This window comes from Phyllobates terribilis, unplaced genomic scaffold (genome assembly GCF_046119375.1).
Source record: "Phyllobates terribilis strain yellow unplaced genomic scaffold, ASM4611937v1 Scaffold_1__5_contigs__length_1240528914, whole genome shotgun sequence".
In the NCBI taxonomy this organism is placed as follows: domain Eukaryota; kingdom Metazoa; phylum Chordata; class Amphibia; order Anura; family Dendrobatidae; genus Phyllobates; species Phyllobates terribilis.
Genome location: NW_027362761.1, coordinates 421,235,673 through 421,524,030, shown reverse-complemented (window position 1 = coordinate 421,524,030; position 288,358 = coordinate 421,235,673). Strand labels below are relative to the sequence as shown.

The window sequence follows — 288,358 nt, the reverse complement described above, 5'->3', positions numbered from 1 at the left end:
TGAGGTTTATTGTACTAGCAGAAAATGTGCAATCTGCATTCAAACAAAATTTGACAGCTGCATAAGTATGGGCACCCTTATAATTTTCTTGTTTTAAATACTCCTACCTACTTTTTACTGACTTACTAAAGCACTTTTTTTGGTTTTGTAACCTCATTGAGCTTTGAACTTCATAGCCAGGTGTATGCAATCATGAGAAAAGCTATTTAAAGTGGCCACTTGCAAGTTGTTCTCCTGTTTGAATCTCCTCTGAAGAGTGGCATCATGGGCTACTCAAAACAACTGTCAAATGATCTGAAAACAAAGATTATTCAACATAGTTGTTCAGGGGAAGGATACAAAAAGCTGTCTCAGAGATTTAACCTGTCAGTTTCCACTGTGAGGAACATAGTAAGGAAATGGAAGAACACAGGGACAGTTCTTGTTAAGGCCAGAAGTGGCAGGCCAAGAAAAACATCAGAAAGGCTGAGAAGAAGAATTGTGAGATCAGTCAAGGACAATCCTCAGACCACCTCCAGAGAGCTGCAGCATCAACTTGCTGCATATGGTGTCACTGTGCATCGGTCAACTATACAACGCACTTTGCACAAGGAAAAGCTGTATGGGAGAGTGATGCGAAAGAAGCCGTTTCTGCAAGCACGCCACAAACAGAGTCGGCTGAGGTATGCAAAAGCACATTTGGAGAAGCCAATCTCTTTTTGGAAGAAGGTCCTGTGGACTGATGAAACCAAGATTGAGTTGTTTGGTCATACAAAAAGGCGTTATGCATGGCGGCAAAAAAACACAGCATTCCAAGAAAAACACTTGCTACCCACAGTAAAATTTGATGGAGGTTCCATCATGCTTTGGGGCTGTGTGGCCAATGCCGGCATCGGGAATCTTGTTAAAGTTGAGGGACGCATGGATTCCACTCAGTATCAGCAGATTCTTGACAATAATGTTTAAGAATCAGTGATAAAGTTGAAGTTACGCAGGGGATGGATCTTTCAGCAAGACAATGATCCAAAACACCGCTCCAAATCTACTCAGGCATTCATGCAGAGGAACAATTACAATGTTCTGGAATGACCATCCCAGTCCCCAGACCTGAACATCATTGAACATCTGTGGGATCATTTGAAGAGGGCTGTCCATGCTCGGCGACCATCAAACTTAACTGAACTGGAATTGTTTTGTAAAGAGGAATGGTCGAAAATACCTTCATCCAGGATCCAGGAACTCATTAAAAGCTACAGGAAGTGACTAGAGACTGTTATTTTTGCAAAAGGAGGATCTACTAAATATTAATGTCACTTTTCTGGTGAGGTGCCCATACTTATGCACCTGTCAAATTTTGTTTGAATGCAGATTGCACATTTTCTGTTAGTACAATAAACCTCATTTCAAGGCAGAAACATTACTGTGTCCAAAAGTTATTACATATATCAAACTGAAATAGCTGTTGCAAAACACTAATTTTTATAAAACATTAAGCTTAAGATTAATAGGGGTGCCCAAACTTTTTCATATAACTGTATTAGCAAACAACATTGTTCACCTAACTAAGAGGAGACCGCAATCAGGGTTAGACAAATACTAGCCTGACCTTCAGAAATACACTACTATATTGTGTTTAAATTGACTTGTATATGTATGTGTATTTGCTTATTAAGATTTTACTCTGTATCGTCATAGCATTTAAGGAGTTAAGCAACTGTTATCCAACGTTATCCAATGTATGGGCAGTCTGTGTGGCATCTGTCAGGAATCCAGGATAAATGCTAACATGCCCATCTGTTCTCCATTGCCATTATTACATTACTAATCAAATTGTTGATGCAATTTTTCTGTCCAACAAAAGCATTGGAAACGGGGAATAGTAGGAAGGGGATTGACTGGGGCGGGACTGTAAGGATTCCTGTCAATTCCTAACACAAAAGGCACCATATATATATTCCTATACACGTAGAATTATTTTCTGTACCAGTAGATACTTTGGTGTCACGCGGACGTCGGTTCATGTGCTTTGGTGGTATGTGGATGTTAAGCCTAGTGCTTCGCTGGCATGCGTAAGCTGAGGCATGTGCTTTGGAGGCAAGTAAATGCTGGGCCATGTGCATCAGCAACATCCAGATGCGGGGCCGTGTCCTTCGGTGGCACCCGGACGCAGGGCCGTGTCCTTCGGTGGCACCTGGACGCGGGGCCGTGTTCTTTAGTGGCACCTGGACGCAGGGCCGTGTGCTTCGGTGTCACCCGGACGTGGGACCATGTGCTTCGGTGGCACCCGTATGCGGGACCGTGTGCTTGAGTGGCACCAGAACGCAGGGCCATGTGCTTCGGTGGCACCCTTACGCGGGACCGTGTGATTCGGTGGCACCGGGACTCATTGTTGTGTGCTTCCGTGGCTTCGGTATGCGGGGCCGTTTGCTTTGGTGGCACCCGAACGTGGGACCGTGTGCTTCGGTGGCACCAGGACATGGGACTGTGTGCTTCAGTGGCATCCAGATGCGGGGCTGTGTGCTACGGTGGCACACGGACGCGGATTGTGTGCTTTGGTGGCACCCAGACGCGGATTGTGTACTTTGGTGGCACCCGGACGTGGAACCGTGTGCTTCGGTGGCACCTGGATGTTGGACCGTGTGCTTCGGTGGCATCCAGATGCGGACTGTGTGCTTTGGTGGCATGCAGATGCGGGGCCGTGTGCTTCGATGGCACCGGGACGCATTGCCATGTGTTTGAGTGGCACCAGTATGCAGGGCCACGTGCTTCGGTGGCACCCATATGCGGGACCGTGTGCTTCGGTGGCACCGGGATGCGGGGCTGTGTGCTTCAATGGCACCGATACGCATTGCCGTGTGTTTGAGTGGCACCAGCATGCATTGCCGTGTGCTTCGGTAGCACCCTTACGCGGAACCGTGTGCTTCGGTGGCACCAGGACATGTTGACATATGCTTCGGAGGCACCGGTACGCGGGACAGTGTGCTTCGGTGGCACCCAGATGCGGATTGTGTGCTTCAGTGGCACCCGGACGTGGAACCATGTGCTTTGGTGGCATACGGATGCGGGGCTGTGTGCTTCGGTGGCACTGGGACGCATTGCCGTGTGCTTCCGTGGCACCGGTACGCAAGACTGTGTGCTTCGTTGGCACTCGGATGTGGGGCCTTGTTCTTCGGTGGCACCGGGACACCGGGCCGTGTGCTTCGGTGGCACTCAGATGCGGGACCGTGTGCTTCGGTGGCACAAGAACGCATTACCGTGTGCTTGAGTGGCACCAGTACGCAGGGCCGTGTGCTTCGGTGGCACCCATATGCAGGACCATGTGCTTCGGTGGCACCAGGATGCGTTGCCGTGTGCTACCGTGGCACCGGTATGCGGGTCTGTGTGCTTTGGTGTCACCCGGAGGTGGGAACGTGTGCTTTGGTTGCACCGATACGCATTGCCGTGTGTTTCAGTGGCACCAGTACGCATTGCCGTGTGCTTCGGTGGCACCCTTACTCGGGACCGTGTGCTTCAGTGGCACCAGTACGCGGATTGTGTGCTTCGGTCGCACTCGGACGTGGGACCGTGTGCTTTGGTGGCATCCGAATACGGGTCGTGTGCTTCGGTGGCACCAGGACGCATTGTGGTGTGCTTGAGTGGCACGAGTACGCAGGGCCGTGTGCTTCAGTGGCACTTTTACGCGGGGCCATGTGCATCGGTGTCACCTGGACGTGTTGTAGTGTGCTTCCGTGGCACCGGTACGCGTAACTGTGTGCTTTGGTGGCACCCGGACGCGGATTGTGTGCTTCGGTGGCACCCAGGCGTGGGACCGTGTGCTTCGGTGGCACCGTAGGTGTTGCCGCGTGCTTCGTTGGCACCGGTACGTGGTACTGTGTACTTCGGTGGCACCCGGACGTGGAATGTGTGCTTCGGAGGCCCCCGGACGTGCGACCGTGTGCTTCGGTGGCATCCGGATGTAGGGCCGTGTGCTTCGGTGGCACCGGGACACATTGCCGTGTGCTTCTGTGGCACCGGTACACAGGACCGTGTGCTTAGGTGGCTCCCATACGCGGGACCGTGTGCTTCGGTGGCACCCGAAAGCGGGACCGCATGCTTCGGTGGCACCAGTACGCGGGACCGTGTGCTTCGGTGGCATCCGGGCGCGTGACTGTGCTTTTAAGGCATCCAGATGTGGGCCGTGTGCTTCGGTGGCACCGGGAAGTGTTGCCGTGTGCTTCCGTGGCACCGGTACGCAAGACCGTGTGCTTCGTTGGCACCCGGACGCGGGGCTGTGTTCTTTGGTGGCAACCGGACGTGGGGCCGTGTTCTTTGGTGGCAACCGGACATGGGGCCGTGTTCTTTGGTGGCAACCGGACATGGGGCCGTGTGCTTCGGTGGCACCCGGACACGGGGCCGTGTGCTTCGGTGGCACCCAGATGCAGGACCGTGTGCTTCGGTAGCACCCGTACGCGAGACTGTGTGCTCGGTGGCACCCGGAGGCGGAACCATGTGCTTTGGTGGCATCCTTATGCGGTGCTGTGTGCTTCGGTGGCACACTTACGCGGGACCGTGTGCTTCCATGGCATCGGTATGCAGAACCGTGTGCTTCGGTGCCACCCGGACGCGGATTGTGTGCTTTGGTGGCACCCGGATGCGGATTGTTTGCTTCGGTGGCACCCGGACGTTGGACCGTGTGCTTTAGTGGCACTCAGACGCGGGAACGTGTTCTTCGGTGGCATCTGGATGCGGGACCGGGTGCTTCGGTGGCACCCTTACGCGGGAACGTGTGCTTCGGTGGCACCGGAATGCATTGCCGTGTGCTTGAGTGTCACCAGTATGCAGGGCCGTGTGCTTCGGTGGCACCCTTACGCAGGACCGTGTGCGTCGGTGGCACCAGGATGCGTTGCCGTGTGCTACCGTGGCACCGGTATACGGGACCGTGTGGTTTGGTGTCACCCGGACGCGAGGCCGTGTGCTTCAGTGGCACCCGGACACGGGGCTGTGTGCTTCAGTGGCACCCTGATGTGGTTTGGTTGCACCGATATGCATTGCCGTGTGTTTGAGTGGCACCAGTATGCATTGCTGTGTGCTTCGGTGGCACCCTTACGTGGGACCGTGTGCTTCGGTGGCACCGGTACACGGGACCGTGTGCTTCGGTGGCACCCGGATGCGGGGCTGTGTGCTTTGGTGGCACCTGGACACGGGGCCATGTGCTTCGCTGGCACCCAGATGCAGGACCGTGTGCTTCGGTGGCACCCGTACACGGGACTGTGTGCTTTGGTGGCACCCGGACGCGGGACCGTGTGCTTCGGTGGCATCCGGATGCGGGGCCGTGTGCTTCGGTGGCACCTGAACTCATTGCCGTGTGCTTGAGTGGCACCAGTACGCAGGGCCGTGTGCTTCGGTGGCACCCATATGCGGGACCGTGTGCTTCGGTGGCACCAGAACATGTTGCCGTGTGCTTTGGAGGCACCGGTACGCGGGACTATGTGCTTCGGTGGCACCCAGATGCGGATTGTGTGCTTCGGTGGCACCCAGACGTGGAACCGTGTGCTTTGGTGGCATACGGATGCGGGGCCATGTGCTTCCGTGGCACCAGGACGTGGGACAGTTTGCTTCAGTGGCACACGGATGCGGGACCATGTGCTTCGGTGGCACCCGTACGCGAGACCTTGTGCTTCGGTGGCACCCGGACGCAGATTGTGTGCTTCGGTGGCACCCAGGCACGGATTGTGTGCTTTGGTGACACCAGTATGCAGGGCAGTGTGCTTCAGTGGCACCAGAACGCAGGACCGTGTGCTTCCGTAGCACGGGTACGCAAGACTGTTTGCTTTGTTGGCACTCGGACGCGGGGCCTTGTTCTTCGGTGGCACCTGGACGCGGGGCCGTGTGCTTCGGTGGCACCCGGACATGGGGCCGTGTGCTTCGGTGGCACCCAGATGCGGGGCCGTGTGCTTCGGTGGCACCAGTACACATTGCCATGTGCTTCGATGGCACCCTTACGCGGGACCGTGTGCTTCAGTGGCACCAGTATGCGGATTGTGTGCTTCGGTGGCACCCAGACGGGGATTGTGTGCTCCGTTAGCACTCGGACGTGGGAGCGTGTGCTTCGGTGGCATCCGGATACGGGCCGTGTGCTTCGGTGGCACTGGGACGTGTTGTGTGCTTCGGTGGCACCAGTACGCGTAACTGTGCTTTGGTGGCACCCGGACGCGGATTGTGTGCTTCGGTGGCACCCGAAAGCGGGACCACTTGCTTTGGTGGCACCCGGACGTGGGACCGTGTGCTTTGAAGGCATCCAGATGCGGGGTTGTGTGCTTCGGTGGCACCGGGAAGTGTTGCCGTGTGCTTCCGTGGCATGGGTACGCAAGACTGTTTACTTCGTTGGCACTCGGACGCGGGACCATGTGCTTTGAAGGCATCCAGATGCGGGGCCTTGTTCTTCGGTGGCTCCCGGACGCGGGGCCGTGTGCTTCGGTGGCACCCATATGCGGGACCGTGTGCTTCGGTGGCACCAGGATGCGTTGCCGTGTGCTACCGTGTCACCGGTATGCGGGTCTGTGTGCTTTGGTGTCACCAGGAGGCTGGAATATGTGCTTTGATTGCACTGATATGCATTGCCGCGTGTTTGAGTGGCACCAGTATGCATTGACATGTGCTTTGGTGGCACCCTTACGCGGGACCGTGTGCTTCGGTGGCACCGGCACACAGGACCATGTGCTTCGGTGGCACCCAGACGGGAATTGTGTGCTTCGGTGGCACTCGGACGTGGGACCGTGTGCTTCGGTGGCATCCAGATACAGGCCGTGTACTTCGGTGGCACCGGGACACCTTGCCGTGTGCTTCAGTGGCACCTTTACGCAGGACTGTGTGCTTCGGTGGCACCGGGACGTGTTGTAGTGTGCTTCCGTGGCACTGGTACGCGTAACTGTGCTTTGGTGGCACCCGGACACGGATTGTGTGCTTTGGTGGCACCCAGGCGTGGGACCGTGTGCTTCGGTGGCATCCGGATGCAGGGCCGTGTGCTTCGGTGGCACCCTTACACGGGACCGTGTGCTTCCATGGCACTGGTACGTAGAAGCGTGTGCTTCGGTGGCACACGGACGCGGATTGTGTGCTTTGGTGGCACCCGGACGTGGAACCATGTGCTTCAGTGGCACCATGGATGCGGATTGTGTGCTTCGGTGGCACCCGGACGTTGGACCGTGTGCTTGGTGGCACCCGGACGCGGGATCGTGTGCTTTGGTGGCATCCGGATGCGGGGCCATGTGCTACGGGGCCATGTGCTGGGAAGATGGGGTACTCAGAGCCGGGTCAGATGTTGAGAACGGGGATGCAGTCGTGGCCTCGACCTGTTCCGTGCCCAGAGCCGTCACATTAAAAATGATGTTAGGGCTTTCCGGGTTGAGTGGTAATTGTCGACTACGCCACCTGTGGTGTCTGGTGATGCGCCACCAGCGCCGCTACAGTCCGCTGAGGCCCGATGTCATGGCGGCTAAAGTTCTCGCTGCTCCCCACAGGCGGAGCGCGGCCTCAGGGCAGGCAAGGCAGGATAAAAGGGGGGTAGTAGTGTGGGAGTGCGGGCACCGTGTCGCGTGGTATGGCGCGTAATGAACAGTCCGGAGGCCATAGGGATGAATTTCCAAGGCTTTACTCACAGTTCTCATAAGCAGCGCAAGGCTTCTCCCTGCTCTTCGCGGAGTCCTGCGGCCACCAGGGACGGGGGTCCGACTACCTCCGAGGAAGTCCAGTGTGAGGTAGCATCCCTACACCAGAGTGTTCCTGCACTACAGACTTTACCCTTTCCCGTCTGTGCGTGTGTGGATAGGCCGGGTCTCCCTTTGAGCTCCTCTCAGGTGTATGGCTCGGGTGGCAATTCCTCTCCATCCCAAGCCCGGCGGGATCCTCAGGGCCTAACCGGGCTTTCCCGTCCTGGACATAGAGTATGAGGTCGGGTGTCGGGGGCCGGTACCCCTCTTGCATGCAGCCGGAATCCCTCTGAATAGATCAGGTAGAATAGGACAGGTGGCGTGCTCCGCTCCGTCTGCATCCTCCCCGGGACCCATTTGCTAGGGAGCCACACTCTAAAGCTCCCGGGCCTTCTTGATCCTGGTCCTTGGCCGGGTTGAGACATTCCTTGTCTGCAACCTACCTCTCGTCCCAAGGCCAGGGTACGAGGGCTGTGTCCCTTCTCGGTGCAGGCCCACACAGGGAGGGAGGTCACATAACACACAGTAGTTTTACAGCAACCAAGACCAAGATAAAAGATGGCATTCTATTAAATATGAAATTAGAAGTGTCACTAACTAACTGTTCCTCCACCCACACCCACTAACTGGTTCCTACCACTTTGTGTTCCCCAGTCTCCCTGTAACCAGGGGAGCAGCACCTAGTGCATACTAGCTCCCTCTGGTGGAAATGTGGTGTTGGATACAAAACTAGGTAACTACCATCGCACCGGACTTACCTCAGAGGAGGAACACCACACTCCATTAAAGAAGTGCAGCATTCCTGTGGCGGTCGAACCCTCAGGGGCGCCACATTCCCCCCTGGTAAAACATAGCACGTCCGTGGGCTGCAAAGGAATAGCACCCAGGAAAATTCTTTTTAGATAAACAAATAGAACTATCATCCCTTTATGGGAGGCACATTTCTTGTAACGTTGCATAACAGTTATAAAAGTACAAAAGTGCAAAAGTATAAAATTATAAAAATACAGAGATATAAAAGTGCAAAATTATAAATTAAGACAAGAGACTTTTTGATTAAGACAGCGAACTGCTTAAAGGTGACGACGGTCAGTTCAGTAGCAAGAGGGACCTGACCTAAACCCTCTAAGTGGGCCCTGGGGTGGCTGCAGGGCATGAAGATCCGGAGCTGGAGCCCCACACAAGCCACTCCAGACAGGTTTTGCTTCTGAGGTCTGAGGTAGAAAGTAGGCACGGTTTTGTATAAAACCAATAGGGAGCACCTAAATAGATGCATAACTATTTACAATGCAGTCCGCCGCCTGCCATAGTCCGCAGGGACCAAAGTCTCTATAAGAAAAGGAAAACACACGAAAAATAGCAGCAATAGTTAAACTTCAAACAATAACTACAGCAGCCGGGGCTGCTTCAGACTTGGGGCTCACGTGGAGGGAAGGGTTCATTCCTCCCGACAGAGGCTAGCCGGTCACCTGAGGCTGAGGGCGGGGTGGCATCACTCCCAGACACTTTGCGGACGTCCAGGGCGTACCACCCACGCTCCCTCTGGTGGCGAGTGAAAGTCACAGTATCGCCCGGGAAGAGGTTCCGGCCGGGGTGTCCCTTCTTAAGGCGCGGCTCGACGTCCCGCCTGCTGACGAACACATCGTCCTGGAACATGGGACACTGGATAAACCCCCACCCCGCCTCATGGTGAAAACGCACAACCTGGCCTTCATACCGGGGACTAGGATGGGTTGCCTCCTCCAGTCGCGCCCGAGTCTTTGTAGCCTTGGTCCTCACCTCGAGGCGCTCGCAGCGTTGCTCCCGCCAACGTTGCTCCCGTGCCAGTTGGAAGACCTGGTCGCTGCACCATTGGCTCCTCCTGCGCGCTTCAGATCTGGTCTCTCGCAGGCAGCCCATAAGGTCGCCCCCCTGGTTTTCCCAGGCCCACTCCTCGGCCTCGGGCCAGGTCACCGCTGGTGCAGGTAGCGGGGTGAGGACGGGTTGCTGCAAGTCCTCGGAAGATACGGACCAGTCCGGGTTGGAGCTGGTAGCCTCCTCCGCAGCTCCAGGCACCTCCGTTACCGAGCTCTCGTGACAGCGTAACCCCCCACCAATAGCTCCCGGTTGCAGCTCAGGAGCTAGTGCTTGCTCCCAGGTGACTGCGTAGGGGACTATGTACTCCGCCATGAGGTCCAGGATCGTCTCTGATGGCTCCACAGCCGGGGCAGAGGTTGCACTCTCACCTGCCGCTAGGTCACTCTCCACTTCGACCTCCGGGTCGACTGGTCCTGGAACCTCCTCTCCTCGACGGCGGTCTCGGATCCGCTGCAGCATCTCCGCTTTCCACTCAGCCGTCGCTGCCTCCTGGGCCTCCTTGCAAGTCCTGGAGCTTCCGAATGGAGAAACTCTATATCTCCCGGTGTTAATACGCCGCCACTTCGCTCTCTGCCGGGTGAAGGGCCTGGACCAGGTTCAGTGGTCACGTGGTCTCGCTCCCCAGAGGCATCCATGACTGCCTCCGTTGACTGCCAAGCTCCGACTGACATGGCCGCACCTTGTTGCTTTCCTTCTTCTTCCTCCTCTTTCGGGGCGGTTCCTGGGCGGCATGCTGACTGGCCCGCCTTCGTTCAGCCCATCCTGTTTGACGGGCATTACCCCACGGACAGTCTCTGATGGAAGGGGCAGTCCACATTTTTGGCGCCAAGCGGGAGCCCAGCCCACGATGGGAGGTGTACAAAGACAGTCTTTTCACAGCATTATGGCGCCTGTTCTTCTTGGGCGGGCGCCATTTTAAGTGCAAAACAACAGTCCAAGGTGTAAGGCACACTGTACCCGATAGCAATGGGCACTTTTCTCCATTGCTGCGGGCACGATATCCTGCCAACTACGCCAGTGATGTGCCGCTCGCAAGCCCTGCCTTGGGAAGATGGGGTACTCGGAGCCGGGTCAGATGTTGAGGACGGGGATGCAGTCGTGGCCTTGACCCGTTCCGTGCCCAGGGCCGTCACATTGAAAATGATGTTAGGGCTTTCCGGGTTAAGTGGTAATTGTCGACTATGCCACCTGTGGTGTCTGATGATGCGCCACCAGCGCTGCTAGCAGTCCGCTGAGGCCCGATGTCATGGCGGCTAAAGTTCTCGCTGCTCCCCACAGGCGGAGCGCGGCCTCAGGGCAGGCAAGACAGGATAAAAGGGGGGTAGTAGTGTGGGAGTGCGGGCACCGTGTCGCGTGGTATGGCGCGTAATGAACAGTCCGGAGGCCATAGGGATGAATTTCCAAGGCTTTACTCACAGTTCTCATAAGCAGCGCAAGGCTTCTCCCTGCTCCTCGCGGAGTCCTGCGGCCACCAGGGACGGGGGTCCGACTACCTCCGAGGAAGTCCAGTGTGAGGTAGCATCCCTACACCAGAGTGTTCCTGCACTACAGACTTTACCCTTTCCCGTCTGTGCGTGTGTGGATAGGCCGGGTCTCCCTTTGAGCTCCTCTCAGGTGTATGGCTCGGGTGGCAATTCCTCTCCATCCCAAGCCCGGCGGGATCCTCAGGGCCTAACCGGGCTTTCCCGTCCTGGACATAGAGTACGAGGTCGGGTGTCGGGGGCCGGTACCCCTCTTGCAGCCGGAATCCCTCTGAATAGATCAGGTAGAAGAGGACAGGTGGCGTGCTCCGCTCCGTCTGCATCCTCCCCGGGACCCATTTGCTATGGAGCCACACTCTAAAGCTCCCAGGCCTTCTTGATCCTGGTCCTTGGCTGGGTTGAGACATTCCTTGTCTGCAACCTACCTCTCGTCCCAAGGCCAGGGTACGAGGGCTGTGTCCCTTCTCGGTGCAGGCCCACACAGGATCTGTGCTCCCGGAGGGAGGTCACATAACACACAGTAGTTTTACAGCAACCAAGACCAAGATCAAAGATGGCATTCTATTAAATATGAAATTAGAAGTGTCACTAACTAACTGTTCCTCCACCCACACCCACTAACTGGTTCCTACCACTTTGTGTTCCCCAGTCTCCCTGTAACCAGGGGAGCAGCACCTAGTGCATACTAGCTCCCTCTGGTGGAAATGTGGTGTTGGATGCAAAACTAGGTAACTACAATCGCACCGGACTTACCTCAGAGGAGAAACACCAAACTCCATTAAAGAAGTGCAGCATTCCTGTGGAGGTTGAACCCTCAGGGGCACCACAGTGGCACCGGAACACATTGCCGTGTGCTTGAGTATCACCAGTACGCAGGGCCGTGTGCTTTGGTGGCACCCTTACGCGGGACCATGTGCTTCCATGGCACTGGTACGAAGAACCGTGTGCTTCGGTGACACACGGACGCGGATTGTGTGCTTTGGTGGCACCCGGACGTGGAACCGTGTGCTTTGGTGGCACCCGGACGCAGATTGTGTGCTTTGGTGGCACCCGGATGTGGGACCGTATGCTTCAGTTGCATCCGGATATGGGCCGTGTGCTTCGGTGGCACTAGGACGCATTGCAGTGTGCTTGAGTGGCACCAGTACGCAGGGCCGTGTGCTTCGGTGGCACCTTTACACTGGACCGTGTGCTTCGGTTGCACCGGGACGTGTTGTAATGTGCTTCTGTGGCACCGGTACGCGTAACTATGTGCTTTGGTGGAACCCAGATGCAGATTGTGTGCTTCGGTGGCACCCAGGCGTGGGACCTTGTGCTTCGGTGGCATCCGTATGCAGGGCCGTGTGCTTCGGTGGCACCGGGACGCACTGCCGTGTGCTTCCTTGGCACCGGGACCGTGTGCTTCAGTTGCACACGGATTCTGGACCGTGTGCTTCGTTGGCACCCGTACGCGAGACCGTGTGCTTCGGTGGCACCCGGACGCAGATTGTGTGCTTCGGTGGCACCCAGGCGCGGATTGTGTGCTTCAGTGACACCAGTACGCCGGGCCGTGTGCTTCAGTGGCACCAGAACGCGGGACCGTGTGCTTCCATGGCACCGGTACGCGGTACCGTGAGCTTTGAAGGCATCCGGATGCGAAGCCGTGGGCTTCGGTGGCACCAGTACGCGGGACTGTGTGCTTCGATGGCACCATAGGTGTTGCCGCATGCTTCGTTTGCACCGTTGCGCGGTACTGTGTACTTCGGTGGCACCTGGACCCGGAATGTGTGCTTCGGAGGCACCCGGACGTGGGACCGTGTTCTTCGGTGGCATCCGGATACGGGCCGTGTGCTTCAGTGGCACCGGGATGCATTGCCGTGTGCTTCAGTGGCACCTTTACGCAGGACCGTGTGCTTCGGTGGCACCGGGATGTGTTGTAGTGTGCTTCCGTGGCACCGGTATGTGTAACTGTGCTTTGGTGCCACCTGGACGCGGATTGTGTGCTTCGGTGGCACCCAGGCGTGGGACCGTGTGCTTCGGTGGCATCCGGATGCAGGGCCGTGTGCTTCGGTGGCACCCTTACTCGGGACCGTGTGCTTCCATGGCACCGGTACGTAGAAGCGTGTGCTTCGGTGGCACACGGACGCGGATTGTGTGCTTCGATGGCACCCGGACATTGGACCGTGTGCTTTGGTGGCACTCGGACGCGGGAACGTTTGCTTCAGTGGCATCCGGATGCGGGGCCGTGTGCTTCGGTGGCATCCGGATGCAGGGCCGTGTGCTTCGGTGGCACCGGAATGCATTGCCGCGTGCTTGAGTATCACCAGTACGCAGGGCCGTGTGCTTCGGTGGCACGCTTAAGCGGGACCATGTGCTTCCATGGCACCGGTACGCAGAACCGTGTGCTTCGGTGGCACACGGATGTGGATTGTGTGCTTTGGTGCCACCAGGACGTGGAACCGTGTGCTTTGGTGGCACCTGGAAACGGATTGTGTGCTTTGGTGGCACCTAGATGTGGATTGTGTGCTTCGGTAGCACCCAGCCGTGGGACCATGTGCTTTGGTGGCACCGGTACGCGTAACTGTGTGCTTTGGTGGCACCCAGACGCGGATTGTGTGCTTCGGTAGCACCCAGGCGTGGGACCGTGCGCTTCGGTGGCATCCGGATGCAAGGCCGTGTGCTTCGGTGGCACCGGGACGCACTGCCGTGTGCTTCCGTGGCACCGGGACGCGAGACCGTGTGCTTCAGTGGCACACGGATGTGGGACCGTGTGCTTCGTTGGCACTCGTACGCGAGACCGTGTGCTTTGGTGGCACTCGGACGCAGATTGTGTGCTTCGGTTTCACCCAGGTGCGGATTGTGTGCTTCGGTGACACCAGTACGCAGGGCCGTGTGCTTCAGTGGCACCAGAACGCGGGATCGTGTGCTTCCGTGGCACCGGTACGCGGGACCGTGAGCTTTGAAGGCATCCGGATGCGAAGCCGTGGGCTTTGGTGGCACCCTTACGCAGGACCGTGTGCTTCAGTGGCACCGAAGGTGTTGTCATGTGCTTCGTTGGCACTGGTACGTGGGACTGTGTGCTTCGGTGGCACCTGGACGCGGAATGTGTGCTTCGGAGGCACCCGGACGTGGGACCGTGTGCTTCGGTGGCATCCGGATGCGGGTCCGTGTGCTTCGGTGGCACCGGGACACATTGCCATGTGCTTCTGTGGCACCGGTACACAGGACCGTGTGCTTAAGTGGCACCCATACGCGGGACCATGTGCTTCGGTGGCACCCGAAAACGGGACCGTGTGCTTCAGTGGCACCAAAGGTGTTGTCGCGTGCTTCGTTGGCACCAGTACGCGGGACCGTGTGCTTCGGTGGCACGCGGACGCGTGACTGTGCTTTGAAGGCATCCAGATGTGGGCCGTGTGCTTCGGTTGCACTGGGTAGTGTTGCCGTGTGCTTCCGTGGCACTGGTACGCAAGACCATGTGCTTCGTTGGCACCCAGATGCGGGGCTGTGTTCTTTGGTGGCAACCGGACTTGGGGCCATGTTCTTTGGTGGCAACTGGACATGGGGCCGTGTGCTTCGGTGGCACCTGGACATGGGGCCGTGTGCTTCTGTGGCACCCGGACACGGGGCCGTGTGCTTCGGTGGCATCCGGATGCGGGGCCGTGTGCTTCGGTGGCATCGTAACACATTGCTGTGTGCTTCCGTGGCACCAGAACACAGGACCGTGTGCTTAGGTGGCACCCGTAAGCGGGAACGTGTGCTTCGGTGACACCCGAAAGCGGGACCATGTGCTTTGAAGGCATCCAGATGAGGGCCATGTGCTTCGGTGGCACCAGGAAGTGTTGCCGTGTGCTTCCGTGGCACAGGTACGCAAGACCGTTTGCTTCGTTGGCACTCGGACGCGGGGCCTTGTTCTTCGGTAGCACCTGGACGCGGGGCCGTGTGCTTCGGTGGCACCCAGATGCGGGGCCGTGAGCTTCGGTGGCACCAGTACGCATTGCGGTGTGCTTCGGTGGCACCTATACGCAGGACCGTGTGCTTCGGTGGCACTCGGACATGGGACCGTGTGCTTCGGTGGCATCCGGATGCGGGGCCGTGTGCTTCGGTGGCACCGGGACACATTGCCGTGTGCTTCTGTGGCACCGGTACACAGGACCGTGTGCTTAGGTGGCACCCATACACTTGACCATGTGCTTCGGTGGCACACGAAAGTGGGACCGCGTGCTTCGGTGGCACCAGTACGCGGGACCGTGTGCTTCGGTGGCATCCAGATGCGGGCCGTGTGCTTCGGTGGCACCGGGAAGTGTTGCCGTGTGCTTCCGTGGCACCGGTACGCAAGGCCGTGTGCTTCGTCGGCACCCGGATGCGGGGCTGTGTTCTTTGGTGGCAACCGGACGTGGGGCCGTGTTCTTTGGTGGCAGCAGGACATGGGGCTGTGTGCTTCGGTGGCACCCGGACACGGGGCTGTGTGCTTTGGTGGCACCCAGATGCAGGACCGTGTGCTTCGGTAGCACCCGTAAGCAAGACTGTGTGCTCGGTGGCACCCAGACGTGGGACCGTGTGCTTTTGTGGCACCCGGAGGCGAAACTGTGTGCTTTGGTGGCATCCGGATGCGGGGCTGTGTGCTTCGGTGGCACACTTACGTGGGACCGTGTGCTTCCATGGCACCGATATGCAGAATCGTGTGCTTCGGTGGCACCCGGACGCGGATTGTGTGCTTCGGTGGCACCCGGATGTTGGACCGTGTGCTTTGGTGGCACTCAGACGCGGGAATGTGTGCTTCGGTGGCACCGGAATGCATTGCCGTGTGCTTGAGTGTCACCAGTACGCAGGGCCATGTGCTTCGGTGGTACCTTACGCTGGACCGTGTGCTTCGGTGGCACCAGGATGCGTTGCCGTTTGCTACCGTGGCACCGGTATGCGGGGCCGTGTGGTTTGGTGTCATCCGGACGCGAGGCCGTGTGCTTCGGTGGCACCCGGACACGGGGCTGTGTGCTTCAGTGGCACCCAGATGTGGGACCGTGTGCTTTGGTTGCACCGATATGCATTGCCGTGTGTTTGAGTGGCACCAGTACGCATTGTCGTGTGCTTCGGTGGCACCCTTACGCGGGACCGTGTGCTTCGGTGGCACCGGTATGCGGGACCGTATGCTTCGGTGGCACCCGGATGCGTGGCTGTGTGCTTCGGTGGCACCCGGACACGGGGCCATGTGCTTCGGTGGCACCCAGATGCAGGACCGTGTGCTTCGGTGACACCCGGACGTGGGACCTTGTGCTTCGGTGGCATCCGCATGGGGGGCCGTGTGCTTCGGTGGCACCGGAACGCATTGCTGTGTGCTTGAGTGGCACCAGTACGCAGGGCCGTGTGCTTCGGTGGCACCCATATTCGGGACCATGTGCTTCGGTGGCACCAGGACATGTTGCCTTGTGCTTTGGAGGCACTGGTACACGGGACCGTGTGCTTTGGTGGCACCCAGACGTGGATTGTGTGCTTCGGTGGCACCTGGACGTGGAACCGTGTGCTTTGGTAGCATACGGATGTGGGGCCGTATGCTTCCATGGCACCGGTACGCGGGACCGTGTGCTTCAGTGGCACACGGATGCGGGACCGTGTGCTTCGGTGGCACCCGTACGCGAGACCGTGTGCTTCGGTGGCACCCGGACGCAGATTGTGTGCTTCGGTGACACCAGTACGCAGGGCCGTGTGCTTCGGTGGCACCAGAGCGTAGGACCGTGTGCTTCCGTAGCACCCTTATGCGGGACCGTATGCTTCGGTGGCACCGAAGGTGTTGCTGCGTGCTTCGTTGGCACCGGTACACGAGACCGTGTGCTCAGTGGCACCCAGATGTGGAACCGTGTGCTTCGTTGGCATCCGGATGCGGGGCCGTGTGCTTCGGTGGCACCAGAACACAGGAGCGTGTGCTTAGGTGGCACCCGTAAGCGGGAACGTGTGCTTCGGTGACACCCAAAAGCGGGACCGCTTGCTTCAGTGGCACCCGGACGCGGGACCATGTGCTTTGAAGGCATCCAGATGCGGGGCCGTGTGCTTCGGTGGCACTGGGAAGTGTTGCCGTGTGCTTCCGTGGCATGGGTACGCAAGACCGTTTGCTTCATTGGCACTTGGACGCGGGGCCTTGTTCTTCGGTGGCACCCGGACATGGGGCCGTGTGCTTCGGTGGCACCGAAACGCATTGCCGCGTGCTTGAGTGGCACCAGTACACAGGGCCATGTGCTTCGGTGGCACACATATGCGGGACCGTGTGCTTTGGTGGCACCAGGATGCGTTGCCGTGTGCTACCGTGGCACCGGTATGCGGGTCCGTGTGCTTTGGTGTCACCCGGAGGCGGGAACGTGTGCTTTGGTTGCACCAGTACGCATTGCTGTGTGCTTCAGTGGCACCTTTACGCAGGACCATGTGCTTCCGTGGCATCAGTACGCGTAACTGTGCTTTGGTGGCACCCGGACGTGGATTTTGTGCTTCGGTGGCACCCAGGCGTGGGACCGTGTGCTTCGGTGGCATCCGGATGCAAGGCCGTGTGCTTCGGTGGCACCCTTACGCGTAGGACCGTGTGCTTCCATGGCACCGGTACGTAGAACCGTGTGCTTCAGTGGCACCTTTACGCAGGACCATGTGCTTCCGTGGCACCGGTACTCATAACTGTGCTTTGGTGGCATCCGGACGCGGATTTTGTGCTTCGGTGGCACCCAGGCGTGGGACCGTGTGCTTCGGTGGCACCCTTATGAGGGACCGTGTGCATCCATGGCACCGGTACGTAGAACCATGTGCTTCGGTGGCACACGGACGTGGAACCGTGTGCTTTGGTGGCACCGTGGATGCGGATTGTGTGCTTCGGTGGCACCCGGACGTTGGACTGTGTGCTTTGGTGGCACCCGGACGTGGGAACGTGTGCTTCGGTGGCATCCGGATGCGGGGCCGTGTGCTTCGGTGGAACCGGCACGCATTGCCGTGTGCTTGAGTATCACCAGTACGCAGGGCGTTGTGCTTCGGTGACATCCTTACGCGGGACCATGTGCTTCCATTACACCGGTACGGAGAACAGTGTGCTTCGGTGGCACATGGACGCGGATTGTGTGCTTCGGTGGCACCCGGACGTGGAATCGTGTGCTTTGGTGGCACCCGGACGCGGATTGTGTGCTTCGGTGGCACCCAGACGTGGAACCGTGTTCTTCGGTGGCATCCGGATGCGGGACCGTGTGCTTCGGTGGCATCCAGATGCGGGGCCGTGTGCTTCGGTGGCACTGGGACGCAATGCCGTGTGCTTGAGTTGCACCGGGATGCATTGCCGTGTGCTTTCGTGGCACCAGTATACGGGGCCGTGTGCTTCGGTGTCAACCAGAGGCGGGACCATGTGCTTTGTTGGCACCGGGATGCATTGCCGTGTGCTTTCGTGGCACCGGTATACGGGGCCGTGTGCTTCGGTGTCAACCAGAGGCGGGACCATGTTCTTGGGTGGCACCGGGACATGTTGCCTTGTGCTTCGGTGGCACCGTTACGCAGGACCGTGTTCTTCTGTGGCACCCGGACGCAGATTGTGTTCTTCGGTGGCACCCAGACGGTGGCATCCGGATAACAGGCCGTGTGCTTCGGTGGCACTGGGACGCATTGCCTTGTGCTTGAGTGGCACCGGGACGCATTTCCATGTGCTTGAGTGGCACCGGTATGGGGGAAAGTGTGCTTTAGTGGCACACAGATGCGAGACCGTGTGCTTCTGTGGCACCGATACACGAGACCGTGTGCTCGTTGACACCCGGACGTGGAACCGTGTGCTTCGGTGGCATCTGGATGCGGGACCGTGTGCTTCGGTGGCATCCGGAATCGGGGCCGTGTGATTTGGTGGCACCCGGACGCAGATTGTTTGCGTCGGTGGCACCCAGGCGTGGATTGTGGATGACACCATTACGCAGGGCCGTGTGCTTCAGTGGCACTGGTATGTGGGACTGTGTGCTTTGTAGGCATCCAGATGCGAAGCCGTGGGCTTCAGTGGAATCAGTATGCATTGCTGTGTGCTTCGGTGACACCGGGATGCAGGACTGTGTACTTCGGTGGCATCCGGATACGGGGCCGTGTGCTTCGGTGGCACCGGAACGCATTGCTGTGTGCTTGAGTTTCACCAGTACGCAGGGCCTTGTGCTTCGGTGGCACGCTTACGCGGGACCGTGTGCTTCAGTTGCACCAGGATGTGTTGCCGTGTGCTACAGTGGCACCGGTATGCGGGGCCGTGTGGTTTGGTGTCACCCGGATGCGAGGCCGTGTGCTTCGGTGGCACCCGGACACGGGGCCGTGTGCTTCAGTGGCACCCAGATGTGGGGCCGTGTGCTTCGGTTGCACCAGTACGCGTTGCCGTATGCTTCGGTGGCACCTGTACACAGGGCCATGTGCTTCGGTGGCACCCTTACGCGGGATCGTGTGCTTCGGTGGCACCCGGACGTGGGGCCGTGTACTTCGGTGGCACCCTTACGCGGGATCTTGTGCTTCGGTGGCACCCGGACGTGGGATCGTGTGCTTTGGTGGCATCCAGAAGCAAGGCTGTGTGCTTCGGTGGCACCGTGATGCACCGCCGGTGCTTCCGTAGCATTGGTACCCGGGTCCGTGTGCTTCAGTGGCACACGGATGCGGGACCGTGTGCTTCGGTGGCACCTGAACACGGGACCGTGTGCTTCCGTGGCACAGGTACGCGGGATCGTGTGCTTCGGTGGCACCCGGACATGGCATCCGAACGCGGGACCGTGTGCTTCCGTGACACCGGTACACAGGATCGTATGATTCGATGGCACCCAAACGCAGGACTGTGTGCTTTGAAGGCATCCGGATGCGAAGCTGTGTGCTTCGACGGCAACAGGACACATTGCAGTGTGCTTGAGTGGCACCAGTACGCAGGGCCGTGTGCTTCGGTGGCAACGGTATGCGGGGCCGTGTGCTTCGGTGGCACCTGTACGTGGATTGTGTGCTTCGGTGACACCCGGACGTGGGACCGTGTGCTTCGGTGGCAACCGGATGCAAGACCGTGTGCTTCCGTGGCACCGGGACACATTGCCGTGTGCGTCCGTGGCACCGGGACATGTTGCCATGTGCTTTAGTGGCACTTTGGTGGCATCCGGATGCGGGGCCGTGTGCTTCAGTGTCACCCATATGTGGGACCGTGTGCTTCGGTGGCACCAGGATGCCTTGCCATGTGCTACCTTGGCACCGGTATGCAGGGCCGTGTGCTTCAGTCTCACCCGGAGGCGGGACTGTGACCTTCGGTGGCACCGATACACATTGCCATGTGTTTGAGTGGCACCAGTACACATTGCAGGTGCTTCGGTGGCACCATTACGTGGGACCATGTGCTTCGGTGGCACCGGGATGTGTTGCCGTGTGCTTCAGTGGCACTGGTACGCGGGACCGTGTGCTTCGGTGACACCCGAACGTGGGACCGTGTGCTTCGGTGGCATCCGAATGCGGGGCCGTGTGCTTCGGGGGGAACCGTGACGCATTGCCATGTGCTTGAGTGGCACCAGTACACAGGGCCGTGTGCTTCAGTGGCACCCTTATGCGGAACCGTGTGCTTCGGTGGCACACGGACGCAGATTGTGTGCTTCGGTGGCACCTGGACGTGGGACCGTGTGCTTCGGTGGCATCCGGATGCAAGGCCGTGTGCTTCGGTGGCACTGGGACGCATTGCCGTGTGCTTCCGTGGTACCGGTAGTCGGGACTGTGTGCTTCAGTGGTATACGGATGTGGGAACGTGTTCTTCTGTGGCACCCGTACGCGAGACCGTGTGCTCGGTGGCACCCGGACGTGAGACCGTGTGCTTCGGTGGCACCGGAACGCATTGCCATGTGTTTGAGTGGCACCAGTATGTATTGCCGTGTGTCTCGGTGGCACCCTTATGTGGGAGCATGTGCTTTGGTGGCACCGGGACGTGTTGCCATGTGCTTCGGTGGCACCAGTACGTGGGACCGTGTGCTTCGGTGGCACCCGGACGTGGATTGTATGCTTCAGTGGCACATGGATGCGGGACCGTGTGCTTCTGTGGCACCCGTACGCGAGACCGTGTGCTCGTTGGCACCCGGACGTGAGACCGTGTGCTTAGATGGCACCTGGATGTGGGATCGTGTGCTTCTGTGGCATCTGGATGCGGATTTTGTGCTTCGGTGGCACCCGGATGTGAATTGTGTGCTTCGGTGACACCAGTATGCAGGGCTGTGTGCTTCAGTGGCACCAGAATGCGGGACCGTGTGCTACCGTGGCATCAGTACGCAGGATCGTGTGATTCGGTGGCACCCAAACGCTGGGCCATATGCTTAAGTGGCACCCGAACGTTGGACCGTGTGTTTCAGTGGCACCCGAACGCGGGCTTCGGTGGCACCCGGACGCGGGGCCATGTGCTTTGAAGGCATCAAGATGTGGGGCCGTGAGCTATGGTGGCACCGGGCATTGTTGCTGTGTGCTCCCGTGGCACCAGTACATGAGACCATGTGCTTTGGTGACATCCGAATGCAAGGTTGTGTGCTTCGGTGGCACCGAGACGCATTGCCGTGTGCTTCCATGGCACTGGTACATGGGACAGTTTGCTTCAGTGGCACACGGTTGCAGGACCGTGTGCTTCGGTGGCACCCGTACGCGAGACCATGTGCTCGGTGGCACCTGGAAGTGGGACCGTGTGCTTCGGTGGCATCCGGATGCAAGGCCGTGTGCTTCGGTGGCACTGGGACGCATTGCAGTGTGCTTCCGTGGTACCGGTACGCGGGACTGTGTGCTTCAGTGGTATACGGATGCGGGAACGTGTTCTTCTATGGCACCCATACGCGAGACCATGTTCTCGGTGGCACCCGGACGTGGGACCGTGTGCTTCGGTGACATCCGGATGTGGGGCCGTGTGCTTCGGTTGCACCGGAACGCATTGCCATGTGTTTGAGTGGCACCAGTATGCATTGCCGTGTGTCTTGGTGGCACCCTTATGTGGGAGCATGTGCTTCGGTGGCACCGGGACGTGTTGCCATGTGCTTTCGTGGCACCGGGACGTGTTGCCATGTGCTTCGGTGGCACCGGTACACGCGACCGTGTGCTTCGGTGGCACCCAGACGTGGATTGTATGCTTCAGTGCACATTGATGCGGGACCGTGTTCTTCGGTGGCACCCGGATGTGGGATCTTGTGCTTCGCTGGCATCCGGATGCGGATTTTGTGCTTCGGTGGCACCCGGATGTGGATTGTGTGCTTCGGTGACACCAGTATGCAGGGCTGTGTGCTTCAGTGGCACCAGAACGCAGGACCGTGTGCTTCCGTGGCATCAGTACGCGGGATCGTGTGATTCGGTGGCACCCAAATGCTGGGCCATATGCTTAAGTGGCACCCGAACGCGGGACCGTGTGCTTTGAAGGCATCAAGATGTGGGACCGTGAGCTTCGGTGGCACCGGGCAGTGTTGTCGTGTGCTTCCGTGGCACCGGTACGTGAGACTGTGTGCTTCTTTGGTACCCCGACGCGGGGCCGTGTGCTTCCGTGGCAGCCGGACGTGGGACCGTGTGCTTTGGTGACATCCGAATGCAAGGTTGTGTGCTTCGGTGGCACCAAAACGCATTGCCGTGTGCTTCCGTGGCACTGGTACACGGGACAGTTTGCTTCAGTGGCACACGGTTGCAGGACCATGTGCTTCGGTGGCACCCTACGCGAGACCGTGTGCTCAGTGGCACCAGTACGTGGGACCGTGTGCTTCGGTGGCACCTGGATGCAGGACCGTATGCTTCTGTGGCACTGGTATGTGGAACCGTGTGCTTCGGTGGCACCCGGACGCGGATTGTGTGCTTTGGTGGCACCCGGATGCGTTTTGTGTGCTTCGGTGGCACTGTGACGCACCGCCGGTGCTTCCGTAGCATTGGTACCCGGGACCGTGTGCTTCAGTGGCACACGGATGCGGGACCGTGTGCTTCCATGGCACTGGTATGCGGGATCGTGATTCTGTGGCACCCGAACGCGGGTCCTTGTGCTTTGAAGGCATCCATGTGTGCTTCAGTGGCACAAGGACGCATTGCCGTGTGCTTGCGTGGCACCAGTACACAGGGCCGTGTGCTTCAGTGGCACCGGTATGTGGGGCCATGTGCTTTGGTGGCAGATGTACATGGGGCCGTATTCTTCAGTGTCACTCGGAGGCGGGACCGTGTGCTTTGGTGGCACCGGTACACATTGCCGTGTGCTTCGGTGGCACCCTTACGTGTGAAAGTATGCTTCAGTGGCACGGGATGTGTTGCCGCGTGCTTCGTTGTCACCGGTACGCGGGACTGTGTGCTTCGGTGGCACCCGGACAAGGAATGTGTGCTTTGGTGGCACCCAGACGTGGGACCGTGTGCTTCATTGTCATCGGTATGTGGGACTGTGTGCTTCGGTGGCACCCAGACGCGGAATGTGTGCTTCGATGGCACCCGGACGTGGGACCGTGTGCTTAGGTGGCACCCGGACGCGGGACCGTGTGCTTCGGTGGCACCAGTACGCATTGCCGTGTGCTTGAGTGGCACCAGTACGCAGGGCCACGTGCTTCGTGGCACCAGTATGCGGGCTGTGTGCTTCGGTGGCACCAGTACGCATTGCCGTGTGCTTCGGTGGCACCTTTACGCGGGACCGTGTGCTTCGGTGGCACCGGTACATGTTGCCGCGTGCTTCGTTGGCACCAATACACGGGACTGTGTGCTTCGGTGGCATCCGGATGCGGGCCGTGTGCTTTGGTGGCACCGGGATGAATTGCCGTGTGCTTGAGTGGCACCAGTACGCAGGGCCGTGTGCTTCGGTGGCACCCTTACGCGGGATCGTGTGCTTCGGTGGCACCGGGATGAATTGCCGTGTCCTTGAGTGGCACCTGTACGCAGGGCCGTGTGCTTCGGTGGAACCCTTACGCGGGATCGTGTGCTTCGGTGGCACCCTGACGTGGGACCGTGTGCTTTGGTGGCATCCGGATGCAAGGCTGTGTGCTTCGGTGGCACCGTGACGCACCGCCAGTGCTTCCGTAGCATTGGTACCCGTGACCGTGTGCTTCAGCGGCACACGGATGCGGGACCGTGTGCTTCTGTGGCACCTGAACACGGGACCGTGTGCTTACGTGGCACAGGTACGCGGGATCGTGTGCTTCAGTGGCACCCGGACATGGCATCGTGTGCTTCCATGGCACCCGAACTCGGGATCGTGTGCTTCCGTGACACCGGTACACAGGATCGTATGATTCGGTGGCACCCAAACACAGGACTATGTGCTTTGAAGGCATCCGGATGCGAAGCTGTGTGCTTCGACGGCAACAGGACACATTGCAGTGTGCTTGAGTGGCACCAGTACGCAGGGCCGTGTGCTTTGGTGGCAACGGTATGCGGGGCCTTGCGCTTCGGTGGCACCTGTACGCGGGGCTGTGTTCTTCGGTGTCACTTGGAGGCGGGACCATGTGCTTCGGTGGCACCGATACGCATTGCCGTATGTTTGAGTGGCACCAGTACGCATTGCTGTGTGACAATGGCACCCTGTGCTTCGGTGGCACCGATACGCATTGCCGTATGTTTGAGTGGCACCAGTACGCATTGCTGTGTGATTCGGTGGCACCCTTACGCGGGACCATGTGCTTCGGTGGCACCCGTACGTGGGACCGTGTGCTTTGGTGGCACCCCAACCCAGGACCATGTGCTTCGGTGGCACTCGAACGCGGGACCGTGTGCTTCGGTGGCACCCGAACGCGGAACCGTGTGCTTCGGTGGCACCCAAACACGGGACCGTGTGCTTTGAAGGCATCCAGATGCGAAGCCGTGTGCTTCGGTGGCACCGGTACACATTGCCGTGTGCTTCGGTGGCACCCTTATGCAGGACCGTGTGCTTCAGTGGCACCGGGACGTGTTGCAGCATGCATTGTTGTCACCGGTACGCGGGACTGTGTACTTCAGTGGCACCCGGACATGGAATGTGTGCTTCAGTGGCACCCGGACGTGGGACTGTGTGATTCATTGTCACCGGTACGCGGGACTGTGTGCTTCGGTGGCACCCAGACGCGGAATTTGTGCTCCGGTGGCACTTGGACGTGGGACCGTGTGCTTAGGTGGCACCCGTACTCAGGACCGTGTGCTTCGCTGGCACCCATACGCATTGCCGCGTGCTTGAGTGGCACCAGTACGCAGGGCCACGTGCTTCGGTGGCACCGGTATGCGGGCCGTGTGCTTCGGTGGCACCAGTACGCATTGTCGTGTGCTTCGGTGGCACCAATACGCGGGACTGTGTGCTTCGGTCACACTCGGACGCGGGACCGTGTGCTTCGGGGGCATCTGGATGCGGGCCGTGTGCTTCGGTGGCACCGGGACAAATTGCTGTGTGCTTGAGTGGCACCAGTACGCAGGGCTGTGTGCTTTGGTGGCACCCTTACGCGGGCTTGTGTGCTTCGGTGGCACTGGGATGTGTTGCCGTGTGCTTTCGTGGCATCGGTACACGTAACCATGTGCTTCGGTGGCACACGGACGTGGATTGTGTGCTTCGGTGGCACCCAGACGTGGGACCGTGTGCTTTGGTGGCATCCGTACACAAGACTGTGTGCTCGGTGGCACCCGGACGTGAGACCGTGTGCTTCGGTGGCATCCAGATGCGGGGCTGTGTGCTTCGGTGGCACACGGACGCGGATTGTGTGCTTCGGGGGCACACAGACGTGGATTGTGTGCTTCACTGGCACGCAGATTCGGGACCATGTGCTTCGGTGGCATCCGGATGCGGGGCCGTGTGCTTCGGTGGCACCGGGACGCATTGTCATGTGCTTGAGTGGCACCAGTACGCAGGGCCATGTGCTTCAGTGGCACCCCTATGCGTGATCGTGTGCTTCGGTGGCACCGGGACGCGTTGCCGTGTGCTTCAATGGCACAGGTACGTGGGACCGTGTGCTTCAGTGGCACATGGATACGGGTCCGTGTGCTTCGGTAACACCCGGACTTGGGTCCGAGTGCTTTGGTGTCACCCAGACGCGGGATCGTGTGCTTCGGTGGCACCCGGACACGGGATCGTGTGCTTCGGTGGCACTGGTATGCGAGATAGTGTGATTCTGTGGCACCCGAACGCGGGACCTTGTGCTTTGAAGGCATCCGGATGCGAAGCCGTGTGCTTAGGTGGCACAAGGACGCATTGCCGTGTGCTTGTGTGGCACCAGTATGCGGGGCCGTGTGCTTCAGTGGCATTGGGATGCTCGGCCATGTGCTTCGGTGGCACCTGTTCATGGGGCCGTATTCTTTGGTGTCACTCGGAGGCGGGACCGTGTGCTTCGGTGGCACCGATACGCATTGCCGTGTTTGAGTGGCATCAGTACGCATTGCCGTGTGCTTCGGTGGCACCCTTACGTGGGACCGTGTGCTTTGGTGGCACCTGAACACGGGACCGTGTGCTTCCGTGGCAACGGTACGCGGGATCGTGTGATTCGGTGGCACCCGGGCGCAGATTGTGTGCTTCGGTGTCACCCGGACATGGGACCGTTTGCTTCCATAGGACCAGAACGCGGGACCGTGTGCTTCCGTGGCACCGGTACACAGGATTGTATGATTCGGTGGCACCCAAACGCGGGACTGTGTGCTTTGAAGGCATCCGGATGCGAAGCTGTGTGCTTCGATGGCAACAGGACACATTGCCGTGTGCTTGAGTGGCACCAGTATGCAGGGCCATGTGCTTCGGTGGCAACGGTATGCGGGGCCGTGTGCTTCGGTGGCACCTGTATGCGGGGCTGTGTTCTTCGGTGTCACTCGGAGGCGGGACCATGTACTTCGGTGGCACCGATACGCATTGCCGTGTGTTTGAGTGGCACCAGTACGCATTGCTGTGTGATTCGGTGGCACTCTTACGCGGGACCTTGTGCTTCGGGGGCACCGGTACACATTGCCGTGTGCTTTGGTTGCACCCTTACGCGGGACCGTGTGCTTCAGTGGCACCGGGACGTGTTGCCACGTGCTTCGTTGTCACCAGTACGCAAGACTGTGTGCTTCGATGGCACCCAGACGCGGAATGTGTGCTTCGGTGGCACCCAGACGTGGGACCGTGTGCTTCGTTGTCACTGGTACGCGGGACTGTGTGCTTCGGTGGCACCCAGATGTGGGACCGTGTGCTTAGGTGGCACCCGTACACGGGACCGTGTGCTTTGGTGGCACCAGTACGCATTGCCGTGTGCTTCGGTGGCACCTTTACGCGGGACCGTGTGCTTCGGTGGCACCGGGGCGTGTTGCCGCGTGCTTTGTTGGCACCAATATGCGGGGCCGTGTGCTTCCGTGGCACCGGTAGACATGACCGTGGTGCTTAGGTGGCACCCGTACGCGGGACCGTGTGCTTCAGTGGCATCCGGATGCGGGGCCGTGTGCTTTGGTGGCACCAGAATGCATTGCCATGTGCTTAAGTGGCACCAGTACGCAGGGCCGTGTGCTTCGGTGGCACCCATATGCATTACTGTGTGCTTCCGTGGCACCGGTAAGCAAGTCCATGTGCTTCGGTGTCACCCAGAGGCGGGACCGTGTGCTTCAGTAGCACCGATACGCATTGCCGTGTGTTTGAGTGGCACCAGTACGCATTCCCGTGTGCTTCGGTGGCATCCTTACGCGGGACCGTGTGCTTCGGTGGCACTGATATGCATTGTCGTGTGTTTGAGTGGCACCAGTATGCATTGCCGTGTGCTTCGGTGGCAACCTTACGCGGGACCGTGTGCTTCAGTGGCATCGGGATGTGTTTAAGGGTTATTCGGAGGCGGGACTGTGTGCTTTGGTGGCATCCAGACATGGATTGTGTGCTTTGGTGGCACCCGGATGTAGGACCGTGTGCTTCGGTGGCACATGGACACGGATTGTGTGCTTCGGTGGCACCCGGACGCAGGAACGTGTGCTTCGGAGTCATCTGAATGCGGGGCCGTGTGCTTTGGTGGCACTGGGATGCTTTGCCGTGTGCTTTCGTAGCACCGGTATGCGGGGCCGTGTGCTTCGGTGTCACCCGGAGGCGGGACCGTGTGCTTGCACCAGTACACATTGCCGTGTGCTTCGGTGGCACCAGTACGCAGGGCCGCGTGCTTCGGTGGCACCCATATGTGGGACCATGTGCTTCGGTGGCACCGGGATGCGTTGCCGTGTGCTTTCGTAGCACCGGTATGCGGGGCCGTGTGCTTCGGTGTCACCCGGAGGCGGGACCGTGTGCTTGCACCAGTACACATTGCCGTGTGCTTCGGTGGCACCCTTACGCGAGACCGTGTGCTTCGGTGCCACCGGGACATGTTGCCGTGTGCTTCAGTGGCACCGGTATGCGGGACCGTGTGCTTTGGTGGCACCCAAATGCGTATTGTGTACTTCGGTGGCACCCGGACGTGAAACCGTGTGCCTTGGTGGCATCCGAATGCGGGGCCGTGTGCTTCGGTGGCACCGGGACGCATTGCCGTGTGCTTCCTTGGCACTGGTATGTGGAACCGTGTGCTTCGGTGGCACCCGGACGCGGATTGTGTGCTTCTGTGGCACTGGGACGTGTTGCCGTGTGCTTTGGTGGCACTGGTACACGGAACCGTGTGCTTCAGTGGCACACGGACGCGGATTGTGTGCTTCTGTGGCACCCGGACGTAAAACCGTGTGCTTTGGTGGCATCCAGGTGAGGGGCTGTGAGCTTTGGTGGCACCGGGACGCATTGCCGCGTGCTTCCATGGCACCGGTACGTAGGACCGTGTGCTTCATTGGCACACGGATACGGGACATGTGCTTCAGAGCACCCGGGCGTGGGACCGTGTGCTTCAGTGGCACCAGAATGCGGGACTGTGTGCTTTGAAGGCATCCGGATGCGAAGCCGTGTGCTTCGGTGGCAAAAGGACGCATTGTCGTGTGCTTGAGCGGCACCATTACGCAGGGCCGTGTGCTTCGGTGGCACCGGTATGCGGGGCCGTGTGCTTCTGTGGAACCTGTACACGGGGCCGCATTCTTCGGTGTCACTCGGAGGCGGGACCGTGTGCTTCGGTGGCACCGATACGCATTTCCGTATGTTTGAGTGGCACCAGTACGCATTGCCGTGTGCTTCAGTTGCACCTTTACGCGGGACCGTGTGCTTCGGTGGCATCCGGTTGTGGGGCCATGTGATTCGGTGGCATCGGGATGCGTTGCCGTGTGCTTTGGTGGCACCGATACGCATTGCCGTGTGTTTGAGTGGCACCAGTACGCATTGCCGTGTGCTTCGGTGGCACCCTTACATGGTACCATGTGCTTCGGTGGCACCGGGCCGCATTGCCATGGGCTTGAGTGGCACCAGTACGCAGGGCCGCATGCTTCGATGGCACCCATATGCGGGACCATGTGCTTCGGTGGCACCCGGACGTGAAACTGTGTGTTTTGGTGGCATCAGAATGCGGGGCCGTGTGCTTCGGTGGCACCGGTACGCAAGACCGTGTGCTTCAGTGGCACCCGGACGCGGATTTGTGCTTTGGTGGCACCTGGTCATGGATGTGGGGCCGTGTGCTCCAGTGGCACCGGTACGAATTCCTGTGTGCTTTTGTGGCACCAGTACGCGGGACCGTGTGCTTCAGCGGCACACGGATGCGGATTGTGTGCTTCAGTGGCAACCGGTCGTGGATCCATGTGCTTCGGTGGCACCAGGACGCATTACAGTGGGCTTCAGTGGCACCAGTATGCAGGGCCGCGTGCTTCGATGGCACCCATATGCGGGACCGTGTGCTTCGGTGGCACTGGGATGCATTGCCGTGTGCTTTCGGGGCACTGGTATGTGGGGCTGTTTGCTTCGGTGGCACCCGGACATGGGACTGTGTGCTTCGGTGGCACCAGGACGCATTGCCATGTGCTTGAGTGGCTCCTGGACACGGGGACGTGTGCTTTGGTGGCATCCGGATACGGGACCTTATGCTTCGGTAGCATCTGGATGCGGGGCTGTGCTTTGGTGGCACCGGGACGCATTGTCGTGTGCTTCGGTGGCACAGATACGTGGGACTGTGTGCTTCGGTGGCATCAGGGGTGCAAAACCATGTGCTTCGGTGGCACCGGGACGTGGGACCGTGTGCTTTAGTGGCATCCGGATGCGGAGCTGTGTTCTTCGGTGACACACAAACGCGGATTGTGTGCTTCAGTGGCACACAGACGCGGATTGAATGCTTCGGTGGCACCCGGACACGGGACTGTGTGCTTTGGTGGCATCTGGATGTGGGGCTGTGTGCTCCGGTGGTACCGGGACGAATTCCCGCGTGCTTCCGTGGCACCAGTACGTGGGACGGTGTGCTTCAGTGGCACCCGGATACGGATTGTGTGCTTCAGTGGCACCCGGTCGTGGATCCGTGTGCTTCGATGGCACCAGGACGCATTACCGTGGGCTTCAGTGGCACCAGTACACAGGGCCGCGTGCTTCGATGGCACCCATATGCGGGACCGTGTGCTTCGGTGGCACCGGGATGCATTGCTGTGTGCTTCCGTGGCACCGGTATGCGGGGCCGTGTGCTTCGGTGTCAACCGGAGGCGGGACCGTGTGCTTCGGTGGCACCTATACACATTGCAGTGTGTTTGAGTGGCACCAGTACGCATTGCCGTGTGCTTCGGTGGCACCCTTACGCGAGACCGTATGCTTCAGTGGCACCCGGGCGCGGACTGTGCTTCGGTGGCACCCGGTCGTGGAACCGTGTGCTTTGGTCGCATCCGGATGCAAGGCCGTGTGTTTCCGTGGGACCGGGACGTGTTGCCGTGGCACTGGGATGGGTTGCCGTGTGCTTTGGTGGCACCGGTATGCGGAACCGTGTGCTTCGGGGGCACACGGACGCAAATTGTGTGCTTCGGTGGCACCTGGATGTTGGACCGTGTGCTTCGGTGGCACCAAGACGCATTGCCGTGTGCTTCCGTGGCACCGGTACACGGGAAAGTGTGCTTCGGCAGCACGCATACGTGAGACCGTGTGCTCGGTGGCACCTGAATGCGGGACCATGTGCTTCGGTGGCATCCGGATGCGGGACCGTGTGCTTCGGTGGCAACGGGATGCCTTGTCGTGTGCTACGTGGCACCAGTATGTGGGGCCATGTGCTTTGGTCTCACTCGGAGGCGGGAACGTGTGCTTCGGTGGCACTGATACGCATTGCCATGTGTTTGAGTGACACCAGTACGCATTGCCGTGTGCGTCCCTGGCACCGGGACATGTTGCCGTGTGCTTTGGTGGCACTTTGGTGTGCTTTTTGTGGATGCGGGACTATGTGCTTTGGTGGCATCCGGATGTGGGGCCGTGTGCTTCAGTGGCACCCATATGCGGGACCGTGTGCTTCGGTGGCACCACGATGCCTTGACATGTGCTACCTTGGCACCGGTATGCGGGGCCGTGTGCTTCAGTCTCACCCGGAGGCGGGACCGTTTCCTTCGTTGGCACCGTTACGCATTGCCATGTGTTTGAGTGGAACCAGTACGCATTGCAGGTGCTTCGGTGGCACCGTTACACGGGACCATGTGCTTCGGTGGCACCAGGATGTGTTGCCGTGTGCTTCAGTGGCACTGGTACGCGGGACCGTGTGCTTCGGTGGCACCCGGACGCGGATTGTGTGCTTCGGTGGCATCCGGATGCGGGGCGTGTGCTTCGGGGGGAACCGTGACGCATTGCCATGTGCTTGAGTGGCACCAGTACACAGGGCCGTGTGCTTCAGTGGCACCCTTATGCGGAACCGTGTGCTTCGGTGGCACACGGATGCATATTGTGTGCTTCGGTGGCACCTGGACGTGGGACCGTGTGCTTCGGTGGCATCCGGATGCAAGGCCGTGTGCTTCGGTGGCACTGGGACGCATTGCCGTTTGCTTCCGTGGTACCGGTACGTGGAACTGTGTGCTTCAGTGGTATACGGATGCAGGAACGTGTTCTTCTGTGGCATCTGTACGCGAGACCGTGTGCTCGGTGGCACCCAGACGTGAGACCGTGTGCTTCGGTGGCACTCGGACGCGGGACCGTGTGCTTCAGTGGCATCCAGATGCGGGACCGTGTGCTTCGGTGGCACCGGAATGCATTGCCATGTGTTTGAGTGGCACGAGTATGCATTGCCGTGTGTCTCGGTGGCACCCTTATGTGGGAGCATGTGCTTTGGTGGCACCGGGACGTGTTGCCATGTGCTTCAGTGCAACGGTACGCGGGACCGTGTGCTTCGGTGGCACCCGGACGTGGATTGTATGCTTCAGTGGCACATGGATGCGGGACCGTGTGCTTAAGTGGCACCCGTACGCGAGACCGTGTGCTCGGTGGCACCCGGACGTGGGACTGTGTGCTTAGGTGGCACTTGGATGTGGGATCGTGTGCTTCAGTGGCATCCGGATGCGTATTTTGTGCTTCGGTGGCACCCGGATGTGGATTGTGTGCTTCGGTGACACCAATATGCAGGGCTGTGTGCTTCAGTGGCACCAGAATGCGGGACCGTGTGCTACCGTGGCATCAGTATGCAGGATCGTGTGATTCGGAGGCACCCAAACGCTGGGCCATATGCTTAAGTGGCACCTGAACGTTGGACCGTGTGCTTTGGTGGCACCCGAACGCGGGAACATATGCTTCGATGGCAACCGGATGCATTGCCGTGTGCTTCGGTGGCACCTGGACACGGGGCCATGTTCTTTGAAGGCATCAAGATGCGGGGCTGTGAGCTTCAGTGGCACCGGGCAGTGTTGCCGTGTGCTCTCGTGGCACCGGTACATGAGACTGTGTGCTTCTCTGGTACCCCGACACGGGGCCGTGTGCTTCTGTGGCAGCTGGAAGTGGGACCCTGTGCTTCGGTGGCACCAGTACTCATTGCCGTGTGCTTCGGTGGCACCTTTAAGCGGGACCGTGTGCTTCGGTGGCACCGGGGCGTGTTGCCGCATGCTTTGTTGGCACCAATACGCGGGGCCGTGTGCTTCCGTGGCACCGGTAGATAGAACCGTGGTGCTTAGGTGGCACCCGTACGCGGGACCGTGTGCTTCAGTGGCATCCAGATGCGGGGCCGTGTGCTTTGGTGGCACCAGAACGCATTGCCATGTGCTTGAGTGGCACCAGTACGCAGGGCCATATGCTTCGGTGGCACCCATATCCGTTACTGTGTGCTTCCGTGGCACCGTAAGCAAGTCCATGTGCTTCGGTGTCACCCAGAGGCGGGACCGTGTGCTTCATTAGCACCGATACGCATTGCCGTGTGTTTGAGTGGCACCAGTATGCATTGCCGTGTGCTTCGGTGGCATCCTTACGCGGTACCGTGTGCTTAGGTGGCACCGATACGCATTGCCGTGTGTTTGAGTGGCACCAGTACGCATTGCCGTGTGCTTCGGTGGCAACCTTACGCGGGACCGTGTGCTTCAGTGGCACCAGGATGTGTTTAAGGGTTATTCAGAGGCGGGACTGTGTGCTTCGGTGGCATCCAGACATGGATTGTGTGCTTTAGTGGCACCCGGACGCAGGAACGTGTGCTTCGGAGGCATCTGAATGCGGGGCCGTGTGCTTTGGTGGCACTGGGACACATTGCCGTGTGCTTGAGTAGCACCAGTACGCAGGGCCGCGTGCTTCGGTGGCACCCATATGTGGGACCATGTGCTTCGGTGGCACCGGGATGCGTTGCCGTGTGCTTTCGTAGCACTGGTATGCGGGGCCGTGTGCTTCGGTGTCACCCGGAGGTGGGACCGTGTGCTTGCACCAGTACACATTGCCGTGTGTTTGAGTACGCATTGCTGTGTGCTTCTGTGGCACCCTTACACGAGACCGTGTGCTTCGGTGGCACCGGGACATGTTGCCTTGTGCTTCAGTGGCACCGGTATGCTGGACCGTGTGCTTTGGTGGCACCCAAATGCGGATTGTGTACTTCGGTGGCACCCGGATGTGAAACCGTGTGCTTTGGAGGCATCCGAATGCGGGGCCGTGTGCTTCGGTGGCACCGGAACGCATTGCCGTGTGCTTCCTTGGCACTGGTATGTGGGACCGTGTGCTTCGGTGGCACCCGGACGCGGATTGTGTGCTTCCGTGGCACTGGGACATGTTGCCATGTGCTTTGGTGGCACTGGTACGCGGAACCGTGTGCTTCAGTGGCACACGGATGCAGATTGTGTGCTTCTGTGGCTCCCGGACATAAAACCGTGTGCTTTGGTGGCATCCAGGTGCGGGGCCATGTGCTTCGGTGGCACCGGTATGCAGGGCCGTGTGCTTCTGTGGAACCTGTACACGGGGCCGCATTCTTCGGTGTCACTCGGAGGCGGCACCGTGTGCTTCGGTGGCACCGATACGCATTTCCGTATGTTTGAGTGGCACCAGTACGCATTGCCGTGTGCTTCAGTGGCACCTTTACGCGGGACCGTGTGCTTCGGTGGCATCCGGATGTGGGGCCGTGTGATTCGGTGGCATCGGGATGCGCTGCCGTGTGCTTTGGTGGCACCGATACGCATTGTCGTGTGTTTGAGTGGCTCCAGTACGCATTGCCCTGTGCTTCGGTGGCACCCTTACACGGAACCAAGTGCTTCGGTGGCACCGGGCCACATTGCCGTGGGCTTGAGTGGCACCAGTACGCAGGGCCGCTTGCTTCGATGGCACCCATATGCGGGACCATGTGCTTCGGTGGCACCCGGATGTAAAACCGTGTGCTTTAGTGGCATCCGAATGCGGGGCCGTGTGCTTCGGTGGCACCGGGATGCGTTGCCGTGTGCTTCGGTGGCACCGGTACGCGAGACCGTGTGCTTCAGTGGCACCCGGACGCTGATTGTGTGCTTTGGTGGCACCCGGTCATGGAACCGTGTGCTTTGGTAGCATCTGGATGCGGGGCGTGTGCTCCGGTGGCACCGCGACGAATTCCTGTGTGCTTCCGTGGCACCAGTACGCGGGACCGTGTGCTTCAGCGGCACACGGATGCGGATTGTGTGCTTCAGTGGCACCCGGTCGTGGATCCGTGTGCTTCGGTGGCACCAGGATGCATTACCGTGGGCTTCAGTGGCACCAGTATGCAGGGCCGCGTGCTTCGATGGCGGGACCGTATGCTTCGGTGGCACCGGGATGCGTTGCCGTGTGCTTTCGGGGCACCGGTATGCGGAGCCATGTGCTTCGGTGGCACCCGGACATGGGACTGTGTGCTTCGGTGGCACCAGGATGCATTGCCGTGTGCTTGAGTGGCTCCTGGACACGGGGACGTGTGCTTTGGTGGCATCCGGATATGGGACCGTATGCTTCAGAAGCATCTGGATGCGGGGCTGTGCTTCGGTGGCACCGTGATGCATTGTCGTGTGCTTCGGTGGCACAGATACGTGGGACCCTGTGCTTCGGTGGCATCCGGGTGCAAAACCATGTGCTTCGATGGCACCGGGACGTGGGACCGTGTGCTTTGGTGGCATCCGGATGCGGAGCTGTGTGCTTCGGTGACACACAAACGCGGATTGTGTGCTTCGGTGGCACACAGACGCGGATTGAATGCTTCGGTGGCACCCGGACACGGGACTGTGTGCTTTGGTGGCATCTGGATGCGGGGCTGTGTGCTCCGATGGCACCGGGATGAATTCCCGTGTGCTTCCATGGCACCAGTACGCCGGATCGTGTGCTTCAGTGGCACACGGATACGGATTGTGTGCTTCAGTGGCACCCGGTCATGGATCCGTGTGCTTTGGTGGCACCAGGATGCATTACCGTGGGCTTCAGTGGCACCAGTACGCAGAGCCGCGTGCTTCGGTGGCACCCATATGCGGGACCGTGTGCTTCGGTGGCACCGGGATGCATTGCCGTGTGCTTCCGTGGCACCGGTATGCGGGGCCGTGTGCTTCGGTGTCAACCGGAGGTGGGACCGTGTGCTTCGGTGGCACCTATACGCATTGTAGTGTGTTTGAGTGGCACCAGTATGCATTGCCGTGTGCTTCGGTGGCACCCTTACGTGAGACCGTGTGCTTCAGTGGCACCCGGGCGCGGATTGTGTGCTTCGGTGGCACCCGGTCGTGGAACCGTGTGCTTTGGTCGCATCCGGATGCAAGGCCGTGTGTTTCCGTGGGACCGGGACGTGTTGCCGTGGCACTGGGATGTGTTGCCGTGTGCTTTGGTGGCACCGGTATGCGGAACCGTGTGCTTCGGGGGCACATGGACGCAAATTGTGTGCTTCGGTGGCACCCGGATGTTGGACCGTGTGCTTCGGTGGCACCAAGACGCATTGCCGTGTGCTTCCGTGGCACCGGTATGCGGGAAAGTGTGCTTCGGCAGCACGCATACGTGAGACCGTGTGCTCGGTGGCACCTGAATGCGGGACCATGTGCTTCAGTGGCATCCGGATGCGGGGCTGAGTGCTTTGGTGGCACCCATATGCGGGACCGTGTGCTTCGGTGGCAACGGGATGCCTTGTCGTGTGCTACGTGGCACCAGTATGTGGGGCCGTGTGCTTCCGTCTCACTCGGAGGCAGGACCGTGTGCTTCGGTGGCACTGATATTCATTGCCATGTGTTTGAGTGGCACCAGTACGCATTGCCATGTGCTTCGGTGGCACCTTTACGTGGGACCGTGTACTTCGGTGGCACTGGTACGCGGGACCGTGTGCTTCGGTGGCACCCGGACGCAGATTGTGTGCTTCGGTGACTCCCGGACGTGGGACCGTGTGCTTCGGTGGCATCCGGATGCAAGACCGTGTGCTTCAGTAGCACCGGGACGCATTGCCGTGTGCGTCCGTGGCACCGGGACATGTTGCCGTGTGCTTTGGTGGCACTTTGGTGTGCTTTTTGTGGATGCGGGACCATGTGCTTTGATGGCATCCGGATGCGGGGCCGTGTGCTTCAGTGGCACCCATATGCGGGACCGTGTGCTTCAGTGGCACCAGGATGCCTTGCCATGTGCTACCTTGGCACCGGTATGCGGGGCCGTGTGCTTCAGTCTCACCCGGAGGCGGGACCGTGTCCTTCGTTGGCACCGATACGCATTGCCATGTGTTTGAGTGGCACCAGTACGCATTGCAGGTGCTTCGGTGGCACCGTTACGTGGGACCATGTGCTTCGGTGGCACCGTTACGTGGGACCATGTGCTTCGGTGGCACCAGGATGTGTTGCCGTGTGCTTCAGTGGCACTGGTACGCGGGACCGTGTGCTTCGGTGGCACCCGGACGCGGATTGTGTGCTTCGGTGACACCCGGACGTGGGACCGTGTGCTTCGGTGGCATCCGGATGCGGGGCCGTGTGCTTTGGGGGGAACCGTGACGCATTGCCATGTGCTTGAGTGGCACCAGTACACAGGGCCGTGTGCTTCAGTGGCACCCTTATGCGGAACCGTGTGCTTCGGTGGCACACGGACGCATATTGTGTGCTTCGGTGGCACCTGGACGTGGGACAGTGTGCTTCAGTGGCATCCGGATGCAAGGCCGTGTGCTTCGGTGGCACTGGGACGCATTGCCATGTGCTTCCGTGGTACCGGTAGTCGGGACTGTGTGCTTCAGTGGTATACGGATGCAGGAACGTGTTCTTCTGTGACACCCGTACGCGAGACCGTGTGCTCGGTGGCACCTGGACGTGAAACTGTGTGCTTCGGTGGCACTCGGACGCGGGACCGTGTGCTTCGGTGGCATCCGGATGCGGGGCCGTGTGCTTCGGTGGCACCAGAACGCATTGCCATGTGTTTGAGTGGCACCAGTATGCATTGCCGTGTGTCTCGGTGGCACCCATATGTGGGAGCATGTGCTTTGGTGGCACCGGGACGTGTTGCCATGTGCTTCGGTGGCACCGGTACACGGGACCGTGTGCTTCGGTGGCACCCGGACGTGGATTGTATGCTTCAGTGGCACATAGATGCTGGGCCATATGCTTAAGTGGCACCCGAACGCGGGACCGTGTGCTTCTGTGGCACCCGAACGCGGGACCATATGCATCGATGGCACCCGGATGCATGGCTGTGTGCTTCGGTGGCACCCGAAAGCAGGCTTTGGTGGCACCCGTACGCGGGGCCATGTGCTTTGAAGGCATCAAGGTGTGGGACCGTGAGCTTCGGTGGCACCGGGCAGTGTTGCCGTGTGCTTCCGTGGCACTGGTACGTAAGACTGTGTGCTTCTTTGGTACCCCGACGCGGGGCCGCGTGCTTCCGTGGCAGCCGGACGTGGGACCGTGTGCTTTGGTGACATCCGAATGCAAGGTCGTGTGCTTAGGTGGCACCAAGACGCATTGCCGTGTGCTTCCGTGGCACTGGTACACGGGACAGTTTGCTTCAGTGGCACACGGTTGCAGGACCGTGTGCTTCGGTGGCACCCGTACGCGAGACCGTGTGCTCAGTGGCACCTGTACGTGGGACCGTGTGCTTCGGTGGCACCTGGATGCAGGACCGTATGCTTCTGTGGCACCGGTACGCGGAACCGTGTGCTTCGGTGGCACCCAGACGCGGATTGTGTGCTTCGGTGACACCAGTACACAGGGCCGTGTGCTTCGGTGGCACTAGAACGTGGGACCGTGTGCTTCTGTGACACCAGTACGCGGGATCATGTGATTCGGTGGCACCCGGACGCGGGGCCGTATGCTTAGGTGGCACCCGTATGCGGGACCGTGTGCTTCGGTGGCACCGGAACGCATTGCCATGTGCTTTGGTGGAAACAGTACGTGGGACCGTGTGCTTCAGTGGCACACGGATACGAAGCCATGTGCTTCGGTGGCACCCGAACGTGGGACCGTGTGCTTCATTGGCACACGGATACGAGGCCATGTGCTTCGGTGGCACCCGAACGTGGGACTGTGTGCTTCGGTGGCACCCTTACGCGGGACCGTGTGCTTCGAAGGCACCTGGATGCATTGCCGTGTGCTTCGGTGGGACCCGAACGAGAGGATATGTGCAGTGGCGTACCTCCAATGGCGGCAGGCCTGCTTTGCGGCCCATTAGTCAGGGGGCCCCCATATCTGTCCATGGGCAGACATACCGCCGGTGCAGCTGCACCGGGGCCTGGAGGGTCAGAGGGTCCTTGCCGGGCGGCTAATATTGAGTGGAATCTGGCCTGCTTCTCGGAGCCCGAAGCTCCGGGGGGGGCCCATGGCCAGATTACCCTCTTCACACGCGGTGGGCAGGGAGCGATGGGAGTGAGGAAATGGGAGCGGATCTGGAGAAATCCGTCCTCTGCTTCCTGCCAGGTGCTTCCTCCATGACACAGACGCGTGCAACTTGATGATGTCATCATGCAGCGTGCGCCTGGGTCAGGGAGAAGGTTGCTGGGTACAAGGATGCTGCAGGAGAGTGAGCTGAGAGGTAAGTTGTATTTTTTTTTTTTTTTACTGAAATGTTGGAGAGACGAACAGGAGAATGAGGGGAGTTGGGGGAGAGCAATTATGGGGATGGTAGCGATGGGGACAGCAATGATGGATGGTGGTGATGGGGAGAGCAATGATGGGGCTGATGGGGCTGGGGAGAGCAATGATGGGGCTGTGGAGAGCAATGATGGGGATGGTGGGGCTGGGGAGAGCAATGATGGGGATGGTGGCAGCAATGATGGGGATGGTGGCGATGGGGAGAGCAATGATGGGGCTGATGGGATGAGGGAGAGCAATGGTGGGGCTGGGGAGAGCAATGATTGGGTGGTGGCAATGGGCACAGCAATGATGGGTATGGTGGCGATGGGGAGAGCAATGGTGGGAATGGTGGGGCTGGGGACAGCAATGATGGGGCTGATTGGACTGGGGAGAGCAATGATGGGGCTGGGGAGAGCAATGATCAGGCAGGGGAGAGCAGTGATGGGGTTGGGGAGAGCAATGATGGGAATGGTGGGGCTGGGGAGAGCAATGATGGGGCTGGAGAGAGCAATGATGGGGATGGTGGCAATGAGGAGAGCAATGATGGGGCTGGCGAGAGCAATGATGGGATGGTGGGGCTGGGGAGAGCAACGATGGGGCTTGGGAAAGCAATGATGGGGCTGATGGGGCTGGAGAGAGCAATGATGGGGAGTGTGGGGCTGGGAAGAGCAATGATGGGGATAGTGGCGATGGGGAGAGCAAAGATGGGGATGGTGGAGCTGGGGAGAGCAGTGATGGAGATGGTGGGGCTGGGGAGAGCAATGATGGGGACGGTGGGGCTGGGGAGAGCAATGATGGGGCCGGGGAGAGCAATGATATGGAGAGCAACGATGGGGATGGAGAGAGCAATGATGGGGCTGGGGAGAGAAAAGATGGGGCTGGGGAAAGCAATGATGGGGCTGGGGAAAGCAATGATGGGGCTGGGGAGAGCAATAATGTGGTAGGGGAGAGCAATGATGGGGTTGAGGAGGGCAGTGATGGGGTTGGGGAGGGTAATGATGGGGTTGGGGAGAGCAATGATGGAGATGGTGAGAGCAATGATGGGGATGGGGAGAGCAATGATGGGGATGGTGAGAGCAATGATGGGGGTTCTGGGAGAGAGCAATGATGGGGGTGCTGGGAGAGCAATGATGGGGGTTCTGGGAGAGAGCAATGATGGGGGTGCTGGGAGACAGCAATGATGGAGGTGCTGGGACAGAGCAATGACGGGGGTGCTGGGACAGAGCAATGACGGGGGTGCTGGGACAGAGCAATGATGGGGTGCTGGGAGAGAGCAATAATGGGGGTGGTGAGAGAGAGCAATGATCGGGGTGCTGGGAGAGAGAGATGACGATGGTGCTGGGAGAGAGCAATGATGGAGGTGCTGGGACAGAGCAATGATGATGGTGCTGGGAGAGAGCAATGAAGGGAGTACTGGGAGAGAGCAATGATGGGGTTGCTGGGAGAGAGAAATTATGGGGGTGCTGGGAGAGAGACATTATGGGGGTGCTGGGAAAGAGTAAGTATGGGGGTGCTGGGAGAGAGCAATTATGGGGGTTTCACTTTGCTTGTATTGTAAAGCCTTGTCTATTTTCCGTGTGTATATAGCCTTACAGTTAATTGGGGAGAGTCACAGAGACTGAATAATTTATATTTTTGGCCGGTGGAGATTATAGTTAATGGGGGGCACAGTGCTGCTTATCACTTTATATTTTGATTACTAAGTGACCAATAGTATAATAATGGTGGGGTACATATCTGTATTCAGGGGCGCAGTGTGGGGGAGACACATGTATATATACAATATATGTGACCTTGTTATTTTTAGGGCTGCACTGATCATTGTCACAAGCTGGGAGATGTCGACATCAAGGTCTGACCAGACGGAGAAGAAACATCAAAAACCATCTCTGATCAGATGACACGTCAGCGGTAAGTACCTGTATGTAAATATTATTCTGTATCTGCACTATAGGACTTGGAGTGATATATGTTATCTGTAAAATCCTTTAGGCTGCATTGTCACATTTGTGTGAAATGTCCATGTAATGCCAGATTTTTTATCGGATGGTCCACGGACTCGTAGAGTTTTATAGATCCATTCATACATGAAAATCATGGATCTGAGAGGGTCAGAGAATGTCCTGTTCTGAGCTGATTTTGAGGATCACAATAGGACATGCTCAATGCATCTGTAAATCAGGGCAGCACACCGACACTGCACACAGATGCAGGAATGTAGCCGTATTATGTATAGCATACTCCCTTAGTATATAGTGTACTCACTTATTATGTATAGCGCCGTCCCTAGTTTTATAGTTTCATCTTTTATTATGTATAAAACCCTCCTTTACGTATCATACTCCCTAGCTCAAGGAGGTTACAGTTGGGGGATCATACTGTGTTGGGGTCACCATACTTTGCTTTGGGAGTTGAGGTGGGGTACAGTAGGGTCATTATACTGTGCATGTGGAGGAATTCACCATGGGGGTATCATACTGTGTTTGGGGTACACTTTTGTTGGCATCATACTTTATGGGGTCAATGAAAGAGGAATCTAGGACTTCAGGAGGAAAATTACTATGTAAAGGATGGAAAGTTATGAGATCTGCTCTTCTGTGACCCCGACAATTATTTAATTTTTTTTTGGGGGGGAGGGGGTAGGGCCCAATTAGACCTTCTGCTATGGGGTCCCATGATTCCTATGTACGCCCCTGGATGTGTGCTTTGGTGGCTTCGGTGGCGCCCGGACACGGGACTGTGTGCTTCGATGGTACTGGTAAGTGGGACCGTGTGCTTCGGTGGCACTGGGACGCGTTGCCGTGTGTTTCAGTGGCATGTGGAAGTCGGGCCATTAAACGGTACACAGCAGGGGCACATTTATAAGATTATTTTAGCACAAGAACATTTTATTTAAATATATCCAATTATGGTAGTTAAGTTATAACCCCTTTAAGTACCAGATGTGGAGCTGTAAGCAGAGTCACGGACAACTAGGACACAGCAAGGAGCTGCATCCAGGATCATGGCACCAGGGACACAGCCGGGATCAGGTTCATGACCACAAGCTATAACAAGAAATGGGCCTTGGACATAACCAGTATACAGCAGGAGCAGATCATGAACTCAGAACTAGATGTAAGGAACAGAGTCCAGGACAAATTCAAGTTGGGAACCATGGAAAGCGACCAGGATTAGGCGAGTGGTCACAGCATAGGCCAAATACAGGGAGTAATTGGCATGGGCAGGACTTTGTTGCACCCTCCGTGAAATCAGATGTGAACGCATACTCACACGGTGTCTGTTGTTGCAGAGATCAAAGGAGCGACAAGGTGCAACAAGATGTGGACACTAGATGATAAGAGGTGGCCGGAGTATGGAGGTCTGACACAGCAAACATTGGCCAAACAAGGCCAAGTCACAGCAAGGACACAATCTAAGCAGCACTGCAGTAGCCAAGTAAGTCTTATTCTAATTCATTGGATGGGGCTGTATGGTCAGATGAAGACGCATGCAGTAAGGAAGGAAATATGTGTAACACGTTAATAAAGTGTTTGAAAGCTGTGAAGTGTGGCTGAAAGCTCAGAACAGTGAGTTACTAGTCACAGCGCAGGATATGTTTTTTGTCATCCACTTATACATTTGTAGTAAGAGCATCAGGGAAGGAGAGTACGTGGATGTTTTTTTTTTGCCTAAGTATTGGTAGCAAAGACAGACTTAGCCAGGTAGCGAGGAAGCAGAGGAGAAATTATTAATGGAATTCAGAAAAAAAAATATTTTTCCACTTTCAAGACTGTCCTATTTATGAATAGAAGCGGACTCACTAAAAGGGCAGTGTAGGCTGCCAGCTGTCAAGGTGATTAGCTTATTAGTGGAAGTTTGAGAGGTGAATTCGGTGTAATGTGATGGTGATGGTCAGAAATTTTTACTCATTGTTGGATTCCCTAAAGTTTACATGTAGGGTGATTCTGATGAGGAAGATCTCTTTCAGCCACATGCCATTAAAGCTTAGTTGGGATGAAGAAAAAGTTTCATAAGATCAGGGTTATGGACTAATTGAATGAAGATTTGGAGGTGTTCAAAAAAGTTCTAGCAGCTTTTAATGAACCGTGGTGGCTCTGAAAACCGGGGTAGAAGGTAATCAGTAAGTATTGTAATACAATAATACTATATAGCATACATATCGTATCTAGAAAGGTTTACAAGATAAAATGTTTGTCAGGAGTTCTTTAAAGAAGATCTGTCACTTGCCATAAATATGGAAATATTTTACCTGGTCTAAATGATTTTGTTACCCTGAAGATCTTTTGGAAAAAAAATTACATATTTATGGCAAATGACAGTTTGTCTTTAAATCATGCATTTTGTTAGCTCTTTAATGCTACTGCACTTTGATCATTGTGGCCCAATTTTTGTGCAACTTGCAACGTCACATGCTATTTCATACATATTGTTTTTTAGCTCTGTCTTGTCAGTACATCACATTCATCTTATTCCCCTCTTGGTTTCCTAAACTGAAGGCTAAATATCTCCATGGCATTCTGACCTCACGACTAGTCAACAAAAGCCTGACCCCTTCAGTTCAGCGTCCAGGTCAGTGGTACCTGGCAGTTAGACAGAAGGCCCAAAAATCAATTACCTTTCGACGTCCCCAGTGCAGCATTTGATTAGTCAGGGCTGGCGTGACATAATTTGTGCAAGCCCTGGCTAAACAAAAGCTAAGCCGGAAGGTAAGAGATTCGCAGGACTTCCGTTTTGCTGCTAGGTACTGCTGACCTGGACACTGGAACAGAGTCCCGCGAAAGTATCTGCTCATCTCTACTAGACACCTCTGGTCTCATCTCCCAATATGCAATGGAACGGGTATTTAAATATGTTAAGGAAGAGTTTACTGTCTCAATAGACATCTAATGGTCAGTTGGTCCTTTATAAGTTGGCAGGAGTGGCCGACTTCACAACATATTGATGATCTATCTATAGAAAAGGTCATCAATATTGGCTCTGTGGAAGTCCGACACTAAGCATCTCCACCATGCAGCCATTATCAGCTCTGGCGGCAGCCAGATTTGCACAGGAGAAAAGAAGCTATTCTGCAGTAGCCACCAGTGGCAGCTACTCATTGAATGGAGGTACACAGGGGCGTAACTATCGCAGTTGCAGAGGGGGCAACCACAACTGGGCCTGTACAGGAGGGGTGCCCGCCAACAGCAGTGCCAACTACAGTTGGATGTGTTTCCGAGGACGCACATTCAGCTGAAGTGTATTTCAGCTCAGAGACACTCCGGCTTCCTGCGCTGCAATACATGCCATTGGCCAAACAGAGGCCAGCAGCTGACGTCGGTGTCACTTGGCAGTGAAGTCATGCCTTACTATGGCAGGAACGCCGATGTCAGCTGCCGGCCTCGGCACCGCCAACAGATGAGGACACTACACGTCATGGGATTGGAAGAAGGTGAGAGGAATGTTTTTGTTTTGTTTTTTTATGTAGAAGCAGAAGCAGAATGGAGGACATGTATACCAATATGAAGGACATGTATACCAGGATGGGGGGGGCATGTAAACTAAAATGAGAGACATGTATACCAGGAAGGGGGACATATATACCAGGAAGAGGGACATGTGTAGCACCCTGAGGATTCGGCTGCTACAGGGGTATTGCACCTCAAGCCAGAGGTGTGGTATTCCACTCCCGGGTAAGGATGGAGTGTGGAACTGAGCTCAGTAGGCTGCATGCACTACATACATCCCATTTCCGGGGGACAGATCAATGGTACTCCCACTAGGTATATGTGCAGGTACGACAGTGTCTGTCCCTGGCTGGAGTGGGAGGGGGGTGGAACATCCCAGTAGTGTAGGGGCAGATAGGGGGAGCAGTCTGGGTAATGCTAGGAGCTCATTGGGTGCTGGTCACCTGAGCTCACACATAGAGGGAGTATATAAGGTGGGAACCATCTTAGATCAGGGTCAGACAGGCAGACAGTTACCAGTCAGTCTTTTGTAGAGGGTCAAGCAGTCCTGAAAGAAGAGAGAGAGGAGAAAAGAAGGACCCAGAGGGGAAGAAGAGGGAACCCCAAGAGCCCAAATACAACCAGAAGGGTGAAGGGTTGGCACAAGGGTACCGGATCCCAAGCTGGTGGAGGGCACTAATCCTCAGCCAGAGACCGGAGGTTGTGGGCAGGATCTGCCACGACCCCCCACTAAATCCACTGCGAAGGCACACCGAGTATAGGGTCAGGGAACCCAGAGACAAGGGTTTTACCAACAAGAGGCCCGAGGGAGCCGGACATAAGTGGATCCCTGGTGGGGAAGGCCAGAGAAAAGGAACGTCAGAAAGGGAGCTCAGGATCACGCTCCAGAATTACCTGGGGGTTGGCCGAGTCCAGGACCTGGTGGACGCAGCACGGCTCGGGCGGTCACTCAAGGCCGGAGTGACCAGCACAACAGCAGTAAGTAAAAACCCTGAACTGCACAGCCCGACTCTGAGTCTGATTACCATCCTCACTGCACCACCACAACCACCATCCTCTACAACTGACCCCCTGAGGCTATACCCCTCCCGTTGGGGGTTATACTACCAGAAGCTGCACACACACCACCAGCCTCAGCGGACCCTGCTGCAGCGGCGGCCGTATTGACCGCAAATCAACGGGTGGCGTAGTCGACACTAAAGAACATCCAGCAACATCTGTAGGACTGCCACACACTGAGTTTGACACCCTGGGCACGGACCGGGTCACCGCCACTCGGAGACTACAACCCCCATCTGATCCGGCTCCGGGTATCCCCCAAACAACACTGGCCCAGGGGGCGCGTCACATGTATACCAGGAAGGTGGACATGTATACCAGGAAGAGGGACATGTATACCAGGATGGGTAACATGTACAGTACAGACCAAAAGTTTGGACACACCTTCTCATTTAAAGATTTTTCTGTACTTTCATGACTATGAAAATTGTACATTCACACTGAAGGCATCAAAACTATTAATTAACACATGTGGAATTATATACTTAACAAAAAAGTGTGAAACAACTGAAAATATGTCTTATATTCTAGGTTCTTCAAAGTAGCCACCTTTTGCTTTGATGACTGCTTTGCACACTCTTGGCATTCTCTTGAAGAGCTTCAAGAGGTAGTCACCGGAAATGGTCTTCCAACAATCTTGAAGGAGTTCCCAGAGATGCTTAGCACTTGTTGGCCCTTTTGCCTTCACTCTGCGGTCCAGCTCACCCCAAACCTTCTTGATTGGGTTCAGGTCTGGTGACTGTGGAGGCCAGGTCATCTGGCGTAGCACCCCATCACTCTACTCCTTGGTCAAATAGCCCTTACACAGCCTGGAGGTGTGTTTGGGGTCATTGTCCTGTTGAAAAATAAATGATGGTCCAACTAAACGCAAACCGGATGTAATAGCATGCCGCTGCAAGATGCTGTGGTTGCCATGCTGGTTCAGTATGCCTTCAATTTTGAATAAATCCCCAACAGTGTCACCAGCAAAGCACCCCCACACCATCACACCTCCTCCTCCATGCTTCACGGTGGGAACCAGGCATGTAGAGTCCTTCCGTTCACCTTTTCTGCGTCGCACAAAGACACGGTGGTTGGAACCAAAGATCTCAAATTTGGACTCATCAGACCAAAGCACAGATTTCCACTGGTCTAATGTCCATTCCTTGTGTTCTTTAGCCCAAACAAGTCTCTTCTGCTTGTTGCCTGTCCATATCTGAGGTTTCCTAGCAGCTATTTTACCATGAAGGCCTGCTGCACAAAGTCTCCTCTTAACAGTTGTTGTAGAGATGTGTCTGCTGCTAGAACTCTGTGTGGCATTAACCTGGTCTCTAATCTGAGCTGCTGTTAACCTGCGATTTCTGAGGCTGGTGACTTGGATAAACTTATCCTCAGAAGCAGAGGTGACTCTTGGTCTTCCTTTCCTGGGGCGGTCCTCATGTGAGCCAGTTTCTTTGTAGCGCTTGATGGTTTTTGCAACTGCACTTGGGGACAATTTCAAAGTTTTCCCAATTTTTCACACTGAATGACCTTCATTTCTTAAAGTAATGATGGCCACTCGTTTTTCTTTACTTAGCTGCTTTTTTCTTGCCATAATACAAATTCTAACAGTCTATTCAGTAGGACTATCAGCTGTGTATCCACCTGACTTCTGCACAACACAACTGATGGTCTCAACCCCATTTATAAGGCAAGAAATCCCACTTATTAAACCTGACAGGGCACACCTGTGAAGTGAAAACCGTTTCCGGTGACTACCTCTTGAAGCTCATCAAGAGAATGCCAAGAGTGTGCAAAGTGGTCATCAAAGCAAAAGGTGGCTACTTTGAAGAACCTAGAATATAAGACATATTTTCAGTTGTTTCACACTTTTTTGTTAAGTATATAATTCCACATGTGTTAATTCATAGTTTTGATGCCTTCAGTGTGAATGTACAATTTTCATAGTCATGAAAATACAGAAAAATCTTTAAATGAGAAGGTGTGTCAAAACTTTTGGTCTGTACTGTATATCAGCTTGAGGGACAAGTACACCAGAATGAGAGGCACAGATACGAGGATGGGAGGTCATATATACCTAAATGGAGGACATGTATACCAGGATGGGGGACATGTATACCAGGATGGGAGGGCATGTATACCAGGTAGGGGGACAGGTATACTAGAATGGGGGACAGGTATAAAAGGATGCGGGACATGTAGACCAGAATGGGGGACATGTATACCAGGATAGGGGACATATATACCAGGATGGGAGGGCATGTATACCAGGTAGGGAGACAGGTATACCAGGATGGGGAACAGTTATAACAGTATGCGGGACATGTAGACCAGGATGGGGGACATGTATACCAGGATGGGGGACATGTATACCAGGATGGGGGACATGTATACCAGGATGGGGGACACGTATAACAGGATGGGGGGACACGTATAACAGGATGGGGGGACACGTATACCAGGATGGGGGACATTCAGTGTGGAAAATAAGTATTTGATACACTGACGATTTGGCAAGTTTTCCCACCTACAAAGAATGGAGAGGTCTGTAATTTTTTATCATAGGTACACTTCAACTGTGAGAGACAGAATCTGAAAATAAAAAAACAGAAAATTATATTGTATGATTTTTAAATAATTAAATTTCATTTTATTGCATGAAATAAGTATTTGATCACCTACCAACCAGCAAGAATTCTGCCTTTCACAGACCTGTTAGTTTTTTTTAAAGAGGCCCTCCTATTTGCACTCATTACCTGTATTAATTGCACCTGTTTGAACTCGTTACCTGTATAAAAGACACCTGTCCACACAATCAATCATACTACAACCTCTGCACCATGGCCAAGACCAAAGAGCTATCTAAAGATACCAGGGATAAAGTTGTAGACCTGCACAAGGCTGGTATGGGCTATAGGACAATAGGCAAGCAGCTTGGTGAGAAGGCATCAACCGATGGCACAATTATTAGAAAATGGAAAGAACACAAGGTGCCTGTCATTCTTCCTTGGTCTGGGCTCGCCTTGTGGGGTAAGGATGGGGTAAGGACAGGAATCAACGCAGATCTACAAGGGAGGACCTGGTCAATGACCTGAAGAGAGCGGAGTCCACAGTATCAAACATTACTGTTAGTAACACACTACGCCATCATGGATTAAAATCCTGCAAGGCACGCAAGGCCCCCCTGCTCATGCCAGCACTAGTGATTAGCAAGCACTAAAATGCTCGGGTACTGAGTCGACAAAATTGGAATGCTCGAGTGCTCGATTCGAACAACAAGCCCAATGTAAGTCTATGGGAAACTCGAGCATTTTTGCGGCGGCCCGCCCCACACCCCGTTGGTCTGCAGAGGGCCTCAAAATTGCCGAAATCGATGGGAACAGTGCTCAAATGACATGGGAACAGCATGGAGAAGACCCCTAGAAGCATCTCATACTCCCAGGTCACTGCTGTCAACAATGTTGGCAGAGTATTATGCTACTTTTACGGACTCAAAATAAAACATACAAAAACGAGACCAAAATGGATTTTCCTGAGAAAAATATTAAGGAACATCCTTTCCAGGGTAATGACTTGTATATAAGGCAAAATAAACAAAAACAAAAGTGTTCCTTCACACCTTGGGTTATGTTCACACATAGCGTTTTTGATGCATTTTTGCACTTTTGCATTGCTTTCAACTGTGAAAAATACATTTACCAGTAAATGTCATTTTAACATTTTACTACCTTATCTTCCCATGTGGTGTGCGAGACATGATCAGACAAATCCTGTTTCATTTATGAAGGAGGGAATTTGAAAGTCACAAAGCCTATCAGTCATGTAAAGTGTGGGAAAGACTTAGTGCAACACAAAGGGAAGAGGGAAAGGGAGCCCAGACTCTAGGGAAAGGGGGGAGTGGAGACTTCCTAGGCTGATCTAATATCACCCTGTCTCCACTAACATCCCTATATTGGTTCTTCACCAATTGCCGCACGTGAACCTCACCCTGTCTTTCCCTGGCATTTGGCTCTGGCTAGGGAAGGGAGGGGGATGAGCGCTAGTCGATCCCCACTGACAGCTAAAGACAACAAGGGGGAACAGACAAGGAAAGATAGCTTAGCTTTTAGTCGACTCCAGAGAGATGAACACCCGTCTCACAGCTTCAGAGAAGATGAAGTAATGCACTTGCTCCGAGCCTTCACTGTTATGATCTGCAACATGTACTAAGGAAAGACAGGGGAAAGCTGTCCCTACAGTAAGACTAAGCTGAATCCCTAAGATGTAGCGGGCTGCCTGTTCCTAGTGAACAGACCCGCCTTAGTCCTCGGCTAGTCTGAACGAAGACCTATAGAATTAAGGGAGGGGTCCTAAAAGAACTAAGGACTGGGACAAAAAAGGGACACCTCCTAAACAGAAGTTGTTGCAGAACACAAAAAGACAAACTGACAAAAAGTACTAGAGGTCCCAGAGGACCAAGCGAACTTGACAGAGAAAGGCACAGAAGCACCTGGCTAAAGAGACAGTCAAACACTGAAGTCCGCACAGCCAAAAGGGCGGAGCTGGAATATAAAGGCAGATGGTCACATGACCGCAAACCACAAGACAGAAAAAACAAACAGGAGGGTTCTAACATTCACAAGGAGTAATGTGAGTATTACCGGCACCTCCCTCTAGCAGACAGCAGGTATTTATATGCCCAGACCAGGGTATTTATTAGCAAGAGGAAGGTAGCCGCTGGGTCCTAGAGAGACAGCCTCTAAGAAGGTGTCTGTAATGCCAAACGAAGAGATCTCCTGCAACCAACTGCAGGGCGACTGTCTGTCACTTCTGACACACCCGTGACAGCCTACTTTTATAAGGCCATCAGGCGGCCCTTACTATTCTTAAAGGACCAGCAGTCAGCCCTTTAGAGGTCCATCAGCCGATTATGCTTTGTTGTTCCCCTTATTAAAGAGTGGGTCTCCTATGCTGTTATTGTGTATGTAGTGACTGCAAAGGCTGCCAAAAATTTGGACGCACCCCAATACCCCTTTGAAAAGACATAGAGGAGGGCATCAGTAAAAAAAATGTTCACATTATAAAGGAGTGCATCTCCTATTGTGGTAATGCCCATGCAGTGATTGCAAGGGCTGCCTAAACTTGGGAAATACCCCAATGCCAATTTTAAGACACATAGAGGTGGGCCTGAGTAACGACATGTTCCCATTAGAAAGGAGCAGTTCTTCTATACAGTTATTGTGTATGCAGTGACTACAATGGCTGCCTAAATTTGGGAAATGCCCCAATACCAATTTAAAGATGCATAGATGTGGGCCTCCGTGACAACATGTTACCATTAGAAAGGAGCGGTTCTGCTATATGTAATGAACGACCCAAAAGGGGACATTACAAACATTTCAGCATTCATAGAAGTCTGTGGAATCATTTATGCTTTGATGTATTACCTGGTGTCACTCTGTTAAATTAACCCCTTAAGGAGGGAGCCAATTATGCCCTTAATGACCGGGCCAAATTTTACAATTCTGACCAGTGTCACTTTATGAGGTAATAACTCTGGAATGCTTCAACGGATCCCACTGATTCTGAGATTATTTTTTGTGACATATTGTACTTCATGATTGTGGTAAAATTTCTTCAAGAAGACTTGCAATTACTTGTGAAAAAAAATGGAAATTTGGCGAAAATTTAGAAAATGTTGCAATTTTCAAACTTTGAGTTTTCACGCCCTTAAATCAGAGAGATATGTCACACAAGATACTTAATAAATAACATTTCCCACATGTCTACTTTACATCAGAACAATTTTGGAACCAAAATTTTTTTTGTTCAGAAGTTATAAGGGTTAAAAGTTAACCAGCGATTTCTCATTTTTCCAACAAAATGTATAAAACCTTTTTTTTAGGGACCACATCATATTTGAAGTGACTTTGAGGGATCTATATGACAGAAAATACCCAAAAGTAACACCATTCTAAAAACTGCACCCCTCAAGGTGCTCAAAACCACATTTAAGAAGTTTATTAACCCTTCACATGCTTCACAGGAACTGAAGCAACGTGGAAGGAAAAAATTAACATTTAACTTTTTTTCACAAAATGTTTACTTCAGACCCAATTTTTTTATTTTCACAAGGGTAATGAGAGAAAACGGACCACAAAATTTGTTGTGCAATTTCTCCTGAGCATGCCGATATCCCGTATGTGGGGGACAACAACATACCCCAAAAATGTTTTTCAGCCCTCAATTTTGAGTTTTCATAAGAATGACAGGAGAAATTGCCACATGCCATTTTTTGTGCAATTCCTCCTGAGTAAACCAATACCCCATATGTGGGGAAAAAACATGGCACGGCAGGGTTTGGAAGGGAAAGAGCACCATTTGACTTTTTGAATTTTAAAATTTGCTTGAATAATTAGTGGATGCCATGTCGCGTTTGGGAAGCCCCTGATTTGCCTAAACAGTGGAAAATCCCCACAACTGACACCACTTTGGAAACTAGACGCCTCAGGGAACTTACCTAGATGTGTGGTGAACACTTTAAATTCCCAGGTGTTTCACAGAAGTTTATAACATGGAGCCGTAAAAGTAAAATTTTCACATTTTTCCCACAAAAATGTTTTTCAGCCCCCAATTTTGCATTTTCATAAGGGTAACAGGAGAAATTGCCCTGTAAAGGACATATTAATATTCATGCTATCCAAGTGTACAGGACATATTGATACTCATGCTATAGCAACTCCATTTTGTCTGCTTGCTTTAAAATCATGTTATTATACTCCTTGCATAACATGCATTCTTTCCTTCTTTTCTCATGCTTCACATGCATCTTTCCCACACTAACCTTTTCTCACAAAAACATTCTGTGAGACACCCTGCTCCCGTTATCTGACTAGCCTGAGCCGGGATGGGTAACCTTGTAAATTTCCATCATGCGCTGAACTAACGATGATAAATGACCATATGTGTGTTTCTGTAATAATTGCACCAACATTGGCCTAAGCCTGTAGTACTGTAGTACGGTTGTAGATGATTGGCTATTAATAAACTCAAAACAATATAAAATGCTAAGTAGAAATAAACGGAATTAGAGATTCTCTGAATCCTCCCATACAGAGCACTGTCTCCGTTTGGTTTTCTGTGGATTGCGCAATCAACCTTGTAACATAATAATTTGACACTCACTTGGTCCACCGTGAAGGGACGTTGGTGCCCTCCCTCAACAGCTTGGTGCCGTGACTCGGATCCCTAACCAGGGATGCCCCACCACCCCTGGACGTCCACAAAGAGAGACTTGCTTTCGACCTCCCCCACTGGAATTGGGACTGATCATCCCCCACAAAAAGCCACGGTAAGTGCATGAGTTCTTTACTAGTGATACTGACCGTTTGCCATGGTTTCTACGTGGTGTGTAGTTGTTTGCAGTATCTCCGGACGTCTTGGTTGGATATAGTCAAAGGTGAGACTATAAGGGGTGTAGTCCCATTAGGGGTCTGATATTGTTAACTTTCAAAGCAGTATCACCTCGGATTGACAAGTGAATATTGTGTGAATCTTCCTTAATCTTCCTTCTGACAAAGATCCTTAGGAGACTGAACACTGTTAGGTTCAGTCGCGGCAGGTGATCGAAGATTGAGTAGGACACGCACACAGATATACATATATCGAGTGTCCGGAGGGCTGCAAACGTGAGCCCTCCTCCTTTCACCTAGACCGTACTTGTGACTCCCCCCGACGGGAGGGTTGAAGTCAGTGGAAAAGCAGCTGAGGTGCGGACTCATGCTGTGCACAAATCAAGGATCTTTTGTCAGTTGTAGTGATTAATCAATGTTTCCGTGGAGCAGAAAGAAATTGTCTCCCCTGCAGGAGGGAGAGGATGTGATTAATATCATGGTCGGTCGAGAGGGGAAAAGATCATTTAAGAATGCACCAAAAGTGTTTAAGGTGTTAAATTTTCCCGTGGAGGGGAGACTTCAGCCTGTATTATGGGATGAAGGCATCCGGCAGAAAAGGGGTAGATTAGTTGACTGTGGATTGTTGGAAGACGCTGAAAAGTTTAGGAAAGTTGCAAATGAGATTTGTGGTGAGGGGTATGTTGAAATAGAGGAGGAGACGAAGCCTGGTTGTTTCAATTATCTTTATGTCAAGAAGGGAGAATTATCTAGCGCTGTAACAAAGATTGGCTGTTTTGTGCTACAAAATGAAGCTGATGTGGAAAAAAGGCTGCGCTGAGTTTATCGAAAGAAGAGAAAAAGTATGTGCAGAAACTTAAACAGTTAACTAAAATATACGAGCTACCAGATAAGGGCCGGTTAATTATGAAGAAGAAAAAGGGCAAGCTAGAAGATAAAGGATTGTTACAAATAGCTTTAGCTTGATATAGAACAGCAGAGAATTTGTCAAGGAAGGGTGGGTAGAGGAATAAAATACAGACAATAAGGGAAAGATGCCATGTTATGTGTATTACAAAGATACTGCTCTCCAGCCACCGCTCGATAATGGCGGGGGGGGGGATTGACCTGTACTAATTGTGGCCAGCGGAATCCATTGTTAGCAGATTATTGTGTTGCATGTCACGCACCCCGTCCAAGAGGCCCACCCCTCACTACTACCCAAGCCACTCCTAGTGCCCCATTGTCATCCTGCAGCGGCCATGTTGCTACACCCATTGCATCACCTCCGGCCTCTGACCAGATGTCCCTTTGGTAGCGGCCATCTTGGCGCACCCTTCTTGTAGTGTGCTTCCTTCTGGTGGCGGCCATCTTGGCACACCTGGAATACAGGCCGCAATACACACTACACCCAGAATGTGTATGAGGAAGATCATCATGATCAGTGTGTGACAGAGCATTAAACGCCAATATGTATGAGAATGGAAGAATAGCCTTAATTAGTTTGCAAAGAAAATGTCTAGCTGTCTGCTGCTGCCGTGGCAGCAGGACAACTCTGAGGAAGTACTATTACAATACGTGGATGATCTTCTCTTGTGTGCCCCCACGGAGCAAATGTCCATCAGGGCAAGTGTTAGCCTCCTCAAGCATCTAGCAAAACTGAATTGTCGAGTCTCAGCCTCGAAACTTCAGTTTTGCCTTGGTCAAGTGGTTTTCTTAGGCCACTGCCTAAAGCCCCCGTCTCACATAGCGAGATCGCTAGCGAGATCGCTGCTGTGTCACGGTTTTGGTGACGCAACAGCGACCTCACCAGCGATGTCGCTATGTGTGACACTTTGCAGCGATCAGGCCCCTGCTGTGAGGTCGCTGATCGGTGCAAAGTGTCCTGGACCATTTTTTGGTCGTTGCCCTCCCGCTGGTCAGCACACATCCCTGTGTGTGACCAGCAGGAGTAGCGATCAGGCTGGTAACCATGATAAACATCGGGTTACTAGGGGCACACGCGCACTTAGTAACCCGCTGTTTATCATGGTTACGAGCCTGCTAAAGTGAGCGGTAACCTCCCGCTCACCATAGCAGAGTGGTAACCATGATAAACAACGGGTTACTAGGCGCGCGTGTGCCCCTAGTAACCCGATATTTATCATGGTTACCAGCCTGCTCCTGCTTCAGCAGGCTGGTAACCAGGAGCAGGACATCGTGGAAAGATTCTTTCCACGATGTCGCTGCTCTCCTGATCGTTGGTGAGCCTGCCTGTTTGACAGCTCACCAGCGACCACATAGCGACGCAGCAACGATCCCTGACAGGTCGTATCGTCGTCGGGATCGTTGCAGTGTCGCTAAGTGCGACGGGGCCTTTACTCAGAGTGCCAGACATCTCACAGAAGAAAGGAAAATGGCTGTCTACCTGCTACCATTCCCAAAATATCCCATAGAGCTGCAACGGTTCCTTGGACTATGTACATATTGCAGACAATGGATCCCAGACGCCTCACGTCTGATGCAACCCCTATATGATGCACTAAAAGAAGATATTCTGGCTGATGTAAATAACAAGGACCACCAAGAACAGCTGCAACAAGCCTTTGAGCAACTAAAATCAAGGATAATGACAGCCCCTGCCCTTGGAAATCTGGACTATGCTCAACCTTTCCATTTGTATGTCTCTGAGACGGGAGGGCATGCAGCTGGGGTACTCACGCATGTAGCGCTGGCGTCCCTGCCCTCTGCTAGGCAGGGACGCTGCTCCCCTCACCGCTCTGCTCCGTGCCCGGCGTCCTCTCCCCGCTCTGCTGTCAGCGCGCGCTCCTGCCCGGCGTCCTGTGCTTAGGGCGCGCGCGCGCGCGCTCCCCTCCTCTTAAAGGGGCCGCGCGCGCCGCCCTAAAGAGTCCCCGGCCAATGGCCGGAGGACTTCATCATATAAAAGGCACCTCCTCCAAAATGGAGGTGCCCGAGCAATGTTGTTTGCACCTGTGTCTCACCTGTGCTTCAGCCCTCAGGTCCCGTTGCCAGTTACCTGCCAGTTACCTGCCTGATTCCTGCCAGTTACCTGCCTGATTCCTGCCTGAATACTTGTTACCTGTCTGCCAGTCTGAGGTCCGACGGTCTGCCTTACTACTCCTGTCAGTCTGTCTAAGGACCAGCCTGCCCGCTCACCTGGGAGCGCATATCAGCTACCTGCCTGCTTGCCTGAGGTCCGACGGTCTGCCTTACTACTCCGGTCAGTCTGTCTATGGACCAGCTTGCCCGCTCACCTGGGAGCGCTTCTCCGTTACCTGCCTGCTTGCCAGCCCGGAGGCTCCGTTGTCACGTGCTGTGACCACCAGCTATCTCAGAGACTCTTGCCCGCTCACCTGGGAGCGCATCTCCGTTACCTGCCTGCTTGCCAGCCCGGAGGTCCCGTTGTCACGTGCGGTGACCACCAGCTATTCCAGAGACTCTTGCCCGCTCACCTGGGAGCGCTTCTCCGTTACCTGCCTGCCTGCCAGCCCGGAGGCTCCGCCGTCACGTGCCGTGACCACCTGCTATTCCAGAGACTCTCGCTTGCTCACCTGGGAGCACCCATCTACCATCTGCCTGCTAGCCTACCCGGAGGCTCTGCCATCACAGGTCGTACCTACCCCTTACCCAGAGACTGCCCTGATCACTTGCCGTATCTCCCTGTCCGTTCACCCAGAGACTGCCCTGATCACTTGCCGTATCTCCCTGTCCGTTCATCCAGAGACTGCCACCCGCTCCCTTACAAGGGCCGCCCCCTTGTATAGTAGCTCAGAGGTTCCGCCTCCCGGACCCGTTACAGTTTGCTCGGGCCATGGAACCCGGTGGCACCCAAGCTCCCTCGCTCACGGACCTGTGTCATGAACTGTCCCGTCTGAAGTCCCAACAGGAGGCCATCCTGGGTCACCTGCGGAATGTTAATACTCGCCTGAACACTCTGTCTGATCCACCAACAACCTCCGCCAGTACCATGGTATCCTTTTCCGGACCCCGGCTCTCTGCACCTCCTCGCTTCGGAGGCGACTCCGTCCTGGCTCGGGGCTTCATAAATCAGTGCACCCTGCATTTTGAACTATTATCCCACCAGTTTAACTCCGACCGAGCCAAAATTGCCTTTATCATGTCCCATCTCACCGGGGAGGCCCTGGCCTGGCTAAATCCTCTATGGGAGAGAGGAGATCCCCTGGTGTCCGACTTGCCTGCCTTTCTCATGGCTTTCCGGAAAGCCTTCGACGAACCCGGACGGAGGACCTCATCCGCATCTTCTCTGCTTCGCCTCCGTCAGGGAAGCCTCACCGTGGGCCAATATGCCATACGGTTCCGTACCCTTGCCTCGGAGCTGGCCTGGGATAACGAAGCCCTGGTATCCGTCTTCTGGGAGGGTCTGTCCGGCCGTATTAAAGATGAACTTGCTGGTCGGGACATTCCTACCACTCTCGATGATCTAATAACCCTTGCCACCCGGATTGACCTACGGTTCCAGGAGCGTGCCAAAGAGGTCACCCGTGAGAGAAGGATTCCACGTCTAGCTCCTACTTTCCAGGAACCCGTCATTCCTTCCGTTTCTCCACAGGTACACTCTCCTGAGCCTATGCAGGTCGACCAGACCAAGATGGTCAAATCCCGTCAGGATTTCCGCCGTGCCGAGGGGAGCTGCTTCTACTGTGGCAGTAAGGAGCATCTGATCCGTGCCTGCCCGGAGAGGTCGGGAGAACGCCTGTATCTAGGTTCACTCAGAGGGGTCGATCTAGACAAAAATAAATCCTCTCCATCCCTGCTGTTGTCAGTCTCAATCATCTGCGGGGAGAATCGTTATTCCGAACTAGCCCAACTTGACTCTGGAGCAGCCGGAAATCTTATTTCACAGTCCCTGGTGGAGAAATTCCGCATCCCCACCAAACCTCTGGCTGTACCCTTGTCTGTTGTTGCCGTGGATGGGGGCCTCTTACCTCGCCCCATCCAATTCATCACCGAATCCATTACTCTGCAGGTGGGAATGCTGCATTCAGAGAGTATCTCCTTTCACGTTCTGCCTGGTCTCCCTCACGCCCTCTTGCTAGGTCTGCCTTGGCTCCAGAGACATGCACCCGTGCTTGACTGGCAAACCGGAGAAGTCCTTCACTGGGGACAGGCCTGTCATAAAACCTGCCTGGTTCCCGTCCATTCCGTCCGTCCCTCTCCTATCCCAGCTAATCTACCTGGACTTCCGATTCCTTATTGGTCTAGTGCTGATGTCTTTGTTAAGGAGGAGGCAGAGACATCACCACCTCATAGACCATGTGACTGCCCCATCGATCCCGCCAGAGTAATGCAGGTGGCTCCCGTGAGTCTAAATTGTCTCCCTCCTGGTAAGACGTTCGTATCGGTACCTGATCGGGAGAGAATCCTACACTGGGGTCATTCGTCTAAACTAGCTGACCACGCCGGTCGGAAAAAGACCCTCCAGCTTATTACCCGACACTACTGGTGGCCTAACCTGCACAAGGATGTTATGGACTTTGTTTCTGCCTGTGTGTCCTGCGCCCGCAACAAAGTTCCGAGACACCTGTCGGCCGGCCGCCTTCTTCCTCTGCCAGTACCTGCTGCCCCCTGGCAGCATTTAGCGATGGACCCTCCTCAATTCCGTCCTGGGGATAAAGTCTGGCTCTCGTCCAAATATGTCCGACTCAAGATCCCTTCCTATAAGTTAGGGTCTCGGTTCATCGGCCCACTGGTGGTCATCGGTCAGATCAACCCGGTAACCTATAAATTGAAACTCCCGGCCAACTTACGGATCCCTAACTCCTTCCATGTATCTCTCCTCAAACCTGTGGTACTTAACTCTTTTTCTAAGTCTACAGGTACGCCTCCTGCTCTGGTTTCTGCTGAGGACAAGTTTGAGGTAGAGAACATTCTTGCCAGCAAAAGGGTAAGAGGAAAGACCTTTTTTCTGGTAGATTGGAGGGGGTTTGGTCCTGAGGAGAGAACGTGGGAGCCCCGGGAGAACATCCATGCCCCTCTCATCCTAGCTAAATTTCTGTCTGGCCTAAAAAAGGGGGGGCCTAAAGGGGGGGGTACTGTAGCGCTGGCGTCCCTGCCCTCTGCTAGGCAGGGACGCTGCTCCCCTCACCGCTCTGCTCCGTGCCCGGCGTCCTCTCCCCGCTCTGCTGTCAGCGCGCGCTCCTGCCCGGCGTCCTGTGCTTAGGGCGCGCGCGCGCTCCCCTCCTCTTAAAGGGGCCGCGCGCGCCGCCCTAAAGAGTCCCCGGCCAATGGCCGGAGGACTTCATCATATAAAAGGCACCTCCTCCAAAATGGAGGTGCCCGAGCAATGTTGTTTGCACCTGTGTCTCACCTGTGCTTCAGCCCTCAGGTCCCGTTGCCAGTTACCTGCCAGTTACCTGCCAGTTACCTGCCTGATTCCTGCCAGTTACCTGCCTGATTCCTGCCTGAATACTTGTTACCTGTCTGCCAGTCTGAGGTCCGACGGTCTGCCTTACTACTCCTGTCAGTCTGTCTAAGGACCAGCCTGCCCGCTCACCTGGGAGCGCATATCAGCTACCTGCCTGCTTGCCTGAGGTCCGACGGTCTGCCTTACTACTCCGGTCAGTCTGTCTATGGACCAGCTTGCCCGCTCACCTGGGAGCGCTTCTCCGTTACCTGCCTGCTTGCCAGCCCGGAGGCTCCGTTGTCACGTGCTGTGACCACCAGCTATCTCAGAGACTCTTGCCCGCTCACCTGGGAGCGCATCTCCGTTACCTGCCTGCTTGCCAGCCCGGAGGTCCCGTTGTCACGTGCGGTGACCACCAGCTATTCCAGAGACTCTTGCCCGCTCACCTGGGAGCGCTTCTCCGTTACCTGCCTGCCTGCCAGCCCGGAGGCTCCGCCGTCACGTGCCGTGACCACCTGCTATTCCAGAGACTCTCGCTTGCTCACCTGGGAGCACCCATCTACCATCTGCCTGCTAGCCTACCCGGAGGCTCTGCCATCACAGGTCGTACCTACCCCTTACCCAGAGACTGCCCTGATCACTTGCCGTATCTCCCTGTCCGTTCACCCAGAGACTGCCCTGATCACTTGCCGTATCTCCCTGTCCGTTCATCCAGAGACTGCCACCCGCTCCCTTACAAGGGCCGCCCCCTTGTATAGTAGCTCAGAGGTTCCGCCTCCCGGACCCGTTACAACGCAGAGACACTGTACAAAGCAGCGCCCAGTCGGTTATTACTCAGCGCATCTGGACCCAGTAGCCAGGGCCTCCCCCAGCTGTCTACGAGCGGTTCACGCCACACAGCAGTTACTTGAAAAGATGGCGGACATCATCCTTGGACATGAGACTCACATTTATGCTCCACACGATATTGCAGCTGTTTTGGCTTTACAGCAACCTAAACATCTGTCCACACAGAGACACCTGCGGCTGCAGTGTTCGTTGATTTTGCCAGAAAATGTGAAGTTACACCGGTGCACCACCATCAACTCGGCCACCCTGCTACCAGCACCTGAAGGAGAGGGGAAAGAGGCTCCACCGCATGATTGTCTGGAACAAATTACTTCGGCGTCAACTCCACTTGTTTTAGTGGGGGAAGTACCCTTGGATGATCCAGAACTTATGTTATATACGGATGGATCCAGATAGGTTGACACCTCTGGCAGGTTTAATATTGGATATGTTGTCACAACTGAAGATACATTGGTAGAGGCTGCAACCTTACCACTGCCAAGAAGCTGGTCTCTGAAGTTGTTTGCCAGTATGGAGTACCAGAAGTTATCGAAAGTGATCAAGGACCAGCCTTTTCCTCATGCGTATATCAAGAAATACTTACCATGATCGGATGAACAGTGGTGTTACATACTCCTTACCATCTACAGTCAAGTGGCAAGGTGGAGAGATTGAATGGCACACTGAAAAGGCAATTAACCAAAATGATGCAGGAGACTACGGCCCAGTGGCCTGAGCTCCTTCCCATTGCACTATATCACATACGCACCACCCCCAAAGGGAAACGCAAACTATCACCCTATGAGATACTATTTGGGTCACAACCAGCCATAGCTAGATTTACCCCACAACAATTATCAGAAGAAACAGATCATGTTGTGCAATATAAGATTCAGATTGCCAAAGCCTTAACTAACACTCATGCGTTAGTATCATCTTCTATTCCAGATCCAGCTGATGCAGAAGGTTGTCATACCCTCAAACCTGGAGATTATGTGTATGTGAAGAAGCATGTTCGGAAACATGGACTAGAACCATTGTATGACGGACCATACCAAGTGCTCCTGACAACCCCAACAGCAGTAAAACATGAATTTTCTGAATATAAGCCCAGTGATCCAACATGTGGCAATCCGGATGTTGGATATTATAGCCCCCTGGGACAAATGTCTTCATGGTGTATGTTATCAAATAACACAGTGTTTATCGATTTGGTACATAAATTAGTATTACAGCACTCTGCTTTATGGGATCTGCCATCAGCCACATATTGGGTCTGTGGGAATAATGCGTACAAATGGCTCCCAGTCGGAGTAGGGGGGTCTTGTACGTTGGCCCGGCTAACTCCAGCCACTTATCTTATTCCCCATAGTAAAGTAGATTTGAAAGCCATCCCTCTTCATACCATCTATAAACGTGCTAAGGACAACACCTCACGCCCATCAGGAAGACCTCATTTAGTACAAATGACTATACCCAATAAGATAGCTAGTACTGTCTTCCTCTACCCTATGGTTACACAAATGTGGGACAAATTAGTGGAAGTCACTGATTACTTAGATGATCAGATTTGGAGAGTATTGGAATAATTAATACCACTGTTGCGGTGCAGAATCAACTTATTATAGTAGCTAATCAACATACTTTAGTGCTGGACTAATTGACAGCAGCTCAAGGAGGGATGTGTCAGGTTATAGGCCCAGCCTGTTGTCACTATATTGACCCCGACTCTACCATACGGTTAAAGACTAAATTGGAAGACATTAGGAAACTCAGGGAAGAATATAACAAACTTAATAAATTGACCAAAAACAGTTGGTGGTCTGATACGTTTTCCTTTTTAAATCCTGCTAATTGTTTTAAAGGGATTGGTGGATGGATTGCTGGAATATTACAAGGAGTGTTGCATATTGCTGCTTGCATCTTGTTACTATATGTTTTACTAAAACTAGTCTTTTATTGTATCCCAATTTGCATGAGGAAAACCTGCCAATCATCAGTGAGCAAGGAGGACGCTGTCAACCAACATCCAGTGCTACTATACACGGACCTCCCAGATGTGACCAGCATTGAGGACCTGGACGACAAGGGAATGATGACCTTTACCCGCTTGCCCCGACCAACCTCACGTCTGAACATCAGAGCTTTATGCTTTATGCTCAACAAACAAGGGGGGATGGACATACCGCGACAGCCTCAATTGGTAACAAGGGCACTAATTGAGTGAAGACCAATGTCCCTCAGACTCAAAACATGACCCTGGGAAAGCACCTCTATTGTTGATAATAACATAATTTTTAGGCGGGAATGTAAAGGACATATTAATATTCATGCTATCCAAGTGTACAGGACATATTGATACTCATGCTATAGCAACTCCATTTTGTCTGCTTGCTTTAAAATCATGTTATTATACTCCTTGCATAACATGCATTCTTTCCTTCTTTTCTCATGCTTCACATGCATCTTATGCATCTTTCCCACACTAACCTTTTCTCACAAGAACATTCTGTGAGACACTCTGCTCCCGTTATCTGACTAGCCTGAGCCGGGATGGGTAACCTTGTAAATTTCCATCATGCGCCAAACTAACGATGATAAATGACCATATGTGTGTTTCTGTAATAATTGCACCAACATTGGCCTAAGCCTGTAGTACTGTAGTACGGCTGTAGATGATTGGCTATTAATAAACTCAAAACAATATAAAATGCTAAGTAGAAATAAACGGAATTAGAGATTCTCTGAATCCTCCCATACAGAGCACTGTCTCCGTTTGGTTTTCTGTGGATTGCACAATCAACCTTGTAACATAATAATTTGACACTCACTTGGTCCACCGTGAAGGGACGTTGGTGCCCTCCCTCAACAGCCCCATACCATTTGGTGTGCAATTCCTCCTGAGTAAGCCAATACCCCATATGTGGGGAAAAAACACTATTTGGGAGCACGGCAGGGTTCGGAAGGGAAGGAGCACCATTTGACTTTTTGAATGTAAAATTTGCTTGAATAATTAGCGGACGCCATTTCGTGTTTGGGGAGCCCCTGATGTACATAAACAGTGGAAACCCCCCACAAGTGACCCCATTTTGGAAACTAGACCCCTCAGGGAACTTATCTAGATGTGTGGTGAGCACCATGAACTGCCAGGTGCTTCTCAGAGGTTTATAACGTAGAGCCGTGAAATTAAAAAATCTAATTTTTTTCCACAAAAATTTACTTTTAGTCCCAATTTTTTTATTTTCACAAGGGTAACAGGAAAAAATAGACCCCAAAATTTGTTGTACAATTGCTTTTGAGTATGGACATACCCTATATGTAGGGGAAAACTATTGTTTGGGCGCACGGCAGGGCTTGGAAAGGAAGGAGTGACGTTTGGAATGCAGACTTTGATGAAATGGTCTGCGGGTGTCATGTCGCGTTTGCAGAGCCCCTGATGTGCCTAAACAATGGAAACCCCCCAAAGGGACCCCATTTTGGAAACTACACCCCTCAAGGATTTTATCCAGGGGTATAGTGAGCATTTTGAACCCACAGGTACTACACAGAATTTGATAACATTAGGTCGTCATACTGAAAATTTCAATCTCTTTCACAAAAATGTAGTTTTAGCACCAAATTTGTACGTGGATAATAGAAGAAAACGGACCCCATAATTTGTTATGCTATTTCTCCCGAACGCGATGATGCCCCATATGTCATCAGAAATTACTGTTAGGCCACACGTCAGAGCTGAGAAGGAAGGAGCACTATTTGGCTTTGGGAGCATAGATTTTGGAAGAATAGTTTGTGGGTGACATTTGCGGAGCCCCCAAGCTGCCAGAACAGCAGAACAACCTCAAAAGTGACCCCATTGTAGAAATTACACATCTCAATGAATTCATCTACTGCTGCAATGACTATTATGTAACATCCAAGCCAGGCTTTATTCTGGAGAATTCCAAATATGCCAGTTTAGTGCCCATACATTGCGCCCCCATAAAGTGTAGTGCCTCCATACATTTCTCCTGGTGACACACACCTTGTAAATTAAGTGCTCTCCTCGCTATAATAATGTCAAACATGTGGCTGCTTACTGCGGTTTAGGCTCAGCGGGGATCAGAAGGAGTGGGCATTTGGATTTGGGAGCACAGAATTCACTGGATTTTATTTGAGTGGGCGGGAGCCGTCCCTTTTCCAGAGTCTTTGTTTTACCAGTAACGTGGGACCCCCTATAGTCCCAGTGACAGATGACAGACCTGAGAGGGGGCTGTTTTGTGTGGGATAAATTAGGGGTTTTATTGGTAACATTTTGGGGTACATAATTTTTGATTGTTTCCAGAATAAGACAGGATCACCAGTCTATGCTGAGCACTTATGACAGGGTTTCCGTGTAAATCCCACAAAAATGCGATTCAGACGAAACTCCCAATGGAACTACCCACCACAAAGGCAGATGGTGACACTTTGAAGCTCATTTGAAGTCTGCCCGTCGTCTCCATCTTTTTAGGCACACACAGATCTGTGGTCATCCACACTTGTGCGCTAAAAAAGCCTAAAATTATGGTACGCACGCTGGAGCAGAGACCAGTCCAAAGAGACTCCATAATTATTATTATTATAATTATTATTTATTATTATAGCGCCATTTATTCCATGGCGCTTTACATGTGAAAAAGGGGTGTAATACAAGAACAATTACAATAATCTTGAACACAATGTGACAGCGACTGGTACAGGAGGAGAGAGGACCCTGCCCGCGAGGACTCACAATCTACGAGGGATGGGTGAGGATACAGTAGGTGAGGGTAGAGCTGGTCGTGCAGCGGTATGGTGGAGCGGTGGTTACTGCAGGTTGTAGGCTTGTCGGAAGAGGTGGGTCTTCAGGTTCCTTTTGAAGGTTTCCACGGTAGGCGAGAGTCTGATACGTTGGGGTAGAGATTTCCGGAGTAGGGAGGAAGCACGGGAGAAATCTTGTATACGGTTGTGGGAGGAGGAGATAAGAGGGGAGTAGAGCAGGAGATCTTGTGAGGATCGGAGGTTGCGTGCAGGTATGTAACGGGAGACTAGGTCGGAGATATATGGAGGAGACAGGTTGTGATTGGCTTTGTATGTCATGGTTAGGGTTTTGAACTGGAGTCTCTGAGCAATGGGGAGCCAGTGAAGAGATTGACAGAGAGGAGAGGCCGGGGAATAGCGGGGGGACAGGTTGATTAGTCGAGCAGCAGAGTTTAGGATAGATTGGAGGGGTGCGAGAGTGTTAGAGGGGAGGCCACAGAGCAGGAGGTTGCAGTAGTCAAGGCGGGAGATGATGAGGACGTGCACTAGTGTTTTTGCAGATTCATGGTTTAGGAATGTGCGGATCCGGGAGATATTTTTGAGTTGGAGTCGGCAGGAAGTGGAAAGGGCTTGGATATGTGGTTTGAAGGAGAGTTCCGAGTCCAGGGTTACTCCAAGGCAGCGAGCTTGAGGGACTGGGGAGAGTGGGCAGCCATTGACGTTGATAGATAGGTCAGTTGGGAGGGTTGAATGAGATGGCGGAAAGATGATGAATTCTGTTTTGTCCATGTTAAGTTTTAGAAATCTGGCCGAGAGGAAGGATGAAATAGCAGACAGACATTGTGGGATTTTGGTTAGTAAGGAGGTGATATCGGGTCCAGAGAGGTAGATCTGTGTGTCATCAGCATAGAGGTGATAGTGAAAGCCAAGAGACTCTATGAGCTGTCCCAGGCCTAAGGTGTAGATGGAGAAGAGCAGGGGTCCTAGAACTGAACCTTGGGGGACACCGACAGATAGGGGGCGAGATGAGGAGGTGGTCTGTGAGTGGGAGACACTGAATGTCCGGTCTGTTAGGTATGAGGAGATCCAGGATAGGGCCAAGTCTGTGATGCCGAGAGATGAGAGAGTCTGAAGTAAGAGGGAATGGTCCACTGTGTCAAAGGCAGATGACAGGTCTAGGAGGAGGAGGACAGAGTAGTGTCACTTAGATTTGGCGGTTAGTAGGTCGTTTGTGACTTTAGTCAGTGCAGTTTCAGTAGAATGGTGTGGTCGGAAACCAGATTGTAGGCGGTCGAAGAGGGAGCAGGAGGAGAGGTGGGAGGACAGTTCAGAATGGACGTGTTGTTCCAGTAGTTTTGAGGCATAGGGGAGAAGTGATATGGGGCGATAGCTAGACACGGAGGATGGGTCAAGGGAGGGCTTTTTGAGGATGGGTGTCATTGAGGCATGTTTGAAGCATGATTGGAAGACACCAGTTGTTAGTGACAGGTTGAAGAGGTGGGCTAGGGCTGGGATGAAGATAGTGGTAAGGTTTGACATGAGGTGGGACGGGATTGGGTCAAGTTTACAGGTGGTGAGGTGTGATTTGGAGAGTAAGGAGGAAAGTTGATCTTCAGAAATGGTGGAGAATGTGGTTTTGGAGGAGGAGGGTTGAGTAGGTGTGGGGGGGCTGTGGGGGCTTTAGGCAAAAACTTTGTCTGATGGTGTCAATCTTCTGCTTGAAGAATGAGGCAAAGTCTTCGGCTGAAATAAGAGGAGAGGGAGGAGGCACTGGGGGACGGAGGAGAGAATTGAAGGTGTTGAATAGTTGTTTAGGGTTGTGAGACAGGGAGGATATGAGAGATGCAAAGTATGTTTGTTTTGCTGCAGTGAGTGTGGACTTGAAGGTAGTGAGGGACTGTTTGAATGCGATGAAGTGCTCATGGGAGTGGGACCTTTTCCATCTACGTTCAGCAACCCTGGAGGCCCGTCGCAGTTCTTTAGTTAGGCTGGTGTGCCAGGGTTGTCTGTTGATTGTGCGAGCCTTGGTATGTGTGAGGGGGGCGACCGAATCGAGAGCTGCAGCTGTTGTGGTGTTGTATAAAGTGGCAGCAGCATCTGCATCATGTAAGGAACTAATGTCTGTAAGAGGGAGGAGGGATTCAGAGAGAGAGTGTAGGTCAAGGTGTTTGAGATTTCTACGAGGGTATGCAAGTTTGTGGAGTGGGGATTGTTGCCCCGGGGAGGAGAGAGAAGAGAATGTGAGTAGGTTGTGGTCAGAGAGAGGGAGAGGTGAGTTAGAGAGGTTAGATAGGGAACAGAGGCGGGTGAAGATGAGGTCCAGCGTGTGCCCGTCTTTGTGGGTGGGTGTGGAAGACCACTGAGTAAGACCAAAGGAGGAAGTGAGGGATAGAAGCTTAGAGGCAGCTGAGAGGGAAGTGTCAATGGGGATGTTAAAGTCGCCCATGAGGATAGTGGGGATGTCAACGGAGAGGAAATGAAGAAGCCAGGTGGTGAAGTGGTCAAAGAAAGTGGTGGTTGATCCTGGGGGGCGGTAGATGACAGCCAGTTGGAGGTTGGAGGGGGAGTAGATGCGCACGCAGTGCACTTCAAAAGAGGGGAGAGTAATTGCGGGCGGCAGTGGGATATGGGTGAAGGAGCACTTTTCTGAGAGGAGGAAACCTATTCCTCCACCGTGCTTGCCGGTGGGGCGGGGGGTATGGGAGAGGTGGAATCCGCCATACGAAAGTGCAGCAGGAGAGGCTGTGTCGGAGGGGGTGAGCCAGGTTTCAGTGATGCCGAGGAAGGAAAGCTTGCTAGTGATGAAGAGATCGTGAATGTAGGAAAGTTTATTGCAGACCGAGCAAGCGTTCCATAGAGCTCCTGTTAGTGGAACTTGGGAAGCGGGGGCTGGGCGTATAGGTCTAAGGTTAGAAGGGTTACGAGAGTTTGGGATAGATCGTGGGTAGGAGGTGGAAGTGATTGTATGGATGTGGTGAGGAGGGCCGGGATTTGGAGAGATGTCGCCGGCAGTAAGGAGGAGCAGAGAAAGCGTTATTAGGTGGGAACAGGAGAGGGCATGAGGTGGCTGTCTGTGTTTGGAGACAAAAGGATTGTATATTGAGGAATAGCTCTGAGGAGAAGGTGAGATGGGTGGGGAGAATGGAGGGAGAGATGAAGAGTTCCTTACTAGGTGTAGGGATTAGGGGTGGTTGTAAGAAGTGAAGGATTAATGGGGGTGAGAGTGAAAACAAAGACAAACATTGTTTACTATGACAAAGTATCCAGTTTCCTTCAGGTTCTATTCAGGATTAATTCAAATTTCAGACACTTCAGCTCATGGACACAGACTGAAGTCTGACACAGACTCCTAGTTCTCAATATATGGGCTACAGAATGTATTCAGCTGTGAAGCAGATGGGAGTGGTCTGTGCTCATCTTGATCATCTGATTAGATTGAACCAGATGCTGGATGCTCGAGACAGGGTAAACAAGGCCATAAATGAAAGTGGGGGGTGGCTGGGTCACATACCAGTGGGAAATAGGGGTAGAGAAATATAGAGAAATCTGCATGGGAGTCAAGAAGGAAAAGTTGGGTGACGTACCATTAGAGAATTGGAACAGAACGGTATAGGGAAGACAGCATGGAATTCAGCATAGGAAAAGTTGGGTGACGTACCATTAGAGAATTGGAAAAGAATTGTATAGGGAAGACAGCATGGAATTCAGCATAGGAAAAGTTGGGTGACGTACCATTAGAGAATTGGAACAGAACGGTATAGGGAAGACAGCATGGAATTCAGCATAGGAAAAGTTGGGTGACGAACCATTAGAGAATTGGAACAGAACGGTATAGGGAAGACAGCATGGAATTCAGCATAGGAAAAGTTGGGTGACGTACCTGTAAGAGGAATGGATAAACAGATGCTGATTAGAGTGCGGTGATGGCAGGTAAGGTACAGTCTGCATGCATCATGTTATTCAGGATTAATTCAAATTTCGGACACTTCAGCTCATGGACACTTCAGCTCATGGACACTTCAGCTCATGGACACTTCAGCTCCATAAGCCTCATAAGTGAGTGGCTCCATCTGGGTTTTTTGTCTGAATTGTGTTTTTGGTGAATTTACACAGAAACCCCAACGTAAGCGCAGGATAAACGTGAGCCGAGCCTTATTCTGATTTTTTTGGAGGCAAAATGAACACAGCAGTACCAGAATAGTTTTTTCGAGGTTCACCGTGCGGGTATAAGTGATTAGGTGGATTTATTCTTCGGGTCGGTTCGATGACTGCGATACCAGATTTATGTGTTTTTTATTTTAGGTTTTGCAGCTATCACACAATAAAAATGCTTTTTTATAAAAAGTAGTTATTTTCGTTGCCATATTCTGAGAGCTGTAATTTTTTTTATCTTTTGGTGAACAGAGCTGTATGATGGCTTATTTTTATGCGGGACTTATTTTTTTGGTACCATTTTGGGGCACATAGTAATTTTTGATTGCTTTTTATTCAGATTTTTAAGACACAGAATGAACAAATACCAGCAATTCAGTTATTGTTTTTAATTTTTATTCTTTTGCGCCTTTCGCCGTGCGGTAAAAGTAATAAGACCAATTTGTCTGCCGGGTCGGTCCGATTACAGTGATACCAGATTTATATAATTTTTTTATACTTTGCTATTTTTACAGGTTAAAAACAGTATTTTACAAAAAAGAACTTGATTTTGCATCATCGCATTCGGAGAGCTGTAACTTTTTTATTTTTTTGCCGAATGAGCCATATTATGGCTTCTTTTTTGACGGACGGTTTGGCATTTTTATTTGTATAATTTTTTTTTTTTTACGTACGACTTTTTGATCGCTTTTTATTCACTTTTTTTGTCAGTATGATGAAAAAGTGTCATTTTTGGCGTGTTTTTTATTCACATTTGCCAAATGGACTAAATAACGCGACAGTTTTATAGAGCGGGTCGTTCCGGACATGGCGATACCAATTATGTGTACGTTTTTTCATTTATTTTTGTTTGATCACAAACGCTGAGTTTTGAGAGGCGAAACGGATTTTAGAGATTTGTGTGCGCTTTTTGTGTGTTTTTTTGTTTTTTTTTTTACACATTTTATTTAACTTTTTTTTTACTTTTTCACCAAGTCCCACAGTGGGACATGTGTGATTGTCACTTTGATAGCTGGTCTCAAACTCTGCAGCTTATTGCTGGATCTCACAGGCCTGAGATCACAGGATACCATCGTAACCATCAGGACCCGCGATTCTCATCGCGGGAGTCCGATGGTTACTAAAGGGGTCACAAGACCCCTCCAGTGGGCCCTGATGCTGGTCGATGGATGTCCCCTCCTATCCTAGCAAGCAATGCACTGCTTAGCTAATCTGCATCCACAGTGGCAGACTCGCTCCTCCCACTGCAGTGCCACTGCTATGTATTAGAGTCAGACTAACACCTTTGCAAAAGAAGTGTCACTAAACCTCTCCTACACAGATCTCAGTAAACTCACCTCTTCTGCCACTATAGAATCAGATTAGCTGAGCAGTGCATAGCTGTGCTAGGGACACTTCACCTGCAGAGATATCAATCTGACCAGCTCCCATCAGCCCCCTGCAATGTTTTCACAGGGAGCCAATGGGTCACCACAGCTGCCGCCCGCCCGGACATTCTCCCTCTTCTGCTGTTAGTGGTGGCAACAAGAAGAATTCTGTGAGCTTGACGATTGGTAGGAAAAACAATTCTGCAACTTCAGCGTCGTGTAGGAAAAGCAGTTTTCATTTTTTAATTTTATTTAATGTGAAAATTGTATGTATAATAGAATAGTGGACCTATATACATCAATTTTGGGGGAGGTTGTTCATATGCTATGTGTAAGAGAGGGTCATTTGGCTATACTTGCTACATTATGTGTGGGGGAGGGGAACTTGGCTGTGCATACTATGTGTGGGGGAGGGAGGACTTGGCTGTGCATAAAATGTGTGGGGGAGGAGGGGACTTGGCTGTGCATACTATGTGTAGGGGAGGAGGGGACTTGGCTGTGCATACTATGTGTGGGGGAGGAGGGGACTTGACTATATGTGGTATGTGTGGGGCAGGAGTATTCTCTATGAATTTATTTTTTTGGTAGCAGCTTTATTGTAAATGTATGCTACATGTACTGTATGCAATATGTGGGCAGAAAGAATACTTTATAAACCATAAAATAGATCATGGCTTTGAAAATTGTACATTCACACTGAAGGCATCAAAACTATGAATTAACACATGTGGAATTATATACTTAACAAAAAAAGTGTGAAACAACTGAAAATATGTCTTATATACTAGGTTCTTCAAAGTAGCCACCTTTTGCTTTGATGACTGCTTTGCACACTCTTGGCATTCTCTTGATAAACTTCCAAGAGGTAGTAACCGGAAATGGTTTTCATTTCACAGGTGTACCCTGTCAGGTTTAATAAGTGGGATTTCTTGCCTTATAAACGGGGTTGAGACCATCAGTTGTGTTGTGCAGAAGTCTGGTGGATATGTAGCACCCTGAGGATTCGGCTGCTACAGGGGTATTGCACCTCAACCCAGAGGTGTGATATTCCACTCCCGGGTAAGGAAGGAGTGTGGAACTGAGCTCAGATAGACTGCATGCACTACATACATCCCATTCCAGAGGAGCAGGCCGACGGTACTCCCACTTAGAAATGTGCAGGTACAACCGAGCCTGTTCCTGGCTGGAGTGGGAGGGGGGTGGTACATCCCATGTAGTGTAGGGGCAGATAGGGGGAGCAGTCTGGGTAGTGATAGGAGCTCATTGGGTGCTGGTCACCTGAGCTCACACATAGAGGGATATATAAGGAGGGCACCAACTTAGATCAGGGTCAGACGCTGAGAACAAGTTGGAGAGGAGAGAGAAGGAAACAGCAGCCCTGGAGAGAGAGAGAGTGGAGCAGAGAAAGACCCAGAGGGGGAAGACTGAAGGGACCCAAGAACCCAAATTAGAGCACCGGGTGAGGAGTCAGCAAGAGGGTACCGGAACCCAAGCTGGTGGGGGCAAAGACATTCCCCAGCCAGAGACCGGAGACCGTGGGCAGTGTCTGTCACGGTCACCCACCACATTCACCCCGAAGGCACACCACGTGGAGGGTCAGGGAACCCAAGGCCAAGGGTGTCCCAAAAGAAGGCCCGAGGGAGCTGGACCTAGGTGAATCACTGGTGGGGACGGCTGAAGAAAGGACAGAGGGAGAGCTCAGGGCCACGCTCCGGACTTGTTTGGGGGTTGGCTGGATCCAGGACCTGGTGGACGCAGCACGGCTCGGGTGGTCACTAGCAGCTGGAGTGACCGAAACATCAGCAGTAAGTAAACACCCTTAACTGCACAACCCGAGTCTGTCTTCATTGCCGGCTGCACCGCACCACCACAACCCCCATCCTCTGCGCCTGTCCCCTCTGAGGCTATACCCCTCCCGTTGGGGGTTATCCCACCAAGCTGCGCATCCACCATCAGCCTCAGCGGACCCTGCAGCAGCGGCGGCCACAGTGACCGCATCACAACGGGTGGCGTAGTCGACACAAAAGAACTTTAATAACATCTGTAGGACTGCCACATAACACTGAGCTTGACGCCCTGGGCACGGGACCGGGTCACAGCCGCTCGGAGACTACAACCCCCCATCTGATCCGGTGCCGGGTATTCCCCTCAAAAAGGAATATGTCCCAGGGGGCGCGTCAGATACACAGCTGATAGTCCTACTGAATAGACTGTTAGAATTTGTATTATGGCAAGAAAAAAGCAGTAAAGAAAAATGAGTGGCCATCATTACTTTAAGAAATGAAGGTCAGTCAGTCCGAAAAATTGGGCAAACTTTGAAAGTGTCCCCAAGTGCAGTTGCAAAAACCATCAAGCGCTACAAAGAAACTGGCTCACATGAGGACCGCCCCAGGAAAGGAAGACCAAGAGTCACCTCTGCTTCTGAAGATAATTTTGTCCGAGTCACCAGCCTCAGAACTCGCAGGTTAACAGCAGCTCAGATTAGAGACCAGGTCAATGTCACACAGAGTTCTAGCAGCAGACACATCTCTACAACAACTGTTAAGAGGAGACTTTGTGCATCAGGCCTTCATGGTAAAATAGCTGCTAGTAAACCACTGCTAAGGACAGGCAACAAGCAGAAGAGACTTGTTTGGGCTAAAGAACACAAGGAATGGACATTAGACCAGTGGAAATCTGTGCTTTGGTCTGATGAGTCCAAATTTGAGATCTTTGGTTCCAACCACCGTGTCTTTGTGCAACGCAGAAAACGTAAACAGATGGACTCTACATGCCTGGTTCCCACCATGAAGCATGGAGGAGGAGGTGTGATGGTGTAGGGGTGCTTTGCTGGTGACACTGTTGGGGATTTATTCAAAATTGAAGGTATACTGAACCAGCATGATAACGACAGCATCTTGCAGCGGCATGCTATTCCATCTGGTTTGCGTTTAGTTGGACCATCATTTATTTTTCAACAGGACAATGACTCCAAACACACCTCCAGGCTGTGTAAGGGCTATTTGACCATGAAGGAGAGTGATGGGGTGCTACGCCAGATGACCTGGCCTCCACAGTCACCAGACCTGAACCCAATCAAGATGGTTTGGGGTGAGCTGGACTGCAGAGTGAAGGCAAAAGGGCCAACAAGTGCTAAGCATCTCTGGGAACTCCTTCAAGATTGTTAGAAGACCATTTCCGGTTACTACCTCTTGAAGCTCATCAAGAAAATGCCAAGAGTGTGCAAAGCAGTCATCAAAGCAAAAGGTGACTACTTTCAAGAACCTAGAATATAAGACATATTTTCAGTTGTTTCACACTTTTTTGTTAAGTATATAATTCCACATATGTTAATTCATAGTTTTGATGCCTTCAGTGTGAATGTACAGTTTTCATAGTCATGAAAATACAGAAAAATCTTTAAATGAGAAGGTGTGTCCAAACTTTTGGTCTGTACTGTATGTTCAGGAGGGGGCTTTGCTGTAAATGTTATGTATAGGGTGAGGGCTGCACTTTTATTAGCTAATTTACGTGGGGTAGAATCGCTTCTCGGCCTTTTGGCTAAGATCAAGTGTAGTATCTTTCGAGAAAGATGCTTTTGGCCGTCGGCCGCCCTAGTAGACTGATACACTATGCACACTGGGGTTTAGGTGCTTGTTAGTACGCCTGGTGGCTAATATAGTCATCTGGTGGAAATCATGGCCCCCAAGGATCGACGCCATTGGGCCAGGGAAGATCGAAAGCCCGAAGTGTGAAGTGCCCCAGGATTAGTGACCCTGGGGTGCCTTAACTCACTGGGATTGGAAACCCCACTTGAGGTTTTGCCACATTTGCACAAGCACTTCAAATTTAATTTTCTTTCTTTGCACACACCCTTATTCTGGACCTTCTGGCCTTAGCATGGGGAATTTTTCAATTCCCGGTCGAAGGTCCGGGCAGTATTATACTGTGAAACTTTCACTATTTATTTAATCTTTTTGTCACTGTGTGTCCACTTATTCACGTGTGTCCACGTTTTACTAGGATTTTTACTAGGATTTTGTCGGTATGCGGTTCCCTTACGGGTTCCTCTCTTGGCAGGTCTGGGGAGGGGGGGGGGGGGGGGGGAGTGTGTGGCCATCAGGTTCCACTCCCCCTGACTCTCCTCTTTCGGGAGGAGAGCGTTGTTGGCTCCCTTCTTCCGGGAGGGGAGCACAGTCTTTGGCTTCCAGTGCCTTGCTCGGGTGAAAACTCGGGTAGGTGCTGGGGGTAAGATTGGGTTCAGGGCCGTAACTACAACCGGGGCAGCCGGGGCACTGCCCCGGGGCCCCAACCACCCAAGGGGCCCCAAACTGATGGTAAAAAATTGTATTTTAATACTTTAATTTCTCTTAAAATACCCAGCTCCTATATTCCTGTCAGACAATGTCACCTGGAGGACAGGAGAGACTATCATTTCAATAATTTCCAGGAGCTCTGCCAGCTGTCAATGAATGGAAACCTGCACTGGCCTGGAGAGTCTCATAGCACAAGATTTGTAACAATATGTTAGTCTGGAGATCACAGAGAGTTGGCAAGGCAGGCACAGTGCACACTGACTGTAAAAAACTTTCAGCATCATTGAGAGAAGACAGTCTCAGCTGACACAAATATCTCTGTGACAAACTGTGAGAAGCCCTGCTATAGGTCTATACTGCTGCGAGGGGGAGGGAATGGGGGGGGGGGGGGGGGGGGAGTCTCCATAATCACACATTCCTCCCGGCTCCACAAATATCTCTGTGACAAACTTCTAAAACTTGCATCATAAACAACAAAATCTATTAAAGGTCTTGCGGAACGTGGTGAAGCCTGTGTGTTGTATACAACAATGCTTAGCAGGCTTCACCACGTTCCGCACAACCTCTAGTGATTGTAATGTTGAGGGGCCCCACTATGAAGTTTTGCCCCGGGGCCCCGAAGTTTATAGTTACGGCACTGATTGGGTTGCCTCTGGCTTTGGCTGGAGGTGGCTATTTGTCCCTGTTCCTCGCTGTGGCCTTCTGGCTCGGAGGGACGGGGAATGGTTTGGGGGACCCTTCTCCTTTTGGAGAGGGTTTCAAGATGACAAGCATCCTAGTGCACTTTTTTTGTGGCACTTGTCACTTTTTTAAGCGCACTCGGGTTTAGACACGAATTCGGGCTTTCAAAAAAAAAAAAAAAGAGGTCTCAGTTAGACATCTGTTATTTAAATCCATGTTCCATCCATGTTTTTTTTATGGACTGAATATGTACCCTTCTTAGACTATGGGGCCGTCCACATGTCCATATTTTAAATTTTTTTTGCATGCAGTGAAAACTCACACTCTGCCCAAACAGCAATAAAAATCTGATCCAGCACTCTGATGTAAATCGTTTTAATTTATTTTTTATGTACCCAAAAAAAACCAGACATTTGCATGAAGCCCAGTCTGTCCTAATGTAGCAGAATTTCTGTGGAGAATTAAAATAGCAAATCAGCAAGAATCCAAATGAAAATCCACAAAAAAAAAAAAATCTGCATTAAATTGCGTGATTTTTGGTGCAGATCTTTCTGGTAACTCACTATGGAAGACAGAAAAAAGAGAGGGGTCGCTCACTGGTCTATTCGGGTGCTCTGAAGAAAAGAGTAATCTCAATTGCAAAAAGAACTTCGGCACTCCATACATGAAAATATAAGAAATATTGTATCTAGACTAATGTCACTTTGAAAAATGAAGGTTTTTTGCGCAGAATTTGGCCAATATATGTGTGCCCATCAACCACGACAAGGTCACCTTCGTATGATGGGAAACTACGCTACGCTACCACTGGATATGCCACTCTTGGGCTGTAAGCCTGTATGGACAATATGTCTCTGCTTGGGCTTTTATGGAAGACAGCAGCGTGTAAAATAAAGAACTTGTATAATCTTGTCCCCTGGCACATTTGTGTCTCTTTGTAGTCTGAAAGTAAAAAGAAATTATATACTTAAATGACCCCTGTAGCTTGCCAGAACCGCTACCCATGTGCCCAACTGGTATTCTCAATTTCTATTATGGCCTGAAGGTCACATGACTAATGCAGTCAGTCAGTAGCCACATATGTGATAAAATCATCACCACTGCGGCAACTGCACTTCCAGGCTGGAGCAGGGAGTAAACCGGTGTCCCTGCATGGAGGGAGAAGGGGACACCATGCAGGGAAGCCGGGCATAGCGCTACACTTGTAGTGGTGGATGTAAGGTGAAAAATGCGCCAAGTTCATTAAGAGGCACACTCTGTTTTAAACGCTGTATGGTGCCTCAATGTACATGACTTTTGAGTATAAACAGATACAATTTACAATGTAAATTAACAGTCAGGTGGGCCCTGTGGGATCAATTCCTCCTGTGGTCCCCAGGCACCCCAGTCTGACGCTGACAGGAAGTATAAGTAAAAAGAACAGTATGATCGCTGGTCAGAAACTTCTGATGACGATATTGAATATATACGTTAATATACAGAACCTTTCTCACATCAAAAAGATTTCCAGGAAGATATTATTCCTGAGCCTTCCAGATTTTTACCAGAGGAAGTGAAGCATCTTCAGGAACTGACTCCCGCAAATAGGACAAAAAAGTCCTTTAGAAAGCGGGCTCTGGTTCAAATAGAGGTCTGTATGAAGCTGATGAAAATATGTTATGGCATCTAAAGGCTCATGAATACAACTGTAGTAGAGGGCAATGAATCATCAGGAGAATTCTTGCAGGATGTGCCAGAAATGAGGAAAGATTGCCATCTGCTGGCAAGGTGAAATCAAGCAGAACCAAGTTGTGCTAGAAGAGTTGAAGGGGGAGCAAATTCAGATGCCGGACCTTATCAGGTGACCCCAGGAAGGATTTCCTGAATATAAAAGTCCAGCGTGCCAAGACACAGGCAAATTTGGCGCCAGGCAGCAGAGTGGAGCAGACGTGCTCCAGATGGACTGCAGAGGCCAATGCAACAGGTCTCAGCTGGAGGCCTGCACTGCACCAGAGTCAGACACTGCCTGAGAGGCTCTGGACTCCTCACAGAAGTGCCCTGAGCCCTGCGTATGTTGGTCAGAGTCAAGACCTGCACCCCACACTGAGTAAGTTCCCGAGACCTGACACCGCCTGTCAAGAGCCAAGGTCTAGATCCCCTTACCCCAAGCGTGAGAGACTACCATCAATGGTCAAGCCGAGATGAGCTGAGAGAGAACTGCGACAGGAGAGATGCGCCAGCAACAGCGGAGGAATCGCACAAGCGAACAAGGCCGTCACTTCCAACTCTCACCTACAGTACCGGGGACAGTTGGGATTAGGTTTTCATATTGGGTTGGGGCCGATTGGTGCGTGGGAGGCTAAATGAGATCTGATAGACTTTATCCAGAAGAGACATGCGGCCTAGCGTGAAGAACCAATGACCTCCACTAGGGACATACAAAGAGAGCTCACATGGTGACTCCCACGACTAGGTGCATCACAATTTTGCAAAGAACTTTACCGTTATTCACTGCAACTATATCTTATTGTTTTTCCAAGTTGCTGTTTATTATCCCTGTTACTAACCCCCTTTCATAATACTTGTTATACATATAAAGTGGTTTTATCAATCCCTGACTGTTCTTGCCTTCTGTCTCTGTGCATTACATTCCGGCACCTGTGTTACACAACAGCAAGACAAATCATGGTAATGTTGCTGTAACTAGAAATATTAAAGAACCTGAATGTGCTACAAGAACAATTCGCAAAGAGATTTCTAGATCTGACTTGGACCAAGTCTTCTCTGGAAACATAACAGTGTCAGATGATCTTACTCAGAACACTCTTGACATGGAAAATGTAAGGTTTACTTGTAATTTAAAGGAGATTTTACGAAAGTCGTTGAAAGAAAATACATACAGTGGGTAAGTATTCAGACCCATTTCAATTTTTCCCTCTTTGTTTCATTGCAGCCATTTGGTAAATTCTAAAAAGTTACCGTATTTTTCGGACTATAACACGCACTTTTTTCCTGCAAAATTTTGGAGGAAAGTGGGGGGTGCATCTTATAGTCCGAATACTATATACATGGCTGTGCATTGTGGTGGGTGTGGGGGAGCGTCAGCGGGGGATCAACGTGGCACAGGAGGCAGCAGCCACCGGCTGGAGCCTACGCTGTGCCCGCTAGTAAAGAAAATGAATATTCCCTGCTCCCCACGCCCATGGGCATGGAGAGCAATGAATATTTATTTTTCTTAATAGCCGGCACACTGGAGCCGCAGCACGGCTCCTGCTGCCGCTCTGCGGTCTGTGTGCCCGCTTTTAAAGCTCATGAATATTGCCTACAACCCACTCCCATGAGTTGTAGTGAATATCCATGGTCTTTAATAGCAGGCACACTGACCGCAGAGCGGCAACAGGAGCCGCGTTGCGGCTCCAGTGTGACATCTATTGAACAGACTGAATGGTCACTGCTCCCACGCACAGAGTCCCGGCGTGGGGAGCAGTGACTATTCCAGCACAGCATCGCACACTGTGTGAGGGCGCATGGCAGGGACGCCATGCGCGCCCTGCCATGCGCGGCTCACACAGTGAGAGTGTTGGCAGCAGAGCTGGACAGCGCTGGAGGAGAGAGGAGGTGAGTACGATTGTTTATTTTTTTTTGTAGGCAGCGTGATTGGTGCTCAGAGGGTGCCATGCATACCAGGATGGGGGCTCAGAAGGTGCCATGCATACCAGGATGGAGGCTCAGAAGGTGCCATACATACCAGGATGAGGTCTCAGAGGGTGCCATGCATACCAGGATGGGGGCTCAGAGGGTGCCATGCATACCAGGATGGGGGCTCAAGGGGTGCCATGCATACCAGGATGGGGGCTCAAGGGGTGCCATGCATATTAGGATGGGGGCTCAAGGGGTGCCATGCATACCAGGATGGGAGCTCAAGGGGTGTCATGAATACCAAGATGGGGTATAAAGGGGTGCCATGCATACCAGGATGGGGGATCAAGGGGTGCCATGCATACCAAGATGGGTGATCAAGGGGTACCATGCATACCAGGATGGGGGATGAGGGCCAGGTATACCAGGATGGGATGGGGGCCACTTATACCAGGAAGGAGGGGCCATACATACCAGGATGGAGGATATTAATAGAATTGGGGGACATTACCCTAATACCACTGTCAGCAGCAGACCCCCTCCCCCATAACAGGGCATCATGACCACATTTTTTGCTTACATTTTTTTTTACTATTTTCCTCCTTTAAAACCTAGGTGCGTCTTATGGTCCGGTGCGTCTTATAGTCCGAAAAATACGATAATTTTTTTTTCTTATTAATGTACCCCATCTTGACTGAAAAAAAAACCCACAAATGTACAAATTTTTGCAAATTTATTAAAAAAGAAACACTGAAATCACATGGTCATAAGTATTCAGACCCTTTGCTCAGACACTCATATTTAAGTCACATGCTGTCCATTAGCTTGTGATCCTCCTTGAGATGGTTCTACTCCTTCATTGGAGTCCAGCTGTGTTTAATTAAACTAATAGGACTTGATTTGGAAAGGCACACACTTGTCTATATAAGACCTCACAGTGCATGTCAGACCAAATGAGAATCATGAGCTCAAAGGAACTGCCCAAGGAGCTCAGAGACAGAATTGTGGCAAGGCATAGATCTGGCCAAGGTTACAAAAGAATTTCTGCAGTACTCAAGGTTCCTAAGAGCACAGTGGTCTCCATAATCCTTAAATGGAAGAGGTTTGGGACCACCAGAAGTCTTCCTAGACCTGGCCTGGCCAAACTGAGCAATCGTGGGAGAAGAGCCTTGGTGAGAGGTAAAGAAGAACCCCAGGATCACTGTGGCTGAGCTCCAGAGATGCAGTAGGGAGATGGGAGAAAGTTCCATAAAGTCAACTATCACTGCAGCCCTCCACCAGTCGGGCCTTTATGGCAGAGTGGCCCGAAGGAGGCCTCTCCTCAGTGAAAGACATGAAAGCCCACATATAGTTTGCTCAAAAACACATGAAGGACTCCCAGACTATGAGAAATAAGATTCTCTGGTCTGATGAGACGAAGATAGAATTTTTGGTGATAATACTAAGCGGTATGTGTGGAGAAAACCAGGCACTGCTCATCACCTGCCCAATACAATCCCAACAGTGAAACATGGTGGTGGCAGCATCATGCTATGGGGGTGTTTTTCAGCTGCAGGGACAGGACAACTGGTTGCAATTGAAGGAAACATGAATGCGGCCAAGTACAGAGATATCCTGGATGAAAACCTCTTCCAGAGTGCTCTGGACCTCAGACTTGGCCGAAGGTTCACCTTCCAACAAGACAATGACCCTAAGCACACAGCTAAAATAACAAAGGAGTGGCTTCAGAACAACTCTGTGACCATTCTTGACTGGCCCAGCCAGAGCCCTGACCTAAACCCAATTGAGCATCTCTGGAGAGACCTGAAAATGGCTGTCCACCAATGTTCACCATCCATCCTGACGGAACTGGAGAGGATCTGCAAAGAAAAATGGCAGAGGATCCCCAAATCCAGGTGTGAAAAACTTGTTGCATCATTCCCAAGAAGACTCATGGCTATACTAGCTCAAAGCTGTGCATCTACTCAATACTGAGCAAAGGGTCTGAATACTTATGACCAAGTGATATTTCAGTTTTTCTATTTTAATAAATTTCCAAAAATTTCTACATTGCTGTTTTTTTTAAAGTCAAGATGGGGTGCAGAGTGTACATTAATGAGAAAAAAATGAACTTTTTAGAATTTACCAAATGGCTGCAATGAAACAAAGAGTGAAAAATTTAAAGGGGTCTGAATACTTTCCGTGCCCACTGTATATGGGACCTCGTTTTCAGACTATGTACGACTCCAGCAGGATTCCTAGCTGTTTACATTCTACAATGAAGTGTAGAAATCCTCTGCTTATCACTGCGCTGCCCATACTGCAGGACAGACTTTAGGAGACCTGACAGCAGACACTCAAGCACATACAATACTTCACCCTGCTATGAGGATGAATTATGGGATGAACCGGCGGTTACCTATTCAAGGACTATAAGAAAAGTTAGAACTTGAAAATATTCTCCATTTTACTTCAGTCGATTAAGGTATGAATCACCATTGGACAAATAAAATTCTGACATCTCTGTCATCCTTAATGAGTCCAATCACTTAAATTTGAGTAATGTTGGCTTTGGTAACGCTGCAGTAGATAGAACTTCAGCCAGTCAGCTAGCAGAGGAGGGTGGCCAGCAGGCAAGAATATCTGTACCAGTTTCCTCCAAGTCCCAATCTTTTAAGAACATTATATCAGATCTGTGTACGAGTCTGCACTCAAGGTTACAGAATGTTGCAAGAGAGACTGAGCAAAAAATGTCTTTTTACATATACAGTTATTGCGTATGCAGTGACTGCAACGGCTGCCTAAATGTGGGAAATACCCCAATACCAATTTAAAGACACATAGAGGAGGGACTCCGTAGCAACAACTTGTTTCCATTAGAAAGGAGTGTTTCTGCTATACAGTTATTGCGTATGCAGAGACTGCAACAGCTGTCAAAACTTTTAAGGCACTCCAATGCCCCTTGGATGAGACATAGAGGAGGGCCTCATGAAAAATATGATCCCATTATTAGGAAGTTGGTCTCCCATACTGTTATTGCCTATGCAGTGAATGCAAGGGCTGCCAAAGATTTGGACGCATTCCAATGCCCCTTGGAAGAGACGTAGAGGAGGGCCTCATGAAAAATATGTTCCCTTTATTAGGAAGTGGGTCTCCCATACTGTTATTGCCTATGCAGTGAATGCAAGGGCTGCCAAAGATTTGGACACACGCCAATGTTCCTTGCCAGAGACGTAGAGGCTGGGCTTCATGAAAAACATGTTCCTATTATTAGGAATTGGGTCTCCCAAACTGTTATTGCCTATGCAGTGAATGCAAGGGCTGCCAAAAGTTTGGACGCACTCCAATGCCCCTTGGAAGAGACGTAGAGGAGGACATCAGTAAAAAAATGTTCCCATTAGAAAGGAGTGGGTCTCCTATACTTGTAATGCCCATCCACGGGCTGATAAACATTTACCCCTGGTACGTGTCTAGCTTGGATGCCCAATAATTATAAGGCACAGAGGAATCACGGAGGACTTTGGTACGGTCGCCAAGGTACTTCTTCAGCATCTTCCCAAACTTTTCCCTACTTGTGAGACTACCCTGTGCATCAGGGCTTGTGCCATGGGAGGGTCTGAGAAAACTGTTCCAGAGCTTTGACAGTGTTCCTCTGCCTCTGCTGGATTGGAATTGTGTCTTTCTCGCCTGTACTCCTTGGTTGTCCAAGGAACTGTGACCTCTGCCGCCAGCGTTTTCAGATGGGAATTTTTTTATATTCAATCTGTTTTATTAAACATCAATTAAGCATTAATTATTAATCATTTTACAAATCAAGAAAAATATATTGTATTCAATTTTGAAGAAAATATAACAAAATAGAATTATAGAAAAATGTCCAAAGTTCAAATGGGGTCACTTTTTTCAAATAATTCAAATGGTAGTGTATTGAACAATATAATAGTTGGAAGGTAACCGCCTATAAGAGAATCATATATATTGAGGAAAATTCTATATTATTTCTGAAAAGCACATATAAGAAGAAAAAAGAAAAGAATGGAGAAAAGAGAAAAGAAAAGGCAAAGGGTCAAGGGGGAGGGGGGAGGTCCTTATGCCTGTGTGACTAATTATGAACACAATCACATGTATCTGTTGAAACTATTAGAACTGGGTATGAAAATCAGGTGAGTCCTGGAACATAATCTATCCGCTCCAAACCCTTCTGAGGCTATGTGCCCACGTTGCAGAAATGAAGCAGAAAATTTCTGCTTCATTTCTGCAAGTCCTCTACCGGAGAAACGCATGCGGAATTCCGCACGCGTTTATCGCGCGTTTTTCGTGCGTTTATCTTGCGTATTCCACATGCGGAATTGCCTTGCGTTTTTAATGCATTGCACAAGGCAATTCCGCTTGCGGAAACGCAAAATTAATTGACATGCTGCGGATTTTTGAACGCAGCATAAACGCTGCGGAAAAATCCGCAGCATGTGCATAGAACTTGCGGAATCCCCTTGGGGACCATGGGGTGCGGGTTACCATGCGTTTTACAAGCGTTTCCGCTGCGGAAATTCCGCATCAAAAATGCTTGTAATCCGCAACGTGGGCATGCAGCCTAAGTTTATCATTGGTTCTATTACATTCTGCAGACAGTTCTTCCATTCTACATAGATTCACCATTTTCTTGTACCAATCTAATATGTTAGGGGGGGTTTTAAGTTTCCAAAACCGTGGAATTACCGTCCATGCCGCTGTTATGCAAAATCAAAGTAAATCCTTCTTTTGTACACCTATTGAGGAAGGAAGGATTGACAGAAGGGCTATTTGAGGAGACCCCAATATTCTGTTTCTTGTGTAACATTGGTAATTGTCAAATACCTTCTCCCAAAATGGTTTAATTTTAGAACACTCCCACCATATATGAATCACAGAACCCAGTTCACTTTCACATCTCCAACGTGTTTCTGAAACTGTAGGGAACATTGCATGTAGTTTAGATGTGTAGTGATACCATTGTGTAAGTATTTTATAGTTCTTTTCTTGTGCAGTCCCAGCATTAGTGAGCTTATGCTTGAAGAGGAACCCTTTTGCCTCCTCAAGAGGGGATAAACTAACCCCAAATCCCTCTCCCATGCTTGCTGAAATGCCAGTTCCTCCGTTCCCTCCTCTCTGCCCAATCCCTCATATATCACAGAAATAGCATGAGTCGGACCACGTTCCTGAAGGAACATATTTTCAAAGAAGGTGTAGTTTGAGAATGAATTTACATTAGGATTGTGTGCTGCTAGAAAGGATCGCATTGGCAAATATTGAAACCACTTGATTTTAACATTTGGGGATTTTGTTTGTAAAGATACAAAAGTAGGTATCATGCCATTTTCCAAAATCTGAAATAATCGGGTGTCCTCCACTGCCCTCCGACCGAGGAAAGATCCGCACAAATATCCGGGTAGAAAGGAAGGGGTATAAAATTTTGATGTGAGTGGGATAATAGTTCTACTTGGAAACACATTTTTCCTCAGAGATTGCCATGTTTTAAGTGTTTCCCTAGATAGATTGCATTTGGCCAAGGTCACTGAGGCTTCTTGGCACCATGGTAAATGTCGTAAAGGGACTTCTGAGCCCTCCTGTTCCACTCCCACCCATTGTTTAGAGTCTGCATGAAAGAGCGAATCTAAAATCCTCATCAAGGCAGAAGCCTGAAAGTACCTATAGAAATTCGGAAAGCCCGCTCCTAATGATTTGTGACGAGAAAACCCGTATGTTTATGTGGGGTTTAATCTTACCCCAAATTAATTTGATTAAAGCGGATCTTAGTTTACGAAAGAAGCTATGAGGAGGAGGGATCGGAACAGTTTGAAAAATATATAAAAAAACGACGTAATATATCCATTTTGATGGCATTCATTCTTCCAAACTAAGATAGCTTCAGTTTGCCATATTTCAATAAATCTCAATATGTTCTGTGCAATAAAGCTTGATGATTAAGCTCAAATAATTTATTAGGGTTCGAGGGAATATAAACCCCTAAATATTTCAATGATTCTTTCTGCCATTTAAATGGGAATTTAGTCATAACTTGTGAGATTTCAGTCTGTGGAATAGATATATTCAAGGCCTCTGTTTTAGAGTAATTGACTTTAAAATTACTAACTGCTACAAATCTATCAAATACTTTTAGGATCATTGGAAATGATATTTGTGGTTGGGATATGTAAAGAAGAAAATCATCTGCATACAGAGCTGCTGTATAAGACTTAGATCCCACTTTGTATCCATGAATATTATTATTGTTTCTGAGGGCATTGGCCAAATGCTCCATTACCACTACATACACTACCGTTCAAAAGTTTGGGGTCACCCAGACAATTTTGTGTTTTCCATGAAAACTCATACTTTTATTTATCAAATGAGTTGCAAAATGAATAGAAAATATAGTCCAGACATTGACAAGGTTAGAAATAATGATTTTTAGTTGAAAGAATAATTTTCTCCTTCAAACTTTGCTTTTGTCATAGAATGCTCCCTTTGCAGCAATTACAGCATTGCAGACCTTTGGCATTCTAGCTGTTAATTTGCTGAGGTAATCTTGAGAAATTTCACCCCATGCTTCCTGAAGCCCCTCCCACAAGTTGGATTGGCTTGATGGGCACTTTTTGCGTACCAGACGGTCAAGCTGCTCCCACAACAGCTCAATGGGGTTGAGATCTGATGACTGCGCTGGCCACTCCATTACAGATAGAATACCAGCTGCCTGCTTCTTCCCTAAATAGTTCATGCATAATTTGGAAGTGTGCTTTGGGTCATTGTCCTGTTGTAGGATGAAATTGGCTCAAATCAAGCGCTGTCCACAGGGTATGGCATGGCGTTGCAAAATGGAGTGATAGCCTTCCTTATTCAAAATCCCATTTACCTTGTACAAATCTCCCACTTTACCAGCACCAAAGCAACCCCAGACCATCACATTACCTCCACCATGCTTGACATCTTTTCAGTTGTTCTGCGTCTCACAAATGTTCTTCTGTGTGATCCATTCACCTCAAACTTTGATTTGTCTGTCCATAAATCTTCTTTTCCAATCTTCCTCTGTCCAATGTCTGTGTTCTTTTGCCCATATTAATCTTTTCCTTTTATTAGCCAGTCTCAGATATGGCTTTTCTTTGCCACTTTGCCCTGAAGGCCAGCATCCCGGAGTCGCCTCTTCACTGTAGATGTTGACAGTGGCGTTTTGCGTGTACTATTTAATGAAGCTGCCAGTTGAGGAGCTGTGAGGCGTCGATTTCTCAAACTAGAGACTCTAATGTACTTGTCTTGTTGCTCAGTTGTGCAGCGGGGCCTCCTACTTCTCTTTCTACTCTGGTTAGAGCCTGTTTGTGCTCTCCTCTGAAGGGAGTAGTACACACCTTTGTTGGAAATCTTCAGTTTCTTGGTCATTTCTCGCATGGAATAGCCTTCATTTCTAAGAACAAGAATAGACTGTCGAGATTCACATGAAAGTTCTCTTTTTCTGGCCATTTTGAGAGTTTCATAGAACAAACAAATGTAATGCTCCAGATTCTCAACTAGCTCAAAGGAAGGTCAATTTTATAGCTTCTCAAATCAGCCAAACCGTTTTCAGCTGGGATAACATACTTGTGCAAGGGTTTTCTAAACATCCATTACCCTTCTTACACAGTTATCAAACACAATGTACCATTAAAACACTGGAGTGGTGGTTGTTGGAGATGGGCCACTATACACCTATGTAGATATTGCAATAAAAACAAGGTCTGGGGAGGGGGGGGGGGGGGGGGGGGAGTGTGTGGCCATCAGGTTCCACTCCCCCTGACTCTCCTCTTTCGGGAGGAGAGCGTTGTTGGCTCCCTTCTTCCGGGAGGGGAGCACAGTCTTTGGCTTCCAGTGCCTTGTTCGGGTGAAAACTCGGGTAGGTGCTGGGGGTAAGATTGGGTTCAGGGCCGTAACTACAACCGGGGCAGCCGGGGCACTGCCCCGGGGCCCCAACCACCCAAGGGGCCCCAAACTGATGGTAAAAAATTGTATTTTAATACTTTAATTTCTCTTAAAATACCCAGCTCCTATATTCCTGTCAGACAATGTCACCTGGAGGACAGGAGAGACTATCATTTCAATAATTTCCAGGAGCTCTGCCAGCTGTCAATGAATGGAAACCTGCACTGGCCTGGAGAGTCTCATAGCACAAGATTTGTAACAATATGTTAGTCTGGAGATCACAGAGAGTTGGCAAGGCAGGCACAGTGCACACTGACTGTAAAAAACTTTCAGCATCATTGAGAGAAGACAGTCTCAGCTGACACAAATATCTCTGTGACAAACTGTGAGAAGCCCTGCTATAGGTCTATACTGCTGCGAGGGGGAGGGAATGGGGGGGGGGGGGGGGGGGGGGGAGTCTCCATAATCACACATTCCTCCCGGCTCCACAAATATCTCTGTGACAAACTTCTAAAACTTGCATCATAAACAACAAAATCTATTAAAGGTCTTGCGGAACGTGGTGAAGCCTGTGTGTTGTATACAACAATGCTTAGCAGGCTTCACCACGTTCCGCACAACCTCTAGTGATTGTAATGTTGAGGGGCCCCACTATGAAGTTTTGCCCCGGGGCCCCGAAGTTTATAGTTACGGCACTGATTGGGTTGCCTCTGGCTTTGGCTGGAGGTGGCTATTTGTCCCTGTTCCTCGCTGTGGCCTTCTGGCTCGGAGGGACGGGGAATGGTTTGGGGGACCCTTCTCCTTTTGGAGAGGGTTTCAAGATGACAAGCATCCTAGTGCACTTTTTTTGTGGCACTTGTCACTTTTTTAAGCGCACTCGGGTTTAGACACGAATTCGGGCTTTCAAAAAAAAAAAAAAAGAGGTCTCAGTTAGACATCTGTTATTTAAATCCATGTTCCATCCATGTTTTTTTTATGGACTGAATATGTACCCTTCTTAGACTATGGGGCCGTCCACATGTCCATATTTTAAATTTTTTTTGCATGCAGTGAAAACTCACACTCTGCCCAAACAGCAATAAAAATCTGATCCAGCACTCTGATGTAAATCGTTTTAATTTATTTTTTATGTACCCAAAAAAAACCAGACATTTGCATGAAGCCCAGTCTGTCCTAATGTAGCAGAATTTCTGTGGAGAATTAAAATAGCAAATCAGCAAGAATCCAAATGAAAATCCACAAAAAAAAAAAAATCTGCATTAAATTGCGTGATTTTTGGTGCAGATCTTTCTGGTAACTCACTATGGAAGACAGAAAAAAGAGAGGGGTCGCTCACTGGTCTATTCGGGTGCTCTGAAGAAAAGAGTAATCTCAATTGCAAAAAGAACTTCGGCACTCCATACATGAAAATATAAGAAATATTGTATCTAGACTAATGTCACTTTGAAAAATGAAGGTTTTTTGCGCAGAATTTGGCCAATATATGTGTGCCCATCAACCACGACAAGGTCACCTTCGTATGATGGGAAACTACGCTACGCTACCACTGGATATGCCACTCTTGGGCTGTAAGCCTGTATGGACAATATGTCTCTGCTTGGGCTTTTATGGAAGACAGCAGCGTGTAAAATAAAGAACTTGTATAATCTTGTCCCCTGGCACATTTGTGTCTCTTTGTAGTCTGAAAGTAAAAAGAAATTATATACTTAAATGACCCCTGTAGCTTGCCAGAACCGCTACCCATGTGCCCAACTGGTATTCTCAATTTCTATTACGGCCTGAAGGTCACGTGACTAATGCAGTCAGTCAGTAGCCACATATGTGATAAAATCATCACCACTGCGGCAACTGCACTTCCAGGCTGGAGCAGGGAGTAAACCGGTGTCCCTGCATGGAGGGAGAAGGGGACACCATGCAGGGAAGCCGGGCATAGCGCTACACTTGTAGTGGTGGATGTAAGGTGAAAAATGCGCCAAGTTCATTAAGAGGCACACTCTGTTTTAAACGCTGTATGGTGCCTCAATGTACATGACTTTTGAGTATAAACAGATACAATTTACAATGTAAATTAACAGTCAGGTGGGCCCTGTGGGATCAATTCCTCCTGTGGTCCCCAGGCACCCCAGTCTGACACTGACAGGAAGTATAAGTAAAAAGAACAGTATGATCGCTGGTCAGAAACTTCTGATGACGATATTGAATATATACGTTAATATACAGAACCTTTCTCACATCAAAAAGATTTCCAGGAAGATATTATTCCTGAGCCTTCCAGATTTTTACCAGAGGAAGTGAAGCATCTTCAGGAACTGACTCCCGCAAATAGGACAAAAAAGTCCTTTAGAAAGCGGGCTCTGGTTCAAATAGAGGTCTGTATGAAGCTGATGAAAATATGTTATGGCATCTAAAGGCTCATGAATACAACTGTAGTAGAGGGCAATGAATCATCAGGAGAATTCTTGCAGGATGTGCCAGAAATGAGGAAAGATTGCCATCTGCTGGCAAGGTGAAATCAAGCAGAACCAAGTTGTGCTAGAAGAGTTGAAGGGGGAGCAAATTCAGATGCCGGACCTTATCAGGTGACCCCAGGAAGGATTTCCTGAATATAAAAGTCCAGCGTGCCAAGACACAGGCAAATTTGGCGCCAGGCAGCAGAGTGGAGCAGACGTGCTCCAGATGGACTGCAGAGGCCAATGCAACAGGTCTCAGCTGGAGGCCTGCACTGCACCAGAGTCAGACACTGCCTGAGAGGCTCTGGACTCCTCACAGAAGTGCCCTGAGCCCTGCGTATGTTGGTCAGAGTCAAGACCTGCACCCCACACTGAGTAAGTTCCCGAGACCTGACACCGCCTGTCAAGAGCCAAGGTCTAGATCCCCTTACCCCAAGCGTGAGAGACTACCATCAATGGTCAAGCCGAGATGAGCTGAGAGAGAACTGCGACAGGAGAGATGCGCCAGCAACAGCGGAGGAATCGCACAAGCGAACAAGGCCGTCACTTCCAACTCTCACCTACAGTACCGGGGACAGTTGGGATTAGGTTTTCATATTGGGTTGGGGCCGATTGGTGCGTGGGAGGCTAAATGAGATCTGATAGACTTTATCCAGAAGAGACATGCGGCCTAGCGTGAAGAACCAATGACCTCCACTAGGGACATACAAAGAGAGCTCACATGGTGACTCCCACGACTGGGTGCATCACACTTTTGCAAAGAACTTTACCGTTATTCACTGCAACTATATCTTATTGTTTTTCCAAGTTGCTGTTTATTATCCCTGTTACTAACCCCCTTTCATAATACTTGTTATACATATAAAGTGGTTTTATCAATCCCTGACTGTTCTTGCCTTCTGTCTCTGTGCATTACATTCCGGCACCTGTGTTACACAACAGCAAGACAAATCATGGTAATGTTGCTGTAACTAGAAATATTAAAGAACCTGAATGTGCTACAAGAACAATTCGCAAAGAGATTTCTAGATCTGACTTGGACCAAGTCTTCTCTGGAAACATAACAGTGTCAGATGATCTTACTCAGAACACTCTTGACATGGAAAATGTAAGGTTTACTTGTAATTTAAAGGAGATTTTACGAAAGTCGTTGAAAGAAAATACATACAGTGGGTAAGTATTCAGACCCATTTCAATTTTTCCCTCTTTGTTTCATTGCAGCCATTTGGTAAATTCTAAAAAGTTACCGTATTTTTCGGACTATAACACGCACTTTTTTCCTGCAAAATTTTGGAGGAAAGTGGGGGGTGCATCTTATAGTCCGAATACTATATACATGGCTGTGCATTGTGGTGGGTGTGGGGGAGCGTCAGCGGGGGATCAACGTGGCACAGGAGGCAGCAGCCACCGGCTGGAGCCTACGCTGTGCCCGCTAGTAAAGAAAATGAATATTCCCTGCTCCCCACGCCCATGGGCATGGAGAGCAATGAATATTTATTTTTCTTAATAGCCGGCACACTGGAGCCGCAGCACGGCTCCTGCTGCCGCTCTGCGGTCTGTGTGCCCGCTTTTAAAGCTCATGAATATTGCCTACAACCCACTCCCATGAGTTGTAGTGAATATCCATGGTCTTTAATAGCAGGCACACTGACCGCAGAGCGGCAACAGGAGCCGCGTTGCGGCTCCAGTGTGACATCTATTGAACAGACTGAATGGTCACTGCTCCCACGCACAGAGTCCCGGCGTGGGGAGCAGTGACTATTCCAGCACAGCATCGCACACTGTGTGAGGGCGCATGGCAGGGACGCCATGCGCGCCCTGCCATGCGCGGCTCACACAGTGAGAGTGTTGGCAGCAGAGCTGGACAGCGCTGGAGGAGAGAGGAGGTGAGTACGATTGTTTATTTTTTTTTGTAGGCAGCGTGATTGGTGCTCAGAGGGTGCCATGCATACCAGGATGGGGGCTCAGAAGGTGCCATGCATACCAGGATGGAGGCTCAGAAGGTGCCATACATACCAGGATGAGGTCTCAGAGGGTGCCATGCATACCAGGATGGGGGCTCAGAGGGTGCCATGCATACCAGGATGGGGGCTCAAGGGGTGCCATGCATACCAGGATGGGGGCTCAAGGGGTGCCATGCATATTAGGATGGGGGCTCAAGGGGTGCCATGCATACCAGGATGGGAGCTCAAGGGGTGTCATGAATACCAAGATGGGGTATAAAGGGGTGCCATGCATACCAGGATGGGGGATCAAGGGGTGCCATGCATACCAAGATGGGTGATCAAGGGGTACCATGCATACCAGGATGGGGGATGAGGGCCAGGTATACCAGGATGGGATGGGGGCCACTTATACCAGGAAGGAGGGGCCATACATACCAGGATGGAGGATATTAATAGAATTGGGGGACATTACCCTAATACCACTGTCAGCAGCAGACCCCCTCCCCCATAACAGGGCATCATGACCACATTTTTTGCTTACATTTTTTTTTACTATTTTCCTCCTTTAAAACCTAGGTGCGTCTTATGGTCCGGTGCGTCTTATAGTCCGAAAAATACGATAATTTTTTTTTCTTATTAATGTACCCCATCTTGACTGAAAAAAAAACCCACAAATGTACAAATTTTTGCAAATTTATTAAAAAAGAAACACTGAAATCACATGGTCATAAGTATTCAGACCCTTTGCTCAGACACTCATATTTAAGTCACATGCTGTCCATTAGCTTGTGATCCTCCTTGAGATGGTTCTACTCCTTCATTGGAGTCCAGCTGTGTTTAATTAAACTAATAGGACTTGATTTGGAAAGGCACACACTTGTCTATATAAGACCTCACAGTGCATGTCAGACCAAATGAGAATCATGAGCTCAAAGGAACTGCCCAAGGAGCTCAGAGACAGAATTGTGGCAAGGCATAGATCTGGCCAAGGTTACAAAAGAATTTCTGCAGTACTCAAGGTTCCTAAGAGCACAGTGGTCTCCATAATCCTTAAATGGAAGAGGTTTGGGACCACCAGAAGTCTTCCTAGACCTGGCCTGGCCAAACTGAGCAATCGTGGGAGAAGAGCCTTGGTGAGAGGTAAAGAAGAACCCCAGGATCACTGTGGCTGAGCTCCAGAGATGCAGTAGGGAGATGGGAGAAAGTTCCATAAAGTCAACTATCACTGCAGCCCTCCACCAGTCGGGCCTTTATGGCAGAGTGGCCCGAAGGAGGCCTCTCCTCAGTGAAAGACATGAAAGCCCACATATAGTTTGCTCAAAAACACATGAAGGACTCCCAGACTATGAGAAATAAGATTCTCTGGTCTGATGAGACGAAGATAGAATTTTTGGTGATAATACTAAGCGGTATGTGTGGAGAAAACCAGGCACTGCTCATCACCTGCCCAATACAATCCCAACAGTGAAACATGGTGGTGGCAGCATCATGCTATGGGGGTGTTTTTCAGCTGCAGGGACAGGACAACTGGTTGCAATTGAAGGAAACATGAATGCGGCCAAGTACAGAGATATCCTGGATGAAAACCTCTTCCAGAGTGCTCTGGACCTCAGACTTGGCCGAAGGTTCACCTTCCAACAAGACAATGACCCTAAGCACACAGCTAAAATAACAAAGGAGTGGCTTCAGAACAACTCTGTGACCATTCTTGACTGGCCCAGCCAGAGCCCTGACCTAAACCCAATTGAGCATCTCTGGAGAGACCTGAAAATGGCTGTCCACCAATGTTCACCATCCATCCTGACGGAACTGGAGAGGATCTGCAAAGAAAAATGGCAGAGGATCCCCAAATCCAGGTGTGAAAAACTTGTTGCATCATTCCCAAGAAGACTCATGGCTATACTAGCTCAAAGCTGTGCATCTACTCAATACTGAGCAAAGGGTCTGAATACTTATGACCAAGTGATATTTCAGTTTTTCTATTTTAATAAATTTCCAAAAATTTCTACATTGCTGTTTTTTTTAAAGTCAAGATGGGGTGCAGAGTGTACATTAATGAGAAAAAAATGAACTTTTTAGAATTTACCAAATGGCTGCAATGAAACAAAGAGTGAAAAATTTAAAGGGGTCTGAATACTTTCCGTGCCCACTGTATATGGGACCTCGTTTTCAGACTATGTACGACTCCAGCAGGATTCCTAGCTGTTTACATTCTACAATGAAGTGTAGAAATCCTCTGCTTATCACTGCGCTGCCCATACTGCAGGACAGACTTTAGGAGACCTGACAGCAGACACTCAAGCACATACAATACTTCACCCTGCTATGAGGATGAATTATGGGATGAACCGGCGGTTACCTATTCAAGGACTATAAGAAAAGTTAGAACTTGAAAATATTCTCCATTTTACTTCAGTCGATTAAGGTATGAATCACCATTGGACAAATAAAATTCTGACATCTCTGTCATCCTTAATGAGTCCAATCACTTAAATTTGAGTAATGTTGGCTTTGGTAACGCTGCAGTAGATAGAACTTCAGCCAGTCAGCTAGCAGAGGAGGGTGGCCAGCAGGCAAGAATATCTGTACCAGTTTCCTCCAAGTCCCAATCTTTTAAGAACATTATATCAGATCTGTGTACGAGTCTGCACTCAAGGTTACAGAATGTTGCAAGAGAGACTGAGCAAAAAATGTCTTTTTACATATACAGTTATTGCGTATGCAGTGACTGCAACGGCTGCCTAAATGTGGGAAATACCCCAATACCAATTTAAAGACACATAGAGGAGGGACTCCGTAGCAACAACTTGTTTCCATTAGAAAGGAGTGTTTCTGCTATACAGTTATTGCGTATGCAGAGACTGCAACAGCTGTCAAAACTTTTAAGGCACTCCAATGCCCCTTGGATGAGACATAGAGGAGGGCCTCATGAAAAATATGATCCCATTATTAGGAAGTTGGTCTCCCATACTGTTATTGCCTATGCAGTGAATGCAAGGGCTGCCAAAGATTTGGACGCATTCCAATGCCCCTTGGAAGAGACGTAGAGGAGGGCCTCATGAAAAATATGTTCCCTTTATTAGGAAGTGGGTCTCCCATACTGTTATTGCCTATGCAGTGAATGCAAGGGCTGCCAAAGATTTGGACACACGCCAATGTTCCTTGCCAGAGACGTAGAGGCTGGGCTTCATGAAAAACATGTTCCTATTATTAGGAATTGGGTCTCCCAAACTGTTATTGCCTATGCAGTGAATGCAAGGGCTGCCAAAAGTTTGGACGCACTCCAATGCCCCTTGGAAGAGACGTAGAGGAGGACATCAGTAAAAAAATGTTCCCATTAGAAAGGAGTGGGTCTCCTATACTTGTAATGCCCATCCACTAAGTGCACGGGCTGATAAACATTTACCCCTGGTACGTGTCTAGCTTGGATGCCCAATAATTATAAGGCACAGAGGAATCACGGAGGACTTTGGTACGGTCGCCAAGGTACTTCTTCAGCATCTTCCCAAACTTTTCCCTACTTGTGAGACTACCCTGTGCATCAGGGCTTGTGCCATGGGAGGGTCTGAGAAAACTGTTCCCAGAGCTTTGACAGTGTTCCTCTGCCTCTGCTGGATTGGAATTGTGTCTTTCTCGCCTGTACTCCTTGGTTGTCCAAGGAACTGTGACCTCTGCCGCCAGCGTTTTCAGATGGGAATTTTTTTATATTCAATCTGTTTTATTAAACATCAATTAAGCATTAATTATTAATCATTTTACAAATCAAGAAAAATATATTGTATTCAATTTTGAAGAAAATATAACAAAATAGAATTATAGAAAAATGTCCAAAGTTCAAATGGGGTCACTTTTTTCAAATAATTCAAATGGTAGTGTATTGAACAATATAATAGTTGGAAGGTAACCGCCTATAAGAGAATCATATATATTGAGGAAAATTCTATATTATTTCTGAAAAGCACATATAAGAAGAAAAAAGAAAAGAATGGAGAAAAGAGAAAAGAAAAGGCAAAGGGTCAAGGGGGAGGGGGGAGGTCCTTATGCCTGTGTGACTAATTATGAACACAATCACATGTATCTGTTGAAACTATTAGAACTGGGTATGAAAATCAGGTGAGTCCTGGAACATAATCTATCCGCTCCAAACCCTTCTGAGGCTATGTGCCCACGTTGCAGAAATGAAGCAGAAAATTTCTGCTTCATTTCTGCAAGTCCTCTCCCGGAGAAACGCATGCGGAATTCCGCACGCGTTTATCGCGCGTTTTTCGTGCGTTTATCTTGCGTATTCCACATGCGGAATTGCCTTGCGTTTTTAATGCATTGCACAAGGCAATTCCGCTTGCGGAAACGCAAAATTAATTGACATGCTGCGGATTTTTGAACGCAGCATAAACGCTGCGGAAAAATCCGCAGCATGTGCATAGAACTTGCGGAATCCCCTTGGGGACCATGGGGTGCGGGTTACCATGCGTTTTACAAGCGTTTCCGCTGCGGAAATTCCGCATCAAAAATGCTTGTAATCCGCAACGTGGGCATGCAGCCTAAGTTTATCATTGGTTCTATTACATTCTGCAGACAGTTCTTCCATTCTACATAGATTCACCATTTTCTTGTACCAATCTAATATGTTAGGGGGGGTTTTAAGTTTCCAAAACCGTGGAATTACCGTCCATGCCGCTGTTATGCAAAATCAAAGTAAATCCTTCTTTTGTACACCTATTGAGGAAGGAAGGATTGACAGAAGGGCTATTTGAGGAGACCCCAATATTCTGTTTCTTGTGTAACATTGGTAATTGTCAAATACCTTCTCCCAAAATGGTTTAATTTTAGAACACTCCCACCATATATGAATCACAGAACCCAGTTCACTTTCACATCTCCAACGTGTTTCTGAAACTGTAGGGAACATTGCATGTAGTTTAGATGTGTAGTGATACCATTGTGTAAGTATTTTATAGTTCTTTTCTTGTGCAGTCCCAGCATTAGTGAGCTTATGCTTGAAGAGGAACCCTTTTGCCTCCTCAAGAGGGGATAAACTAACCCCAAATCCCTCTCCCATGCTTGCTGAAATGCCAGTTTCTCCGTTCCCTCCTCTCTGCCCAATCCCTCATATATCACAGAAATAGCATGAGTCGGACCACGTTCCTGAAGGAACATATTTTCAAAGAAGGTGTAGTTTGAGAATGAATTTACATTAGGATTGTGTGCTGCTAGAAAGGATCACATTGGCAAATATTGAAACCACTTGATTTTAACATTTGGGGATTTTGTTTGTAAAGATACAAAAGTAGGTATCATGCCATTTTCCAAAATCTGAAATAATCGGGTGTCCTCCACTGCCCTCCGACCGAGGAAAGATCCGCACAAATATCCGGGTAGAAAGGAAGGGGTATAAAATTTTGATGTGAGTGGGATAATAGTTCTACTTGGAAACACATTTTTCCTCAGAGATTGCCATGTTTTAAGTGTTTCCCTAGATAGATTGCATTTGGCCAAGGTCACTGAGGCTTCTTGGCACCATGGTAAATGTCGTAAAGGGACTTCTGAGCCCTCCTGTTCCACTCCCACCCATTGTTTAGAGTCTGCATGAAAGAGCGAATCTAAAATCCTCATCAAGGCAGAAGCCTGAAAGTACCTATAGAAATTCGGAAAGCCCGCTCCTAATGATTTGTGACGAGAAAACCCGTATGTTTATGTGGGGTTTAATCTTACCCCAAATTAATTTGATTAAAGCGGATCTTAGTTTACGAAAGAAGCTATGAGGAGGAGGGATCGGAACAGTTTGAAAAATATATAAAAAAACGACGTAATATATCCATTTTGATGGCATTCATTCTTCCAAACTAAGATAGCTTCAGTTTGCCATATTTCAATAAATCTCAATATGTTCTGTGCAATAAAGCTTGATGATTAAGCTCAAATAATTTATTAGGGTTCGAGGGAATATAAACCCCTAAATATTTCAATGATTCTTTCTGCCATTTAAATGGGAATTTAGTCATAACTTGTGAGATTTCAGTCTGTGGAATAGATATATTCAAGGCCTCTGTTTTAGAGTAATTGACTTTAAAATTACTAACTGCTACAAATCTATCAAATACTTTTAGGATCATTGGAAATGATATTTGTGGTTGGGATATGTAAAGAAGAAAATCATCTGCATACAGAGCTGCTGTATAAGACTTAGATCCCACTTTGTATCCATGAATATTATTATTGTTTCTGAGGGCATTGGCCAAATGCTCCATTACCACTACATACACTACCGTTCAAAAGTTTGGGGTCACCCAGACAATTTTGTGTTTTCCATGAAAACTCATACTTTTATTTATCAAATGAGTTGCAAAATGAATAGAAAATATAGTCCAGACATTGACAAGGTTAGAAATAATGATTTTTAGTTGAAAGAATAATTTTCTCCTTCAAACTTTGCTTTTGTCATAGAATGCTCCCTTTGCAGCAATTACAGCATTGCAGACCTTTGGCATTCTAGCTGTTAATTTGCTGAGGTAATCTTGAGAAATTTCACCCCATGCTTCCTGAAGCCCCTCCCACAAGTTGGATTGGCTTGATGGGCACTTTTTGCGTACCAGACGGTCAAGCTGCTCCCACAACAGCTCAATGGGGTTGAGATCTGATGACTGCGCTGGCCACTCCATTACAGATAGAATACCAGCTGCCTGCTTCTTCCCTAAATAGTTCATGCATAATTTGGAAGTGTGCTTTGGGTCATTGTCCTGTTGTAGGATGAAATTGGCTCCAATCAAGCGCTGTCCACAGGGTATGGCATGGCGTTGCAAAATGGAGTGATAGCCTTCCTTATTCAAAATCCCATTTACCTTGTACAAATCTCCCACTTTACCAGCACCAAAGCAACCCCAGACCATCACATTACCTCCACCATGCTTGACATCTTTTCAGTTGTTCTGCGTCTCACAAATGTTCTTCTGTGTGATCCATTCACCTCAAACTTTGATTTGTCTGTCCATAAATCTTTTTTTCCAATCTTCCTCTGTCCAATGTCTGTGTTCTTTTGCCCATATTAATCTTTTCCTTTTATTAGCCAGTCTCAGATATGGCTTTTCTTTGCCACTTTGCCCTGAAGGCCAGCATCCCGGAGTCGCCTCTTCACTGTAGATGTTGACAGTGGCGTTTTGCGTGTACTATTTAATGAAGCTGCCAGTTGAGGAGCTGTGAGGCGTCGATATCTCAAACTAGAGACTCTAATGTACTTGTCTTGTTGCTCAGTTGTGCAGCGGGGCCTCCTACTTCTCTTTCTACTCTGGTTAGAGCCTGTTTGTGCTCTCCTCTGAAGGGAGTAGTACACACCTTTGTTGGAAATCTTCAGTTTCTTGGTCATTTCTCGCATGGAATAGCCTTCATTTCTAAGAACAAGAATAGACTGTCGAGATTCACATGAAAGTTCTCTTTTTCTGGCCATTTTGAGAGTTTCATAGAACAAACAAATGTAATGCTCCAGATTCTCAACTAGCTCAAAGGAAGGTCAATTTTATAGCTTCTCAAATCAGCCAAACCGTTTTCAGCTGGGATAACATACTTGTGCAAGGGTTTTCTAAACATCCATTACCCTTCTTACACAGTTATCAAACACAATGTACCATTAAAACACTGGAGTGGTGGTTGTTGGAGATGGGCCACTATACACCTATGTAGATATTGCAATAAAAACAAGACGTTTGCAGCTAGAATAGTCATTTACCACATTAACAATATATAGAGTGTATTTCTGATTCATTTAATGTTAGCTTCATTGAAAAAAAATGTGCTTTTCTTTCAAAAATAAAGAAATTTCTAAATGAAGCCCAACCTTTTGAACGGTAGTGTATAACAATGGGGACAAGGTCCACCCTTGTCTGGTTCTATTGTTAATTGCAAATGGGGCAGAAAGAGAATTGTTTACTCTTACCCGTGCTGATGGGTTTTTATACAAGGCCATTATTTTCTGTAGGTAAGAAGGGCCCAAGCCTATCTGTTTCAAGGCTTCCTCCATAAACCCTCGGTGAACTCTATTGAAAGCCTTCTCTGCATTTATAGATTGAAGACCTAATGGAGTGGAGCCACTTCTTGCTTTGGAGATGAGTAGCGTCTTAATGGTATTGTCCCTAGCCTCTCGTCCTTTGACGAAGCCTACCTAATCATTGTTGACTATAGAGGGGAGTAAAGGAGCTAACCTGTCAGCCAGTATTTTTGAAATTAGTTTAATATCTATATTTAATAAAGAGTGTAACGGGTCTGGGAGGTGGAACCTCTGAGCAACTATACAAAGGGGCAGTCCTTGTAAGGAAGCGGGTGGCTCCCAGGGTTGGCGGGCAGGTAGTCACGGCTAGTGACGGGGACAGTCTCTGGGTAGAAGGGCAGGGGGTCACGGCAAGTGACGGGGACAGTCTCTGGGTAGAAGGGCAGGAGGTCACGGCAAGTGACGGGGACAGTCTCTTGACAGGCGGGTGGTCACGGCAAGTGACGGCTAGGCCTCCAGATAGGCTAGCAGGCAGGTAGCAGGTGGACGCTCCCAGATGAGCAGGCAAGAGTCTCTGGACAGGCAGGTGGTCACAGCAAGTGACGGCTAAGCCTCCAGGTGGGCTAGCAGGCAGGAAGCAGGTGGACGCTCCCAGGTGAGCGGGTAAGAGTCTCTGGACAGGCAGGTGGCCACAGCACGTGACGGCAGAGCCTCCAGGTAGGCTAGCAGGCAGGTAGCAGGTGGACGCTCCCAGGTGAGCGGGTAAGAGTCTCTGGACAGGCAGGTGGTCACAGCAAGTGACGGCTAAGCCTCCAGGTAGGCTAGCAGGCAGGTAGCAGGTGGACGCTCCCAGGTGAGCGGGTAAGAGTCTCTGGACAGGCAGGTGGTCACAGCACGTGACGGCAGAGCCTCCAGGTAGGCTAGCAGGCAGGTAGCAGGTGGACGCTCCCAGGTGAGCGGGTAAGAGTCTCTGGACAGGCAGGTGGTCACGGCACGTGACGGCAGAGCCTCCAGGTAGGCTAGCAGGCAGGTAGCAGGTGAGCGCTCCCAGGTGAGCGGGCAAACAGAACCATAGACAGACTGGCAGGGCTGGTAGGCAGACTGTCGGACCGCAGGAAAGTAAGCAGATAGACAAGTATCAGGCAGGTATCAAGCAGGAATCTGGCAGGTAACTGGCAGGTATCTGGTAACGGGACCTGAGGGCTGAAGCAGAGTGATAGGCTATGCAACAACATTGCTCGGGCACCTCCATTTTGGAGGAGGTGCCTTATATATGGTGAGGTCCTCCGGCCATTGGCCGGGGACTCCTTAGGACGGCGCGCGCGGCCCTTTTAAGAGAGGGGGAGCGCGCGCGCGCCCTAAGCACAGTGGCCGGGAAGCAGCGCGCGCTGCCAGCAGAGCGGGAGGAAGACGCCGGGCACGGAGCGGAGAGGGGAACAGCGTCCCTGCCTACCAGGAGGCAGGGACGCCGACGCTACAAAGAGATTGGTCTAAAATTAGCAATAGAAAATACTGGTTTGGGAAGTACGCTGATGTGTGCCTCTAGAGATTGGGGGACAAATCCAGGGTTTCCATCAATTGCATTAAATGTTTTAGCTATTATTGGAGAGAATTGCTCTCTAAACGGTTTGTAAAATGCCGGCGTAAAGCCATCTGGGACAGGACATTTACCTGACGGGGAGGCCTGTATCGCAGAGTCAATTTCATCTATGGATATCACCTCTTCCAAAGCTTCCACCATTGAATTGCTCAACTTGAGTAGAGGTTTTTCATGGATATATTCTTTAATCTCATTGGATCGGTCTAAGAGGGACATGTCTGCAAATTGATTCTTAATATTCTACAAGTTCTCATAGTAAGACCGAAAAAGATCTACAAATTTTTGGGGATTATGTTCATCCCTGCCCTTTTTCCCCTTAACATTTGGGATAAATGTAGCCGTCATACGTGGGTGGAGCATTCTGGCCAATGGTCAGATGGGAATTTTTTTAATAATGTCGCAACAAGGGCCTTCTGGTACTGCCCCATTTTAGCAGACCTGTCGGCCACGGGAAAAAGAGATAGAAAGTCCTGCTTGTAGCATGGGTCTAGAAGTGTCACCAACCAGTAATGACTGGCACCCAAAATTTGGAGAACGCGAGGGTCACGGGAAAGGCAGCGTAACAAACTCAGCCATGTGTGCCTGACTGCTAACAGGCAAGACTCACTAAGAGGACGACTGACCATGCTCTCCTCCTCCTCCCTGTCCTCAGGCCATCCACGCTGAACAGACGGTATGACAGTTGTGTGGGTAGTACCGTGTATAGCGCAGGAAACTAGCTCCTGTTCTTCCTCCTCCTTCTCATTGTCACCCAATCCATGTTGGGATGAGATGAAGTTGGGCTGTATTGAATCACCCTGTATGGTTCCTTGCTCCATCTCATCGTACTCCGCCTGCAATGCCTCCTCTTTAATTGTGAGCAGCGAGCATTTCAGAAGATCTAGAAGCGGGATTGTGAAGCTAATTATGGTGTCATCACTCACCATCTTAGTAAAGTCCTCAAAGTTTTGGAGGATGGCACAGATGTCTGACATCCATGCCCACTCCTGAGGTCTTATGTGTGGAGGCTGACCTGAATACCAACGGCCGTGTAGATGCTGGTAGTCAATAACTGCCCTCTGCTGCCCACAAATCCTTCCCAACATCTGCATTGTTAAGTTTCAATGCGTGGGGACACCACACACCAGTCGGTGAGCTGGAAGCTGCAAACGCTGCTGAAGCATGGCAAGGGTGGCGAAAGCTGTAGCTGACTTTCTAAAATGGGAACACACGCGGCGTACTTTGACAAGCAGATCCAGGTAGGTTTTGTGAAACTGCTGAACCACGAGATTAAGCACATGGGACAGGTATGGTAAGTGTGTGAGCTCGCCTCGCTTCAGAGCCACCACCAGGTTCAAGCCATTGTCACACACGACCATGTCTGGCTGTAGGTTCAGCGGTGTCAGCCACAGATCTGCCTGCTCTTTCAAAGCTGTCCACAACTCTTCAACGGTGTGCGGTTTGTCACCTAAGCATATTAGCTTCAGCACAGCCTGTTGCCGCTTGGACGAGGCAGTGCTGCAGTGCTCCCAGCTTCTGACTGATGTGGTCATTTAAGAGATGGAGGCTGAAGAGGAGAAATGTGGGGGCAACCCTGATTGACCCAGGGCCCGCGATCTTCGGCATCGGGAGGACGTGTTTTGTCTCAAGGTCCGACTGGGTCCCGGCTTCCACTATAGTAACCCAGTGTGCCGTCAGCGAGATGTACCGTCTCTGCCCACAAGCACTTGTCCACGTGTCCGTGGTTAGGTGGACCTTCCCAGTAACTGCATTGTTGAGGGCACGCCTAATGTTCTGGGGCACGTGCTTGTGTAATGCGGGGACAGCACACTGGGAGAAAGAGTGGCGGCTGGGGACCGAGTTCCGAGAGATGGCCGCCGCCATCAGGTTGCGGAATGCTTCAGTCTCCACGAGCCTAAAAGGAAACATTTTGAGTGTAAGCATTCATGAAATGTGTGAGTTTAGTAGTGTGGCCTGTGGGGCGTTGGATGCGTATTTGCATTTGAGTTCCAAGGACTGGGGTAGGGATAACTGAACACTGCGCTGGGACAAGGACGTGGTTGCTGATGGTGATAGTTGAGAGTGTGCAACGACGGGTGCAGGGCGGGAAATATCTTCACATGTACCATGGCGTGCACGCACAACAGTGGAGCAAGCAGTTGTGTCACCCGCAGACACTGTTTCTGGACCCTGGCGTTCGGCCCTCAAAGTCGGGTGCTTTGCTATCATGTGTCTGATCATGTTGGTGGTGGTCAGGCTTCTAGTTTTGCTACCCCTGCTGATGCTGGCCTGGCTGATGGTGCAAATGGCCTTTTTGGGGTTACCTGCAGAGTCTTTAAAAAACAACCAGACTCGGGAAGACCTAACAGTTGTACTGGCAACTTCCGTCGTGTTGGTGTTCCGGGGAGCGGTTGCCCACCTTGTGTCTGCGACCACCACAGTGCTTGTTCCTGCCTGTTGTGGTCCTAAGCCTCCCTCCTCCTGTGTGCTGCTGTCTTCACTCTGCATGTCATCTTGCCAGGTTGGGTCAGTGACTTCATCGTCCACTAACTCATCTTCCACTATCGCACCCTGGTCCTCCTCCTGACTTTCTGGCAATTGTGTCTCATCATCATCCACCTCTTGCGACAGTAATTGCACTTTCCCACCGTTGCCTTCGTGTGACCGTGGTTGCTCAAATATTTAGGCATCGCTACATGGCTGGGCGAGAGGCCCGAATGTATAAATGGAAAAGAGAACAGCTCTTCGGAGTGTCCAAGTGTGGGATCAGTTGTCTCAGGGACCTCGGCATGGTGGAAGGAAGGAGGATCAGGGTGAGGAATATGTGGTCCAGACTCACGGCTACTGAGACTTGACCGTGTGGAAGACAGGGTGGTGGTGGTGGCAAAGTGACTGGAAGCATTATCTGCTAACCAACCAACAATCTTTTGACACTGCTCTGGGTTCAATAGTGGTGTGCTGCGGTCCCCTAGTAATTGGGATAGGAAGGTCGGGTGACAAGATGTGCGTGTTTGTTGTGGCACAATTTCAGCTTGTCCACGGCCTCGGCCTCTGAATGCATCATCCCCATGTTGTCCACTTACCCGTCCCTTGCCACGCATCATGAACATTTTAAATGGATGATAATATTTTCCACATTCACTACAAATGGCTGGATTTGTACTTCAGCTATATGTGATAAGTCTGAAGGACACCCACGGTTTTAAATAGTGGCCCTGTAGTTTACTATTCTTGGCAGCGACCTTTTGTGAATAGCTTCACTGACACACTGCTACAAACTCTAAATGGAGGACAATATTTTCCACATTCACTACAAATGGCTGGATTTGTACTTCAGCTATATGTGATAAGTCTGACGGACACCCACGGTTTTAAATAGCGGGCTTGTAGTTTACTATTCTTCACAGCCACCACTCGTGAATAGCTTAACTGACACACTGATGCAAAACTCTAAATGGAGGACAATATTTGCCACGTTCACGACAAATTTCTGGATTTTTATTGCTGTAATATGGGATCACGTCTGATGATAGAAAAGATCTGGCTGTATTCTGCAGTGCTAACAAGGGATTTTGAATTGCAATCTCAGGAATTGAGGGAGCGTTTCTATGCAAGAGGATACAGTCGTAGGTGTGTAAAGAAAGCATATAATCGAGCTAGACACTCTTCCCGTCATGATTTATTATATAAACCTAATACTAAGAAGGAAAGCGACGTTGTTAGGTTTATCACAACTTTTCATTCTCAAATACCGGCTGTAAGGAATGCCTTGAGAAAGGCCTGGCCGATACTTAGAGCAGATCCGGTGCTAGCTAAGTACACTACAACTAAACCCACTCTGGTATTTCGTCGTAGCAAAAACCTTCGTGATCACCTTGTTCGTAGTCATTATGAGGGGGGCAGGGTTGGTACTTTTTTGGATAATTTTAGGAACCGCCCGGGATGTACCCCATGTGGTCGGTGTGTGGCCTGCCCCAACGTGGTGAGGAGTACCACATTTGTGGACTCTACGGGGAAATATGTATATGATATTAAGAAACGCATTACATGTAGCTCTCAGAATGTTATATATCATGCTACATGTCCCTGTGGCCTCATCTACGTGGGGATGACCACACGCTGCCTTAAAACACGTATTAGGGAACACGTTCTAGGGATATTAGCGGCATCAGAGCAAAACGATATATCTACGCTAAAAACAATACCAAAGCACTTCAAAAGATACCACAATTGTAATCCAGGGTTGTTAAGGTTTAAAGGGATTGATTCAGTGGAGGTGGGAATACGTGGAGGTCCTGTTTCGCAGAGACTGGCACGTATGGAAACAAGGTGGATTTGGGCCCTGAATACAATAAATCCAAATGGTCTAAATGAACATAATAGCTTCGCCCCATATTTGTGAATCCGGTCCTGCTATTCCACCTTATATATGTGTTAGATACTTTACAGTGAATTTTGCTGTGTTCTTTCGTTCTTTTAATTGTGCACATTTTTATGATGTTTTATCAGGTGCTATGAATCTGTGAGCTCTGATTGGACATGTGTCCCCCTCCCATATTGGACCATTCTACGTGACCTGCTGCTTTATCCCCTTGTATCCATACTGGACTATGTTGTCTTACATTTGGGTACCGGACAATCCCTTGATGAGACACTACGCGTTATGTGATAATGTGCAATGTATTTCTTTCTTCATTGGATTTGTATATATATTGTGTATATGCCATATGTCATAGTCATGTTATATGTATTAAAATATGGGTTGTATCTCTATGAATATATATACTATCATCCATACATTGTGATGTGACGTGTTGTATGTGCACAATTTACACGTATAGATAGGATGTCAACATCAAAGGTAATTTATATATACAGTAATTAGTCATGTTAGGGTTGGATATATATCTCTTGTGCTATGTATGGGGTGTATTATGACCCTCTGTATATTGTCATCACTGGGGTGACGTTTTTCCTTTTCTTCCTTCCCCCTCCTCCCCTTTTCTTTTTCCTTCCCCCCTTCCCTCCCCCTTCCCCTCCTCCCTCCCCCCAGTGCTATATAATAGTGTGTGTTATATATATATTCTTACCTTGATGACTCCGTACGCAGATGCCTCCCTGTCTGTGGCTTCTGACTCCATAGGTGTCCTGGGCGGCTTGCTGCTGCGACGCTGATGTAGTCCGTCGTCTATTTGCAGCGAGGCATTCTGCGTCTTTTTCTCGGGTCATATGTAGGGTAGGCACCTTTTTGTGCTGCCACCAGTCACATACATATGCCCCTATATCCCTATGATGACGACCTATTTGGCTTCCGGGTTGCGGCGCATAGTGTGTAGCGCTATGCGCTGCTATGGCAATGATCATATGGTCAGGTGACTTCCGGATCTTAGTGCATGATGGGTAGCGTCATGTGCCACTATGACTGCGGTCACATGATCGTCTGGTTCCGGTATTAGCGACATGGCCCATCCCACTGTGTCTGTATTCACAGTTGATAGCGTTATGTGCCACTATGACAACGGTCACATGACCATTTAGTTCCGGCACTAGCGGCAGGTCCCACCCCTTTGTAGGGGTATTTATAGGGGGAACGGTTCTGGTTATAGCTATCCCCTTGAAAAAGGCAGGAGCGCCGAAACGCGCGTCGGGGAGCCACACAGCGTGCAGTTTCGATACCAATATTAAGGTGAATCATATGTCTGATGTGTCATTTCCTTCTCTTGGTATTTCCTTATAAACACTATATATATATATAATGAAGGTGTACATCTTTAAGTGGTTGTGCTGTCGATAATTTTTTTAGCCATTTATTATCACCCATATATGATTACCCTCACTGATATGGCTATAGTCCATAATGCTACATGAGGCATGCGATATCTGTACTCTGTGGCGACACCTGGTGGTTGGTTTTAAGTATGTTTTATTTAAGTCTCTGTAATGTTTTCTGACATATGTCGTGCCACCATTACCTGTATTGATACTGTGATTATTTATCTATATATATATTTTTTCAATAAAGATACTTTTTATTATATTTTTTGGCCTTATATTCGTATTGTTTCTTGCTTAGGCACTTCGTGATATATGCTATTTATACGAATGGCCCTATATACATAGTCCTCTGAATAGTTTCCAATATGGAGATACTTGTTATCTCCTTTATATATTTGTTTGGTAACTTATTTTTCGGTTCTAATCTTTATTCTAATGCAGTGCTAACAAGCAAATGGAGCACTAAAATGGTGTATTTTCTATTGCTTTTAAGCAAATAATCAAGATTAAGATAAAAAAAAAATAGCCCTGGCCCCTGATATCTGGGGCTATGTCTATGGATATCTGTAACAGCACGAGCAGACAGAACTTGCAATAGATCCTCTTTGCTGTATACACTGTCACAAACCCTACCTGCCTAACTCCTGCTATCACCACTGAATATATGCAGCTGGATTAGTTCTCAGAAGGACTGTTAGTTTTGATGGATATATAGATATGTTGTGGGATTCCTATACTAACTAATAAACAAGAAAATGTTTCCCTCACTCAGCAGCAGCTCTCCCTACTCTGCCTGTTTCCGGGTTGGACTGTGGCGAGCATAGGGCCACCAGGTCTTATATAGACCCAATGATGCTGTGCGGCCAGCCAATCACTGTAATGCCACAACCAACATGGCTACGGCATTACAGTGCATGGCAGGCAATCCCTGCATGTTCATTGGCTCTATAAAGAGCGCCAAACATGCAGGGTGGGGACCTAAGCTCCTGCCTGGGTAACCCCGAAATACTCGCCGAGTACAGAGCCTGTTGAGCACAATGATGCTTGGTGCTTGGGCGAGTATCGAGCAGTGGTGAGTATGCTCTCACATCATTAGCAAGCACATGTCCAGGCGCGTTTGAAGTTCACCAATGACCATCTGGATGATCCAGAGGAGGCATGGGAGAAGGTCATGTGGTCAGATGAGACCAAAATAGAACTTTTTGGTATCAACTCCATTTGCTGTGTTTGGAGGAAGAAGAAAGATGAGTACAACTCCAAGAACACTATCCCAACCGTGAAACATGGTGGGGGAAACATCATACTTTGAGGGTGCTTTTCTGCAAAGGGAGGTTGGGGCTTTGTGCAGGGGGCATGTACCTTGGATAATGCAGAACTGGGGGGGGGCAGTGGCTGTGTGCAGTGGGCTTGTACCTATGGGTAATGCAGAACTGGGGGGCAGAGGCTCTGTGTAGAGGCGTGTACCTTGGGTAATGCAGAACTGAGGGGCAGGGGCTGTGTGCAGGGGGCTTGTCCATTAGGTAATGCAGAACTGGAGGACAGGGGCTGTGTGAAGGAGACTTGTACCTTGGGTAATGCAGAACTGGGGGGCAGGGGCTGTGTGCAGGGGTTTGTAAATGATGAGAGAGATCCAGCTTCAATAGTATAAAATTAGTATTCCTTTATTTTGGCCATTAAAAATAGGCAATTGATTAAACCAAACAAATAGGATGTATGGAGGAAAGGAAGGTGCAGAAGAGAGACAACTGAACGCGTTTCGAGCACTCTACATGCTGTTAGATTCAGTTTGATAACAGAGAGACAGGGGTTGTGTGCAGGGGTTTGTACCTTGAGAAATGCAAAACTGGAGGGCAGGGGCTGTGTGCAGGGACCTTGTTCCAGTGGGTAATGCAAACCTGAGGGGCAGGAGCTGTGTGCAGGGGGCTAGTACATTGGGTAATGCAGAACTGGTGGGCAGGGGCTGTGTGCAGGGGGCTTGTACCTTGGGTAATGCAGAACTGGAGGGCAGGGAATGTGTGCAGGGGACTTGTATCTTAGGTAATGCAGAATTGGGGGGGGTAGTGGCTGTGTGCAGGAGACGTACACTAGTGGATAATGCAGAACTGAGTGGCTGTGGGCAGGGGGCTTGTACCTTGAGTATTGCAGTAATGAAGTGGGCATGTGCTGTGTGTAGGGGGCTTGTACCTTGGGTAATGCAGAAATGAGGGCAGGAGCTGTAATAAAGCTGATACGAGATGGTCTAATATGCTGAAGGTACAGGGCGATAAACGCGGATTACACTTACTGATGTTTTCAACAGGCCATATGTGTGCGGAACCCGACGCCACCCTTTCGCCTATGCATCTTTTGTTTCGTAATCATTGTTTATCGCCGTGTTCCTTTCATTATTCACCATTTATATGTTGCACTTACTTTTGTATCAGGTCACTGCAGCTTTATTACTCTACAATAGGAGCTTGTTCAGTTCAGATTATGATGGCTGTTGTCTTTCTGCTATATGTATAAATTTTGGTAAAAGTAAAATATTTGCATATATTTCTGCCTAGGGCATTTACTTTATTGCACTATGCACTTTATTTTGGCCCCTTTTTGAGCTAAATTACGGTCTCTCTCATTATATGCAAGTGTTGTTAGATTCTTGATATTGCTTGCAGGTGACAGCCTAAACCTCTATATCTGGGCGGCTCATGGCCCATATGTGCACGGGTTATACGGTTCCCTTTTAACTTTTATTTTGCATCATTTGTTTTTAATTTCATTAATAAAAGCTTGATTTTATAATTACCTCTATTCCTCTTCTTGATTTCTGAGCCAGGGATATGGGCTCAGAATAGTATTGATTGATCCATTTACCGAAGAGTGGTGAGTTACCTACCTTTTGGACATTGTTGGTTGTTTGTATGTAGTCTGTATCCATAGAGACATATAGGGCTATATAGAAGACACAGTAGGCTATATATCATGTAGACTATTCACAAAGTTGCTTCAGTTTTTTTCCCCCAATGCTTAATCTTGGCACTCCATGGAGGTACTATTTGGGAATGGTGGAATTATATATGGTGGAATTATGAGGGTATTGTATATTATTTGGGCACTGAATGCACCTAATATAGGAATGACAATTGTTCAGTTATGATTGGTATGATTATATTTCAGTTTGTTTGCAGCCACATTATTATCCTTCCCATATGGAGCGGACACAAAGGTGTACTAACATGCCACAAATTTTTTGCATAATTCTACTACATACATGTAGGCTTGTCCTGCAGCCTAAGCCTTATTTCTTCAGAATCTGCCATGTATGAACATACTGGCAAAATTAGTTCTTCTATTAGCTTAATCAACAGCAACTGTAAGGTGCACAGGGCGGTAGTGATGGGCGAGGGGCTGCTGTGTTCCCACACCCTGGCATCACACTCCTGCGCAGGCGTATTTCTCTGCCCTGACCAATGCAGAGAAATGTACTGCAGTGCGCATGTGCTGGGCAAGGTTAAAGAGCACTGGCGCATGCACACTGCAGTACTTAAAGGGGTATTTCCATCTCCAAGATCCTATCCCAATAATAATAATAGCAAATACCTTCAATTAGAAATGTAGTATAGTTCTTCTGATTCGCTATGTCACTTACCTCATGTTCAGGCATTGCAGGACCTTAGGTATCTATGATTACGACCACTGATATAGTGACAGTTAGCTATTTGCTAGTGGCCATAACCATGGATACCTAAGGTCCTGCAATGCCTGCACATGAGGAAAGAGACAAAGCAAATCAGAAAAACTATACTACATTTCTAATTGGAAGTATTTGCTGCTATTATTATTATTACATGTACTACATATTGGAATATGATCTTGGAGATAGGAATACCCCTTTTTGCCCCAGCAACTTTACATTCATTTCATTACTTGAGAGCCGTTATCCCTTCACTCAACATATTCTTTGTTCCTGTGGGACAGCGGCTTTGCTAGGGCCATCGCCTCTGTCAGGTTTTAGACACTTTCTAATCTAGTGCTGTGCACCTTGACCTACCTTGTGCTACATGCCGGGCTGTGGAGTCGGTAAGCCAAACCTATGACTCCGAATCCACAGCCCGGCCTCACTACTGAGCGTGTACATAAAGTGCAGCACAGATTCATCTCAACTAAAGCCGAGATCCTTAGATCAGGAACAGAACAGACATTTATAGGACATTTCATAACTTTCCCAAATTCTTATGAAACCATTTACAGCACATCCTGCATTGTACTACTGTACCCAATTTATTATATATTTTAGGAGTCGAAATCGGTCCATTTTATACCAACTCCACCAAAATGGACACCGACTCCACAGCCCTGGCTACATGTACAGCTCGACTGATCTCTAATGACAGAGCTGGTTATAATGGTTCCTAATTATGAGACTTTTTCTATATATTGCCTCTCTGGGTTCTGAAAATAGTAAAGGCACATTCTGCTTCCTGCAATGCAGATCTGTCCGGGGTTACTTCTAGAAAAGCTAGAAGGGTTAATTAATGAGTAATAGGGCTTGTGTTACTGTGTGTGAGTAGAACACTGTGAATATAATTTTTTAAACTTTTTTTTTTACTTATATCTTTGACTGTTCACACATAGGGTAAGTACAAGCACGCACACTTTGTATTTTCTGTCCGGAAAGTCACATTGTCCTACATTGAATATGGATGAGATTTTAAAATCTCATCTACATGTTGCGGTATGTTGACATGCGGTGCATATTTTTCTACAGATTTTACCCTTTTCAATGCATCCAAACAAAATTTGCATGTAAAAATGTGTATTAGCAGATTAGTGGCGCAAACATCTTCTGGTCATTGACCTCTCCCTATAGCTATAAAGTATTTATTTGAAATGGTTCCCATTACTTACATTTAACCCCCTTCTGACGTATGTAGTAATAGTACGTCCTTGTGCCCTGGGCTCATTGGGCCAGGGACGTACTATTACGCAGAATGCGATCGTGCCCGCACACAAGCGGTGCTGGGCGATTGCCGCCGGGTGTCAGCTGATAGTACCGGGTGTCTGCTGTGATGATGTGTCAGGAGCGGTCCTGCACCGCTCCCAGCAGATTAACCCCCAAAATGCTGCGATCCAAGTCAACAGCAGCATTCCGGTGGCAAGGGGAGATAAGCGCAGATACTTACCGCCTCACCGGCGTCCCGCGCTGTCTGTGCGGGGTCCCGGTGGTTGTCATGGTAACCCGATGTCGTCATGACGACATCCGGGTCACCAGACAGCAGGAAGTTAGGTAGACCGTGCTCAGTGCGCGGTCTAACTAACTTGTGTGCAGGGGCTGCAGCCTGCATAGCATAGAGATGCTGCTGCAGCCTTTCTATGCTATACAGGCGATCTGGGTGAAAAAAATGAAAGTCCCATAGTGGGACAAAGTATAAAAGTTAAAAAAGTATTTTAAAAATATAAAAAAAAATAATCCCCAAAAAATAAAAATATATTGTACCCATGAATAAATATTAGTCTGAAAAAAAAACAAAACAATATAAGTACACATATTTGGTATCGCCGCGTCCGGAACAACCTGACCTATAAAACTGTCCCACTAGTTAACCCCTTTAGTGAACACGGTAAAAAAAAAAAAATGAAGCAAAAAACTATGCTTTATCATCATACTGCCAAACAAAAAATGGAATAAAACGCGATCAAAAAGAAGAATGTAAATAAAAATGGTACATCTGAAAACGTCATCTTGTCCCGCAAAAAACAAGCTGCCATACAGCTCCATCAGCCGAAAAATAAAAAATATTTTTTCCTATAAAATATCTTTTATTGTGTACAAGCTCCAAAACATAAAAAAAGATATAAATGTGGTACCGCTGTAAACGTACTGACCCAAAGAATAAAGCTGCCTTATAAATGTTAACACATGCAGAACGGCATAAAAAAATCCTAAAAAAACAATTCATGAATTGTTGGTTTTTGTTTATTCTGCCTCCCAAAAATTTGAATAGAAAGAGATGCCTGAAAATGGTACCAATAAAAATGTCAACTTGTCCCGCAAAAAACAAGCTGTCACATGACTCTGTCGGCCGAAATATGGAATAATTATACCTCTCAAAATATGGCGATGCAAAAACTAGTCTTTGCAAAAAAAAGCGTCTTTTAGTGTGTGACAACTTTCAATCATAAAAACCCGATATGAATCTGGCATTGCTGTAATCTCACCGACCCGAAGAATAACGTCGTCTAATCACTTATACCGCAAGAGGAACGGCGTAAAAAATAAACTCTAGTGTTAGGGTTGTGCTAGGGTTAGGGTTGGGATTTTTTCAAAAGTAAAGAAAAAAAAAATGATGACGATATGACGACTAGGGTTGAGCGCAAGTGCTCGCTACTTGAGTTTGCATCGGGTATGTGTGACGCCTCTTGCTCGAAAAAGCCCTTTAGTTTACCCTGGGTGGTGGGGGACTCGGATCCTGTGATTGAGAGATGGGGTGCAGCCGTGGCCCGGACCTGACCCGTGCTCAGGACCGTCAAATTAAAAGAGATGGTGTGGGCTCATCCGGGTTGAGTGGCTGATCTACAGGTGCGGACCAGTCCGGGTTGGAGCAGGTGGATTCCTCCGCAGTTTCAGGCACCTCCGATTCAGGGTTTGGGCGGCATCGCAGGTCCCCACCCATAGCTGCCGCTTGCAGCTCCGGAGCCAAAGCCTGCTCCCAGGTGGCCGCGTGGGGAATTAAATACTCCGTCATGAGATCCAGGACAGTTACGGTAGGCTCTGCAGCCGGGGCAGAGGTTGCACACTCACCCGCCGCGAGGCAGCTCTCGACCTCTGTCACCGCGTCACTTTGTCCTGGGACCTCAACTCCTTGGCGGCGGTCCAGGATACGCAGCAGCATCTCCTCCCGCCACGCAGCCGTCGCCGCCTCCTCGGCCTCTCTCTGCCTTCTCAAGAGTCCCGGAGCTTCCTGCCGGAGAAATTCAAAATCTCCTGATGTGAGGATACTGCTGCCTCGCTCTCTGCCGGGTGAAGGGCCTGAACTGGGTTCAGAAGGTGCGTGGGTTTGCTCCCCAGAAGCGTCCATGTCGACCTCTGACGAATGCCAAGCTCCGACTGCAATGGCCGCACCTTGTTGCTTTTCTTCTTCCTCCTCTTTCGGGGCGGTTCCTGGGCGGAATGCTGACAGGCCCGCCTTCATTCAGCCCATCCGGTTTGACGGGCATTACCCCGCGGACAGTCTCTGATGGAAGGGGCAGTCCACATTTTTGGCGCCAAGCGGGAGCCCAGCCCACGAAGGGAGGCGTTCAAAGACAGTCTTTTCACAGCATTATGGCGCCTGTTCTTCTTTGGAGGGCGCCATTTTAAGTGTAAAACAACAGTTCAAGGTGTAAGGCACACAGTATCCGGTAGCAATGGGTACTTCTTCCGTTGCTGCGGGCACGCGATCCTGCCGACTACGCCAGGTTTGTGACGCCTCTTGCTCGAAAAATCCCTTTAGTTTACCCTGGGTGATGGGGGACTCGGAGTCGGGTCCTGTGATGGAGAGATGGGGTGCAGCCGTGGCCCGGACCCGACCCGTGCTCATGGCCGTCACATTAAAAGAGATGGTGTGGGCTCATCCGGGTTGAGTGGCTGATTTAACGACTACGCCACCTGTGGTGCCTGGTGAAGGGCCACCAGCGCCGCTGCAGTCCGCTGAGGCATGGTGTTATGGCGGCCAGAGTTATTACTACCCCCCACAGGCGGAGCAAGTCCTCAGGGCAGAGGGAGGGGGTAGTAGTAGAGGAGAACGGGCGCCGCGTCGTGCGGTGTAGCGCAGAATAAACAGTCCGGAGGCCATAGGGGTGAACTTCCAAGGCTTTACTCACTTTAGAGATGGCAGAAGGAAGGCGATTCCCTGCTCCCCGCGGAGTCCTGTGGTCACCAGGGACGGGGGTCCGACAACCTCCGAGTAAGTCCAGCATTCAGTCGGGACCCTACTGCAGAGTGTTCCTGAACTACAGACCGAATCCTTTCCTGTCCGTGTGTGTGCAAATAGGCCGGGACTCCCTCTGAACTCCTCTCAGAACAAGGGTGTACGGGTGGCAGCTCCGCTCCGTCCGATACCCGGTGGGATCCTCAGGGCCTACCGGGCTTTCCCAACCAGGACTTGGAGTAGCAAGGTCGGGTGTCGGGGGCCGGTACCCCTCTTGCAGCCGGACTCCCTCTGAATATATCAGCATGGCGAGGACAGGTGGCGTACTCCGCTCCGTCTGCATCCTGCCTGGGATCCATTTGCTGTGGAGCCACACTCTTAAGCGCCGGGCCTTCTTGGTCCTGGTCATTGGCCGGGTTGAGACATTCCCCATCTACAACCTGCCCCTCGTCCCAAGGCTAAGGTACGAGGGCTGTGTCCTTTGCCGGTGCAGGCCCACACAGGATCTGCGCTCCGGGAGGGAGGTCACGGTTACACACAGTATATGACAGCACAGAAGTACAGCCGAAAGACCACGAATAGTGTTGAGCATTCCGATACTGTAATATCGGGTATCGGCCGATATTCGCGGTATCGGAATTCCGATACTTAATTCCGATACTTTTACAATATCGGATACCGGAATCGGAAGTTCCCATAATGCCTGCGCTCTGCAGTGTCTGTGAAGGATGACAAGTTGGATGGCAGCGCGATCCAGCCTGTCATCAGAATGCCATCCCAGCGGGGGAGAATTCTCCTGATTGTTTAAAAGCCGGCGGGCGGTATAAAGCCGCCGGCTTTTAAACAATCACACAGCCCCATACTGCTTCCCCGCAGCCTCCCACCCCGATCCTCCGCTCCCCTCGCCACCTCCCATCCCGATCGTAAGTTAGGACCGGGCGGGGAGCGCAGCTCCAAGGAGCGGGGAGTGAAGGACCCGGGCGGGGAAGCCGGCAGTGAAAAGACTTCACCGCCGGCTTTCCCGTTCTGTGCTGCGCTTTCCCGCCGGTTATTTCAAATGAACAGCTGAGGTATCAGGTGATGCCGATCAGCTGTTCATTTGAAGTCGCCGCGTTGCCCTCAGAGGGTTCATGTGAGTTCATGCTTGACTGCATGAACTCACATGAACTTTCCCACGGCCGCACAGGTCAGCCTCACCTCCCAGACCCGTCATGATTAGTGTGTGTGCGGGGTGTGTGCGCGATGTCTGCGTGTGTGTGCGCGATGTTTGTGCGGGTGTGCGCGGTGTCTGTGCGATGTGTGCGGGTGTGTGCGGTGTGTGTGCGTGCAGGCAGACATAGGCCGATGTGACACTACTACTCCCATCGGCCTATGTCTGTCCCCCGTCCACTCCTGCCAGCAGGATCAGCTCGATGGGAGCAGTAGTTCCCATCAGACTGATCCTGCTATTTAAATTGCCCTACTGTGTCCCCAATAAATGTTAAATACATGTCATTGGTGGCCAGTGGTTACCTAAAAGAAATTAGTTCATACATTACCTGTCCCCGCCGATCGCCACCTAAAATAAAGTAAAAAATAAAAAACTACACCTATACTCACCAAGACACCTAATTCCCCGAAGCCATCGATCTCCTGTAATAAAATATAAAATAATAAACCACAACCTTATCCTTACCCCTCCGTAGCAGTCCACGAGTGTCCCACGAAGATCTCCAGTTCAGAGCAGCCACATAGAATGTGACCGCTCTGAACCGCTGCCGCCGCTAGAATGACGGGGCCGTAAGGGTTCACCGGAGTTCAGGCAGCGCTGCTCCGGTTAGCTCCTTTACGGCCCTGCTGTATCGTGAGAAATTCCCACGGTACAGCAGTGCCGTAAAGGAGGTCTCCGGAGCTGCGCTGCCTGAATGCACTCCGGTGACCTCAGTCAGTGGCTCCCGCTGCCGGGAGCGGACGTGTTCCCGGCAGCGTGAGCTTACAGCAGCCATGCACAGCTGTCACCATCTCCAGATGTGACAGCTGTGCATGGGAGATCAGCGCAGGAACGTGGACAGGTAACTATTATTTTTAGTAAACTAAGAATTAAATAAAATTGTGTGTTTTATTTCAAATAAATTATTTTTTTCTGGGTGTAGTGTGTTTTTTCTTTTTAACACTTTGTAGGTTAGTAATGGGGGTGTCTTATAGACGCCCATCATTACTAACCTGGGCTTCATGGCAGCTGGCGCTGACATGAACCCCACCACTATTACCCCCTGCCACCGCACCAGGGCAGCGTGGAAGAGCGAGGCTAAGTGCCAGAATTGGCGCATCCTATGGATGCGCCATTTCTGGGGCGGCTGACGGCTGGTGTTTCTAGCCTGGGAGGGGGCCAATATTCATGGCACCCTTCCTGGGCTATTAATATCAGCCCCCAGCTGTCTGCCTAGCCTTTGCTAGCTATTAAAATAGGGGGGACCCCACGTCATCTTTTTTGGGGGGGTCCCCCATTTTAATAGCTAGTAAAGGCTAGGTATTCAGCTGGGGGCTGATATTAGTAGCCTGGGAAGCTCCGTGGGTTTTACCCCCTTCCCAGGCTTCAAACATCTGCCCCAGCCGTCTGCTTAACCTCCGCTAGAGACTAAAATTATGGGGGATCCCACGCCATTTTTTTTTAAATAAATCCATTATTTTAACACTAAATGACATTTGAGGAGTTAATAAAGATGCAGTCCCTAAATTATTATTTTTTAATTAATTTTTCCCAAAACTTTTGACGTGGGCTTCGCCATATTTTTGTATGCCAGCCAGGTACAGCATCCAGCTTCTATGAACGCGCCATTTTCCGGGGCGGCTGCGGACTGCAATTTTCAGCAGGGGGCAGAAAGCTTGGGCCTCCCTGCGCTGCAGATTCCATCCCCCAGCTGCCTAGTTGTACCTGGCTGGACACAAAAATAGGGAGAAGCTCCACGTTTTTTTTTTTTTTTAATTATTTCATGAAATTCATGGAATAATTAAGAAAAAAAGGGCTTCCCTATATTGTTGTGTCCAACCAGGTACAAATAGGCAGCTGGTGGTTGGGGGCAGCCCGTTCCTGCCTGCTGTACCTGGCTGGACCCAAATATAGTGCAAAGCCCCACGTCAATTTTTTTTTAATTATTTCAGGAAATTCATGAAATAATTAAAAAAAAATTATGTGGGGCTTCGCCCTATATTTGTGTCCAGTCAGGTACAGCAGGCAGGAACGGGCTGCCCCCAACCACCAGCTGCCTATTTGTACCTAGCCGGACACAACAATATAGGGAAGCCCTTTTTTTCTTAATTATTCCATGAATTTCATGAAATAATTAAAAAAAAAAATACGTGGGGCTTCGCCCTATTTTGGTGTCCAGCCAGGTACAACAAGGCAGCTGGGGGCTGGAATCCGCAGCGCAGGGAGGCCCAAGCTTTCTGGGCCCCACCCGCTGCAAATTGCAGTCCGCAGCCGCCCCGGAAAATGGCGCGTTCATAGAAGCGCCATCTTCTGGCGCTGTACCCAACTCATCCAGGGCCCTGGTGCGGTGGCTCACTGGGTAATAAAGGGGTTAAGGCCAGCTTGGCATTATCAGCTGGCCCTAAGCCCGAAATTCATGGGGTCACGCCAATATTAGACATGACCACCATGAATTTCTAGTAAAGTATTTAAAAAAAACACAAACACCCAGAAAAAAGTCCTTTAATTGAAATAAAGACACAATTCTTTATTGTTCTAAATTAAACCATACTTACAGTCACGCCCATTCCAGCTGAAGCCAACGATCTCCTGCAATAAAAGTAAAATAATAAAGCAACCTCATCCTTACCTTTCCATGGTTCCCAGGACAGCTTCAGCTCTGCTACATCGAGATGACAGGCTGGACCGCAGCAGAACGCTGCCATCCAGCCTGTCATCCCGCAGACACTGAGAAGCGCAGGCATGCTTGCGCTCCTCAGTGTCTGGCTGTGACGGCATCCAGATGAGCGGAGGTCATGTCCAATGAACTCAGCTCACCTCATGCACGTCACTGACAGCGTGGGAAAATTCTCCTGCACTCAGCGCTTCAGCGTGAGAATTTTCCCACGCTGTCAGTGACGTGCATGAGGTGCGCCGAGTTCATTGGACATGACCTCACCTCATGCACGTCACTGACAGCGTGGGAAAATTCTCACGCTGAAGCGCTGAGTGCAGGAGAATTCTCCCACGCTGTCAGTGACGTACATGAGGTGAGCCGAGTTCATTGTCGGCTCATCTGGATGCCGTCACAGCCAGACACTGAGGAGTGGAAGTATGCCTGCGCTTCTCAGTGTCTGCGGGATGACAGGCTGGATGGCAGCGTTCTGCTGCGGTCCAGCCTGTCATCTCGATGTAGCAGAGCTGGAGCCGTCGTGGGAGCCATGGAAAGGTAAGGATGAGGTTGCTTTATTATTTTTCTTTTATTGCAGGAGATCGTTGGCTTCAGCTGGAATGGGCGTGATGGTAAGTATGGTTTAATTTAGAACAATAAAGAATTGTGTGTTTATTTCAATTAAAGGACTTTTTTCTGGGTGTTTGTGTTTTTTTTAAATACTTTACTAGAAATTCATGGTGGTCATGTCTAATATTGGCGTGACCCCATGAATTTCGGGCTTAGGGCCAGCTGATAATGCCAAGCTGGCCTTAACCCCTTTATTACCCAGTGAGCCACCGCACCAGGGCCCTGGATGAGTTGGGTACAGCGCCAGAAGATGGCGCTTCTATGAACGCGCCATTTTCCGGGGCGGCTGCGGACTGCAATTTGCAGCGGGTGGGGCCCAGAAAGCTTGGGCCTCCCTGCGCTGCAGATTCCAGCCCCCAGCTGCCTAGTTGTACCTGGCTGGACACAAAAATAGGGCGAAGCTCCACGTTTTTTTTTTTTAAATTCATGAAATTCATGGAATAATTAAGAAAAAAAGGGCTTCCCTATATTGTTGTGTCCGGCTAGGTACAAATAGGCAGCTGGTGGTTGGGGGCAGCCCGTTCCTGCCTGCTGTACCTGACTGGACACAAATATAGGGCGAAGCCCCACATCAATTTTTTTTAATTATTTCATGAATTTCCTGAAATGATTTAAAAAAAATTGACGTGGGGCTTCGCACTATATTTGTGTCCAGCCAGGTACAGCAGGCAGGAACGGGCTGCCCCCAACCACCAGCTGCCTATTTGTACCTGGTTGGACACAACAATATAGGGAAGCCCTTTTTTTCTTAATTATTTCATGAATTTCATGAAATAATTTAAAAAAAAAAATACGTGAAGCTTCTCCCTATTTTTGTGTCCAGCCAGGTACAACTAGGCAGCTGGGGGATGGAATCTGCAGCGCAGGGAGGCCCAAGCTTTCTGCCCCTCCCCCGCTGAAAATTGCAGTCCGCAGCCGCCCCGGAAAATGGCGCGTTCATAGAAGCTGGATGCTGTACCTGGCTGGCATACAAAAATATGGCGAAGCCCACGTCAAAAGTTTTGGGAAAAATTAATTAAAAAATAAATAATAATTTAGGGACTGCATCTTTATTAACTCCTCAAATGTCATTTAGTGTTAAAATAAAGGATTTATTTTAAAAAAAATTGACGTGGGGCTTCGCCCTATATTTGTGTCCAGCCAGGTACAGCAGGCAGGAACAGGCTGCCCCCAACCACCAGCTGCCTATTTGTACCTGGCCGGACACAACAATATAGGGAAGCCCTTTTTTAAAAAAATTATTTCATGAAATAATTAAAAAAAAATTGACGTGGGGCTTCGCACTATATTTGTGTCCAGCCAGGTACAGCAGGCAGGAATGGGCTGCCCCCAACCACCAGCTGCCTATTTGTACCTGGTTGGACACAACAATATAGGGAAGCCCTTTTTTTCTTAATTATTCCATGAATTTCATGAAATAATTTAAAAAAAAATGCGTGGGGCTTCGCCCTATTTTTGTGCCCAGCCAGATACAACTAGGCAGCTGGGGGCTGGAATCCGCAGCGCAGGGAGACCCAAGCTTTCTGGGCCACCCCCGCTGCAAATTGCAGTCCGCAGCCGCCCCGGAAAATGGCGCGTTCATAGAAGCGCCATCTTCTGGCGCTGTACCCAACTCATCCAGGGCCCTGGTGCGGTGGCTCACTGGGTAATAAAGGGGTTAAGGCCAGCTTGGCATTATCAGCTGGCCCTAAGCCCGAAATTCATGGGGTCACGCCAATATTAGACATGACCACCATGAATTTCTAGTAAAGTATTTAAAAAAACACAACACCCAGAAAAAAGTCCTTTAATTGAAATAAACACACAATTCTTTATTGTTCTAAATTAAACCATACTTACCATCACGCCCATTCCAGCTGAAGCCAACCATCTCCTGCAATAAAAGTAAAATAATAAAGCAACATCATCCTTACCTTTCCATGGCTCCCACGACAGCTTCAGCTCTGCTACATCGAGATGACAGGCTGGACCGCAGCAGAACGCTGCCATCCATCCTGTCATCCCGCAGACACTGAGAAGCGCAGGCATACTTCCACTCCTCAGTGTCTGGCTGTGACGGCATCCAGATGAGCCGAGGTCATGTCCAATGAACTCAGCTCACCTCATGTACGTCACTGACAGCGTGGGAAAATTCTCCTGCACTCAGCACTTCAGCGTGAGAATTTTCCCACGCTGTCAGTGACGTGCATGAGGTGAGCTGAGTTCATTGGACATGACCTCACCTCATGTATGTCACTGACAGCGTGGGAGAATTCTCACGCTGAAGCGCTGAGTGCAGGAGAATTTTCCCACGCTGTCAGTGACGTGCATGAGGTGAGCTGAGTTCATTGGACATGAACTCGGCTCATCTGGATGACGTCACAGAGAGACACTGAGGAGCGCAAGCATGCCTGCGCTTCTCAGTGTCTGCGGGATGACAGGCTGGATGGCAGCGTTCTGCTGCGGTCCAGCCTGTCATCTCGATGTAGCAGAGCTGAAGCTGTCGTGGGAACCATGGAAAGGTAAGGATGAGGTTGCTTTATTATTTTACTTTTATTGCAGGAGATCGTTGGCTTCAGCTGGAATGGGCGTGATGGTAAGTATGGTTTAATTTAGAACAATAAAGAATTGTGTCTTTATTTCAATTAAAGGACTTTATTCTGGGTGTTTGTGTTTTCTTTTAACTTTGACTATGGGGTTAGTAATGGGGGTGTCTTATAGACGCCTCTCCATTACTAACCTGGGCTTGATGTCAGCTGGCATTATAAGCTGACATCAACCCCAACCCTATTACCCCCTGCCACCGCACCAGGGCAGCGTGGAAGAGCGAGGCTAAGTGCCAGAATTGGCGCATCCTATGGATGCGCCATTTCTGGGGCGGCTGACGGCTGGTGTTTCTAGCCTGGGAGGGGGCCAATATTCATGGCACCCTTCCTGGGCTATTAATATCAGCCCCCAGCTGTCTGCCTAGCCTGTGCTAGCTATTAAATTAGGGGGGACCCCACGTTATTTTTTTGGGGGGGTTCCCCCATTTTAATAGCTAGTAAAGGCTAGGTATTCAGCTGGGGGCTGATATTAGTAGCCTGGGAAGCTCCGTGGGTATTACCCCCTTCCCAGGCTTCAAACATTTGCCCCAGCTGTCTGCTTAACCTCCGCTAGAGCCTAAGATTAAGGGGAACCCCACGCCAATTTTTTTTAAAATAAATCCTTTATTTTAACACTAAATGACAAGTACAGTAATCAACACTGTCACTGTACTTCATATATATGTGACTGACATGTTTCTATCTATCTAATCTATGTGTGATTCTCTATTCTTTCTATTCTAAATTGTCGGGTACAGATGCTGAATTGCCGGCCGGCTTTCTTAAAGAGACGGTGCATGAAAACACTATTATTTTTTTAAATAAATCCTTTACACTAAATGACAAGTACAGTAAGCAACACTGTCACTGTACTTCATATATATGTGGCTGACATGTTTCTATCTAATCTATGTGTGAAGCTCTATTCTGTCTGTTATAAATTGTCGGGTACCGCTGCTGAATTGCCGGCCGGCTTTTTTAAAGAGACGGTGCACGAAAACACTATTATTTTTTTAAATAAATCCTTTACACTAAATGACAAGTACAGTAAGCAACACTGTCACTGTACTTCATATATATGTGACTGACATGTTTCTATCTACCTAATCTATGTGTGAAGCTCTATTCTTTCTGTTGTAAATTGTCGGGTACCGGTGTATGCCGCTGCTGAATTGCCGGCTTTTCATGTCATTCTACATTATTCTTAGTTGTTTTACTTCATGTAGAATTAACCTACAAGGAAAGAAAGGGTTTATTTTCATTCCGATATTTGTGTCCCATTGACTTGCATTGGTTTCCGGTATCGGAATCGGCGATATCCGATACTTTTTGGGTATCGGCCCGATCCAATCCGATACGATATTTCCTGATATCGGAAGGTATCGCTCAACACTAACCACGAACCAAGATGGCTTTTTATTAAATATGAATTTTAAAGTGTAACTAACTTGTAAGTCCTCCACCCTCACCCACTAACTGGTTCCCCTAACTCTTGGTTCCCCAGTCTCCATGTAACCAGGGGAGCAGCACCTAGTGCATACTAGCCCCCTCTGGTGGAGAAGTGTGGTGTTGGATGCAAAGGTTGGATCACGACTATCACACTGTCCTTACCTCAGAGGAGTAACACTACACTCCATTAGAGAAGTGCAGCATCCCTGTGGCGGTCGAACCCTCAGGGGCGCCACATATGCACCGAGTATTGCGGGTGCTCGAGTGACATGCTCGAGTCTCTACCCCACATGCTTTCCAAAATGGGGTCTCTTGTGGGGGGTTTCCACTATTTAGGCACATCAGGGGCTCTCCAAACGAGACATGGCGTCCGCTCTCAATTCCAGCCAATTTTGCGTTCAAAAAGTCACACAGTGCTCCTTCCCTTCTGAACCCTACCGTGCGCCCAAACAGTGTATTTCCCCACATCTGGGGTATTGGCGTACTCAGGAGAAATTGCACAAAAATTTTTGGGGTCCATTTTCTCCTCTTTCCGTTGTTAAAATAAAAAAATTGGGGCTAAAACATCATTTTGGTGGAAAAAGTTAGATTTTTTTATTTTCACGGCTCCATGTTATAAACTACTGTGAAGCACCTGGGAGTTCAAGGTGCTCACCACACATCTAGATAAGTTCCCTGAGGGGTCTAGAAATTGCACAACAAATTGAATGGTGCAATTTCTCCTATTACCCTTATGAAAATGCAAAATTGGGGGCTGAAAAACATTTTTGTTGGAAAAATGTGAACATTTTAGTTTTACGGCTCACTGTTATAAACTTCTGTGAACCACCTGGGGGTTCAGGGTGCTCACCACAGATCTAGATAAGTTCCCTGGGGGGTCTAGTTTCCAAAATGGGGTCACTTGTGGGGGGTTTCCACTGTTTAGGCTCATCAGGGGCTCCCCAAAGCAACATGGCGTCCGCTAGCTATTCAAGCAAATTTTACATTCAAAAAGTCAAATGGTGCTCTTTCCCTTCCGAACTCTGCCATGCTCCCAAACAGTGGTTTTCCCCCATTTATGGGGTTTCAGCGTGCTCAGGAGGAATTGCACAATACATTTTGGGGTTCATTTTTTAATGATACCCTTGCGAAAATAAAAAAATTGGGGTCTACAGTAACATTTTTGCGAAAAAAAAAAGAATGTTAATTTTTTTTCTTCCACATTCCAAAAATTCCTGTGAAGCACCTGAAGGGTTAATAAACTTCTTAAATGTGGTTTTGAGCACCTTGAGGGGGTGCAGTTTTTAGAATGGTGTCACTTTTGGGTATTTTCTGTCATAAAGGCCCCTCAAAGTCACTTTAAATGTGCTGTGGTCCCTAAAAAAATGGTTTTGTAAATTTTGTTGGAAAAATGAGAAATCGCTGGTCACCTTTTAACCCTTATAACTTCCTAACAAAAAAAAATTTGGGTTCCAAAATTGAGCTGATGTAAAGTAGACATGTGCGAAATGTTATTTATTAACTATTTTGTGTGAAATATCTCTGATTTGGGACATGAAAATTCAAAGGTTGAAAATTGCGATATTTTCAACATTTTCGCCAAATTTCTGATTTTTTCACAAATAACACACAAGTCATTACCTCATAAAATGACAGTGGTCAGAATTGTAAAAATTGGCTTGGTCATTAACGTGCAAACGACCGTCGGGGGTAAAAGGGTTAAAGGGGTTTTCCCATGAACAAGAGTTGATTTTAATCAATGCATCTTAGAATAATAAGTTCCACAATTGGATTTGTTTAAAAAAAATGTTCCTGTGCTGAGATAATCTTATAAATGTGCCCCTGCTGTGTACTGTGTAATGGCTGTGTCTGACCATACAGGAACATGATCTGATCATACCACATCTCCTGGGCAGAGGAGGAAGGAAAAGAGTATACAGACATTACAGCAGGGGATCACAGCTGATTCTTTGAAATAAAACATTGTTTAAAAACAAACAGAGAAATGTATTACCTCACAAAGAGAATCAGCTGTGATCATATGCTATAATGTCTGTATACGCTTTTGCTTCCTCCCCTGCCAAAGAGATGTGGTATAATCAGACCATGTCCCTGCACAGTCAGACACTGACATTACACAGTACACAGCAGGGACACATTTATAAAATTATATCACCACAGGAACATTTTTTTAAACACATCCAATTGTGGAAATTATTAATATTGCAAGATCTATTGATTTAAAATCAACTTTTGTTCGAGGGAAAAACACTTTAATTTGAAGCCTCTGATGTACAGAAACGCATGTGTTATCGGAATACAGTAATTAGGTTCTAACAAGCTCTTTGGTAACATGGCTTTGCTTCTTCAGAAAACCATAACCAGGTCACAGGAACACAGGAAGAGACAATTGCCTCCATTTAGTATGTGTGTGTAGTATGTACAGCTGTAATCAAAATTACTCATCCTCCATAGAGAATTACAGTCGTTAGTAAAACTTACAAACTCTTTACAATAAACCAAAATTGAGTTTGTTACGCTCGCGCCCGGACTGACTGGCATGAGCGTGATTAGTGATCCCACTGTACCATGAACCGAGGAGTGCCTGGAGGGGCGTAACTAAGTATCAATTCGGTCCGACCAAGGTCGCACGGCAGCTCAGTCGACTCCGTGAACCAGGGAGGAACCGAGCAGAGGGACCAGGTGCTACTCCAGGTCAGACCCTGGTCACATGTGTTGACCCACACCGGGAAATGCAGGAACAGGAAGGTTAGACTGGCATATTGACAGGTGGGCACTGGTAGGCACGGCAGGTATGCAGACAGGTGGGCACTGGCAAGCACGGCTGGTATGTAGACAGATGGAAATTGACAGGCACAGCTGGTATGCAGGCAGATGGGCACTGGCAGGCACAGCTGGCATGCAGACAGGTGGGCACAGGCAGGCACGGCTGACATGCAGACAGGCGGGTACTGTCAGGTAGGAATGCAGGCAAGATAGGGACCAGTACAGACTGGGACATAGGAACGGAGCCGCAGGTGCGGTGGACAGCAGAGCAGAGCGAAACCGCAGATGCGGTATACAAGCAGAGCAGAACCGCCGAAGCGGTGAACAAACAGAGCAGGGCGAAACCGCAGATGTGGTGAACAAGCAGATCGGAGCAAAACCGCCGGTGCGGTGATCAAGCAGAGCGGAGCAAAACCGCCGGTGCGGTGAACAAGCAGAGCGGAGCAAAACCGCCGGTGCGGTGAACAAGCAGAGCGGAGCAAAACCGCCGGTGCGGTGATCAAGCAGAGCGGAGCAAAACCGCCGGTGCGGTGAACAAGCAGAGCGGAGCAAAACCGCCGGTGCGGTGAACAAGCAGAGCGGAGCAAAACCGCCGGTGCGGTGAACAAGCAGAGCGGAGCAAAACCGCCGGTGCGGTGAACAAGCAGAGCGGAGCAAAACCGCCGGTGCGGTGAACAAGCAAAGCAGAGCGGAACCGCAGGTGCGGTGAACAAGCAGAGCGGATAAACCGCAGGTGCGGTGAACGAGCAGAGCGGAACCGCAGGTGCGGTGAACAAGCAGAACAGAGGAGAAGGTGCAGGCAGACAGGACAGGGCTCTGTTCACATGGAACAGACTAGAAAATACAGGAAGATGGTTAGAACACAGGAGGTAGATACGGAGGAAGGGAAAGGGGACAAGCAGAACCAGATACACACAAGGTACTTACAATGAAGTAGCGAGTGGACACAAAACTCACAAACAGAAGTACAGAGACAACGAGTTGGAGTTAGGTGCAGGTTCAGACACTGCAGGAAAAGGGAAGGTTCGGACATAGAGACAAACAGGTAACGGGCTAGGACACTGTTCAGACAGGAACTGAACCGGGAACAAGATACAGGAACGAGCCTTGGAAGTCAGCCCCCAGGGTGGCCGAGACAGACTAGAAGTCACAGATACAAGTAACAGGCTTGGGTATACAGCCCCCAGGGGCGGAAACAGACAAGATACAGGACAGGACCTGGCAACTCAGTTGCACAGAACACACTGAATGAAAGTGTTGCTCAGCACCCCCTACTGGGTGGAGGGGGTTTAAGTATCCAGTGACTCACAGCAATAGGCTGGGGAGGCATTAGGAGTGCGCACACAGTAACTATGAGAATCAGGCAGTAGCCGCGCCGCCACCCTAAGCAATCAGACAAGAGACAGCAGGTACTGGAGCAAAGTGTGCAGGCTGGATTGATAGGTAAGATGGCGGTCTTGCATGGTGGGAGGTGGTAAGCCATGCCAGCACACCGCCAGGGATGTTACAGCCGCACTCACAAGTGGCCTTATAGACCACCCCCTGTGTGCATCAATTGATGAAGTGTCTGATTGTGTAGGTTTTGTTGGTGATATTACTCTTGAACTGTGTGCCCGTGTTAAGATATGGGCATGCTACGCAATTATTGCACTTAAAGCAACCTTTATGGTTATCAAGCCATGTAGGGGTACGGGGCATACTGTAATGAATAAGTCTGTCACTCCTGGATCTACCCCTCCTAAATGTAATCTGAGGTCCATCTGTCAATACATTTTTCAGATCATCGTCCATCTGTAGTACAGACCAATGACTAGCAAGGATTTCACGTATCTGATGAGCACCATTATCATAGGTGGTAATAAATCTAATATTCTTATCATCCCTAGTTCTTTTTCTAGGTCTAAGTAGATCCAGGCAATTTTGAGCTTTTGCAAAATGATAAGTACGCCTCAACACATGATCCGGGTATCCTCTCTCTCTAAATCTTGTCCTAAGTTCCCTTGCCTGCTGTTCAAAGGATGCAATGTCTGTGCAGTTTATCCTGATTCTCGGGTATTGCCCCTTGGGTATACCCCTTTTTAAATGTATGGGGTGATTACTCTCCCATCTCAGGAACGAGTTTGTTGCCGTGGGCTTTCTAAATGTACATGTCCCAATCTCGCCAGTAGTTTTTTTACTGATCAAAATATCCAGAAATGGTAAAGTGGTGTCCTCTAGAACTGAGGTAAAGAACATGCCGATGTCATTCTTATTGAGCGCAGAGATGAAAATGTCAAACTCATCCTGATTGCCCTTCCAAACTACAAACACATCATCAGTATATCTTGTCCATAATTCAATCTTGTCGGTATAGTTGTCCAAATCTCCACCAAAGACAGCTGTCGCCTCCCACCAGCCCAGGAACAAATTTGCGTAAGATGGCGCGCAAGGACTGCCCATCGCAGTGCCCCTGAGCAGGTGGAAGATCCTGCGGTCAAAGATGAAGTAATTTCTGGTCAGACAAAACCTCAATAATTTAAGCACGAACTCGTTGTGTGCCTGGTATAGGCAACCTCTCATGCTCAGGAAATACTGCACGGCAGCAAGGCCCTTATCAGGGGGAATGGACGAGTACAGAGATTCTACATCGATACTGCCCAGGTGGACATCTGGGTCAACCGTTAGCCCTCCAGTTTAAGTAGAAGGTCTGGGGTATCTCGCACAAAGGACTGAAGTGCCGTTACAAAAGGCTTGAGAACAGAGTTCAGATAAATGCCACAGTTTTGTGTTAAACTATTAATGCCTGATACAATAGGTCTACCCTTCAAATTCTTCACCCCCTTATGTATCTTAGGTAGGCAATAAAATGTTGCTGTAACGGCATGTTTAGGTAACAAACTCATATTCTGCTTTAATTACTCCGGTCCTCCATTCTTCGTCCAGTATCACTTTCAGTTCCTTAGTGTATTTTTCAGTGGGGTTAAAAGGTAGAATCTCGTACCCTTGTCAGTCATTCAGGAGAGTCTCACACATCTGTTTGTAGTGGGGGGTGTCGAGGACAACCACATTGCCGCCCTTGTCAAAGGGCTTAATGACAATGTGGTTGTCCTTCTTTAATTGGTTTAGAACCAATCACCTCAGATTTATCAAGATTATAGCCATGGAAATGTTTTTGTTCCGCCATGGCCTTAAGGTCCTGAGTGACCAAGTTATTAAAGATATCAAAAGCTGAGAGGTCACTGGTAGGTGGTGGCGTCTTAGTGCTTTTAGATCGGAGAGAAGTAAAGGGTCCTAAGCCCAACAAATTTGGATTTGTTTAACAGTCTCACTCCAGGTAATAATTCGTCCGCAATGCCTAGGTCGGTGCAGACAAGATGATCCTGTCTAGAAAAATGCTTTCTCCAACGAAGCTTGCGGAGGAACAGGTTAAGGTCTTTAATGGAATGGAAAAGGTCAAAGTCAGAACTGGGGAGAAAAGATAATCCTTTGCCAAGGACTCCCTTTTCCAGATCATTAAGCGGTCTTGTAGAGAGATTAATGATCTGGATATCAGATTTCAGTTGTGATTTTGTAGCATGCGACTCCTTATTGGGTATGGTTGATCTAAAAAAGGGGGGGGGGATTAAACTGTCTATCATTAGACCTTGGGGTGCCCCGTGTTCGGCCCCTCCCTCTCCCTCTAGGATTCCGTCCCTACCCTCGGAGTCAGAAAATTCGTTCTCTGTAGACGATAGATCTGTCTCTCTCTCAAAGTTGTTAAGCTTAGTGTTAATAACTAGGTACGCTTTGTTATCCTTGAAATCTTGGATATCTCTAGAATATTGCTTATGTTTCCTTTCTTTTAGATGGTATTGGAAACGTTCTACTGTATTCTGTAACTTTATTTCTTTAGTAGAAAAATCCGGCTCTGACATGAATCTTTTAGTGATATCAACTAGTGTTGAGCGAGCACTAAAATGCTCGGGTGCTCAAAGCTCGGGCCGAGCTCACCGTGATACTCGGGTGCTCGACCTGAGCAACGAGCCCAATGTTAGGCTATGGGACACCCGAGCATTTTTGCGGCGGCACCCCCGGCAGTCTGTAGAAAGCCTAAAAAGTGCCCAAAACGATAGTGACAGTGCTCAAAAGACATGGGGACAGCATGGGCATCGCCCCAGGAAGCATTTCTGATCCCCCAGGTCACTGCTGTTAACAATGCAGTCAAAGGTATTAAACCACTTTAACGGGCTCACAATAAAACGTTCAAAAACAAAACTGAAACGGTTTTCCTGTGAAATATGTTAAGGAACTTCCTTTCCAGGGTAAAGACTTGTGTATAAGGTAAAATAAATAACCAAAAACAAAAATACTCCTCCACACCATGGGCTATGTTCACAAGTAGCATTTTTTATGCGTTTTTGCACTTTTGTATTGCTTTCAACCGTGACAAATGCATTCACCAGGAAATATCATTTTAACATTTTACAACCTTATCTGGCCATGTGCTGTGTGACACATGCATACAGTGCTGAAAAGACATGGGAACAGCATGGGGAAGACCCCTGGAAGCATCTCTGACACCCAGGTCACTGCCTAAAAGTGTGCCCATCAGAAGTGATCCTTTCCGCATCAGAAGATGCAGACTTGCAACTATCCCCGTTCAAGTCCTTGTCCCAGGGCAGTGTTCAATTGTACCTCCCCCATTCCTTGCAATGCAAGCGCAAGTATGCAGCCTGCCACCCAACACCCCCAGGCTACAATACCATACTGCTAGCTTGCACTTGAAATGGGGCCTTTTAGTTTGGAGGAGGCCAAGCTGGCCACTACCTCATGGCTGCTTCGGCAGCGAGGTATCCATACTCAGTCCCCAGCTGCCCGGGTGTCCACGCTCGGTCCCCAGCTGCCAGGGGGCGGCCGGGTGTCCATATTCGGTCCCCAGCCACCCCACGGCCGGGTGTCCATAAACGGTCCCCAGCCGCCCCTATTTCTCCTTCAAACTTCCCCCCCACATTTTTCTTAGCCTGGCTTGCTTTAGGGCAGCATGGTAAGAATCCACCAGAGAACCAGACTCCTCCGGTGGGCCCTGGCTTCTCCATCAGGGGAGTTGAGAGTGCCAAGGTAAGGAGCATGATGATGATGATAGAAGTTAGCGTCTGCTTTGTTTTCTTGGAATGCAAGCGCATGTATGTAGTAGCGGCTAGGCCTGAGGTGGTCAGCGTTTTGGCGCATATCCTACCTCCTCCGAGGATTGCTGGATGTTTTCCTGCTACTATCCTAGTTCTATGACTCCCGTTAAAACAAAGCTTCAGGTGATAAATGATGGATGAGGTGGTGGCAAAGGAGAAAGAGCAGGAGGAACAGGGACCATTCACATCAATATCAGGCCAGTCAACCACACATATCTTGTAGGATATGTTTCTGTACCAAAAGGAGCGGTTCGGCTACACAGTTATAGGGCATGCAGTGAGTGCAATGCCTAACAAAAATTTTGAGGCATTCCAATGCCCCTTGGAAGTGACATGGAGGTCAGAGGGCCTTAACTAAACCATTTTTTCCATTTATAGCAACTGGGTCTCCTGTGCACTGTTGGCCTAAGCAGTGAATGGAAGGCTTTCCAAAAATTATGAGGAACTGCAATGCCCATTGAAACAGACGTGGATTACAGGATACTAAAAACCTTCTACCCATTATTGGGGAGTGGGTCTCCCTTAGTGTTCGCCTATGCATTGAAAAGTAAAAGCTGACTAAAATTAGGATGAAATGCAATGCCCGTTGGAAGAATGGTGGAGGTCGCAGTGGAATAAAAAGACAATATCAATGCCCTTTGGAAAAGTGGTGGAGGTCGCAGTAGCTTAACAAGATGGTTTTAATGCACCTTGGAAGAGACGTGGAGGTTGCAGTAGCTTAACAAGACTGTTTTAATGCCCCTTGGAAGAGACGTGGAGGTCGCAGTGGCTTAACAAGATGGTTTTAATGCCCCTTGGAAGAGATGTGGAGGTTGCAGTAGCTTAACAAGACGGTTTTAATGCCCCTTGGAAGAATGGTGGAGGTCGCAGTAGCTTAACAAGACGTTTTAATGCCCCTTGGAAGAATGGTGGAGGTCGCAGTAGCTTAACAAGATGGTTTAAATGCCCCTTGGAAGAGCGGTGGAGGTCGCAGTAGCTTAATAAGACGGTTTTAATGCCCCTTGGAAGAGTGGTGGAGGTCACAGTAGCTTAAAAAGACGGTTTAAATGCCCCTTGGTAGAGACGTGGAGGTCGCAGTGGAATAAAAAGACAATATCAATGCCCCTGGGAAAAGTGGTGGAAGTTGCAGTAGCTTAACAAGACGGTTTAAATGCCCCTTGGAAGAGCCATGCAGTACAGCATCTTAAAAACATTATTCCCATTATTGGGGAGTGGGTCTCCCATGGTCTTTGCCTATGCCTCCCAAGCAAAAGCTGCCAAAAATTAGGACGGAGGAACTTGCAATGCTGGCAACACGGACCAAGGTCACTCTGGTGGTATAGTGGTGGTGGAGGCTGAGGATAAGGAGAAGAGCAAAATACAGCCGAAATGAGGAAGCGTATACCCATGTGTGGGTGTGAAGCGGTGCATGGGAATACACCTTCCGAAATAACAGTGGATTTGACTTTATGTTACTCTGCTGTCATTTGGTGGTGATGAGAAGTCTGGCTCAATCCAGCCCTCGTTCATTTTGATAAGGGTCAGCTTGTCAGCATTGTCAGTTGACAGGCGAGTGCGCTTATCTGTTATAATTCCCCCAGCGGCACTAAAACCACGCTCCGATAACACGCTAGCGGCAGGGCAGGCCAGGACCTCCAAGGCGTACAGAGTGAGTTCATTCCAAGTGTCCAGCTTGGATACCCAATAATTAAAAGGCACAGAGGAATCACGGAGGACGCTGGTACGGTCGGCAAGGTACTCCCTCACCATCTTTTGAAACTTTCCACTCCTCGTGAGAGTATCCCACGCCTCAGGGCCTGTAAGCTGGGCGGGTCTCAGAAAACTATCCCAGAACGTTGAGAGTGTTCCCCTGCCTCTGCTGGATTGGAGTTGCGTCTCTCTCGCCTGTACGCCTTGGTTGGGCAACGAACTGTGACCTCTGCCGCTAGCGTGTTCAGATGGGAATTTTTTTAACAGTTCTGCAGCAAGGGCCTTCTGCTACTGCCCCATTTTTGTAGACCTCTCCACCTCAGGAATAAGAAAGTGAAAGTTCTCCTTGTAGCGGGGGTCTAAAAGTGTCACCAACCAGTAATGACTGTCACCCAACATTTTGACAACACGAGGGTCACGGTTAAGGCAGTGTAACAAAGTCAGCCATGCGTGCCAGACTGGTAATGGGCAAGACTTCCGTGTCCTCACCAAGATGACGACTGACCATGCTCTCCTCCTCCTCCCCCCTGTCCTCAGGCCACCCACGCTAAACCGACGGTATGACAGTTGTACAGGTACTACCGTCTACAGCGCACGATACCAGCTCCTGTTCTTCCTCCTCCTCCTCCTCTCCCTCATTGTCCCCCAATGCACGTTGAGATGAGGCTGGGCTGTGTGTAATCGCCTGCTACGGCTTCTTAATCCATCTCATCATACTCTGGCTGCAGTGCCTCCTCTTTAATTCTCTGCAGAGAGCGTTGCAAAAGACAGACAAGTGGGATGCTGACGCTAATGATGGCATCATCACCACTCACCATCTTGGTGGACTCCTCAAAGTTTGTCAGGATGGTACATATGTCAGACATCAAGGTCCACTCCTGAGGTCTTATGTGTGGAGTCTGACCTGAATATCGATGGCCTTGTTGCAGCTGGTACTCCACAACTGCTCTCTTCTGCTCACAAATCCTTTGCAAGATGTGGAGGGTAGAGTTCCAATGTGTGGGGACATCACACACCAGTCGGTGTGCCGGAACCTGCAAACGCTGCTGCAACACAGCAAGGGTGGCGGAAGCTGTAGCTGACTTCCGAAAATGAGCTGACAGGCGGCGTACTTTGACGAGCAGATCTGGCAACTCGGGGTACGATTTAATAAACCACTGAACCACGAGGTTAAGCACATGAGCCAGGCACGCTACGTGTGTGATCTCGCCTCAGAGCCGCCGCCAGGTTACGGCCATTGTCACACACGACCATGCCTGGATGTAGGTTCAGCGGTCTCAGCCACAGATCTGCCTGCTCTTTCACAGCTGTCCACAACTCACAAGCAGTGTGAGGTTTATCACCTAAGCTTATGAGTTTCAGCACAGCCTGTTGCTGCTTGGCTGAGGCAGTACTGCAGTGCTTCCAGCTTGTAACTGATGTGGTGATATCTGAGATGGAGGCTGAACATGAGGAGGAGGATGATGCGCAGGAGCTGTACACTGTGGGGGCAACTCTGACTGACATAGGGCCCGCAATCCTCGGTGTGGGGAGGATGTTTTCCGTCCCAAGGTCCGACTGGGTCCCGGCTTCCACTATGTTTACCCAGTGTGCCGTCAGGGAGATGTACCATCCCTGGCCACAAGCACTTGTCCACGTGTCCGTTGTCAGGTGGACTCTCCCAGTAACTGCGTTGTTGAGGGCATGGCAGATGTTATGGGACACGTGCTTGTGTAGTGCGGGGATGGCACACCGGGCAAAATAGTGTCGGCTGGGGACCGAGTACCGAGGGACGGCCACCGCCATAAGGTTGCGGAAGGATTACATCTCCACCAGCCTAAAAGGCAGCATTTCCAACGCAAGCAGACGTGAAATGTGCGAATTTAGGACTGTGGCCTGTGGGGCGTTGGCTGCGAATTTGCGCTTTTGTTCAAAGCTCTGGGATATGGACAATTGAACGCTGCGGTGGGACGTGGATGCTGTTTCTTAAGAAGCTGCCTTAACAAGTGAAGACTGAGAGGAGGGGGCATCTTTGCATGCAGTATGGACAGGGGATTGCCTTGCACGCACAACAGCGGAAGAAGCAGTGGTGACACCCGCTGACACTGGTCTTGGACCCTGGGGTTCGCCCCACAAAGTCGGGTGCTTTGCTGACATGTGCCTGATCATGCTGGTGGTGGTCAGGCTGGTAGTTTTCCAGTGGTAGCGCAGCATAGTTACCCATCATACGAAGGTGACCTTGTCATGGTTGATGGGCACACATAAATTGGCCAAATTATGCGCAAAAAACCTTCATTTTTCAAAGTGACACTAGTCTAGATACTATATTTCTTATATATTCATGTATGGAGTGCCGAAGTTCTTTTTGCAATTAAGGCTGGTAGTTTTGTCACCCCTGCTTATGCTGGCATGGCAGGTGGTACAAATGGCCTTTTTGGGGTAATCAGCAGAGTCTTTAAAAAAATTCCAGACTCTGGAAGACCTACCGGTTGTACTGGCAACGTCCCTTGTGTTGGTGTTACGGGAAACTGTTGCCCGCCTTCTGTGTGCGGCCACCACACTGCTTCTTCCTGCCTGTTGGAGTACTCTGCCTCCCACCCCCTGTGTGCTGCTGGCCTCGCTCTGCGTGTCCTCCTGCCACGTTGGGTCAGTTACTAGATCATCCACCACCTCTTCCTCTTCCACTTGCGCACCACGATCCTCCTCCTCACTTCGTGGCAATTGTGTCTCGTCATCGTCCAACTCTTGTGACAAATTGCCAGCGTCGACTTCCTGTGGTCGTGGCTGTTCAAATATTTGGGCATCGCTACATGGGATCTCCTCTTCCACCACTTCAAGCGAAGCAGGCGAGGGGCACAAATCTGGAAATGGACCAGTGAACAACTCTTCAGAGTGTCCAAGTGTGGGATCAGTTGCTGTCTGACGACACTCGGCATGGTGGGAGGAAGGAGCATCAGGGTGAGGAGGAGTATGCGGTCGAGACTCACGGCTACTAAAACTTGACCGTGTGGAAGACAGACCGGAGGTGGTGGTGCCCAGGTAACTGGAAGTTTTATCTGCTATCCAATTAATAACCTGTTCACACTGATCAGTTCGCAATACTGGTGTTGTAGTGTGCTTCCCTAGTAATTCGGTCAAGAAGTGGGAGCGAGAAGATGTGGCTGTTGGTTGTGGCACATTTTCACCTTGGCCACGGCCCCGTCCTCTACACGCACCATCACCAGAACGTCCAGTTCCACGTCCCTTGCCACGCGCCTTGCCCATTGTAAATGAAGTAAAATAGCTTACACTCGCACTATCAATGGAAAAAGAGTAATAAAAAGGAGATTAGAACCATGGAAGAGGAAAACCACAGTTCTATTTGTCTGGCCTACACCAGAATCTTTTAAACAGATATATTTGTGACTGAACAGACAGGGAGACACTATTACTGTTTTTTTTACGTAAAACAGGCCAAAAGCTGGATAATACAGAGATTTGAACCGTGGAACTGCAAAACCACAGTTCTAATTTACTGGCGTATACCAGACTTTTTTAAATAGATATATTTGGGGCTGAACAGTCAGGGACACACTCAAACTGTTTTTTTTTTTTTTATGTAAAAAAGACCCAAAAGTGGATAATACAGAGATTTGACCCGTGGAACTGCAAAACCACAGTTATAGTTATGTGGCGTACACCAGACTCGTTTAAACAGATATATTGGTGTCTGACCAGTCAGGGAGACACTATTACTGTTTTTTTATTATGGCAAAAAATGCCAAAAACAGGATAATACAGAGTTTTGACCCGTGGAACTGCAAAACCACAGTTCTATTTTTCTGGCCTACAACAGACTCTTTTAAACAGATATATTGGTGTCTGAACAGTCACAGACACACTCAATTTTTTTTTTGGGGGGGGATACCAAAAGGTTAATCAGACGCGTATTTGGACAGTCTGACTGAGGAAAAAAAATACAGGATTTAGATGAAAAAAAAATTTTTTTTTCCTGGCCCCTGAGACCGGGGTGATAAGTCTATCAATTTGACCAACAGGAGCACACAGGACTGTAATGCAGCGTTTGCTGGTATAACCACTGCGTCTCCTATACAGCCTGCCTGCCTGATATCTGGGATGGATATTAGTCCTGAGAAGGACTGTTTGTTTGATTTGGCAGGCTTTAGAGACCCTACACTACCTATTTCGCACTATATATCTCTCCCTAACTCAGCAGCACTGACCCTACACTGGCTGATCCGGAGCGACTGTGTCCAAGATGGCGGCGCCCGGTTTTAAATACTCGAGGTGACGCTGTGCGGCCTGCCAATCACTGTAATGCCCACAAACAACATGGCTGCGGCATTCCAGTGACTGGCTGGCTATCCCTGCATGTTCATTGGCTGTGTAAAGAGCGCCAAACGTGCATGGCGGAGACCCGAGCTCCCGCCCGAGTAACCCGGAAATACTCGGTGCTCGCCGAACATCCCGAGTAGCGTGATGCTCGGGCGAGTAACGAGCAGTGTCGAGCATGCTCGCTCAACACTAATCTCAACCCGTTTTTTTTTCATTTTTCATTTAGGAGAGACAATGATTGTTACTACTCCTCAAGGAGTAACTACATAAAGCGTAATGAACTACAGGTGGCTTCCTGTTCCCACTTAGCAGTGAAGTCAGGGCTCCTGTGTTTGGATCCTGCTATCAGGTTAATTCGCAGGCCCCGTGGTACTATCCCTGCTTTAATATAACTTTCCAACCTACGCACCTCCCACCATGTAGAAATCTGATCTTTATATGTCTGTGTGAGCTCCCTGAATGCTGTATGGGTATACCCCGTCATATAACACAGCATTCAGGGAGCTCACACAGACATAGCCATATCAACAAGTCTCAGCCAGTGACGGAGCGCAGCCAACAGAATCATCAGAATGTACAGCACAAAAGTGGCAGAAATGATAACAGCAGTGTTCTCCAGTGACCTTAGACCAGGGGTCTCAAATTCGGCTGGGTATATGGGCCGCACATGGAAAAAATTTGAATTTGGGGGGCCGCATTCTTTGCCGGTCAAAGTGACATTTTTAGTGATACCATTTTTTTTTGTATACACCTTTTGAACATTTTTGCCGTGTTTATTTTTTTTTTTTATAGCTTGAGTTGTAATGGATGTGGCGATAATAAACGTGCACTTTTTTGTGTTTACTTTAGTTTATATATAAAACAGCATTTTTAGTGCCAAAATATTTTTCATGCTCTATTTTAAGTTTTTTTTTTTTTACTTTTACAATTTTGTTTCCCCCAATTGGCCACATATAGATTAATATTGTCTTACAATAAGCACCATATAGTAATTCTGGCAAACATCTTGCAGTAATGCTCCCCATCCTGTGGCTATGTCCCCCATCCAGGTCCCCATGTTGTGGCTATGTCCCCCATCCAAGTCCCCATGTTGTGGCTATGTCCCCTATTGTGCTGTTGTTCACACACATAAATGAAAAAAAAAAGATTATGTCCTTTCTGCACATGTGGTCCGCAGGCACCAAAGAGTCAGACCCCTTGACGATCCCAACCTGGTCCAGGAGGAGCCATCGACAGCAGCGCTGCATTGCCGCGCACTGTGCACAGAGACGATCTCCCAGCACAGCATTACCAATGCCAGCCACCGGCCAGTCAGAGGCCAGCAGCTGATATCTGCGCATGGCACTGACGTCATACGCCGTTGCGCCGGCATGCAAATGTCAGCTGCTGGCCTCTGATTGGCCGGCGGCTGGCATTGGTAATGCTGTGCTGGGAGCGCGGCAATGCAGCGCTGCTGTCGACGGCTCCTCCTGGACCAGGTCGGGATCGTCAAGGGCTCTGACTTTTTGATGCCAGCGGGCCACGTGTTTGAGACCTCTGCCTTAGACATTCCTGTAATAATTTGTCACTTCTGTGTTGTACATTATAGTGACTGTCGGGGGCGCTCTTTTACGCCTCTCCCCGCAGAGCTCCGCCCACTCTTCACAATGTCGGTGCTGCAGACAGGACTGTGGACAAATGGGAAGAGTCACATTCTGGCAAAACTTAACAATCAGCGATAAGGGGAATTTTTTATATTACATAAAGAGACAATAAAAATGTAAGTTTCATTAATCAGGAAAAAAAAGAATTTTGCCCAAATCCATAAAATATATAACAGTGTAAAAATACATAAATTATATAACAATCTAAAAAAATCATTTTTGACTAGTGATGTTTGCTCCATTAAAAACATGAGCAATTGCATAAAAAAGCATAAGAAATAATTAAAAAGCCAGAAGAGGCGACTAGACAGCAGTGAGTATGAGGATCCTGGAATCAGCGCCATCTAGTGGTGCCAGTGCTGAACTGTACAGTGGAGGGGATTACCGAGACCCTCACTCCAGTATTCAAATACAATGGCGGCGCCAGCAGTGAGTGAATGAGAGAATCACTTCCCTATGACTGAATACAGCCAGTAGGACAAAGTCTATATAAAGTTATAACAGCATTATACTACCACCGATTTTAATGAAAAAAGCTTGTTAGTGATGCACATTGCATCACTAACAAAGCAATGGGGGTAGTGTATATAGTAACTAGGACGTGACAGGTTCCCTTTAATAACTTGTAGACTAGAGACATTTATTAACCCCTTTCTGACCCAGGGCGTATTAATACGTATCTGTGCCCTGGGCCTTATTGGCCTGATACGTATTAATACGCCCTGGCGATTTCACCCGCACACAAGCGGTGCGGGCGAGATCGCCGTCGGGTGTCAGCTGATTGTTAAAGCTGACAGCCGGTGCTATGTGCAGGCGCTGATACTTACCTTCTCTGCCGGCGTCTCGCGGCGTCCGAGTCCGGTCCCGGGTGTTGCCATGGTGACCCGACGTCATCATGACAACATCCGAGACACCAGGAGGCAGGAAGTTGCTTTGGTCATGCGCAGTGCACGACCAAAGTAACTTCTCCCTGTGCAGCGCTGACAGGCTGCATGGCATAGGGAGCTGCTGCTCTCTATGCCATGCAGCCGATCAGGCTGCAAAAAGTGAAAGTCCCATAGCGGGACAATGTGAAAAAGTAATAAAAATGTCAGAAAGTGGAAAAAAAAAAAAAAAAAAAAAAAAAAAAAAAAAAATGAAAATAATAATAATAAAAAAATAAATAACAATATATTGTATCCATAAATAAATAATCTTATGAAAAAAAACAAAAAAAAACAATAAAAGTACACATATTTGGTATCGCCGCGTCCAGAACGACCTGATCTATAAAACTGTCCCACTAGTTAACCCCTTTAGTGAACACGGTAAAAAAAAAAAATAAAAAATGAAACCTAAAACTATGTTTTATCATACCGCAAAAAAAAAAAGGAATAAAACGCGATAAAAAGACGAATGTAAATAAAAATGGTACCGCTGAAAACGTCATATAGTCCCGCAAAAAACAAGCCGCCATACAGCTCCATCAGCCGAAAATTAAAAAAGTTATAGCTCTCAGAATAAAGCGATGCAAAAACAATTCTTTTTTCTATAAAATAGTTTTTATTGTGTAAAAGCGCCAAAATATAAAAAAAATATATAAATGTAGTACCGCTGTAAATATGCTGACCCGAAGAATAAAGCTACCTCATCAATTTTACCACACGCAGAACGGCATAAAAAAAACAAAAAACAATTCCTGAATTGTTTTTTGTTTATTCTGCCTTCTTAAAATCAGAATAGAAAGTGATCAAAAAATGTCACGTGCCCGAAAATGGTACCGATAAAAACGTCAACTTGTCCCGCAAAAAACAAGCCATCACATGACTCTGTCGGCCAAAATATGGAAAAATTATAGCTCTTAAAATATGGCGATGTAAAAACTAGTCTTTGCAAAAAAATGCGTCTTTTAGAGTGTGACAGCTGCCAATCATAAAAACCCCATATGAATCTGATATCGCTGTAATCGCACCGACCCGAAGAATAAAGTCGTCTAATCACTTATACCGCACGAGGAACGGCGTAAAAAATAAACTTTAGGGTTAGGGTTGTGCTAGGGTTAGGGTTATGCTAGGGTTAGGGTTGGGCTAGGGTTAGAGTAGGGCTAGGGTTAGGCTAAGGTCAGGGTTAGAGTTTGGCAAGGGTTGGGCTAGCATTAGGGTTGGGATTTTTTCAGAAGTAAAGAAAAAAAAAATGACAACTATATGGCGACTAATGTTGAGCGCAAGTGCTCGCTACTTGAGTCTGCATCGGGTGCTCGGGTATGCACAGAGTATAGCGGGTGCTCGACTGACATGCTCGAGTCTCCGTCCCAAATGTTTTGCAGCTGTTATACAGGCAAAAAAAAACTTGCGGGAATTGCCTGTCATGCACGAATGATACCCGCATATTTTTTTTTGGGTGTCTAATAACCGTGAAACATGCTGGGTGGGGACTTGAGCATGTCACTTGAGTACCTGCGATACTTGGTGCATACCCGAGTACCTGATGCAACATGGTGTCCGCTAACAAATTGAATGGAAAATCGGCTCAAAATCCTTGAGGGGTCTAGTTCCAAAATGGAGTCACTGGGGGGAGGGGGGATGGTTTCCACTGTTTAGGCACATCAGGGACTCCCCAAACGCAACATGGCGTCCGCCAATTATTCAAGCTAATTTTACATTCAAAAAGTCAAATGGCGCTCCTTCCCTTCCGAACCCTGTTATGCGCCCAAACAGTGGTTTTCCCCCACATATGGGGTATCTGCTTACTCAGGAGAAATTGCACAACAAATTGCATGGTGCAATTTCTCCTGTTACCCTTATCAAAATGCAAAATTGGGGGCTGGAAAACATTTTTGTTGGAAAAATGTGAAAATGTTATTTTTATGGCTCAATGTTATAAACTTCTGTGAAGCACCTGGGGGTTCAAGGTGCTCACCACACATCTAGATAAGTTCCCTGAGGGATCTAGTTTCCAAAATGGTGTCACTTGTGGGGGGTTTCCACTGTTTAGGCACATCAGGGGCTCTCCAAATGCAACATGGCATCCGCTAATTATTCAAGCAAATTTTACATTCAAAAAGTCAAATGGCGCTCCTTCCCTTCCGAACCCTGTTATGCGCCCAAACAGTGGTTATTCCTCACATATGGGATATCTGTATGATCAGGGGAAATTGCACAACAAATTTTGGAGTCCATGTTTTCCTGTTACACCTGCGAAAAAAAAAAATTGGGTCTAAAGTAACATTTTTGTGAAAAAAGTTAAATGTTCATTTTTTTCTTCCACATTCCAAAAATTACTGTGAAGCACCTGAATGGTTAATAAAGTTCTTGAATGTGGTTTTGAGCACCTTGAGGGGTGCAGTTTTTAGAATGGTGTCACTTTTGGGTATTTTCTGTCATATAGACCCCTCAAAGTGACTTCAAATGTGATATGGTCCCTAAAAAAATGGTTTTGTAAATTTTGTTGTAAAAATGAGAAATCACTGGTCAACGTTTAACCCTTATAGCTCCATACTAAAAAAAATGTTTGTTCCAAAATTGTGCTGATGTAAAGTAGACATGTGGGAAATGTTATTTATTAACTCTTTTGTGTGACATATCTCTCTGATTTAAGGGCATAAAAATGTAAAAGTTTTGAAAATTGCAAAATTTTAAAAATTTTCACCAAATTTCCAATTTTTTCACAAATAAACGCAAGTGATGTCGAAGAAATTTTACCACAATCATGAAGTACAATATGTCACGAAAAAACAATCTCAGAATCAGGGGGATCCGGTGAAGCGTTCCAGAGTAATTACCTCATAAAGTGACAGTGGTCAGAATTGTAAAAATTGGCCCGGTCATTAACGTGCAAACCATCCTGGGGGGTAAAGGGGTTAAAACTAATGCACAGTACAAGTCAACTTTCATTGAACTGCAAAGATGATGGAGGCGTCAGATCTCCTCCCATTACCTGTATTCATGGTGGCTGACAGCAGTGTGGATGGTGCATATGTAATCTCCCCCCCATGTAACCCATTAACCCTACACAGCCCGCTCTCCCCCGGACCCCATACTATTTCGACCAGACATGTCCTTTATCACGAGGTTTCAATGCAAAACCATTAACCCCTCACTCTCCGTCTGCACAGCTTTGCAGCAGCTATGCCGCACGTCAGGTCATTGTACCACGTGACTTTGCGTGTCACGTGACCGGCTGACGACAGAAGGTCCTTACTGAGAAAAGAAACTCACTGCTGTCCTGGAGGTGAGCGCGGGGGGCACACATATGTGGGGTGGGAGGGATATCGCAGCTTGGCCACACTCGGGGGCTTTGTGACGGGCGCGCACTATTATAGGTGTGTGTGTGTGTATATATGGGGGGCGCTATAACGGGTGTGTGTGTCGGGGGCGCACGCTATTATAGATGCGTGTATATGTGGGGGGCGCACTCTATTATAGATGCGTGTATATGTGGGGGGCGCACTCTATTATAGATGCGTGTATATGTGGGGGGCGCACGCTATAACGGGCGTGTGTGTATGTGGGGGGCGCACTCTATTATACATGCGTGTATATGTGGGGGGCGCACTCTATTATACATGCGTGTATATGTGGGGGGCGCACGCTATTATAGATGCGTGTGTATGTGGGGGGCGCACGCTATTATAGATGCGTGTGTATGGGGGGGCGCACGCTATTACGGGCGTGTGTGGGGGCGCACGCTATTACGGGCGTGTGTGTGTGTGGGGGCGCACGCTATTACGGGCGTGTGTGTGGGGGGGGCGCACGCTATTACGGGCGTGTGTGTGTGTGTGGGGGCGCACGCTATTACGGGCGTGTGTGTGTGTGGGGGCGCACGCTATTACGGGCGTGTGTGTGTGTGTGTGTGGGGGGTGCACGCTATTACGGGCGTGTGTGTGTGGGGGGCGCACGCTATTACGGGCGTGTGTGGGGGGCGAACGCTATTACGGGCGTGTGTGGGGGGCGAACGCTATTACGGGCGTGCGCGTGCGGGGCGCACGCTGTTACGGGCGCGCGCGTGCGGGGCGCACGCTGTTACGGGCGCACGCTGTTACGGGCGCGCGCGTGCGGGGCGCACGCTGTTACGGGCGCGCGTGCGGGGCGCACGCTGTTACGGGCGCGCGCGTGCGGGGCGCACGCTGTTACGGGCGCGCGTGTGGGGGGGCGCACGCTGTTACGGGCGCGCATGCTATTACGGGCGCGCGTGTGTGGGGGGCGCGCGCTATTACGGGCGCGCGTGTGTGTGGGGCGCACGCTATTACGGGCGCGCGTGTGTGGGGGGCGCACGCTATTACGGGCGCGCGTGTGTGGGGGGCGCACGCTATTACGGGCGCGTGCTTGTGTGTGTGTGGGCGCACGCTATTACGGGCACGCGCTTGTGTGTGTGTGGGCGCACTATTATGGGGGCGCACGCTATTATGTTGTGTGTGTGTGTGTGTGGGCGCACGCTATTACGGGCGCGTGTGTGTGTGGGCGCACGCTATTATGTTGTGTGTGTGTGTGTGTGTGGCGCACGCTATTATGGGCGTGTGGGTGTGTATGTGGGGGGTGCACATACAGTGTCGAGTACTGTGCAAATGATTTTGGCATGTGTACAAAAAATGCTACAAAGTAAGAATGCTTTAATAAAAATAATTATTAATAGTTTATTTTTATCAATTAGCTAAGTGTAAAGTGAATGAACAAAAGAGAAATCTGAATCAAATCAATATTTGGTGTGATCCCCGCTTATACTCTTTGCCTTCAAAACCTCAATTCTTCTAGGTACACTTTCACACTGTTTATTAAGGAACTCTGCAGAGAGCTTCTTCCAAACATTTTGGAGAGCTAACCACAGATCTGATGTGAATGTAGGCTTGAGCAAATCTTTCTGTCACGTCATGCAATTCCAGACAGACACTGAAGTTTTGATCAGGGCTCTGGGGGCCATATCTTCTCTTCCAGGACTTCTAGCTTTTCTTTACACTGAAGATAATCCTTAGTGATATTGGCTGGATGTTTGGGGCCATTGTCCTGCTGCAGAATAAACTTGGAACCAATTATACGCCTCACTGATGTTATTGCATCAGAGGTATATGACCCCAAGGCTATAGGGTCTAGGAGAGGGGAAGAGACAGAAAACACGGGCGGGCGCAGATCTAAGTGCAGATTATTTAGTTCAACTATTTTTCAGAAGCCAATTTGCTCACCTTTGATGTAGCTTGTGGCATAGCGTATCACCTCTTAGTTCTGACTGAAATGCCTTGACTCCTTGATGTGCAGCTATAGTCTGGATACAACGGATCTCTCAGCCAGGAGAACGTGAAATGAAGGTCAGGAGAAAATGAAAGGATTCATCCAGTCTATTCAGCGCTCCCAGGAGACAGGCACCAGGCGGAGGTATTAAGTCTTCAGAAATTTACTTAGATAAAAATCATCAAAAAATGATACATAGAACAATGCGTTTCGGCTATATATTTGTACAAAATAGCCTTCCTCAGGTAAGATATTGCTTTACAGTCTGCTAGCGTTATATAGTTTATATAGGTTCACTTGAATAAATTAATTATGTTAAATGGTCAAGACCTGGTGGTTCTTCATTAGCTTAATTGCTGCTTGGTGGTTTTCAGTATGCAGCTTTAGCTTATCCTTGTTTCTTTTGTTGTTACAGGTATATTTGCAATACATGATAAAATATATAGTGAAAAACACACACACATAAAAAACATTAAAAACATTGATTTGCGTGTATACAGCATGTGTGGATATATAAAAAATGTGTAAATCTATAGCATTATCCACACATACAGCATATATTCAATGATCATATTAGGACTATTATATTATACTTCTTTTACTAGAAAAACTTTTCTTTCTTCTTTTTGTCCCTAGTCCCCTTCCCCTTTTTGTTTTTTTCTTTTTAAAAAGTGAAAGAATAATGGTATGAAAAAAATAAATAAAATAGAATAATCATTTACATTAATTTAATCGTATTGTGAGTTCTATATCTTTAATTTCTGTAGGAACTTTTTAAATATATTAATTTCTTCTATTGGGATTGAACTCGTGTAGTCCACACTCAAGGGTCTATCATGTTTCTCTCATTGGCATTTACCTCTATGCCGTGGATGTCCTCATGACGCTGGCTTCACTAGTCAGGGGTTTATGGGCAAACCTAAGAATATATCATAAATCATATCTAGCTTAGGTTACCATATACTCTATTCTTTATATGTGTTTCTATTGATAAGCAACACTGTCCTGATCTAATTCGGTGTTCTATATGTTCTCCAGTCTATCATTGAGGCCGTCAGGATGTAGAGAGCGCAATCTGTACATCCAGAAAGCCTCTTTCTTGTTCAGTAGATGGATTCTGTTTGATATATTCTGCGGAATTTCTTCGACAGGAGTCAAGCTTATTTCAAAGCTCTTATTATGATTTATTAAGAGATGTCTCGATAGGCTATATGTTAGTAGCCCAATTTTCGCATTATGTCGGTGTGCGTTTAAACGTGATCTGACCATCTGTGTGGTCCGGCCAACATATTGCATTCCGCAACTGCATGTAATTACATATATAACATAGCTGCTAGTGCAAGTCAGGTGATGTTTTATGGGAAAGGTCTCTCCTGTGCTATTGGAGGTGATAGATTGGTGGCCATGGGTTATTGTTTGGCAGCATTGGCATTTCTTCTGGTTGCATTTAAAAGTGCCATTGAGTGTATTGGTTGTCTTTTTCATTATAGAATTAGTAGTTTGGAGAGACATTTGTTTTTTTCCAGAACTTTTCACTACAGATTTTTTCAAGCGACTAGGTGCTATAATGTTTCTGAGTGTTTTTCCCCTTCTAAAGGTGATGCCTGGTCTCTCCGGTAGTACATCCCGTAGAAGGGGATCTTGTCTCAGTATGTACCAATATTTTTGTAATATTTCTCTAATGTTTTGGTTGCCTTTATTATAAGTGGTGACAAAGTTGTGTTCCCATCTCCTGGAATTGTCTATTTTCTGAGCAATTCTTTTTTTGTTGTCTGGAGAGGTTAGATTCCCCAAACAATCCTTCTGAGTTTTATTTAAATTAATCATTGACAATTTTTTGGGGGTATTTTTTCATCATAAATCTTTCCTTTAGAAGATCAGATTGCTGTTCATAGTCCAATTCCCTCGTATTATTCTTTCTAATACGAAAGAACTGGCCATAGGGGTTATTGTTCTTCCATTTGGTATAATGGGCACTCCTGTAATCCAAGTACCCATTCACATCTACTGATTTGGAATGAGTCTTGGTGATTATTCTATTGTTTTCACGCGTAATTTCAAGATCTAAATAAACTGCTTTTTCTTTCTCTATATTTGTGACAAATGATATGCCCCAAGTATTGTCATTCAGATCTTTTACCAATAGTTCAGCATCCCCTCGAGTTCCCATGGCCACCAATCTATCACCTCCAATAGCACAGGAGAGACCTTTCCCATAAAACATCACCTGACTTGCACTAGCAGCTATGTTATATATGTAATTACATGCAGTTGCGGAATGCAATATGTTGGCCGGACCACACAGATGGTCAGATCACGTTTAAACGCACACCGACATAATGCGAAAATTGGGCTACTAACATATAGCCTATCGAGACATCTCTTAATAAATCATAATAAGAGCTTTGAAATAAGCTTGACTCCTGTCAAAGAAATTCCGCAGAATATATCAAACAGAATCCATCTACTGAACAAGAAAGAGGCTTTCTGGATGTACAGATTGCGCTCTCTACATCCTGACGGCCTCAATGATAGACTGGAGAACATATAGAACACCGAATTAGATCAGGACAGTGTTGCTTATCAATAGAAACACATATAAAGAATAGAGTATATGGTAACCTAAGCTAGATATGATTTATGATATATTCTTAGGTTTGCCCATAAACCCCTGACTAGTGAAGCCAGCGTCATGAGGACATCCACGGCATAGAGGTAAATGCCAATGAGAGAAACATGATAGACCCTTGAGTGTGGACTACACGAGTTCAATCCCAATAGAAGTAATAAATATATTTAAAAAGTTCCTACAGAAATTAAAGATATAGAACTCACAATACGATTAAATTAATGTAAATGATTATTCTATTTATTTTTTAATTTAATTTTTTTTTTTCATATCATTATTCTTTCACTTACTTTTTAAAAAGAAAAAAACAAAAAGGGGATGGGGACTAGGGACAAAAAGAAGGAAGAAAAGTTTTTCTAGTAAAAGAAGTATAATATAATAGTCTTAATATGATCATTGAATATATGCTGTATGTGTGGATAATGCTATAGATTTACACATTTTTTATATATCCACACATGCTGTATACACGCAAATCAATGTTTTTAATGTTTTTTATGCGTGTGTGTGTTTTTTTCACTATATATTTTATCATGTATTTCAAATATACCTGTAACAACAAAAGAAACAAGGATAAGCTAAAGCTGCATACTGAAAACCACCAAGCAGCAATTAAGCTGATGAAGAACCACCAGGTCTTGACCATTTAACATAATTAATTTATTCAAGTGAACCTATATAGACTATATAACTCTAGCAGACTGTAAAGCAATATCTTACCTGAGGAAGGCTATTTTGTACAAATATATAGCCGAAACGCGTTGTTCTATGCATCATTTTTTGATGATTTTTATCTAAGTAAATTTCTGAAGACTTTTAATACCTCCGCCTGGTGCCTGTCTCCTGGGAGCGCTGAATAGACTGGATGAATCCTTTCATTTTCTCGTGATGTTATTGCATAATAGATAAGCATCTGCCTATATTTCACTATATTGTGGAAACTCAAAGTTGCAAGGAACCTCCACCATATTTCACTGTAGCCTGCAGACACTCATTATTGTACCGCTCTCCAGCCATTTGGGAACAAACTGTCTTCTGTTACAGCCAAATCTTTCACACTTTTACTTTTCAGTCTAGAGCACCTGCTGATATTTTTCTGCACCACAGTTCCTATGTTTTTGTGCATCGTTGAGTGATTTGGTCTTGTTTCTATGTGGAAGGTTGGCTTTTTGGCTGCAATTCTTCCATGAAGACCACTTTTAGCCAGACTTCTCTGAATATTAAATAGGTGTAGCTGGGTCTCACTGGCTGCTCCCGGTTCTGAGCTGATGGCACTGCTGGACATGTGGACAAGTTTCCTAAGTCGACATCTGTGCTTATGGTTCTCAATATTGCCATTTTTTAGTTTCCTCAATGTTGAGAAATACAGGCAGATTTTACCCATTATACAATACCATCTGGGAGGCATCTGATTGGCTTCAAATTTATTCTGCAACAGTCCTGGAAGTGATGACATGGCCCCCACAGAGCCCTCATCTCCACATCATTGAATCTGGGATTACACAAAGAGACAGAAGGATTTCACAAGTCTACATCCACGGAAGATCCCTGCTGAGTTCCTTCAAATACTGTGTGCGAGTGTACCTAGAAGAATTGATGCTGTTTTGATGGCAAAAGATGGTCACAACGAATATTGATTTGATTTAGATTTCTCTCTTTTTCATTAACTTTATTTTTATCGTATCTAAAACTTTTCCACAGTACTGCTTATGTCATCAACTCTGGCAGAGCTGTTGAGCTGAGTTACTGGCTGCAGCGTTATCCATGTGATGACAGCGCTGCAGACAATAACAGTAGCTGCAGCAGAGACTCTGCACTGGACCTGGAGAGGGGGGGTAAAGCACAGTTTTTTTTTCTTTTAAACAAACTGTAGCTAGGAGGGAGGGGTTTCCTGAAATGTTGCATGGCAATGTATCCGTGGGTTCATTTGTCTCAGGTGTGCTAGGGACTGCTGGCTTCATGTGCAGCAGTTCCACAACCTGTCCATCTGTAGATATTTTCCTTTTCATCCATTTGATTCCAGATACCTGATATTTTTGGCTTAGTATTTCCCTGTGATAATACCAGTGTCATCCTCTGTGCTTAAAATCCATATGCAAGTACAATACCCCCATTAGTGACCATTTTATTTTACTGCCAGAATTCCTAAGCATAAACTCCAGACATCCCGATAGCGACATTGTGCCATACACAGTTGGCAGCTTTCCATGAATGCAGGAAAGATGGTGTAATCGCTGGACTACTCATCCAGAATAAGTTGTTTGCATTTCAGGACTGTGCTAGACCATCTTAAGGATGAAATCCCCATAAATAAAGGAGACAAGTTGTGGGTTCGCTTTTTTTAAAAAGGTAAATTAATGAATAAATAACATTAGGTTTACATAAAGCTGGCATACATTGATCCATTATTGATAAACATGTCTGGCTTCTGACCCCAGTCTACTGAAACTACTTTAGGGTCCATGCAGACGTCCATGGATCTCGTTCCGAACTTGGACCGCAATGCACGGCCTGACCGCAGGTCTTTTGACTAGAGATGAGCAAACCCGAGTTTAAAAGTTTTGGCCTCATACTGAACACTTAGGCCACGGCCCCACTATTAGTATTTGGTCAGTATTTTTTCTAAGGAATGGGAGACAAAACCTGGTGAGGAACAATCAGAGAAAAGGTATAATAGAAACAAGTCACCAATTCTGTATTTATCACCCACTCCTGGTTTTGGCTCCCACTCCTGAGAAAAATACTGACCGAATACTGATAGTGGGGCAGTGGCCTTAGAGAGAGAGAAAGGGAAAGAGAGAATTTTTCAGCTCCAAAGTTCGGGTCCCCATTGTTTTCAGTGAGGTTCAAGTTCGAATACAGTTCTGGTACCTGAACCAAACTTTGGAGTAAAGTTCGGGTTGAATACCAGAACCCGAACTTCCATGGGTCCGCTCATCCCTATTCCTGACCCGAGCGTCTTCTATTTCTGTGAGGCTGTCACGCTTGGTTTGGGAGAGCTGTGACCTGTCCGTGCTCGGACTGATTTTGCACAGATGTCTGCATGAGAAGCTATCAATCAGGAAATTACCTATTGTTTAAATCAAGATTTTTGTGTTAAATGTATTTTTAAAACCACCTGCTATTTTTTATTTTTTTAGCACAATTTGTATTAAAATAAAAAATAGAATTTTTTTACATTGGCCTCTTGGTTTTATATTAGACTCTAACTTACTGTTTCAGGAAATTCATATGTACACTAGCCGCTGGTCATTGTGGAGGGAGAAGGAGCAGGGGCAGCTGTGACATTGCCTGTTGTGGATACTATGTAATCAGCTGTGTATACAGGTGTTACCTGTTATTGTAATCCTGCCTCTGATGATAAGGAGTCTGCTGAAATCTCAAGACAAAGTATGAGTCCAAAAAATGGCAAGATTACTAATTTTATTTTTTAATGAAGATTGTGTTATGTAAAAATAAAAATGGCAAAATAAAAAGGAAAACAAAAATCTGATATAGGCTATGTGCCCACGATGCAGAAATGCTCCGGATTTTTCCTGAGTGTTTCTGCATCTCCCTGGCAGAAAAAATGCATGCGGATTGTACATGCGGATTGTACATGCGTTTTTCCTGCCAGGGACATGCGGATGTGAAGCGTTCTTCACTTGCATTTCCGCATGCGGGTTGACAAGCGCTTTCCAAGCGATTTTAGCATTACTTGGAAAGTGCTTGTCAACTTGGTCACACTATATAAATCCATGCAAACGGCATGGATTTATATACTGTGACCGAAAGAATGGTAAAAAATAAAAAAAAAATAAATATATACTTACCTTCTGATGGCCCTCGCAGTCTTGTTTCCTTCTGTCCTGGCTGCTGGCAGCGGTACACTGAAGGACCTGCCGACGTCAGCGTCGCGTGACCCGTCACATGACTCTGACGTCAGCGCAGGTCCTTCAGTCCATCGCTAGCTGCCGGCATGCGGGGGCCGTCAGAAGATTAATATAATCTTTATTTTTTATTTTATTCTTTTTTTCACAGTTTCTATGGTACCCGGGTCCAGAGGAGAGTCTCCTATCCTCTAGACCTGGGTACCATCCGCACATTGAACACGTGCATTTCGCATGTCCTTATCTAGTGAAGCGGAATGCATGCATTCTAATGCAAGTCAATGGCGGCGAAAACGCAGCACTTCCGCAAAATAATTGGTAGTGCTGCGTTTTTTTCCGCAATGATAATCCGCAGCGGAAATTTCCGCAGCATGTGCACAGCACATGCGGATTATCATTGAGGAACATGACCGGCCTTCTACCATGCCTTTTTAAAGCGTTTCTGCAGCGTTTTAGCCGCTACGGAAACGCTTAAAAAAACTCATCGTGGGCACACAGCCTTATAGTGATTATTAGGTGTTATTTTGATGATAGCTTCTCCTTAATGAAAGCACTAATGGTCTGCTCCTCCTTCTAGACCTTTCCTCTGCATTTGACACAGTCGACCTTACATTTTTTCTTATAAACTGTCATATATTGACATTGCAGACTTGTCCCACTCCCAGTTTTCCCCATGCTCCACCAACCATACGTTCCCATTTTTGCCTCTTTCTTTCACATTCTCTCTGTTTCCCGCTAAGCTCTGACCTTGTTCCTCTATGCTTCTCCATTCTCTCTTGTGGCCTGAGACAGCTCTTAGAAACCCATGTTTTTCAGTACCAGGTTTATGCTGATGACACTCAAATCTACCTCTCTGACCCAGATGTCACCTCTCCCAGCTATATCTTCTTTCTCCTCCCGCTTTCTGGAACTCAACATAGAGAAAACACTTTATCTTTTCACTATTCTGCTCAAACCGTCACCCACCCTGATATCTAACGACATTAACAGCTCGTGACTAGTGTTGAGCTTTCCGATACTGAAATATCGGGTATCGACCAATATTCGCGGTATCGGAGTTCCGATACTTTTAGAATGTCGAATACCGGAATCGGAAGTTCCCAAAATGCCTGCGCTCTGCAGTGTCTCTGAAGGATGACAAGCTGGATGGCAGCGCTCAGCTTACTGTACTTGTCATTTAGTGTAAAGGATTTATTTAAAAAAATAATAGTGTTTTCGTGCACCGTCTCTTTAAAAAAGCTGGCCAGCAATTCAGCAGCGGTACCCGACAATTTAGAACAGAAAGATAGAGCATCACACATAGATTAGATAGATAGAAACATGTCAGTCACATATATATGAAGTACAGTGACAGTGTTGGTTACTGTACTTGTCATTTAGTGTTAAAATAAAGGATTTATTAAAAAAAAAAATTGGCGTAGGGTTCCCCGTAATTTTAGTCTCTAGCGGAGGTTAAGCAGTCGGCTGGGGCAGATGTTTGAAGCCTGGGAAGGGAGTAATACCCACGGAGCTTCCCAGGCTACTAATATCAGCCCCCAGCTGAATACCTAGCCTTTACTAGCTATTAAAGTGGGGGACCCCCAAAAAAAATGACGTGGGGTCCCCCCTATTTTAATAGCTAGCAAAGGCTAGGCAGACAGCTGGGGGCTGATATTAATAGCCCAGGAAGGGTGCCATGAATATTGGCCCCCTCCCAGGCTAGAAACACCAGCCGTCAGCCGCCCCAGAAATGGCGCATCCATAGGATGCGCCAATTCTGGCACTTAGCCTCGCTCTTCCCACTGCCCTGTAGCGGTGGCAGTGGGGTAATAGGGCTGGGGTTGATGTCAGCTTATAATGCCAGCTGACATCAAGCCCAGGTTAGTAATGGAGAGGCGTCTATAAGACACCCCCATTACTAACCCCATAGTCAAAGTTAAAAAAAAACCACAAACACCCAGAATAAAGTCCTTTAATTGAAATAAACACACAATTCTTTATTGTTCTAAATTAAACCATACTTACCATCACGCCCATTCCAGCTGAAGCCAACGATCTCCTGCAATAAAAGTAAAATAATAAAGCAACCTCATCCTTACCTTTCGATGGTTCCCACGACAGCTTCAGCCCTGCTACATCGAGATGACAGGCTGGACCGCTGCAGAAAGCTGCCATCCAGCCTGTCATCCCGCAGACACTGAGAAGCGCAGGCATGCTTGCGCTCCTCAGTGTCTGGCTGTGACGGCATCCAGATGAGCCGACAATGAACTCAGCTCACCTCATGCACGTCACTGACAGTGTGGGAGAATTCTCCTGTGCATGCGGTGAGCGTGAGAGAATTCTCCTGCTAAAGCTCTGAGCGCAGGAGAATTTTCCCACGCTGTCAGTGACGTGCATGAGGTCAGCTGAGTTCATTGGACATGACCTCGGCTCATCTGGATGCCGTCACAGCCTGACACTGAGGAGCGCAAGCAAGCCTGCGCTACTCAGTGTCTGCGGGATGACAGGCTGGATGGCAGCTTTCTGCTGCCATCCAGCCTGTCATCTCGATGTAGCAGAGCTGGAGCTGTCCTGGGAACCATCGAAAGGTAAGGATGATGTTGCTTTATTATTTTTCTTTTATTGCAGGAGATCGTTGGCTTCAGCTGGAATGGGCGTGATGGTAAGTATGGTTTAATTTAGAACAATAAAGAATTGTGTGTTTATTTCAATTAAAGGACTTTTTTCTGGGTGTTGTGTTTTTTTTAAATACTTTACTAGAAATTCATGGCGGTCATGTCTAATATTGGCGTGACCCCATGAATTTCGGGCTGATATACCTGTACTGATATATACAATACAAATGTATTATTACGACTATTCTAATATTTTTTTGTACCTTAACAAATACAAGCCTCCTAAATTATTCCAGTATTTGCATTGGTGTAACGATTTCTTCTATTTTCTAGCATGTTTTTAACCCCTTTACAACCCAAGGTGGCTTGCACGTTAATGACCAGGCCAATTTTTACAATTGCAAAAACATCTGCAAAACATCTTTTGCAACATTGCGTGATGATTTACCTTCTTTTAAGAGTTTGATAATCCTCAGTCCACTTGGTGCAACAGCTCTCCAAGGTGTGATCACTCCTTTTTAGATGCAGACTAACGAGCAGATCTAATTTGATGCAGGTGTTAGTTTTGGAAATGAAAATTTACGGGGTGATTCCATAATTTTTTTCTCAGAATTGAGTGATTCCATAATTTTTTCCCTCTGCTTGGTCTGAAAAAAATTACCCTTACTGAGTACCACATTTTTAATCTTGATTTGTTTTAGTGTTTCTTAAAGCCCTAAAGTTGCCATTTGAAATGACTTTAGTTTTGTGCCATGTCTGTGATCTGCTTTTTTTCAACAACATTAACCCCTTTACCCCCAAGGGTGGTTTGCACGTTAATGACCAGGCCAATTTTTACAATTCTGACCACTGTCACTTTATGAGGTAATTACTCTGGAACGCTTCAACGGATCCCCCTGATTCTGAGATTGTTTTTTCGTGACATATTGTACTTCATGATTGTGGTAAAATTTCTACGATATCACATGCGTTTATTTGTGAAAAAAACAGAAATTTGGCGAAAATTTTGAAAATTTTACAGTTTTCAAAATTTGAATTTTTATGCCCTTAAGTCAGAGAGATATGTCACACAAAATAGTTAATAAATAACAATTCCCACATGTCTACTTTACATCAGCACAATTTTGGAACCAACATTTTTTTTATTGGTGAGCTATAAGGGTTAAAAGTTGACCAGCGATTTCTCATTTTTCCAACAAAATTTACAAAACCATTTTTTTAGGGACCACATCATATTTAAAGTCACTTTGAAGGGTCTTTATGACAGAAAATACCCAAAAGTGGCACCATTCTAAAAACTGCACCCCTCAAGAACTTTATTAACCCTTCAGGTGCTTCACAGGAATTTTTGGAATGTGGAAGAAAAAAATTAACATTTAACTTTTTTCCCAAAAATGTTACTTTAGACCCAATTTTTTTTTATTTTCCCAGGGGTAACAGGAAAAATGGACACCAAAATTTGTTGTGCAATTTCTCCTGAGTAAGCAGATACCCCATATGTGAGGAAAAACCACTGTTTGGGCGCACGGCAGGGTTCGGAAGGGAAGGAGCGCCATTTGACTTTTTGAATGTAAAATTTGCTTGAATAATTAGCGGACGCCATGTTGCATTTGGAGAGCTCCTGATGTGCCTAAACAGTGGAAACCCCCCACAAGTGACACCATTTTGGAAACTCGACCCCTCAGGGAACTTATCTAGATGTGTGGTGAGCACCTTGAACCCCCAGGTGCTTCACAGAAGTTTATGACCCCAACCCTAACATTATCACAACCCCAGCCCTAGCATTTATTTTTTACGCCGTTCCTAGTGCGGTATAAGTAATTAGACGACCTTATTCTTCGGTACGTTGCGACTACAGAGATACCAAAATGATATCGGGTTTTTATGATTGACAGCTGTCACACACTAAAAGACATATTTTGTAAAATCTAGTTTTTGCATCGCCATATTTTGAGAGCTATAATTTTTCCATATTTTGTCCGACAGAGTCATGTGACGGCTTGTTTTTTGCGGGATGAGTTGACGTTTTTATTGGTGCCATTTTCAGGCACGTGCCATTTTTTGATCGCTTTCTATTCCAGCTTTTGGAAGGCAGAATAAACAAAAACCAACAATTCAGGAATTGTTTTTTTTTTAATTTTTTTATTCTACTCCGCGTGTGGTAAAATTGATAAGGTAGGTTTATTCTTCGGGTCAGTATGTTTACAACGGTACCACATTTATATAGTTTTTCTATGTTTTGGCGCTTTTACACAATAAAAGCTATTTTATAGAAAATTTTTTTTTTTTGCATCGCTTTATTATGAGAGCTTTAACTTTTTGATTTTTCGGATAATGGAGCTGTATGGCGGCTTGTTTTTTGCGGGGCAAGATGACGTTTTCAGTGGTACCATTTTTATTTATATTTGTCTTTTTGATCGCGTGTTATTCCATTTTTTGTTTGGCTGTTTGATGATAAAGCAGTGCTTTTTGCTTCGTTTTTTTTTTTTTTTTTACCGTGTTCACTGAAGGGGTTAACTAGTGGGACAATTTTATAGGTCAGGTCGTTCGGCGATACCAAATATGTGTACTTTTATTGTTTTTTTTCATAATAATATTTATTGATGGGTACATTATATTTTTATTTTTGGTGGATTATTTTTTTTTATTTTATTTTTTTCACTTTCTGAGAGTTTTTTTTTACTTTTTTACTTTGTCCCACTCTGGGACTTTCACTTTTTTTATTCTGATCGCCTGCATAGCATAGGGATGGAGCACCATCCCTGTGCCATGCAGGCAGTCAGCGCTGCACAGTGAGAAGATTGTTTTGTCATGCACTGCGCATGACCAAAAAATCTTCCTGCTGTCTGGTGACCCGGATGTTGCAACACCCAGGAAGCGCTGGAGGCCGGAAGAGGAGGTGAGTATTGCGATCACCTCCCCTTAGCCACCGAAATGCTGCGATTGACTTCGATCGCAGCATTGCGGAGGTTAATGTGCCGGGAGCGGTGCGGGACCGCTCCCTGCACATAGTACCGGGTGTCAGCTGTGACAATCAGCTGACACCCGGCGGCGATCGCGCCCGCACAGCCTGTGTGCGCGCGCGATCGCGATGACGTACTGATATCGGTCAGGCTCTTAAGTCCCAGGGCACAGACGCGTCTTAGTACGTCATGGGCTTTATTAATCATGATAAATTTTCAGTAAAGTTGATTACATAGTTGTTTGATCCTTTTGTGTGTTTTTTTTTGTAAAGTAGATAAATATATATTTTTTTTGTGCAGTAAAAATGTCACGTTCTGGCGCAATTTTGAAATCCAGCACTTCCAAATCTGGAAAAGCGAAAGGGCTGAAGGACATTCGTATAGATGAAGAGGTGAAGATTGCTGTTAATATCGCATTGGACAGATTTCGTAATGGTGACCAGAAAGGTATATAGTCAGGACCATTATTCTATTACTTTGTAATTTCATTATGTGAACCCTTCATTGTACAGCAAAAATAGATGCACGTATATAGTTTACATGCCTGACTCCTCCTCTTTATTTTTACGCTCTTGTTCATAAATCTGTTGTTTCCTTGCTGTGGATCCTTTCCTCATAAAATGAGTGACTCATGTAATAAATGGGTGTCAGAGAATTTGTGCTTATGGAATACCCAGATAATAATAAGTAACATTGTACTATCAATTATGAAGAAAAATTCCAAGTGTTGGCAACTAAGTAAAATCTTCAAAACTTTATTTCAAAACATAGAATTAAAATTCATAGTGGTAGATGAGATAATGCTCAGACGCGTTTCAGGCGTCAATTACTAATTCAACCACTATAACTCTGCCATTGGAGGAGAGCAGGAGCTCCAAAGCTGGCTGAATCCAGTGTAGGAGCATGTGCTCTTTTCCTACTGCCTAATAAACTGGCCAGTGCTGGTAGACTGCATATGTGGCCAGTAATCTGGGTGGTGAGCAGTATATTATAGAATTTCAGTATTTTGCGGAATATCAGACGCACTAAACCATAAGACGCACCCCATAAGACGCTCCACTGCTGCTGCCACCCCCTCCCCACTGAAAGCTATATTTACACTATAAGAGACACCCCCCCCCCCCCATTTTTCTCCCAAATTTGGGGGGAAAAAGTGCATCTTATAGTTTGCAAAATCTGGTAATAATCCTTTCTTTCCTGAAAAGAGAGGAAAACAGAGAGGATTGTTAATAAGTGAATTGCAAAGTTGCTTGTTTTTACAAGAACTTTACAATTTACCTCATTTATTATTGTGAGAAAACTTTCAATAGCAACTGTTTTAATATGACATTACTTGGACTGAATGTTGGTTAAACGTACTAAAAGAGTCTGAATTGTTGTACTTTTCACATGATTCAGAGATGGAGTTCCCTTCTTCCCTGACTGGCACTGAGAGAGCTTTTATCCATCGTCTTGCTCAATCACTTGGACTAATATCTAAGAGCAAAGGGTAAGTTACTGCTTGAACCTTACATATTAATTTTTTATTTGTAATGAAAAGGTTCATCTAGCCAACCTCTCTTGCGCAAAACCTGTCCCCCTGACGCCCACCCCGCTGCTCCCTCTCTCTGGAACCCAGTGGATTGCCCGCTCTGTCTGCAACAAGCTCCATTTTGTCCACGATCTCTTTACCTCTCGTCATCTCTCCTTCCTGGGCATCACAGAGACATGGCTAACACCCTCTGACACTGCCTCCCCTGCTGCGCTGTGTCATGGCAGTCTCCACTTCACCCACACTCCTCGCCCTGGAAACAGACATGGTGGAGGAGTGGGTCTTCTCCTCTCTAACAACTGCACCTTTAGCCCTACTCCTTCTCTTCCCTCCCTTATTCTCCCTTCTTTTGAAGTCCACTCCGTCCGCATTTACTCTCCCTCCAACCTCCAAGTGGCTGTCATATACCGACCCCCGGGCCCGATCACTGCCTTTATCGACCAATTCTCCACCTGGCTTCTTCACTTTCTCTCGGCTGACATTCCCACAATCATCATGGGCGATTTCAACATCCCCACTGACACTCGCCAGTCAGCAGCATCAAAACTCTTGTCGCTTACTTCATCCTTTGGACTTTCTCAGTGGTCCTCCTCAGCCACCCACACAGACGGACACACACTAGACCTCATCTTCACCCGACTCTGCTCCCTATCTAACCTCACAACCTCCCCCCTACCCCTATCTGACCACCACCTACTCACATTCTCATCCCTGTCCTCCTCACCTGTCACCCATGTCCAGCAACTAACACCCCCCCGCAGAAACCTTGCACATCTAGACACTCACACACTCTCTGACTCTGTTCTACCACTGACATCCATATCCCTCACTCCATGACACAGACAGCGCCACTTCTTTCTACAGTGCCACTCTCGCATCAGCTATTGACTCAGTCGCCCCTCTCATGCATGGCAGAGCGCGACGAGTCAACAGGCAACCCTGGCACAACAACCTCACTAAACAGCTTCGACAAGCGTCCAGGGTTGCGGAGCGGCGTTGGAAGAAAACACATACTCAAGATGACTTCACTGCATTCAAACAAGCAACACTCGCATTCAAATCAGCACTCACCTCTGCTAAACAGGCCTACTTCACAACCCTCATATCTTCCCTATCCTACAACCCCAAACAACTATTCAACACTTTCAACTCTCTCCTCCGCCCTCCACTCCCCCCTCCAACCTCCATCATCTCTGCTGAGGAGTTTGCAACACACTTCAAAAACAAGATTGACCAAAAACGGCAAGTCTTTACTGTCCGACCACCACAACCCCTCTGTCTTCCACACCACTTCCCCACCCCTATAACCTCCCTTCCCAACATCACGGAAAGAGAACTTACTCGTCTCCTCTCCAAATCACACCTAACCACATGTGCACTCGACCCGATCCCATCCCACCTCCTCCCTAACATCACCCCCACACTCGTCCCATCCCTAACCCATCTCTTCAACCTATCACTATCCTCTGGTACTTTCCCTGCTGCCTTCAAACATGCCACAATCACACCCATCCTCAAAAAGCCATCCCTCGACCCAACCGCCCTGTCCAGCTATCGCCCCATATCGCTGCTCCCATTTGCCTCCAAACTCCTTGAGCAACACGTTCACGCGCAACTTTCCTCCCACTTTTCATCTAACTCTCTCTTCGACAACCGACAATCCGGCTTCCGCCCCCACCGTTCCACCGAAACTGCCCTTACCAAAATCACCAATGACCTACTTACAGCCAAAGCTAACAGACAATTCTCTGTACTTCTTCTACTTGACCTGTCTTCTGCTTTCGATACAGTTGACCACTGCCTCCTCCTGCAGATCCTCTCTTCCTTTGGCGTCAAAGACCTTGCCCTATCCTGGATCTCCTCATACCTTTCTAACCGCACATTTAGCGTCTCCCACTCCCACGCTACCTCCTCACCCATCCCCCTCTCTGTTGGAGTCCCTCAAGGCTCTGTCCTAGGACCCCTACTCTTCTCAATCTATACCCTTGGCCTGGGACAGCTCATAAAATCCTATGGCTTCCAGTACCATCTGTACGCTGATGACACCCATATCTACCTCTCTGGCCCAGACGTCACCTCTCTGCTGTCCAGAATCCCAGCATGTCTAGCAGCCATATCCTCCTACTTCTCCTCCCGCTACCTCAAGCTCCATGTGGACAAAACTGAACTCATTATCTTTCCCCCATCTCGCATATCTTCCCCACCTGATCTTTCTATCACAATAAACGACATCACTCTTTCCGCTGTACCGACAATCCGCTGCCTTGGAGTAACCCTTGACTCTGCCCTGTCCTTCAAACCCCACATCCAAGCTCTCACCACCTCCTGTCGCCTCCAGCTCAAAAACATTTCCAGAATCCGTCCTTTCCTCAACCCTAACTCTACTAAGCTGCTTGTGCATGGCCTCATCATCTCCCGCCTCGACTATTGCAACATCCTCCTCTGTGGCCTACCTGCTAACACTCTCGCACCCCTCCAGTCCATCCTCAACTCTGCTGCACGACTCGTTCATCTCTCGCCTCGCTACTCCTCTGCTAAGCCCCTTTGCAAATCGCTTCACTGGCTCCCAATTGCCCAGTGCATCCAGTTCAAACTACTAACACTGACCTACAAAGCCATCCATAACCTCTCTCCTCCGTACATCTCTGAACTAATCTCCCGATATATTCCCTCACGCAACCTCCGGTCCTCCCACGACCTCCTTCTCTCCTCCACACTTATCCGTTCCTCACGCAATCGCCTCCAAGATTTCTCCCGAATATCCCCCATCCTATGGAATTCTGTGCCTCAAAACGTCCGATTATCCACCACATCCGGATCCTTCAGACGGAACCTGAAAACCCATCTCTTCAAGAAAGCTTACAGCCTGCAATGACCCCGCTGCCTCCTCAACAACGCCGAAGCTACTACTACTGCAACCCTCCAACCTACTGTCTCCTCCCTATTCCCATAGAATGTAAGACCGCAAGGGCAGGGTCCTCTTCCCTCCTACCAGTCTATCATTGTTACTTTGTTTACTGTAGTGATATTCTTATTTTGTATGTAACCCCCTTATGTACAGCGCCATGGAATCAATGGTGCTATATAAGTTAATAATAATAATAATATAAATACTTTGTCACACTTAATTTAGTGAAACTGTTGTTTCAGTAGCGAATGTGACTATTTGGCAGAAAATGTCTTGCCTCAATTATAACACAGAACAAAATGACTCAGAAATCACTGGTTCACTTCTACATTCTGTATATTTCTTTATTTTTCTGTTCCATTACTTTTAGCAAAAAACTGAAAATTGTTTCCATCCATGTATCAGCATATTGCCATGGGGTAACTCTTGTAACATATACCGTCAGTGGGCAGAATTCTTTCTTAGAGGAAAGTCAATTTTTTTTTACTGCTATTAAAGGATTTATCTAAATTTTACTGAGGTCCTTGTAGTCTTTGTTAACTTGACTTGCGTTTCTGCACTCATGACTCCTGCAGCCAGTCACTGGCTTCAGCCATCACATACCATGCACTTCTAAGGGCAGTGATTAGCTGCAGTGGTGCCGATGGCACGTCTTTGCTACAGCTAAACAGTTAGACAATGACTGTGGGGAGCACCAGAGCTATGGCACTGAGGTTTAGAATGTCTGGTGCCACTTAAAAGCTAGAAGTCTATCCTAATATAATGGCAGCCTTTCCTAGCGACTCGTTCCTTTTTAAGCTTTTGTTAAAAGAAAGTAAATTTAGATCTGAAAATTGTTATTTTCATAGTGATTTCTTGTAGTAAAATCTGAATGATTAAAATTTTGATCTAGATCTACTTTTTTGCTTTTGTTTTCAGCAAAGGATTTAATAGATGTCTAACCGTACGGAAAAAGGATGGTTCTGAAGGTCTCAGAGCTCATATGTCCTGCTGCCTGATACAGACCACAAGACGCGCCATGAGAAATCTCTTCCAGCGGTTTCCTGTGACTATTAAGGAAAGGACCGACTTGCTTCCGAAGACAGAGCGGGGAAATGTGTTTTCATTGGAAACTGGTGAGTGTTTCATTTTTTTGTTCCGAAAATGCTGTGGTTTTGCCGTACATTTCACTCTTTGTGTTTTAAAAGCATGTTTGTGTTGAAGAGATATACTATCATATACATATACATGAAATTGGTAATTTGAAGATCTAAGAGTTATGTGATATACCGTATTTTTCAGACTATTAGACCATAAGATGCACCTAGGTTTTAGAGGAGGAAAATAGAAAATTGAAGCAAAAAATGTGGTCATGATACGCTGTTATGGGGAAGGGGGTCTGCTGCTGACACAGTTATAGGGGTAATGTCCCCCAATTCTGTATTAATATCCCCCATCCTGGTATATATATGCCCACATCCTGATATATATGGCCCCCCCTTCCTATTATGTGTGGCCCCCATCCCCATCCTGGTATGCATGGCACCCCCATCTCCGTCACGCTGCACACACACACACACAAAAAAAAATTAAGGATTCTACTCACCTCCCCTCTGCTCCAGCGCTGCATCCTGCTCTTCTGCCAGCTGGTGATCTCACCTTGTGAGCAGCGCATAACGTCACTGCCATGCACCCTCACACGCTGAGGTCAGCTGCTGGAATATTCACTGTTCTCCATGCCGGGACTAAGGGCGTTGGGGGCAGTGAATATTATTTCTCCTTATTAGCGCGCACAGTGTTAGCCTCAGCCGCGGCACCTGCAGCGGCTCGGTGATCACAAGTGTCTGCTATTAAGAGAATGAATATTTACTGCTCTCCACTCCCATGGGTGTGGGGAGCAGTGAATATTCATTCTCTTTAACAGCTGGCACAGTGTTAGCTGCAGCAGGCGGCTCCTGTCTCCTGTGACCCGCTGTTCCGCCGCTGCCGCTCCCCCCACACCATCCACAGCCGGACCGTACATCCGGACTATAAGATGCACCCCCCCCCTACTTTCCTTCAAAATTTTGGAAGAAAAATGTGTCTTGTAGTCCCAAAAATGCGGTAGTTATGTGAACTCTGTGAAGCTGTGCATAATAGAGGTAAGCCCTGAACATATGATTTTGAAAGGAATCTTCTTGGGTTATGGTTTTAGTTTGGGGCCATATCTGGTGGAGTTTGCCAGATTAAGGAGTTTTTAATTATTGTTTGTAGAGAGCCGTGAAATGAACAAAACCAGTGGACGGTTAAACAATGGCATCCCCCAAGTCCCTGTGAGAAGAGGGGAATCTGAATTTGACTCTTTCCGTCAGTCTTTACCAGTATTTGAAAAGCAAGAGGAAGTTGTTCAGATTATTAAGGAAAATAAAGTTGTTCTGATTGTTGGAGAAACAGGATCAGGAAAAACCACCCAGGTAGGACATACATTTTTCATTAAAAAATCTAAATAACCTTCGGGTACATGCATACACAAATATTCTAAAATTATTAGCATCCATGTATTGATATATCTTGTGGGTTTTCTTGTTAGCAGTTACGTAATTTATTTTTAGCGTTTCTGGACACTGCAACTTAAAGGATAGCTTCAATAACTTTGGCCGAATATGATTTCTTCAGTCAGTGTAGGCAAAGCTATTCTTTTCTATCTGCCATAAATCTGCTTAGCATGTATGAACTGACTAGCATGCATGCGTTCTCAGCTGGGGCTTATCGCCCTTGTGATTTTCAGGACCCGGTCCAGTGACTCATATGTGATATTGCACAGGCTGGCTAATTAAAAGTAGCCACAGATGCTGTCAGGTAAGAGACAGTTCTTCAGTCTCTCATCTAGCCCCAGAGATTATGGTCATGGCCGCTGTTCAACGTCCTGGGAATCAGTGTGCAACCAACTGCATTCAGCATGCCTGTCTTCTAATGGTTAAAGGGAATGTGTCACACACCCCCCCCCCCAGGCGATATCAGACCTCTACTATGGGCATACAGGTGGTAGAAGAGTAAATCTATACTTACCTGTATGGCCCATAGCAGAGGTCTGATTGCAGAGATATCTGGTTTTATAAAATCTGTTTTCCAGAGGCTTGGCATCCGGGGGACACCAAGCAAACCCCTCCTATCTGCTTACTATTCCCCTAAATCTCTGCCTCTGTGCTAAATTACCATATCCCCCCCCCCCTCCCCTGCATGTCAGGGGAGGGGGGAATGTGACCTGCCCTGTTCTGCCTCCCCTCCCGGGCATGCGCAAAGCGCTGCTCCCATGGAGCACGCTCTGTTTCCCTCCGGCCCCTTTTGGCTGCGTACTGTGCTGCAGCTTTGTATTGCGCAATTGACAGTGAGTCACTGAGACTTACACTCCGCTGGCAGTACACAGCCAAACGGGGCCGGAGGGAAATAAAGCGGTGCTTTGCACATGCGTGGAAGGGGAGGTAGAGCAGGGCACGTCACAGGTCCCTGTGATGAGCAGGGGAGGGGGTGAATATGGTAATTTAGCACAGAGGCGGCGATTTAGGGGAATAGTAAGCAGATAGGAGGGGTTTGCTTGGTGTCCCTCGGATGCCAAGCCTCTGGAAAACCAACTTTATAAAACCAGATATCTCTGCAATCAGACCTCTGCTATGGGCCATACAGGTAAGTATAGATTTACTTTTCTATCACCTGTATGCCCATAGTAAAGGTCTGATATCGCCCAGGGGGGTGACACCCTCCCTTTAAAACTGCAGGTGTGGTTGGGGGCGACACACAGGTTGATTTTGTTTAGTATTTGTTATTATGTTTATTATTTAGCACAGTGACCACTTTTTTGTCTTGGTGTGACTTCTTCCTCTAAATGTTTTGTCTGTAAGATTTCCCAGTTCCTTCTTGATGATTGCTACAGAAATGGAACTGCTTGTCGAATCTTCTGCACCCAGCCAAGGCGCCTGGCTGCAATTGCTGTTGCTGAAAGGGTTGCTGCTGAAAGGGGAGAGAAAATTGGTCAAACTATTGGTTACCAGATTCGTTTAGAGAGCCGGTATGTTCATTACTTCACTAATTTTCTAAGACTAGTCCTAAATTATAACTCAGCCAAACCTGATTTCATTGCAATCCATTGCAAGGCTAGAGTTTTTGAAGCCTATAAAAATGAGATTCAAACAGAACCTGACCAAGTATAAAAATGTAATTGGTAGCCAAAATCTGCAACATCTGTTTGCCCTTGGCGAAGTCAGCCTTTTTTGTTGGACACAACAGCTCGGTATGAAGGAAAGACCAAGACCACTTTATTTTTTAATCCGCTCTTGGTTTTGGAATTTAAAACTACTTTGAAAAACCTGAAAGTGTGATCTCCTCGTAAACTACTAACGGCTGAAATGAATAGCATTCATTATGTTGTTACAAGGGTATGTGTCAAGGGAAGGCATATACAGTGAGTACGGAAAGTATTCAGACCCCTTTAAATTTTTCTCTTTTTCATTGCAGCCATTTGGTAAATTCTATAAAGTTCATTTTTTTATCATTAAAGCACAATCTGCACCCTATTTTGACTGAAAAAACAGAAATGTAGAAATTTTTGCAAATTTATTATAAAAGAAAAACTAAAATATCACATGGTCATAACTATTCAGACCCTTTGCTCAGACACTCATATTTAACGCACATGCTGTCCATTTCCTTGTGATCCTCCTTGAGATGGTTCTACTCCTTCATTGGAGTCCAGCTGTGTTTAATTAAACTGATAGGACTTGATTTGTAAAGGCACACACCTGTCTATATAAGACCTCACCACTCACAGTGCATGTCAAACCAAATGAGAATCATGAGCTCAAAGGAACTGCCCAAGGAGCTCAGAGACAGAATTGTGGCAAGGCACAGATCTGGCCAAGGTTACAAAAGAATTTCTGCATTACTCAAGGTTCCTAAGAGCACAGTGGCCTCCATAATCCTTAAATGGAAGAAGTTTGGGACCACCAGAAGTCTTCCTAGACCTGGCTGTCCAGCCAAACTGAGCAATCGTGGGATAAGAGCCTTGGTGAGAGAGGTAAAGAAGAACCCCAAGATCACTGTGGCTGAGCTCCAGAGATGCAGTAGGGAGATGGGAGAAAGTTCCACAAAGTCAACTATCACTGCAGCCCTCCACCAGTCGGGCCTTTATGGTTGAGTGGCACAACGGAAGCTTCTCCTCAGTGCAAGAGATTTGAAAACCCACATAGAGTTTGCTCAAAAACACATGAAGGACTCCCAGACTGTGAGAAATAAGATTCTCTGATCTGATGAGACGAAGATGGAACTTTTTGGTGATAATTCTAAGCAGTATATGTGGAGAAAACAAGGCACTGCTGATCACCTGCCCAATACAATCCCAACAGTGAAACATGGTGGTGGCGGCATCATGCTATGGGGGTGTTTTTCAGCTGCAGGGACAGGACGACTGGTTGCAATTGAAGGAATCATGAATGCGGCCAAGTACAGTACAGAGATATCCTGGATGAAAACCTCTTCCAGAGTGCTCTGGACCTCAAACTTGGCTGAAGGTTCACCTTCCAACAAGACAATGACCCTAAGCACACAACTAAAATAACAAAGGAGTGGCTTCAGAACAACTCTGTGACCATTCTTGACTGGCCCAGCTAGACCCTTGACCTAAACCCAATTGAGCATCTCTGGAGAGACCTGAAAATGCCTGTCTACAAACTTTCACAATCCAACCTGATGGAACTGGAGAGGATCTGCAAGGAAGAATGGCAGAGGATCCCCAAATCCAGGTGTGAAAAACTTGTTGCATCATTCCCAAGAAGACTCATGGCTGTACTAGCTCAAAAGGGTGCTTCTACTCAATACTGAAAAAAGGGTCTGAATACTTATGACCATGTGATATTTTAGTTTTTCTTTTTTAATAAATTTGCAAAAATTTCTACATTTCTGATTTTTTTCAGTCAAGATGGGGTGCAGAGTGTACTTTAATGAGAAAAAAAATGAACTTTTTAGAATTTACTAAATGGCTGCAATGAAACAAAGAGTGAAAAATTTAAAGGGGTCTGAATACTTTCCGTACCCACTGTAAAACGCAGCACGTGAACTATCAGTTCTTGAAGTTGATGTCCTGGAAACAGTAAAAGTGGGGAATGATAAAAATTTTAGCGGCTTTAACAAAGGCCAAATCACAATGACTAGAGGACTGGCATTTCCTAAATGTGGGGTATTCCAGCTTGTACTGGTTAGTACCTGTCAAGAATGGTTCAGGGAAGAACACCCTTTGCTCATGCTGACAAGTGTCTGCAATGTGAACATTAGCGTCAAATTTGGACCATGACGTTATAGAATAAGGTGTCTGGTTTGATGAATCACGTTTTCTTTTACATAATGTGGATGACCAGGTGTGTACTTTGCTTACCTGCAATAAAGATGGAGTACATGAAGAAGGCACGCTGGTGGAGGCAGTGTGATGCTCTGGTTGTATTTCACTGGAAACCTTTGGGTCCTTGCACTCATGTTTATGTTGACATGTTCCATATACCTAAACATGATGGCAGGCCAAGTACATGACAGTGGTGTTGCCTAATAGAAGTTGCCTGTTTCAGCAGGATAAGGCACCTTGCCACACTGCAGCCTTTATTCAGAAATAGTTTGAAGGTTATGACAAAAAGTTTGGGTTGTTGTCTTGGCCTCTAAATTACCTTAATGTAATTTTGAGTGAGCAGCTGCCGAATGTGCTGGAAAACAAAGCTGAATCCTGAAGGCCACACCTCATAACTTACAAGATCTAAAGGATCTTCTGCTATTATCTTAAAGGCAGATATCACAGGATGCCTTCAGAGGTCTTGTGGAGTCCATGATGTGATGGGTTACAGATATTTTTGGATTATATGAGTGGGAGCTACATAATGATTTGACCGAGATAAAAAAAATAAAGATTTCCTTCAGCAACAGGTTAAATGGTGTCTTCATGGAGTTGTAGAACGTCTGGAATTATTGACACCACAAGGTATACATTACTACAATATATAAAAAATAATTTCATAAATTGTTCTGTTTAAAACATTTAAATTAAAAAAATATTTTGCTTTCTCTTAAATAGGGTTTCTCCAAAGACGCTCCTCACCTTTTGCACTAATGGAGTTCTCTTGCGTACTCTGATGGCTGGAGATACTACACTTTCAACAGTAACTCACGTCATTGTGGTAAGATATACTGCATAGCTACAGCTGCACTGTGAATATTAATATAATGCTGATAAATTGGAGGCAGATGAATGATATAAGGTGACTTCCAGTTATGAATTACTTTGATGGTTGGGATCTGTGTAATGTGACCCCTCCACCCATCAGTAGCTAGAAAAAGGATGTAGATAGGAGTCTTCATTCTGGAGAGGTGAAGGGCTGTAAATGTAATATATCGCCAGCCTCCAGCTTTTTTAGCATTCACAGTAAGGCTCAGTTGTCACATCATTTTTCACTTTCATACACATTGACAGGATTTTCCTAACATATATTCCACTGCATAGGTATAATGTGGCATGCGTTGGCATTGAATCCCATTATAAAAATTAAGTATACAGCATGTAGCTGCAAACTTTAGACATGTTTTTAATGCGCTTCAACATAGTCTCTCTCTTGCAGATTATTAATCCCCACTACTGTTCGTTTCATGTTTCCATTATAGCTAGTGTTCTTCATCTACAGTATGATAATCTTATTTTACTCTCCCTTCCTTCAGGAAATACTAATTCTCCTGTTTTGGATCCAGCTGGTGTAGAAAATGTTTCAGGCAATGCTCTTTTGGAAAATATGCAAATAGTCTTCCCTCCAGAAAGAAGACTTTTTCTATCTAGTGCCACCTTTAGAGAACAGCAAAGTACAGGTGGCAATAGAGTGTTTCTTTCCTTCTGGAGGAGAGCTAATTTACGTCTTTAAATTAACCACTTCGCACCAGAGCCTGTTTTTGCCTTCGTGACCGGGCCAATTTTTTCAATTCTGACCACTGTCACTTTATGAAGCAATTACTCTGGAACGCTTCAACGGATCCCCCTGATTCTGAGTTTGTTTTTTCGTGACATATTGTACTTCATGATAGTGGTAAAATTTCTTTGATATCACATGCGTTTATTTGTGAAAAAATCGGAAATTTGGCGAAAATTTTGAAAATTTTGCAATTTTCAAACTTTGAATTTTTAAGCCCTTAAATCAGAGAAATATGTCACACAAAATACTTAATAAATAACATTTCCCACATGTCTACTTTACATCAGCACAATTTTGGAACCAAAATTTTTTTTTGTTAGGGAGCTATAAGGGTTAAAAGTTGACCAGCGATTTCTCATTTTTCCAACAAAATTTACAAAAACATTTTTTTAGGGACCACATCATATTTGAAGTCACTTTGAGGGGTCTTTATGACAGAAAATACCCAAAAGTGACACCGTTCTAAAAACTGCACCCCTCAAGGTGCTCAAAACCACATTCAAGAACTTTATTAACCCTTCAGGTGCTTCACAGAAATTTTTGGAATGTGGAAGAAAAAAATGAACATTTAACTTTTTTCACAAAAATGTTACTTTAGACCCAATTTTTTTTATTTTCACAGGGGTAACAGGAAAAAATGGACCCCAAAATTTTTTGTGCAATTTCTCTTGAGCGTGCTGATACCCCATATGTGAGGGAAAACCACTGTTTGGGCGCACGGCAGGGCTCGGAAAGGAAGGAGCGCCATTAGACTTTTTGAATGTAAAATTTGTCTGAATAATTAGCAGATACCATGTTGCGTTTGGAGAGCTCCTGATGTGACTAAACAGTGGAAACCCCCCACAAGTGACACCATTTTGGAAACTAGACCCCTTAGGGAACATATCTAGATGTGTGGTGAGCACCTTGAACCCCAAGGTGCTTCACAGAAGTTTATAATATTGAGCTGTAAAAATAAAATTTTCACATTTTTCCCACAAAAACGTTTTTCATCCCTTAATTTTCCATTATCATAATGGTAATAGGATAAATTGCACCATTAAATTTGTTGTGCAATTTCTCCTGAACACGCCGATACCCCATATGTGGGGGAAAACCACTGTTTGGGCGCACGGCAGGGTTTGGAAGGGAAGGAGCACCATTTGACTTTCTGAATGTAAAATTTGTCTGAATAATTAGCAGACGCCATGTTGCGTTTGGAGAGCCCCTGATGTTCCTAAACAGTGGAAACCCCCCACAAGTGACACCATTTTGGAAACTAGACCCCTTAGGGAACTTATCTAGATGTGTGGTGAGCACCTTGAACCCCAACGTGCTTCACAGAAGTTTATAATAATCAGCTGTAAAAATAAAATTTTCACATTTTTCCCGCAAAAACGTTTTTCATCCCTTAATTTTGCATTATCATAAGGGTAATAGGATAAATTGCACCATGAAATTTGTTGTGCAATTTCTCCTGAACACGCCGATACCCCATATGTGGAGGCAAACCACTGTTTGGGCGCACGGCAGGGCTCGGAAGGGAAGGAGCGCCATTTGACTTTTTGAATGTAAAATTTGTTTGAATAATTAGCGGACGCCATGTTGCATTTGAGGAGCCCCTGATGTGCCTAAACAGTGGAAACCCCATACAAGTGACACCATTTTGGAAACTAGACCCCTTAGGGAACTTATCTAGATATGTGGTGAGCACCTTGCACCCCCAGCTGCTTCACAGAAGTTTATAATATTGAGCCATAAAAATAAAATTTTCACATTTTTCCCACAAAAAATGTTTTCCTTTCCCTAATTTTGTACTATCATAAGGGTAACAGGATAAATTGCACCATGAAATTTGTTGTACAATTTCTCCTGAACACGCCGATACCCCATATGTGGGGGAAAACCACTGCTTTGGTGTACGGCAGGGTTCGGAAGAGAAAGGAGCGCTATGTTGGCTGGGATAGGCAGCAGACACCATGTCACATTTGAAGAGTCGCTGACATGCACAAACAGCAGAAACCCCCACAAGTGACCCCATTTTGTAAACTACACCTCTCAAGGAATTCATCTAGGGAAGTAGTGAGTATTTTTAAATTTTTAAATTTATACCATTGGGCAGTGAAAAAAGCATAATTATATTTTTACCACAAAAAAATGTTTTACCCTCAGATTTTACATTTTCACACAGGGCAATGGGTAAAAATGGTGCCGAAATGTGTCACACAATTTCTTCTAAAAGTGCCAATATCCCATATGTGGCTGTATCGTACCGCTCAGCCATACGGCGAGATCTGGGGGGGACGGAGTGCTATTTGACAATTGGAGAACAAATTATTGTAGAATAGGCATTTGGATTTGGGAGCACAAAATTTTTTGAATTTCTTTTGGGGGGCAAGGGCCATTTTGCTTTTCCAGAGCCTTTCTGCTACCAGTAACTTGGAAGTCCCTTATATTTTTAACAGATGACGGACCTGAGTGGGGACTAGCTTTTTTTGAGGACTGAGTTGAAGCTTTTATTGGGAACATTTTACGTAACATTTATCCGGCGCTCTAGGCTGAGCACTTACATCGGGGTTTCCATCTAAATTTCCAAGTGATGTAATTCAGATGAAACCCCTGCGGGATCCATTAACTGTAATGAGGCAGCAGAGTTACTCTGGACTCCGTCTGGCCTCTGTTTAGCGGTGTCCTTTTTTTCAGAAGTGCACAAAACTGTGGCCAACCGCACTTTTATGCACGCCTAAAACAAATGACACCGTGGGATCACAGGCCAGACGGCATCCACAGTGGCCTATATCTGCCTCATTACAGGGAATCTTCCGTCATGGGTTCCGGCTGAATCACATATTTCAGAGATTTACATGGAAACTCTGGCGTAAGTGCTCAGCGCAGAGCGCAGGATAAATGTGTGCCGAGCCATACTGCGATCTTTGGGAGACATAATAAACAAATCAGTAGCAGGTGAAGAATTGGTTTTATTTATTTTTTTACGCCGTTCCTAGTGTGATATAACTGATTAGATTACTTTATTCTTCGGGTCGGTGCGATTACAGAGATACCAGATTTATATCGGGTTTTTATGACTGACAGCTGTCACACACTAAGAGACGCTTTTTTTTTGCAAAATCTAGTTTTTGCATCGCCATATTTTGAGAGCTATAATTTTTCCATATTTCGGCCGACAGAGTCATGTGATGGCTTGTTTTTTGCGGGACGAGTTGACATTTTTATTGATACCATTTGTGGGTACGTGACATTTTTTGATCGCTTTCTATTCCGTTTTTTTGGGAGGTAAAATTAACAAAAACCAACACTTCAGGAATTGTTTTTTGAGGTTTTTTTTTATGCCGTTCTGCGTGTGGTAAAAGTGATCAGGCAGCGTTATTCTTCGGGTCAGTACATTTACTGCGATACTACACTTACTGTATATTTTTTTATGTTTTGGCGCTTTTACACAATAAAACAATTTTAAAGAAAAAATATTTTTTTTGCATTGCTTTATTCTGAGAGGTATAACTTTTTTATTTTTTGGCTGATGGAGCTGTATAGTGGCTTGATTTTTGCAGAACAAGATGACGTTTTCAGCGGTACCATTTCTATTTCCATTTTGCTTTTTGATCGCATTCTTTTCCACTTTTTGTTTGGCGATATGAGGAAAAAGCATAGTTTTTTGCTCCGTTTTTTATTTATTTTTATTACGGTGTACACATAAGGAGTTAATTAGTGTGACAGTTTTATAGCTCGGGTTGTTTCGAACGCGGCAATACCAAATATGTGTACTTTTTTTATTTTTGCATAACTATATGGATTTATCGGTTTAATATTTTATTTATTTATTTTTATTTATTTTGTATTTTTTTTTTTAACAGTTTCAAAACATTTTTTTTTACTTTTTTTTACATTTTTACTTAGTCCCTGTATGGGACATTAATTTTTATTTTTCTGATCCCTGATCTCATGTAATGTAATAGACATATATTACATTATATGAGATCTTCACTGACTGTTTCACAGTCTCTTGTCTGGCATCAGCTACAGGCTGAAGTCAGACAGGAAGGACACCATATATGGCAGAGCTGGAGGCGGTCATGTGACCTCCAGCTGCCATAGCAACGCCAGGTCCTGAAAGCAATCAAGGGGTCGTCAGAGAGGTAAGTGGACGACCCCCTCTCCTCCTGCTGTCTCCTATATGCCGCGATCACTATAGATCACAGCATATAGAAGACAGCAAAGGGTTAACATCACTGGGACCTGATCTAATCAGGTCCCGATGATGTTCCCTGTCAGAGCTAACGCTCTGCACCGCTCTCACAGCGCTTGCAGGACCCAGGGGGTCCTGAGCACTGCGAGACCACCCACCGTTTTTAAACGTCCGCGCTGCACAGAGCCCAGGCAGCGCGGACGTTTATCTACAGTGGGCGGTCGGGAAGCGGTTAATGTACATATTACAGAAAGTCCTGGTGAATCAGGTTCATTTGGTCTCTGATCTCAAAAATTAAATAATATGTAATCTATACTAGCTCAATAAGTGCTGCTTATGGTAATAGAAACTGCGAAGAATGAACAATTCTGTGCACAATCATTCTTAAGAAAGCCTACGATAGTTTGCTTACATTGACATGTTACTATTATTGCCCATCAAGGCGTGTTACTGGCAGAGTCAGATTATTATCTGCCAGCATAATTTCGGCCTCTATGTTTATTTTATATTTTATTCTCCTAACTATGGCATTCGCTGTGTCCTTAATTTGCACCCAATGTATATATGCTGCAGATTTATAGGGCTCATCTGATATCCTGGTTATTGAGTTTGTTTATTTCTGCAGATCTTTAAGTACTTCCGAACTGCCTATGGACGATAAATGTTCAGGCGGTCTGCGTTAGACTCTGCAGTGACGTTCCCATATGTTGCTGCATTGCAGTGCACTGCACACGATCATGCAGCTGCAGAAGCGGGGACCGACCTGCCAGAGACAGCCAGACTTCCCATAGAGAAGGCGGCACAGATGGTTTATTACTAGTGATGAGCGAGCACTAAAATGCTCGGGTGCTCGAAGCTCGGGTCGAGCACATTGGAATACTCGGGTGCTCGACCCGAGCAACGAGCCCAATGTAAGTCTATGGGAAACTCGACCATATTTCTGGCGGTCCCCCCCGACGGTCTGCAGAAGGTCAAAAATTGCCCAAATCGATGGGAACGGTGCTAAATTAAACGTCAGGCAGGCAGAATATATAGGCCGACAGGCAGGCAGGGTATATAGGAGGGTGCATGAAAAACATAGCAGGGCAATTGGAACACACTAGTGCCCTCCGATTTTCATGCACCCATCTCTTTAAAAAAAGCCGGCCGGCAATTCATCAGCGGCATACACCGGTACCCGACAATTTAGAACAGAAAGAATAGAGCATCATGCATAGATTAGATAGATAGAAACATGTCAGTCACATATAAAAGAAGTACAGTGACAGTGTTGGTTACTGTACTTGTCATTTAGTGTTAAAATAAAGGATTTATTAAAAAAAAATAATAGTGTTTTTGTCTCTTTAAAAAAGCCGTCCGGCAATTCATTTATTAAAAAAAAAATTGGCGTGTGGTTCCCCGTAATTTTAGTCTCTAGCGGAGGTTAAGCAGACAGCTGGGGCAGATGTTTGAAGCCTGGGAAGGGGGTAATACCCACGGAGCTTCCCAGGCTACTAATATCAGCCCCCAGCTGAATACCTAGCCTTTACTAGCTATTAAAATGGGGGACCCCCCAAAAAAAAGACGTGGGGTCCCCCCTATTTTAATAGCTAGCAAAGGCTAGGCTGACAGCTGGGGGCTGATATTAATAGCCCAGGAAGGGTGCCATGAATATTGGCCCCCTCCCAGGCTGGAAACACCAGCCGTCAGCTGCCCCAGAAATGGCGCATCCATAGGATGCGCCAATTCTGGCGCTTAGCCTTGCTCTTCCCACTACCCTGTAGCGGTGGCAGTGGGGTAATAGGGCTGGGGTTGATGTCAGCTTATAATGCCAGCTGAAATCAAGCCCAGGTTAGTAATGGAGAGGCGTCTATAAGACACCCCCATTACTAACCCCATAGTCAAAGTTAAAAAAATCCACAAACACCTAGAATAAAGTCCTTTAATTGAAATAAACTCACAATTCTTTAATGTTCTAAATTAAACCATACTTACCATCACGCCCATTCTAGCTGAAGCCAACGATCTCCTGCAATAAATATAAAATAATAAACCAACCTCATCCTTACCTTTCCATGGTTCCCAGGGCCGGCACCGCATGCGCAGGAGAATTCTCACACACTGTCAGTGACGTGCATGAGGTGAGCTGAGTTCATTGGACATGAACTCGGCTCATCTGGATGACGTCACAGCGAGACACTGAGGAGCGCAAGCATGCCTGCGCTTCTCAGTGTCTGCGGCATGGCAAGCTGGATGGCAGCTTTCTGCTGCGATCCAGCCTGTCATGTGAATGTAGCAGAGCTGGAGCTGTCCTGGGAACCATGGAAAGGTAAGGATGAGGTTGGTTTATTATTTTACTTTTATTGCAGAAAACATTGGCTTCAGCTGGAATGGGCGTGATGGTAAGTATGGTTTAATTTAGAACATTAAAGAATTGTGTGTTTATTTCAATTAAAGGACTTTATTCTGGGTGTTTTGTGTTTGTTTTTTTTTTAACTTTGACTATGGGGTTAGTAATGGGGGTGTCTTATAGACGCCTCTCCATTACTAACCTGGGCTTGATGTCAGCTTATAATGCCAGCTGACATCAACCCCAGCCCTATTACCCCACTACCACCGCTACAGGGCAGTGGGAAGAGCGAGGCTAAGTGCCAGAATTGGCGCATCCTATGGATGCACCATTTCTGGGGCGGCTGACGGCTGTTGTTTCTAGCCTGGGAGGGGGCCAATATTCATGGCATCGTTCCTGGGCTATTAATATCAGCCCCCAGCTGTCTGCCTAGCCTTTGCTAGCTATTAAAATAGGGGAGACCCCACGTCATTTTTTTGGGGGGTCCCCCATTTTAGTAGCTGGTAAAGGCTAGGTATTCAGCTGGGGGCTGATATTAGTAGCCTGGGAAGCTCCGTGGGTATTACCCCCTTCCCAGGCTTCAAACATCTGCCCCAGCCGTCTGCTTAACCTCCGCTAGATACTAAAATTACGGGGAACCCTACGCCAATTTTTTTTTTAATGAATCCTTTATTTTAACGCTAAATGACAAGTACAGTAACCAACACTGTCACTCTACTTATTATATATGTGACTGACATGTTTCTATCTATCTAATCTATGTGTGATGCTCTATTCTTTCTGTTCTAAATTGTCGGGTACTGGTGTATGCCGCTGATGAATTGCCGGCTTTTCATGTTTCACTGTGAGCACTGTTCCCATCGATTTGGGCAATCACTGTAATGCCACAACCACCATGGCTGTGACATTACAGTGAGTGGCAGACAATCCCTGCATGATTGGTGCTCTAAATAGCGCCAAACATGCAGCACTGGGACCCGAGCACCCGCCCGAGCATCTCGAAAGTACTCGACGAGCTCCGAGCATCTCGAGTACTGAGATGCTCGGGCGAGTACCGAGCAGTGGCGAGCATGCTCGCTCATCACTATTTATTACCGACTATACCTTTCATATCAGTGTATACACAGCACTAACTGCATTTCTTCCTCAGGAACCAGTGGTCAGGTCATTTGTTTGTTGGGTGTAAGGAGGGCGTAGAAGCTGCTGGGTCCTAGGAGACCCAGTCGGCTCTGATAAGCAGCCAGGAGGCTGCATTTCTACTATAACTGGGGCTAATGTACTAACCCCAGTTACAGGGTAAATAAGAAAAAAAATATTTATTGAAATGCCTCCTAAAGGCCTTTTTGACCTTATGTGGGGCACAATATGTGAACTAAATGAAAAATACATAAATAAAAAATGATTAAATAAAATGCAAGTAAAAAAAAAAAAAAAATGCTGCAAATCCAGATCACTGTACTAGCCCTGCCCAGTTTATGATATATAAAAATAATTGTTACAGACAGGGGAAACTTTATGAATGTATTTTAGTAGTCTTTTGTGGTCAGAAAAAAAAATTGGAAAAACAGACACGTATTTTCCATGTTTTACCACCAATACTGTCCGCTATAAGTATAAAAAAAAAAAAAAAAAAAAAAAAAAGAGAATATGACAGCGTCATTAAGAACTATGCCCCATGTTTCACAAAAAAAAGATGTAAAGATGATTTAAATATCCAAACGAGAAAATAATTTACCGCTCTTTAAAAACCACACTTAAGAAAAAACTAAAATGTGCCCGTTCTTGAAGTGGTTAACACACAAAACCATAGTAATGTTATATTGCTCCTGTTTCCTAAATGATAAAAGCACTCTATAAAGCGGCAGCTCTGGAGTTTTCTCATTAGGTTAAAGAAATAAGCATTGTAAATAAAAATCCAATCCATATTTACAGCGATAATTACCTGTAAAGCAGATGGACGTCAGATCTGCTGTAGCTTACAAACTAGGAGCTTGTAAATGGTGAACTGATGTGGTTGGGATCATGCAGTGTATTGTAAATGAAGCCTTTATATTTTTGTTTTGTCTCATGAAGTGATGATTGATGTTCCTGCCACAATCAAATCCATCGCCATCGATCTAATAATTAAAATGTGGCTAGTGTCACATGACAGTTTTTATCAGTATGGTTTATTGCTCTCGTTTTGCCCTGTAAATTCAGGTGCAGTGATTTTTTGGTTGTTCCTTAGTGCAGCAACATTATAAGCAGGACACAGTTATGTTCCCATGTTATGTAAGCATTACAGTTGCTGGTATGATTTATGCATGTGATTCAGAGTTTTATTTACCGTATATTCCGGCGTATAAGACGACCTGGTGTATAAGACGACCCCCCTACTTTCCTGTTAAAATATAGAGTTTAGGATATATTCACCGTATAAGACTACCCCTTTTCCAACGCATACCAAACACCGGTAAAAATAAAAAAAAAACAGATTTGAATTTAACATGGTCCTTTTTTAATTTAAATTCTTATGACATGCAGGTATATAGCAGGAAAACTGTCACTCATAAACATATTAAAATAGGGGGGACCCCACGTCATTTTTTGGGGGGGTCCCCCATTCTAATAGCTAGTAAAGGCTAGGTATTCAGCTGGGGGCTGATATTAGTAGCCTGGGAAGCTCCGTGGGTATTACCCCCTTCCCAGACTTCAATCATCTGCCCCAGCCGTCTGCTTAACCTCCGCTAGAGACTATAATGATGGTGGATCCCACGCCAATTTTCTTTTTAAAAAATCCTTTATTTTAACACTAAATGACAATTGAGGGGTTAATAAAGATGCAGTCCCTAAATTATTATTAATTTTGTAATTAATTTTTCCCAAAAATGTTGACGTGGGCTTCGCCATATTTTTGTGTCCAGCCAGGAACGGGCTGCCCCCAACCACCAGCTGCCTATTTGTACCTGGCCGGACACAACAATATAGGGAAGCCCTTTTTTTTTAAATTATTTCATGAAATAATTAAAAAAAAAAAGACGTGGGGCTTCGCCCTATTTTTGTGTCCAGCCAGGTACAACTAGGCAGCTGGGGGCTGGAATCTGCAGCGCAGGGAGGCCCAAGCTTTCTGGCCCCCCCCCGCTGCAAATTGCAGTCCGCAGCCACCCCGGAAAATGGCGCGTTCATAGAAGCGCCATCTTCTGGCGCTGTACCCAACTCATCCAGGGCCCTGGTGCGGTGGCTCACTGGGTAATAAAGGGGTTAGGGCCAGCTTGGCATTATCAGCTGGCCCTAAGCCCGAAATTCATGGGGTCACGCCAATATTAGACATGACCGCCATGAATTTCTAGTAAAGTAATTAAAAAAAACACAAACACCCAGAATAAAGTCCTTTAATTGAAATAAAGACACAATTTTTTAATGTTCTAAATTAAACCATACTTACAGTCACGCCCATTCCAGCTGAAGCCAACGATCTCCTGCAATAAAAGTAAAATAATAAAGCAACCTCATCCTTACCTTTCCATGGTTCCCAGGACCGGTCCAGCTCTGCTACATTCACATGACAGGCTGCACCGCAGCAGAACGCTGCCGTTCAGCTTGCCATGCGGCAGACACTGAGAAGCGCAGGCATGCTTGTGCTCCTCAGTGTCTGACTGTGACGGCATCCAGATGAGCCGAGATCATGTCCAATGAACTCGGCTCACCTCATGCACGTCACTGACAGCGTGGGAAAATTCTCCTGCTCCCCGCATGCTCAGTAGAAGTTTCCCACGCTGTCAGTGACGGACGTCCAGGAGGTGAGCTGAGTTCATTGTCGGCTCATCTGGATGCCGTCACAGCGAGACACTGAGGAGCGCAAGCATGCCTGCGCTTCTCAGTGTCTGCGGGATGAGAGGCTGGATGGCAGCGTTCTGCTGCGGTCCAGCCTGTCATCTCGATGTAGCAGAGCTGAAGCTGTCCTGGGAACCATGGAAAGGTAAGGATGAGGTTGCTTTATTATTTTACTTTTATTGCAGGGCGTGATGGTAAGTATGGTTTAATTTAGAACAATAAAGAATTGTGTGTTTATTTCAATTAAAGGACTTTATTCTGGGTGTTTGTGTTTTTTTTAACTTTTACTATGGGGTTAGTAATGGGGGTGTCTTATAGACGCCTCTCCATTACTAACCTGGGCTTGATGTCAGCTGGCATTATAAGCTGACATCAACCCCAGCCCTATTACCCCACTGCCACCGCTACAGGGCAGTGGGAAGAGCGAGGCTAAGTGCCAGAATTGGCGCATCCTATGGATGCGCCATTTCTGGGGCGGCTGACGGCTGGTGTTTCTAGCCTGGGAGGGGGCCAATATTCATGGCACCCTTCCTGGGCTATTAATATCAGCCTCCAGCTGTCTGCCTAGCCTTTGCTAGCTATTAAAATAGGGGGGACCCCACGTCATTTTTTTGGGATCCCCCATTTTAATAGCTAGTAAAGGCTAGGTATTCAGCTGGGGGCTGATATTAGTAGTCTGGGAAGCTCCGTGGGTATTACCCCCTTCCCAGGCTTCAAACATCTGCCCCAGCCATCTGCTTAACCTCCGCTAGAGACTAAAATTAAGGGGAACCCCACGCCAATTTTTTTTTAAATAAATCCGTTATTTTAACACTAGATGACAAGTACAGTAACCAGCACTGTCACTGTACTTCATATATATGTGACTGACATGTTTCTATCTATCTAATCTATGTGTGAAGCTCTATTCTTTCTATTCTAAATTGTCGGGTGCCGGCTTATGCCGCTGCTGAATTGCCGGCTTTTCATATATTGTCACAGAAGCAATGCGAACTTCCCTGCTCCGGACACAGCGCAGCGCTTCTGTGACAAGTGAAAGCTGTCGGCACAGAAGCCCTGCGCTGTGTCCGGAGCTGGGAATACGCAGCGATGTGTCAGTTTCAGCACAGAAGCGCTGACTGTCTGGACCTACCGCCGCCGTATTTTAACTCCCTCCACCTTATATTAACTCCGACATGGCAGGGATACGGCCACGGCAGCTTATTAACACCCCCAGAGTATCCCCGCATGTCAATTTCTGAAAGTTCAAAAGCATTACCGGCGTATAAGACGACCCCAGACTAGACAGAAGATTTTTCAGTCTTCAAAAGTCGTCTTATACGCCGGAATATACGGTAATACTTTATTTGATAGATATATTAATCATAGATGATTATACGTATATACAGGTGCCTTCTTTTCTGTAATTTTTCATGAAGATGTATATTTTTGCTGCCTCGTGGAAAAATTGATTGCTTAATTAATTGCACAAAAATAAAATTTTCCAAAATTCTTAATTTCTTCTGTATCTCTGAATCTCCACTCCCTCACCTCTGGGTCTGGCTCTGCTCCTGGACACCTCCTGTAGCCTTCTGGTCTCTTCCCCTGTGATGTTACCTTCAGGGCAGTAGTATATGTGACATTTCATTTGGAGAAACAAGTTGGGGTCAGTGGGGGACCGGTCAGGTGACTGCATTGCAAAAATCATATAAAGAAATGGCATTAATACTGGTGATTTAATAAATTAAAGGTTTTGTCCACTACTTGAACAACGCCTTCTTGATCTGAATGGATCTGAATGTTTACCTCCGATAATATAAACACGCTCCTACTCCCCTTCAGTGCCGGCCCTGTTCCATTGGTGTCGGCAGTCACGTTCCTGGGGATCACATGCAGTTGTTATAACACGTTAGCCATGTGACCAGTCGGCGCGGGTGTCACTGTCCCCGCCTTTGGGTGTATTAGTAATCAAGAGAAAGTGAGCGGTTGGACATAGGGCTCATGTGTCATAAAAACGCACATGAGCCCTGGGTATGCGAGCACCAACACCGGTGGAACGGTGCCAACGTGGGAAGTGAGTCTAAGTGTATTTATTTTTATGGAAGCAAACATTCAGATTGAGAAGAGGTTGTCCTAGTAGTGGATAATCCCTTTAATTATAGCTTAGATAGTCCCTTTAAAATAAGACAAATATGTAATCTTTTAACTTTGCATAAAATATGTTCAAAGGGGTATTATTATTTTAGAGTAATGATGACTTATTGCTAGGACATGCCTTCACTTTGGTGGTGGTCTGACCTCTAGGGCCCTCACCAATCCTGAGAACAGGGAGAAGTTAGCACTTTGCAGGAAACTATATCTGGTCACATTCACTAAAATACATTTGAGCTGCAGTTCCCCTGTACAGCAGTGGACAGGCACCTCTGGGCAACAAAAACAGTCACTTTGCTGGTGTTGTGGCCCCTTGATTTTAATTATCAGTGGAGATCTCAGAAGTGGGACACTCACTCAGCTTAAACTCCTGACTTATCCTAGCGATTTATTAAATTGGAGAACTTCTTTAACTGCTTCTTAACTGGACATAGACTTTAACTGTCTGGTGGTCCGCATTTTACTCTGCAGTGACATTCTAAGACATCATTGCAGAGAAAGAAGCCGAGGTCCGCATTTTACTTTGTACTGACGTTTTAAAACATCATTGCAAAGTAAGCAGCTGCAGGAGTGAGGAGCGGACTGTCAGAATCAACCGGACTCACCATAGAAAATGCAGAGATGGTACTACTTTTTCACCAGTCTAATTGAGAGAGCTGACACAATGTGAGAACTTTATTGCAATTTCCACATCATGTCTTTATTTTGATTGGGCTGCTGAGCTGTTTTCAATTTCATTTCATGTAATAGGATGAAGTTCATGAACGTGATCGGTTCAGCGACTTCCTGCTAACTAAACTCCGAGATTTAATTCAGAAACATCCAACTTTGAAACTTATTCTCTCCAGTGCCGCATTGGACGTAAACTTGTTCTTTAGATACTTTGGAGGGTGTCCTGTCTTGTACAGTAAGTAGCTTTCCAAATGGAACCTTGTAATTCAAATTACTAATGTCCAAATAATCCTGATAATCTGGTCTTTGATTTTTAGCTATATGAATTCATTTCTGAGATCTCTATCCTTTATGCTAATTACGGTCTTCCTGCATTTTATGTTAGCATTTTATTTTTCTCTACTTGGCAATTTCTTGAAACTTAGAGAAGTTTTATGTTCTCTGCTATGACTGTCTAAGGCATCACCTGCGCCATCACATTGCATTAAAACATTTTTGATCTCGTTTGATTTCCAATTTCTTTTCTTAACAAAATAGCCTGTACATTTTCATTTTTATGGGATACAAGAGTCCTTGTTTTATAAGTGGAAATTTTACTTATGGGAAGACTTCATTCTTGCTAATGGTCACATTGCAAAGTCTTAGTAAATACAGCTGTCATTGTACCCCAAGTATTGTAGATGGCAGAAGTAAAGCCTTCATCATGCACTGAAAATTTTGCTTCTAATGTTGTAAGCTTGTTGGGTACATGTGGAACGCTGTGGACAGTGCTGCTGGGTTGAAGCTGGGGACTGACCTCTTTGTTGGGGATTTCTGGAGCACTTTTACACTTGTGATATCCCATACAGTAAAGAAAAGGGGGAATGTGAAGATGGACAGCAGCTCTGTCAAATACTTGGTTGTATCTTTTATGTATTCAGAATCAGCTGTATAATATGTCTGCACCTGTACCTGATATTTGGATTGTAAAATCCAAATCTAGACACTTTTTAGCTGATAGAATGAAAAGTATATACAACCCCTGGCAAAAATTATGGAATCACTGGGCTCGGCGGATGTTCATTCAGTTGTTTAATGTTGTTGAAAAAAAGCAGATCACAGACATGGCACAAAACTAAAGTCATTTCAAATGGCAACTTTAGGGCTTGTAAGAAACACTAAAAGAAATCAAGATTAAAAATGTGGTACTCAGTAAGGGTAATTTGTTTCAAGCCAAGCAGAGCCAATTCTGAGGAAAAAATTATGGAATCATGAAAAACAAACACACAAAAGAACACTCCAATACATCACTAGTATTTTGTTGCACCACCTCTATCTTTAATAACAGCTTCCAGTCTCTGAGGCATGGACTTAATGAGTGACAAACAGTACTCTTCATCAATCTGGCTCCAGCTTTCTCTGATTGCTGTTGCCAGATCAGCCTTGCAGGTTGGAGCCTTGTCATGGACCATTTTCTTCAACTTCCACCAAAGATTTTCAATTGGATTGAGATCCGGACTATTTGCAGGCCATAAATGGATATGAATAGCGGTACCAGAGCACCAATAACAGGGCAAAAATATTAAAAGGACTGATTTATTAATATACACACAACGCGTTTCGGTGGACACAGCCACCTTCATCAGGTGTGACAAGCAGCAAACAATTGATCCTTATATACATTTGACTAGGTATACAATTACTTAAAAGGGGCGGGGCCAGATACAGAGTAATACCTCTATATTAACCCCTTGAGTTCATATATGCTCAATAGAGTAAAAAGGATTGTTATAAAATAATGCCTAATGAAGCATATAGGGTTCTTATAAAAAGGATTCGCTGTAAAAAAACAACAACTTGTGAATCCTATAATCTTAATACTTCATAGGATATATTGTCATCTACCACCCTATATTTTAGATTATATAAAAAAATAATAATAATTTTTACATACAACATAAAACAATGCATAAATATAAAGTATAAAATTACAATCAGCGTCCATCTCGGCGTTACATGCAACTAACCTGACCACGTGATCCACCACCGAGAGATCAGGATCTGTGAACGCCGCTGGAAATAGATGACAGCCACCAACAGAGCGGAGCTTGTGGAGCTTTACACTGGGGTTGTGCAGAGGTGCACAACTTCATAAGGTTAGTAGCCATCCTCACACCCCTCTAACAATTGCAATACTGAGTCACCCATTGCGCCTTGTTCTCTCCTCTCTTTACATATTTGCAGGCCATGACATTGACCTTATGTGTCTTTCAAGGAATGTTTTCACAGTTTTTGCTCTATGGCAGGATGCATTATCATCTTGAAAAAATGATGTCATCATCCCCAAACATCCTTTCAATTGATGGGATAAGAAAACTGTCCAAAATATCAACGTAAACTTGGGCATTTATTGAAGATGTAATGACAGCCATCTCCCCAGTGCCTTTACCTAACATGCAGCCCCATATCATCAATGACTGTGGAAATTTGCATGTTCTCTTCATGCAGTCATCTTTATAAATCTCATTGGAACGGCACCAAACAAAAGTTCCAGCATCATCACCTTGCCCAATGCAGATTCGCGATTCATCACTGAATATGACTTTCATCCCGTCATCCACAGTCCATGATTGCTTTTCCTTAGCCCATTGTAACCTTGTTTTTTCTGTTTAGGTGTTAATGATGGCTTATGTTTAGCTTTTCTGTATGTAAATCCCATTTCCTTTAGGCGGTTTCTTACAGTTCGGTCACAGACATTGACTTCAGTTTCCTCCCATTTGTTCCTCATTTGTTTTGTTGTGCATTTCCTATTTTGGAGACATATTGCTTTAAGTTTCCGGTCTTGACTCTTTGATGTCTTCCTTGGTCTACCAGTATGTTTGCCTTTAACAACCTTTCCATGTTGTTTGTATTTGGTCCAGATTTTAGACACAGCTGACTATGAACAATAAACATCTTTTGCAACATTGCGTGATGATTTACCTTCTTTTAAGAGTTTAATAATCCTCAGTCCACTTGGTGCAACAGCTCTCCAAGGTGTGATCACTCCTTTTTAGATGCAGACTAACGAGCAGATCTAATTTGATGCAGGTGTTAGTTTTGGAAATGAAAATTTACAGGGTGATTCCATAATTTTTTTCTCAGAATTGAGTGATTCCATAATTTTTTCCCTCTGCTTGGTCTGAAAAAAATTACCCTTACGGAGTACCACATTTTTAATCTTGATTTCTTTTAGTGTTTCTTAAAGCCCTAAAGTTGCCATTTGAAATGACTTTAGTTTTGTGCCATGTCTGTGATCTGCTTTTTTTCAACAACATTAATCAACTGAATGAACATCCTCCTAGCCCAGTGATTCCATCATTTTTGCCAGGGGTTGTAGAGTGCTGGTAGTATGCTTCTTAGAGTCTTGCCTAATTATTTGACCATGGCGGAGATTCGGGATATTTATACTCTCCTGTCGGGTCTGACATCGAATAGTGAGAGATGCAACTGCAGACTGGGCAGGATTGTGGCAGAGTTGCCATCTGATGCTCTGCAGGTATCATGCATAGGCCTTATTCTCATTAATGGGACCATGGTTTCCCCACAACAGCTATAAGATAAGGAACAGTCAGTTATTTTTTTTCCCCCCAATGCATAGGCTCATGTACTCAGCCATGGACGTGTGGTGGGAGGGGGGGAGAGTGGAGTCGAATCTGTCCTTAAGGCAAATGCTTACTAATTTTATTTCTAAGTGCTTATGGTTTTCACCTGATTAATATTGTTATGTTTCTGTCACCTGAAGTACAAGGACGACCCTTTGAAGTAAAAGAATTGTTTTTAGAGGATATTTTAAGAACTATGGGCTACAGAAATAAGGACATGCTGAAATACAAGAAAGAGAAGCAGTGTGGTAAGTACTGATACTCATTATACGTAGTGAATTACTGCATGGTATACTCATTTTGTATATAAAAATTAGTAGAAAGTTAAAAAAATACAACTAGAAAATACAAGTTCCCAAGTACATGGACTGGTGTAGTGATTGATCCTGCAGCTACATCCTCCGGGGGTCACAGCAGGCTGCAGTGACTGAGAAAAATCATTTTAGTAGCAGGAAGGAAGAAGGGGAAAACTAAGGAGGCATTACAGCTGAGAGGTGTGAGGTAAGTGCACGCACATTGTGTTTTGCTTCTTATTTGCAGCGTTTTTTTCACTAACGTGTGTACACATGCCCTAATGAGTCAAAAATACGCACCAAAATACGCAGCAAATACGCATGTTTTTGACGCAGCTAATCTGCCAGAGAAAAGTTATCAGCAGATTTGGTGCAGAAAACACACAACGTGTGTGCACTTGGGGAGGGAATTTCTGAATGTTTCTAAGGAGTCATCCTGAAAGTAAGAAGACAGAGCAACATGAAAAGATTGGAAATAAAACAAAAAGCTAATACATGCTTTAAAGGTGCAGATATTATATCCAAAATAATGTCTTTGGGTGTAAAACTAAACCTTCATCTTAAAAGTGGGGATGAGACACTTTGTGTAAGGTATAAGGAACTGAGCACCAGATTCAGTCCTGAGCTAATGCACACTAAATTTCGTAGGTAAATAGGAGAACATCTAGATCTGGATAACCATACATCTACATTACATGTGTTTTCTCTATAATAATGTCTTTGTCACAGAGGAAAAACAAAAGACAACTCTGTCTGAATGGCACTCGGCAAAAGAGAACAGCGTAAAGAGCGACACCCAAAGGCAGAGGAGCATTACCAGCATCGCAGTGGATTATGATCTGCTGGATGACGGAGGGGACACTGTATTCAGTCAGCTGGTAAGGTGGAGTTACTTACTTAGGCAGCCGAAATAAAACTAGGTAGTAGTTTTGTAAATTTTTTTCTTGAAACTGATGGTTAGAATATAAGGGGTATTCTTTGCTCCTAACTTTAATATTTTGATAACTCATATATGCCACATTTTGAGCTAGTCTTAAAGCTGTCATCAGACCATGCTGCTCTATGTAAGCATAGCATAGTATGGGGACCGTTTTGTTTGATAACTAAGAGTGCTAAAGGCATACACTGGGAATATAATGAATAAGTCTGGTGTATTCATGAGAAGAACTTCTCCCTGTATATCTCACCTGTTATTGATGGTCATCAGCTATGGATCTGCATATATGACAGCCCATCAGACACTGAGTAAAGCATGGGGGTGCTCTCGTCATGACTACACCAGCACCAAACTCATCAACTCTCCTTTGTATTCTTTGAATGCTCCTATTAACCAAATAACATTTCTGTGCAGTTTTGGCTAATAGAGTGATTCTGACTATAATCTGCTGCCTATACATAAAGCAGAATAGTCTGCTTTGATTCTGATGTATAATAAAATATGCTTGACAATAAAATATATGACGGAAGACATACAGTCCCTGTAGCAGCTTGCTAACTTTGACTTCTGCTCTCTATCGCTTTCCATTAAGACTGAGAAGGATGTGAATTGTTTAGAGCCGTGGCTGATAAAGGAAATGGACTTGTGTCTCTCTGATATTTGGCTCCATAGAGACCTAGATGCCTTTGCACAACTGTTGCAATTAATATTGACAGAAAATGTCAGTGGTAAGTTCATATCTTCTTTACTAGTAGTAATATTTCTAGGTCTATCTAATGCATTTTTTTCTTTTGCCTGTTGAGCATCCTCCATTGTGGACATTTGTGATGTCTTACATGAGAATGGGAATGGATTTTGTTTTCTAATCTCCCTACTGTTCCCTTCCCACAAGTTTGACCATAAGCATTATATAAACTTTGGCATAAAGCTCTATACAGTTTGGCTTAACCTAGGGAAAGGTCACTGGCTTCTAGGCCCCGCTATTCCTAATTTGCATTAATTTGTGCCTATTATATGATGTTATAAGATTCTGCTGAAAACATTTTTTTTTGACTACATATTAATTTGTTTGCATCATATATATTTATATATTAAGCATCAGACTGTTTTTTCTTATTTACTAGTCGACTACAGACACAGTGAAACAAGCGCTTCACCATTAATGGTGGCTGCTGGTCGAGGCTTTTTGAGCCAGGTAGAGCAACTTATTGGCATGGGAGCCAATGTCCACAGCAAAGCTTCCAATGGATGGTAATTACCCATTCCTCTATTAATTTTATTTTGAGTACTAGATAGTATAGATAGTGTTCATCCCACTTTACCTTTTGAGCAGTTTGTGGCTGTAGGACATGTGACATAAGCCATCTATCCTCACTGATTGTTCTTGTAGGACATGTGACATAAGCAGTCTATCCTCATTGCTTGTGGTTGTAGGACACGTGACATAAGCCGTCTATCCTCATTGATTTTGGTTGTAGGATACGTGACATACGCTGTCTATGCTCACTGATTGTGACTGAAGGACACATGACATAAGCCATCTATTCTCACTGATTGTGGCTGTAGGATACGTGACATAAGCCGTCTATCCTCACTGATTGTGGCTGTAGGACACGTGACCTAAGCAGTCTATCCTCATTGATTGTGGTTGTAGGACACGTGACATAAGCTGTCTATCCTCATTGATTGTGGTTGTAGAACACGTGACATACACAGTCTATTCTCATTGATTGTGACTGAAGGACACATGACATAAGCCGTCTATCCTCATTGATTGTGGTTGTAGGACACGTGACATACACTGTCTATGCTCACTGATTGTGGTTGTAGGACATGTGACATAAGCCGTCTATCCTCACTGATTGTGACTGAAGGATACTTGACATAAACAGTCTATTCTCATTGATTGTGACTGAAGGACACATGACATAAGCCGTCTATCCTCATTGATTGTGGTTGTAGGACACGTGACATACACTGTCTATCCTCATTGATTGTGGTTGTAGGACACGTGACATACACTGTCTATGCTCACTGATTGTGGTTGTAGGACATATGACATAAGCCGTCTATCCTCACTGATTGTGACTGAAGGATACGTGACATAAGCCGTCTATCCTCACTGATTGTGGCTGTAGGACACATGACATAAACAGTCTATCCTCATTGATTGTGGTTGTAGGACACGTGACATACACTGTCTATCCTCATTGATTGTGGTTGTAGGACACGTGACATACACTGTCTATGCTCACTGATTGTGGTTGTAGGACATGTGACATAAGCCATCTATCCTCACTGATTGTGACTGAAGGACACGTGACATAAGCCGTCTATCCTCACTGATTGTGGCTGTAAGACACGTGACTTAAGCCGCCTATCCTCATTGATTGTGGTTGTAGGACACTTGACATAAGCCGTCTATCCTCACTGATTGTGGTTGTAGGACACGTGACATAAGTCTATCCTCACGGATTGTGGTTGTAGGACAAGTGACATAAGTCTATCCTCACGGTTTGTGGTTGTAGGACACGTGACATAAGTCTATCCCCACGGATTGTGGTTGTAGGACACATGGCATAAACTGTCTATCCTAACTGATGCATCATTTGCTCTTTAAGAGACAATTATATCCTGCATTAGTAACCTTAATTTGCTGAAATTGTGGATTGTTGTTTAGAGGGTTATTTTTCTTTCATAATAGGCTCTAATAGGTTTATGAATGGTAGTCTGATAAAAGGGGTTTTTATATAAGGCGTGTAAAGGTTATAAACCTCAAGCTAAGTTTTACTGCCCCATCGCTGCTCCAGAATTGTCTCTTCACCACTCTTCCCGTTTTTTGTTGACAGGCTGCAACAATGACATCACAAATATAGCAAATTTGACCCCCTGCAGCTATTCATTGTACTCACCAGTTGTGTACCCACTTCTTCTGCATCACCGCTCAGCCCAGTGATTGGCTGCAGGTGTCACGTGTTCTGCAGTTGTGGCATCAATGCTGCAGCCTGTCAACTAGGAGGCAGCACTGGAGTAGCTGTGGGCGAGTAAACTATATAGCTTATGTTAAACCTTTGCAGGCCTAATCACTTAAAACATGTATTCTTGGAAAACCTCTTTACGTTGGCCATATTCATTAGATGCATATTTTGTTGATTTCAGTTAAGAACAGTAAAAGAAAAGTTTTCCATCCTGCGATTAGCAGCAGTGCACTGAGAAGATGTAAAAGCTACACATGACCTCAGTGTCGTCACATGTAGGCACCGAGTTCAGGGTGGTCACTTGTATCAGATTATCTGTCTACATTTTAAATAAAAATATTTCCAAATTTGTTTCCAATAGGACGGCTCTGGACTGGGCGAGACATTTTGGACAGACAGAAGTCGTTGACCTCTTGGAATCATACAGGTAAACCTGATTTACTAGTTCTAATTTTTTTCCTCAAGTAATTTATATTGTACTGAATAAAATGCTAAATTTTCCTTGTGTTAATTGTATGCCGGGTAGCCTGCTTTAGGCCTGGGTCCCACTGTCAGCATTACTTCAAATGACACTAATGTTTCACTATGGAAATAAGTTAGTGTGTGAAAATTGGCAAATATCTCTTATGCTCCAATTTCCTAGCAACTTTCCTTTCCATAGGAAAAGACTGAATTTTCAAGCAAATTGCAATGAACGTTGTTTGGAGCCTTAGTAATAGACAAAATCTATTGACATGCCCTCGAAGGGCATAATGATTACAGAGCTTTAAAGGGGTTATGCCTTTTAAAATTGTATTGTACCATAGGTTTGCTGTGGTCTAAAATATCAAAAGTATCTGCTACTTTCCTATCCTGGTGCAGCGCTGCCTCTCTATTGCTGCTCCAGTCTTTGTTGAACGTTGCAGTAGTGAAGCCACGTCTACAGTGCTGCAGCCAATCCCCGAGCAAGAACAAGACACTGAGCTCGGTGATTGGTTACAGTGGTTACAAGGGTTGGGGGCATTATATCACCACTGCAGCCAATCAATAAAGTCTGGAGCTGCGATGGAGAAGAAGCACTTAAAGGGGTTTTCCCACGAACAAAAGTTAATTTTAATCGATAGATCCTGGAATAATAATAACTTCCACAATTCGATGTTATTAAATAAATTGTTCCTGTGCTGAGATAATCTTATAAATGTGCCCCTGCTATGTACTGTGTAATGTCTGTGTCTTACCATGCACGGAACATGGTCTGATTATACCACATCTCCTGGGCAGGGGAGGAAGCAAACGAGTATACAGACATTACAGCAGGGGATCACAGCTGATTCTTCCTTTGAAGGAAAACATTGTTTAAAAACAGGAAGGGAAATGTTTTACCTCACAAAAAGAATCATTTGCAATCCCCTGCTGTCCTGTCTTTATCCTCTTTTTTGCTTCCCCCCTGCACAGGAGATGTGGTATAATCAGACCATGTTCCTGTACGGTCAGACACAGCCATTACACAGTACACAGCAGGGGCACATTTATAGGATTATCTCAGCACAGGAACATTGCAGATCTCGCTAAGGTATCCCAGTCCCTTGTATCCGTGCTAGACCGGCTGAATATTCCCTCTCCACTAAATCTGCTAGCGGATCTCGGGACCGATCGGCTAAGTCCACTTGCAATAGCCTTAAAATTACTAGGCTGGAGAGTCAATCCAGGTCCTCCTCCTGCTCCCTGTTTTCCCCTAGCACCTCTCGGTGGCTAGCTTCCCCCCGTCGTCCTCCCCTGATTCACCTGCTGAACTGGACTCGGACATAGTCTCCGACGCTGACTCTTATCCAGACTCTGACCTTGATTTTAATATGAGAGACATGGTTCAGAGCCTCATTGTGGCGGTGAATCAGACTTTTAACATCAAGGATTCTTCTACGGAACCCGCAGAACAGGCAGCATCCTTCAGATACTCTAAACCAGCCATAGGGTTTTTGCCCCACATAAGGAATTTGAGGAGGTTCTTTCCAGAAAAAGGGAACATCCGACACGACACTTCCAGAGAGGTAAGCGGTATCCTGTATCCCTTCGCCTCTGACCTTATGGAAAACTGGACCAGTTCCCCAACGGTGGATCTTTCAGTTTCCAGGTTGTCCACTAACACAGTCCTGCCCCTTATGGATGGAGAATCCCTCAGGGACTCCAATGACAGTCTCATAGTCGTTCGCAAAATCTGCCTTTGAAGCAGCTGGCTACACATTATAGCCTGCCTTTGCCACCACATGGGTGTCAGTCCATTTCTGCATGGGCTAAGCGACTCTGTCAAGGCATCCTCGCTGGAACACAGCCTGATGAGATAGGTGATTTCGTGAACCAGATCTCTCATGCGGGAAAGTATCTGGTCTCTGCCTCCCTGGACGCCGCCTCTTGCGCTGGTCATGCGGCCAGTAATATAGTGGCCATACGCAGAACCATCTTGCTAAAGGCATGGCATGCGGACTTGTCCTCCAAGAAGTCCCTCACCAACTTGCCTTTTTAGGGATCTCGACTATTTGGAACCAGGCTGGACCAGATTATAAAGGAGGCCACTGGAGCTACGAGCGCTCTGCTTTCTCAGGCAAAAACCTCGGCGCCCGCCCCTGTAGAGTAAGTTTCGACCCTTTCAGCGCTTCTCGGCTACGGAAGATTCCTCCCTTCAGGGAAGGCATCAGGCACCTCAGGAAAGAAAAAGGGTTTCCTTCAAAGTGTCTCCTTCCTGGCGTCCCCGCAATGCGCAGTGCAGATCCTCCAGGAATCGACCTGTCAGGTTCTCCTTCACATGACGCTCTGACGCTCAGGGATTCTCCCAGGTTCGGCAGCTATCTCCTGTTTGTCAGGGATGTTTGGCTCATCTCCGTCGAGGACGCCTGGGTCAGAGAGGTTGCATCTTCAGGATACAAAATAGAATTATTTTCATGGCCCTGAGATCGTTCCTTCGAATCCCATCCCCCAATGGAATGGATCCCTCTCTGGTTCCGGGTTTTTTGCAGATATTGCCTCTCTCCTCAGATCAGGCGTTATTGTTCCTGTTCCATCCCAGGAATGTTTCACAGGCTTTTATTTGAACCTCTTTGTAGTTCCAAAGAAGGATGGGTCGGTTGGACCCATCTTGTATGTAAAATTACTGACAGAAGGGTTATTCTTCGCCATTTCAGATTGGAATCCCTTCTTTCAGTAAGAGCTTCCATGGAGTCAGGAGCGTTCCTGTGCTCGGGAGACATCCAAGACGCATATCTCCACGTCCCTATCTTTTCAGGGCATAAGAAGTTCCTGCGCTTTGCGGTACGACAGGACCCCTTTCAGCTCGTTGCCCTGCCATTCAGTCTCACAATCGCTCCAAGAGACTTCACAAAGATAATGGCAGCGGTGATGGCCCTCCTATGGATCAGGGGCCTTGTGGTCATCCCTTGCCTTGACGATCTCCTCATCAAGGCTCCTAATTTTTCCCTTCCCAGGAAAGTGTCCATTACTCTCAATACCCTATCTTGGCTCGGCTGGATAGTCAACAGGGAAAAATCCTGTCTTGTCCCCACTCAGCGATTTATATTCCTAGGCATGCTGTTCAACCCTCTTCAGGCAAGGTTCTTCCTCCCCAAGGAGAAGAGAGCTGCCCTCCAACGGGGTGGGGGTTTCACGGTCTTCAAGCCCCTTGGCCTCCATCTCTCTGTTCTGCCATGGAGGTCCTGGGAAGGATGGTGGCGGCGGCAGAGGCAATTCCAATCTCACAATTCTGCACCAGACCGCTTCAGCAAGCCATCCTATCCCAGTGGAACAGATCTGTTCTCTCTCTGGACCGTCCAGTTCGGATCTTGTCTTGGGTCAGGGCATTCCTAAATTTGTGGCTGTCATCCCCGCTCATTCTTCAGGGTTGATCCTTTCTTCCCATTCACTTGCAAGTGATGACAGCGCATGCCAGTCTCCTCGGTGGGGAGTGGTTTTCCACAACCTGACTGTCCAGGTACTTTGGTCGCCGGATGAGTCCTCCCTACCAATCAACATCTTGGCGATCAGGGCCATTCTTCTGTCCCTTCTTCACTGGCGGAATCTTCTCAGGGGCCTCCTGGTCCAAGTTCAGACAGACAATAGCACAGCGGTGGCATATGTCAACCACTAAGGAGGGACCGGGAGTCCTTTGACGTTAACCAAAGTCTCCAAGATTCTTCTCTGGACAGAGAACAAGGTTCTGGCAACATCTGCAGTACACATCCAGAACATAGAGAATTGGGCCGCCGACTTTCTCAGTCGCGAGGGTCTTGCGGCGGGAGAATGGTCCCTACATCAGGATGTCTTTCTTCAGATGTGTCTGAGGTGGGGCACTCTAGATGTAGATCTCATGGCGTCTCAGTTGAACAGAAAGGTTCCGCAGTTCGTCTCCAGGTCCCGCAACCCTCTCGTGGTGGGACTTGGCACACTGGCGATTCCCTGGTCGTAATTCACTCTCTCCTACCTGTTCCCGCCTCTTCACATTCTTCTCACGCTGCTAAAGAAGATAAAAACAGAAAGGGTGCCTGTCAATCTGATAGCACCAGATTGGCCCAGAAGGTCCTGGTATGCAGAGGTCGTCAACCTTCTTGCAGACGCTCCTTGGAAGCTTCCAGACACACCAGATCTGGTTTCCCAGGGCCCCATCTTCCACCGGAATTCTCGCTCACTCGATTTGACGGCGTTGCTGTTGAAACCGTGGTTCTAAGAGCTTCTGAGTCATTCCATGTCAAGTGGACCAGTGGTCCCCACTCGACCTTCTCCGATTTTGCTGAAAATTTATAAGGATGTACATGTATGTTCGAAAAGAGGTTCTGTAAATTTTTAGGGCCAGTTCTCAAATACATTGGACACTGTTGATCTTTCACTGGAGGTTCCACCAAGCCTGCGGCATCAGCTAAGGGGATTTTGCAAACTTTGGCACAGAGCCATTAGAGTTCTATGCTGGCTATGATGCTGAAATTTGGCATACTAGCTCAACTTTAGCTGCTAAACACGATAAAATTATTACCAGCTATGACAAAACAATATTTCGGCCGCAATTTTGTGTCAAAGTAGCTTGTAAAACGCGTCGCATAAAATTTATGCCAAACTTTGCCCATATATAACTCAAGACCAAAAACCAATAGTAACTGGTGCTTTGCCCTGTACACCAAACATCTACATGACTTTGCATTGCTGCAATATCACGGTCAAATCATATGTATTTGTGGAAATATTCACACCCACATATGATGAAAAACGTAAAAAAAACGAATTTTACCTATTTTAGGTCAAATTTCTCAAAAAGGGTACCCCTAAAATATATTAATTCTGATATCATTAGAAAGAGTTTTTTTTTTCTCTACAAGGATCATTGTTTTTTTTTTTTTGGAGTCTCTCAGTTTAAGAAAAGAAAAATGCCACTGAACATGGTGTTATTTATTAATAAGCAATGAATGGTAACTGCACTATTCAAACCCTTGCGTTGGTCCATGGTGGTTATACCACAACCAATTCCCTAAGAATTGGTATTATAATCCTATTAAGAATTGTAATAATGCTGTCTTTCGAGAATTGGCAGCCCCATCGCCTAGGAGCCATGGCCGATAGCCGTGCAAGGCCAGCCGCGGGCGGTCTCTTTATCGCAGGTTCCGAAGCCTGAGGGTGGGTGTCTTTGCCTAGGATCCCAAGCCTAATATTGGGTATCTTTTGTTGGTTCCCAAGCCATAATGTTCAGTCTAAGTGGTCTGGAATTGTTGCTGAATTTGCAACATAATCGGTTCAGAGAAGCTGTATTGTCGGCCCATTGCTGTTGCAGCTGGTGCTGGAATTATTGCAATGATTGACTGCTCGGGAATCCAGCATGTATCATTTCTCACAGGCCAGTGAAAGAAGCTAGCTGGTCCATGAGGATGCATAAAATTTATTAATGAATCATGGTCGTCGACTGAAATTTCAGAAATATTTCCAATCCACCAGTTCCTATCGTAAATGCAGGCAATGTATTGCCCTGGCTGGAGGTTTGCAATTGGCACAAAAGGCATTTCTGATCTGACAGATCTATCTACATGGGCAATGAAAGATGATGGGTCATTTGACACCCTTGAAATGTGAATCTTTTTGTCATCAATTGGCACAAACTGGTGATTTTCTCTTGTTCCAGCAATTGTATGTCCATCTTTGAACCTTTCCTCTTGAACTACCCGTATTTCGTCAATTTTTTCTTTTGGAACAAAAAAAAATTTGATTCCATGCAGTTGCTCGTTGCAAAAGTTGAATAAATCCACCGGGGTCAGTATTTGGTTTTCAGTTGGGCGTTGAAGACTGGCACGAGCTGCCAACCTCTTTGCTGTCCCTCCAATCCCATCACAGGGCGACTTTCCATGACTGGTACCAAAAAAATTCCATTCAGCGCTGATATTGAAATCAGCATTGTGGTGGCACAAGTTGAGAAAATTTTTGAAATTTTTGTACTGGGCTGCAGATCCATCGCTGAAGTAGTGGATATGACGAATCCCATAGATGAGAGTCTTGAGATACTCCACAATTACTGTTAAGAAAGTGTGGACTGCAACTGTGTCATGTCGTGAGCAATCACTGATTATGTACAAGCTGATGTTCTGCGCAGCTTCACCATTTAACTCCTTGAAGTAAATTACAAATGAGTGTACTGTAGCTTGACTATTTTCCCAGTGGAAACCTTGAATGGCATCTTGAACAATAAATGAGTAATTTTCAGCAAAGTCCATGAGGATCACAAGCTCTCCAGGTCTCAGATTTTCCTTCAACGATTTCAAATAGCTACTTTGATGCTTGGCGATGTAGTGATGGCTACAAAGTTTAGAAATTTTCAAAACCAATTCTTCAATGAAATCTTCTATAGTCAATTGTTTGGTATCAAGCGTGTCTCGATCAGTGTGAATCCATTGTTTGAACTCAATAATATCTTCAGGGTCACTGTTGACAAACACATTGACTAGAAATTCTTTTAAAACTTCAGGACCCGGGCATTTATCACAACGGCCAAGCATACAGTCCTTGGATTCAATTCCACAGACCATTTTGCATATGAGCTCTTTGTAGTCATCATTGATTGGGCATGCTGCAAGCATTAGTTTGACATTTTGGTGAATGGTACACACACGAGCGTAATGTGTTCCAGCAGATCCAACGGTTACGCACCACTTTGGCCGAAGCTCACAAAACTTGGAAAATCCAATTTCAGGGCCATTCCGATCCCGATAGGCAACAAACATTTCCCTCATATTGCTCAGTAATAGTCGCTTTTTCATCTGCTTTTTTTCTCCTGCTATTCGCACTGATACCTAGTCTTTTTTACCAGGGCACATTCGACTGAATTCATCATCCTCAAAAAATGCCTGCACCTTTTTCTTCACTTCCTCAGAAACTTTCTTGCCACACTTGATTCTAGGTAAGGCTAAGATCCCATGTTCACATTTAAGCTTTCGAGCTTGTTTGACCATTCGTTCAGAGACAACGAATTTGTCTGTCTGATATAGCCTTAATGGACCAACTTTTAGGTGCCAATGTCAAGATTTGGACCTTTTCTGCCCGACTGGACACCTGCAGCTTTTGCTTCAAATCTGCCATAAGGTGATTTGTAATCCAGACACATTTTGCACTGTGCTGTTTTTGTTTGCTCAATGTCTTTCGGCTCAAGCCCTCCAATTGAAGCAATCTTGCTAGAAAATGCATTTTGTACCTGGCTTATCTTTCTCCTTGCATATCCAAGTGAATCCCGCTGGCTTACCCGTGGATATTTCAGAGGAGAGATGCCAATAGATGTTAAGCTTGAATTTAGACTTTCAGGAGAACATTCCATTCCATCTGGATCTGATTCAGAGGAAACTGGATCAGCTGATTTTTTCCTGTTAGAAAATTCTTTTCGACATGATGCACACATCTTCTGGCCAGGCTTCACATCATTCTTTGTAAATTCGTTCAACTGGTCAGCTGCTAACAAATTGATAGCTCGCAAATTCTTTTTGGTGTTATTACCTTTCTTCCCAAAAGGATTGCAACACGATTTTTGCAAATGCTCATATTTGGTCAAGAATGAAGCTTCATGGTGTAAACAGATTTGTGAATGTTCGTCAAAATTTAGTCCCACTCGTCGACGCAGCAATTTCTGTTCATCCAATCCAAAGCTTGTAAACAATTTCAACTCATCCTTGCTATGGGTGAATGTCTTAAGGTGGCACTTCGAATTGTTCGCAAGGCCGATAGAGCACTGGGCCGATTCTTCATCAATTTCATTCTCCATCGCTAAAAAATAAATAATATATGCATTAAAATGTAACAATAGTCAATAACTTTTCATAAACAAAAAGGTTTATAGGTTTTTGATTATAATAGACATTGCTAGCAACAATACAACTCTGTAACATGTGATAAGAATCTGAAAATCAAACACAAAATCAATGCATTACGTGCATAAATAACACCATGTTCAGTGGCATTTTTCTTTTCTTAAACTGAGAGACTCCAAAAAAAACAAAACAATGATCCTTGTAGAGAAAAATGTGCTCTTTCTAATGATATCAGAATTAATATATTTTAGGGGTACCCTTTTTGAGAAATTTGACCTAAAATAGGTAAAATTCGTTTTTTTTTAAGTTTTTCATCATATGTGGGTGTGAATATTTCCACAAATACATATGGTTTGACCGTGATATTGCAGCAATGCAAAGTCATGTAGATGTTTGGTGTACAGGGCAAAGCACCAGTTACTGTTGGTTTTTGGTCTTGAGTTATATATGGGCAAAGTTTGGCATAAATTTTATGCGACGCGTTTTACAAGCTACTTTGACACAAAATTGCGGCCGAAATATTGTTTTGTCATAGCCGGTAATAATTTTATCGTGTTTAGCAGCAAAAGTTGAGCTAGTATGCCAAATTTCAGCATCATAGCCAGTATAGAACTCTAATGGCTATGTGCCAAAGTTTGCAAAATCCCCTTAGCTGAAGCCGCAGGCTTGGTGGAACCTCCAGTGAAAGGTCAACAGTGCCCAATGTATTTGAGATCTGGCCCTAAAACTTTACAGAACCTCTTTTCAAGCATACATGTACATTCTTATAAATTTTCAACAAAATTGGAGAAGGTCGAGTGGGAACGATATTTAAAACTGGTCCACTTGATGTGGAATGACCCTTCTGGGTTTTCGGGACGAGTGATTCAGATGATAATCTGGGCTCGGAAGCAGTCATCATCTCGAGTCTACTACCGGACTTGGAGAGCTTTTTTTCCGTTGGTGTTAGACTAATCACTCCGTGCCTATGACTTTCTCCCTTTCTTCGATTCTCGCTTTTCTTCAGACTGGACTTGACGCAGGCCTTGCTCTCAGCTCTCTGAAGGGCCCAGGTCTCCGCGCTATCTATTCTTTTCCAGAAGAATTTGGCTTCTCGCCCTCAGGTCAGAACTTTGCTCCAGGGAGTGGCCCACGTACTGAACTGCAGTCGATCCCTGGGACCTGAACCTAATTTTGGAGGCCATTAGAGGTTCTCCCTTTGAACCACTAAATGAAGTATCTGTCTTTTTTTACTTTGAAGGTGGTTTTCCTTTTGGCCTCACTTCCATAAGGTGCTTTTCAGAGCTGGCGGTTCTATATTGTCACTCTCCTTTCCTTGTTCTCCATCAGGACAAGGTAGTTTTGGGACCGGTGCCTTCTTTTCTTCCAAAGGTGGTTTCCACCTTTCATCTCAATGTCCAACTCCGACTCGCCCCCTGAAACACTCCCTGAATAGATTGAACCTGGTCAGGGCAGTTCGAGCTTACCTTGCTAGGACCGCCCCCTTCCGGAGAACGGACTCTCTCTTTGTTATCTCTGAGGGGCGTGGAGAGGCCTTCCGGCTTCCAAGGCTACGATTGCTCGCTAGATCCGGACAGCAATCTTAGTGGTTTACTGGACTAAGAACAGAACGCCTCCATCTGGGATTAAGGCCCACTCTACCAGTCCGGTGGGCACCTCCTGGGCCGTTCGTCATAGGACATCCGCCCTACAACTCTGCAAAGCGGCCACCTGGTCTTCCGTTCACACGTTTGCCAAGTTTTACAGGGTCCATACCTATGCTTTGGCAGATGCCAGCCTAGTTAGGAGAATCCTGCAGGCGGCAGTGGTTAGTTCTCCTACCTGAATGGAGTTTTCTGCGGTTTCCCTCCCCAGTGACGAAGTTGATCGCAGCATTGCGGGGGCAAGGGGAGGTGATCGCAATACTCGCCTCCTCTCCCAGCCTCCAGCGCTCTCTGGCACGGCTTCCCCGATGTTGCCATGACGACCCAATGTCGCCATGACAACATCACAAGACAGCAGGAAGATATTTTGGTCATGCGCAGTGCATGACCAAAATATCTTCTGCATCTGCAGCACTGACAGCCTGTATAGCACAAGGATGGTGCTGCATTCCTGTGCTATGCAGGCGATCAGAATAAAAAAAGTGAAAGTCCCAGAGTGGGACACAGAATAACAGTCAAAAAAGTGTTAAAAAAAAAAAAAAAAATAATCCACCAAAAATAAAAATAATACCCATCAATAAATAATATTATGAAAAAAAACAACAATAAAAGTACACATATTTGGTATCGCCGCGTCCGGAACGACCTGACCTATAAAACTGTCTCACTAGTTAACCCCTTTAGTGAACACTGTAAAAAAATAAATAAAAAACAAAGCAAAAAACAATGCTTTATCATCATACTGCCAAACAAAAAATGGAATAACACGCGATCAAAATGACAAATATAAATAAAAATGAGAACTTCATCTTGTCCCGCAAAAAACAAGCCGCCATACTGCTCCATCAGCCGAAAAATAAAAAAGTTATAGCTCTCAGAATAAGGCGATGCAAATTAAATATTTTTTTCTATAGAATAGCTTTTATTGTGTAAAAGCGCCAAAACATAGAAAATAGAAAAACGATATAAATGTGGTACCGCTGTAAACGTACTGACCCGAAGAATAACACTGCCTTATCAATTTTACCACACGTGGAACAGCATAAAAAAAATCCCATAAAAACAATTCTGGAATTGCTGGTTTTTGTTTATTTTGACTCCCAAAAATCGGAATAGAAAGCGATCAAAAAATGTCAAGCGCCTGAAAATGGCGTCAATAAAAACGTCAAGTCATCCCGCAAAAAACAAGCCATCACATGACTCTGTCGGCCAAAATATGGAAAAATTATAGCTCTCAAAATATGGCGATGCAAAAAAATGTGTCTTTTAGTGTGTGACAGCTGTCAATCATAAAAACCCGATATGATTCTGGTATCACTGTAATCGCACCGACCCGAAGAATAAAGTTGTCTAATCACTTATACTGCACTAGGAACGGCGTAAAAAATAAACTCTAGGGTTAGGGTCAGGGTTGTGTTAGGGTTGGGCTAGGGATTTTTTTTCAAAAGTAAAAAAAAAAAAAAAAAAAAAAAAGACGACGATATGGCGACTAGTGTTGAGCGCAAGTGCTCGCTACTTGAGTTTGCATCGGGTGCTCGGGTATGCACTGAGTATCGCTGGTGCTCAAGTGACATGCTAGAGTCTCCGCCCCATATGCTTCGCGGCCAAAAAAACCTTGCGGGGATTGCCTGCCATGCACGAGTGATCCCGTATGTATTTTTTTGGGGTGTCTAATAACCATGAAACATGCGAGCGGGGACTCGAGCATGTCACTTAAGCACCTTCGATACATGGTGCATACCTGAGTACCCGATGCAAACTCAAGTAGCGAGCACTTGCGCTCAAGACTAATGACAAGTTATTCAATATGATGACCTAATGTTATCAAATTCTCTGTCATACCTCTGGGTTCAAAATGTTCACTGTACCCCTTGATAAAATCCTTGAGGCATGTAGGTGGGGTCACTTGTGGGGGGTTTCCACTATTTAGGCACATCAGGCGCTCTCCAAACGCAGCATGGCGTCCGCTCTCAATTCCAGCCAATTTTGCGTTCAAAAAGTCACACAATGCTCCTTCCCTTCTGAACTCTGCCGTGCGCCCAAACACTGTATTTTCTCCACATATGGGGTATTGGCTTACTCATGAGAAATTGCACAACAGTTATTGGGGTCCATTTTCTCCTCTTACCCTTGTGAAAATAAAAAAATTGGGGCTAAAACATCATTTTTGTGGAAAAAGTTAGATTTTTTTTATTTTCACGGCTCCATGTTATAAACTTCTGCAAAGCACTTTGGGGGTTCAGGGTGCTCACCACACATCTAGATAAGTTCCCTGAGGGGTCTAATTTCCAAAATGGTGTCACTTCTGGTCTTTTTCCACTGTTTAGGCACATCAGGGGCACATCCGCTAAGTATTCAAGTAAATTTTACATTCAAAAAGTCAAATGGCGAACCTTCCCTTCCGAACCCTGCCGTGCGCCCAAACAGTGGTTTTCTCCCACATATGGGGTATCTGCTTACTCAGGAGAAATTGCACAACAGACTGAATGGTGCAATTTCTCCTGTTACCCTTATGAAAATGCAAAATTGAGAGCTGAAAAACATTTTTGTTGCAAAAATGTGAAAATTTTATTTTTACGGCTCAATGTTCTAAACTTCTGTGAAGCACCTGGGGGTTCAAGGTGCTCACCACACATCTAGATAAGTTCCCCTGAGGGGTCTAGCTTCCAAAATGGTGTCACTTGTGGGGGGTTTCCACTGTTTAGGCACATCAGGGGCTCACCAAGCGCAACATGGCGTCCGCTAATTATTCAAGCAAATTTTACAATCAAAAAGTCAAATGGGGCTCCTTCCCTTCCGAACCCTGCCGTGCGCCCAAACAGTGGTTTTTCCCCACTTATGGGGTATCTGCATTCTCAGGGGAAATTGCACAACAAATTTTGGGGTCCATTTTTTCCTGTTACCCCTGGGAAAATAAAAAAAAATGAGTCTAAAGTAACATTTTTGTGAAAAAAGTTAAATATTAATTTTTTTCTTCCACATTCTAAAAATTCCTGTGAAGCACCTGAAGGGTTAATAAAGTTCTTGAATGTGGTTTTGAGCACCTTGAGGGGTGCAGTTTTTAGAATGGTGTCACTTTTGGGTATTTTCTGTCATAAAGACTCCTCAAAGTGACTTCAAATGTGATGTGGTCCCTAGAAAAATGTTTTTTTCAATTTTGTTGGAAAAATGAGAAATCGCTGGTAATCTTTTAACCCTTATAGGTCCCTAATAAAAAAAAAAATTGGTTCCAAAATTGTGCTGATGTAAAGTAGACATGTGGGAAATGTTATTTATTAACTATTTTGTGTGACATATCTCTCTGATTTAAGGGCATAAAAATTCTAATTTTGAAAATTGCTAAATTTTCTAAATTTTCGCCAAATTTCCTTTTTTTTTCACAAATAAACGCAAGTGATATCGAAGAAATTTTACCACTATCATGAAGTACAATATGTCACGAAAAAACATTCTCAGAATCAGCGGGATCCGTTGAAGCTTTCCAGAGTAATTACTTCATAAAGTGACAGTGGTCAGAATTGTAAAAATTGGGTTTAAGATGACCATTCAGATTCGGTAATTTGTAATCAAATGCCACCAATAATGTGTACCCCATCCCTTGTAAACTGTGAGCCCTCGTGGGCAGGGTCCTCGCTTCTCCTGTACCAGTCGCTGTCACGTTTTGTTCAAGATTATTGTGATTATTTTTGTATGTATATCCCTTTTTCACATGTAAAGCACCATGGAGTAAATGGCGATATAATAATAATAATGGGAGAAGCCTGAATTTTGAGGTGAGAAGAGGATCCAGCTTATGGCATCCCAACTAGTTGGGAGGTTTCTGACAGCGGTTATCTCTTCCAACTATAGCAATATAATAGTGAGCATGCATATGTGGGGAAGCTCGGATTTATTGCATCTTAACCTGGTGGGTGATAGTGATCTGGATGTCACCACGTGCATTGTTCTGTATTATTGTTAATCTGTCCCTTTTCTCTTTGTGTAGCGCCACCTTGGAGCCTGGCAGTCTAGATGAGAGTTCCCTGGTGCAGACGGAAAGCAGCAGCTTGACTGTGGAGGAACAAGAGCTTCTCAAAGCTTACCACTACAGTTTTGATGATGAAAAAGTGGACCTTGACCTAATAATGCATATTCTTTATAATATCTGCCAAAATTCTGACTCAGGTACAGCAATTTCATTGCATAGAATTAAATTTAGCAACGATTAGTTTGCATTAAAGGGGTTGTCCACTACTCGAACAACTCCTTCCCAATAGCTATGTTCCTCCCTTGTAAAATAATAACACCTATACTCGCCTCCTTTGCCGGTGCTGTTCCAGTGGTGTCGGTATTGTCTCTCTCCGGCATCGTGAGACATTATGTTGCTCTCCCTTCCTCCGGATGTATGTGATTTATCTATAGGATAGGAGAGGAGAGGGAAGCCAGCACTGATTGGCTGCAAGGATCTCGTAACATAAGTGCACTGCTAACACAGCTGGAATGGCACTGTAGGTGAGAATGTGTTACTATTTTACAAGCCGGAAACGGGGATTGAGAAGGGGTTGTCTGAGGGTTTTCCCATCTCATTGAGATATGGCACATTGTAAGGATAGTTACCTTTCCCGATCTTTTGGACTGAATGTCCCCTGTACTATTCATTCCCTGCACAGCTGCTTCTTGCCATTCAGATCTACAAGTAACTGCACCATGCCCCATTCAAGTTAATAGGGTCACGTCATTCTGCACTTCTCACAGCAAAGTGGCCAGTAGTATACTGGTGCGAGGAAATATTAGGGAGGAAGGGAAGATGTAAATCTACTCCAATTGTTCTCTAAATCTTTAAGAGTCCCAGAGACTCATAATAAAGTGATGGTCCATCTTAGCTGTATTGTATAGAGACTTGCATTTGTATATAGTCTTCACAGGATTAGTATTCTCTGAATTTCAGGAATCTGGGCTTCATATTAGTAAGTTAATGATGGATAAGAAGTGCACATCCACTTCTTGCCTTTTATTGACATCTGGCATCTTTCCTCATTTCTTAGGATATGATAGTGCTCTATTTCTGTCTCTCTTACCGATTGTAAGGAAGCGGGAAGTAGTGAAGAGACGCACGGGAGCATGACAGCAGGATCAGACTCCAAAGCTTTTGTTTGTAGTCTGTTACCATGGAGTTGCATCAGTCTGGATGGGAGTGGTAGGCAAATAACTAGGTTTAGGGTTCCTTATTGTAAAGATTATTTTTTACTAACTTATGTTAACAATAAAATGGTTACAAAAGTGTGCAAAGCTTTTAATTTTGTTACAAACAGTATAAGCAGTAAAAAGTGCTTTTTCTTTTGAAATGTCCAGGAAACCTACAATGGGGAAAATAAGTATTTGATACACTGCTGATTTTGCAAGTTTTCCCACAAAGAATGGAGAGGTCTGTAATTTTTATCATAGGTACAATTCAACTGTGATAGACAGAATCTAAAAATAAAATCCAGAAAATCACAGTGTATGATTTTTACATAATTAATTAGCATTTTATTGCATGAAATAAGGATTTGATACAATAGAAAAACAGAGCTTACAGGGAACCTGTCATGTCGTGTCTACTATATACACTGCCCCCATTGCTTTGTTAGTGATGCAATGTGCATCACTAACCAGCTTTTTTCATTTAAATTGGTGGTATTATAATAATTTTATAACGTTTTATGTACTAGATCCTACCTACTCGTTTTCAGTCATAGGGGTGTGATTCTGCTATTCGGTCAGGGGCAGCGCCGCATTCAGTCACTCCTGGTGCTGCCCATGTATTTGAATATTGCTCCCGGCAAGCTCTATTAATGTGGCGCATGCTCATTTCTACATGTCCGGCGCTGGTCCGCACGTGCGCAGTGAGGTTACCAGCTTCACTGCGCATGCGCTATGACCCTCTGTTCCCTGCACGTGCATCACTAGCAAAGCAATGGGGGCAGTGTAGATAGTAGCTAGGACATACATGACAAGTTCCCTTTAATATTTGGTACAGAAACCTTTGTTTGCAATTACAGAGGTCAGAAGTTTCCTGTAGTTCTTGACCAAGTTTGCAAACACTGCAGCAGGGATTTTGGCCCACGCCTCCATATAGATCTTTCAAGATTCGGAGCTGTCGTTGGGCAACTTTGAGTTCAGCTCCCTTCTATTGGGCTCAGGTCTGGAGACTGGTTAGGCCACTCCAGGACCTTGAAATGCTTCTTATGGAACCATTCCTTAGTTGCACTGGCTGCGGATTTTGGGTCATTGTTATGCTGGAAGACCCAGCCACAACCCATCTTCGATGCTTTTACTGAGGGAAGGAGGCCAAAATCTTGTGATACTTGACCCCATCCATCCTCCCTTCAATACAGTGCAGTCATGCTGTCCCCTTGGCAGAAAAGCACCCCCAAAGTATGATGTTTCCCACACTATGCTTCACGGTTGGGACGGTAATCTTGGGGTTGTACTCATTCTTCTTCCTCCTCCAAACTCGGGGAGTGGAGTTAATACAAAAAGTTCTATTTTGGTCTCATCTGAGCACATGACCTTCTCTGATGCCTCCTCTGGATCATCTAGATGGTCATTGGTGAACTTCAAACGGGCCTGGACATATACTGACGTGAGCAGGGGGACCTTGCATGCCCTGCAGGATTTTAATCCATGACGGTGCAGTGTGTTACTATCGGTAGTGTTTGAGACTGTGGTTCCAGCTGTCTTCAGGTCATTGATGAGGTCCTCCCATGTAGTTCTGGGCTGATTCTTGACTTTTCTCAGGATCATCCTTACCCCATGAGGTGAGATCGTACATGGAGCCCCAGACCGAGGAAGATTGACAGTCATCTTGTGTTTCTTCCATTTTCTAATAATTGTGCCAACAATTGTTGCCTTCTCGCCAAGCTGCTGCCTATTGTCTTGTAGCCCATCTCAGCCTTGTGCAGGTAAACAATTTTGTCCCTGGTGTCCTTAGACAGCTCTTTGGTCTTGGCCATGGTGGAGAGCTTAGAGTGTGATTGAGTGTGTGGACAGGTGTCTTTTTTATACAGGTAACGAGTTCAAACAGGTGCGATTAATGCATGTTATGAGTGCAGAGTAGGAGGGCTTCTTAAAGAAAAACTAACAGGTCAGTGAGAGTCAGAATTCTTGCTGGTTAGTAGGTGATCAAATACTTATTTCATGCAATAAAATGCAAATTAATTATTTAAAAATCATGCAATGTGATTTTCTGGTTTTTATTTTTAGATTCTGTCTCATAGTTGAAGTGTACCTACGATAAAAATTACTGACACCTCCATTCTTTGTAGGTGGGAAAACTTGGCAGTGTATCAAATATTTATTTTCCCCCCTGTATATAATAATATAATAATAATAATAATTTTTATTTCTATAGCGCCAAATTATTCCGCAGCACTTTACATTTTAGAGGGGACTTGTACAGACAATAAAAGACATTACAGAATAACAATAATCACATAAATCAACAGATACCAGAAGGAGTGAGGACCCTGCTCACAAGCTTACAATCTATATATGATTTTACAACAATGGAAGAGATTGAAAGAGTGTAAATGGAGAGAGAGTCCATTTAAAACTCCACTCCTCCCCCCCCCCACTTCTAATCTAAGGTCCCTACCCCTACTCTTATACTTACTGTCCAGCGTCTTCACCTTTTTTCTCCTCTGCTCCCATCTCACGGTGCCATCTTGTGACCGCAAGTTCTGACTGGCCGGAAGTCAAACGTTACGTCACAAGCTCTCAGTGCAAGTCTATGAGAGCCAGAACAAAGCTATCGTAGACTTGTATTGAGTTGTGACCTCCAGCTCACTCAATGAAACACTGGAGCGATCCAGCAGGTCACAAAACTGCCAGAGAACGACAGAAGCGGCGGTGAAAAAAGATGAAGACGGCGGCAGGTAAGTATGAGGCTGTGCAGGGGCCTTAGATTAGAATCACCACTCCAGTGGTAAAATTAAAAAAAAAATGCTGGAGTGGTGCTCCTTGTGGGTCATAGATTCACATTATTTATTTGATCTTGGGCTACAACTAATTCCAGGAATGATTGTCTTTAGATAATTTATACCCCTTTGCCATTGATCAGAGATTTTCTGGAAATTTGACATATCTAAGCAAAAGTCCGTTCAAATCAGCCACAGTGAGGATGTAATGGTTGCATCTAATTTGTAATCCCTGAACTATCTAAGGGGTTGTGGGGCAATAGTATTTGAATTCTTCTGTATTAAAATGCTTAATTTTTCTTAATTTTAATATCAGTTGATTAGCTAATTTCTGTTTTTTAGGGGCTGTACTAATATTTCTCCCAGGGTATGATGAAATAGTAGGACTACGAGATCGTATCTTGTACGATGACAAGAGGTTTTCTGAAAACTCTCACAGGTAAATGATGTTTCCTATTTTACATTGTCAGGCAATATAGACAGTAATTATGCAAAAACCTTAAATGTTCCTGGGATAACATTATCAGATTAAATAAGCTGTCCAGGACATTAAATTGTATCATGGAATATTAGGGGATACCATTTTATTATTGAGCTTGATATATAAATGATATGTAGTAGAGATGGTGCAAATTGACTGGCAGGACCTGGTCCAGCAACCACAGCAATAATCTGTGGATCCTGGGTGGGAGCCCTGCAAACCGCATCTTACCTGATAGTATCCTTGTATCTTCTTTTGATTAGTTGGCCTGGCAAGACGTCATTGTTGCAGTATGACGCATTTGTGATGTTGGGGCAGGCTGGCTAATCAAAAGAAGAGCTGCAGGTAGGAGGGCTACTGCCTGGCGGCCATTGGTTACTCACTTGGACCCTGGACTTGATCCTTTAAATTGATTTGCACTTTCTCTACTAGCTCATGTGACGAGAGCTAAATATTACAGACTGGTTACAGGTCAGGTTTTATGCTTTTTATAGGTATCAAATATTCATGCTGCACTCAAACATGCAAACTACTGACCAGAAGAAGGTTTTGAAGAACCCGCCAGTTGGTGTTCGTAAAATTGTACGTTGAAGATTACATGGATATAACATATGGCTTGAAAGTGTGAAACCTACAGTAGTGGGAACTTTCATTATTTGTATGTTTTGTAGATACTGTCAACCAACATTGCAGAAACCAGCATTACAGTAAATGATGTTGTGTTTGTGATTGACTCTGGAAAAGTGAAGGAGGTAAGCATTGCTGGGAGAAATTGTATTACGAGAGGCATATTATCATACAGTGGTGAACACAGTGTATCAGGATTGCTTTGTATTGTGGTACAACTTTTAATGTTAACAGCACCATTCTCTCATTGTGTTTGTTTGTATATTCGTTAATATACACTAATACACATTGTACATCAGAAGCATGAACTCCACTATTGCTACACACGCAAAAAACGTGAATTACTTGGTCCACATTTTGATCAAAGTGTGTATGCCCATTTACCAACGACAAGGTAACCTCTTTCAGTTGAGACCCTAATTTTACAGACTCTCCTCTCTATGTATCTTGGTCTTTAATAAAATGTGCAACAGTATGACCCAGATTTGCTTTGCTCTGATTTAAAACTAGTCTTTATTTCCTGCATTGTGTATATTGATGCTGCACTTGTCAGCAGAAGTGATCAGAGGAGCTTCTTATTCCAAGGGAAAATAGTGTAAATTCCTCAGATCTAAAAATTAATTGGTAGACTGACCGTATGACTGTAGAGACCACTATTGTAAACACAGCATATTCTGCCACCGATGTACATAGGTGAGATGTGTTGGAGGAATGTGAGCATGGATCTCTATTCAAGCAGTGGTAGATATTTTACTCGCCATCCTCTCCTCTCTTGCCTCACTAGCTGCATGTAGATCATGGGTGTCAAACTCAAGAATTCGGCCCACCATGTCATTCTATGCTGCCCGTGTGGCCAGGACACACTTCAACACTGCTCCGATCATCTTGCCATACGGGAATAGTGAAGAGCCTGTCGAAGCAGTGTGAAATGTGCGCCGGAGCTCAAAATCTAAGACGGCAGCCACCACCTATGTTGCCACCACCCCCTCTACTAAGCACTGGCTGCATTCTACATCGACACAGCCATATAATCAATATCTTCCAAACTTAAAGCATTATATATAAGTTGCGTCTAAGATGGCCAATATTTTTGAATTGGAGCAGACACAGCCAGTACTTGGCATAGGGAGCAGTCCATCTTGGACTCAGGGGTATGGCACAGCTCTCTTATCCCCTCTACCCACGGACAACGCTCTTGGCCCCGCTACCCATGGACAGCTGTCCTATAGCCTTTAAACACAAGCTCAGGAAATTACATTTGTAGATTAGTACACACAATAAAATGATTCTTGATTTCCCATTAAATAATTAACCTTTTTCTTTAAGTTACGTATTTCAATAAATGAATCCTAGTTCTAGAATAGCTTAGACAGATACTGGACTAAGTACTCACTGAACAAACATGTGAAACCATAAAGGTGGACTCTTATCCTACTAGTGAGAAATACTAGTGTTCCTGATTATTTATCTTTGTTTTTCAGAAATCTTATGATGCTCTAAACCATGTGACAATGCTTAAAATGGTTTGGATTTCTAAAGCCAGTGCTATTCAAAGGAAAGGAAGGTATTTTATTCTGTACCATTACAGGTGGATAGAATCTCGAATCCTGCTTAGCAGGGTTAAAAAAGACCATTAATTTATAGGAGTTTTCCAGGATAATAATATTTTTGGCCTATCACCAATCACCTGTTTAAAGGGCAGTGTCACTGGTATGAGCATTGCAGCCTACTCGGCTTATAAACCTCTGTTTACCTGCAAGCCATCTACTTGTTAGCAGAGCTGCAGGGAATTGTAGCATTGTCCCATTTACATTAATAAGACAACACTTCAGTACCTTCACCGCTGCTATATAACAATAAGCCATCCATATTCTGATCCTGGAAAACCCCTTGTTAGTTTTTTTTTCTTATTATTCTTGATAAAAAGAAAGTGAAAACAAAACTGCATGTGGGGTCAGAATTCTTAAAAAAAAACTCTTCCGGTCTCCAAATATTCCATTAAGTCATTATGTATAAATCATTATTAACTAGTTCTCATTACTGCACTGCCATTTCATGTCCTGATAGGCAGGGCCACTTTCCATTAGAAAATGGAAGGCCAATGATTATTCACACAGGGATTGTGATCCTGGGGTTAACTCTGCCTAGCAGAGATGTAGCTGAGGAAAATTGAGTGTTACCAGTGTTTGCAGCCCCAATTCTTTACTTGCTGCAGTCAAAAGGACCTCAGCAAGTGAAGGGTGTGACCGTGGCAGATTGATGGTTGCTATGGCAACCAGAGACCCAACAATGGCCTCCATGTCTACCATAGATCAAAGCCTAATAGGCCATGCCAGAGGCAGGCTGTCAGTGTAACACTTGACAGGATGGATAATGCTGTGTACTACCTTTTGTAGTACAATCATGTGTTCAAGTCTACTTGTGGGACTATAAAACATTTAAAAAGTGTTGAAAGAAAAAAGTAAAAGATAAATGATTTTTTTAATGTAAATATTATTATTTTAATAAAAATAAAAAAACTAAAAAAATACTTATCTGGTATCACTGTATCCATAAGGACCAGTACAATAAAAATATTTCATTACTCATTCCACAAGGTGAATACCACAAAAAAAGCCAAATATGTAACCAAAGCAAAATTGACATTTTTGTTAATTTTACCTCCCATAAAATGAAATAAAAAATGATTGTAGAGACTTATGCACCCCAAAATGGCTGAGCCCCTCCGCATGCCTGGCAGATAGTGACTGTCATTTAGTCAGGATCTGCGTTTAATAGCCGTTGGGCAAGCCAATCTCTGCCCGCTGCTGTTAACCATATGAATGCCGCTGTCAATGTATGACAGAGGCATTTAAAGCGCATGACTGAGGAGCACACACCATTCCATGTGCCCATCATAACCCCCATGATGTGTGCCAATGGGTTGCTATGACACATGGAATGGCTATATGTGTCTGCTATTATGGTTCTCCATTGAAACCCAGCCTGTAGTTGGGACTGATTATAGTTAAAGGACCGTTGTATATCTATCCATTATGTGATCACGTGCCCCCTATTCCCTGCTGGTAGACATGGAAGGTAATCTCTTTTCGTACATGTGAGAATGTATAGAAATCAATTGACCCGTTTAATACCCAAGGCAGCTGTGAATGTCAGACAAGCCTGCGGAGGTATGGATTGTATATGTGATATATAGGGTTAGAATCTGTTGTATGCTTCCTCTTCCGTGATAGATTACAGCTTGATCAGGCTGTAAATCATAAGTTTGCTACTATGTGCTCTGATCAGTTTTCTCATCCAATGTGTTTCAGGGCTGGTCGCTGCCGTCCTGGAGTCAGTTTCCGCCTGTTCAGCAGACTTCGTTTTCAGAACATGTTGGAGTTCCAGACCCCTGAACTACTGCGAATGCCGCTTCACGTAAGAGTCACTGTACACGAGTCATGGATACATGTTCTAATAAAACGCTACAGTTTTCATGTAGAAGGAGTCTGCTTAAATATGTTGTAACTTTGCAAACACAATGGTGTACTTTTGGTCCATCTTGACTCCTGTAGTATATTTCTGAGAAGCATTTGTAGTACTGCAGGCTTCAATGCTGAAAATCCTAAATCTCCCAGCCTTCTCAATGTCTGAACTGAGCTTGCTCGGTGATTTATTGCAGTCTGGGAAATATAGGCCCTGATTCATCAAAGCATTTATGTCAGAACACAGGCATAAATCGCTGTGAAAAGTCACAAAAGTATTGCGCAACAAGTTTAGTGACTTTTAGCATTTTTACGTCAATATGAAGCAGACAGAGCCGGGGCGGATTTGGCAGTCCTACACTCTCCCGTTAAAATCAGTAAAAGTGCTGGCGTTTTATACGCCAGAAATATTACTCCGGTTCCATGAAGTGGCATACGTCTCTTAATGAATTTGGGAGCATTTTATTTCTGCACAAACACAAGTCTTAATGAATTGGGGCCATAGTTGTTACACCAGGACCTTTAGGATATGCTGCCATAGGTGCAAACGCAGATGATTTTTCGTCCGGTTCTCCAGCTGTGGTTTACAGTACCAGCGTTGTGTATGACATTTGTACAGATCTTATGCACATTCTATGGAGTGAACAGCTGTGAGGTTCATTGCCGCATTCTCCGCAACAGAATTTCTTCATGGAATCATACCCTTATAGGTATCTGAAGAAACTAGATCTGCAACTGCATTATCAAGGCTTAGCTAGTCTGTTAGGAATGTTTGTTAACAAGCTTGTTTACGGTTATTGATGACAATGAGAAGCTGAATGATGAATGCAGCTCTGGCTAACAACACAGAGTAACTGAATACAAAATGGGTCATATAAATTGCTGCTCTGCTTTTAATGTAGAACATATAGATTATTATTATTATTATGTAAAATGGTGTCAAATACTTCGAATTGGTTTTCTATATTAGGTCAGTCAAACTATCTACATTTTTTTTTATTCAAAGGAGCTTTGCTTGCATACAAAATTGCTGGCACCAATAAACTGTCCGATTGCTGATTTCTTAATGAAAGCTCCCGAGCCACCACCAGCTTTAATTGTTCGCAGTGCAGTGCAGATGCTAAAGGTGAGTAAAATATGATGTAGGTAGATTGTAATATTGTGCCCTTATATAGACTATTTCCCATAATGCCAGAGTATCATTATAATAATAATCCTGCTTCTATCTAATGGCAGCCAGTGATAGATCAGTGATATAGAGTTGCTGTCCCCGCATGTATACAGCCAAGTCTCAGTGTCTCCTTTGTGATGTGTATAAAACAGTCTCAGTGTCTCCCATGTAATGTTTGTACAGCAGTCTCAGTGTCTCCTATGTGATGTACAAACAGCAGTCTCAGTGTTTCCTATGCGATCTACCGTATTTTTTGGACTATAAGACACACGTAGGTTTTAGAGGCGGAAAATAGAAAAAAAATGAAGCAAAAAGTGGTATACATGGCCCCCAGTCCAGGTATACATGGCCCCCAGTCCAGGTATACATGGCCCCCAGTCCAGGTATACATGGCCCCCAGTCCAGGTATACATGGCCCCCAGTCCAGGTATACATGGCCCCCAGTCCAGGTATACATGGCCCCCAGTCCAGGTATACATGGCCCCCAGTCCAGGTATACATGGCCCCCAGTCCAGGTATACATGGCCCCCAGTCCAGGTATACATGGCCCCCAGTCCAGGTATACATGGCCCCCAGTCCAGGTATACATGGCCCCCAGTCCAGGTATACATGGCCCCCAGTCCAGGTATACATGGCCCCCAGTCCAGGTATACATGGCCCCCAGTCCAGGTATACATGGCCCCCAGTCCAGGTATACATGGCCCCCAGTCCAGGTATACATGGCCCCCAGTCCAGGTATACATGGCCCCCAGTCCAGGTATACATGGCCCCCAGTCCAGGTATACATGGCCCCCAGTCCAGGTATACATGGCCCCCAGTCCAGGTATACATGGCCCCCAGTCCAGGTATACATGGCCCCCAGTCCAGGTATTCATGGCCCCCAGTCCAGGTATACATGGCCCCCAGTCCAGGTATACATGGCCCCCAGTCCAGGTATACATTGGCCCCCAGTCCAGGTATACATTGGCCCCCAGTCCAGGTATACATTGGCCCCCAGTCCAGGTATACATTGGCCCCCAGTCCAGGTATACATTGGCCCCCAGTCCAGGTATACATTGGCCCCCAGTCCAGGTATACATTGGCCCCCAGTCCAGGTATACATTGGCCCCCAGTCCAGGTATACATTGGCCCCAGTCCAGGTATACATTGGCCCCAGTCCAGGTATACATTGGCCCCAGTCCAGGTATACATTGGCCCCAGTCCAGGTATACATTGGCCCCAGTCCAGGTATACATTGGCCCCAGTCCAGGTATACATTGGCCCCAGTCCAGGTATACATTGGCCCCAGTCCAGGTATACATTGGCCCCAGTCCAGGTATACATTGGCCCCAGTCCAGGTATACATTGGCCCCAGTCCAGGTATACATTGTCCCCAGTCCAGGTATACATTGTCCCCAGTCCAGGTATACATTGTCCCCAGTCCAGGTATACATTGTCCCCAGTCCAGGTATACATTGTCCCCAGTCCAGGTATACATTGTCCCCAGTCCAGGTATACATTGTCCCCAGTCCAGGTATACATGGCCCCCAGTCCAGGTATGCATGTCTTCCCCCCCAAACCTGGTATGCATGCCCCCCTCATCCCCATCCTGGTATACATGGCCTCCATCCCATCCCCATCCTGGTATGCATGGCCCCCTCATCCTGGTATACATGGCACCCCCCAGAGCTGCATCCTGTTCTTCTACCAGCAGCTGATCTCAGCGTGTAAGCAGGGCATGACGTCACTGCAATGCGCTCTCATTCCAAAATCAGCTGCCTGGATATTCACTGCTCCCCATACCCATGGGCATAGGGATCAGTGAATATTCATTCTTTTTAATACCCGGCACACTGATAGCCGCAGGCTTCCTGCAGCGGCTGGCGGTCAAGTGTGCCCGCTGTTAAAGAAAATGTATATTCACTGCTCCCCACGCCCATGGGCTTGGGGAGCATTGAATATTCAGCACTGCTGCCTTGCAGCGCTGGGTCCTGGGTTCAAATCCCACCAAGGACTACATCTGCAAGGAGTTTGTATGTTCTCCCCGTGTTTGCATGAGTTTTCCCCGGGTTCTCCGGTTTCCTCCCACACTCCAAAGACATACTGATAGGGAATGTAGATTGTGAGCCCCAATGGGGACAGTGCCGATAATGTATGTAAATTGTCTGAATTGTAAAGCGCTGCGGAATATGTTGGTGCTATATAAATAAAAAGATTATTATTATTATATTTATATTCTTTAAAAGCGAGCACGGGGTTAGCTGAGCAGCTGGCTTCTGCCTCCTGTGACCCACTCCTCCACCGCTGCAGTTACCTCTCCCCCACCACAGCCAGAACCATAATGTACATCTGGACTATAAGAGAAACCCCCACTTTCCTCCAAAATTTTGGAGGAAAAAAATGCGTCTTATAGTCTGAAAAATGCGGTGTATACAGCAGTCTCATTGTATCCTATGTGATGTATGTACAGCAGTCTCAGTGTCTCCTATGTGATGTATACAGCAGAGTTTCAGTGTCTCTTATGTGATATATATTCAGCAGTTTGTGTCTCCTATGTGATGTATTAACAGCAGTCTCAGTGTATCCTATGTGAAAATAATATACAAAATATGTAAAAAGTATTGAAAAGGGTCTTGGCTTGGCTGGACATGTGAGCGGTCGCAGGACAGATCAGCTCCGTGAGCAATAGCCTGTAAAAGTCTCCACTGGGCCCTAAATAGTAATAAAACCAAAGATAACATCTCCCTCTGAGCTCCTGTAACCATTGGTGCACAACAGAGGAGTTTTTTTATGGCTGGGAAAGTAGGCAGAAGGCACCGTGAGGTGACTGCAGGAGCAGACAGACAGTCTCAAGATGGCACCGAGAAGCCGAAGCTTTCCACATCCCTAGATTCACCAGGCAAGTCTACTTCCATAAACGCTGCAGTTAAACTAGCGAGTTATGATAGGACAAAAAGAGCAGCCCCCTTGAGTAATACAGTGCAGACACAGATGAGGGAGATGGCTAATCGCTTCTCTGCTCTTTCAGGAGAATTTGACAATACAGATAATACTGACACCTCAGATAGCAGCCTGCTGCTTCGGCCAGAGGTTAACCCCTTCAGCACTCTCAACCCAGCAGACAGAAGACCCTACAATTAAGGATGTTTTCATGGTGGTTACACAGTATGGATCTGTCCTGTCCTCACTTAGTAATCAAATGGGTGAGATTAAGGAAGAACTTTCCTATATGAGACAGGGGCTGCAGAAAGTAACAGATCGCACCACAGCAGCTGAGGGGAGAATTAGTGATTTGGAGGATAAACAGCCCCAAATTATTAGTGACTATCGCAGACTTGACCAACAGATCCTGGCATTGCTAGCTAAAACTGACGATCTGGAGAACAGACTCAGGCGGAATAATATATGGGTGATTGGCATCCCTGAAAAAACCGAGAGCAATAACCCTACTGAGTATTTTGAGAAATGGCTGATCTCCCTGTTTGGGGCAGAACACCTGACCCCTCTATTTGCTGTGGAAAGGGCGCACAAAGTTCCTACTCGGCTGTTACCCAGAGCCCCGCCGCGGCCAGTCCTAATGAAGCTGCTCCACTATAAGGACCGTGACAACATCCTTAAGGCAGCTCGTGATAAAGGGGACATCTCCGTCAACGGCCAAAAGGTGTCCTTTTTCCCTGACTACTCCATTGAAGTGTCAAAACGCAGGGCACAATTTGTGGATGTGAAACGCCGGCTACGCCAGCTACAAATACCATATTCCATGCTTTACCCGGTGAAACTCAGAGTGGCCGCCCCAGGAGCGACCTCCTTTTTTGAAAATCCTAAGGAAGCACTCCGCTGGCTTGATCTAAATGAACAGCAACTTCGTCAGAACCCACAACGCTGAATGAAGACGTATAACTTAAGTCATGTGCCATCAGAAGATATCTGATTGACTGTTGGAGTCATAATTCTTACCAAGTAACCCACGGCCCAGTGGAAAATGGATATTCTGTCTATTATCCTAAAATGGCAGGCTCCCAAGAAACTTTTATTTTTCTCTTTTTGTAGGTTGCTCGCTTGCTTCATGTGCGGATGCGAATTGGACTGGTATCCCCATCCATCTGGTTTTTCTGGATGGATCTGTATTTTTCTGTTTGTATGTTTTTGTAAGTTGTATGTTTATAGATTGTGCTGCACAGTTCTGCCACCTGTATGGATTACAGTGATCTTGTATGGAAAAGGGGGTATTATCATAGCCTTGTATTTGGGAACCGGAGTTATGTTAACGCTTGTCATACTTATCCTGTCCATCCCCTATGCGTTATATCCTAATGGCTAACCAAGTAAAATTCCTTTCTTGGAACGTGAGAGGGTTGGGAGACCCCTTAAAGAGGACGGCTGTCATGGAATATATACGGGGTAATTCACCAGCAGTGGCATGTCTGCAGGAAACGCATCTAGAAAAAAGTAATATAGCGGCCCTGAAGCGTTCATGGATCAGCAATAGCTTTCATTCTACCTTTTCAAGTTACTCGAGGGGCGTCCGTATTTTAGTACATAGATCTATCCCTTTTGAATTGATATCCGCTAAGGTGGATGAGGAGGGCAGATTCATTTGGATTCATTGTAGAATATTCACGAAAGAATTATTACTAGTGGCAGTCTACATTCCCCCTCCCTATAATAATATCATTATGAAGGAAATTGCGTCACTCATAGACAAAGTACCGGGGGTCCCTGTGCTATGCATGGGAGATTTTAACAATATTGTACACCCATACTGGGATAGATTCAGATCAGACACAGCTACAGAGGCTACCCCCATAACTAAGTTTGGTGAGCTCCTGTCAGAGTTATCCTTGACTGATATATGGCGTCTTAAATATCCCAAAACACAACAGTTCTCCTGCTACTCTAAATCACATAACACCCTCTCCCGCATAGATTTAGTACTGGGAACAGAACACATCCTCCCTTTAGTGGAAAGGGTGGAATATTTACCTAGAGTACTGTCAAGACCACTCATCCCTGATGATGAGCCTATGCCTTTTGCCTAGATTGGAAGCTACCCTTACTAGATGGTCCGTGAATCCCTTTTGGTTGCAAATCATAGACATAAATTTGATTACATCACCTCTTCAAAACTATTTTATAGAAAATAACTGCTCTGTGATGCAGAACTCACTATGGGACGCTATGAAGGCCTGTCTGAGGGGAGTCCTGATACAAGCTATAAATAGGTCCAAGACTAAAACTAACCAATTTTGGGAATTCTTGCAAGACAGGGTTAGACTCACGGAAAATAAATTTGTCCAATCAGGTACAGAGGAGGACCTAATGACCTGGAAAGAGGCGCAGGAGGCATACTCCACACACATTAGGGAGAAGGCCAAGAATAAGCGACTATTCTCCCAAATACATTTTTATGAAGAAGGGGAAAAGGCAGGCCATTTACTGGCTATGATTGCAAGGGCTCAAATAGGGACATCCTTTATAGGCGCTTTAAAAAATAAGGAAGGTGCAATGGTTAATCAGCCAGATCAAATATCAAATACTTTCAGAGAATTTTATCAGGACTTATACAGAACCAAAACAGGGTTTAGCAGAGAACAAGTCCTGACTTATTTGGAGGGGATTGATCTTCCAGCTATCTCTGAAGCAGATAAAAAATACTTAAATAGTCCCCTGTAATTAGAGGAGTTACAAATGGCCACAGCTTCAATGGCCAATTATAAATCACCAGGGTTGGACGGGTTCCCGATGGAAATATACAAGAAATTTGGGGATATATTACTACCTCAATTGCTGTGCACCTTCCAGGAGGCAGCCAGGGAAGGCATTCTGCCCCTCTCAATGAGAGAAGCTGTTATCGTAGTGATACCCAAACCGGGTAAGGATCCATTGCTTCCCGAATCCTATAGGCCTATATCCCTGCTACCTACGGACATTAAAATTATAGCAAAAGTTCTGGCCTCCAGGTTAAATAACATAGTATCTAATGTTATACGTAGTGATCAATCGGGCTTTATGCCAGCTAGGTCTACAGCCGTTAATATCCGTAGACTATTTCTTAATCTTCAGCTGCCAGTGGACAATGCAGGAGACAGGGTTATTTGCTCGCTAGACGCTGCTAAAGCATTTGACTCTGATGAATGGGAATATCTATGGGTAGTTTTGGAGAAATTTGGTATGGGCGCTGGATTTATTTCATGGATCAAGCTACTATATGAGAGGCCATTGGCACGATTAAGGGTAAATGGGCGTCTTCAGCCTCTGAACTGGGGAGGGGCACCCGGTAGGGATGCCAATTGTCCCCTTTACTGTTCGCACTGGCCATTGAACCACTAGCTGCGGCTATCAGGATGCACCCTGGCATAATGGGATTTCGCAGAGGGAATATAGAGGAGAAAATTGCGCTTTATGCTGACGATGCACTACTATTTTTAGCGGAAGCCTCCAAAACATTATCTGTAGCTATGGAGACAATCGGGTTTGGTGATTAATTGGACTAAGTCGGTACTGCTTCCAATAGATAATGGGAACATTAATGCACCTCACTATACTGACACGGGCTTACAAGTGGTCAATGAATTTAAATATTTGGGTATTAATGTAACATCTAAAGTAACTGACTATGAGAAACTAAACCTCAACCCAATGCTGGCCAGATTCAAGTGTAAACTGGACACATGGTCTAAATTGCCACTGTCAGTGGTGGGCCGCACTAACTTGGTCAAGATGATCTGGATGCCACAATTGCTATATGTATTGCATAATTCTCCAATATGGCTTCCCCAGAGTTATTTCCTTAAAGTAAACAGCATGTTCAGGGACTTAATCTGGGGAAAACAAGCTTTGCAAAGAGATAAAACTATGGGTGGCCTTGCTGTCCCAAATCCGTGGGTTTATTATATGGCAGCTCAGCTCCAGCACATTCGTGGGTGGGACGACCCTGGAGGGGGAGGGGAGGCTCAACGTCTTCTACTCCAATCACATTTTCAATCACTCAGACTCTATGAAGCATTGGAGGCTCACAAATTTAAGACACCGTCTTGTAGAACCCCAACTACGCTGTTAATACACAAACTTTGGTGGGCAGTGAGGAAATTACAGGGGATACAAGGGATCTCACAATTTACATCACTGTGGGAAACGCCATGGCTCCCTAACCTATGTAAATTGGAAGGGTTTACAAATTGGAGTTTAAAAGGTCTAGAAAGATTCACTCATGTTTTAGCGGGAGATTCACTAAAGGAGTTTTCACAGATACAAAATGAATATGGACTGCCCAACACCGAATTTTATAAGTACCTTCAGTTACGACATGCATATCAGGCAGAGAGTCTTGTCCTAAGTAACAGAGTTCCTCAAAATGCTATAATACAGAGAATGGCTAGCTCACATAATTCTGGGGGGCTAATCTCATTGCTTTATAGGGGTCTGCTGGACCTAGTATTAGCAAAACACCCCGTAAGATCAAAAGAAAAATGGGAGGGCATGATAGGCCCCATTGAAGAGGGGCTGTGGTCTGAAATACTGGAAAGAGTTCCCCAGTTCTCTGAGTGAGTCCCATAGATTCTCCCACTTACAGGTGCTGCACCAGTCATATAGAACACCCCAATTTCTCCACGATATAGGGCTTCGACCAGACTCCCTATGTGTTAGATGTAAAACATTCCCGGCTAACATGCGTCATATGATGTGGACCTGCCCTGCTCTGGAAAACTTCTGGAGGGATGTAATAGCGATCATTGATAGAACATACTCAGTCGATTCAGATCCCTCACCATTAGTATGTATACTGGGATATATAGAAGATCTGAGCACTGACGAACATGGCAAAATAGCGGTGGCACGCATGTTATACATGGCCAGGAAACTAATAGCCCAACATTGTTTATCAGATAAGGCGCCCACGGTGACAGAATTTATAAATAAGATTAATTGGTTATTAAATCTGGAAAAAAGGAAGGCCATCTCCAAATTTGAAAAAATATGGGCTCCATGGATTGACTGCTCCGGCCTAGCATCCAGAGAACTGCATAGATTTCGACTTGGTCTGCTATGATTGATGTATAGATTACTTGACAGGTGCAAAATCCTACATTGGACTGCTTTAGGCACGTATACAACTGCTCCACAGCAAGAGTTAGATACCCCTTAATACAATTGTGACTATTCATACTGTAAGATTGTTAATTTGCTGTGGACAGAACTGTGGAACATTTAACTCAAAATGTTTTGTTTGAAAGGGCAATGTGTTCAGGGGGTGGGACAGAATAGGGACTGGGTCCCTTCCTTGGTTGGGTTGTTTTATTTGTTTCGCTGTTGTGTTACAAAAAAAGTTTTAACAATAAAAAAATATTTGATTTAAAAAAAAAAAAAAAAAAAATATTGAAAAAATATTAATATAAGTAAAATGATAAAAAGGCATATTCGGTATCACCAAATTAATCCATGTAGTAAATGTTATAAAGAAGTTAAATTGAAATTTCAAAATTGACATTTTCAGTCTACTGCCCCAGCACAAAACAATGCAATAAAAAAGTATCAAAATGTCACATGTACCTCAAAATTATGCCTATAGACTTATCAAGTATAGCTATGCATGCAAAAACAAGCCCTCATATAGTAAATGGAAAAATAATAAAGTTAAGGGTCTCAGAAAATGGTTACACAATCGAATTTTTTTTTTTTTTTTTTTTTTTTTACAAAATACAGATTTTTTTTTTAAAATCTATAATATCTAAAAACGTTACATGTTTGATATCTTCGTAATTATACTAACCCGAACAATCATTTTGCAAGGTAATTTTTGAATGCCTTGAATGCAAAAACATTGGCAGAATTTATTATTTTTTAACCATCTTGCTCTATTTGGAATTTTTGTCCTGTTTTGTTTATCTCAGTACATTTTATGCTAAAGTGAATGGTGTATTTCATAACTTCAACTCTTTCCTCAACCCTCCACCCCAAAACAAGCCTTGATACAGCTAAGCAGGTGCAAAAAAAAATGTTATGACTGCTATAAAAATGAAAGCTCAAAAATAATTGAAAAAAGCCTTGGACAGGCTGAAACGTCTTGTGAGTTGTGGAATAAACAAATTAATCATCAACACGTGAGTGCTGGGATTTGCTTTTCCTAGAAACATTGTTTTCCACGTGCACCACCCCAGCTGTACGGAGGGCCCACTAGATTCTTTTGATACAAAAATAATGTATGACTTCGATGAAAAGGGGTTAGTTTTTGGCTTCTGTCCATTTGTAGTTTTAATATCAATGTAATATATTAATCGCATAATTGCAAGTACCACATTTAGTGGTATTTGTATTTATTTTTCTGGAAGTAATATAGTAGTTGTTTTTTCTTCCTTTATCTTCTTTTAGGTAAGGAGTCTATAGACTACGTTCCCTTTGGAGCACTGCCTGAATTGAATCCACAGCCCTGCATGCACTGACACTACAGGAGCCCAGCGCACACAGTGTCCGTGCAGGCGTGCTTTGATTCCTGTTGCCTTATCTGCAGTGACCGCTCGCTCACACAGGATGACACAGATTCTGGGGTGTCTGATACTGGCAGGAGAGATGGATGAGAATGGATTTGCACACACTGACACTGTGTGTGCTCTTGACTCATGCAGTGTCAGTGTGTACAGAGCTGAGGACTCAATTCATGCAGTGCTCCAGAGTGAGCGCTGTTTTATCAACAAGTTCGGAGGATTGTAATTCAGGGGGTGGAACAGTGCACTGAGCCCTTAGCCGCACCAGCGGTGCATCGAGGGTCCCTTATTTACAGATGTAATAAAACAGTTTCTTAATTAAAATGGAGTTGGTGACGTCTGAACAACAGATATGATTTTTACAGGGGTTTTGTCACTTGTTTGAATGTGTAAGTGGTTTAATTTGAGTTTTTGGTGGCAGACCGACTCCCTTTAGAATATGTGTGAATGTTAGAAGTTGCTTTTCTATCTGTTTTTCTTTGTATATATGGTTTTAGATTTAATTGTTTGGATTGGTTTTTGTTTGCAGACAGTTGATGCCATGGACGCCTGGGAGGATCTGACTGAACTTGGTTATCACTTGGCTGACTTACCATTGGAACCTCATCTTGGAAAAATGGTGCTATGTGCTGTGGTGCTAAAGTGCTTGGACCCAATCCTTACTATTGCTTGCACTTTAGCATATCGAGATCCATTTGTCTTACCAACTCAGGCTTCCCAAAAACGTGCTGCTATGCTATGCAGAAAGCGGTTTACCACAGCGACTTTTAGTGATCATATGGCCTTGCTTAGGGCTTTCCAGGTACAGAACTGCCTCAATTTTATGTCATTTATTTCTTTATTGTTACCTTGTTTTATTTAAATGGAATTTATCACCAGATCTTTGCTAACCCATCTGAGAGCAGCATAATGTAGGGGCAGAGACCCTGTTTACGGTGAGGTATCACTTACTTTGCTGGTGGCTGCAGTTTTGATGAAAAACTGTTTTCTCTGCTGCAGATCTAGCAGTTCTCTGAATGCTGAGCCCTGTATAACCCTGCCCACAACTCTGATTGGCAGCTTTCTGTGTACACTGTGCATAGTCAGAAAGATGCCAATCAATGGTGGGGATGGGGTTATACAGAGATCATGAATATGGAGGACTACCTGGCAGGAGGTTTACTGGCACTGTAGTGATAATCTCCTGCTGATAAAACAGTGATTGTATCAAAACTACAGCGCAGTAAGTGTCACATCGCTGGAATTGGGGTCTCTGTGTCTACTCACTCTGCTGGTAAGTGATTCCATTAAAGTTCTAAAGTAAGTTACTAACCTTTTTAGATGTCCTTGTAACATACTAAAAGTTAATGCACTCAATATATGTTTTACAGGCCTGGCAGAAGGCTCGGAGTGATGGATGGGAGAGAGCTTTTTGTGAGAAGAATTTTCTTTCTCAGGCTACAATGGAAATTATCATTGGCATGAGAACTCAACTTCTTGGGCAGCTCAGGGCTTCAGGTAGCCATAGGACTAAGTGTAACATTAAGAATAATGTACCCGCAGTTGCTCTGAGTATGTGGCTTGTCTCTTGCAGGGTTTGTTAGGGCTCGTGGAGCTGGTGACATAAGAGAAGTGAATACAAACTCTGAGAATTGGGCTGTGGTGAAAGCTGCCCTTGTTGCTGGCATGTATCCAAACCTGATTCATGTAGACCGGGAGAATATGCTGCTTACCAGCCATAAGGAGAAGCGCGTGCGCTTCCATCCTACCTCAGTCCTCAGCCAGCCACCGTACAAGAAGGTAAAGTTGTTTCTTCACACAGATCACCCATATCATGTGATTGGCTTTTATATTTGCTCTGAATGTTGTTCACATTTTCCATTACATGGATTGTCCAGACATAGAACGTTATGACTTGTGCGCTAGTTCAGCGATTATATCTATTATATACAGTATATACGCAATCCATTTTCCGCTCCTGTTATTTCATACATCGATGATTACATTTAAACTTTATTTTATCCTACAGATCCCACCCGAAAATTGTCAGGCTGCTGCTATCCAAGTGTTGCCCACAGACTGGCTGATCTATGATGAGATGACCCGAGCTCACAGGATTTCTAATATCAGATGCTGCTCAGTGGTTTCACCTGCCACCATAGCAATCTTCTCAGGACCTGCCAGGCTGCCGAGTAATGCTCTGCAAGAGCCATCGTCATGTCGAGGTGAGGAAATATCAAGTAGGAATTAATAAGGGACGTAATGCATGTAAATATATGAAACTATTACATTTTATTATGGACGGAAGCAGCTGAGAATAAGCACCAGATATCACATCTTGTCCCTTTATTTGCCTCTTTGCCATGTTGCCTGTAGAAGTCAAAGCATACAAGCTAGTTATCATTAACAATTAATTTCTTCCCTTTCAGTTCTCTTGATAACTTTACCGTTTTCTATGATCATATAATGTGGGACATGTAGAAAAAATAGCCTATAAGCCTTTACTAATCAAAACAGATAAGAGTATGGAGTATTCCTATATCATAACCTGATGGCATGCTGCCTGGATATGCCGTAACTTAAAGCTCCACTGCTGAAGTTATATCACTAATGTAAGTTCCCTATCCCTAGTATTCCACTCACCAGCTGCCATCTTCATCTGTTATTGGCGCCGTATCTGTCGCCTTCTGTAGGTTGTGACCTGCTAGATCGCTCCAGTATTTGCTGGATGAGCTAGAAGTCAATGTAAGCCAGAAAAAGGTTCTCATAGACTTGCACTGAGAGCTTGTGACTGTTACCTCTGACTTCCAGTCAGTCAGAAGTTGCCGTCACAAGATGGCAGATCGGGACTGTAGTGGCATCGGGAATATCTGAAGACAGCAGCTGGTAAGTGTAATACTAGGGGAACTTGTATTCATGTCACCAGCTCTGAAATAAAACAAAAATGCTGGAGTGGTGCATTAAAGGCTCCCATGATTTTATTTATTTGCTAAACCTGTGTAAATGTATGTATTCAAATACTTACCGATCGTCGTCTTCTCCAGGTTCCAGTTCCGCTCCGGTCGTCTGTTCACTCACGTGACTGTGATTCTGACACTGCATAGACTTACATTGTAAAAGCTACTCCCAGCTCACACATAGACTCCTAGCTGGTCGATATTGCCGTCATGTGAGCAAGAGGACCAGAATGATGGTGGAAACGGAAGATGGCTATCAATAAATATCGGATTGCACTTACAGTACACAACACCCATGTTTACACAGGTTTAACAAATAAAAAAATTTAAGGGAGTGCTTCTTTAATATCGGAAAAGACCTTTGAGACATCCACTAATCATAAAAATAAAGAGACCACAGGGTTTTTTCAGCTCTGGATTCCCTTAAGTCTTTCCGTGCAATGCAGCACCTCCACTAAGCATAGAAACTGCAGCACAATTTTATTCAACTGAAAGGGGCTGTCTGCAGTTCCCTGCGCAACTGGGTGAATGAGAGCGCTGCTACGCTGGTAATACATTTCTGCATACCCTTCATTCTTCTAACCCATCTCTTCAACCTATTGTTATCTTCTGGTGCTTTCTCTTCTGATTTGAAACCCGCCACAAACACCTTTCCTAAAGAAACCATATTTAGACTCGATCTCTACGTCCAGCTATTGTCCCATATCATTAGCCTCCAAACTCTTTGAATAGCATGTCCATGCTGAACTTTCCTCCCACCTCGAATCTAACTTACCCTTTGATGACCTACAATCTGGCTTTCATCCCCACCAACTACCAAAACTGCAAGCAACTTACTGCCAAAGCTAGTAGACAATTCTCTATACTCCTTCTAGACCTGTACTCTGCCTTCGACACAGTTGACCACTTCCTCCTACTGCAAATCCTTTCCTCCCTTGTCATCAAGGACCTTGCCCTCTCTTGGATCCCCTTATATCTTTCTGACCTCACATGTAGTGTCTCCTATTCCAATACTACCTCCTCTGGGACCCCTACCTTTTTCAATCTACATCTTTGGCCTAGGACAGCTCATAAAGCCCCATGGCTTCCATTGCCACCTATACGCTGATGACACTCAGATTTACCTCTCTGGCCGAGATGTCAACTCTCTGCTATCCAAAATCCCAGAGTGTCTATTAGCCATACCCTTCTCCTTCTCCTCTTGCTTTCTAAAACTCAACGTGGACAAAACGGAACACATCATCTTTTCTCCATCTCGTCTCACCCCCCTACCTGATCTATCTCTCTATCTGTCACAATTAACGACCCCATCCTTTCCACAGTACCTGAAGTCCGCTGCTTCGGATTTACCCTCGGCTCTACCCTGTCCTTCAAACCGCACATCCAAACTCTTGCCACCTCCTGCCGCCTCCAATTCAAAAAAATATTTCCAGAATCTGTCCTTTCCTCGTCCCTGAATCTACTTAACTGCGGACACTGACTTACAAAGTCGTCCATAATCTGTCTACTCCGTATATCTCCAAACTGATCTCCTGATATCTGCCAACACTCAACCTCCGGTCATCCCAAGACCGCTTTCTTTCCTCCACGCTCATATGTTCCTCGCTCAATCACCTCCAAGACTTCTCCTGAGTGCCCCCCATGCTCTGGAATTCTGTCCTACAACACATCCGACTATCCGCCACAATTGAAACCTTCAGATGGAACTTGAAAACCCATCTCTTCAATAAAGCTTTTAGTCAGCAATGACCCTGCTGTCTCCTCACCACCACCGGAGCTGCCGCAATCCCCTACCCTGCTGTCTCCTCCCCCATTATCCTGTAGACTGAAAGCCTGCAAGGGCAGGGGCCTCTCCTTTCTGTACCAGTCTGTAATTGTTAGTTTGTTCACCATGTTTTACATTTGTATCCTGTATGTAATCCCTTCTCATGTACAGCACCATGGAATCAATGGTGTTCTAAACATAAATGATAATAATAATGAGTTTGGTTTATTTTAATCCATAGGACTTCTTTAGTTTTCCAGCAGAAAGTTTGACTCTTCATCATACCATCCACAGCTATTGCACATGCAATTTGTAGCGTAAGCCTTTCTAAGCTACTTATACGTTTGTGCTCAGACTTTCTCCACTGGATATATTTTTCTTTGCATTTTTAATAATCTCTTGATGCCACCCCTGTGTTCTAAATTAATGACAATTATTGTAACATACCTGGCGGCGTCCTTGCATGGTGGTCCATCTCCCACTGTGCAAGAGGGCGCACTTGATCTCCTGTCCAGAATGTCTCTCTGGCTTCCCTCCATGCTGTCTGTTTGTGTCTGTTTCTGCTGCTTAAGGGCGGCGCCCGATCACTTCCTGCCTTTTGTACCTGCTGTGGGTCACACCCCTTGTGCGTCCTCAGCCTATTGCTGTCTGTCACTTGGTATATAGCTCAGCAGCTCCCTTCTATCCCGGCCTGAGCATGCTGTTATGCACACGCCCGGGCTAAGCGGCGTGTGCGTGGGATTGGTAGTGATTCCACTGGACCGTGCCGGAGAGTGAATGCCTGGAGGGGCGTGACTAAGTATTCACCCGATCCGACCAGGGTCGCACGACGGCATACGACGCCAGTGCACCAAGGAGGAACCGAGCAGAGGGACCAGGTGCTACTCCAGGACAGACCCCGGACACAGCTGTTGACCCACACAGGGGAATACAGGAACAGGCTGGTAGGCTGGCACACAGACTGGAGGGTATAGGCAGGCACGACTGGTATGCAGGCAGGCGGGTATGCAGGCAGGGGGGTAAAGGCAAGCACAGCTAGAGTGCAGACAGGGAGGCACTAGCAGGTAGGAACACAGGCGGGATAGAACCCAGTACACACCGGGACTCAGGAACAATACAGGCAGAGGGTTACAGGCAAGCACAGCTAGAGTGCAGACAAGGCTGAGCAGGGAGGACAGGGCTCTGCTCACACGGAACAGACAGGAAGGGAAAGACAGAGCCAGATACTCACACAGTACTTGCAGAGACAACAAGCAGGAGTTAGGTACGAGTTCAGACCCCGCAGAAAAAGGAAGGGAACGGACATAGAGGCAAAACAGGTAAAGGACAGGAGAGAGTTCAGACTGGAACTGAGTGTACGGAGGAGACCGACACTGCAGAGGGATACAGGAGCGGGTCTGGGAATACGGCCCCCAGAGAGGCGGAACGAACAGGCAAGGAGCGTGTTCAGACAGGACAGACCAGACGCAGGAGCGGGTCTAGGAAATCGGCCACTAGAAGGCGGAACGAACAGGCAAGGAGCGTGTTCAGACAGGACAGACCAGACACAGGAGCGGGTCTAGGAAATCGGCCACTAGAAGGCGAGAGGAACAGGCTAGGAGCGTGTTCAGACAGGACAGACAAGAGAACACAGAAAGGACTCAGTTCAGACACGGGAGCTGATACCGCAAAGCAGGAGACATACAGGACTCAGTTCAGACACGGGAGCTGATACCGCAAAGCAGGAGACATACAGGACTCAGTTCAGACACGGGAGCTGATACCGCAAAGCAGGAGACATACAGGACACAGTTCAGACACGGGAGCTGATACCGCAAAGCAGGAGACATACAGGACTCAGTTCAGACACGGGAACTGATACAAAAAGCAGGAGACAAGAGACGGGGCCTGAGCATAGTGTTTCCTTCAGTGTGTGCTTGCACTCTGAAGGTGCCAGGTCCCGTCTCTTGTCTCCTGCTTTTTGTATCAGTTCCCGTGTCTGAACTGAGTCCTGTATGTCTCCTGCTTTGCGGTATCAGCTCCCGTGTCTGAACTGTGTCCTGTATGTCTCCTGCTTTGCGGTATCAGCTCCCGTGTCTGAACTGAGTCTTGTATGTCTCCTGCTTTGCGGTATCAGCTCCCGTGTCTGAACTGAGTCCTGTATGTCTCCTGCTTTGCGGTATCAGCTCCCGTGTCTGAACTGAGTCCTTTCTGTGTTCTCTTGTCTGTCCTGTCTGAACACGCTCCTAGCCTGTTCCTCTCGCCTTCTAGTGGCCGATTTCCTAGACCCGCTCCTGTGTCTGGTCTGTCCTGTCTGAACACGCTCCTTGCCTGTTCGTTCCGCCTCTCTGGGGGCCGTATTCCCAGACCCGCTCCTGTATCCCTCTGCAGTGTCGGTCTCCTCCGTACACTCAGTTCCAGTCTGAACTCTCTCCTGTCCTTTACCTGTTTTGCCTCTATGTCCGTTCCCTTCCTTTTTCTGCGGGGTCTGAACTCGTACCTAACTCCTGCTTGTTGTCTCTGCAAGTACTGTGTGAGTATCTGGCTCTGTCTTTCCCTTCCTGTCTGTTCCGTGTGAGCAGAGCCCTGTCCTCCCTGCTCAGCCTTGTCTGCACTCTAGCTGTGCTTGCCTGTAACCCTCTGCCTGTATTGTTCCTGAGTCCCGGTGTGTACTGGGTTCTATCCCGCCTGTGTTCCTACCTGCTAGTGCCTCCCTGTCTGCACTCTAGCTGTGCTTGCCTTTACCCCCCTGCCTGCATACCCGCCTGCCTGCATACCAGTCGTGCCTGCCTATACCCTCCAGTCTGTGTGCCAGCCTATCAGCCTGTTCCTGTATTCCCCTGTGTGGGTCAACAGCCGTGTCCGGGGTCTGTCCTGGAGTAGCACCTGGTCCCTCTGCTCGGTTCCTCCTTGGTGCACTGGCGTCGTATGCCGTCGTGCGACCCTGGTCGGATCGAGTGAATACTTAGTCACGCCCCTCCAGGCATTCACTCTCCGGCACGGTCCAGTGGAATCACTACCAATCCCACGCACACGCCGCTTAGCCCGGGCGTGTGCATAACAATTATCACATACTGGCAAGTCATATTTCCCTGCCAACACATTTTCTGGCTGTCTTTTTTGACATCTGGTATTAAGTGCTGATTGGTGAATGGTGCTTTTTATATAGACTTTTTCCTGCTTGTCACAACTGTTAGGATTTGGTGTGGAGAGGTTTATTTTCTTAGACAGAATGTAGGCAATTGGTACAAAAACTAACTTTTATTAAATCCTTATTAAAAAAATGTTAATCCTCAAGTGCAAAAAATAGTGCTTAAAGTAAAACCTCACACATGTGATGAGACAATATCTCCGTGTTCAGAGACAAGAAAAGAGGAAGGTGCCCATTTGATTCCTTTTTACCAAATATAGGGAAACAAATGATCCTGTATGCACTTTGCTCATTAATTATGGCATAGTGCTTTTATCTCTCCTCCTTTTGTTCCTTTGGGTATTAAATACTGACAATCATATAGTGCCCAAAGGACTTGCCTAATGTATATTTTCTTGTATCTTTATTTCAGCACCGCTGGATGGTAATGAGAGCAGTGACAGTGAGACGGAAGACAGAAGCACGGCTGAGTTAGCTACATTAAAGCTGGACGACTGGTTACATTTTAAGCTTGATCAAGAGGTAATAACAGTAAAAGTAGCACATTTACTGACGTCTTCTGGGTAGATAAGTTAGCACTTTCTCTTTACTAGAAGTAGTTGAAAAACCCAAGGGGCAGTGGTTTTAGGCTTATTTCTGAATCTCAACAGTCTGAAATGGGATGTTCTCCAGAACCAATAGAACAGTAGGTTAAAACTTAGCCTTTAATCATACAGAATAAAAAAATAGACAGCATGTGCACATATTGAAAAAAAAGAAAAACATTAAGCTTATTCGTTTTGGGTAGAAAAACCTATAATCAAAGCTGACAGCCCCATGTGGGGTATGTTCTTAAATTGTAAATGTTATGGATGGGGTAAACAAGGAAAATGGAGTCACCAATACAAACGTGTTCTGTAAAGGTGTATTTACATAGTCACAAAATAATGAATTGTAGGTGCAAAAATTAGTAAAAAAAATAAAAATACACAAGATCTGCTGTGTAATTGAGACCATTGGGTGAACGGGTATTTAATTTACGAATCCAGAAGGCCTCTCGTGCCTTTAATTTATCCAGTCAATCTCCTCCTCTATTTGGTTTGTGTACTCTTTCAATCCCAAAAACCCTCTATAATGCAAGATCACCTGAAATGCTGCGTTTTTTAATTTGTGTATTAATGTCGTCAGGTATCTTGGGAATGGATCCATCAACATATTCTGCTTTACGATTTTTCAGTTTACTGGTTGTACATCCCACATATTGGAGCTTGCACTGGGTGCATTCTATAATGTAAGCTACATACACATGCGATAGGGATGAATAATAGATAATGTTGGAATAAAAAGCTTTGTTACAAATAACTGGGGGCAAAGTGTACACCTACTCTTTAAAGCAACCTTGTGTGCTCAACCAATTCTTTTTGTTATTAGTATATTTGTCGATAATAGAGAAATATTTGGGTGAGATGATGTTGCCTATAGTACATAATCTGCTTGCTACAAAATTAACTCCATTTTTAATTATACGAGAGATTGATTAATTTTCATAAAGGATAGGAAGATATTTCCTAATGATTCTGGAAATTTTATAAAAATCTTCATTGTATGGGGTAGAAAAAGTTGAGTTTGCCATTTTGTCACAATTATTATAGACATATTGTTCTCTATTTTTTGAATTAATCATTGTTTTGGCTTGAATAAGGGGAGAGAGTATCCCCTCCTCCTTAAGCGTATTGTAATGGCATCACTTTCACTACTGTAATGTTACTCATCAGAACATGCACTATGTGCCCTTACAAATCTACCGATAAGTAAATTCCTGGTTAAAAAAGAAAAAAAAAAAACAGCAAAAAAGGCTAGAGGGTTTACCTGCCAGATGTCAGAACTAATGCACTCAGGATGCAGCAAACCCATATAATAAAGATGGTGGCAACACAGGTGCAAAATACTGATGAGATAATCACTCACAACCTACCATTTCATGGAGGAGGTGATTTGCTTAGTATTAAAAATGAACACAGAAAGGCTTGTATAGGAATGGAATAAAAAAGTGCAAAAATACATATATACTATGTGTGTATATATATACATACAGTACAGACCAAAAGTTTGGACACACCTTCTCATTTAAAGATTTTTCTGTATTTTCCTGACTATGAAAATTGTACATTCACACTGAAGGCATCAAAACTATGAATTAACACATGTGGAATTATATACTTAACAAAAAAGTGTGAAACAACTGAAAATATGTCTTATATTCTAGGTTCTTCAAAGTAGCCACCTTTTGCTTTGATGACTGCTTTGCACACTCTTGGCATTCTCTTGATGAGCTTCAAGAGGTAGTCACCGGAAATGGTCTTCCAACAATCTTGAAGGAGTTCCCAGAGATGCTTAGCACTTGTTGGCCCTTTTGCCTTCACTCTGCGGTCCAGCTCACCCCAAACCATCTCGATTGGGTTCAGGTCTGGTGACTGTGGAGGCCAGGTCATCTGGCGTAGCACCCCATCACTCTCCTTCTTTGTCAAATAGCCCTTACACAGCCTGGAGGTGTGTTTGGGGTCATTGTCCTGTTGAAAAATAAATGATGGTCCAACTAAACGCAAACCGGATGGAATAGCATGCCGCTGCAAGATGCTGTGGTAGCCATGCTGGTTCAGTATGCCTTCAATTTTGAATAAATCCCCAACAGTGTCACTAGCAAATCACACCTCCTCCTCCATGCTTCATGGTGGGAACCAGGCATGTACAGTCATGGCCAAAAGTATTGAGAATGAGACAAATAGTAATTTTTCCAAAGTTTACTGCTTCATTTTTTGTAATGGCAATTTGCATATACTCCTGAATGTCAAAGAGTGATCAGCTTAACAGCAATTACTGTACTTGCAAAGTCAATATTTGCCCAGAAAATGAACTTTAACCCCCAAAACACATTTCAACATCATTGCAGTCCTGCCTTAAAAGGAGCAGCTAACATCGTTTTAGTGATTGATCCATTAACACAGGTGTGGGTGTTGATGAGGACAGGGCTGGCGATCAATCAGTCATGATTAAGTAAGAATGACATCACTGGACACTTTAAAAGGAGGCTGGTTCTTGGTATCATTGTTTCTCTTCAGTTAGCCATGGTTATCTCTAAAGAAACACGTGCAGCCATCATTGCCCTGCACAAAAATGGCCTAACAGGGAAGAGTATCGCAGCTACAAAGATTGCACCTCAGTCAACAATCTATCGCATCATCAAGAACTTCAAGGAGAGAGCTTCCATTGTTGTCAAAAAGGCTCCAGGGCGCCCAAGAAAGACCAGCAAGCGCCAGGACCGTATCTTAAAACTGTTTCAGCTGCGGGATCGGACTACCAGCAGTGCCGAGCTTGCTCAGGAATGGCAGCAGGCTGGTGTGAGTGCTTCTGCACGCACTGTGAGGCGGAGACTCTTTGAGCAAGGGCTGGTTTCAAGGAGGGCAGCAAAGAAGCCACTTCTCTCCAGAAAAAACATCAGGGACCGACTGATATTCTGCAAAAGGTACAGGGAGTGGACTGCTCAGGACTGGGGCAAAGTCATTTTCTCTGATTATTCCCCTTTTCGATTGTTTGGGACATCTGGAAAACAGCTTATTCGGAGAAGAAGAGGTGAGCGCTACCACCAGTCTTGTCTCATGCCAACTGTAAAGCATCCTGAAACCATTCATGTGTGGGGTTGCTTCTCAGCCAAGGGAATCGGCTCACTCACAGTCTTACCTAAAAACACAGCCATGAATAAAGAATGGTACCAGAATGTCCTCCAAGAGCAACTTCTCCCAACCGTCCAAGAGCAGTTTGGCGCCCAACAATGCCTTTTCCAGCATGATGGAGCACCTTGCCATAAAGCAAAGGTGATAACAAAATGGCTCATGGAACAAAACATAGAGATTTTGGGTCCATGGCCTGGAAACTCCCCAGATCTTAATCCCATTGAGAACTTGTGGTCAATCATCAAGAGATGGGTGGACAAACAAAAACCAACAAATTCTGGCAAAATGCAAGCATTGATTATGCAAGAATGGACTGCTATCAGTCAGGATTTGGTCCAAAAGTTGATTGAGAGCATGCCAGGGAGAATTACAGAGGTCTTGAAGAAGAAGGGGCAACACTGCAAATATTGACTTGCTGCATTAACTCATTCTAACTGTCAATATAACCTATTGGTACTCATAATATGATTGCAATTATATTTCTGTATGTGATATAAACATCAGACAAACACTAATAAAAACCAGAGGCCAGCAGATCATGTGAAAATATAATTTTGGTGTCATTCTCAAAACTTTTGGCCATGACTGTAGAGTCCATCCGTTCACCTTTTCTGCGTCGCAAAAATACACGGTGGTTGGAACCAAAGATCTCATATTTGGGCTTATCAGACCAAAGCACAGATTTCCACTGGTCTAATGTCCATTCCTTGTGTTCTTTAGCCCAAACAAGTCTCTTCTGCTTGTTGCCTGTCCTTAGCAGTGGTTTCCAAGCAGCTATTTTACCATGAAGGCCTGCTGCACAAAGTCTCCTCTTAACAGTTGTTGTAGAGATGTGTCTGCTGCTAGAACTCTGTGTGGCATTGACCTGGTCTCTAATCTGAGCTGCTGTTAACCTGCGATTTCTGAGGCTGGTGACTCGGATAAACTTATCCTCAGAAGCAGAGGGGACTCTTGGTCTTCCTTTCCTGGGGCTGTCCTCATGTGAGCCAGTTTCTTTGTAGCGCTTGATGGTTTTTGCAACTGCACTTGGGGACACTTTCAAAGTTTGCCCAATTTTCCGGACTGACTGACCTTCATTTCTTAACCACTTCGCACCAGAGCCTGTTTTTGCCTTCGTGACCGGGCCAATTTTTTCAATTCTGACCACTGTCACTTTATGAAGTAATTACTCTGGAACGCTTCAATGGATCCCCCTGATTCTGAGATTGTTTTTTCGTGACATATTGTACTTCATGATAGTGGTAAAATTTATTCGATATCACTTGCGTTTATTTGTGAAAAAATCGGAAATTTGGCGAAAATTTTGAAAATTTTGCAATTTTCAAACTTTGAATTTTCATGCCCTTAAATCAGAGAGATATGTCACACAAAATAGTTAATAAACAACATTTCCCACATGTCTACTTTACATCAGCACAATTTTGGAACCAAAATTTTTTTTTGTTAGGGAGCTATAAGGGTTAAAAGTTGACCAGCGATTTCTCATTTTTCCAACAAAATTTACAAAACCATTTTTTTTAGGGACCACATCATATTTGAAGTGACTTTGAGGGGTCTTTATGGCAGAAAATACCCAAAAGTGACACCATTCTAAAAACTGCACCCCTCAAGGTGCTCAAAACCACATTCAAGAACTTTATTAACCCTTCAGGTGCTTCACAGGAATTTTTGGAATGTGGAAGAAAAAAATTAACATTTAACTTTTTGCACAAAAATGTTACTTTAGACCCAATTTTTTTTATTTTCACAGGGGTAACAGGAAAAAATGGACCCCAACATTTTTTGTGCAATTTCTCCTGAACACGCTGATACCCCATATGTGGAGGCAAACCACTGTTTGGGCGCACGACAGGGTTTGGAAGGGAAGGAGCGCCATTTGACTTTTTGAATGTAAAATTTGTTTGAATAATTAGCGGATGCCATGTCGCATTTGGGGAGCCCCTGATGTGCCTAAACAGTGGAAACCCCCCACAAGTGACACCATTTTGGAAACTAGACCCCTTAGGGAACTTATCTAGATATGTGGTGAGCACCTTGCACCCCCAGCCGCTTCACAGAAGTTTATAATATTGAGCCGTAAAAATAAAATTTTCACATTTTTCCCACAAAAAATGTTTTTCATCCCCTAATTTAGCATTATAATAAGGGTAACAGGATAAATTGCACCATGAAATTTGTTGTGCAATTTCTCCTGAGTACGCCGATACCCCATATGTGGGGGAAAACCACTGCTTTGGTGTACGGCAGGGTTCGGAAGAGAAAGGAGCGCTATGTTGGCTGGGATAGGTTGCAGACACCATGTCACATTTGAAGAGTCGCTGACATGCCGAAACAGCAGAAACCCCCACAAGTGACCCCATTTTGTAAACTACACCTCTCAAGGAATTCATCTAGGGAAGTAGTTTTTTTTTTTAATTTTTAAATTTATACCATTGGGCAGTGAAGAAAACATAATTGTATTTTTACCACAAAAAAATGTTTTACCCTTAGATTTTACATTTTCACACAGGGCAATGGGTAAAAATGGTGCCGAAATGTGTCTCACAATTTCTTCTAAAAGTGTCAATACCCCATATGTGGCTGTATCGTACCGCTCAGCCATACGGCGAGATCTGGGGGGGACGGAGCGCTATTTGACAAATGGAGAACAAATTATTGTAGAATAGGCATTTGGATTTGGGAGCACAAAATTTTCTGAATTTCTTTTGGGGGGCAAGGGCCATTTCGCTTTTCCAGAGCCTTTCTGCTACCAGTAACTTGGAAGTCCCTTATATTTTTAACAGATGACGGACCTGAGTGGGGACTAGCTTTTTTTGAGGACGGAGTTGAAGCTTTTATTGGGAACATTTTACGTAACATTTATCCGGCGCTCTAGGCTGAGCACTTACATCGGGGTTTCCATCTAAATTTCCAAGTGATGTAATTCAGATGAAACCCCTGTGGGATCCATTCACTGTAATGAGGCAGCAGAGTTACTCTGGACTCCGTCTGGCCTCTGTTTAGCGGTGTCCTTTTTTTCAGAAGTGGACAAAACTGTGGCCAACCGCACTTTTATGCACGCCTAAAACAAATGACACCTTGGGATCCCAGGCCAGACTGCATCCACAGTGCCTATATCTGCCTCATTACAGGTAATCTTCCGTCATGGGTTCCTGCTGAATCACATATTTCATAGATTTACACGGAAACTCTGGGGTAAGTGCTCAGCGCAGGGCGCAGGATAAATGTAAGGCTCTGCGCCTTACTGCGATCTTTGGGAGACTTAATAAACTAATCAGTAGCAGGTGAAGAATTGTTTTTTTTCTTTTTTACGCCGTTCCTAGTGTGATATAATTGATTAGATTACTTTATTCTTCGGGTCGGTGCGATTACAGAGATAGCAGATTTATATTGGGTTTTTATGACTGACAGCTGTCACACACTAAGAGACGCTTTTTTTTTGCAAAATCTAGTTTTTGCATCGCCATATTTTGAGAGCTATAATTTTTCCAGATTTTGGCCGACAGAGTCATGTGATGGCTTGTTTTTTGCGGGACGAGTTGACATTTTTATTGGTACCATTTTTGGGTACGTGACATTTTTTGATCGCTTTCTATTCCGTTTTTTGGGAGGTAAAATTAACAAAAACCAACAATTCAGGAATTGTTTTTTGAGGTTTTTTTTTATGCCTTTCTGCGTGTGGTAAAAGTGATCAGGCAGCGTTATTCTTCGGGTCAGTACGTTTACAGCGATACTACACTTACTGTATATTTTTTTATGTTTTGGCGCTTTTACACAATAAAACCATTTTATAGAAAAAATATTTTTTTTGCATTGCTTTATTCTGAGAGGTATAACTTTTTTATTTTTCGGCTGATGGAGCTGTATGGCGGCTTGTTTTTTGTGGAACAAGATGACGTTTTCAGCGGTACCATTTTTATTTCCATTTTTCTTTTTGATCGCATTTTTTTCCTCTTTTTGTTTGGCGATATGAGGAAAAAGCATAGTTTTTTACTCCGTTTTTTATTTATTTTTATTACGGTGTGCACAGAAGGAGTTAATTAGTGTGACAGTTTTATAGCTCGGGTTGTTTCGGACGCGGTGATACCAAATATGTGTACTTTTTTTATTTTTGCATAAATATACGGATTTATCGGTTTAATATTTTATTTATTTATTTTTATTTATTTTGTAATTTTTATTTAACAGTTTAAAAACATTTTTTTTTACATTTTTACTTAGTCCCTGTATGGGACATTAATTTTTATTTTTCTGATCACTGATCTCATGTAATGTAATAGACATGTATTACATTACATGAGATGTTCCCTGACTGTTTCACAGTCAGTCTCCTGCCTGGCTTCAGCTGCAGGCTGAGCAAGGCAGGACACCATATATGGCAGATCTGGAGGCGGTCATGTGACCTCCAGCTGCCATAGCAACGTCAGGTCCTGGAAGGTATAAGGGGGCCGTCGGAGAGGTAAGTGGACGACCCCCTCTCCTCCTGCTGTCTTCTATATGCCGCGATCACTATAGATCGCGGCATATAGAAGACAGCAAAGGGTTAACATCACTGGGACCTGATCCAATCAGGTCCCGATGATGTTCCCTGTCAGAGCTATCGCTCTGCACCGCTCCCGCAGCGCTTGCAAGACCCTGGGTGTCCTGAGCGCTGCGGGACCACCTACCGTTTTTAAACGTCCGCTCTGCACAGAGCCCAGGCACCGCGGACGTTTATCTACAGTGGGCGGTCGGGAGGCGGTTAAAGTAATGATGGCCACTCGTTTTTTTTTTTTTTTACTTAGCTGTCAAAGTCATGAAAATACAGAAAAATCTTTAAATGAGAATGTGTGTCCAAACTTTTGGTCTGTACTGTGTATGTATGTATGTATGTGTATATATATATATATATTATGTATTTTTGCACTTTTTTATTCCAGGGTGCAGCCAGGCCCATTAGTGCTGGCATTGTAAACTAAGGTGTCTGTTCTCATGGGGTGCACTTAGATAGTACCGGGCAGCCCGCCTAATCTAATAGTATGGGCGTAACTAATAGGCTGTAAGCCGGATGCTGTGCACTACCCAAGTGTGAACGGCACCCTATACAAGTCTTTCTGTGTGCAGTTTTAATACTAAGCTGTCACCCCCTCCATGAACTGGTAGGTTGTGAGTGATTGTCTCATCAGTATTTTGCACCTGTGTTGCCGCCATCTTTATTATATGGGTTTGCTGCATCCTGAGTGCATTAATTCTGAGATCTGGCAGGTAAACACTCTTGCCTTTTTTTGTTGCTTTTTTTTCTTGACTCTTGGGGGAATTTTTAATTCTTCATTTTGTGGTTTTGCTTTGAGTAAATTCCTATTAACATGATTGAGAGGACATCTGTTAAAATGTAGTGTGGTGTTGCCCTATAATTGTTTTCTGTATAACTTGGTGATTATACTGTGGTTCCTGGAATCAGCAATCAGACATTAAGACACAGAATGATATAGATATTTTTTTGGAATGTGTACTGAAGATTAGATTATCATTATTAGTATGGAGATATTAAATTCTGAAACTGAACGAACAACCATTCCAAATAAACAACATGTCATCTTATATACGTCCCATACCATTGGATGTGATGGTGGAAAGGATTATGTGGGATATATAGATAATTCTCCCAACATGTCTTGTACAAATTGGTAAGTTTTTTATATTTTTAGTACATTTTTGATATGTTTTTTTTTTATTAGATAACTTTTTTAAGCAGTTTAGAAAAAGTCATATTGCAAACAATTGGACCCCACACAAATCCTTCCCCACAAACCCCTTTCCATCCCTATCCCAGTCCAATGTCCATAAACTGCTATGAGCAAGGCAAGAGTGCCAATCTGTTGGCTTAATACCGTTAGACCGTTGCATTCACAAGTATGTAATTTTGTCCATTAATAAAATAAATAATATGGAAAAAGGCAGGATACAAACTACATAAGCTCTTATATTAGTAACTTTTTGGTGTCTTTAATAAAGCTGGTGTACTTGTCACCAGGGGTTGTTGAAAATTGTCTAACCAACTACTAAGACGTTCAGTTAAAGATATTACCCCAGAAATTATTGGTCTAAAATGTTGGGAGAATTGATCTTTATGCTTTTTTGGAAAGCGCATAAATGGCCAAATTGAAAAACTTGTTTAGGAATGACAGTACATTTTTGACCTTTCTTTTTTATTTCTTTGTTTACCTTGGCGAAACATTAAAGTGAATTTGTCTTTACCTATGAAGTGTTAGCGCTAAGTGTTACATGGTTGTTATTGGTTGACTGCTCTGCTTTATTTTCTAGTCTGCTAATTTATTAGTACATCTGAGGCAAAAGTGGTACAGTTTATTTCTAAGAAGGATGAAGTCGCCCTCAAAACCTTGGACTCAAGTGGATGAGGCCACCATCAGGGCAGTGATAACTGTATTAACTAATGAAGAGCAGTCAGCGGGTCTACAGCAGCCTTCAGGAATTGGACAAAGACCAAGGCCAATGTCTTCTGAAGAGCTTCCAGCATCGTCTTCTTGGAGGACCAATCATAGTCATAGGGGTTCAGCAGAAACAGACTTCTCCGATGACTTGTGTAGTTTTGACAGGTACTTTGTTCTTATTCCCACAACTCTAGTCAGTTTTCTTCCTATGCTTTAGGTTTTCATAGTGGTTTGACCAGGGCTGTGGAGTCTGAGTCGGAGTCTGAGCCCATTTTGGTGGAGTCGGTATAAAATGGACCGACTCCGACTCCTAAAATATATAATATATTGGGTACAGTAGTCCAATGCAGTTTGTGGGGAATATTTTTTTTCATAAGAATTTGGGAAAGTTCTGAAATGTCCTATAAGTGTCTGTCCTATTCCTGATCTAAGGGTCTAGACCAGTGATTTTCAACCTTTTTTGAGCCGCGGCACACTTTTTATACTTAGAAAATCCTGGGGCACACCACCAACCAAAATAGCACAAAATGACACTAAAACAGTCATATTATACATATAGTTAATAATATAGATTCTAAATTTATTTTACTCACTCAGTGTGAAACCTGGGCCTGTTTCGATAAACACAAAAGGGATATCCTGGCAGGAATGGTGGAAAGACACACACGAAACTCTTCCTCAACAGTTTTCAGTTTCTCCCTGTTTTTAGTTTTTATCGCAGTCAAGCTTGAGAAGCCCAGCTCACATAGATACAGTCATATGAAAAAGTTTGGGCACCCCTATTAATCTTAAGCTTAATGTTTTATAAAAATTGGTGTTTTTGCAACAGCTATTTCAGTTTGATATATGTAATAACTGTTGGATACAGTAATGTTTCTGCCTTGAAATGAGGTTTATTGTACTAACAGAAAATGTGCAATCTGCATTCAAACAAAATTTGACAGGTGCATAAGTATGGGCACCTCACCAGAAAAGTGACATTAATATTTAATAGATCCTCCTTTTGCAAAAATAACAGCCTCTAGTCGCTTCCTGTAGCTTTTAATGAGTTCCTGGATCCTGGATGAAGGTATTTTTGACCATTCCTCTTTACAAAACAATTCCAGTTCAGTTAAGTTTTATGGTCGCCGAGCATGGACAGCCTCTTCAAATGATCCCACAGATGTTCAATGATATTCAGGTCTGGGGACTGGGATGGCCATTCCAGAACATTGTAATTGTTCCTCTGCATGAATGCCTGAGTAGATTTGGAGCGGTGTTTTGGATCATTGTCTTGCTGAAAGATCCATCCACTGCGTAACTTCAACTTTATCACTGATTCTTGAACACTATTGCCAAGAATCTGCTGATACTGAGTGGAATCCATGCGTCCCTCAACTTTAACAAGATTCCCAGTGCCGGCATTGACCACACAGCCCCAAAGCATGATGGAACCTCCACCAAATTTTACTGTGGGTAGCAAGTGTTTTTCTTGGAATGCTGTGTTTTTTTGCCACCATGCATAACGCCTTTTTGTATGACCAAACAACTCAATCTTGGTTTCATCAGTCCACAGGACCTTCTTCCAAAAAGAAATAGGCTTCTTCAAATGTGCTTTTGCATACCTCAGCCGACTCTGTTTGTGCGTACTTGCAGAAACGGCTTCTTTCGCATCACTCTCCCATACAGCTTCTCCTTGTGCAAAGTGCGTTGTATAGTTGACCGATGCACAGTGACACCATCTGCAGCAAGTTGATGCTGCAGCTCTCTGGAGGTGGTCTGAGGATTGTCCTTGACTGATCTCACCATTCTTCTTCTCTGCCTTTCTGATGTTTTTCTTGTCCTGACACTTCTGGCCTTAACAAGAACTGTCCCTATGTTCTTCCATTTCCTTACTATGTTCCTCACAGTGGAAACTGATAGGTTAAATCTCTGAGACAGCTTTTTGTATCCTTCCCCTGAACAACTATGTTGAATAATCTTTGTTTTCAGATCATTTGACAGTTGTTTTGAGGAGCCCATGATGCCACTCTTCAGAGGAGATTCAAACAGGAGAACAACTTGCAAGTGGCCACTTTAAGTAGCTTTTCTCATGATTGCATACACCTGGCTATAAAGTTCAAAGCTCAATGAGTTTACAAAACCAAAAAAAGTGCTTTAGTAAGTCAGTAAAAAGTAGGCAGGAGTATTTAAAACAAGAAAATGATAAGGGTGCCCATACTTATGCACCGGTCAAATTTTGTTTGAATGCAGATTGCACATTTTCTGTTAGCACAATAAACCTCATTTCAAGGCAGAAACATTACTGTGTCAAACAGTTATTACATATATCAAACTGAAATAGCTGTTGCAAAAACACCAATTTTTATAAAACATTAAGCTTAAGATTAATAGGGGTGCCCAAACTTTTTCATATGACTGTATGTGGTTGAAAATGGGAGCAATGTCAAAATAGCTTTGTTGGCCAGAATGGGGAACTCCTTGGCAACAGATAACCAAAAACTGTCCAAAGGAAGATCAGCAAACTTTAGCTTTAAACCGCGATCTTGCTTCAGTTCAACGAGTTCCTCTTGCTCCTTTAAAGTCATGTCCTTTCCAGCAACAGATAATGAGCTGTATGGGTCCCTAACCCAGTCAAGGCATTCTGTGAAGGCTGAAGAGAAATAGAACGATAACTTCTCTTCAAGAGTTTTCAAATGTCTGCCAATCGCTTCGCACATTGCAGCAGTATTGTCATCATGCAGTTTCTCGGTGAGTGGGAACATCTGAAGGTTGCCACCCTGCACATGTTGTTGCCAGAGCTGCACCTTTAAACGGAATCCGTTCATTTTATCAGTGCTTGTAAGCAGGTTTTCATTTCGACCTTGCATCCGTGTGTTTAGTTCATTCAGATATTGAAATATATCAGCCAGGTATGCCAGTTTTGCACACCACTCATCACTTGCAAGCAGCTTTGAATAATCAGACCTCTCGTTTGTAAGAAATATTTTAAGTTCCTCTCGCAACTCATACACACGGGCCAGCACTTTGCCGCGTGACAGCCACCTGACCTCCGTATGGAGCAATAACATTTTATGTTCCGCTCCCATTTCTGTACACAAAGACACAAATAAGCGACATCTCAAAGGTCGCGTCTTCACAAAGTTCACTATGCGCACAACATCATCCAACACAGGAGCTAGATCTGCTGGTAAGGTCTTTGCAACGAGGGCCTCACGGTGCAAGAAACAGTGGGTAGCAAGAACATCTGGGTTTCTTTCTTTAACCCTACTTACAAAGCCTTTGATGCGCCCGACCATGGCTGCGGCTCCATCAGTGCAGACACCTGTGCAGTTTTCCCATGTAAGTCCACTTTTATCAAGATATTCCGATGTGACTTGGAATATTGCCTCTCCTGTTGATTTTTCTGTCAGTGCCTTGCAAAATAGGAAGTTTTCTCTAATGGCTTCACCATCCACAAAACGCACATTGGCCAACAACTGACAATGTCCACTGATATCCGTCGACTCATCAAGTTGCAAGGCAAATTTCTTACTGATGCGCACCTTTTCCAAAACAACTGTTTCAATGTCCGCAGACAAGTCATCAATCCGTCTGGCAATTGTGTTATCAGAGAGAGGCACTTTAGCTATCTCTTTAGCTGCTTCAGCGCCAAGCATCTCATTTACAATAGCTTTACAAGCTGGTAGTATTAATGTTTCTGCCACAGTGTGGGACTTTTTTGATTTAGCTATGAGTTCAGCAACAAGGTAGCTAGCTTTGAGGGCTCTCTCATTTACCTTTGTGCTTTTTCTCAAAAAAGTTGCCCCTTTCTCATTGTTTGTACGTAAGCGTACAAAATACTCCATCGGTTTATTTTGAACGGAAGGGTGTTTCGTTTGGAGATGGCGTTTAAGTTTGCTTGGCACCATAGCGCTATTGGAAAGCTTCTCACCACACACCAAGCACAGTGGTGTTGGTGCTGTCGCATCCCCAGTGGAAGTAAATCCAAATGAAAAATAGCTTTCACTGTATTGCCTTGAGCTCACCGTCTTGTCTTTTTTCTTTTGTCGAACTCTCATACTAGGGCCTTCATTTGGGTTAGAATTGTGTCCAGGGTCCTGTTCGGCATTTGCCTTTTCCATTCTCAAATACTTCTCCATCACTGCTGAGATAGTGTGCGCAGCCACACACTAAAATAGAAGAGTATTACATTATCTGCCACACTTAAAGGACCTCTGCTAGGCATATTTCATTCCTGAGGGCTTAAAAAGCAGCTCTCGTGGTGACAAGAAGCTGATTTAAACCCCCCAAGAGTGAACTTCGCGAGAGCTGTATGTGTGTGATAATAACTTATATTACTACGGTCTGCATTTCCTGCTTGAATTGACACTAGTGACGTAGCACTCAGCTTTCTCTATAAGTAGAATAGAGCCGGCTGCCAAGTGCTACGCCACTAGAGTCAATTCAAGCAGGACATGACTGCTGAAGAACGGTACTAATATCATTTATTATTCCATACATACTACTCTCACGGAGTTCACTCTTGGGGGTTTTAAATCAGCTTCTTACCACCACAAGAGCTACTTTTTTAGCCCTCAAGAGTGAAATATGCCTGGCAGAGGTCCTTTCAATAAATTATTTATTTTAAAAAAGTGAAATAAAAAAGGATAACCCCCTCATATATTCAATCCCATGTAACCTCATAAATACAGTCCCACGTATATGAGCACATGATTATCAGCATCATATACTGTGGTGATGTGCACTGTACAGCGCCACAGTATATGGTGCTGATTATTATGTGGCTCATATACTGCAATATAAAGGGGTACAATGAGAAGTACTTTGGCCATGAGGCCAGAGTACAAGTGCCAGCTCATATACTCAGCATATGAGCTGGTACTTGTAGTACTCCAGCCTCATGACTATAGTATTTCTCATTTTACATTTCTCATTGTTATATGCAGTATACTGCTGGAGTACTAAAAGTACCAGCTGATATGCTGAGTATTCTGCCAACAGTTCATATACTCAGGCAAAAGCTCATGTAGTCAGCATTATTGGCGGGCATTACCTTGGCGGCGGGCAAATGCGAGAGTCTCTCCGCTCTCAGGATGACGCGCCGGCCTCGGTGACGTCATTAAGTCGCGCGAGGTTCAATGCTTGCGCATGTGTTATTGTACACGTCTCCTACATTGTAAGAAGGCGTGACTGCGCATCGAGCGCATTGCCGGGAAACAAATCACAGGGGGCACCATAGTTTGGGGAACTTTCCCCGCGGCACACCCGACCATGTGTCGCGGCACGCTAGTTGAAAATCACTGGTCTAGACTTTTAGCTTAGATGAATCTGTGTTACAGTAAATTTATCACTTAAACATCAGCCATGTATGAGGGAGTCGGAGTCGTGGAGTCGGTGTCATGGAAATTGAGGAGTCGGAGGTTTGGCTTACCGACTCCACAGCCCTGGGTTTGACCCATCGTAAATATAAGCATGTTTGTAAATGATTACTTACTTACAACATTTCCCTTTTTTTTTTTATAGCAGCAGAACTATAAAGTCTCCACCCATGACTTTTTCTCAACAACCTAAACTTAAAGAGAGGGTTTTACAGCATCCAAAACGACTTGAAGAGAAAATGCAACAGATGTCTACAAAATTTCCTGAAGGCAGTAGCCACTCCAGCCCTTGTGCAAGCCCCTCTCCACCTGCTTCTATCAAGGTAGTGTCTAAGTAACTGAAATCAGACCCACAGATTGAGCAGCAACTTCTACACTGGGAATGTAATGCAAAGTTGTACAAACTGTGGAAAAAAAACATTTGCTAATAAATGTATGATGTTTTAGGTCTCCCTTCTGAGAACTACACCTATCTTTAGAATAGGGTTCCCCAATCCTGAGCACCCAACTGATGCCACAGCCGCTGTGAACATGCCATAAATGTCCATGACATAAATGACAACCTTTTTAATTTTTTTTTTAACTACATCCATGTTCCACTGTATTGTCTTACCTGACTTTATAGACAAATCTCTATTCATATTTAAGTGGGTATTCGTTCTTTTAAAAGTAATGATGGGATAAGCTATCGATAGTGACGAGGTGGGTCTGATTCTTGACAATGATCTGAAAGGGTTGTGGTGCTTAATTGAGTACTGCAGCCTTTTTAATGTCTGCATCTATTTCAGGCCAGTTCATACATGCAAATTCTGTATTTTAGGAAGCGGAGGTACAAGGCTTTGCAGCATTGTCCATTCACTTAAATAGGGCATTGCTGCAATACCTTACTGTATGGCTACAAAAAGTCCAAACCAAACTGTAACTGGTGTAAACATTGAAGTAGCTGCCGCACTCGTAAAAAGGTCATGTCACATTCAAACAGTTAGTCTTGTGTGTATGGGGGGTGAAATTCAGATCTTCACCAATCTTATATTGATGTATTCTAAGAGATCTGTTTTAAAAGGCTTGGTAGCCCCTTTAACATTATGGTTTTCATTAACATCTGCATTCACCTTCAAACAAATCCTGACAAACCCTTTTGACCTATAATTGGGAATTTTAAGGAGATAAAATAACACTGCAGACATCCTGACAAAAAGCATAAAAACTGCTAGTATGAACAGTAAGAACCATATTGTTAGCAAATGCAATTATAACAACCTTAGCACTTGCTCTTAAAGGGGTTATCCAGGCCTTTTATTATTTTTGTGTATGGGGCTAAGAACTAACAGGCAGATGATTGCTAACTACCTGCCTGTTTTGCACGGGGACAGTCTCTGCCGGATTCATTTCACCTCTCGTCAGCAGAGCAGCTCTTCATCTTCTGATTTGCTCTGTTGACCGGGCGTCACTACAGACGTCATTCTGGCAATCAGCACGACATTGACAGAGATGCCCCTTAAACAGAGCAGAGCGGAAGACAAAACCATGCTCTGTTGACGTGACGTCAGTGGAAGAAGAGGAATCTCCTGCAGGATCGGTCCATGAATACTCTGAGTCGGCAGAGATCGGCACTGGGAAAACGGGCAGATAGTTATCAGCATCACAAAAAAAACAGTAGACAAAATTTGGAAACCCTTTTTTAGCTACTCCATGCTGGTGAGAGGAAAATAACAAAGTACAAATTTTGTTTATTCCTCACAGAGCTCCAAATCTCCATCACAAAGACCAATTTTACCTGTCAGGTATTTTATAATGAAGAGTAGCAATCTGAGAAACCTTGACATTTCCCAGCAAAAAGGAATCTGGTCCACGACTCCTAACAATGAGTGTAAGCTGAATAGAGCATTCTGGGAGAGCAGCACCGTTTATCTGGTATTTTCTGTTCAAGGATCTGGCCATTTTCAGGTAACAAATACAATATTGCTTAAAATAGAATTATTTAATGTCAAATGTATGCGGAAAAAGATGATTATGCTTATTTTATGTTTATGTTCTATAAGTGGTGTAATGCGGCGGTGTTCACACCGTGCAGTAATTGAGGCAGTGACCCAAGCAAGTCCAACATAAACAGCTTTATTCAGCAACTCACGGGTAACAGAACAGTCCTCCAGTTCGCAGCCGGGTTAACATCAGTCCATAAGCAACAGTTGCCGGGGCAACGGCCGTGCCGGGCCGCTCAGAGCTGGACAGGTGCAGAGCCTTCCCAGGCGTGGGGTCAGCCACCCTCAATCCTGCTGAGCTTTCCTGCTATCCTCCTAGCAGGTACCAACTAGGTAGGTAGAACAACACTAATCCTTAGTGCAGGGATTTTAAAGGACCTGTGGCAAGAGCCACTAGAAAACCTGGGTTGGAGGGAGGAGGCCGCCCCACTGCCTCCTGTGACCTCCTCCAAGAAATGAAGGCCCTGCTGGGTTTTTACTAATCTGCCTTAGCCAGATAGCCTGACCAGGTCAATGCTCACCTTCATTCCTGCATTGCAGCCGCAGGTGAGTTTGTGACTGCAATGCACTCCAATGGATTTAATAGGTCTCTGTACACATTCTGGGGGATATATAACGGTCCCTCGTATACGATCCCGGTCACTGCCTCACGGTGGTAAAAGTAAGATGAGTGACCCCCAGGTTATTTTACAGTAGTTTAACGTGAATGATGGACTACACAGCAATGCATTGTGTATTTACATAACTTATCAAGCGTCTCAAAAATTGGCTTAGAAGGTGGTGCAGGATTCTTGGTGAGACTGTACCACAAGTTCTACCTTAAAGGTCCATTTACACTTCACAATTATCTTAAACAAGCGTTCCAAGTTAAAAGCTTGTCCATCAGGTGTAATGACCTTTTGTGCTGCACAAAAGATCATCGTTCTCGGCAGCACATTGTCCTTTGTTCACTGCACATAGGCTGTCATTGTTCTCAGCTGCTCAAGACCCGTTTACAATCTATTAAAGACTATTCAGTGCACATCTAAAGCTGGGTCAGCCTGTGTAACGTCTACTAAACTACCAATGATCGGCAAACAAGAAGCTGGACAGCAGTCATTTAGGGCCCCAGGTCGCCCCGTGTAAACGGTCCATTTAGTGTGCCGTCTAATTGGCACTGTAGTACCCGTGGCAGGAGAAAAGATGGCTGATTGAGATTTTATAATGGTGATATAGGATATCAAATGGCATGAAAATAAGGAGGAGTGTTACAGAAAAATTGGTTGTATATGGTACTTTTAAAAAAAATAATTTGAGAATGCAAATGTTATTTTTTAGTTTAGCTTTTGTGAATCATTAATAAACATGGTTTAACCCCTTCCTTGCCAAAGATGTATAGTATATGTCCTGGCTTTTAATTGCCATATCTCAGCCTTTATCGCAGCTACAACAGTGATCTGGGGCTAATTTCTTTAGAGATTACTAGCTTTAAAATGAGCCCTGGATCACTGCAAATACTGAAATCTAGGCTGAGATACAGCCTATTAAATTGTCACCCTCTGATTTCAGCCAGTGTGAAGGAGGAGAAGGTGGCTGCAGGGTAGCGGACCGGCTGCAGTGAGAGGAGAGAGATTATGCAGGATCTCCTCCTGTCCCTGTGTAAGAATAGGTGTGAATCATACAAAGTAAAAAAAAAGATTCTAAAGTACTTTTTTTAAGCCCTCTATTACTGGGAGGAAAAAAAAACATTTACACATATTTGGCGTCGCCATGTCTGTAATGACCTGAACTGTAGGACTAGCTTGTCAATTAGCATTGGCAAGCTAGTCATTGTACATTGTAAAAAGAAAGCAAGAATTACACATTGTCAGTCACTTTACTTGTAAAAAAAAAAAAAAATTTGAAAAACTAAAAATCACAATCCCAAAAATTATACCAATGAAAATAACAGTCCATCCTACAAAAATAAGCCCTCAAACACCCCTATAGCAAAACAAAAAAAAAAAAATGTTATGGCTCTTAGAATATGACGACACAATATTTTATTTTATTGGATTTTATTAAGAGAAAATGATAAGGTATAAATAAACTCAACTTATTTGGTATCATGGTGTCCATAACGACCCAAACTATAAAATGAACATGCTGTTTGTACCGTCCAGTAAAAACCATAAGAGACAAAACTTATTAAATTGCAGAATTGCATGTTTCTGATCATTTTATTTGAAAGATTGAATGAAAAGCTTTCTAACTGTGTTCTTAAAAAGCAGTATACAACCATTTATAATATATTTCCATACTCCATTTCTCCTAATACTCCTAATAGAAATTTTCATTTATTCATTCCACATTATATTAATCATGTGAAACATTTAAAAAGTTAACAAGCTTACTAAACACTATTTTGAATGCCATAATGAATACATTTTTAAAAATGATGTAATTTGTGATGGGGTTTTAATATATAAGCCCCTCAAAGGCACTCGAGAACTGAGCTGGCTCCTAAAAAATAGGTTTCTGAAAGTTCCTTGAAAATTGGAAAAATTGCTGCTATCCTTATAGCCATGTAATGTCCCCCCAAAAAAGACGTATATAAAGTTGATGCCAGTGTGCAGTAGACATATGGGAAATGTCAGTTATTGACTATCTCTTTTAAGGTCAGACATAAGTTGTGCAAATACTTTTTAAATGTTTTGAAAAATTTCATTTTTTTTGGTTTAATAAATTCAAAACTTGGGATTACATCAAGGCCAAATTTGAAACTTCCAGTATAAAACCAGATTTATGGTCTTTTAATTTCTCATGATTTTATAAAAATATATAAAATGTAGTTACAGTTTTGACCACTAATTAAAATTTTTAGGCAATTTTTACAAAAATAAATCGCTTTGATGCAAAATTGCATGATGGTGCCTTCATGTGTCAAGTGCAGAGTGACATTTTGACATTAAAGAAGTTGTACAGTACTTTAGATTAGATCCTGGGGTACCCACGGTGGCTACTGGGTTGTGGGCGGGGTTACCCCCCGCTTCACACCCAGCATCCACCGCGCGCATTCCCAATGAATGGGCAGAGGCAGAGCGCGCGGTGGATGCCGGGTGTGACGTGGGGGGGGGGGGGAAGAAACACCGCGTACAGCCTGGCATCCACCTGGAACGTGGAAGACAAAGATCCCCGGCTGCTGCCAGCACTTGTCGTGACATCAGCGGATGTCAGAGCCGGCTGCAGCCAGGGGTCACGTGATGCCTGTGAGTGGCCAGTGATATCGCCGCTCTCAGACACTATCTGCAACGTAAGGTAATTACAAAAATCCTTAGGGGGCCTGGGGGAATACATCTGGGGAGGTGGGGGGGTGATCTAAAGTACTGGACAACCCCTTTAAGCCAGTTGTCTACCTTTATAAAATATATGGGTTCGAGACTGACATATAAGTCGCTAGTCTTGATATACTGCTCCCCATTATTCTCTGTAAAAAGGGAGCCTGTCGCAGTTTCATAAGTTTATAGTTAGGGCAGTATGAAACTAATGACAGGTTCCTTTTAAACAAAACTGATATGTAGTTATTAGGAAAAATAATTAAAGTGCTAATATTTATTCAGTCCTGAAAAGAGACCTCTAAAGGGAGAAATGTATTGGGCTTTTCTAAATCAAGACGTAGGATATTTGAAAACCACACTCATTGGTACTATCTAGCAACTGTAACACTTTACAGAAGGTTAAGTTTACATAGCGGCCATTATTCACTGGTGAGACGGGTGGAAGATGCAGGAGAACTCCTTATTTTGAATTCAGCGGACTCAATACTGAGGCTAACGGGGCTCTATTAAACTGATATCAAGGTAAATAAAAAAAAAAGCAGCCTCACAGTGTCCTATTTATATGACTCAGTCCGTCTTACAATGTTGTGGGTCTCCAACCAGTAGCTGTGACTTACGGCTTCACATAAGAAAATAATTTTGGTGAGTCCCAAAAATAATTAAAATCCTCAATTTATTGCAAAATAATTTAAAAGCCCTTATTCACTGAGTATCTCAGTGACTCACCGAAATTATTTTCTTAAACTGATATCAAGTATTTTTTGTGCTGCTTTTAGTAATAGTACAACAAACAATCCCTCACTATTTTCAAGTCCACACTCACTGCAGCTAAACAAACCTACTTCTCATCTCTCATATCCTCCCTGTCTCACAACCCTAAACAGCTATTCAACACTTTCAATTCTCTCCTCCGTCCCCCAGCGCCTCCTCCCTCTCCTCTCAGCTCAGCCGAAGTTATCTCATCCTCCTTCTCTGCCATATTTCTAAAACTTAACATGGATAAAACAGAATTCATCATCTTTCCACCTTCTCATTCATCCCCCCCATCTGACCTATCCATCAACGTCAATGGCTGCCCACTCTCCCCAGTCCCGCAAGTTCGCTGCCTCGGGGTAACCCTGGACTCTGAACTCTCCTTCAAACCACATATCCAAGCCCTTTCCACTTCCTGCCGACTCCCAACTCAAAAACATCTCCCGCATCCGCGCATTCCTCAGCATAGACTCTGCAAAAACACTAGTGCACTCCTTCATCATCTCCCGCCTCGACTACTGCAACCTCCTGCTCAGTTGTCTCCCTTCCAACACTCTCGCCCCCCTCCAATCTATCCTAAATTCTGCTGCCTGACTAATCCACCTGCCCCCCTGCTATTCCCCGGCCTCTCCCCTCTGTCAATCCCTTCATTGGCTCCCCATTGCCCAGAGAATCCAGTTCAAAACCTTATCCTTGGCATACAAAGCCATCCACAACCTGTCTCCTCCATACATCTGTGACCTAGTCTTCCGGTACTTACCTGCACGCAACCTTCGATCCTCACAAGATCTCCTGACTACTCCCCTCTTATCTCCTCTTCCCACAATCGCATACAAGATTTCTCCCTTGTATCCCCCTTACTCTGGAACTCTCTACCCCAACACATCAGACTCTCGTCCACTGTGGAAACCTTTGAAAGGAACCTGAAGACCCACCTCTTCCGACAAACCTACAACCTGCAGTAACCACTGCTCCACGACACCGCTGCATGACCAGCTCTCCCCTCACCTACTGTATTCTCACCCATTCCTCATAGATTGTGAGCCCTCGTGGGCAGGGTCCTCTCTCCTCCTGTACCAGTCGCTGACTCATTTTGTTAAGATTATTGTAAGTGTTTTTGCTATGTAGACCCCCTTTTTTCACATGTAAAGCGCCATGGAATAATGGCGCTATAATAATAAATAATAATAACTGCACACTGTCTCCATAATATGCTGCTTTTAGAGGGAATTTATCAGTAAGAACAATTGCTCACAAAACTGCTTATATGGGTATCACCTTTATATCTTCTATCAGTTGCCGTGTTCTTAAGTAATGAGGGTTTTCATTCATATGCAAAAAAGGCATGCAAAAAAGGCATTACGTGCTGTGGGCGTGACATAGCACTTAAGGAGCCACTGCCTCCCAAGGTTGTTTTCCCACCCAGTATCAGCCTTTTTAGCTTGATTGATTTCCAAGACCTGCATGCCTATGTATGCAGTTGAGGGAGGGTGATAATCTTACTGAGAGGCTCCCTTAAAGGGAATCGGTCACCAGCAAAAATGCTATTAACCTGCAGATATGGGGATAATCTGCAGGTTAATAGCGTTACTAACCTGCCCTGTGCTTGCACTTAGCCGAACGCTGCTGGGAGAAAATTAACTTTATTCCCTTCCCCCAGCAGCATTCGGGCTCCAGTTACGGGTGCGGATTCAGTCACTGCTGTTAAGAATACAGAGTAGCGCTGAAACTGACACTCCCTCCGTATTGGGATTGGCTGTCAGTCAGTGACAGGGGCGCGATTACAGCTCCTGATCTGTATTCTCAGAATGGTGACTGAACCGACGCCGCCCCCGTGATTGAAAGCCTAATGCTGCCGGGGAGAATAAAGTTGATTTTCTCCCCTGAGCGTTTGGCTACGTGCAGGTACCGGGTAGCATAATAACCCTGTTAACCTGCAGATTAACCCTGTATCTGCAGGTTAATAGCGTTTTTGCTGGTGACAGGTTCCCTTTAAATAACCCGTTATTCATATAACTGATTTCCCTTAAATTATTGAGGTAACACATCCATATACTTGTATCATTTTATTTTGTCACTTTGTTTTGTATTTTTTTGTGTAGGGCTTTGCTAGAATGTGTTCAGAGATCGGGCAGGAGAAGAGTAAAGATTGGGGATCCACCACTCTTGGGGGAGTCTTTAAAGTGGAATGGCTACGAAAGGATAGCGTTCCTTTTCAGCTTACACATCATTTACTGAACCCTTGGAATGATAACAAGAAGGTCCAGATAAGTCGTGATGGACAGGTACGGTTTTTAATTTCTCATCAACATTGTGAAGATGTTAGAGTGTAATGTTTAGCTCCTAATTTCCCCTTTAACCGAGAGGGTGCTAGCAGAAATTTGTCTCTGGGGCCGGTTACTTTTTCCCCTGCCCAATCAAAAAAGACAAAACATCCCCACAGAGAAGCTTAGACTCGGCTCTTTCCTATGAGACATGTAAAATCACAGTCCTGCTCTCCTCCTTGGTCCCTGCAACTATTGTGTAGAGTAGAGAAAGAAGCACCCAGACATAAAGCTGCACCTCTATCGGAAATTAAGAAAGAAGACTGATGTATTTGAAGACAACCTAATCCAAAAACTATAAAAACAATTAAGAACTGCAGAAGACTCAACCCTTTGGTCCAAGAACTATACGGGCCAAGGGGCTCCTCACATACAGAGTAAGGCCTCCTTCACATGTTCGTATAAAACGCTTATGTGAAAAATGGGTACCAGTGTCATCAGTGATTTCCATCCATGTGTCCGTTTTTACCATCAGTGTCATTAGTGTTTTTCCAGTATGGATAAAGAAAGAAATGGCAAAGCTTCTCATATATTTTGCAATATTAAACACGTACAGCACATGGATGCCATCCGTGAGCTGTACGTGTTTTTCCCGGACCCATAGACTTGTATTGACCCTTGTCATCCGTGCTGTTGTAAAAAAAAAACACGAGCATGTGCATAACACCATAAGTTATAATGGGTATGTGTGGGATCCGTGAAAAAAACATACTGGAAACACGGACATGTGAGTGAGGCCTAAGGTGTATTTACTTTAGTGAAAAGTCCGATAATAGAAGCAATGCAAATATCATAGAATATAATAAGTTAATAAGTAACAATGGAGTATAAAGTACAAGTCTAAATTAAATTATTAAAAAATAGACATGAAAGCACTATTATCAAAAAATGTCTATAAAAAAAAATAGTTTTATGCAATAAATGGTAAGTGAAAAAGTTAGTTTGTGTTAAACATTAAATACCAGTATGGGGGAGAGGTTAAAACCCAAGCATGTAGCCATTCTAAGACCACTTCACCAGGGGTATATCAAGTAACCTATATCAAGTGCCATCTGCAAATAAATTAGGTTCATCCCCCCCCCCCCCCCCCCCCTCCTTCCCCATGTATAGGAGTAGTGCAAAAATATGGAGACCCAAGAGAAAATGGAAAACATACTTAAGTATAGCAATTCCCCTGCTACTACATCAAACATGGCTGAAAATGGCTTACACAGATGAAATGAAAAAATGAAAATAAGGGAGCAATTAGAAGTTAGCTGATGTGCAAATTGCAAGCAAATAGCACTGACATGCATGAATAAAGAAGTACACAGCTACCATAAGTGCCAACCGGAAATCAGCTGAAAATTGCTTGTGCATACTGCTGCAAATTGCCCGTGCATACTGCTGCAAAATAAACCTAGATCCTACCTGTATGGTTGCAAACTCCGCACTCTGTCGATAAGTCCAACTGTTATGGTCAAATAGTAGCTCCAGAGGGAGGCACAGGTAGTGCCCACTTAATGATCTGCCGGTGATGCTTGTCGCTCAGTGCAGGTCAGCTTGTAGGTTTCTCTGGATGTGGATATTCACGCCAGGCAGTAGTGCTGCAGTCAGCATAATAGCAGAAACAGACTGCCGTATAACTCGTGCGATGATGCACTAATGATGCGCACATCTAAATAAAAACAACTTTTATTGGTGTACAAGCAGGATATCAATGAAACAACCTGAACTGCACATAGTTAGGTGACATAACAGCATAATAATACACCATCTCTTATAAATATTGTTAGCAATGGTACATATAATTAGTATAAGTCATGTTTAATGCATATAGAGGACACCATATAATACCCCAATAATCCTAAGAGATAAAAAAAATAGCATGCTATATCCCACTCCAGTGAAAACAAGGCATACTGGAGATGAGCTATAGAAAGATTGAAATATACTATAAGGTATCAGTGTGTAAATCAGTGACATCAGTGTAACAGATCTCAAGTAATGTAATAAATAATGATAATCTCAAATAGCTGTAGCCAGATGTATCCAGTTAGCCAACAATAAATAGACACAACAAAAGCCTATAGCAAGTATATAAAGATGCTTATTAGGTTATTATAGCCACATATGAAAAATGCTCCCACTTTTCCTGATGAAGCTGTAACCTACAGCGATATGCGTGGGGTGTCTAGGCCAGGGTTCCCCAACTCCAGTCCTCAAGGCCCACCAACAGGTCATGTTTTCAGGATTTCCTTAGTATTGCACAGGTGATGTAACTATTGCCTGTGCTGATGATGAAATTATCACCTGTGCAATACTAAGGAAATCCTGAAAACGTGACCTGTTGGTGGGCCTTGAGGACTGGAGTTGGGGAACCCTGGTCTAGGCTACATGAGCCATGGGTCTTCATGGGTGACATGTTTTCTGTTAATTAGCATATTTTGATTAGCATAGGGCACCTTATCTAGCACTAGGCAATTTAGCTATTGCAGCTTTAGCTAGGAATAGTCTGAGATTTATTACATATTGCACTTTATAGTATATTTCAATCTTTCTGTAGCTCATCTCCAGTATGCCTTGTTTTCACTGGTGTGGGGTATAGCATATCATTTATTTATCCTTTAGGATTATTGGGGTATTATATTGTGTCCTCTATATGCATTATGCATGGCTTACACTAATTCTATGAACCATTGCTAGCAATATTTATAAAAGATGGTGTATTATTATGCTGTTGTGTCTACCTTTTGGTGTGTCACCTTGGTCCATGTTTGCACCTAAATATGTGCGGTTCAGGTTGTTTCATTGATATTTCATATATTTTCATACTTGTACACCAATAAAAGTTGTTTTTATTTAGGTGTGTGCATCATTAGTGTATTTCTTTTTTTCTCCCTCATCCAGACTATGATAAGAGCTCTGAAGCCATTCTCATTGCGAGTCTACCATCGCACTTGGAGGGCTTATTTTCGCTGATGTGAGTCTACCAGCACTTCGACAATGTCTTTTTCCTTGCCAGCTCTGCTCTCCTTACAGTCCAGATTGGAGGCAGTGCTGGCACTTAACCCCCTCAATGGTCACGTGTCTGCCCTGGCTATTCTTTTTCAGAAAGATTTGCTATCTAAACCCCAAGTTAAGACTTTTCTCCAGGGGGGGTGGCGCATGTTAGCCAACCCAATCGTACTCCCCTAGATCCTTGGGATCTGAATCTTGTTTTGGAGGCTCTTCAGTCTCCGTCTTTTGAGCTATCAGTGAAATCTCTACACTTTTTCTTTCTTATAAGGTAGCTTTCCTTACAGCCATAATTTCTATTAGGAGGGTCTCAGAGCTTGCAGCTTGGTCTTGTCACACTCCTTTCCTTATTCTTCATCAGGATAAGGTAGTGTTAAAGCCAGTTCCATCTTTTCTCTTGAAGGTGGTCTCGGGCTTCCACCTTAATGAAGACATTGTTTTACTTTCCTTTTGTCTTGCACCATCTCATCCTATTGAGGCAATTGAGCTCAGTAATTGACAAACCGCTGAATCTCATTTTCTTAGACTCCCTTGTAACAGGGGTGGTGCCACAGGATTGGAGGATAGCTGATGTGGTACCGATATTTTAAGAAAGGTAAGAAGGTGGATCCAGGTAATTACCGTCCAGTAAGTCTGACATCGGTAGTGTTCAAAGTTTTTGAGGGCATCATAAGAGATGACCTGCAGAGTTATATTGCAGAGAATAATATAATAAATGATAATCAGGACGGATTAATGAAAAATAGGTCGTGTCTAACCAACATGCTGGGTTTCTATGAGGAGGTAAGTGAAAATCTGGATGTTGGTAATGCAGCGAATATGATTTATCTGGACTTTGCAAAGGCATTTGATACTGTACCACATAGCAGCCTTATACTGAAGCTACAGAAGCAAGGACTTGGGGGGGAACTATATGTAGAAAGGTAAGGAATTGGCTAAATGATCGGAAACAAAGAGTCGTCATAAATGGTACGTTCTCTAAATGGGATATATTCAGCAGTGGGGACCGCAGGGATCTGTGGTAGGACCGACTCTTTTTAACCTCTTTATTAATGACCTTGGGGATGGAATTGAGAGTAAAGTGTCAGTCTTTGCTGACGACACCAAACTATGTAGGATGTTAAAGTATGATCTTGACATTACAATATTGCAGAATGATCTGGATACGGTGTCTGAATGAGCAAACACTTGGCAGATGAGGTTTAATGTAGATAAATGTAGAGTAATGCACCTAGGACGGAGTAATCCTATTGCTGCATATACATTAAATGGGAGTATACTCGGGACTACAGAACAGGAGAAGGACTTGGGTATTCTGGTTAAAAGTAAGCTGAGTAGCAGTACTCAATGTCAAGCAGCAGCCGCAAAAGCAAGCAACACTTCAGCAGCAGAATGGAAGGAAGGGAGACACAGACATTACTAGTGGGTAGGCGGAGCCCACACAGGATAGAACACCTCAGATTACAAAAAAGTGTTGACCGGCCCCTCCAGCTTGGGCTCCTCCTACTCCAGCTCTCCAGTCTAAAATTTGAGGTCGCAGAGGATAGTCGCTGCTGGAGCAGCTCCTCAGAAAATTTTTTTATTTTTATCGGACAGAGACTTGGACCCCCCGTGGTCTAGAGGTCTCAGGGGTCTCAGCGCTGCTGGACCCCCACCCCTCCCCTGACGGATCTGCATACCCTTTATTGTGGTCCCTGCAGAACCCTGCCGGCCCCGGGGGATGAGGGACGCTTCCCGGAGGAGACGCAAACCGCGCCATTGGGGTCCCTGCGCGCTCCGTCCTGGGGGGAAGCTAAGGGCCACAGCGCCACAAATCCCTGGGGGTCCCTGTGGCGCTCAGCTGGGTGAGTACTCAGCATTTGTAAATGTGTTTGAGTGCTTCAGCGGCTGCTGCGGCGGCCGCTGTTACATGTACCGTTGGTGACTGTGTGGTTTTCGTCCGCAGGTGGATCCCTGCAGGACATGTGAAGCGGGGCAGGAGCGGAGAGCGGAGGAGTCGCGCGCCTTTTTGAATGCCGGCGGGGGGCGTGGCTTCGCGCCTTCCCGGTCTTTTCGCGGGCAGGTAGCGCTCTGAGCGCGCGCTTTCTCCTGTCCCTCCCCTTCCGGCTTCTCTCTTCACTGCGCGGCGGCCATTTCTGACGGCCTCCTCCGGCTCCTCACTCTCCTCTCCTCCCGTCAGAACCGAAGGAACGTTGCACCGCAGCCAGCTGGGTGAGTCGCTTCTGCCTGTCAGGGCAGAAGCTTAACCTCCTCACCCCCACAGCGCAGGGCACCTTTCTGCGGCACAATTAGGTGGCAGACTGCGCTGCCCTGCAGCTGCTACCTCATATAGAGGTTTTTTTGTCTGGGACTCGCACACCTCTTTCATTTAGCAGAGGTTGTGGGGAGTCTGCTGCATTAACCCCCTGGTAGGCGGTTAACCCTTAATTGGGGGACAGCTGGGGTAGCTCTCCCTGTAAGAGCCTTAACCCTTCAGCGTTCGTTTCTTTCCTTTTAGAAGCCACACTGTCCTAGTTACTGACAGGCTTAAGCCTGCTATATACTGTGTGAGGGCATGTCAGATCAGGGTCCAGGAGGCGCGGTCCGTCTCCCAGGTCCGCTACAGGATCAGTCTCGCGTATCTGACTCGCAGGAGTCCTCGACGGCGTCAAGTGCAGCGCAGGTCGGGGGACTCAGTGATGTTAAAATGGAGGCTCTCACTCGTTCTATTGATAGCCTGTCTGACCTTCTAGGTCATTGGGTGTCAGCTAGATCCCAACTGTCTTCTCATGGCAGGAAGCGCCACAGGCCGGTACTGTCCTCCCCGCGCAGCGACTCGGAGATCTCTGATATGGAGGGTTCCCCTTCAAGCTCTGCTGGAGAGATGTCCGATTCGGATAAAGAGGATCGGCAGGGGCGCTCTGCCTCTCTTTTGGGCCGTGTGGATGCTTTTATTGGAGCTATGAGGGAGGCGTTACAGTTACCGGAGGAGGTAGCTAGACGCCCTGGTAAGTCGGCCCGGCTTTTTCAGGAGTCGCATAGGTCGCGGTCAACGTTACCATCTCTGGATGAACTTGATGGGGCGGTGGAGAAGGAACGCCTGTGTCCAGATAAGCGTTTTCAGGGGACACGGTTTTTTGAGGCACTGTATCCGTGTTCTACGGAGTTGATTGCTAATTGGATTCCTTCTCCTGAAGTGGATGTCCCTTTATCCCAGCTTAGCAAATCTTCATTACTTCCTGTTAAAGGGAAGGCGAGTCTGCAGGATCCGCTGGACAGAAAAACGGAGATGGCGGCTAAATCCATCTACGAGGCCGCGGGTCATGGATTCAGAGCGGCTTTAGGAGCCATGTGTGCTGGTGAAGCTTCCCTGAGGTGGTTGGACCGCCTACGGACGGCGTGGCAAGATGGATCCCCGCTATCCGAGGTAGAAGGGCTTTTCAAGTTGTTGGAAGAGGCAGCGCGATATGGCAGAGATGCAGTTCTGGATACTACGTCACTGCTGTCCAGGGCGCAATCCTCGGCTGTCACAGTCAGAAGAGCACTGTGGCTTAAGCAGTGGACCGGAGACGCGGTTTCCAAGCAAGGTTTGCTGTGTTTAGCTTACAAGGGTGGTCAGCTGTTTGGGTCTGACCTCACGGAACTGATTGCGAAGGCCATGGCAAAAGAAACGGCTTTACCGCAGCGTAGAGCTGTGGCTTCTGCGTCTGGCAAGTCTAGTGCCGGTAGTAGTCGGCGGCCCTTTCGGCCCAGGGGACGGTTCGGTCAGCCCTCTTGGGGATCGGGTCGTCCCTCGTTTTCGGGAAAAAAGATCTCTCAGAAATCCCGCACTCCCTGGAAACAGAACTTCCGTCAAGACAAACGGGAAGCTGACAAAAAGCCCGCTAAGGCGGACTGACGCCAGGGTTTCACTCGAGGGTCCTCGAGTGGGGGGTCGCCTGCTCCAGTTCGAGTCGACTTGGGCGTCCCACGTTTCAGACGCCTGGGTGACGCGGGTTGTGTCGGCAGGCTATTTCATAGAGTTTCTTTCTCGCATTCCGTCAGAGCCCGAGCTAGCTACCGCTCTACGGCGGGAGGTCGATTCCCTTCTGCAGAATGGTGTGGTGGTGCCGGTTCCGCCGGAGGATTGGGGAAGGGGGTTTTACTCCAACCTCTTTGTGGTCCCCAAAAAGGAGGACAAATTTCACCCCATTCTGGATCTCAAAAAATTGAATCTGCATGTCCGGACCCGGAAATTTCGCATGGAGTCGCTTCGCTCAGTTGTGGCGGCTCTGTCGCAGAACAATTTTTTAGTGTCAATCGACATTCGCGACGCTTATTTGCATATTCCCATCGGAAGGGCTCACCAGCGCTTCCTACGTTCTGCCATAGGTCAGGACCATTACCAGTTTGTGGCCCTGCCATTCGGGTTGGCATCAGCGCCCAGAGTTTTTACAAAAATTCTGGCGCCTCTCATGGCGATCCTTCGAAGGCAGGGGGTGACAATTCTTCCCTATCTAGACGACCTTTTCATTGTGGCGTCCACAGAGGAGGAGGCGGTGAGGGCTCGCAATCTATCCCTTCAGCTCCTGGAGGACTTCGGATGGCTAGTCAATTGGAAGAAGTCATCTCTGGAACCGTCGCAGTCAATCCTGTTTTTGGGGATGCACTTCGACACGGTACGGGCAGTGGTGTCATTGCCCCCGGACAAGCAAGCAAGTCTTCGTCAACATGTACAGGTTATGAAGTCTTCGACAGCAATGTCCCTTCGAAGGTGTATGCGCCTTCTGGATTTGATGGTGGCGTCAATGGAAGCGGTCCCGTTTGCTCAACTTCATTCCAGGGGTCTCCAAATGCTCATTCTGACCCGTTGGGATCGATCGCAGGCTTCGCTGGATCGCAGTGTCATCATCTCCCACAGGGTGCGAGAGTCTCTAGGATGGTGGTTACATCCAGAAGCGTTATCCCAGGGGAAGTCCTTCCTCCTTCCGCGGTGGTCGGTCATAACCACCGATGCTAGTCTGACGGGCTGGGGGGGGGTCTGGAACGATCTCTGGGTTCAGGGAGTATGGTCGTCAGAAGAGTCTGTCCTGCCGATCAACCTCCTGGAGTTGAGGGCGATTTTCCTTTGCCTCCAACACTGGACGGTCCCTTTAAGCGGTCTGCCAGTCCGAGTGCAGACAGACAACGCGACGGCGGCCGCGTATATCAACCATCAAGGTGGGACGAGGAGCTCCAGGCTCATGATGGAGGTCTCTCGGATCATGGTATGGGCCGAAGCCAGGGTTCCTGCCATCTCCGCGATTCACATCCCAGGAGTCCAGAATATCACGGCGGACTTCCTCAGTCGCGAGAAGGTGGATCCCGGAGAATGGAGTCTTCATCCGGAAGTTTTTGCACTACTGTGCTCCCGTTGGGGAACTCCCCAAGTGGATTTGATGGCATCCAGGTTCAACGCCAGGTTACCGACGTTCATGTCCAGGTACAAGGACCCGGAGGCTGTGGCGGTGGATGCTCTAGTGGCTCCGTGGGACCAATTCGAGCTGATCTATGTGTTTCCGGCCATATCCTTACTTCCTCTGGTGTTACGTCGGATCAAACTGGAGAGAGTCTCGGCTATGTTGGTGGCCCCAGATTGGCCAAGGAGGACGTGGTTCTCAACGCTGGGGTCGCTTCTGGCAGTGCCTCCACTTCCACTTCGCCCGGACCTGTTAACCCAGGGGCCCATTCGTCATCCGGACCTGAAGTCTCTGCGTTTGACGGCGTGGCTCTTGAGACCGAAATCTTGACCCGTCAAGGATTTTCAGCCGAAGTCATTGCCACTCTGCGAGTGGCCAGAGGTCCTGCTACCACTAGGATTTATCACAAGACTTGGGAAGCCTTCTTCTCGTGGTGTTCCGGTTCTTCAAGGAACCCGAGGATTTTTTCCATTCCCAATTTGTTGGCCTTTTTGCAGTATGGGCTGGACAAGGGTTTGGCAGTTAGCACCCTGAAGGGTCAGGTTTCCGCTCTATCCTTGCTGTTTCGGAAGGCTATCGCCTCGCGTAGGGACGTACGTTCCTTTTTTCGCGGGGTAATCCGTCAATTTCCGCCGCGGAAGGCACTTGTGACTCCTTGGCGGCTCAATCTTGTCGGCTCTTCAACATGGGCCTTTTGAGCCTATGGACTCTGTTAGCCTTTCATTGCTTTCCTGGAAGGTTGCCTTCCTGGTGGCGGTTACCTCTTTGAGAAGGGTTTCTGAGTTGGCGGCTCTTTCTTGCTCGCCTCCTTTTCTGGAGTTTCACCCGGATCGTGTAGTGCTTCGCACACGGGGCGACGTTCTACCTAAGGTGGTGTCACAATTTCATGTTAACCAGGATATTGTGTTGCCCTCGCTCTGTCCAGAGCCGAGGAATGTGAAGGAACGGGCCTTGCACACTTTGGATTTGGTGCGGGCGTTAAAGTTCTATTTGTCTATTACTCAAGGTTTTCGGAAGTCGGACTCACTTTTTGTGATTCCAGCAGGTCGTCGTCGTGGTCAACGAGCTTCCAAGGACACTATAGCTCGATGGATTCGGTCGGCCATTTTAGAAGCTTACCGATTTAAAGGCGAGCCTTGCCCAATTAAGATTCGAGCTCACTCCACGAGAGCTGTGGGTTCATCGTGGGCTTTTCATCAAGGGGCCTCGGCAGCTCAACTCTGCCGGGCGGCTACCTGGCGCTCCGTCCACACTTTTACAAAGTTTTATAAGGTGGACGTCAGTGCTTCCGCGGATGCGGCCTTAGGACGTAGGGTCCTGCAGGCGGCTGTAGTTTAGGTTATCTCCTTAACTTGTGTTTAGCTCTGGTTGCGCATTTATCTAAGTTGTTGGGAATCTGCCTTTGTTGTTTTTTCCCACCCTTAATTTCTGGACTGCTTTGGGACGTCCCACTAGTAATGTCTGTGTCTCCCTTCCTTCCATTCTGCTGCTGAAAGACGGATTTTGGTAAGAACTTAACTGTAAAATCCTTTTCAGCGAAGGAAGGAAGGGAGACACAGCTCCCTCCCATGGCAGAAGTGTGTTGTTGTGTTTTCAGATGCGGCGTGACCCTTCTCTGATGGCGGTTATCTGGGCTGGGGTCGGCGCGCTAAGGCTCTGTTCCAGCATTGCCAGCTCATCGCAGTGGTCATGTCCAGTGAGTAGTACCTGGGACTGTGTGGTTTTTTCTGTTATATGCATAACCTGTCTTCTTGCTTTTTTCTAAGTTTTTCAGAAGGGGTTGTGTTGCTCCGCTGGTGTTAATTGCTCTTCCTTAGCTTGTGTACGGACTGGAGAGCTGGAGTAGGAGAAGCCCAAGCTGGAGGGGCCGGTCAACACTTTTTTGTAATCTGAGGTGTTCTATCCTGTGTGGGCTCCGCCTACCCACTAGTAATGTCTGTGTCTCCCTTCCTTCCTTCGCTGAAAAGGATTTTCCAGGTAAGTTCTTACCAAAATCCGTCTTTTACGATGTATAAAAAGAGAGAGAAAATCCTGCGATCTCAACGTACTGTTACCCCTTTATAAATCACATCTGAAATATGGGATCCAGTTTTGGGCTCCACATTTTAAAAAGGTGACAACTAGATTATTATACGTAATGGAAGGCCTCTCATGATAAGAGGTTGAAAGAGTTGGGCTTATTTAGCTTAGAAAAAAAGACGCCTCAGAGGAGATCTCATTTATATGTATAAATATATTTGTGGTCAGTACAAAGTACTGGCACATGACTTATTCCTTCCAAAGACCATACTAAGAACCAGGGGGCACTCATTACAGGTGAAAGAAAGGCGATTCCGATACCTAAACAGGAAAGGGTTCTTTACAGTAAGAGTAGTTGGACTGTGGAATGCCGACCTCAAGAGGTAGTAATGGCCGACACTATAACAGCTTTCAAAAAACCGCTGGATGATTTCCTCACTCCACATAACATTGTGAGTTATAGTTAAATTAGTGCCAAAATGTACGATTGGTGGACGAAGGTTGAACTTGATGGACCAAGGTCTTTATTCAACCTATGTAACTATTGAGAAGGCTCTGCACATTTTGGACATTGTTAGATCCGTAAGGTATTATTTATCGGCCACTGCCTCATTCAGGCGTTCTGATTTCTTGTTTATTATACTAGAGGGCCATTGTAGGGGTCAGGCCGCTTCTAAAGCAACCATTGCCCACTGCATCAATACAGCTATTATCCAGGCTCCTAGGACTAAGGCCAGGGTGGCCCCATTGAGGATTAAGGCGCACTCTACACAACTGGTGGGAGTTTCTAGGGTGGATCGTCATCAGGCATCAGCTTTTCAGCTCTGTAAAGCAGCTACTTGAGCATCGGTGCATACATTTTCTACGTTTTACAGGGTGCACACTTTTGCCTCTGCACATGCAAGTCTTGATAGGAAGATACTGCATACGGCAGTAGCCCAGACTTCTGCTATAGTTGTGGCGGAAGACTAGGTGGTAACAGTATGATATTTCATTCTTTGCCACTCTAGGAACAGCTTTAGGACGTCCCGTGGTTCTGTGTCCCCCAAAGAGACGAACGAGAAAAGTAGATTTTTGGGACTCACCATAAAATCTGTTTCTCATAGTTTTCATTAGGGGACACAGCTCCTTCCTTTGGTTGCCCGGTTGGGAATGCAGTTATGTTTCTTCTTACCTTTTTTCTTTTCCTCTCCTACTGCTTTCTCACAAAATTGAGGAAGCCTGACTCCAGCAGGCAGGGTATAGTCTGCTGGGAAGGAGCCAATTTTATTTAAATGCAATAATAGTGTCAGCCTCCAAGTGGCAGAAGACTATCCCATGGTTCTATGTCCCCCAATGAAGACTATAGGAGAAACAGATTTTAAGGTGAGTATCAAAAGACCTTTTTTCACGTCTCTATAACCTAGACATGGGAGATGAACTTAACTTATTTGCAGGTATATTAGGGGGCAATCGGTTACTTGATATTACCCCTTTGGAAGCCGTCTTAAAATGGTGATAAACTTGGAGTAACTTTTCCACCCATACTGGTATTTGAATGCATATAAAATTATCTTTACGACCAGATACTAATTACATACCCTCAAGATATCCTACTCCTGGAGAACCCCTTTAAAAATATGTTAGGACTGACAAGATAGGAAATGGCAAACCAAAATAAAAACAAAACTCCTAATGTTATAAATTATTTATACAAATGTCAAAAATATTGTTGTAGCCTTTCATTGGGTCTTTTTAAGCATTTTATACAGTGGGGAAAATAAGTCTTTGATACACTGCCGATTTTGCAAGTTTTCCCACCTACAAACAATGGAGATGTCTGTAATTTTTATCATAGGTACACTTCACTTAATTTGCAGTTTATTGCATGAAATAAGTATTTGATATAATAGAAAAGCAGAACATAATATTTGGTACAGAAACCTTTGTTTGCAATTACAGAGGTCAGAAGTTTCCTGTAGTTCTTGACCAAGTTTGCACACACTGCAGCAGGGATTTTGGCCCACTCCTCCATACAGATCTTCTCCAGATCTTTCAGGTTTTGGGGCTGTCGCTGGGCAACATTGAGTTTCATTTCCCTCCAAAGATTTTCTACTGGATTCAGGTCTGGAGACTGGCTATGCCACTCCAGGACACTGAAATGTTTCTTAAGGAGCCACTCCTTAGTTGCTCTGGCTGTGTGTTTTGGGTCATTGTCATGCTGGAAGACCCAGCTGTGACCTACCTTCAATGCTCTTACTGAGGGAATGAGGTTGTTGACCAAAATCTTGTGAAACATGATCCAATCCATCCACTCTTCAATACGGTGCAATCGTCCTGTCCCCTTTGCAGAAAAGCACCCCCAAAGTATGATGTTTCCCCCACCATGCTTCATTGTTGGGACGGTGTTCTTGGGGTTGTACTCATCCTTCTTCTTCCTCCAAATACCAGTGGAGTTGATACCAAAAGTTCCATTTTGGTCTCATCTGCCCACATGACCTTCTCCCATGCCTCCTCTGGATCATCCAGATGGTCATTGTCAAACTTCAAATGGGCCTGGACATGTGCTGACTTGAGCAGGGGGACCTTGCGTGCCCTGCAAGATCATCCTTACCCCACGAGGCGAGATCTTGCATGGAGCCCCAGATCGAAGATGATTGACAGTCATCTTGTGTTTTTTTCCATTTTCTAATAATTGTGCCAACAGTTGTTGCCTTCCCACCAAGCTGCTGCCTATTGTCTTGTAGTCCATCTCAGCCTTGTGCAGGTCTACAATTTTGTCCCTGGTGTCCTTAGACAGCTCTTTGGTCTTGGCACTTGTGGAGAGGTTGGAGTGTGATTGATTGTGTGTGAACAGGTGTCTTTTATGCTGGTAACGAGTTCAAACAAGTACAATTAATACAGGTAATGAGTGCAGAGTAGGAGGGCTTCTTAAAGAAAAACTTACAGGTCTGTGAGAGCCAGAATTCTTGTTGATTGGTAGGTGATCAAATACTTAATTCATGCAATGAAGTGCAATTTAATAATTTCAAAATCATGCAATGTGATTTTCTGGTTTATATTTTTAGATTATGACTTTCACAGGTGAAGTGTGCCTACGATAAAAATTACAGTCCTCTCCATTCTTTGTAAATGGGAAAACTTGCAAAAACGGCAGTGTATCAAATACTTATTTTCTCCACTGTATATATAACATTGTATGGATCATCCACTTGCAAATCCAGCTGTAGTGTAGTTCTCTTCTGTTTTTCACAAACCACTGATTTCAGGGATTGTGACTTGTTTTGTCCTCTCTGTGATAAGGACATCCTGGATGTCTGTGACACCTTCTCTTCCATCTCTTGTGCAAGTTTCATTTTATTCATATTTTTAGGAACTGGAGCCTCAGGTTGGAGAACAGCTGCTGCTTCAGTGGGACAGAGTTCTGCTGGGTGATCGAAGTGTGTGTCACTGATGGGATCTTAGTCTCATGTGCCATTTTATTTTAGTGAGTATGTTCCCATAATGTGCCCCTTGTTGACCACCAGGTTCAGATGCTTATGGTTAATGATTATTTGACTGTTTTTTTTTTTATGTTGACCAATCATAATCAGGGAGCAACAATCAAAAGAAGAAAGAACATGTCCCTTTAATAGCATAGAGCAGGTTTCTTAGTGGGTGAGATGTATGACCGAGTCAGTGTCGGATGAGGGCCAGTGCAGCTGTGTTTAGCTGTGTCACAGTGAAAACGCCCTCAATGAATAACTTTTTTTTTTCAGGCAGTATTAACTGAGAGCGTTTTCACTGTGACACAGCTGAACTGGCCCTCATCCCATATTGACTCTGACAACACCCACTTGGACATAACTTTTTTTTTTTTAACTCATTAGGTGCCATATACTTTGCGAATATCTCCGCAATGGAGAGGCGAAATGTACAAAGTGCACCCCAAAATTCAGGGGAGCTCAACCTCTACTTTTGCATACAGTGAAAGCCTTTGAGTGGATTACTCAGACTCTAGTCAGCCTTTCTTCCCTAATGATTTTTCTGCTGTGATTTAGTAAGAACTGTTATTGTATAATTCCAGTAGATATGAAGGACGCATATGATATTATACAGGGCTGCCGGAAATGTAACATTTTTGCCTGGTTGATGCATTCCCCAGAGTAATGATTTGAGTCTACAGATACATTTTTCAAATGAATTGCACATAGAGGGCATTCTGATCATGTGAGGGACATAAAGAATAAACCGTGCAGCTCCTACTGAATAAGAGCTGAACTGCAGTACCCAAGAACAGACACTACACAGTGTTTGGCGCTGAGCTCTTTCTACTTTTTTCATCCAGCTGCCAGCAGAGGTTATAGCAGCTGATCATTGGGGTGATGGCTGTCAAAACCAAATGATCAGATATTGATGGCCTATACTAAGGATAGGTCATAATTATCACAATCCTGGACAACTCCATTAAGCCCTGATTTTATAATCTTTGAGAACAGGTTTTGAAGTTACAGTTTTAAAACAAATTATATTGCTTTCTGGCAAGAATATGCAGCCCCCGTACACAGCATCTGGCAGGATGCTATTGGCACAATCTTTACAGGCTTTCATCAAGTAATTAATACAGGAACACAAGTCTTGTTATTAGTATTGACAAATCTACAACATGAGCCTTTATCCAGATAGTTTCGAAAAGGCTTTATTCCTCAATTATACCATCCATTGACAGCTGAAATGACAGGAACAGCATCCTCGTGGGGAAATGAACAGATTTTCCTCCAGTCTGTTCACAGTAATGATCTTTTTCCATGTCTCTTGACTTTTCTAGGTGTGTGAAATCAATAGGTAGAGACAAGAGGCTAGTGTTGTGCTTTAACCCCCTCTATGGCTGTGTTTTTTTTTTCATTAACTTTTTATGCTTTTTTCTTTAAGTTTCTTCATTAGAATATGTACGTATTTTACTGTAAGTGTAAGGTGGCCATTATTTGCTTCTATGGTAATCCATGTGCACTAGTTCCAATATGTATGCATACTTTATTTTCAAGCTGTGTTTGTTTCAACAGATCAATACAGCTTTGTTACCAGACAAACAATTTTGATTAAATTTTTTGTATTAGAAGTTATAGCTTTAACTGATGCACATTAAAAGGGTTGTCTGGTTTTAGGCTACAAGTCTGCAGTCACTCTGTGCAGACTTGTGAATCCTTACAGCGTGCACACTGCTCACTATGAGGATTCTCCGGTGCTGCTGCAGGAAGCGCGTGGTCATGTGACCACAAGTATGCAATTTGCATACTTCCAGCCACATTTGGCTAGACATTTCCAGCCTCACTCAAGACACTTGCATTAAGCAAGGCTGCACACGTTCAATAAGCATGTGACGGCATGTGCGCCCGCCCGCCACTCCCAGCATTGGAGAATCTACACAGCTAGCAGTGCACGCGATGTGACGATTCACAAGTTTGCAGTCACATAGAGTGACTGCAGACTTGTGTTCTAAGGCCAGATAACCCCTTTAAGAGAACATTAATAGTACATGGACGGACAAATTGCCCACATCTTGTACCACTTGACTAACTTATTTAATTCTATTTTAAATTCTGCAATTATCAGGAGGGTTTTGCAAGAATATTTGTGCAAGACTCTGCATTATTATCAGCAGCACGTCTCCTCAAGTTCAAATGTGTGTACTAATACGCTGGGGCGATGATCGCCCAGTGTAAAATAAATGTTAGATTTGTTATTTAACAATGAAGATCCTACATGACAGATTTTACTGCATTTGTGCTGTTAGTTTACTGAAAATGCAGGACAATACAAACTAAATTTATCCAGTATTGAATGCTGTGAATCTATATCTGTGGAGGCCATAGAACCATAGAAATTAAAGCTTTTCTTGTGTTCATTGCTTAAGTAACCTATTCTCTTCTCCTCTTTTGAACAGGTTTGATATCCAGAAATGCTGGTGAATATTTGGATTGACTTTATTTTTAGATAAGTTAATTTATTTGTGGTTTCCTCCGTTAATTGCACGTAATTGTTTACAAGCATCTTGTTTCTAGAAGGCCGACTAATGAGCAGGTTTATGAAGAACGCACTGGACCTAGATAGGATTGATATGATTTAGTTCTAGTGAAGCATAATTGGAGATGCATTGTTAAGTTATGGACCGTTTCCCTGCCAGAGCTGCAGAACAAAATACACTTTAATGGTTTTTACTTTTCTAAAACAAATTGCACTGAACAAGATGTTCAATGTTTATTAATTACTTTTTTATTGAATGTTATGGGGGGTAAAATAGCAGACGTCAAGTCTGTTGTATTCAACCTTGGTTTAAAGAAGTATTCCTATTTTATTAAAGGGGTTATGCACTAAATGGACAAACTCTTTTTAAATAAAGTAGACTCCCTTATAAAATAAAAATACCATAATCACCTATCATACCGGTACAGTAATGTCTGTGCCAGATCTCCTGGGGCTCAGCAGACTCTTTTGGGCTGCTGCCATACTCCCTTCATCCAAATCTCAGAAAACCCTTTTAATTATAGAATATCGCAAGTATGTGCCTTCTGTTTTTCATGGGGGTTGGGGGGAGTCTCACTTTTCGGACTTGGTGGTTAAATTAAGAAGACTCCGTGCTTTTGTATCACTGCACCGCCTTTTAATTGTTTCCGTCAAAGTTGTGATCCTCCCACCCGACTGTGTAGGAAACTGCAGCTGGTCCCTATACACTTCATTGGGTCCTCACCGCTGCTCCCTGCACAGTCTAGTGACTGGGAACCGATCAGAATGAAACACTGTTGTAGCAATTTTTTGCCTTCATAGGTTTAAAGGGAACCTAACAGCAGATTCAGGCTGCCTAAACCACGGGCAGCATGAATTAGACACTGGCTGCATTATTGCCGTCATGTGTGGTTCACTTTGAAATGCTGCAGCGTTTTACGGAAAACATTCTTTTAAGAGGCGGCTGTGGATGATGCATCTCGATTGACTAGTCCAAGAGGTGAGTCCTCAGTGACTTCTCTCCGCCCTACAGCCCTTGACTTAACAAGTCTTTCCCTCCCTATCTTTGTGTATAAGTAGACACCTGTCAGTCTAAGGGAGCTGGGAGAAGCCACCAGGGACATACCTCTTGGACTTGTCATCCAAGACGCACGGTGGCCGGCCAGCTTTTACAAGTATTGTTTCTCTGTAACGCCGCATAAAACATATACGGCTGCAATAACACAACCAGTATGCGATTTGTGCTGCTCGTAGTTTAGGTTCCCTTTTAATAGTATCTTCAGTGGCCAGACCAATAATACCATATATTAGTGATATATGGTATTATATCACTAATATAATGCATTGTTAGGTAGTTGATCATAAAGTGTTATAGTATTAAATAGAAATATTATAATTAGGACCATAGTCTATGCATGTATGTGTAACACTGCGGTACAAGGTACTGTATGTCTACCACGCTGTAGATACAGCTCATCTGTTGTAGAGGATTTGCTCCTGACGCATTACAATACAAACACAACCAGAGAAACACTATAGGGATAGTGTTCCTACATGCTATAGTACGATGCTAACAAATAAATATAGTAGCATTTATTTAGGAAACTATAAATGTGAATAAAATATGGGAACAAATGGTACAAGCACAAGGGACGGATACACAGCTTGATATTCTACTACCCTCGCTGTAGATGAGATATTACCCACCACAATACAATAATTGAATTATGCTGTGGATCAGTCCCATGTGTTTCCAACCTCTATGTTTTACAATTAACTGCGGTCCTCTAGGATTGATAAATGGGTCATTGCTGGTATAAGGTAGGGAGTATTGCTTACTTATCTAATGACATGAGATGCATCTGCATGGCTGAGTGTAAATGTGATGCACCTTGTCCCAGAGTAAGTTATTTAATTAGAAGAAAATTTCCAAATTGTATAAAAATACAAATTTCATGTTATTAGAACACTAAGGCAAACTATATAGATATGCAAAGTAAAGTTTTTTCACTTGCCATAAAAGTATATTGTACACATGGTTTCTGCTTCTACTTGATGTGTTGACTGATGTCCTATAAATTTAAGACTGTAATGAAGTACAGTAAATATTACACACGTTGCATTTTTAACTACCATCTTTCACAGTTTACCTATTGTGCTTTACTATGACGTTATTAATGTTTAGCTTGACTTTAGAGGTCTTTATTTACTCTAATGCCCCTTTATCTGCAGACTGCCACTGCATATGACAGCAAAGTGTAGTTGGCTAGTGTCCTCTAACTGCAGATTCATGAGAGCTTTGCAAATCACCAGCTCAGAAGTCAGTGCTGCTCTGTTTCAGACATTGAACATTTTCAGTTGTGAAAGATAATTAAATTAATTTAATATTAGTATTGCAACTGCTGGTTAAAATGATTTCTTTTGACACCAAGACTTTATTCTCTACTGTTGGTGCTACCCCAGGAAACAGCATACTTTCAGTTATGCTACTCCTGAAATGGTGTATATTTTATTTCTGAAGCTGAACAAAGGTCCTAAAAAAGGGTCTAGAAAGTTAAAGGTGCACTCCCATCCAAGATTTTATCCTCTTAATATATTGCAATCATTATATTACATAGCACTGTGTACTTAAAATTGCTCATTTAGCTTTTCTACCTAGCTAATTCTTCTCTTTTCTCTGCTCTATATAGAAACAGGAAGTCTCTTGTCCCTGCATTTATCATTCCCCACTTCATCTTCTGACCCAGCTGCTCCACTCCTCCCAGCCGCCAGGGATATTTGCTGTGACTCATCACTCATACAGGAAAAATTTACCTCCTGTTTCTAAATAGAGCTTAAAAGGATTCAGTTAGTCATTTTATAATCACGTGATGTCATTGACCTAGTGGAGAAAAGAAGAATTATCTGGGGAGAAAGACAAAATGAGCAATTGTAAGTACACAGTGCTCTGTAATATGATGATTGCAATATATTAAGAGGATACAACTTTTCATGGGAGTGCTTCTTTAACCATAGAGCTTGATACTTTACTTTATAGCTCCTTCAGATCTTGGTCTTTGGTGAATTTTACATTTGTAGGTATGTTTAGAAGATGTCACATTATAAAGGAAGTGCGTTATCACTTGTTTTACAGTTTCCGTACATACTACATGTATATTATTTGGACATCTCCTGCACCTGTTTATAATTGCAATAAAGTTTGATTTTCAAAGTTTATCATTTTCTTTCAACAATTTTTTTAATTATGATTAAGTTTATGTTCATCTGCATTAGGCTTATGCATGAAAACTGCTTAACACAATAAAAATATTATCAATAGCAACAATCAGGGCATGTGCACATGTTGAGTATTTTGTGTGCAGAAATTTCTGCATCTCTTTTGGCCGGAAGACGCAGTCTCAAAAACTTTGCGTCGCCTGTGTTTTTTCAGTGCATTCAATGGGTTAAAAACACAGGCAAAAACGCACAGAGAATTGACATGCTACAGATTATTTTCTGCACCAAATCTGCAAGTCTAAAGTACTTAATGTGTGCATGACACTTCAGGTTTCTCATTCACTTTCCTGGCATTAGGTTTTGCTAGCAAATCTGCATGGCAAAAACGCACCAAATCTGCAACATGTGTACACGACCTTAGAATCGTACAAATGATGTTATAAGTATCATCAATGTCCAATGAAGCCAGTTCAGTAAGAATATGGGAGATTATTTAAACCTTTCAAGACCTGAGTATAATAATAATGTCAATAGCATACTTCTGACTCTAGATCCATATAATGTAGTAGCATAACAACTAACAAATCATATTCATACACTCAATACATACAACCTCATACACAGCAACCAATCATACCGCTCCCCATGCCCACCTATGTCCTTAAGTAACACCTTATGCAAAGATATGATAGCACTAAATATAAAGAGAGTTCTGCTGGGAATCCTAGTTGGCAGTGTATCCTATTGCTAACCATTTTCTCCAAACCGTATAAAAAATTGTAAACACATCTCCTATTCGTATAGAGGACTTTATATAGTGGAATATACAGTGACACAAGTTTTGGCATTTTAGCTGTTTACAAAAACATATTCAAAATACAGTTACATAATCAATATGGGCTTAAAGTGCAGACTGCCAGCTTGAGGTCTTGACCACACGAGTTTACAACTCGGATGAATGCTATCTGATGTTTTATCGTATAGCACTTGGACCAATCTTGTACTATGGGGAAGTGCTGATCTGCTTTTTTTTCCTCATGCTAATTTGGCAAGAGAACAAAAATCGCACCATTCTGCAAGTGGCTGCGCACATCGGATTACGCGCACTCGTTCACGTCTATGGGTTTGTGTAAAACAATGCTGTGCACTGAGATGTCATCAGGGTGCAGTCCGATTTACGCAGAAACAGACATTGAAGAAGTTGGAGAAATTAAGTTCTCCGTCTTCTTCGCACATGTGATACAATTCTCTCATGAATTGGATCACAATAAACTTACATTCGGCTGATCAGAGTTTGAGCTGAGTGTCATTACCATAATCGATCCTATTCTCTCAAGAGAGAATCAATGCTCGTGTGACCCTGGCCTTAATTTGAGGGCATTGACGTAGTAATTGCAGTAAAGATTTAGGAATTACAGCTCTTTAATATGTAGCTGCCTCATTTTAAAGGGACCAAAAGTAATTGGACAGTTATCTCAAAAGTTGTTTAATGGGTTGCATGGGCTATTTCCTCGTTAATTCATTATCAGTTAAGCAGGTAAAGGGTCTGGAGCTAATTCCACGTGTGGCATTTGCATTTGAAAGCTGTTGCTGTGAACACATAATATGCGGTCAAAGGAGCTCTCAATTTAAGAGAAACAGACCACCATTCATCAGAGAGATAGCAGAAATATTAGGAGTGGCCAAATCCACATTCTGCAAAAAAAAAAAAATGCGATCCCTGGTGAGCCTGGGAACTGCCTGGACGTCCACAGAAGTCAACAGTGGAAAACGAGAGAAACACGCTTCAAAACTGGTCACTTATATCATGAAAAATGTTTATTTAATTTTAACAAGCATGGGTGATGAATCACAAGACACAAGAAATGATTAAAAACTATGTGGTAGAGAGGCACCAAAGGCGGAGGTGCAAATAGTAACCACAAAGACCCTTCTCTATATATGCTGCTGAAAAACATCAAAAAATGGACTAAATGAGAAATATGCCAGTGCCTAAATAAGAGCAGGTATAATATTCGGAAAGTGCCAAGTGGCAAATACTGTCCATTCAGGCATAATAATCAGATCAATAGAGTTTATGTATGAAATATACCATGTATTATGCTTCAATCAATAGACACTGCTACATCAATTTATGCAAAAATGTATTGGCTGAATATACCCGAATCTCACAGTATAATAAAACTGCTACATCAATTTGTGCAAAAATGTATTGGCTGAAAATACCCAAATCACACAGTATGATAGAATATAAATATTATATAGATAGAAAAAATGCCAAGTGGCAAATGCCTACAGATCATACATTAAGGTAGGTAAACCAAAGGCATACCATCAGATGTATCCAGTGCACAAGTATAACAAATAAAGCGTTGGCACAAAAAATCCTCAGCCAGTATGTTCACCGCAAATATAAATAAAGCAGCCAGGACACCCACGTGATCGGGGCGTCATCGGTCACATGACGGGGTTGCCGTGAATACGGCGGGTGGGCGTCGGTTTGCATGCGTCACTACAAGCTCACCTCACACACATTGGTGTATCGATTCCACACCCTCGCACATTATTGGTTAGATGGCCCTTTTAAACCCCGCCTATTTCTATTGAGACCACCCCCTGACAAAGGCAGCTGAGCCGAAATGTGCGTCGGGTGTGCACCATTGAGGAGGTAATACATACCCATAGTGGATGTGAGTGATTGTTATACTCCCCTTAATATAGGAAGTCCTTGCTGCTTTATTTATATTTGCGGAGTTGTCTCTCTCTCGCCTGTACTCCTTGGTGGTCCAACGAACTGTGACCTCTGCCGCCAGCGTTTTCAGATGGGAATTTTTTTAATAGTTCTGCAACAAGGGCCTTCTGGTACAGCCCCATTTTTGTAGACCTGTCCGCCTCAGAAATAAGAGATATAAAGTTTTCCTTGTAGCGTGGGTCTAGAAGTATCACCAACCAGTATTCACTGTCACCCAAAATTTTGAGAACGCGAGGGTCATGGAAAAGGCAGTGTAACATAGACTCAGCCATGCGTGCCAACTGCTAACAGGCAAGACTTCCGTGTCCTCACCAAGAGGATGACTGACCATGCTCTCCTCCTCTTCTGTCCTCTGGCCATCCACGCTGAACAGACGGTATGACAGCTGTGCCGGTAGTACCGTCTATAGCGCATGAAACTAGCTCCTGTTCTTCCTCCTCCTCATTGCCACCCAATCCACGTTGGGATGAGATGAGGCTGGGCTGTGTGTAATCACCCTGTATGGTTCCTTGCTCCATCTCATCATGCTCCGCCTGCAATGCATCCTCTTTGATTGTAAGCATTTCAGAAGACAGAAGCGGGATGGGGACACTAATTATGGTGTCATCGCTGCTCACCATCTTGGTGGAGTCCTCAAAGTTTTGGAGGATGGTACATATGTCTGACATCCATGTCCACTCCTGAGGTCTTATGTGTGGAGTCTGAATTGAATACCGACGGCCTTGTTGATGCTGGTAGTCATCAACTGCTCTCTTCTGCTCACAAATCCTTCCCAACATCTGCAGTGTAGAGTTCCAACGCATGGGGACATCATACACACCAATCTTAGAGTCGGAAGCTGCAAACGCTGCTAAAACACGGCAAGGGCGGCTGAAGCTGTAGGTGACTTTCTAAAATGGGCGCACAGGCGGCGTACTTTAACAAGCAGATCTGGCTGCTCCGGGTAGGATTTTAGAAACTGCTGAACCACGAGGTTAAGCACATGGGCCAGGCATGGTACGTGTGTGAGCTCGCCTCGCCTCAGAGCCGCCACCAGGTTCCGGCCATTGTCACACACGACCATGCCTGGCTGTAGGTTCAGCGGTGTGAACCACAGATCTGCCTGCTCTTTCAGAGCTGTCCACAACTCTTCAGCATTGTGCGGTTTTTCACCTAAACATATTAGCTTCAGCACAGCCTGTTGCCGCTTGGCCGAGGCAGTGCTGCAGTGCTCCCAGCTTGTGACTGATGTGGTCATTTCAGAGATGGAGGCTGAAGAGGAGGGGGAGGCTAAGGAGGATGAGGTGCAGGAGCTGTAGACTGTGGGGGCAACCCTGATTGACCTAGGGCCCGCAATCCTTGGCGTCGGGAGGACGTGTTCCGCAAGTAGTACAGTGTTCAGCAAGATGTACCGTCCCTGCCCACAAGCACTTGTCCACGTGTCCGTGGGTAGGTGGACTTTCCCGGTAACGGCGTTGTTGAGGGCACGGCTAATGTTTTGGGACACGTGCTTGTGTAATGCGGGGACGGAACACCGGGAGAAATAGTGGCGGCTGGGGACCGAGTACCGAGGGACGGCCGTCGCCATCAGGTTGCGGAATGCTTCCATCTCCACGAGCCTAAAAGGCAACAACATTTCAAGCGCAAGCAGTCGTGAAATGTGGGAATTTAGTAGTGTGGCCTGTGGGGCGTTGGCTGCGTATTTGCGCTTGCGTTCCAAGGACTGGGGTATGGACAACTGAACGCTGCTCTAGAACATGGACGTGGACGTGCTTCCTGATGCTGCTACTTGAGTGTCCAACGACAGGTGCAGGGCAAGAGACATCTTCGCATGCACCATGGACAGGGGATTGACTTGCATGCACAACAGCGGAAGAAGCAATGGTGCCACCCGCAGACACTGTTCCTGGACCCTGGGGTTCGCCCCACAAGTCGGGTGATTTGCTGCCATGTGCCTGATCATGCTGGTGGTGGTCAGGCTGCTAGTTTTGCCACCCCTGCTGATGCTGGCCTGGCAGGTGGTGCTAATGGCCTTTTTGGGGTTATCGGCAGAGTCTTCAAAAAACAACCAGACTCGGGAAGACCCAACAGTTGTACTGGCAACTTCCTTCGTGTTGGTGTTTCGGGGAACTGTTGCCTGCCTTCTGTCTGCGGCCACCACACTGCTTCTTCCTGCCTGTTGGGGTGCTCTGCCTCTCTCCCCCTGTGTGCTGCTGTCCTCGCTCTGCAAGTCCTCCTGCCAGGTTGGGTCAGTTACTATATCATCCACTGCCTCGTCTTCCACACCCTGGTCCTCCTCCTGACTTTCTGGCAATTGTGTCTCATCATCGTCCACCTCTTGTGACACTTTCCCACCGTCGCCTTCGTGTGACCGTGGCTGCTCAAATATTTGGGCATCGCTACATGCGATCTCCTCTTGCCCCGCTTCAAGTTGACCTGGCAAGAGGCCCGAATCAATGAATGGAAAAGTGAACATTTCTTCGGAGTGTCCAAGTGTGGGATCAGTTGTCTCCGGGCACTCTGCATGGTGGGAGGAAGGAGGATCAGGGTGAGGAATATGCGGTCTAGACTCACGGCTACTGAGACTTGACCGTGTGGTGGTGGTGGCAAAGTGATTGGAAGCATTATCCGCTATCCAAACAACAACCTTTTGACACTGCTCTAGGTTTAATAGTGGTGTGCTGCGGTCCCCTAGGAATTGGGACAGGAAGGTCGGGCTAGAAGATGTGGGTGTTTGCTGTGGCACAATTTCAGCTTGCCCACGGCCTTGGCCTCTGCATGCACCATCACCATCACGCCCAGTTCCCCGTCCCTTGCCACGCGCCTTGCCCATTTTAAATGGAGGACAATATCTTCCACTCTCACTACAAATGGCAGTATTTTCAGCGCAGTTATATGTGAATGTGATCCGTGTGACGGAGAAACCAGTTTTAAATACCTGGCCTGTAGGTAACTACACTGCTCAAAAAAATAAAGGGAACACTTAAACAACAGAATATAACTCCAAGTAAATCAAACTTCTGTGAAATCAAACTGTCCACTTAGGAAGCAACACTGATTGACAATCAATTTCACATGCTGTTGTGCAAATGGAATAGACAATAGATGAAAATTATTGGCAATTATCAAGACACGCACAATAAAGGAGGGGTTCTGCAGGTGTGGACCACAGACCACATCAGTACCAATGCTTTCTGGCTGATGTTTTGGTCACTTTTGAATGTTGGTTGTGCTTTCACACTCGTGGTGGCAGGAGACGGACTCTACAGCCCACAGAAGTAGCTCAGGTAGTGCAGCTCGTCCAGGATGGCACATCAATGCGAGCTGTGGCAAGAAGGTTTGCTCTGTCTGTCAGCGTAGTGTCTAGAGGCTGGAGGCGCTACCAGGAGACAGGCCAGTACACCAGGAGATGTGGAGGGGGTCGTAGGAGTGCAATAACCCAGCGGCAAGACTGCTACCTCCGCCTTTCTGCAAGGAGGAACAGAAGGAGCGCTGACAGAGCCCTGCAAAATGACCTCCAGCAGGCCACAAATGTGCATGTGTTTGCACAAACTGTTAGAAACTGACTCCATGAGGGTGGTATGAGGGCCCGACGTCCACAGATGGGGGTTGTGCTCACAGCCCAACACCGTGCAGGACACTTTGCATTTGCCACATAACGCCAGGATTGGCAAAGTCGCCACTGGTGCCCTTCACAGATGAAAGCAGGTTCACACTGAGCACATGTAACAGACGTGACAGAGTCTGGAGACGCCTTTGAGAGCGATCTGCCTGCAACATCCTTCAGCATGACCGGTTTGGCAGTGGGTCAGTAATGGTGTGGGGTGGCATTTCTTTGGAGGGCCGCACAGCCCTCCATGTGCTCGCCAGAGGTAGCCTGACTACCATTAGGTACCGAGATGAGATCCTCAGACCCCTTGTGAGACCATATGCTGGTGCGGTTGGCCCTGGGTTCCTCCTAATGCAGGACAATGCCAGACCTCATGTGGCTGGAGTATGTCAGCAGTTCCTGCAAGATGAAGGCATTGAAGCTATGGACTGGCCCGCCTGTTCCCCAGACCTGAATCCGATTGAGCACATCTGGGACATCATGTCTCTCCATCCACCAACGTCACGTTGCACCACAGACTGTCCAGGAGATGGCGGATGCTTTAGTCCAGGTCTGGGAGGAGATCCCACAGGAGACCATACGCAACCTCATCAGGAGCATGTCCAGGCGTTGTAGGGAGGTCATACAGGCACGTGGAGGCCACACACACAATACTGAGCCTCATTTTGACTTGTTTTAAGGACATTACATCAAAGTTCAATCAGCCTGTATTGTGTTTTTCCACTTGAATTTTGGAGGTGACTCCAAATCCAGGCCTCCATTGGTTAATAAATTTGATTTCCATTGATGATTTTTGTGTGATTTTGTTGTTAGCACATTCAACTTTGTACAGAACAAAGTATTCAATGAGAATATTTCATTCATTCAGATCTAAGATGTGTTATTTGAGCTTTCCCTTTATTTTTTTGAGCAGTGTATTTTGAACAGCAAACCGGTGCCAAAAAACTTGCTGACACACTGAAAAAAAATTTGAATGGAGACCAAAAATGGCCATATTTTCAGCGCAATTATATGTGGTCCTTGTGACGGACAAACCACAGTTTTAAATAGCTGGATTTCTAGCGTTGTAATATGGAAAGGACCTGGCTGTATTCTGCAGTGCCAACAAGCAAATGGCGCAGAAAAACTGTGTTCTCTGGATTGCTTTTTAAGCAAATAATGAGGATTAAGATCCAAAAAATATTATTCCTGGCCCCTGAGACCTGGGCCTTTGTCTAGAAATATCTAACAGCAGCAGAAAGCACAAATGGAATGTAGCCTCTTGTGCTATATGCACTGCAATCTGCTATATACACTGCCTGTCTGCCTATATACACTGCCTGCCTGAAATCTCTGCAGATGGATTAGTCATCAGAAGGAGTGTTTGTTGAGATGGATATGTGTAATGTACTTGTTTTCTCCCTACACTACCTAATATACAACCAAATCTCTCCGTAGCTCAGCAGCACCTCTCCCTACACTGCCTGATTGTGAAGTAGACTGACGAGCACAGCGGCGCCAGGTCTGATATAGACCTGATGATGCTGTGCGGCCAGCCAATCACTGTAATGCCACAACCAACATGGCTGCGGCATTACAATGATTGGCAGGCAATCCCTGCATGTTGATTGGCACTCTAAAGAGCGCCAAACATGCAGGGAGGGGACCTAAACATCTGCCCGAGCATCTCGCAAGTACTCGGTGAGCTCCGAGCATCTCGAGTACTGAGATGCTCGGGCGAGTACCGAGTACTTGCAAGTATGCTCGCTCATCACTAGTAGTCACATATCTATATAGAATCAACAAGATTATTAATGAGGACGTAATTCTGCTTAAAATTAAGATGCCCAAAAGCAAAAAGAGTAACTAACTGCATATAGACACTACCAGGCCCAACAAACAAAATGAATTAAAGTAACATGGCATGCTTAGTCAATCCAACGAACGCCCCAACATACGTTTCGCCTGTCATCTTCAGGAGGCGAAGTGATACTGGCAGGGGGGACTTATCCACAAATATACTGGTGCATCTCAATAAATTAGAATATCATCAAAAAGTTAATTTCAGTTCTTCAATACAAAAAGTGAAACTCATATATTATATGGAGTCATTACCAGCAGAGTGATCTATTTCAAATGTTTATTTCTGTTAATGTTGATGATTATGGCTTACAGCCAATGAAAGCACAAAAGTCATTATCTCAGTAAATTAGAATACTTTATAACAACAGCTTGAAAAATGTTTTTAAAATCCAAAATGTTGGCTACTGAAATGTATGTTCAGTAAATGCACTCAATAATTGGTCGGGGCTCCTTTTGCATCAATTACTGCATCAGTGCGGCGTGGCATGGAGGCGATCAGCCTGTGGTACTGCTGAGATGTTATGGAAGCCCAGGTTGCTTTGATAGCAGCCTTCAGCTTGTCTGCATTGTTGGGTCTGGTGTCTCTGTCCAGTGCCAGTCAAGCACAGTGATACTGTTGTTTCTAAACCAGGTATTGGTACTTTTGGCAGTGCGGACAGGTGCCAAGTCCTGCTGGAGAATGAAATTTCCATCTCCAAAAAGCTTGTCGGCAGAGGGGAGCGTGAAGTGCTCTAAAATTTCCTGGTAGACGGCTGCACTGACTTTGGTCTCGCTAAAACACAGTGGACCTACACCAGCAGATGACATGGCTCCCCAAACCATCACTGATTGTGGAAACTTCACACTAGACCTAAAGCAGCTTGGATTGTGGCCTCTCCAGACTTTTCCTCCAGACTCTGGGACCTTGATTTCCAAATGAAAATTGGAACTCATGGACCTTGTGGAGTGTGTCAATGACTGCCTTCTGGATATCTGTCAAGTCAGCAGTCTTCCCCATGATTGTGGAGCCTACTGAAGCAGACTAAGGGACCTTTTTAAATGCTTAGGAAGCCTTTGCAGGTGGTTTTTGTTAATTATTTCAATTTATTGAGATAATGACTTTTGTGTCTTCATTGGCTGTAAGCCATAATCATCAACATTAACAGAAATAAACACTTGAAATAGATCACTCTGTTTGCAATGACTCTATATAATGAGTTTCACTTTTTGTATTGAAGAACTGAAATACATTTTTTGATGATATTCCAATTTAGTGAGATGCACCTGTATGTGCGTCTATAAATTTAAATAAATAAAAACATGTGTGGAGCCGAATCACTGATCCTATGTGTCCCATGCAAATAGCATATGAAGTACTACCTGTTCCTGATATGTAAATCCTAAAGCTGTCTGTGGACCGCAAATGGAATGAACGCTGGAGGTGTTCACACAGTATACAGAATTATAGAATGCTGTACAGTACAGACCAAAAGTTTGGACACACCTTCTCATTTAAAGATTTTTCTGTATTTTCATGACTTTGAAAATTGTACATTCACACTGAAGGCATCAAAACTATGAATTAACACATGTGGAATTATATACTTAACAAAAAAGTGTGAAACAACTGAAAATATGTCTTATATTCTAGGTTCTTCAAAGTAGCCACCTTTTGCTTTGATGACTGCGTTGCACACTCTTGGCATTCTCTTGATGAGCTTCAAGAGGTAGTCACCGGAAATGGTTTTCACTTCACAGGTGTGCCCTGTCAGGTTTATTAAGTGGGATTTCTTGCCTTATAAATGGGGTTGGGACCATCAGTTGTGTTGTGCAGAAGTCAGGTGGATACACAGCTGATAGTCCTACTGAATAGACTGTTAGCTGCTTTTTTCTTGCCCTAATAGTAATTCTAAGTAAAGAAAAACGAGTGTCCATCATTACTTTAAGAAATGAAGGTCAGTCAGTCTGAAAAATTGGGCAAACTTTGAAAGTGTTCTCAAGTGCAGTTGCAAAAACCATCAAAGAAACCGGCTCACATGAGGACCGCCCCAGGAAAGGAAGACCAAGAGTCACCTCTGCTTCTGAGGATAAGTTTATCCGAGTCACCAGCCTCAGAAATCGCAGGTTAACAGCAGCTCAGATTAGAGACCAGGTCAATGCCACACAGAGTTCTAGCAGCAGACACATCTCTACAACAACTGTTAAGAGGAGACTTTGTGCAGCAGGCCTTCATGGTAAAATAGCTGCTAGGAAACCACTGCTAAGGACAGGCAACAAGCAGAAGAGACTTGTTTGGGCTAAAGAACACAAGGAATGGACATTAGACCAGTGGAAATCTGTGCTTTGGTCTGATGAGTCCAAATTTGAGATCTTTGGTTCCAACCACCGTGTCTTTGTGCGACCCAGAAAAGGTGAACGGATGGACTCTACATGCCTGGTTTCTACCTTGAAGCATGGAGGAGGAGGTGTGATGGTGTGGGGGTGCTTTGCTGGTGACACTGTTGGGGATTTATTCAAAATTGAAGGCATACTGACTGAACCAGCATGGCTACCACAGCATCTTGCAGCGGCATGCTATTCCATCCGATTTGCGTTTAGTTGGACCATCATTTATTTTTCAACAGGACAATGACCCCAAACACACCTCCAGGCTGTGTAAGGGCTATTTGACAAAGAAGGAGAGTGATGGGGTGCTACGTCAGATGACCTGGCCTCCACAGTCACCAGACCTGACCCCAATCGAGATGGTTTGGGGTGAGCTGGACCGCAGAGTGAAGGCAAAAGGGCCAACAAGTGCTAAGCATCTCTGGGAACTCCTTCAAGATTGTTGGAAGACCATTTCCGGTGACTACCTCTTGAAACTCATCAAGAGAATGCCAAGAGTGTGCAAAGCAGTCATCAAAGCAAAAGGTGGCTACTTTGAAGAACCTAGAATATAAGACATATTTTCAGTTATTTCACACTTTTTTGTTAAGTATATAATTCCACATGTGTTAATTCATAGTTTTGATGCCTTCAGTGTGAATGTACAGTTTTCATAGTCTTGAAAATACAGAAAAATCTTTAAATGAGAAGGTGTGTCCAAACTTTTGGTCTGTACTGTATATCAGGGCTGAAAGGTGGTGATCTTGCCTGATATGGTAAAAACCTGGTGACAGGTTCGCTTTAAAGGGGTTTTTTCCATGAACAAATTACATTTAATCAATAGATCTTGGAATAATAATAAGTTCCACAATTGGATGTGTTAAAACAATATTCCTGTGCTGAGATAATCTTATAAATGTGCCCCTGCTGTGTACTGTGTAATGGCTGTGTCTGACCGTGCAGGAATACGGTCTGATCATACCACATCTCCTGACCAGGACACAAAAGACTATACAGACAGAACATGCATGGGATCACAGCTGCTGCTTTCTGTGAGGTAAAACATTTCTCTGTTTGAAAACAGGCAAGCAAATATTTTACCTCACAGAAGTAAGTTCCAATTGTGGAATTTATTTTTATTATATTGATTAAAATCTACTTTGTTAGTGGGACTACCCCTTAAGCTGTGTATACAGGAAGCCATTGCCCATGAGGAATGTCCTCAGAAGCGCTGCTTAAAAAGATAATTTCACCTGATAAACTAGCGTTTTGCTCGTTTGGTGATCGGCTGCCTGTATAGACTTTGTTCACATGCAGCAATCGCGCTGTATCTTTTATTTACAGCAACTCTCTGCCACTGTGGTTTTTCCACTTTCCCTGCACAATCGTTTAATCTTGCAGGGAAATAGCTGTTTAACTTCGCGGCCATTATTATCGCGGTCCTTTATAATAAGGGCAGGAATTATTGTCATTACAAAGACTTTTATGATGTCATCAGAAAAGAACATTTAAGGAAAAGTCCCATAGTCCTAAGAAGCAAAAAAGAAGGTCAGCTCACCTAAAGAATAAAGGAATCCAATTGCACTGAGATATTTTGTACCCCAGACCTGAGGAGAAGCAAAGACCATGATTAAAGACTGTCTGAAATGCGTCTGCTTTTCCTGTGATGTTGAATGGATTTTTTCTACATGAAATTTAATATGTTTCAATAAAAATGAGTTTTTAAGGATCCTCTTGCTGGATTTTTGCTTCTCTCATTGTCATTAATTATAGTTTAACACAGTCAGGAAATAATGACATTTATTTTTTCAGATTACAATAGAATATATCCAAGGTGAAGTAGAAGCATTTTCACATCATCACATTGTAACAGAAACAAAGAATAAGGACAAAGACAATTTTGACATGAACATAAAACATTTGGAAAGAATAAAAAAATACCTATTACCATGAAACCGGTATAAAAACAGAAAAATTATTCTAGTTGGTCTTTCGTAAATGTTCTGCCTGCAGAGCTTAATACATATAATACAAGTGAATTGAGTGAGTCTGTGCACGTCTAGTCAGAATGTGTCTGGAAGTACGCAAATTGCATACTTTCAATTAGATAATAGCCCACTCTCTCGCCAACACCGGGGAATCCTGACAGCATACAGTGCACACACTGTGAGGATTCAAAAGTCTTCTGTCACAGAGAGTGACTACAGCCTTTTAGCAAGAGACCAGACAATCCCTTTTAAGCAGTCTGACGAATGCATGAAAATGAATAACTATGAAAAATCCCATTTCAGCCAGAGTTTCCAGCTGTCTCTAGAGCTTTCTTCTGTACCGTACATACAAGGGCTTCTCACTAAATTAGAATATCATCAAAAAGTTAATTTATTTCAGTTCAATACAAAAAGTGAAACTCGTATATTATATAGAGTCATTACAAACAGAGTGTTCTATTGCAAGTGTTTATTTTTGTTAACCCTCCGTCACATACAATATCGGTTCTAACGAGTTCACATACAATGTGACTGTCAGGCGCAGGCTAGAAAAATACCTATAATATCTAATGTTTGCAATTTCAGTGCTCTAAAAGTGATTAGTGACCTTCATAGGGATGTAATAAAAGAGACTACACATAATCAGGTGCAAAAAAAACCCATTTACTTAACATAAAACTAATAACTCTGAAATACAAACATTTCAAAACTCCCGCCAAATAGTCCCCAGTTCGACACTGTCAAAAAACTCTCAAAGAAAATTTATGGAAACGAATTTAATTTTAAGGTACCTTAAGTACTATTAAACACATATTCAATGAGAATTAGATCCTGAAGTTTCCCCAGAAAAATTACACTTGCAGAGCAAAGAGCAAGAATTACACATCATTTTTGCATGTGTCAGGCAGATTGCATTATTATTAAAATATGACCATTGGCCAGCGTTTGGTGTTTCTGCTGACGTTGAAAGTTGAGCACATCTGATCAGCTGTATCAACACCCCCTTTGGTTGCATTATAAAATGTAATTATCTCCGGGTTTTTTTGTGCCTCAGTCCCAGGATCGATGGCATCATCATCATGAAGTGTTGATAGAAGAAGTACAATTTTTTTTGCTTGTGGTACATAGGAAACCAAAACCTTTCCATTATGGAATGCAAACATACTGCTGTACTGTTGTCTCCCTTTCACACTTACAAACTGTGTAGGC

At 46.4% G+C, this 288,358-nt stretch overlaps 1 protein-coding gene and 1 pseudogene across 4 annotated transcripts; both read left to right on the top strand.

Moving 5' to 3' along the window:
• Positions 1-74,025: 74,025 nt before the first annotated feature.
• Positions 74,026-74,118, top strand: LOC141174713 (U2 spliceosomal RNA; annotated as a pseudogene).
• A 68,628-nt stretch (positions 74,119-142,746) lies between these two features.
• On the top strand, positions 142,747-274,635 carry YTHDC2 (YTH N6-methyladenosine RNA binding protein C2). 4 transcript variants are annotated; one of them, XM_073677225.1, is made up of 33 exons: positions 142,794-142,868; positions 149,761-149,837; positions 150,711-150,878; positions 157,215-157,361; positions 158,313-158,403; positions 162,272-162,468; positions 163,586-163,785; positions 165,211-165,377; positions 168,420-168,522; positions 182,508-182,664; positions 186,193-186,300; positions 187,075-187,223; positions 187,875-188,010; positions 188,407-188,533; positions 190,622-190,687; positions 204,183-204,361; positions 208,477-208,573; positions 209,110-209,197; positions 209,287-209,367; positions 210,724-210,806; positions 212,554-212,659; positions 213,713-213,832; positions 223,868-224,140; positions 224,709-224,835; positions 224,912-225,117; positions 225,347-225,542; positions 231,582-231,691; positions 241,183-241,475; positions 246,816-246,993; positions 248,414-248,617; positions 254,804-254,986; positions 268,811-268,924; positions 271,361-274,635. In XM_073677225.1, exons 4-32 carry the CDS (start codon positions 157,220-157,222, stop codon positions 268,889-268,891), a joined length of 4,248 nt encoding a protein of 1,415 aa, XP_073533326.1. In that variant the 5' UTR covers positions 142,794-142,868; positions 149,761-149,837; positions 150,711-150,878; positions 157,215-157,219; the 3' UTR covers positions 268,892-268,924; positions 271,361-274,635. The 4 variants fall into 4 exon arrangements, with proteins under 4 accessions (XP_073533317.1, XP_073533333.1, XP_073533313.1 ...); XM_073677232.1 differs by lacking the exon at positions 150,711-150,878 and having other exon boundaries at positions 142,791-142,868; positions 246,819-246,993; XM_073677212.1 differs by lacking the exon at positions 150,711-150,878 and having other exon boundaries at positions 142,791-142,868.
• The last annotated feature ends 13,723 nt before the right edge of the window (positions 274,636-288,358 follow it).

Coding starts and splice junctions, on each gene's coding strand:
- YTHDC2 (XM_073677216.1), top strand. CDS start 157,220: ATGTCACGTTCTGGCGCAATTTTGAAATCCAGCACTTCCAAATCTGGA. Junction 212,660..213,712: donor TACTGCGAATGCCGCTTCAC/GTAAGAGTCACT, acceptor TTTTATTCAAAG/GAGCTTTGCTTGCATACAAA. Junction 246,994..248,413: donor CTCCACCTGCTTCTATCAAG/GTAGTGTCTAAG, acceptor TATTCCTCACAG/AGCTCCAAATCTCCATCACA.